Raw genomic sequence first — 258,737 nt, 5'->3', positions numbered from 1 at the left:
CAGCCAGTGCTACACAGAGAAACTCTGTCTCAATCAAACAAATAATAATAATAATAATGACAAAATAAAGGAATTCCAGGGACTGGAGAGATGTAGTGGTTAAGAGCCCTGCCTGCTCCTCCAGAGGACCCTGGGTCAATTCCCAGCACCCACATGGCAGCTCCCAACTGTCTGTAACTCCAGTTCCAGAGGATCTGACACCTTTACAAGATATACATGTGTGCATACTTAAAAATAAAACAAATCTTGAAAGAAAAGGGGAATTCCAATGTTTAAAACAACAAAGAAATCTCATGTCTAACCCATGTGTGATGGCATACCCCTATAATCCCAGCACTCTGGAGGCAGATACAAGATGTTCACTAGCTCCACACCAGCCTGGGCTACATGGTGAGAGCCTATCTCAAAACCTCGGAGGCGGAGCACATGTACGGGGCCTTGGATTTTTAAACAACTAAAGATGATCTTGTGTCTAGAGGGCATATGTACCACACACTGATACTAGATCACTGTCTCTGTCAACCACTTTGCGGTAAGGGATGCGGTAAGGGATGCGGTAAGGGTTGGTTACTTGGTTTCCCTTACATATGTGTGTATCTGTGCAGGTGCCTTTGGAAGCCCGAAGGGGGTGTCCAATCAGGAGTTGGGGATATAGATGGCTGCACGCTCTTAACTCTGAGACATCTCTCCATCTCTCACCCCCCACCACACCTCTTTTGATACTGGGGGTCACACATGCTCTATCACTGACATATACCTCCAGCTCCGTTTTTTGTTTTTTTTTTTTCTCTTATTTATTTTAAAACGGGCTCTCCTGTAGCTCAGGTTGGCCTCAAACCCAAGGATGACCTTAAATTCCTTATCTTCCTGCCACTGTCTCCCAAACGCTGGGATTATAAGCATGCACCACATGGTTGCGACCGTGGTCCCACTTTACCAGGAAAGACTTTGAGACTTCTGCCCTTCCTTAGTCTTGTTTTGTAAAGTGTGCGGTGAACTGGGGTATATGAAGTACTTGGGACGAGGCCACTGTGAGCCTGCCCTGCAGGGTTATTGTCTGAGGAGACTCTTCAGCCTGTCCCTTACAATGACGTGGCCTGCAGCTCCCGAGTCAGAACCTCACCTTTGGAGGAGAACAGGAGGTGCCTTTGCTCTTGAAATTGAGTCACCCCTAGGAGGGACATTGAGTCCAAGGCTCCAGGATGAGTCAGTCATCCCGTCCCAGGCTGAGAAGTCAGAGACGGGACCCGCCTCAAACATTACACACATCTGAGAACACGAGGTAGAGAGGCAGAGGAGGGAGGGCTCTTCTGAGGCCTAATTCCCGACAAAGAGGGTGGGGCTAGACCGAGAGCAGGCTGCTGTGGGGAACACATCTGTAGCTCCCCCTCTCTTCGGTAGTGGGAAAGATGTCCCAGCCACCAGCTGTTTCTATTCCAAACAAGTAGAGTGAGTCAATTTTCTACCATGCCAAAGCTCCTGACTCAGCGCCGGGACTCTTGACTGAGTTTGTTCTGGGAAATGTCAGGCCTTCAGGAAACAGAGGGCTCCCACTGACCGCCATCTCCTGGGTGGGCGGGAGTAGAGAGTAACGGGCAGGAGGAAACACGGGCACAAGGGGAGTTAGTTATGTTGAAGGCCCGAGCGGGGAAACAGTTCATAAGCAAGGAATTGAATTTAAATGTGCAAGGCAGGACGCTGGGTGCCAGAATGTGGGTGTTGGTGCAAACTGGAGAGGATCCATGTGCAAGGAAACTGTTTGCTTGGCAGAAAGTGTGTTCAGATTGCTGGAGGGGCGGCTAGGTGGCAGAGAAGCTAGCTTAGCTTAGCATGCACATGCACCAGGCCCTGGGTTTGTGCTGGGGGAGCGGGGGGGGGGGATACAAACACACAGGATAGCTTTTGAGCTTGCCAGGAGGAAATGTAGGATGCCATAGAAGGTGCGGACCCACAATTTCAGCAGGTAGGAGTGGAAGCAAGATCAGGAATTCAAGGGCATCCATCACTGGCTACAAGAGAGAGGAAGGAGGTTGAGAGAGAAAAAATAAGTGGGAGAGGAGGGGGCAGAGGAAGGAGGTTGAGAGAGAAAAAATAAGTGGGAGAGGAGGGGGCATGCTTTCTCGAAAGCACTTCTTCCCTCGATGCTTTCAAGAAAGACCGTGGGTATTTCTGGGGCTCACGTGCCTCGCGGCTGACCCAGAAGACTCATGAGCCAATGCTTCGAGGTCCCACCCCCTGCCACGCCTCCCCGCTCAGAGGGGTGTATTTGTGCACGTCAGCGAGTTGCTGAGCTACCATTGGCTAGATGGTCGGGGGCGGGCATGCAGATGTTCCCGGAAGCTCCAGAGGCCCGGCGTGCGCTAGACCGGGAGCCTGAGCCTGGTGGATCCGGTGCTTAGCAACGGGGGAGGTGCCCCGTAACGGGGTGTTTGGGGGGAATAGGAGAGAAATTGTGGATACTTAGCAGCCCAGGGTAAGGCGGTGCCTAGCAACAAGAGGGGTTCTGAGAGGTAGAGAGTAGTCCTGGAGGACATGTGGGAGTCTAGCAACGGGGGAGAATTCTATCAACCGCGAGGTGTATGGTGGGGGGGGGAGAGGGCTGGGGAGGCGCTCAGGGAAAACCTGAGTTCTTAGCAACGTGGGGGTAACCAGGAGAAACTTGGAAATCGATTAACGGGGAGGGGGTGTTTCAAAGAAGGGGGAGAAATAAGGAGGCCCAGTCCTGTAATCTTTATTACCCTTAGGCAATGTGGCTGGAGCTTGGGGCCGTGCTGCGCGGGACCCGTGGACCTCTGGGCAGGAGTGTTCATCTGCCCTGTGGGGCCCTGGGGCCTGGGCCCCACTGGTGGGTAAGAGGCTGGGGAGGGAGCCCCCGAGGGAGAGAGACTGAGGGAAGCTTGAGAGGGCAGAATAATAGAGAGGCACCAGAAAGGAGGGGCTAGCTCTCCACTAAAACCCCCTTCTCTGCAGGGGCCATATAGGGGTTGTCGGACCCAAAATGTTCATCAAGACCGGCCTGGAAGAGGCCTAAGTGAGGACGACATTCGCAGGGCACGAGAGGCCCGGCTCAGGAAGGCACCCCGGCCCCAGGTATCACTGCTCCCCCCTCCCGCCCCTGTGATACTCTGGGAGGCCCCTGGACCCCAATCTCGAGGCAGGCTGGCAGGCTCTTCTGCCCCTCTGCCCACCTTCCCTACCTCACACCTTCTCCCCTTTCTCAGCTTAGCGATCGCTCTCGTGAACGCAAGGTACCCGCCTCCCGCATCAGTCGCTTGGCCAGCTTTGGGGGTAGGTGCGGCTTGGGGGAATCTTCGGGTGACCTAGATCAGAGGTAACGTTTGCAGAATGAAAATGAATCAGAAACGACAGGGTGAGAAGGGAGGGTGATGGCGGCAAACCCAAGGAAAACAGGAATGCAGCCCTTAACGTTTATTGAGAACCTGTAATGAGTTAGGTCTCGTACTGGGCGTGCTTAAGACTCTTCTATTGATGGAGAAGTAGAAGCTAGGGTGGGTGGGGGCTGTGTGACTTGACTTTAGGAATAAAGGAATGTGCTGCAACTAATGTTTAAGAAAGGAGAGGAGGAGGTGGCCACGGTACCCATCTGTAGTTTCAGCAGTTGGGAATGTAGGAGAGAAAGGGAGACAGAGGAAGAGGGAAAGGAGGAGCAGGGCATGGCGGCACAGGCTTTTGTGATCCCTGCTCTCAAGAGGCTGAGGTGGGAAGACGGAGAAGCCAGGCCTGGTGGTGCATATCTGCGGTCTGGCTGCCTGATAGGTTAATGTCGGACTGTTTGAACACACAAATTAGGATGAACCTGGGCATCATGGACCTCGTCTCAATAAAGAAAGGAGTCGGCATCCATGAGGTACCGGGTTCTGTCCCCAGAACTGCAAGTAAAATAAAGATATATGATAATGAATAAGGAAGTAAGGCCAAGTATGGTGGCATATGCCTAAAATCCCAGTGCTGAGAGGCAAAAGTAGGAGAATTGGGAGTCCAAGGTAACATGATGTTTAAGGCTAGCCTGGGCTACGTGAGTGTCAGAAGAAAGGCTAAGTGTGAGGTATTTCTGATAGTTGCCCTTGGTATTAAGGAGACTTCAGCAGGATTTCCATTTCAAGGCTATCCTAGACTACAAAGCCAGTCCCAGGACAGACCGGCCAACTTAATAAAACCCTGTCTTCATTTTTGTTTCTTTTTTTTAAGACGCTAGGATGTAGAGGCTTTGGTAGCATCTGTGAGACCCTGTGTTCAATCCAAAGTAGAGGAAAAGCTGGGCCAGCGCCTCCTGTCGGAGGAAGGAAAGGTCTCTAGACGCCCATCTGAGAGGCAGGAGTGAGGGTCCGAGAGAAGGTCCTGGGTAAGCAGACTCAGAGCTTCCTTTTTGTTCCTCAGGGCTGGCCGTGGGCTTGGGCCTGGGAGCGCTGGCTGAGGTGACGAAGAAGACGCTGCCAGGAGGAAGTCTGCAGCGTGGTAAGTGAGCTACATCACCCTCATCCAGCTCCTGGCCTCCAGGGCTTGGGTTGTGGTGGTTGTGCTTACTGGTGATGGGCGGCATGTGGGCATTGTGGCTCTGTAGTGAACTGATTATCTAACACACAGAAGTCACACACACTGACTGGTTCCCAGGACACAGCTGCCTGAAACTCCAGATTTCAGCACACACACACACACACACACACACAAACACAAAGAATATTTTGTTTTTGTTTTTTGGCACAGAGTTTCCTCTGGCTGTCCTGAAACTCTCTCTAGACCAGGTTGGCCTCAGGCACACAGAGATACGTCTGCCTCTGCCTCCAACTGTTGGGATTAAAGGTGTGCACCACCACACCTAGCTAAAAAAAAAAATCTTTAAAAACATTGAGATAGTGTAGACTAAAAATCAAGACTGGCCTGGATAAAAGCAAGTTCAAAGGAAGTCTGGGCAACTTAGTGAAACCCTATTTCAAAATAAAAAGGGTTTGTTATTTTTATTTATTTATTTGTTTTTTTCCAAGATAAGGTTTTTCTGTGTAGTCTGGCTGTCATGGTACGCGTCTCTATAGACCAGGCTGGACTTGAACTCACAGAAATTCGCCTGCCTCTGCTTCCTGAGTGCTGGGATTAAAGGCTGCCCGCCCGTAGCTCAGTGGCAGAGTGCTTGCCTAACATATTTGAGTGTCTGAGTTCCAGCTCCAGCACCACAAATAACAATGGGCACTCTAAGGACAGTGTTTATGTAGCTTATGTTTATTGATGTGTGTGTGTGTGTACACTTTATTAAGAGATTATAACTTCAAATTTAACTTTTTAAAATTTATTTATTGAGGCAGGGTCTCTCTGTGGAGGCCTGGCTGTCTTAGAACTTGCTATGTAGATCAGACTGGTCTCAGACTCAAAGATCCACCTGCCTCTGCCTCCAGGGTTCTAAGATGAAAAGTGTGTTCTTGAACTTCTGATCCCTTTGCCTAGGCTGCTTACGTGCTGTGCTTAGAGGTATCCAGTGCCACCACTGTGGGCATATCTGACTTCTGTGGCTGACTTTACGTCAGAGCGATATCCCATGTGGCAAAGTATGTTCGATCACTGTGTGTGGTCGCTGTCTCTCTCCCTTAAGTTCACACCTGGAGAAGGAACTGCACTGCGGTGGACGTGTCTTCTAGAAACTGCCTGTCTGTCAGAGGACTATGCTAGCACACTCTCATCAGACCTGTCCAAGCTCAAGCTGCGCTCATCTTTACCAGCATTGATATTAGCGTTCTTATATTCAACCCTCTAGCGGTTGTGCGTCAGTGGCACACTGATCAATAGACCCTGGGTTGTTTGTTGTTGTTATCTTTTTCTTTTCCCTAGAGACAGGGCCTCCTGTAGCCCAGGCTGGCCTTGAATTTACAGAGATCCTTCCTCTGACCTCTTGATGACTGGGATTGGGATTACAGGCGTAGATTCCCCATGCCCAGCTTTTATCCCCCCCCCCCCGCCCCCGTTTCTTGCCTGTAATATTAGCACTCAGGAAGCAGAGACAGGAGGGTTTAATGAATTCGAGATTATCCTGGGCTATATTGTAAAAAAAAAGTTAAGATGGAAATGATATTCACACCTGTAATCCCAGCAAATCTCTGTGAGTTCCAGGCAAGCCTGGTCTACAGGCTGTTACACAGAGAAACTGTCTCAAAAAAACAAAAATACAAGCAACAAAAAAGAGACAAAGGAAGGAAGGAAAGAAGGAAGGAGGAAGACAAGAAATGTTCTTTCTGCGCATGTGATAGTGATGCTTCTTTCTCTCCACAGAGGGCAGCTCTGGACTGGGCTCCAGCCCATTCTTTTCCGAGGCCAATGCTGAGAGGATCGTACAGACCTTATGTACAGTCCGGGGGGCTGCTCTCAAGATCGGCCAGATGCTCAGCATCCAAGGTACAGCATGACCCTCAAGCCCTGACCTATGACCTCATTCCCACCCCATCCCACCCGGCAGCAAGCCCTGAACCCCTCTTCATCTCCCTCACCTTTCCCCACTGTCTCCCAAGACAACAGCTTCATCAGCCCCCAGCTGCAGCGAATCTTCGAGAGAGTCCGCCAGAGTGCCGACTTCATGCCCCGCTGGCAGATGCTGGTGAGTGCCCACTTTGGGTGAATCAACATGTAATCCTCAAAGCACTTAGCTTATATAGCATAAAGCTCTTTAACCTGTCCCTGCCACTCCCTGAGTGACATGCAGGTTTGTTGCTATGGTTAATTAAAGGGGATCATATTAGGACATGGTGGCGTACACCTGTGATCCATGGAGATGGAGGGAGTAGAATCAGGAGTTCAAGGTCATCCTGAGCCACTCAGAGAATCCAAAGCTAGCCTGGGCTACCTTAGACTCCATCCCAAACAAACTAACAAAATTGAAGGAGACCTTATCTGTAAATAGCATAGCGTCACACCTGGTACTGAGCTGTTGTGTAACTGGATAAGGGTGTAGGCTCCAGCCACCCACCTGCCTACTGTCTGTGTTCTGCTGCTTACCATGTGACCCAGGTACTCACTGTGGCTCTCTGAGCCACTCTAACCATGCCAGAACCAAAAGAAACCTGTCTTCTGTTACTTTATGACTCAAGGATATGGGAATCTAATAAGGAATGTTGCTATCAGTCTTCACCAACAATCTCCTCGGGCAGTGGTGGTGCACGCCTTTAATCCCAGCACTCTGGAGACAGAGGCAGGCAGATCTCTGTGAGTTCAAGGCCAGCCTGATCTATAGAGAGTTCCAGGTGGGTCAGGACTTCACAGTGAAACCCTGCCTCATAAAATCAAAAACAATGTCGATATTGCTCCCATGGAATTCCTGAGTCTTCTCACCTTCCTTAATCTACATTTGTTTCCTGCACTCAAACACAGAATAAATCATGGCAGCTGGCTGCTCTATCACCTGGGCAAGAGACTTCTCCCTGAGCCTTAGTTTTCACATGAGGGAGGCATCAGCCAAGGGTGAGCCCCAGGGTTGCTAACACAAGTGCTCAGAACAGGGAATGAACTCAGCTGACTGGAAACATGATGGTAACTGTTATGCTTGCTCCCTCCAGAGAGTTCTAGAAGAGGAGCTGGGCAAGGACTGGCCGGACAAGGTGGCCTCTCTCGAGGAAGTGCCCTTTGCTGCTGCCTCTATTGGGCAGGTACACCAAGGCGTGCTAAAAGATGGGACTGAGGTGGCTGTGAAGATTCAGGTGAGCAGGGAGGCTGGGCAGGGTTGGGAGTAGGCACCCTGCTGTCCCCAAGGCAGCATGATTGACTGCCAACCCCTCCTCCCTCCCTCCCGACAGTATCCGGGTGTCGCCCAGAGCATCCAGAGTGACGTGCAGAATCTGCTGACCCTGCTCAAGATGAGCGTGGGCCTGCCAGAGGGTGAGGTGCCCCGGCTGTCCCCACCGAGGGAGGGGCTAGCCTGGGACAGCACCCTGAGTGTGCATAGCATCGCATGGGTGACAGGAGGGTGCCAAGCGGGAAGGTTCAGCAAGAATGAGTGATCGTGACATAACTGCAAAGAAACAAGCCCAGATCAAATGCAGAGATGGACAGACAGACAGACAGACAGGTGTGCAGTGTGCAGGGAACCACAGACGCAGAAGAGAGGAGCCAGTGCTTAGCTTGTTTGTGTCGAGTCACGTGTTTGCTGGGAAGAAAGGAAATAGATGTAGACGAGAGGCCTTGAAGTGAGATGGGAGGAGAGGGTGATGTGAGGTTTAGTATCAACAAAGGGCAGAGAACATGGCTAGGGGTGTAGCTCCGTAGGGCATTTGCCCAGCATGCAACGGGGCTGAGCTCTGATACCGAATAGGGTGTGGTAGGGCATACAGGACCCGCCACCCCCCCCCCCCCACAAACACACACACACTCAGGAGGAGAAGTTCAGGGTCATCCTTGCTAAACAGCAAATGACAAGAGCTGCTCCAGGGCTTAGGCAGTTCCATGACAGACAGACTATAGCTGTGCGAAAGACAGACGGGAGGTGAATCCTACACAAGGTGGGTAACCTGGGTCCAGTGGCTTACATATGTAATCTTAGCACAGGGAATCTGAGGCAGGAGGATTGCTGAAAGTTGGGGTCAAGCCTGGACTATATAGAGACCCTATCACACATGCAAAGGCAAGCAGAGTAGCATGTCTGTGACCGCAGTGTTTAGAAGGTGGACGCAGGAACATCGGGAGTTCAGAGTCAGCCTTGGCTGTATATTGAGTTGGAGGCCAGCCTGGCTACGTGAGAGCCTGTCTTTAAAAAAGGGGGTGGGGGTTGAAAAGTGGGGGAGGTGAAAGTCTGGAACAGAGGGACAGTGAGAGCCACAGGAAGAGAACCGTGTGAGGGAGCAGAGAAGACAGGAGCAGGCATGGCAGCCTGAGGGTCCTGGCAGGGGACAGGCAGCCGTGCTCAGCCGCCACCCCTCCACACTGTCCCAGGGTTGTTTGCTGAGCACAGCCTGCAGGCCTTGCAGCAGGAGCTGGCTTGGGAGTGTGACTACCGAAGAGAGGCTGCTTGTGCCCAGACCTTCAGGTAAGCGGGCATCCTCTGCAGGCTCCCGGGGACGTCTTTTCAGCCGCAAGCTCCCCCTTCCTGTCTGAGCTGGGCTGGAATGGATGTGGTACTCTCTAACCTCTGGTGGTCCGCATCCTCACAGGGCACTGCAGACTCCTTTTTTCTTTCTTTGATTCTTTTATCTATCCTTCTATTCCTTATTCTTGCATTGCCCTGGCGGTCTGCTCATGGCCCCCAGAGTGGCATATCTACTGTGGTCTCACAAAGATGCTCAGTTGCACCATGAGATGAGGATGGGCCTACTAAGCATTCTGCAGCATCAGGACCAGAGACAACAGCTCCAGACTGCTCCTTCTTGTACTCACTAGGCAGAAAAACACTGTGTTAACATCTGGAAAGCTATGGTCTCACCTTATAGTTGCTGCTGTCCTGGACCTTGACCTTTTACAGAGCTCCACCTTTGACCCCCAAATACTGAGATTAAAGGCATGTGCCGCCAGGCCAGCTCACCTTATTTATGTTTAAATTACATTTTAAACCAGGCATGATGATGTACACTTGACAGTCGGAGGCAGGTGGATTTCTGTAAATTCAAGGCTAGCCTCATCTACATAGGGAGTTCCAGGCCAGCCAGGGCTACATAATGAGACCCAAAAATTTTTTTTAGTTTGTATTTTTGTGTGGATTTCCCTTTTGCCTGCATGTATGTCTGTGTACCACATACATGCAGGGCCCACAGAGACCAGAAGAGGGTTTGCATCTCCTGGACCTGTGAGCCACCATGTGGGTCTAAATCTGGGTCCTCTGAAAGAGCAGTCAGTACTTCTAACCGGAGCCATCTCTCCAGCATCATTTACTGAACCTAAACTCTGATTTGACTAGACTGGCGGGTGGGCAGACCCAGCAGCCCTCCTGTGTCTGTCTCCTTGGTGCTGGGATTACAGGCACGGATTGCCATTGGTGACTGTTTTACGTGGTCCTCATGCTGTGTGGCAAGCAGCTTACCCACTGAGCCACGCCCTCAGTTCCTGAAAGAGCCCTTTGTTCACATACCCGGCAAGCCTTCCATCAGCCTCCTTGATACATTCTATGTGGATATATATATATATATTGTTGTATATCATTGGAATTTTCTAGAATGCTCAGAGCACCAATGTATATAAGTTCGATCAAATCTGTTCAGCAAGGTGGATAAATAAGTTATGGTGGGTTTTGTTTTTGTTTTTGAAATAGAGTTTCACTGTGTGTCCCTGGCTGGCCTCGAACTTGCTCCAATCATTCTGACTCTGCCTCCCAAATGCTGGGATCACAGGTATTCCATATACCTGGCTTTTATGGTGTTTTCAATATCGCCAGTTGGATCTTTTAATTACTTTAAATGTGTGTGTGACTTTGGGTTCCACTGGAGCTGGAATTACAGGCAGTTGTGAGCCACCCAATGTGAGTTCTGGAAACCGAAGTTGAACGGCAAACATGTTCCCTACTGCCAAGCCCTGTCTCTAGCCCCCGTCCCCCAGTTTTGAGATGGGATCTCAGTGTGTATCCTGAGCTGGTCTCAAACCCACCGTGTGGCTATGCTGGCTTTGCTCCACCTCGCCAGCATCTGCATGTGCCACCACATCCGGGTCTGGCGGAAATGAAGGGACTGCAGTTATACAGAACAGTATGGCTGTATCTTGGAATTATGGTCATGTGCAACAATTAAGGACAACTCAAGTCTGAGGATATAGCTTAGTTGGTGTTTGCATAGCATACATCATGCTCTGGGTCCGACCTCCAGCATCACATAAGCCGGGCATGGTGGTTCATGCCTTTAATCCTAGCACTCAGGAGGTAGAAACTGGAAGGTTAGAAGTTCAAGATCACCCTCTGCAACATAGCTGAGTCTGAGGGAGGCAGCCTGGGCTACATGAGACACCATCTCAAAAAGCAAAACACAGCAAAAACAAAAAGCAAGAGACCTTGAGAGAAGCCTCTACAGCATGGCTCACAAGTCTGCTGTGTGTGCCACGCTCAAGGAAAGGGGGAGCAGACCATCCAGACAACAGTCATTTGAAACATGTGTCCTGGACCCTTATGGATGTGGGATTCAGTCTGGGGTCAGCCCTTCCCGGGCTGTGTGGCCTGGTTCTGTACAGTGGCCTCGGGAGAGCCTTCTCTCAGGGGACGTGTGCTGATTAAATGTTTAGGACAGGCCTGGCTCTCGGGAAGTAGAGCCAGGATCAGAGACCACATAAACTAGGACTAAATACCGGCTTAAGCAGAACCCTGCAGAGCAGAGTGACACTGGATGACAGGCCAGAGCAACTCCACATGGGACCTGGGGACATTTCCCCAGGGGCCCCCAAAGCCTTGCTCATAGCACTGGAACCTGCCCATCTGCCTGTTCCCAGCATCCCCATAGGCCCTCATTCATCTTCTCCCCATGGTCTGCTTGGACTCATGTCCCTCAGTTTACCACCCATCCCTCTGTTAGCCTGAGGCTGGCTCTGTCACCCATTCATCCCCCGCCAGCACTGTCCAGTACCACAGAAGTACTTTTGTCATTTTTTTGGGGGGGTGATGTATGTACATGTGTGCTCATGTATGTGCAAGGCATGTGGGAGCCAGAGAATAACCTTAGTTAGGTTCCATATGATTTTTGAGACAGAACCTCTCTCTGGCCCAGGACTTGACACATGGGCTAGACTGGCTGGCCATTGAGCCTCAGGGACCCACCTGTTCCTGATTTGCCAAGTCTGGGATTACAGTTGTGTGTGCCACACCCAACTCCCCCCCCCCCCATGGGGTCTGGTGATAAAGCTTGTATCCTCATGCCTATGTGGTAAGCATTTTACTGGAGGACCTATCTCCTGGGCCCTTCTTTGTTTGGGGGCTTGAATGCCATGTAGCCCAGACTAACCTCAAGCTCCCTATGTAGCTGAGGATACCCTTGAACTCCACCTCTTCATGCTAGGATTCTAAGCATGTACTCCTCACCCAGGTCTCAGTGCAGACTGTTATATGACAGGGACCATGGCCACGGTAATATCGCAACCATCCACCTGCTGAAATGGCTAGGCACACTTGGGAGGGAAGTGTATGCGTACCACACATATAATTGCTTCCAGCTCCCAGGTGCCGAGGATTCAAGCGTGCACCCCACATCTGTTTCAGGAAAGGATTCTTCAACTCATTTACCACTGTTCAGAGTACAGGATCCTCTCCCATCTACAGGGGACACCTTACTAGACACCCCTTGTGGGTGCCTGAAACCCAGTTAGCTCCAACCCTGCATAGACTGGTCCCCCGCTGTACATACGTATGAAGAAGTCAGATGTACAAATTAGGGACAGCGTTTTCTGCTACAACATCCCAGTGTCCCTAGGAAGATTTCTGTTCTTCACAGCTTGTCCTTCTACTACCATGGATGTGTGGTGTGTGTGCGTGGTGTGTTTGTGTGTGGTGTGTGTGTTGCTAGGTGTGATAGCACATACACCTTTTTAAAATTTTTATTTTTATTTTATGTGTATTGTGGCCTTGCTTGTATGTTTGTGTGAGTGTGTCAGATTAGTTATAGACAAATTGTGAAGGGGATCAATGGTGCGTGGGAGGGACAAGAGAAAGTGACAGGTGACTGAAATACATAGTGTGTGTGTGTGTGTGTGTAAATGCCATACTAAACCCATTGTGTATGATAATATATTCTAACTGACAAAGACAGAAATATCATTTTAGGAAAAGAGGAAAAAGCATTGTATGCTTTCCATTGGTGTATCTGAGATGCCAGCATTACTGCTCTTGCTTTGGAACCATTATTACATAAAATAAAGGTGATTTGAACACTGCCATTGTAGTATTGCTGTAGTCAACCCACTGAAATGGCTAAGCATTCTTGGAAGGGAAGCGTATTACCCCATGTGCACTATGCATACACTGGATATGTAATGGTTCATGTTCCAGACAGGATGGGGTTGGATTTTACCATACTGTTCAGAATGGTACGAAGTTTTAAATTTGTAAATAACTTACTTCTTTGAGACAGGGCTTCTTTGTGTAGCCTTGGCTGTCCTAGAATTCTCTCTATAGACCAGGCTGGTCTTGAACTCACAGAGATCCAACTGCCTCTGCCTCCCGAGTGCTGGGATTAAAGGTGTGCACCACCACTGCCCAACAGTTTTCTCTGTTTTAATTTATATTTATTTTTACTTTATGGGTGTAGGTGTTTTACTTGTGTGTTATGTCTGTTCACCATTTATATGCAGTTCCCTCAGAGGCCAGAAGAGGGCATCAGATCCTCTGGAACTGGCATTACAAGATGATTGCCAGCCACCATGTGGTTTCTGGGAATTGAACTCAGGACTTCTGTAAGAGCAGCCAGTGCTCCTAACCTCTGAACCATCTCCCCAGCCCACTTTTATTTTTGTTTTCCTCCCGATTGCTTACCTACTTTTTGAAACAGCACCCTATCATGTGCCCTGGCTGACCTGGAACGTGCTGTTCTGTTAGAGATGCTGACCTTTAAGTCCTAACCTCCTCCCTCCACTCCCCAGTGCTAGGTTTACAGACACCCATGTACTACCACGTCCAGCTTAGAAGACCGAGGCTTACCCCAAGTAACTGGAGTTCTCTAGCGACCCTCACCATAGAGTCGTAGACTTAAAAACTTTAAAACACAATTTGTAATATATACCACTTAGTGTTGTGTATACATGTGTATACACACCAGTGTGCACATGCTACACCACGCATGTGGGGGTCAGAGGACAACTTTAGGAATATGTGAGCCCTGGGATCAAACTCAGGTCATATGCTGTAACACGAAAAATAAAACTCCAGAGACAGATATTGAGGTTCAAGCTTCAAGCTGAAGATCAGAAAAGCAAAGCAGCTGGCCACTAGCTCTCACCTCTACCTCAGACCAAAATGACTGATCCTGTCTCCGTGAATTCTCAGAGGCAGAAGCTCCGAGTTCCTGCCTCCTGCTTTATATTTCTTTTGTAACCCTGCCATATCATTCCTGTCTCCACCTCCCTGGTACTAGAATTGATGGCATGTGATCCCAAGTGTTGGGATCAAAAGCATGAGCTCTGTTAATCTTCACTCTTGTGTAGGCTGTGGTGACCCTGAACTCAGAGGGATCCGTCTGCCTGTCTCCTGAGTCCTGGAATTAAAGATGTGTGCCACCACTGCCTGGCTCTATGGATTGTGGCCAGCTTTGCTTTCTGAACCCTTAGGCAACATTAATAAATCATAAATTATACCACTACAATATGCTTTGGGGCAAAGCATCTCACTGGCCATAAACTAACTTTTTTTTGTTGTTGTTGGTTTTGTTTTGTTTTATTTTCCAGACAAGGCTTCTCTGGGTAGCTTTGGATCCTGTCTTGATACTCACTCTGTACACCAGGCTGGACTCGAACTCACAGAGATCTGCCTGCTTCTGCCTTCCCTATGCTGGGATTAAAGGCTTGCCTGCCACCACCGTCAGGCTTAAACTAGTTATTTTCAAGTGGTGCATGAACCAGATCCTCTGAGCTCACCATCCAGTCACCAGAAGTCAGAGAAGGGTTGGTTGAGGGGAAGTGGAAACTGGAAACACACAGTTAAAAGACTAGGCAGTACAACAATGCCTGTTAAATGCCGATCTGGCATGGTATCGGCTGTCAGTCAAGGCAACCAAGCCAGAAGAGTGGGGAGGAAAGGAAAGGCTAGAGCGTGGCCTGAAGGACGTGGCCTGAAGGGCCTCAGTAAAACAGCTGGTTCAAACCTAGCCTCTGTGCTCCAAAGCCTGATGTCTCTTTTTCCTGCCTTCCTCCTGCCCCAGGAAGCTCTTGGCTAATGACCCCTTCTTCCGGGTGCCAGCCATGGTACAGGAGCTGTGCACTGCACGTGTGCTGGGCATGGAGATGGCTGGGGGGATCCCTCTAGACCAGTGCCAGGGCCTGAGTCAGGACATCCGGAATCAGGTACATCTCTTTGTGGGATGGGAAGGGGAAAGGGCCAGGTTCGCAGTTTCTCTCTTGGCCAGGACGCCTTACTGAGATGTCTCCTCCCCTCCCTCCCCTCCCCCATCAGATTTGCTTTCAGCTCCTGAGGCTGTGCCTGCGGGAGCTGTTTGAGTTCAGATTCATGCAGACAGATCCCAACTGGGCCAACTTCCTGTACGATGCCTCCAGCCACCAGGTTGGTTCCTCGGGGTACATCAGCTAGCTGCTGCAAAGAGAATTTCCCCCAAGAGATGGCGCTGTGGGTAAAGATGCTCTGACCTCTGCACATGCACCATACATAACATAATACATAGTAAATACATAAATACAAAAAATGGGGCCGGAGGGATGGGGCTCGGTGGTTAAGAACACGGGCCACACCACACAGTAGCTCAGAACCATCTGTAACTCCAGTTCCAAGGGACCCGATGCCCTCTTCTGTCCCTGTGACCCCAGGCATGCACATGATGCACAGAAATACCTGCAGGCAGAACACGCGTACACATACAATAAATCTTTTCACAATATAAATGGACCAAATGAATGAACCAGAGCTAATACCATGATGGGGAAGACTACCAGCCATCTAGGCCCCAACTGCAGATTACAGGACAGTTACAGTGAACACTATTGAATATTTTCTGGGACTCACTATGTAGCCCAGGTGGGCGTTGAATTCCTAACCCTTCTGCCTCACCTGAAACTGCAGACACCTGTCTCCAGGCCTGGCTTCTCTGCATATATAAAGCTTTAAAGTAAGGAACTATTGTTAGATATGGTCTAATGTGCATATGAATGTAAAAGATACGCATTGGACTTCAAGAAAATTTTAATTTAAATATTTTTAATTATTTTAGAATTTATGTGTATGGGTGTTTTGCCTGCATGTATATGGTGCACCGTGTGTGCAGTACCTGAGGAGGCCAGAAGGGGGCCCTGGAACTGGAGTTACAGACAGCTATGTGGGTGCTGGAATGAAACCTGAGTCCTCTGAAAGGCCAACAAGTGTTCTTAACCGCTGAGCCACCTCTCCAGTCATCAGCAAATTATTTAATGGTACTAGTTTCAGGGAAGTGATAACCCTGGGGTAGGTCAGGGAGTATTCAGGCGCAGGAGGAATAAACCTGAGGGTAGTCATATTTTAAGCTGAGTAGTAGGACTTGTGGGCGTTCACTTACTTTTCAGATGTCTTGTTCTCTTCCTTACTTTATGGCACAAGATTTGTATCTAAGGCAAATAAGCTGGGTGTGATGGTGCACAGTTTTAATTCCAGCGCTCAGGAAGCAGAGGCAGCCCAGACTACACAGTGAGATCCTGTTTCAAAAACCAACAAAAAGGCTAGCGCTAAAGCTCAGTGTTAGAGCACCTGCCTAGAATACACCAGTGGGAGGCTGGGGTGGAGCACCTGCCCTGGGGTGGAGCACCTGCCTAGAATATACCAGTGGGAGGCTGGGGTGGAGCACCTGCCCTGGGGTGGAGCACCTGCCTAGAATATACCAGTGGGAGGCTGGGGTGGAGCACCTGCCTAGAGTGTACCAGCCCTGGGGTGGAGCACCTGCCCTGGGGTGGAGCATCTGCCTAGAATACACCAGTGGGAGGCTGGGGTGGAGCACCTGCCCTGGGGTGGAGCACCTGCCTAGAATACACCAGTGGGAGGCTGGGGTGGAGCACCTGCCCTGGGGTGGAGCACCTGCCTAGAATACACCAGTGGGAGGCTGGGGTGGAGCACCTGCCCTGGGGTGGAGCACCTGCCCTGGGGTGCACCAGCGGGAGGCTGGGGATGTGGCTTCATGTCCACAAGCAAGAGGCTGGGTGTGTGGCCTGTAATCGCCAGTGGGAGTCTAGAGATGTGACCACACAGCTGAGTAGGCTGCAGGGCAGAGGAAGATGAGCCCGGCTACTTCAGATGAAGTGGGGATCTAAGCCTCTCTGTCACCTGTTTTTCCAGGTGACTCTACTGGACTTTGGTGCAAGCCGGGCATTTGGAACAGAATTCACAGACCATTACATTGAGGTGAGCACCCCCGACCATGGGGCTTCTGAAGGGTCAAGGCTCAAGCTAGGTAGCGAGGACTGGGCAAGAAGGAAGAGGGAACTAGAACTAATATGGGCCTTCTAGATGGTTCACAATAAAACTCCTGCTGCCATGCCTGATGCCCTATGATTCATGGAACCCACATGGTAGGAGGGAGGGAACTGATCCTTCACACCCTCCACACGTCCACATGCCACAAACCCCCCCCCCCCCGCGCGCGCACACACACACACACACACACACACACACACACACACACACACTAAACTTTAAAAGAAATAATAAAGCCGGGCAGTGGTCGCGCACACCTTTAATCCCAGCACTTGGGAGGCAGAGGCAGGCGGATCTCTATGAGTTCGAGGCCAGCCTGGTCTACAGAGCTTGTTCCAAAGCAATACAGAGAACCCTGTCTCAAAATAAATAAATAAATAAATAAATAAATAAATAAATAAATAAATACATAAATACATAAATAAGATAAAATAAATAATAAACCAGGCCTGGTGGCTACTGAGGAGGCCAAGGAAAGATGATTGATTGAAAGTTCAGGGTCTGCCTATGCAACAGAGTGAGTTCAAGGCCAGCCTGGGCAACTCAGTAAGACCCTGTCTCAAAAAAGTAGAAAGAGGGCTAGGACTGGAGCTTAGTGGCAGAGCACTCGGCTCCCCATGAGGGGCGTGGCTTGGGGGTAGAGCAGCCACCTAAAATCTACCAGAGACACTGGGTGTTTCAGTGCCAGGGTGCTCGCTTAATGTTCACAATTCCCTAGATTCGACCCGCAGTTCCTCAAAAAGAAAACAAAAGGAAGAAACCATAGAGACCAGATGGGGCACACGCCTTTAATCCCAGCATTCAGGAGGCAGAGGCAAGTGGATCTCTGTGAGTTCGAGGCCACCCAGGGCTACAGAGTACAGGGTAATTATAGTAATAGTAGTTGCAGCTAATAGCTACCAGCCACTGAGTATTTGTTCCAAGTAGTGTCTGAAAGCGGCCAAGGCCACTCGGAGCCACATTTTACAGGTGAAGTAACTGAGGCTTAGAGAGAGATTGCCCCAAATCCCAGCAGGCCTGTGGGTCGCAGGTAGTCTGGGCTCAGAGCTCATGTCCCAGCCCTTGCTCAGCCCCCTTCTGAGAGAAGGGCCAGAGATGGCCGCCCTGTCCAGTGTCTGGACATCCATGCTGCCCCTCACAGGAAGTTGTAGCTCCTCAGGGGATGACTCCTCACCTACATGACTCTTCCATTTCTTCCTTGTAAGTCAGTCAGTCTCAGAGGCTGCAGACAAGACCAGCTCTCTGTTGTCTACATCAACTCAGGGTTTCCATGCCTCTGGTTGTCACTCCAGATGTTCTCTGACATCCCCTTGGTGCCCAGCCCCGTTCAGGATGATACTGGTGACAGCTGCCCCCCCCCCCTATCACAGAGTTTACCATCTGTGTCCAACAGTAGCGGGACAGTTAAGGACACAGAGGAGTCAGGGCTAGGCTGAGGAAATGGCAGGTATTGTGAGAACCTAGAGGAACCTGTCCCAGATGAGGATTCAGGGAAGGCTTCCTGGAGGAGGAGATTTTGAATCAGGAAGAAGCTAGAAGGATATCCAGATAAATGTGCAAAGGTCAAGCGTTGTCTTAGTCACTGTTCTATTGCTGTGAAGAGACACCATGACTGTGGCAACCCTTATAAAGGAAAACATTTCATTGGGGGCTGTCCTAGTTTCAGCTTAGTCTGTTATGATCACGGCAGGGAGCATGGTGGTGGGCAGGTGTGATGCTGGAGGAGGAGCTGAGAGCTGCATCCTGATACACAGGGAGAGATGGGGGAGAGCCAAAGACAAAGCGAGACTGGGCCTGCATGAACTTTTGGCACCTCAAAGCCCCCCCCCCCCCACACACACACCATGGCATACTTCCTCCAAACAGTCCACATCTCTTTGGAGGCAGTGTTCAAGACAGGGTTTTTTTTTTTTTTTTTTTTTTTTTTTTTTGCATATAGAGTAACAAGACAGGGTTTTTAATAAAGATTTTATGTATGTGAGTGCTCTGTCTGCATGTACAACTTTATGTCATCAGAGGGTCTCAGATCCCACCGTAGATGGCTGTGAGCCACCACGTGGCTGCTGGGGATTGAACTCAGGACCTCTGGAAGAGCAGCTTAACCACTGGAAGTGCTCTTAACCACTGAGACATCTCTCCAGCCCATGGGGGCTGTGAGACGTTACGGAGGGGGCGGCTGGGGAGATCCTAGTGGACATAGGGCTATGGGTGCTAATAGTCTGGAAGACAGAGGAGAAAGGTGACTGAGACAAGGCCAAAGACTCTGGCCTGACAACTGTTAACTGCTGACAAGGAAGAGCAGGTGACATGCCATCACCCCACCCACCCCCACACACAGGCCATTTGAGACAAAAGCCAAGGCCTCCCTGAGCACTTGAAGTATCCATTCTTGTGGGCACTCCCTTCCAAATCCACCTTAGCCTTTTCAAGGCAAACAAAGAACCCCAAAACTGTGTGTTGGCCATGGTGGTCTATAATCAGAGTATTTGGACCAGGACAGGAGAGGAGAATCAGGGTTCAACACACTCACACACACACACACACACACACACACACACACACACACACCTGCCTGCACCAGTGGATTCATGAGGAGGTCGCAGGAAAAGCTGTTGGAATCAGTTCTCTTCCCATTATGTGGGGCCTGAGGATCAAATTTGGGTCATCAGGCTTACCAGTGCCTTTAGCGGCTGAGCTATCTTAAAAAGAAAACCAGTACATTTATATAGAACCCTCCCTAACAGATGGCCAGACAGCCACCGGTAGGGGGAGCTCCAACAGAATGACTAGATTCATCCCTTCCCAGTGCAGTGGGCTGGACAGGCTCCCCTCACTGCTCTGAGCCCACTCTTCTGCACAGGGGCTCAGGGACAGCCAGAGTAGCTCCATACAGTGATCCCAGGAGGAGCCAAAATTCCTTACCCCCATTTAACAGACGAGAAAACAGAGGCCTGGAGTTCTCTAAACCCCAGGAACTGGTTCAGGTGCTCAGGGTCTCCTTCTACAGGACCAGACAGGAACTTAGCTCCGCAACAAGGCTAACTAGGGACATCCTGAGTGCCATGTCTCATGCTCAGTGCAACTGGACCCATCTGAAATCCCTACACCCAAAGGGTTCAAAATCCGCTGGGGGGTGACGGCCCCATTCTTGTCTAGTGTCTAGACCCATCAACAGATGCGACACCATGCCACTCATGGTGGTGGCTTCCAGGCAGTTCTGCATTCTCAATGGGTGACAGGGCCCCTGACCATTTCCACCCTCAGGCTCTCTCCCCAGTCTTGAGGGAGATCCAGCAGGGGCAAAGTAGGGAGGGGAAGCTGCTAGAGCAAAGGGTGTACCCAGGTCACTGAAAATGGAGGTGGATCCAGGACCCCTCTCCACTCTGTCCCTAGCTTCCTCTCCTTTTTCACGGTGTTACCTGGTAGTCCAGGCTGGCTTTGAACTCATAATCCTGACATGCCTCCCGATTACTGGGATTGTAGGTGTGCACCGCTATAACCCTCTGGCTGGTATTTCCTCTTATCTTGGACCTCCCTTTTTGCCTGGTGTGATGGTGCGGACCCATAATCCTCCAGCTTCTGGAGGTGGAGGCAAGAAGATCACGAGTTAAGAGTCATCCTCTGTTGCAGGAGTTGAAGATAGTGTAGGCTATGCCAGACCCTGCCCCCAAACAGAAATGAAACCCCAATCCTCCCTTGACCTCACTGGTCGGTCCTCTGACACCCCAGGTGGTGAAGGCTGCTGCTGCTGGAGACAGAGATCTGGTCCTGAAGAAATCCCAGGATCTCAAATTCCTCACAGGCTTTGAAACCAAGGTTGGTTGCCACTGGGCAGAGGGGCTGTTGCGTTTGTTACTGCGTTTTCTTTAGGGGCTAGTGTCTTTTGGGAGCGGAGGATGAAGGAGCTGCCGTGCTCCTAAGCAACTGGAGAAGGATGAGGGGGGAGTAGAGACTGTATTTCTATCCCAGGGGAGTGGGGTAACTGAATACGTGAGAGCCCCGGGGTGGGCTGGAGGGTGTGGCTACTAAGGGGCGGGGAGTTACTGTATATCTATTCTGAGGATCCTGGGTTTGAGGAGTAGAAAGGCTACTTGTCTGTAGGAAGCCAGGGCTCTTTGAGAGTAGCTGGGGGTGTTGTGGATCTTAGGGGATCTTGGGTTAGCAATGCAAGTCTTCCACCACTGAGCCCCGCTCCGCCCCCAGCCCCTCACTGGTGGATTCTAGGCAAGCTCTACCAGTGAGTCACGCCCCAGCCCTTGCAGTTTGCCTCTTCTGAAGTAATCAGAGGACATTATGTCCGTCTGGATGCATCTGCCATCCCCACCCTAGGCATTCTCTGACGCCCACGTGGAGGCAGTGATGATCCTGGGGGAGCCCTTTGCTGCCTCGGGTCCCTACGATTTCGGGGCTGGAGAGACGGCTCGCCGAATACAGGGTCTCATCCCGGTGTTGCTTCGGCACCGGCTGCGCCCACCACCTGAGGAGACCTACGCCCTACACCGCAAGCTGGCTGGGGCTTTCTTAGCCTGTGCTCGTCTCCACGCCCACATCGCCTGCCGGGACCTCTTCCAAGACACCTACCACCGTTACTGGGCCAGTCGCCAGGCATTGCCACTGCCAGCAGCCTCCTGACTGGAAGGACCTCCCTGCTGACCCCACCATGACAGACTCCATCCGGGGATACCAGCTCCACAGCGGGGCGGTCCTCTGTTCTGACTCTTCTTGCCCTCCCCCTCTGTCCTGGTTCCAGAGACTAGTTTCTTGTCTTGGATCTTCGGGCCCCTGGAGTTAGTTCCATGAGCCAAAGTGGGCATCCTGGATGTCTAAAGCTGGGAGTCAGCAAATTCCTGCCATCATCCAAGTGATCCCTTGGCCCTTTCATGGGGTCCATTCTCATCTGGAGGGGGCGCCCCATCCCCCCCCCAGGTCTTCCAGGATCCGCAGAAGGGGAGATGGTGGCTGTTGGAGGCGGTCCTCACCTTTGCCTCGCTCCCTCTACCAGCTGCCTTCTTCCGGGGTTCCAGCCTGTGTATGGATGGGGGTGGGTGCTGATCCTTCTCTCCGAATAAAGGCACCCTTTCCCTTCCCCCAGCTCCTTTCTCTCTGTGCTAAGAGGGAGGAGCTCACAGGCGGCTCCAGGTGCAGATGGCCAGACCCCCCCCCCTTGTCTAGGACCATCTGTTGCAGGGAACCTCCTCCACCCCCCCCACGTGCTGACCACCTGCTCCAAGGGCTGTGGCAGCTGAGAAGTACCCTCCTATCATACATACTCGCCCCCACCCCCAGCTTCAGGCGCCCTCCTGACAACCTCGCCTTTGCTAATGGGCCCTAATGCCCCTACCAGCTGCTTCGCCAAACCCACAGGACCGGGGTGGGGGTGCAGCAGAGTCCAGAACTAGGACCTGGTCCTAGCCCAATGCTTTCTCTCCGCAAGCCTGGGTGATCTCCCTCCAGAATGCCGGGGTCTGTTCCTTCCCCCTCCCCTCGCCTGCAAAAAGTGCCTCGTCACCGCTTCTGCCCGCCCCCGCCAGGCTGGGAGAACCGTGGGGTTAAGCAAGATTTGAGGACGTCAAGGCGCCTCCCAAAGCAATTCTTCAGAAGCAGAACCATAGGGGATCTGAGGTCAGGGGTTACGGAAGGAAACAGAACCTGCGCCTGAACCACAGAGGCAGTCGGTCAGGGATGCGTGCAGGTTCCCGCAAGGCCAGGCCAAGGGGCGGGGTGGGGTGGGGCGGGGCGGCCTCTTCATGGGAGAAGGGTACTATTTGTGTGGGGGCGTGGTCCGAGGGAAGGCGGGGTCTCTTGCATATACAGCAGGCGGCGGGCCAATGGGCGGGGCCAGGGCGGGGCGCCGAGGGAGGGATGCTCCTCCGCCCCCGGAACGGAATCCTCCGGGGAGCCGAGCTGGCTCGCGCGCTCGCATCCCGCACCAGCCGCCGGCCCCGGGCCCGGCCCGCGTCAGACCGAGCCGCAGCCGCCACAGCAGCAGCAGCACTCGGGAAGCCGGGCCCAGCCGGGGCCGCGGGAGGCGGGGGCGCCCGGGCCCTGGATGTCCCGCAGCGCGGCGGCCAGCGTGAGAAGGGCGGGCGAGGGGGGCTCGGGCCGGGGGCGGCGCCGCTGCTGATGTGGCGTAGGGTGGGAGACGGCAGCAGCGCCCGGATGGAAAGAAGATGCCAAGGCTGGAGAGGGTGGTCCTGGGTGCGGGTCCGGGAACAGGCTCCCGGCAATCCTAAACCTGCCAGACTGGGGTCTCCAGCAAAGGCCATCTCTGCGAAGGCCCTGGAAATACGGATTCCCCCCAAATCAAGGACAGGGCTACATAAATTCTAGGTACAACTCCCTGGGCAAGGTGTGGTGTTCAGGATCCGGGACACAGTTCCCTTTATCAAGCTAAGGCCTTAACTGAGCCGATTCCAGACAAAATCCGTACTCTTCCTGCCAGGGGGTTCTTCGAGCACAACAGCCCCGATTGAGGTCTTGAAGATGAGGTCCCTGGTTAGAGCTGGCAAGGCCAAGGCTGCGGGGATCGGGCGGGGGGTGGTGGTGTTCGTCCAAGTACTGTCTACTCCCAGGGGTCCTGGATCCAGCCTGCCCCCGCCCCCGCCGCGCCCCGGACCCTTGGGCGGTGTCCCAGGCAAATCCCCTTCTCAAAACAAGGTCCCTGTGTCTGGAACTCCACCCCAGCGTGAATAAAATAAGGAGAATTTCAGGCATTCCCCTACCCCCACCTCCACCCCATGCTTAGTCAGGGGTCTCAAGACGTTGGTTTCCTAGGCCACCCCTTTTGTCCCTAGGGCTGCTCAGCTGTCTAAGAGAGGCCCCACCCGGAGACAAAGCTCAGCCAGAGCTAACCCCCCCAGACTCCAGGATTCAGCCTGGACTGGGGGCGGCTCCCCAGAGACCCGGTGGAAACCTGTCTGCAGCCTCTGTGGTGACCGTGGGCTTTGTGTGTGGTACTGGGGGGGGGGGCTAGAAGTGTGACCTGGTGTTTGTGTGACAGTGGCTGTGTATGTGTGTGTGTGTGCGCGCGCGCGCGTGCCCGTGTTGCAGCTGGCAAGGATAAGGAATCCTACGTTGTTTTATCTGCATGCTGTTGTTGGATGTGCTGGTGCCTATGGGGTGTGTGTGTGTGTGTGTGTGTGACCCCAGTGTATGACTGGGGTTTTGAATAGCAGCTGCTCTCTCTACTTTTTAGACTGTGTTTAGAAGGATGTGTGGTTGTGGTTAGGAGGTTGTGTCTGTGGTTATGTCTTTTGTGGCCGTGTGTGTGTGTGTGTGTGTGTGTGTGTGTGTGTGTGTGTGTGTGTGTGCGTGCGCGCGCGCCTTGGTAAGTGTCAATATCCGTGTTGGGTTTGGATGTATGTGTGGCTGACTGAAGATGTGGGTGGAGTTGTGACAGTGTGTAAGTAGAATTGTGACTGTGGCCATATGTGGCTCAATGTTGTGCTTATGTCTGATTTTGTACATAAGAGTGACATTGCGTTCGGTGCAAACTCGGGGTGGGGGACTGCCCTTGTATTTGGAGTCATAGTGTGCCTGTGGGTTTGGGGGATGGCAGTGTGTTTGACAGTGGCTATGTGTCCTTAGCCAGGTCTGCATATGTGACTGGGGTTGTGTAAATGGCTCTCCACCCAGCTGTGCGATACTGAGTATGTATGTACTGAAGCCGCCTATGTGTGATTTGAGTTGCAAATATCTGAAACTCTTGCCTGTTAGGAAAGGTTAATCGTGTGGGGCTCCAGCTAAGGATGTTGCCTGTGTACACTGGGGTGTGTAGGTGATAGTTTCTATTCCTCTGTGTGTGTGACCCAGTTGCCTGTGACCCTGGGTGACTCTATGCTGGTGTTCTAGACTATGAAAGTGTGTGTGTGTATGTATGTATGTGTCTGTGTGATCTGGTGATGAAGTGATCGTGTACATGGCTGTGTCTAGGACCATGCTTTCCCTGTGAAGCCAGCTATAAATGCTGTGACTGGGTCATGCCGTTTATGTGTGCAGCTGTGTACTTGTATGGAGAACTGAACTGTGGGTGTTAAGTTTCTATGTGTGACATTTTGAGTATTAGTGGGGCTGTGACTTTGTCTGTCCATGTGGGTAGTGACTGATTATATGTAGCCACGTTCTTGTCCATGTGAGTTGCCTCCTCATGGAGACTGTCTGTGATAGGGTAACATGGGACTGCTGGGTATGGGACACCAATATGACAGATGGCTGGGCACCATTGGCAGACTGATTCCATACACAACTGTTTCAGGAATGCATGTGGCTGTCTGAGGGCAGCCATCCTTGGGTCCCTTGACCTCTGGCTGATTATAGGCTAGGTCTGTAGTGCTCTGGATATGGCCACCCGTGTTTGCAATGTGTGGCGGTATATAAAGAGCGGTTTGTACATAAGAGCGGTTGCCACAGGGGAGTATGTAATAGATGAGATGACCAAATGTGGCTATGTCACTAGTAATGAGTATGACTCTGTCAAAGTATGAAACCAAAAAAAGAGTGTTGTGTAAGCGACACTGTTTGAGGTTGAATGGCCTTGTGTAGCCACAGCGGTGTGTGACTGGCGGGGGGGGGGGGGGCACAGGGGACTTGGTGAGGCCAGTGAGCCTCCGTCCATGTAGGTGTGGGAACATACGCAGATGTGACAGTGGCCAGGTGCTCGTGGGTGACCAAATGGGCGGCCTATCTATGTATGCCTCTGCCTGGGGTGTGTGCACGTGTGCCTGGCCCAGCTCATTGTACATAGCTAAGAAAATGAGTGAGTAAGTGCCCGTGGTGGGCTCACGCACAGGCATGCACGTGGGCATACAGCTATGGCAGAGCTGTGCCTGCTGGTGAACACAAACATGTGGCCAGATGTTAGTGACAGTTGTATCTTATGACCTGAGGCTCGCAGCCATTATGATGTTGTGTCGTAAAGTATGCCGAGCTGTGACCGAGCGCTAAGAAAACTCGGTTGCCGGGTGTGTGTGGCTATATGTTTGTGTATAGCCCTGGACATGATGCCAGAGGGCAGAGCCACTCACTTAACAGCATCCCCTTGGGTACTGAGGGACCCATTAGTGTACCCCAACATACCTACTCCTTCCTGGGCCCTTCGAACCAGGTGGCTGGTCTCCCTAGTAACAGTTGCTATGACTACTAGGGTTCTTACTAGGGAGCCTGAGATGGAGGGGGTTGGCTAAAGTCCAAGGTGGGGGTTGAGTAGGGGACTGAATCCCCCTCAGCAAACTTCTCATCTTCTCACTCCTTTGAGCAGGGTGGACCCAGGAGACCTGATCAGCATTTGTCCCCAGCCCCCTCTGGGGCCTCGGGGCCCCCCGAAACCTTCAGGACGGAGTCAGGTGAGTGACCGGCTTGACAAAGGACAGGGTTTGTATCGGACATGGATCATGGTTGTGACTAGTGTGACCAGAGGAGCTGCCAACCTCTGTCACATAGGTTTCATTGCACACTGAGTGTCTGTCAAAGCCCCCATTGTCATAGACACACATCCTAAACTCTCACCTATGGGTACCAGCAGCCCCCCACAGGCAGTGATTGTGTGCGGATTACACTCTTGGAGGTACACACTCAGACCCTCACACGTCCACAGATTTACACTTCAGCCTGCACACACAGATGATTGCCACATGCTTGTCAAATGCAGTCACAAGCACACTTCCAGGTTCACTAAGTGGCTACTTAATCACACTAACACACAGGCATGTTCATGTGCATACATCCACAGACCCTCCCGGATACACACAGGCGGCTACTGGCACTCACTCTACCCATATTCTTTTTATTTTTTTAAGCTTTATCTATTATGTGTACAATGTTCTGCCTTCAAGGGCACCAGATCTCATTACAGATGGTTGTGAGCCACCATGTGGCTTGAACTCAGGACCTCTAGAAGAGCAGCCAGTGCTCTTAACCGCTGAACCATCTCTCCAGCCCCTCTACACCCATTCTTAGAAACACACTCAAGAGATATGCATGGCCAGATATGATCGGTGAGGGCCTATAATTCCAGCGATTGGGAGTCTGAGGCTTGAGGCTTGAGGATCAGAAGTTCAAGTCCAGCTTCAGCTACATAGCAAGCTTGAGCCCAACGTGGGCTACACGAGACCCATCTCTAAAGCTGTAAGATGGTAGTGCTTGCTCATAATCCCAACAGCCAGGAGGCAGAGGAAGGTAGCAACTTCTAGGCCAGCCAGGGGTACATAGTAAGATGTGTTATGAGTATATTTTCCCACCGGCCTGGTTCCAGTGTCACGCCAGTCCCAAATAACACACAGAAACGGTCTCTTAGATATCATGCTGTTGGCCTGTTACTAGCATTTCTTATTGGCTAGCTCTGTCTTAAATAGTAACCCATTTATATACGTCTAAGTGTTTCCACCTGGTCTTACCTTACTGGAGAGAGGGTCCGGCATCTCCCATCAAAGATGTTGTTGGAAATAAGGAGAAATAAGAGGAAGAAGAAAGAGATACACATTGACAGTCCCCATCCAGTGTGCACACATCCAGACAGCAGTATCTCTTTATCTCAGGCTGGCTTTGAACTCACTATATTACCAATGGTGGCCTTGAACTGGTACTCCGGCCTCCATTTCTCTTAAGTGCTGGAACTGAAGGCCACCTGGCCCCGTTTACGCAGTGCTGGAGCTAGAACACAGGGCTTCCTGCATGTCAGGCAAACACTTTATCAGCTGAGTTATGGCCTCAGCCTGGCAGGTGCGCTTCTGTAGACCAACAGCCTCACACACAGCATCTGTGAACCCCCCAAAGGGCTATGGTTTTGCTCACACTCTTACAAATAGTATTCAGCACTCTTAGATGGCAGCCACTTGTCCAGAGGGCACACCGATGGCCATGGTCTCAATCCAGCCACACACCCTCATCATTGCTTTGCAAACACACTGTCAGCCTGGAGAAGGACCTGGGACATCCCTGCTTTGGGTTTTTGAGTGAGTGAGTTTATTAAGTATATCGCAAGCAAAAGTACAACAGTAAATATCGAGTAGCAGATAAAAGAACATCAAACTGGCTTTCACATCATCCAGCAGACATGACTGGAGTGGCCTGATTGAGAAGGCAAATAAAAGCATTAATACCCTCACCCAAAGCCACCTGCATAAATCTCATCAACAGCTGCCCTCTTGGACAGAAGCTCTAAAGGATAATGGTCATACCCTCATAGAAACATTGCTCTGTGGAAAGCAGTCATGGATACACCCCTTCAGGACCAACGATCCATCCAAGGCAGCATGCATACAAAATACAAGTTCTCACAGACAGTAACTGTACAGAGACACAGAACATGCCCCAGCACACATGCGTGGCCACTCAGACACGAATACCCTCCAGCAGAAACCTCCAGAGACACGTGCTCACAGATAACGACCACTCTTGGGCATGCAGAGTCCCTTGCAGCCAGTACACAAAGACACAGAACAGTCATTCCCATAAGGAGTCTTTATACAGCCAGCCTCGCCAAGGCACACTACCCCTGACTGTTAGAAGCACATACCACCCCTGAGGCCTTGCTTCCTCTGCACTCAGTTGTCATAGAGACCTGTACATATGTTACATTCTCTCGCTCTTTCTCTCGCTCCCCCTCTCTCTCCCCCTCCTTTTCTGTCTCTCTCCTTTTTTCCTTGAACTTGGAGTTGAAGCTCTGGCCTTGCCTGCTACATGTTCTTACCTCTCATCACCTTCACTGACCCTCATATCCTCAACACCTCTGACATTATGACCCTTGACCCCTAGTCCTCAAACTATTGTTCCCTTTGCATCTCTGTGGTTCTTTCCCGTCATACCCCAAACCTCTGAACCCCTAATGCCCATGACCTGTGATTCCCGCCCATGCAGACCTCCATGTCCCTTGGCGCATGTCCCCACAGCTCTGCACACACAACTCGGGGACCTTCTACATTTCCAGTATCCACGGAGTAGAGCTGCTCACCACACCTGCTCATCCAGCAAGGCCTTCGTGCTGTAACCTCATCTCCATACCTTGACCTCCGTCTTTGACCCATATCCCTGTCCTATGTCACTAGACGGGGCAGGCACCATGAACAAGTTAAGGCAGAGTCTGCGGCGGAGGAAGCCAGCCTATGTGCCCGAGGCATCACGCCCACACCAGTGGCAGGCAGACGAGGATGCGGTACGCAAGGGCACATGCAGCTTCCCTGTTAGGGTGAGTGCTCAGGGTGGGTGGTAGACTGGGTTGCCTGTGTTGTGTCTGTTGTGTGTCTTCCGGTCCTGGGGCACTGGGCACAATCGTCAAAAGCCCATTGCTATGAGATTTGTATGTAGGGCTGTGTGACTGTGACTGTGACCGCCAGACCTTCCATAATGTTAGGATTAAAACACACTTGCATGGCGCCACTTGCCTGCAGTCCTAGAATGTGCCCCGATCACGTTTGTAGAATTGGACCTTGCGGCCCTTGTGTGTAGGTAGGCACGGTAGTCACTGAACTACACACACACACACACACACACACACACACACACACACACACACACAGCCCTCCTTTCTTCTTTCCAGGCTCTGTCTCATGAAGTTGTCCAAGCTGGCCTTGAACTTACTCAGCAGCCTAAGCTGGCCTGAACTCAAGATCCTCCTACCTCCCCCTCCACTGACAGCACACATAACACATTCTGTCTTATGCCAGATATTACTTGGGGGATAATCTTGAGGGGTAGAGAGTTGTCACCGAATTCTTCAGGGGTTCATAGAAGATAACATTTGTGGGGCTCTTTTCCTGCTCTGGGAATTCTGGTTTATAACATATTCCACTTTCCCCGGGAGATCTCTGGATTCTGGGCCTGAGCTGTGGGATTCAGCCCATCCCCCTTCTCATCTGAGACACTACATCTAGGTTCTCAGCCTGGTTTTCTCTTCCCTAGAAGTGGACACAAAATGTGAGGGGTTCATGTGGCAGGCTCAGGAAGTGCAGGTGACATCAGGGGCCATAGAGCAGCCCTGTGGCCTCCTCCATCATGTCCTCAGGCACACAGAAGCATGCTGGCCCTCAGGAGGCCAAGAGTGGGGTATGTAGAGGCCCAGCGACAGGCAGAACCCAAATCTCTGGGCTAGGAATGGGGTTCCTACCTTGCGGACTGGATTGGAAGTGCAGAACGAACGAATGCGTCTCATGAGCTGAGAACTGCGGCCCTGAGTGTGGAGAGGCCCAGCGGTACCCACAGTGATTGACTACTGCTCATTTCCTTCCCCCCTCCCCCCACCCAAGTACCTGGGCCACGTGGAGGTAGAGGAGTCCCGCGGGATGCATGTCTGTGAAGGTGCTGTGAAGAAGCTGAAGGCGGTGAGTGAGGGGCTGGATCCCCCCCCCCCCCCCCCGGGAGGAGGCAAGAGCAGCCTGAATGAGGTAATCCTGACCAGGCCCCTCTGTTCCCTGCCCGCACCCCAGATGGGCCGGAAGTCCGTGAAGTCTGTCCTGTGGGTGTCAGCTGACGGGCTCCGAGTGGTGGATGACAAAACCAAGGTAGGAGGGCTGTACTGGGGTGGAGGAAGGCTTCCCACCCGCCGTGGACGCTCCTCTAGAACCTTCTAGACTCCGCCGTGTGTGTGTGTGTGTGTGTGTGTGTGTGTGTGTGTGTGTGTGTGTGTTCCTCCATCAGCTTGGCTGACTGCGTAGTCCTAATTCGGGCATGAGGGCTGTGGTTATTTGAGAGCTGGTATGCGGAGTGAGTGGGTGAATGCACCAACTGAAGCAGCCACCCCCTCACCAACTGAGAAACCATGGACACACGATTTAACCCCTCTGGGCTCCCATGGCCTCATCTTAAAAAAAAATAGGGCTGATAATAGACCCTGTCACCAAATCAGAAAGTCTCTGTGTAAAATCGGGCTGGCGGGATTGTACAGTGAGTGGTTAAAGCACTTGCCACAGTGGCATGAGGGATTGAGTTCAGATTCCCAGAGACCCACGTGAGTGCTAGTGTCCCCCCCCCCTATAATTCCAACCTCAGAAAAGTCTCCCGAGCCAGCAGGCTGGCCAAATCAGTGAGCTCTGGGTTTGATTGAGAGACCCTGTCTCGACGAAGGTGATTGGCTGAGGATGCTTTACCAGTCTTGGCCCAGGCCCTCCATAAGCTTGTGCACACACATGCGCCTCCACACACAATGGAAAAGGGGGGACCAAAGCCACTTCTGCCAGGAGCTGGGGTGTGGTGGCACAGGTGTGTGATTCTAGCCCTAGGGAAGTTGAGGCAGGAGGATTACAAATCTAAGGCCAGCCTGGGCTTCATGCTGGAGAAAAATAAAGAAAGAAAGAAAGAGAGAGAGAGAGAGGGAGGGAGGGAGGGAGGGAGGGAGGGAGGAAGGAAGGAAGGAAGAAAGAAAGAAAGAAAGAAAGAAAGAAAGAAAGAAAGAAAGAAAGAAAGAAAGCTTGGCATATCAACAAATGTGGGTTGTTACATGTTTTGGGTTTTTGTTTTATTTGAGGCAGAGTCTGGCATAACCCTGGCTGGCCTCAAACTCAGTTTTGCCAAAGATGGCCTTGAACTTACGGTCCTCTTGCCTACACCTCCCAAGTGCTGGGGTGAGGCGTTCATCGCCATGCCTGGTTCCTGCAGTGCTGAGATGCAGCCTAGGGTTTCCTATGTATTAGGCAAGTGCTCTACATCCCAGCCCTCTTTTGTGTTTAGACAAGATCCCCAGGATCCAGGGTTGGGGGCTTTTTCTGAGGCAGGAGGATGAGGTCCTTGCGCAGCGAGGCAAACAGCTGTATCGTTATCACCTGAGCCTTAGGCTCTGGGCATCTGTTTGCTCCTCTTTGCCTCCCCTGACTCAAGCCTGGAGACCCCCCCCTTCCAGGACGTACCTAAGGCATGCTGGGAGTGTTGAGTCACCTTAGCATTGGCTGCTCCTTTGCCTGAACGCCCTGCCTTGTCCAATCAATTCTTCCTCCACAAAGCTCTGCCATGGGCTGGGTTAAAAGGCGCTTCCTGGCTCCTGCAGCCCTCCAGTCGAGTCTTTCTCCTAATAGCCAGGCTGGCTGTGCCTCTAGGCTGTCTCCTCCATCGCAGGTGGATCTGACAGGCTGAATCGAGGTGCTGGAGCAGGCTGGCCCGTGGCTTTCTCCGTGACATTTGATTCGGGGTGACATTGTGTCGTTTACAATGCCTGCCTTCTCAACCCTTCCTAGGACTTGCTTGTAGACCAGACCATCGAGAAGGTGTCCTTCTGCGCGCCTGACCGCAACCTGGACAAGGCTTTCTCCTACATATGCCGCGATGGCACCACACGCCGCTGGATCTGCCACTGCTTTCTGGCGCTCAAGGACTCAGTGAGCACTGCAAGCTGCTGGGGTTCTCCCCCTCTCTCTGCATGCCCCAGGGACAAGCCCTGGCCCTCTCATCCTAAGAAAGAGGTGTGGTGGTGGTGGTACATTTCTTCAATGCCTTCAATCCCAGCATTTGGGAGGCAGAGGCAGGTGGACCTCTGTGAGTTCAAGGCCAGCCTGCCTGGTCTACAGAGTGAGTTCCAGGACGGTTGGGTCTCCACACAGAGAAACCCTTTCTCGAACAAACAACAAAAGAAAGAAATGTGTGCTGGGTGGTGGTGGCGCACACCTTTAATCCCGGCACTCAGGAGGCAGAGGCATAGAACTCTCTATGAGTTCGAGGCCAGCCTGATCTACAGAGTGAGTTCCAATACAGCCAGGGTCAGAACAGAGGAACTCTGTCTTGGGAAAAAAAAAAAAAAAAACCAAACAAAAACAAAAAAGAAGGAAATGTGCATAGCCTCTAATGGGAGCCTCTAATGGGATGTGAATACTTCGTGCGTACCAAGCATCAAGGGAAACCTTGGTTACTATCGACCTCTTAACAGTTCTAGTATTATCGAATGTGTGCATGCCTAATTATTATGTGTGTGTACCACGTGCATGCAGATACGGTAGAGGGCAGAAGAGGGCGTCAGATTTCTGGAACTGGAGTCACAGGCAGTTGTGAGCTGCCTGATACGGATGCTGAACCCAGGTCCTCAGCAAAAGCAGCCAGGGCTCCTAACCACTGAGCCATCTCTCCGGCCTCAAACTTTTGGCCTTCCTGTCTGTGTCTCGTAAACGTGAGGGTTACAGAAGGCATCCACCCTCACGCTCCGCAGCCCACACAGCTTTGCTTCTGGTCAGCCACACTGCGGTCAAGGATGTTTCTAGGGTTCCTTCGGCCTCAGTATATTTGGCCTGTGGTTCTTTTCTTTTTTCGGAATTATTTATTTTATTTTTTAAAAGATATTTTGGGGGGTCAAGAGAGATGGCTCAGCACTTAAGAGCACTTGTTGATCTCGCAGAGTGCCAAGATTTCATTCCTGCCACCCACACCGCAGCTTACAACCATCCACAACTCCAGTTCCAGGGCATCTGGTACCGTCTTCTAGCCTCTGTACACACCAGGCATTCACACAGTGTACTTACATAGATGCAGAAAGCTAGCATACACACAAAAATTTTTGGTTGTGAGCCTAGCCTTTAACGGCTGAGCCATCTCTCCAGCCCCACACAAAAATTTTTTAAAAAATCTTTTTTTAAAAGTAGGCTGGGGTGACAGTGAACACCTTTAATCCCTGTGCTTGCAGGGAAGAAGCAATGGATCTCTGTGAGTTCAAGGCCACCCTGCATATTGAAGTCCATGCCATCCAGAGCTACAGAGACCATGTATCAAAGGCAAAACAAAACCCAAAACAAACAAACCACCAAAAAACAAATACATAAAGGTTTATTTGGGACCCAAGAGAGGGCATGGTGGGTAAGGGCACTTGCTGCTAAGCCGGGCTCTTGAGGTCAGTTCCCAGGATCCAGAAGCGGAAGGAGAAAACCAGCTCTCACATGTTGTCCTCTGACCTACACACACACACACACACACACACACACACACACGATAAATGTTTAAAAATTAGTGTTTTATTTTATTCCTTGTGTTTGGTAGGAGGAGAGTGTAGTATATCAGTTATCCACTTGCTGTGTAACAAACTGCTCTGAAATTCTGTGTGCGTGTGTGTGTGCGTGTGTGTGCGCGTGCGTGCGTGTGTGTGCGTGTGTGTGTGTGTGTGCGCGTGTGTGTGTGTGTGTGTGTGTGCGTGTGTGTGTATGCAGAGTACACGTGGATCACAGTTATCAGAGGATAACTTCCAGAAGTCGTTTCTCTCTTCCTACCATGCGGGTTCTGGGGATCGAACTCAGGTCATTGGCCTTCATGCCAAGTCTTTTACCCACTGAGCCATCTTGCTGCCCTTTCTCTAGAGTTTTTAAGAATTTGAGTCAGATACTGGTGGCTACTCGTTTAATCCCAGCACTCGGGAGGCAGAGGCAGGCGGATCTCTGTGAGTTGGAGGCTAGCCTGGTCTACAGGGCAAGTTCCAGGACAGCCAGGGCTGCTTACATAGAGAAACCCTGTCTCAAAAAAAACATTAAAACGAAAGAAAGAATTTGAGGGAGACCAAGCTGGGTCTCTCTCATTTCATTATGCCCTAGGTAGTTTCTGGAGCTGTGACATTGGCAGACTGGGCTGGGGCAGATCAGTCCCCCTCCCCCACGGCACAGGTAGACCAAAGACTCTAAAGCGAAGGGAAGTGACTGAATGTGAGTTTGCCAGTAGGAAGCCGTGTGGCCGTTTTGGATATGGTTTGGATATCACCTAGCCTGGCGCCAAGGGACTATGTGTTCATTGAGCCATAGAGGTCTTTCCAGGTTAAGCGGGGGCGGGCGGTGAGGACACAGCCTCCACTTCTGATGAGGGACTGAGAAGTTTTGGAAGAGCGCATGGGGTGAGAAATTCGCTGTGGCTATTTTTGGAAATGGTGCTTGCCTGTGCTTGATTGGTGGTGTGGATTCAGTGTCCAGCCACCTGGCTGTGTGTGGGATGTTGGGCAGAGTGACATCCCTACTCTGGGGACAGCCGCAGTGGCTTCTCCAAGAGTCATGTGACCATACACAACCAAGTTTTCCACATGGTCCCATAGTCCCTTTCTTCCGATGTGGCCACACTGAATACATTTTTTCTTTTCCCTGCTGGTCACTTAGTTTGGCTCTTTTAGTTGGCTTTTGAGGACAGGCACTCAGACCTCATTGGGGCAAGGTTGTGACCTTCAAGTCTGATGACATTCCTCTGTTCTGTTCCTTGTTGCCTTGACACCGGGTCTCCATTTTGGCTAGGCTCTCAGAACCCTCTAGTCTCCACCCCCTTTCCCCCCCCCCCCCCCCCGTCAGTGTTGGGGTCACATGGAGCCAGGCCTGGCTTTTTATGGCTGCGAGGGATTCAAACTCAGGCCCTCACACCATGACTAACTGAGCCATCTTTTCCAGACTTGTACTAAGAGTCTGGTGTAGCCCAGAGTCTGGTGTAGCCCAGGGCTAGCCTCAAACTTCCTATGTAGTCCAAGAAAGCCGAGTGCTGGGATTTCAGGTCCAGCAGATTTTAAACAGTGATCATGGAATTCTTTTTATTTTTTTTAAAGATTCATTTATTTATTATGAATACAACATTCTGCCTGCATGTATCCCTGCAGGCCAGAAGAGGGCGCCAGATCTCATTACAGATGGTTGTGAGCCACCATGGGGTTGCTGGGACTTGAACTCAGGACCTTTTGAAGAGCAGCCAGTGTTCTTAACCACTGAGCCATCTCTCTAGCCCCGATCATGGAATTCTTAAAACTTCTTCAGTTTAATTTTTAAAAAATGTTTAAATGAAACATGTAACATTGGCCATTTTGAATTGGACAGTGAATCTGGGCATGGTTCGAGGCAGGAGACTTGGAACTATAAGAGCCCCTTGAGCTATAAAATGACCTCTGGGCCACTCTGGGCTACCTAGTAAGTCTCTCTCTAAGTTAGTTTGGTGGTTGGTTGGTTGCTCAGTTAGGTTTTTTGTTATTGTTTGTTTGTTTAAACGGGATCTCATTATATAGACCAGGCTGGCCTCGAACTCACTAGAGATCCACTGCAACACTTCTGGCATTCTGTTTCATTTTTGAGATTGACTGGGCTGCTCCGGTCCCTCGGAATTCCATGTGAATTTCGGAACCAGCTCTTCCGTTTGTGCAAAGACACCATTGGGTTTTCACAGAGACGCCATTAACTGCGGCTCCCTCTGGAGAACATTGCTGCTTTATCTGTATTGTCTTCCAGTCTAGGAGCACAGGATAGCTTTCTGGGTATTAGGCAGCCTTTAGTTCCTTTCCCCAAGTGGCTTGTATTTCTAGCGTAGGCGCCTTGTGCCCCTGAGGTTATATTTATTTGTGTGGGGCTGTGGATGTGTGGGGATGCTTGTCGAGGCCAGAGGTCAGCATGGGAGATCTTTTCTCGTCTCATTCACTACTTTTTTTGTTTCTCCATTTTGTTTGTTTGTTTTTTTGAGACAGGGTTTCTCCATGTAGTCCTGTCTATCCTGGAACTCACTACATAGACCAGGCTGGCTTTGAACTCAGAAACCTGCCAGTCTCTGCTTCCTAATTGTTGGGATTAAATGACTGTGCTACAATGCCTGGCTCTCTGTGCTGCCCAGGCTGATCCTAATTTCCCAGCTCAAGTGATTGGCTGTGTCCCCTCCCCCCCCCCCGCACCACCACCACCCACCCACCCCCGCCCCGCCCCTGTAACCAGGACCACTGCACCTGTGCCACTTGGGCCTCTAACTTATCTGCTCTACAGAAGAGCACTCAGGTCCAGAGAGGCGAAGGGATTCAGCGGCGGTCCCCTGGCTGCAGACATCCAACCTGGTGTGACATTTCTAACCAGGCCACCTCTCCTGCAGGGCGAGAGGCTGAGCCACGCCGTGGGCTGCGCGTTCGCCGCCTGCCTGGAAAGGAAGCAGCGTCGGGAGAAGGAGTGTGGAGTCACAGCCGCCTTCGATGCCAGTCGCACCAGCTTCGCCCGAGAGGGCTCCTTCCGCCTGTCAGGAGGTGGCCGGCCCGCGGAGCGCGAGGCTGGGGACAAGAAGAAAGGTGGGTGTGTGCACGCTGGGGGGCAGAGTGGCCCAGGTGTGACGGGTACGTCTAGGAATCCCTGCAGAGCAGCTGGAGTTTTCAAGACAGGGCGCCTGCGGCAAAGTCTGATTACACTTGGCAAATCTCAGTTTTGACAATTCGTGGGACAGTATGCTAGGTGCTAACCTGAGCAGAACTTTCCACAGCACATTAAGTCACCCTACCTCAGGGCTTCAGTAAAGCGGTTGGGGTGGTGGCACTTGTCTTTAATTCCATCACTCAGAAGCCAGGCAGACAGTGTCTCTGAGTTTCAGGCCAGGCAGGAGATGCATAGAGAGACCCTGTGTCAAAAACACATGGAAACTAGGCTCTTATAGTAGCCTTCATCTCTAGGACCCAGATTTGATTTACAACATGTGTGATTTACACACACGTGCGTGCGCTTGTGCGCGCACACATGTTCACAGCCATCTATAACTCTACTCCCAGAAGACCCAACACCCTCTTCTGGCCTCCGAAGGCACTGCACATATGTGTACAGACACATGCAAGCAAAACACACATGCTCATAGAATAAAACCAAAGATTCAAAAGAGGACATTTTTCTTTACAGACTTATTTATTAAGTATACAGTGTTCTGCCTGCATGTATCCCTGCAGGCCAGAAGAGGGTGCCAGATCTCATTACAGATGGTTGTGAGCCACCATGGGGTTGCTGAGACTTGAACTCAGGACCTCTGGAAGAGCAGCCCCCTCAAACCCCCGAACCATCTCTCCAGCCCCCTCAAAGGAGAGCTTTTTAAGGAGGTGCAGGAGTGTTGTCGGGCCGTGGCTCTTGCAGCTTCTGAGTTTACAAAGAGAGCTGTAGCAGAGGTGGTTCTGATGTCTCGGGACCCTGTGCCTTAGAAAGCGCTGCACTGCTTGTGCAACCAGAGGGCAGTTTGCAGCGAGGTCTGCCGGGCTGGGCCGCTCAGCTCACACTCAACTGTGCTACTGGGCCAACGCCCAGCCTGAGGCCCACGCCTTTTGCACTTAGCGCACTGAGCCGGGCAGCAGAGCCCCGCCTCACACACAAGTTGCTTATCTGAGTCCAGTGATGGCTTAACTGACCTTTCAAGGCAGCCCAGAGAGGGCAGGGAACTTCTTGTGGTAACACAGCAGTGAGAGTGGGCGAGAGGTGGCTTCCTGCTTCCAGCCTCTCCTGGGAGGATGGGAGGGAGAAGCAGCCCTAAGCAGTAGCCCAGCCACCACAGTCACTGTGGTGAGGCAGGGTGTGTTTGTGCCCTTGAAGAGCCTGCAGTTTGAAATGAAGACTTGGAAGTTTCCTCGAAGACGGGGCAGTCCAAGGGTAGAGGGGACCCAGGCTGAGGGGTTAGAACAGATCGGAAAGGATAATGTGAGTCAGTGGAGCCTAGAACCCCTGGTCACAGCTGGAGAAAGAAGCATGAAGGAGGAGGGCATCCCTGAGGTAGACAGAATAGTGGGAGATGGGGGGGGGGCACAGAGCAGGGGGCAGAGAAAGACAGACCGGACTGCAGGAGATGACAGGGCTCTCCGGAGTCCTGTGACTTTATTAGCCACCTCTGTTGTCATATTAGTAAAATGACCATATTCGCGAGGGGTTGCTATGCGTGCGTGGTTGCGGGAAGGCAATAAGTTGACATTTGCAAGTCTCCTGGGGCAAAGTCTCACAGTTCTTTGCTTACCCAGTAAATGTAAATGATCAGGAAAGGAGGGGGGTGGCGTCTGAGAGCAGCTGAGGAAGACAGAGCAGGGATGGGAAGCTAGAGAGATGGAGGGTCAGCCTCAGCCTTGAGGACAGATTCCCACTGGCCTCCTGAGGAAGTGATCTTGGCTTGGCTGCAAATCATGAACTTTGCAAGGTTTGGGGGACAGGATGTGTGAGGTGACAAGGTAGTTCTGGGGAATGACCAAGAGGACCAGATGGGGCTGGATTGTAGCTCAGTGGTAGGGGACTGCCTTAGAATCCCCCAGTGAGGGGCTAAGGGTGTGGCTCAGTGATAGATTCCCTGCCTAGAATCCCCCAGTGAGGGGCTGGGGTGTGGCTCAGTGGTAGAGCCCCTGCCTAGAATCCCCCAGTGAGGGGCTGGGGGGCGTGGCTCAGTGGTAGAGCCCCTGCCTAGAATCCCCCAGTGAGGGGCTGGGGTGTGGCTCAGTGGTAGAGCCACTGCCTAGAATCCCCCAGTGAGGTATAGCTAGCTGGGGTATAGCTAGCTTAGCATAGAATGCTTGGCTACCATGCACAGCACCCTGGGTTCCATCCCCAGCACTATAAACACAAGGCCTTTGGGGCCTGGTTTCCAGTGCCTTAAGTGAGATGACTAACAAACCATCTCTTGTGTCTTCAGCAGAGGCAGCAGCTGCTCCCGCTGTGGCTCCTGGCCCTGCTCAGCCTGGGCACGTGTCCCCAACACCAGCGACCACATCCCCTGGTGAGAAGGGGGAGGCAGGCACCCCGGTGGCTGCAGGCACCACTGCAGCTGCCATTCCCCGGCGCCATGCACCTCTGGAGCAGCTGGTCCGCCAGGGCTCGTTTCGTGGGTTCCCAGCGCTCAGCCAGAAGAACTCACCCTTCAAACGTCAGCTGAGCCTGCGGTTGAACGAGCTGCCATCCACCCTGCAGCGCCGCACCGACTTCCAGGTGAAGGGCACAGGTGAGCCCTTGGATCGGGAGAAAGGAACATCAGAATCAACCAGCACTGTCTGATGGGGGCAAGGGACGGAGGAGAGATGGTATACGTTGTGATTGATTAGCACTGCCTGCCAGGGGCGCCGGTGAAACCTGTGGCACATATATGGTTGTTAACAGTGTCTGCCGTGAGCAAGGGATAGAGAGCTAGCACAAATGGTGCTTGGTAAGTCATGTCTGCTATAGAAATATGGTGCAGCCACCTTCAATTAATAGTGCTTGCCGTGACGAAAGGAAATGGGCAAGGTGGCACACATTATGCCTGCACCAGGCAGCTATGTCTACCACGGGCAAGGGAAAGAAAGGAAGCAACGTGGATGCTCTTTATGAGCTTGATGCTCTCTCTAGACATTTGATGGGAAGATCTATGACTCATATTAAACGAATGACAAAAGGATCTCTCTGGCTCAGGAAAGGAGAGGATGGCAATAGATTAGCAATGTCTGCTTTGGTTGTGGGTAGAGGGATAGCATACACCATGATATCCTGATGTGTGCTATGAGCAAAGACAGTAGGCTACACGATTAATTTAGCAAACATTCCCCTGGGTCGGGCAGGGAAGAGAGCATCAGTGTTTGCCTAAATGAGGCTTCCAGATTTTGGTCAGTAGAATTACAGAATGTGTGCAAGTAATGGGTAGAGTAAGCAAACAGCACAGTGGAGGCGGGGCGCTGGGCAAGCATTGTATTTGATTATTAATGTCTGTCCTGGGTCGGGGGAAAGCAAAGGGGTGCTGTTTGTCATGGCCAAAAAGCAATTTCTGAGGGAAGCATGCTGGCTGGTGTCCCAACGCTCCAAAGGCAGGAGGATGGTGATTTCAAGGCCAGCCTGGGCTACCTAGAGAGATCCTGTCTAGAAAGCAATGCCTGCCATGGGCTGGGCGATGAAAGACTTGGTACCATGTCATGCCGTTGCCATGGGAAACAGGCAAGGGGCTATGGAGAGGTCCTGAAGCCTTGAGGCTGACTCTTGCTACCGCTACTACCTGCCTACTACCTGCTGCAGGTGGGGCTCCTGGCTCCCACGGCGGTGGAGACGGTATGGCGGGGTGTGGATTCCTTTCCACTGGGCCACGGGCAGACGACAGTGCGTATCGGGGATGACGCATGCTCCATGTCCTGCAGCACACTCTTGGCTGTCGCACACCCTACACTTGCAGTCCGCGTGCACCCTGACATCGAACACGCGGAGTTGCCACACTCGTGCTTGAGAGGGCAGGCTTCCCAAGCCTTGCACGCTCACGTGACAGTGACGTACATGTGACACAGACACTGGAAGTCACCAGCCCAGAGTCACATATGTGCAGAAATCACAGGCACCGGAAGTCTGCATTCAGAATCACGTGCCCAGATTTACACATTTAAGAGGCCACGCCCTTAGCTTCACACAAACTCAGAAATCTCGTACACGCAGACACACACACACACACACACACACACACACACACACACGTCTCTGGCGCACATGTAGACAGACTGTCAAGGGACACCACACACTTGAACCTCCATCACACTTGGAGGCCTGCACTGGGTTCCTACGTCACATTCCCGTCGTGCCCTTGAAGACAGCATAGACATCTGCTGAGCACCACACATGCCAGCCTGGTTTTGATCTTCCCAGGCTCTTATGAGACCATCTTGCCTGTTCTGTATCTCCTGTCTTGCTGGCGTAGTTTTATTTCCACCATGATGACGTATTGTTAAGCCGGAGGAGTGGCCAGGGACCCACTTCTGAAACCCCAAAGTAGGATATGTGATCCCCAGCCAGTGAGCATCCGTGTAGCCAGCATCCATTCCTTCAGGTCCATGCACTTGCTGGACATGTGGTAGAATGCACTATTTTAATCAGTACACATTGTTGATAGTTTTCAACATCTCTTCTGGTTGCCATCATTTAGATCTTGAGATCCTGGTTTGGGATTGCTGTGACTGTCTGTTATCAAATGCTACATACTGGCTTTTGCCATTACACCACTCTCTTGCCACACACATCCATGTGCACAGTTATTTTAGTGGCCATGGTCACCTGGTGACCTACGTACCTCTGGAAGAAAAGGCTAGGCCGCACAGGGGTCCTGAGAACCCAGGGTAAAAGTGTGGTTTCAGCAGGCCAGAACCTGTTTGCTCATCTCTGCTGTCCTGTGACCTCACAGTGCCTGAGATGGAGCCCCCTGGTACCAGTGACAGTGATGGCATCAATGCTCTGTGCACACAGATCAGCTCATCCTTCGCCAGTGCTGGAGTGCCAGCATCAGGACCACCATCTGCCACAACAGGTAAGAGCAGCCCTTCCACTGGGCAGCTATACTCTCCAGTGGCCCTCGAGCATTCCTTTGCCCACGAAGGGCCATCTTGGAAATCCTAGGAATGGATGGATGGTTTAGGGTTAGAATCTTTTTTGTTTTGTTTCTCTGTAGCTTTGGAGCCTGTCCTGGAACTCACTCTGTAGACTAGGCTGGCCTTGAACTCACAGAGATCTGCCTGCCTCTGCCTCCTATGTGCTGGGATTAAAGGTGTGCGCCATCACTACCCGGCGATGGTTAGAATCTTTTAACATTGGCCTCAGTGCTGGCCAGTGAAGGGCAGAGGGCTGTGTGGGCGTCGAGCATTGATCTGTTTAGACTTTTCCATCGAGGGCTGTAGTGTCTCAGAGCTGTCTGTTCTCCACTGCACACCTGTTAGGAGTTAACGGTGACGTCATCCAGACCGTGGGTGAGGACTGACCTGGGAATCGCAGGCGGTCTTGCTGTAGAACCTGGGCTCTGATCTCCATGCCACCCTGACTCCTAGTCTGGGATTCTTCATGGCAACCTGTTCTCTTTCACTTGCCCACTCCAGGAACTTCTGCCTGGGGTGAGCCCTCCGTACCCCCTGCAGCTGCCTTCCAGCCCGGGCACAAGCGGACCCCTTCAGAGGCTGAGCGATGGTTGGAGGAAGTGTCCCAGGTGGCTAAGGCGCAGCAGCAGCAGCAGCAACAGCAGCAGCAACAGCAGCAACAGCAGCAAACCGCCTCCGTGCCACCAATGCCCACCTTGGCCCCCGCCCTTCCACCCTTTTCTGCCCCAGTGGGGCCCTTTGACACTGCAGCTGCCCAAGTGGCTGTGTTCCTGCCACCCACACACATGCAGCCTCCATTTGTTCCCGCCTACCCGGGCCTGGGTTATCCACCCATGCCCCGGGTGCCTGTGGTGGGCATCACACCTTCACAGATGGTGGCCAATGCCTTCTGCTCAGCTGCACAGCTCCAGCCCCAACCTGCCACACTGCTTGGAAAAGCCGGGGCCTTTCCCCCACCTGCTGCACCCAGTGCCCCTGGCGGCCAGGCCCGTCCACGCCCCAATGGGGCCCCTTGGCCCCCAGAGCCAGCGCCTGCCCCAGCCCCTGAGTTGGACCCCTTTGAGGCTCAGTGGGCAGCACTAGAAGGCAAACCCGCTGTGGAGAAGCCCTCCAACCCCTTCTCTGGTGACTTACAGAAGACCTTCGAAATTGAACTGTAGCCCAAGTTGTCCTGCACCTCACTCCGGAGAGGAGGCCCGGCCTCCCCCCCTAACGCTGCTCCCCGGGCTGTGCCCCTCACCGCTCCCTCTAAGCCCTTCTCTCCGCCAGCCCTCACAAACCACTACAGAACCGATATTGTGATGCCTAGGTTGCGCCAAGATGGAATTCAGGGATGGACCCAGCCTGGCTTGGGGAACCATTTCACTGCCGGACTTAGGCTGGCGATACCCCTTCCCCAGCCCCAGTCACGGAATGCCCTCGGTTCAAGCTACTTTGCCCCGTTTCTGTTGCCCTTCACCTTCCAGTGTTGGGCAGGATGAAGTTGGGATGTCCACGTAGGGGCTCTCCTGGGCCCACCTCAAGCCTGGTCATCCCCTCCCCGCCCCATAAACACAGCACAAGCCAAGGGCTTCCCCTCTGCCCGCGCTGCGTTCACTGCCAATGCTGTGCTTGCCCAGCCCCCCTCCCCGATTCGGGGGGGGGGGCAAGTCTTCCGGAGGGCCGAGGTCTCACGGGGTGGGGCCCCATTGGGGACCCAGGAGAAGGGGGAGGGGGGAGGGATAAAGATGCTCAGTTACCTCATGTTGGTGCCCGCTGGGGAGGGGTCCCAGAAGAGGAGGAAAGGGTGCCTGGCGGGTACTTTTCTATCTTTTATTTCCAAATTTTTTTTGTATCAAAACTTGCAGATTTGTATTATACAAGGACAGCCAATAAAGGAAGACTATAATGGTGGCCATTGGGAAGGAGAGGTGTGTGTAGGAGAGGTTGCTGTTGTGGCCTTTCCTCCTGCCAGGCACGGTCATCCCAGTCTGTGATACCAGCACTAGGGACCCCGAGTGGCGTATCCTCGAGTTCCAGGTCAGCCTTAGCTGTGGCTATCTGAGGCCATCTTGGACTTCATGAGACCCTGTCTCAAGGAAAGAAAGCAGCTCCCCTTTTATCGTTGTAAAGATCTTCCTGAGCAGGGCCCCTCAGACCTATCATAGCGTACTAACCCACAATTAATCATCCCTTAATTATTAGCAGACGGAACAAAGGAGTCACAAAGGCACATTCTGAGTTCTTGCTAATTGGTTCATTAATCAGCATTCCAAGTGGCTCATCATCAGTGTGTATCTTGGACCACTCCAGGAAATGCCTGTCCATTGCACTTCCCATAACTTAGGGCCAGCATTTCCCCTGGCCCTGTCTGTTTTGATTTGTTTTGAGAGACAGGGTCTCACTGTTTAGCTCTGGCTGGCCTAGAACTCGAGATCCACCAGCCTGTCTTCATAGTGCTGGGCTTAAAGGCGTTTGCCACCACAGTGTCCCCCGGCATTTTAACCCCTCTGTGTTGTTGTTGTTTAGGTCCCTTAGCGTAATCTGTGAGGCCTTAAGAAAATGACTCGGGAGCTGAGCCTGGTGGCTTGGAAGGTGGCAGCAAGACCTGGGGCTCAAGGTCATCCCAGGATACATGGCTAAGTTGGTCAAGGCCAATGTGGAGTACCTGAGACTGTCTACACACACACACACACACACACACACACACGCACGCACGCACGCACACACACTCACACATACACACACGCACGCACACGCGCGCGCGCACACACACATACACACACGCATGCACGCACATACACATACACACAGACACACGCACACACACGTACACACATACACACAGACATACACACACATACACACACATACACATACACACACACACACACACACACACACACACACACACCAAATCCTTGGGATGTGACTCAATGATAGAGTGTTTGTCCAGTATGCTCTGGGCTCTGGTTCCACCACCACCCCTCCACTGCAAAAAGAAAATGCATATCAAATCATACATTTTACACGTTAGGGCACGATTTTGTCACACACCTGACTAGGGGGAGAAGGAAGGAGCTGGGGCTCAAACTCAGACTCTGGCCAGCTCTAAGGCTGGGATCTGGCATCAAGAGCTTCCCCCAGTTCAGGACTCCAGCAGCAGGGATCCTGAGCAGACAATTGTGCTAAGGCGAAGACCCCTGGGCATAGACAGGGCTCTGCTAGACAGGAGTCACATCTGGTCATCCTCAAGGCTTTGTTCAGTTGGAACCTCTCTCAAGGCCCTTCATGACAGGGACAGGGAAGGCCTGAGCTAAGGGACAATGAGAAATGGGACACAGCACACGCCACATCCAACCCCAGGCTGAATTTAGCTCGGCCTTTCTCTCCTGTGAACAGGGCCGTCTCCCAGAGCTGGCCCTCACCAGCCCTGCCCCAGACCTGGTGGAGGGCACCAGGGTGGCCCCACAGATGGCCATCTGTCTTAGTTAAGGTTTTATTGCTGTGAAGAAACCCCATGACCGCAGCATCTCTTAGAAAGAACATTTAACTGGGGGGAGGGGTGGCTTACAGTTCAGAGGTTTGGTCCATTATCGCAGGCAGGCAGATGCGGTGCTGGAGAGGGAGCTGAGAATTGGGCATCTGGTCCTGCAGGCAGCAGGAAGACATTGAGGCACACCTGCCAGGCTTGAGCATCTGAGACTGCAAAGCCTGTCCCCAGAGACACTTTCAACAACTACCACACTTACTCCAACAAGGCCATACCTCCCAATAGCGCAAGTCTCTAAGAGCCTGTGGGGTCATTTTCCATTCAAATTACCACAACTTCTCACCAAGACCTCCCTAGCCTGGTGTGGCACATGATTATAAATCCCAGCACTCTGGAGGCTGAAGCAGGAGGATCGCTGAGTTAAAGGCCAGCCAGGGCTACATAAAGAGACTCTGCTTATAAATATCAGAATAGAACAAGGAAACCCGGGGCTAAGGCCTCCGACCTACTATGGTAGCCTGGCCCCAACAACCTTGGCGAGCAACAACATATTGACATCGTTTCCCTGATCTTTTAGGAAATCTCCCTTCCCCCACCCTCTGTGGAGCCCACCCCTTGCGCTCTTTTCCAGGGACATCCAGGGTCCTCATCAGTCATTCTCTTTCAAGGTGGAAGGATCTGGGTTCCAGGGAGGTTCTGGAAAGCTCCACAGCGAATCGGCCCAACGGGTCGGTCCTCCACCACAGCTCCCCTGGCTGTGAGAGCCTTGCATCCCCGCAATGGCGACAGCGGCATAGTGGAGCAGAGGGTGGAGCGGGGTGGGAGAGTGCCCCCTGGTGGCCGTGACTGCGCCAAACCGGAGTGGCCTGAGGGCTGGCTTTGCAAAAGAGCTCCACTCACAGTGAGTGGGAGTCAGAACATCATTTTTGGAAAAAACAACTGTCGTCGGAGCCAGGAGGAATGTTATCCCTCAAGCCCTGGCTCAGCGGCTTGCTCCTCTGGGAAGTAAGTCCTCGTTGATTCCCGCAGTTCAGATCTGGCGATTCTGTTGGACTCTTATAAGAACGGGCGTGATAACCTGAGCTTGCCAAATCGGGCGGGAACTCCTCTGCCTGTGGCTCCCACCCCTGTCCCCACTTTCTGGCCGGCACCTACTATTCCATCTTGTGATCTTTCTCATCCCTTACTCTCTGCCTTCACCCCACCCTGCCCGTGTGTGCCATTCCACCCCAGACTTCTTGCCTGCTCCCCCATCCAGCCCCCTGACCTCTACCTGCACCCCATCCTGCTCCCAGAGCTCCTTCTGCTTTCCCTACTCTCTATGCGCCAATCCTACCCCCTGACTGTCTTGCCCATCCCCAACCCACCCTAACTGCCCTATCCCCGGACCCTTGACTCTGCCAAAAAGTATTCCTACGGCCGCACAGATTTTAGTTTGTTCAGCTTTATTAAGATATAATGTACTGCACGCCTTTAATCCCAGCACTTGGGAGACAGAGACAGGCGAATCTCAGTGAGTTCGAAGCCAGCCTGGACTACAACGCGAGTTCCAGGTCTGTTTCACAGAGAAACCTTGTCTCGAAAAAAACAAAAAACAAAACAACAAAAAAGTACTGTGGTGTGGAGAAGGCTAGTGGTGAAGACCACCGGCTGCTCTTTCAGAGGTCCGGGGTTCGAAACCCAGCACCCACGTGGGGGCTGTAACCCCAGTTCCAGGCGATCCAACGCCCTCTTCTGGTCTCTACAGGCACTGCATGTATATGGCACACAGACATGCAGGCAGAAATACCCATACACATAACATAAACATAAATACGTCTAAAACAAGATATAATCTACTTATACAATTCACATTTTAAATGGTCTAATGCTCTGAGGTGATTTTACAGTTGAGCATCCATCACCACGATTGTATTTTAGAACATTAAGGTCATTCCCAAAAGATTTCATTAGCCATGTGTGCTCACTCCTCATCCCTACCCCAGGCCACTACTGATGTCCCTCACATCTTCATCCTTCCCTGCATGCTAAGGTTTTGCAGTGACACCTTATCTTCAGGGAACTAGTCAGGGGCCCGGCTAGCTAGTAAATAAAACTTGCTGCCCCAATCCAATGCCCCGAATTTGAGTCCCAGAATCAACTCCTGAGGATGGCCCTCTGTCCCCTGTATGCGTACTGGGGCACACGCATGCACACAGAGTGATAATTTTTTTATTGTTCTTTTTTCTTTTAAACATTTGTTATGAATACAGTGTTCTTTTGCCTGCACACCAGCAGAGGGCACCAGATCTGATTACAGATGGTTGTGAGCCACCCTGTGGTTGCTGGGAATTGAACTTGGGACCTCTGGAAGAGACCTCTGGAAGAGCAGCCAATGCTCTTAATCTCTGAGCCATTTTTCCAGCCCCAGAGTAATAATTTTTTTTTAAAGTCATGTTGAGACAACTAATGGGAAAAACATGTGTGCTTGCTCCCTCGTTAGTCATTTCAAAATGATTTGGGGGCTGGAGAGATGGTTCAGGGTAAAAGTCACCAAACCCGAGTCCTATTCCCTTCCCACACCACATAGGGTGGAAAAAAGAGACAAACTCCCCAAACCTGTCCTCTAACCTCCACACATGCACTGTGATGCTCTCTCTCTCTCTCTCTCTCTCTCTCTCTCTCTCTCTCACACACACACACACACACACACACACACACACACACACACACGAGGAAATACCACTGCAAGGTTTTCAACAGAAGAGGGTCAGCCTTTGACATTTATTCATTTACTTATTTAGAAAGAGTCTCCCTGTTCTTACCCACCTTCTTTGCTATAAGAAGGGAGGATGGTTTGTAGGGTGACTGTGAGGGAGATATGACAGGCACTGAGGTGACAAATAATGGTAGCACTTGGACTGTGATGACGAGCTAAGACACATCAGATGGAACGCACTCATGGGGCCATGGTGTTGTGTATCTAGACTGCAGCCTTCAATAAGTTGCCTAGGTATGATAAAGGGACTGTTTATGGAGGGGAATGTCCTCACTCCTGGGTAATATCTCTCTCTCTCTCTCTCTCTCTCTCTCTCTCTCTCTCTCTCTCTCTCTCTCTCTCTGAAGACCAGGCTGGACTCAAACTCACAGAGATCCACCTGCCTCTGCCCTCCCAAGTGCTGGGAGTAAAGGCGTGTGCATAACAAGCAATTCTTAAAATGTGTGTGTGTGTGTGTGTGTGTGTGTGTGTGTGTGTGTGTATTAGGGTGGGAGAGAGAAAGAGAGAAAAGAGAAAGAATAAATTTTTTAAATACTCAAAGATTGTATTCTGCAGCTCAAATCCAAAAGCTCACATAGATGTTTGTCTTTTTGTTGTTTTTCAGACAGGCTCTCCTGTAGTCTAGGCTGACCTCCAGCTCTTCCTGGTCCTTCTACCCGTAGCTCCTGAAGGCCAGGATTGCAGACATATGCCATCACACCCCATTAGATGTCTGCAGATAAGTATACATAGAGAGAGAGAAGCCACAAGAGAGGGAGACTCATCTAGTTATTAGGAAGTGGTAAGTCCAGGGCTGGGGGTGTGACTCAGTGCTGCACTGCTTGTCTAGAACCCACAGTGAAGGCTGGGGACATGGCTCCACAGCAGGGCACACACTGGCAACTCCAACTCCACGGTGGAAAGAGAGGCTGAAGCTTGCTGCCTCCCAGCTTAGCCGGAAAACACCAAGCCCATGTTATAGGAGAGACCCTGCCTCAAAGGAATAAGTACGGAGTAAGGGAGGTCACCCAACACCCTCTTGTGGCCTCTGTAGCGTGCACAGGCTCAGGCACTGGCACACACTTGTTCACACATGCACGCGCACACACACACACACACACACACACACACACACACTATTGCAATAAAGGAAGGTGAATACAGGATGAAGTAATTCTAACAGAGGAAATTGGAGGGGAATAAAAGGATCAGGCCGGACAGCAGGCCCGCCTGGCCTCCAGGAGTGGGCTCATCCTGAGGGCTGAAGATCCCAGCAGAGGCCTGGACCAGACAGTACAGGGCACGCCAGAGACGATTATGGGGTAACAGGTGGATAGAGAGGGCCCTTTCTGGGTGTGTCTGTTCAGAGCAGAGCCAGCTACATCACTGGAGGCCCCAGTGTGCCAAAAGTGGGTGGCCAGGAGCGCACAGCTCCTACTCTAGGAGGCTGGGCCGGAGAGGCTAGAGTGTGGGCACCTAGTCTCCTCATCCAAATCCTCCCTCTCTCTCTTCCTCTCCCTTCCTCCCTTCTCCCCCCTTCCTTCCTTCCTTTCCTGATACAGGCCCTCATACAGCTCAGCCCCCTATTTGCTTGTTTGGAGGTTTGTTTTCGTGAGACAATGCAGTGCTCTGTAGCCTGGGATAGCCTGGACCTCACCCTATCATGAGCATGTGTCAATCGGTCCAGCCAGAGGCAACTTCATTACTTGGGTGAGAAGTCTGAGCCAAAGGTGTGCTCCTTTTAAAGGCTTGAGGAGGGGGTGAGAGCTGAGGAGTAGCGGGACTCCTAAGATAGGGTACTTGTTGCTCTTGCCAGAGGACCCGGGTTCGGTTCCAGCACCCATATAGCAGCTCACAATCATCTGTAAATCCAGGTCCTGGAGATCCAGTGGCCACTGCAGGGTTCTGGCAGAGGTGCACAGACATAAACACAGGCAAAACACCCCTACACACAGAGTAAAAATAATCTTTAAAATATTAAAATAAGCTGGACACTTTTGGTCTCCGCACTCAGGAGGCAGAGTCAGGCAGATCTCTGTGAGTCTGAGGCCAGCCTGGTCTACAGAGCGAGTTCCAGGACAGCCAGGATTACACAGAGAAGCCCTGTCTAAAAAACAAAACAAAACAAAACAAAACAAAATCAAAAGGTTCTGTGGGACGAGGCTTGCGGCAGCCACCTCCATAGAATCTAGTGGAAAGCAGAAAGCACAGAGATAAAAACAAATGTAGTCTTTGGGTGACGTTGCTGAATGGTTTGATGGTTTGTGTCAACAATGGCTGGAGCTGGCCCCACTGTATTTTCCAGTTACTAAGTCCCCTTACAATTGAAGCCACTGCCGCCAGTTTTTCTGTTTACTCAAATCTACATAAGTCATCAGACTGTTGTAGACACAGTTTCTGTTCTGCACATGAGCAATCAGACAAGATTGTCAAGTCCTACAAGGGACACCAGGGCCACTGGGAGGCAGGTGTGTGTGTGTGTGTGTGTGTGTGTGAGTGTGTGTGTGAGTGTGTGTGAGTGTGAGTGTGTGAGTGTGAGTGTGAGTGTGTGTGAGTGTGTGTGAGTGTGTGTGAGTGTGAGTGTGTGTGAGTGTGAGTGCAGGCACCCCTGAGGGACACAGGTGTCAGATTGCCCTGGAGTTGGAGTTCCAGGCAGCGTGAACAGCCTGATTTGGCTTCTGGGAACCTAACTCGGGTCCTTACAACAGACATACTGCTGTTAACTATTGAGCCATCTCTCCAACCCCTTATTCATTTGGGGCTTTTGATGGCTCAGGCTCCTATGCTGGCATCGGAGAGGCTGAAGCAGGAGGATTTCTGAGAATTTGAAGTCAGCTTTGGCTATCTATATATTGAGTTATAAGCCAGCCTGTACTACAGAGTGAGGTCCTGTCATAAAATACATCTATTGTGGGGTTGCAGGGATGGCTCAGTGGTTAAGAGTACTTGCTGCTCTTGCAGAGGACCAGGGTTTAAGTCTCAGCACCCAAGTGATGGCTTACAACCACCTGTCTGCATATACATCTGTACACCACAAGATGGCGCCAGATCCTGTGGGACCACACTTAGCAGGTTCTGAGCTGCCACATGGGTGCTGGGAATTGACCTCTGGAAGAGCAGCCTGAGCTCTTAACAGTTGAGCAATCTCTAGCACCACCTACAACAGTTGCAGGGGATCCAACGCCCTCTCCTTGTCAATGAAGACAATGGCACTCACGTGCAATACCCTCCCCTAGATACATAATTTCAAATTCAAATTAGAAAGTCTAACTGTAAACACGCCCCCCCCCCCGCAGAAGAGCCTTCTTGTGATGGTTTTACTTGCTGACACATGCAGCTCCCTTGACATGAGCCAGCGTGAATGGATTCCTGCTTTTTCTCGAAGCTGAGCACGTCCAGAAAAGAAAGAAGACATTCTCTCTAGCCTCTGAGTCACGACTCGAGCATGGAAATAACAAACAGCAGTGTAATCTCACTTTAACTGTATGAGGTCACCTTAGCTCGGGGTCAGGCAGAAACGAGTTGGGTGGTGCTCTGCCAATGCATCCGCACCCTTTGGCCCAGAAATCCCACCTCTGGGACGCACCAGGATGTGCATGGGGGCGTTATTTATAATGGGAGGAAATTGGGAACGGTCTCGACGTCTGGCAACGCTGCCCTGTTGAGTAAACAGAGAACTGATGTTGGAGATTGTGTTTACACAGGGACGTTTTAACCGGGGGGACAGCTTACATTTTAAGAAGGGGGGAAAGCAGGGCTGTATAAACAATTTGTTCACATAGTTATGTAAAAACACACATATACCAGTATAAAGGGTCCACAAAGGATAGAAAAGCCTGAACAGAAAGACCTCAAAATGCTAAGGACAGCTGTGGTGTGTGACAGAGAGCCAGCTGCCCTTTCAACTCTCTGCCTTTCTGGCTTTTCTTGCAGCCATTCTTTCTGAGACAATGTTCTGTGTAGCCCAGGCTAACCTTGAACTTACTATGTAGCCCAGGCTAGACTTGAGCTCATGCTCAACTGTTTCTGTGTCCTTCGTGCTGAGATTTCAAGCACAAGCTGCCATACCCCACAGTCTCCTGTAGTTTTTCTGAACACTAAGCGCTTCTACTTTATTCTTCAGCAGTGACCGGGGTTAAATCCAAGGCCTGTGCACGCTAGCTAAGTGCACTACCAACATGTTACACCCCCTTTTCTCTCTCTCCCTCCCTTTCTCTGTGTGTTTATATCATGTGCTTGTGTGTGCAGTTGTACGCATGTTCACTGACCAGAGGTCAGTGTCAGGTGTCATTCCTCAAGAGCGGTCCATCGGGATCATTTTTCTTTTATACATTTATTCATTTGTGTGTGCGCGCGTGCGCGTGCGGGTGAGTGTAGGAGGGCATGCATGTGTCATGGGGCACATGTGGAGGTCATAGGATAGCTTGCAGGAGAATCTGTTCTCTTCCACCACGTGGATCTCAGGATCAAGCTCAGATGGTCTAGCTTGGAAGCCTGTACCATACCCAGCTAAGCTATCCCATTGGACCCACTTTGATTTGTTGTTGCTGTTTGAGGCAGGGTCTCTCCCTCTCACACCAACCAGGAACTCACCAATTAGCTAGGCTAGCCAGCCAGCAAGCCCCAGAGCTTCTTTGGTCTCCATCTCCACAGCACAGGATTACAAATGTGGTTCACCAAGGCTTCTGGGATTCGAACTCATTATGCTGCAGGAATTTACTGAGCTCTCTCCCGGCCCAATTTTCAATCCTTAAAACCTACATCATAGAAATCTCCAACAAGCTGGGCAGTGATTATGCATGCCTTTAGTCCCAGCACTCAGGAGACAGAGCCAGGCAGGTCTCTGTGAGTTTGAGGCCAGCCTGGTCTAAAAAGCTACACAGAGAAATCCTGTCTTGAAGAAAGAAAGGAACAAACAAAGAGAAATTTCCAGACTATAAACTTGTACATACTCTTTACCCAACTTCAATTCAAGAACCATCACTATTTTACCTGTTTCTTCTCTCTCTCTCTCTCTCTCTCTCTCTCTCTCTCTCTCTCTCTCTCTCTCTCTAAGACAGTGCCTTGTGCAGGCTGGTCTGGAACTTTTGGCAATCTTCCTGCCTTGGCTTCCCTGAACGCTGGGATTACAGGCATGATCTGCCACACCAAACTTTGTCTATCTCTGCTACATCTTTGAATACTTGTGAGCACATGAGATCCTGGCATTCTTAAGGGGAAATGGGAGACAGAACACAGACCCAGATTGCCAGAGCCAGCATGCTCTGGTAGACAGTACAGCAAAAGAAATGAGAGACACTGCCTCAGCAAGGTGGAAGGCCAGACCCCTCCTGAAAGCTGTCCTCTCGTCACGGAGTGCGCATGAGAATCATGGCAGGCATGTATGCACACACTGGCACACAAAAATAAAGAGATACTATTTGTTGTTTATTTGTTCTAAGGCAGGGTTTCTCTGTGTAGACCTGGCTGTCCTGGAGCTCGCTCTATAGACCAGACTGGCCACAAGCAGAGATCTGCCTGCCTCTGCCTCCTGAGTGCTGGGATTCAAGGTGAGTGCCTCCATGCCCCTCAATAGATAAGTTTTTAATTGATAGGGCTGTGGACATGGTTCAGTAGTTAAGAGCACTGGCTTCTCTCGCAAGGATCCAGGTTCTGTTCCCAGCATCCATATGGTAGATAGATCACAACCCTCTAACTCAGGCAGGCGATCTAATAAGCCTCTTTTGGCATGCAATGGCATCTCTTGATTATTCTCCCTCCCTCCCTCTCTCTCTCTCTCTCTCTCTGTCTGTCTGGCCTGTCTCAGTATTGGGAGTGGAACTTGGAGCTTCAAGCATGCTAGGCACATAATCTACCTCTGAGGTCCGTTTCTACCTCACAGCCCAATGTCCTATTTGTATATATTATATTGTATATATTATATATTTCAAGGTATGGTAGTTTGAATGAGAACGGCCCCCACAGGCTCGTGTATGAATGCTTAGTTGCTAGGAAGTGGGACCATTTGCAAGGATTAGAAGGATTAGGAGGTGTGGCTTTGTTGCAGGAAGTGTGTCATTGGGGTGTGAACCTTGAGAACTCAAAAGCCCACACCAGGCTCAGCTTCTCTCTCTGCTTGTGGATCTGGATGTAGCTCTCAGCTCTTTCTCCAGCACCATGCTGCATGCTGTCGTGACCTCACCATGGCGATAATGGACTCGCCCTCTGAAACTGTAAGCACGACCCCAGTGAACTCTATAAGAGTCGCCATGGTCACAGAACAGTGACTAAGACTCGAGGCCTGCCTCACAGGACAAATCCCTGCACTCAGGAAGCCAAAGAAGAACAACAGAGAATCTAAGTCCCCTGGACTCAAAAACAAAAAAGCAAGCAAACAAAAACATCGAAAAAGCAAAGTAAATGTAACATAGTAAAACAAAACAGCAGAGAGAAAGGAGAGGGCGTGGGAGGGAGGGGGTGAAGAGTGTGTTCCCTTGCATAACCACCAACGCTAACAAAACTAGCAAAAAGTTCTTAGTATTATCTAAGAGCCTGTCCTTGTTGCCTCAGAAACAAACCCACAATTGTTTGTTTTAAATTGGGATCCACACAAAGTACACTCATTATATTCGGTTCTGGTTTTTCTTTTTCTTTTTTTTTAATCCATTTAAAATTTACTACTGTGTGTGTGTGTGTGTGTGTGTGTGTGTGTGTGTGTGTGTGTGTGTGTCTGTGTTGCCCAAGTCATCATGGCATGCATGTGGAAGTCAGAGTATAACTTGTGAGCGTGGCTTTCTCCTTCCAACATGTGGGTCCCTGGTTTTGAACTCACAGTGTCAGGTTTGACAGTGGAAGATTTTAGTTTGCAGAGCAAGGATGTAGGAAAAGGGCGGGAGAATAATTCTTGCAAGCGGGATATAGAAAATCATAAAGAATGGACATTGACATGGGAGGAAAGGACAGAAATCATGTGAACAAGAAAGTTACTATGGTGATGGGCTAGTGGTCATGCTAGGCTGATTCTGTTCAATAGGGCTAAGTAACTGAATCATCAGTCTCCTGTGAAATAACTGAAGTCTCTCCCAGGTCGAGGCCCGCATCAAGGAAATGGGCCCCAACCCTGGAACAGATGGTTCCAGATGAACGGTCCTGGCTGGATCATACCCGACCAACGGACAGTCTGGGGTCTTTTCCCATAATTCTGTTGTTTTTCCTTTAAAGAAGAACAGGTCACACCTGGGTGATCTCTCAAACATGACATTATACTTTGTACTTTGTAATTATGCTTTGTAATCAATCACCTGGTGCCCTATGCGTGTATGCTGATTGCGCTCTTTAAAAAACCGCCTGAACCCTCTGAGGGCTGTGCAGCTTTCCCCAGATTGCTGACACCTGAGTGCACTCGTTTAATAAACGCCTCTTGCTTGTTGCATCTCCTGGTTTTGTATCTGTGTTGTGGGGCTCTCCCACCGGCCCATCAAGACCCCGGAATTAGGGTCCAAAAACAGCAGGTGCCTTAATCTTCTAAGTTATTTCACTGGCTGTGTAGTTTATCATTGCACAAATAGCTTCACATGGAATGTGCTCAGATGTATTCCAGTAGGTTTCCACTCTGTGGTTAATTTTCAACATTCAAGATCTGAACTCCAACACCTGGAGCCCAGGTGGTGGCTCGTGCCTTTGGTCCCAACATTCTTGAGGCTAGAGGATTACTCTGAGTTCCAGACCATTCTAGGCTTCATAGTGAGACCCAAAAGAAAGCAGAACCCAGCTCTAGGCCATGGGAGATGTGAGCTCCAGGCTGGTTCTGTGGCTTGGATCTTGTACCTGTTTTGTTTTTCGAGACAGGGTCTCACTATGTAGCCCTGGCTGTCCTGGAACTCACTCTATAGACCAGGCTGGTCTGGAATTCACAGAGAGCCTCCTGCCTCTGCTTCTATAGTTCTGGGATTAAAGGTGTGCACCATCACCATCTGGCTTGGACTTTGTACTTTCTAAGCCTCAGTTCTCTGATCGGTACGGTGGGAAAAGATGAACTTGGCTCCGTGTGTGCTTACCACCCCGGGAGATGGGAACGGCACCGGGGAAGCTCTCAACCATGGTAGCCATCTATCTGCCCTCTGGGTAGGCCTGAGTTAAGGCAGAATCATCAACTGTTCCAGGTGTCTAGGATTGCATTTGCCAACCAGCCCTCTCGGCCCCCTCTCTGGCCTGCCAACCAAATGACAGTAGGCCCAGGCAGACATCTGAGCTTGCCCTGTAGTGGGGATGCGTGAGGATGTCCTTGAAACGCCAGACCCTCTTGCTTCTACATCTCCCCGCTAGGATCACAGGTAGCCCAGTTTTGGTTTTGTTGGGGGGGTTCTTTTAATTTTTTATGAGTATGGTATTTTGCCTGCACGTGTGTCTGTGTACCATGTGTGTGTATTGCCCGTAGAGGCCAGAAGACGGTATCAGGTCCTCTGGAACTGGAGTTAAAGATGCTTGTGAGCAACCATGTGAGTGCTGGGGTCCCCAGAAGAGCCCCCTGGGCTCTTCAGTGCTGAACCATTCCTCCAGTCCTCTGCATTGGGGTTTTTGAGACAAAGTCTTGCTGTCTGGCTCATGTTGGCTTGGACTCATTGTTTATCCCAAGCTGACCTCAAACTTTCAAAAATCCTCCTGCCTCAGCCTTAGTGCTGACACTGAAGGTCTGTGCTACTACACACCACCCTTTTGTTGATTTTATTTTATTATTTTTCTCACAGGGCTGGGGGTGGAACCCAGGACTTTGTGCTTTTTAGGTAGGGCTCTACCACTGAGCCACACCCCAGCCCCTCACTGGGGGATTCTAGGCAGGGGCTCTACCACTGAGCTACATCTGTATCCTTAAATTATTTGTTCTTGTGTTGGTCAATGATAGTGCACATCTTTAATCCCAGCACTTGAGAGGCAGAGGCAGGCGGATCTCTGTGAGCTCTGCTCCTACCCTATACAGAGAAACCCTGTTTCGAAACAATAACAGCAACAACAAAAAATTGTTTTCTAACTTCACTGCCGTTCAAATTCCCCCCTTCCTAGCCTGCAGGACCCATGCCTGTCTTACTTGTGACTGTGCTGCTCTGTACCTGGCCTCTGCCCTCCAGTGCAACCCCGTGTTCTCTAAGATGCCTTCCTGTCTAGCTACAGAGTGAGGGCTCTTTCCTAAGCTTGGCCACACCCTCCAATATCTCCAAGGGTGACCCAGGGATTGCCAAACACCTCCCTTTCTTACAGGACAAAATTATTTCCTGTAATAACTGGGAAATGAAAAGTATTCGTAGCCAAGAAAGAAATGAAGACAGAACGTTTTCATCTGTTGAACCTCATATACACAAAGTTCTGGCGGGTAGCAAAGGACTTCCAGTCCTTTATTTTTAAGAGCGCCTGTGTGCGACTACACGTGCGTGTGCGCCTGCGCGTGTGTGTAAATGGGTGCCCTCCTTAAAGAAAGTGTGAGTTCAGGGGACAAGTCACAGAAACCAATTCTCTCCTTCCACCATGTGAGTCCAGGGCATCAAGATCAAGTCACTGGGCTTGACCACAAGCTCACTGAGCCGCCTCACTGGTACAAAATGACTTAAAATAAACATTACAGTACAAAAAATAAGCACCGATGTTTGTTCAGAGTATATTAAAAATTCACAATTTGAAGTTGGGTCTTCTGGTTACAGGCTGATTAAAACAAAAAACTTCCCGTAAACAAATTGTGTAGTGTTCCCACTCCCCCTTTTCCCTTCCCCCCTCCCTTTCTCTCCCCTCCCCCTTCCCCGGGTGTGGAGAAAAGAGACCGGGAGGGGTTGGCGGTGCAGTGAGACTACTCAGACTCCAACCTATACATCATCCCCTCCTATAATGAAATGAGAGTCTGGCCCGTGCTCCCATTGCCTGAGTCCCACCCGCCACTCCGACCTCCATGGAGCTGTCTGGAACATGCACCAGGATACATATTGAGCAAGCTGGGGACGGGCCAGCAAGGCCTTTTGTAATGGGAGGTTGGAGGCTGGGGCCTGGGAATGGTCCCTTCCCATGCTGATGGGAGCCCAGAGGGGCAATAAAGGAACAGACTGCAAATTAGCAGCTAGATGGACACCCGACAACTAAACACCCACACCAGAAAACCATTTCCAGCCCTCAAGGGGGCTCCTTCCAGGACCCTTTCAGTCAGCCCACGCCCCTTCCTCCAAGGTCAGGGTCACTCTGACTTCTGAAGCTTACTGCTTCAGTGTGTGTGTGTGTGTGTGTGTGTGTGTGTGTGTGTGTGTGTGTATGGGGGGGTCAGAACACAGGGAATCCCTTCTCTCCATCCACCTTGTGGGTCTCAGGGTTCGAACTCAGGCCCTCCAGCATGGCGACAAGTGTCTTCTCCAGCCGCCCTTCACTCTGCTCTCTGACGGCACAGACCGGTTGAATCTGTTTTGTATTTTATTTCCACAGAATCAGGAAGCATGCCCTTACTGGCTTTTCCCTCTCAACACCGAAAATGCATGTCCTGGTTGCTGTGTGTGTGTATCTCTAGGTTGCTCTCAGCGGGCACAGGGGAGGGGGAGCTATACTGCACTCACTTATCCAACCTCCTGTGAAGTGGAGGGGTCTTCCCAGGCCGGGAGGAACTGGCATAAAGGTTCTGAGATGAGACTGTATCTTGTAATTTAAATCCCATTGGCTGGAGACAAACTATCAGAGAGAGAGGGGAATGGGGATGTGGGATGGACACAAGCAGACGACTCAGGCTCGTGGCTACTTTGGTTCTGACCCTGGGTGAGATGGGACCATGGGAAGGTTTCTAGCAGGGAAGACTTGACCCAAGTTGGATGTTCATTGGTACATGTCTTGATATAGTTTCATGTAGCCTGGGCTGGCCTCAAACTTGATATGTACTAAGTATGTAGCCAAGGATGAACCATGGCTCATCCCTATCCTCCCAACTCTGCCTCCCGAGAGCTGGGATGCCAGGTGTGTGCCACTATGCATAGATTATATTTATCTGTATTTGCATATCTACCAGATGCTTGGTTTCTGTCCTTGCTTCCCTCTCTTATTGTCAACTTTCTTTCCTAACCACTTTTATTTTTATTTACGTGTGTGTGTGTGTGTGTGTGTGTGTGTGTGTGTGTGTGTGCAGCTACCCATAGAGGCCAGAAGAAGGCGTCAGATCTCCCAGAGGTAGGGTGACAGGTGGTTGTGAATCACCTAATGTGAGTGTTGGAAACTTAATCCAGGACACCAGTTAGTTTTTTGCTTGTTTGGTTGGTGGTTGTGGTTGTAGTTTTTTGGTTTTCTGGTTGGTTTTTGTTTTGTTTTGTTTTGTTTTTCGAGACAGGGTTTCTCTGTATTGTTTTGGAGCCTGTCCTAGAACTAGCTCTGTAGACCAGGCTGGCCTCGAACTCACAGAGATACGCCTGCCTCTGCTTCCCAAGTGCGGGGGGGGGGGGGGTGTTAAAGGCGTGAGCCACCAATTCCCAGCTGGTTGTCGTTTTTTTAATCAACTTGACACAAACTAAGGCCATTTGGGAAGATGGAACCTTAATTGAGAAGATACCTCCATTAAATTGGCCTGTACCCAAGTCTGCAGTGCTTTGTTTGGATTGGATTAAGGATCCTTGTGGGAGGGGCCAGTCCACAGCAGGTGGTGTTATCCCTGAGGTACTAAGAAAGCAGGCAGAGAAAGCCAGGAGCAGCAAGCCAGTAGGCTGTGTTCCTCCCGGCCTCGGCTTCAGTTTCCTGCTTGAGTTCCTGCCCTGACCTCCTCCTGCAGTGATGGACTCTGATTGGGATATGTCAGCCAAATAAATCCTTTCCTCCCCACGCTGCTGCTCAGCAATAGAAAGCAAGCCAAAACAAGCAGCAGCCCCTGCCGAGCCACTTCCCAGCCCCTCCCTTCGGCTTCCATGTCCTCGGTATGTCAGAAGGCGGTATTGAAACAAGATCCCGGTGGTGGTTTGAAAGAAAATGGAGCTGTACTGTTTGGAGGTGTGGCCTTGTTGGAGGAAGTGCGTCACTGTGGGGTGGGCTTTGAGGTCTCTTATGCGCAAGCTATGCTCTAAGTGACTCACTTCACTTCCTGTTGCCTGTGGGGCTCCTTGTCCAGCACCGTATCTGCCTGCATGTTGCCATGTCCTGTCATAGTGATAATGGACTAACCCTCTGAAACTGTAAGCCAGCCCCATTTAAATGCTTTCCTTTATAAGAGTTGCTGTGGTCCAACTAAATAAACACTGAGCCGAACTAGAATCAAGATGCAGAGAGGGAGGACAAGACCAGGCTGCAGAAACACATAGATACAGCTGACCTGACAAGGAGGAGCTAATGGGCCCCAGACTGATATCTGGGAATCCAGCATTGAACTGACTCAGACCCCCTGAACATGGGTCTCAGTTAGAAGGCCTGGGCAGTCTAAGGGACCTCAGACAGTGGAACCAGGATGTATCCCTGGTGCACAAAAGGACTTTGGGGGCACATTCCCCATGGAGGGATACTCCCTTATCCTAGAGACAGGAGAGAAGTCCTAGTCCCTACTTCAAGTGACTTGACAGATTTAGATGACCCCTCCTGGATGGCATCACCCTACATGTGGAGTGGGGGTGGGTGGGAGGAGAGGGTGGGAGAGGTGCATGTGAGGCGGGGAGAGGGGGAAAGAGGGAGGGAGGGAAGGAGAGGGAACTGGGATTGATATGTAAAATAAAAAAAATTATAACATCGTGAAAATTAAAAAAAAAAAAAAAAGAGTTGTTGTGGTCTTGGTGTCTTCACAGCAATAGAAACCCAACCAAGACAGTCCCACTCTGTAACCCAGGCTAGCCTTGAATCTATTATCTAGCAGGATTGACCCTCAACATATGGCAATCCTTCTGCCTCAGCCTCCTAAGTGCTGGTATAACAGACATGAGCCACCACGCTTTCTCTCTATCTAGGTTCTGTGTGTGAGAGAACATGTACTATTTGTCCTTGTGTCTGGCTTATATGACTTAACTCGGTGATCTTGGGGACAGGCTCCTGAGCTGTTTTGTTGGTTCGGTTAGTATTGTTTCACTATGCTAGGAATGGGATACAGGCTCTTAGCACTTTATGAGGTCCAGGTCTAAGAACTTCAGCCATGAGAAACAGCCAGATATAAGATCCCATCCCTCCCTCTCTGTATCTCTCTGTTTGTTGTTGTTGTTGTTATTGGGTGTTTTGAGACAGGCTTTCTCTGCAGCCTTGGCTGTCCTGGAACTCACTCTGTAGAGCAGCCTGACCTCGAACTCACAAAGATCTGCCTGTGCTAGGGTTAAAAGCATGTGCCACCATTGCCCAGCTTTTATTATTATTATCATCACACTTTATTTATGTATTAAGAAGCACCACGTATATTCTAGGATGGATATTGAGGTTAAATAAGGATCAGGAGAAACAAGTAGGCTGAATAGATGTTTATTCCGGGAGAAATATCTTACAACATAGACAGATGAACACCAGCAGGTTCCTGGTCCCAAGGATGCCTCCGGAAACTCTCCTGTCCCCGTGGGGCAAGCAAGATAGCTCCTGGGGCCCCCTCCTCAGACTTAGTTCCCCCAGGTAATGTCCTGTCCCCGCCCCCAATGGGTGTGGTCTATGCCACAGGCAAGGACAACATGAATATCTCACTACAGGTGGAATTCAGATCATCAGCCTTGGTGGCAAGCACCTTTACCCACTGAGCTCTCTTGCTGGCCTCTCTTTCGGTTTTTGAGAAAGTACCATAACTCAGGCTCACTTCTAACTCAGCACGATCTTGAACTGCTGTGTCCTCCTGTAAGGGTGATAGGCATGTGCCCACACACAACTAGTTTGTGTGATGCTGGGGATCAAACACAGTACTCCCTGCACTCCAGGAAAACACTCTATGACTGAGCTACATCTGAAGTCCTTTCAGCCCCTAAAATTGGGAAGATCGTAGGCTGGGAGTGGAGGTGCCTTTAATTTCAGCATAGGTCTATAGTCCTAGTCACTTGGGAGGCAGAGGCAAGAGGATCTCTGTGAGTTCAAGGCCATCCTGGCCTATAGAGAGAGTTCCAGGCTAGTTGGTATAGTTTGACTTTCTTGTTGAACTTCCTTTTGAGTCATCAGCCCTCAAATAATGACATGAGACTTATTATTAGTTATAAAGGCTTGGCCTTATCTTAGGCTTGTCCCGCCAGCTTAAATTAACCCATCTCTATTAATCTATGTTCTACGCCTTGGCTTTTTACCTCCCCTTCATTCTGTACGTACAACTTTCTCAGTGTCTCACTGGTGCCTCCTGTGCACCTAGATTCTAACCCCGAGTTCCTGTCTTTGCCCGGAAGTCCCGCCTATCCCCTTCTGCCTAGCTATTGGTTGTTCAGCTTTTTATTAGACCAACCACAGTGATACATCTTCACACAGTGTAATCAAATAAAATAAAAGCAAAGAAAAATCTTTAAAAAAAATAGAATATGGCTTAAGTGACTGTAACAAGAACACTTCAAAATGTATATTAGAAAGTTAACTCCCAGGGCTGGAGAGATGGCTCAGCAGTTAAGAGCACTGGCTGCTCTTCCAGAGGAATTGGGTTCAATTTCCAGCACCCACATGACAGCTCACAACTGTCTGTAATTCCAATGCATATAAAATAAATAAGCTAAATAAATTTTTTAAAAACTTAACTCCCTTCCAGGACAGCCAGAGTTGATACACAGAGAAACCCTGTCTCGAAACACCAAAAAGAGAAAAAGTTAACTCCTAGAAAAATACCCAGACTTGAATGACTCAGCTAGCAGTGTGGCCAGCCAGGGGCACAGGCTCGTCTATTTTGAGATTCTGTTCTATGAGATGGCGTTTTGCTGTGTAATCTAGGCTACTCCAAACTCTGATGTCCAAATGATCCTCCTGCCTCAGCCTCCCAAGCAGTTGGGACTACAGATCTGTGTCTTTATGCCAAGCATTCATATGTTGGTTTGTGTTTGTTTGCTTGCTTTTTGATGGGAAGGAAGTAAACAGGGTTTCATACTGTAGCTCATGTTGGCTGGAACTCAGTCCACAGCGTAGGGTGTCATATAACACCTGTCAATCTTTCTGCCACAACCTTCCCAACTCCCAAATGCTATGATTACAAATGCATAATAGTAGCATCAATCCTTTCCATAACACCTAGGAGGTGTTATTTATGAATAGCTGTTGAAGATGTTAATAATTACCATGACCTCCCTTGCTCAGCCCTCCAGGGAGGCTATATGAGCATTGACCACTAGGGGGCGCGTCTAGCTTTGGCCGCACCAGCACGTGGTAGCACTCAGGAGTTGCTGCGGCGCATGTCACGCGGGCTCAGTGACAAACTGGAATATTTCTTTGGACATTCCAGAGGAGAACAGATTGATCCAGGTCAGCTCCAAAAACCCCAGAGCCAGGGCTGGGGACTAATGTGGGGGATGTAGGAACAAAACAAAACTAAACAAAACTAAAGGCCACCTGCCATTCTAGCCTCTAAGCTTTTGCAAACCTGCAGCCTCACTCTGAAGCAGTCTTCACATTATCTCCTGCATTTCCCCGTGTCATTGAGGTTCTGTCCTTCAGGAACCCAGCCTAGCCGCCAGCCATCAGGGCTGGGTTTAAGCTAGTCTGGGTTCTCAACTCACATCCAGATTCTATGGAAAATATTTATGGGTTCGATGAATGAGGTTAGTGTTTGGGTTGGCTCCTCTGCTCTCAGCTGGGGGTGAGTAAGTTCCTGCTGCACTTTGGATAGGTTACTTTTTTTTCATTTCTTTTCTTTTTTAACCCCTTCTTGGTAGTACTGAGGTGGAAACTTAGGGCCTTCAGCTGGTATGCTGGGGGATTCTAGGCAGGGGCTCTACCACTGAGCCACACCCCCAGCCCTTCATTGCTGGATTCTTAGCAAACACTCCACCACTGGGCCATTCCCTAAGCCCCACCCAATTTTTAAATTTCGTTTTTTTCAGTTTTATTGAATAATAATCCCCAGAAACCCCCACTTGAAGAGTGTAATTCAATAGTAAAATTGTGAGATGCTGGCCCGATGCAGACAACATGTATTCTCGAGCCCCTGTGTAAGGATGCCCCTCCCCACCAGTGATAGTTGGTGTTCATGGTCCTGGATTGTGAAGGGAATAGAACACTGCCTCTTCCTCTTCCATGCTGGGAATTTGGTCAACAACAAAACTGAACCTGGCCATGGTGGTGCACACGTATTAGTAGACACTGGGAGGTGGAGGACAGGAGGATCAGGAGTTAAGTCTGGGTTAGGCTACGTAACAACCTCTTAGAAGAAAAAAACAAAATAGCCCCCTCTCCCCAGCAACTCTGAAACATGAAAAATGATAGAAAAAAAGAAGAAATGAAAAAGACAGAAAGATAGGAAACTTCGCAGAGAAAAGAAGATGGGGGAGAGAGAGACTGAGACGGGAGGGCCAAAGCCAGACCCAGTGAGAGTCATGGAAAGGAAAAGTCAGTCTTGGCATCGGGAATGGTGCGTTCGTGGCTCAGCGAACTGTGGAGCCAGCTTTCTGGAAAAAGAAAAGTACAGGCAGAGGCCGAAAGTACAAAATAGGTGTTTTAATTGACAATCTTACAAAAGGGCAAGGAATGTGACGGGGACCCAGGGCTGGACCACGCCAGGCCCGAGGCGCCGGTGGGCGGGGCTGGGAATGACAGGGGCAGTGAAAGGCACCCCTCTGTGTCTGCCCATCCTAAGTGCAGACTGCCTGACATGCTTGCACACTTGCAGACTAGAGGGAGACAGGCGCGCTCTGGAAGCTCCCAGTGCGCAGGCGTAATGGTATGCCAGGTTCAGGTGCTCAGGCCCGAGGTCGCGCAGGTGCGCAGTGATGTGGCTGATGCGTGGGTGCAAATCCTGGACGGCAGACACAGCGGAAGGAGCCATCGGTATTGACGCAGCGTGCATTGACACAGAGTGGGGAGGTTGCCTCAGCCTCATCACATTCGTTGATGTCTGGGGTAAGGGGTAAAAAGATCGTTACTCAAGCCCGGCAATGAGAAGCCCATCTCCGTTTTGAGGTCGAGAACCACAGATGCTGAGCCTGTCCTACAGAATGCAACATGTCACTTGCTACCTGCTGTGTGAGCCGAGGCGGTGGTATACGTCTGTGCTTTGGCCTGCGGCATGGGTCAGTGGGCTAAAGGGCTTTCTATGCAAGCCTGATGACCTGAGTTTGATCCTTGGAACCCAATAAAGGCAGAAGGGGAGACCTGATGCCACAGAGTTGTATCCTGACCTTCACATGCGTGACACGGCACGCATACAAAAATAAGGAAAAAATGAAAACGAAAATATTGCTACTGACAATAGCAAATACCTATATGATATCGGACATCCTCGTGAGCACAGAACCCGGAACCTGTGTTAACCCTATCCTCCTCATAAGCCTACGAGTCAGTTACTGTGCCTCTGGGCTACACAGGTGCCAACTGTGGCCCAGCACGGGAAAACTTCCTCAGTGCCATACTGTTGGCCGCACACTTTACGGATCTCATCTCAGGCCAGTTTTCCCAGTCTTTGGGTGGGAAACCACTCTATTTCTTGGCTGCGAGACCTTGGGGAACTCAGCTTTTCTGAGCCTCTTTAATTTTTAAGTTCCTTTTTTTTTTTTTTTTAAATTGTGTGTGTGTGTGTGTGTGTGTGTGCCAGCTGTGTGTGGTGTGCCCTAAGGGACCTGAAGGGGGCGCTGGATCCCCTGGAGCTGGAACTCCAGGTGGTAGTGAGTATCTGATGTGGGTTCTGGGAACCAAACCATGGTATTCTGAAGAGCAGGACGCCCTCTTGGCCACCAAACCATCTCTGCAGCCCAGACCATTAGTGTATATATACAGGTCAGGGTGTTCTGCAAACGATCATCAAACCATCTCCACAGCCCTGATCATCAATGTATATATACAGGTCAGGGTGTTCTGCAAACCATCATCACGGACATCACCACGACTCTGTGGAGTGGGCTCTTTGACTAGGCCTGTTTTTTTGTGGGTTTTTGTTTTGTTTTTCCAGGTGAGGAAAGCTAAACAAGGCACAGTGGCCTGTCTCGGGACACAGAGCAAACTGGACTGAGAGAGAGTGTGTGTGTGGGGTCTATCTGACCCCCTCACAGCTCCTGATTGTAAGCACCTGTCCTTAGACATTGTATAGGCAGACAAGATTGCTACTCCCATTTCACACATGGGAAGGCTTAAGGTTGGCAAAGAACTCGAGAAGATTGCCCAAGGTAGCAGATAGTTCTTAGAACCTCATCTGCAGGAGCGGGCGTGAGGGGGTTGGGGGATGGGGGGGTGGCTCAGTGAACCAGTACTTACCTAGACACAACTAGTCTAGGAGGACCTGGCTCAGTGGTAGAGCCCCTGCCTTAGAATCCCTCAGTGAGGGGCTGGGGTGTGGCTCAGTGGTAGAGCCCCTGCTAGAATCCCCCAGTGAGGGGCTGGGGTGTGGCTCAGTGGTAGAGCCCCTGCCTAGAATCCCCCAGTGAGGGGCTGGAGCGTGGCTCAGTGGTAGAGCCCCTGCTAGAATCCCCCAGTGAGGGGCTGGGGGCGGGGCTCAGTGGTAGAACCCCTGCCTAGAATCCCCCAGTGAGGGGCTGGGGGTGTGGCTCAGTGGTAGAGCCCCTGCCTAGAATCCCCCAGTGAGGGGCTGGGGGCGGGGCTCAGTGGTAGAACACTCACCTAGCATGTATCAAGACCTGAATTCTATCTCCAGAACAAAATACAGCGAGGGAGAAGAAAGAATTATATCTGCAGGATTCTTTCTATATTCCCAAGTTTGGCTTTCCTGGCACTCTGATGTCATCTTCCTCAGTCAAGTCGACCCCTGAGCAAGAATAAATTTCCTCCCCCAAGGATGATCTGGCCCCTGTCTGTAATGAGCTCTTTCCTTGGAGGTTCCTGATCACCCTCTGGTCGGGCTTACTTTTAGCCTTCCCTCTGCTGCCCTTTCTCACCGACACAGGACATGCGGGTGATGTCCAGGCGGTAGCCATCGAAACAGTCGCAGGTGAAGCCTTCGGGAACCCGTACACAGCGGCCGTGGGCACAGCCGTCCAGGATCCCGCACTCTTCAGCCTCCAGGCCTTCATAAGGCTCAGCCAAGGCTCCTGTAGGGAACACAGCGAGCGGAGCGGTGACAGGAGCTCTCCACCTTAGCTCCCTTTGTGTCCTTCCTCCTTTGTCCCGGGCTTCCCAGGCTGTGTGTCTCATCCTAATCAGCCCTTCCCGCTCCCAGACTGCAACGCAGCGCACTGTGCTAAGAACGTTTACCATGCGTTCTCAGTTCCCCTAGGTGCTGCTATGCATCCCAGGCTGGCCTCAAACTTGCAACAATCCTCCTGCCTCAGCCACTCTAGTGCTGGGATTACAGGCATGAGTTACCACTCCTGTACCTATCTCATTCTGACCCACCTTCTGCCTTCTCTCAGCGTCCCCCTGGTTTTTTGTTTGTTTGCTTGCTTGGTATATCGGGCCGCACTGCTCACCTGTATAGCCTCCACGCTCAGAGGACTCCTCGGGCTCAGGGAAGGAACCACGGGTGTCTCTGGACCGATATGGCCAGCCAGTGCCACGGCTGGGTGGAACAGGAGCCTCAGGCTCACCATAGGGGCCACCGTCATCCTCAAAGTCTGGCATGTCGAAGGGCGGGGCACCATAAGGGGCCTCCCGGCGGGCAAAGGGTCCAGGAGGGGGTGGGTAGGGGTCATAGGGTAGCACAGGTGGTGCATACAGGTCTGGCCCATAAGGGAGACTCTGGTAAGGTGGGCCTATATCTGGGCCGTATTCGTAGGGGAGCCCAAAGCCCCCTGGGCGCGGTGGCCCGTATGCAGGGGGGCGCAGCACATTGCAAAGGGCCTCGAAATCATCTGTGAACAAGGGCGAAGACATATCAAGGTCAGTACCCACCACTCATGTACCCTTCCCCCATCAACAGAGAAGAAGAGCTGGGAGGCTTGGGGAAGGGCAGGGGCAGGGACCAGGATGGATTCTGAGGTCCTGGGATCCAGTGTCCGCAGACTGCAGCTAAGAATCGGAATCTAAAGGCTAGAATTTGCGAACCCATGGGAGTTAGAACCCCAAGAAAGGAGACGAAGGTGTTTTACGGCTGGAGAATCAATGGGCTGGCTGAACACTGGGACTTTAGGGGTCAGAGGTGCCTGGAGGGAGCTTGCCTCTCCAGGATGTGGAAAAATCAGCTCATGTAGGAGGGGACCAGGGCTGTGTTGAAATCTTGATAACCTGGAGTGTGTGTGTGTGAGTGTGTGTGTATGTGAGTGTGTGAGTGTGTGTGAGTGTGTATGTATATGTGAGTTTGTGAGTAATTGTGTGTGTGAGTGTGTGAGTATGTGTGTGTTATGTGTGTGAGTGTGTGTGAGTGTGTGAGTATGTGTGAGTGTGTATGTGAGTAATTGTGTGTGAGTGTGTGAGTATGTGAGTAAATGTGTTTGTGAGTGTGTGAGTATGTGAGTGTGTGTATGTGAGTGTGTGTGAGTAATTGTATGTGTGTGAGTGTGTTATGTGTGTGAGTAACTGTGTGTGAGTGTGTATGTGAGTGTGTATGAGTGTGTGAGTAATTGTGTGTGAGTGTGTATGTGAGTGTGTGAGTATGCGTGAGTGTGTGTGAGTGTGTGTATGTGAGTAATTGTGTGTGTGAGTGTGTGAATATGTGTGAGTGTGTGTATGAGTAATTGTGTGTGAGTGTGTGAGTATGTGAGTAATTGTGTGTGTGAGTATGTGAGTGTGTGTATGTGAGTGTGTGTGAGTAATTGTATGTGTGTGAGTGTGTTATGTGTGTGAGTAACTGTGTGTGAGTGTGTATGTGAGTGTGTATGAGTGTGTGAGTAATTGTGTGTGAGTGTGTATGTGAGTGTGTGAGTATGCGTGAGTGTGTGTGAGTGTGTGTATGTGAGTAATTGTGTGAGTGTGTATGTGTGAGTGTGTGTATGAGTAATTGTGTGTGAGTATGTGAGTGTGTGAGTGTGTGTGAGTAATTGTGTGTGCGTGAGTGTGTGTTATGTGAGTGTATGAGTGTGTGTGAGTGCGTGCTCAAATACTGGGTGGGGGGCAAGGCAATGAGTGTTAGCGGCTCTTAGCGCCATGAGCAGAGTCTAAAGGGCAGGATGTGTGTGTGGACAAGCGCTACCAGAATCTAAGGGCCCAGGAGAGTCTGGAGTGGGGTGTCTCACAGGTTATGTCTTGGGGAGGGGAGGGGTCTAGAAACCAGGAATTTAAGATGACAGACCCCAGAGCTGATGGGGCTGGGCCCAGGGGAGCCACTGACTCAGGCCCTGAGATTTCTGTTGTGGGCACAGACGTCCTTAGGATTGTGACCAAGGTTCTGGGATAGGCGGCAACTCATGTAAAGAGCCTAGAGGAGCTGTGGGCCAGTGCAGACGTATACAGTACCTGAGTCCTGGGCGGGGCAGAGAGCACAGTCCATACCCCAGGCTTCACCGTAGAGACAGCAGCACTCTGTGTAGGTGGCCTGCCGGTCTAGACGCGGGCGACTGCAAACAAGATCAGGTCCCACTTCCTGCCAGCACACTCCCAGATTGTCATCTATGGGGAATGACGAGACGCATCAGGGCAGACTGGGACTCGGGCCCTGGCACACTGACTCCAGAGGGTTCCGTGAGATGGGGGTAGGTGTTTTCCTTCCCTGGGCATTAATTACTTTGTAGCTCAGGCTGACCCAGGATTTGTGGTCCTCTTTCATCCATCATCTCTTGTGTAGCTAGGACCACAGGGGCGGACCACCACACCCCACACCCTGAGCAGTGTTTAAGTGAAGCCTCAACGCTTAGGGATTCTTGTAGGAACAGAACATGGGAAAAGAGAATTTGGGCCCAAGGACCAAGGCAAAGCAAGAAGACACAGGGGTGTGTGAGAGAGAGACTTAAGATAGGTGGACAGAGGCAGAGAAGGGAAGGAAGAGAGGAAGAGAGCCAAAAACCAGGCATGGTAGAGCAGGCCTGCAATCTCAGTAACTGAGAGGCTGAGGCAAGAGTTTAGGCTAGCCTGGGCTACATAATGAGAACCTGGTGCCCAAGAAATGTGTATGGGTATACACAGCAAGAAAACGAAAGATTGACACTAAAACTTTCACCTTCAGCCACCAGGCTGGGTTACCTCGAAAGAGAGGAAACCCTGTCCTCTCACACCTGTAACCCAGCAATTAGAAGGCCGAGGAACGAGCATTTCCATGAGTTCCAGGTCAGCCCGTACTAAAACAAAAAGTAAAACAGTGTGGACCACAGGCATGACAGCCCAGGGCTTTAATCCTAGTGCTCTGGAGGCAGAAGTAGGCGGGTCTAGGCCAGGCCGGGCTACGTAGTGAAACGTAGTCTCAAAAAACAAAAACAAAAAACAAGCAAAGAGTCAGTTTCTGAGCCCATCCAGGTGCTAGGGGTGTGACCTTGAAGAAGGCGTGACCTATGGGTCTAGCGGCTGGGAATCAGGGGTGGGGCTGGGTGGGCCCGTGGGCGGGGTTACCGAGGCTCTGGCTCTCGTTGGAGACGCAGCGGCGCCGGGAGCCGTCCAGCACCAGCGGGGGCTCGCAGGTGCAGTGGTAGGAGCCCACTGTGTTGACGCAGCGACCGTTTTCACAAGCTGGCTCCTCGTCGGCGCATTCGTCGTTATCTAGAAAGGCATGGGGTGGGGGTGGGGCGGTTACCAGGTTGAACTTCCTTTCACATCTCCCGGGCTCACTGACAGAGTGATGGATGCAGTCTAGACTTCGGGAGGACTTCCTGCTGGGACAGCCACGCCACATTCCTGTTTAGGATTGGCAAGGCCAGGGCTGGGGGTGGGGGGAGGTGGGTTCATACCAATGCACTCCAGACGCTGTGAATGATAGTAGAAGCCGTTGCTGCAATAGCAAGAGTAGCCTGGGGCGGTGTTCACACATACTCCGCTCTTGCACACCTGGTCCTGGAAGAGCTGGCATTCATCCACGTCTGTGGGGAAAGGTGGCGACAGATGAGGACAGGGGTGGGTGTGATCAGGCGGAAACGGGAGCATGAAGAAGCAGCAAGGACAGAAGCGGAGACAAAGAAAACTGGAACCGGAGGGGAGCTCGAGGCAGAGGAGACCCCAAAGAGAATCAATTGAAAGGCAGAAAACAGAGCATGCATGTAATCCCAGCAGTCAAGAGCTGGAATTAAGAAGAAAAACAGGAGTTCAAGGTTAGCCTCTGCTGCCTAGTAAATTCTTGGCTAGCCTGGGCTACCTGACCCTATACCCCCCCCCAAAAAAAAAAACACAAATTAAAAAGGAGGAAAGAAAAGAAAGGAGCACACCACCTTTAATCCTAGCACTCAGGAGGCAGAGGCAGGAGGATCTCTGTTCCAGGCCAGCCTGGTCTACATACAGAGTGAGTTCCAGGACAGCCAAGGCTACACAGAGAAACCCTGTCTCAAAAAAAAAGAAAGAAAGAAAGAAAAAGAAAGAAAGAAAGAAGGAAAAGAAAGGAAAGAAGGAAGGAAGAGAGAAAGAAAGCTCACAAGTTTGAGGCCAGTCTGGACTACTAGTGAGATCCACTCCTCAAAAACAAACAAACAAAAAGAAGTAAAAAGGGAAGAAACCGAGGCAGGGTGAGGCAGAGCTGGGCCTCAGGCTTGAGGGCGGGTGGGGGGTTGAAGTCTGGCCTCACCTCTTCGGGCGCTCAGGTCTCCGCTGGGCACCAGGTAGCCCCGGCCGTGAGGACACAGTGACTGGTACTCAGCTGCGCACAGAAGCAAGGATGAACCCAGAAGCCCGAGTTCTTGCCCTAGCCCACCGGCTCCAGCCCCTACCAAGTGCTGAAGCCCAGGCCAGGAAGTGCCCACCTCTCAGCTTTACCCACCCAGGTGCCCACCTGGTGGCTCAAGGCTCACTCTTGTCCTGGAAGCACCAGTAACTCAATCCTAGACCTAACAGACCTAAACTTAATCTCTTTTCCACCCCCACCACCAGCCTGCCCCGCGCATCCGCCCCTCCCCCATCCCCACCCAGAGCTCCCCACAGCGCATGCTCACCTGTCTCAGTGCCAGGGCACTGTTGGATGCGGCAACCACTGCCCCAGCCTTCACCCACGGTACAGCAGCATTCCTGCCACGTCACATTTCGGGCCAGGATATTGTCACATGCATCTGGAGCGGCTGTGTCAAAGTAGCATTCGCGACGCCCACTGCTCACAGGTCCCTGCCTGGGAGGGCTGGGTCTTCGGGGCGGGGGTGGGGCTGGAGACCTGGCTGGAAGACTGGGGCCCGCAGGTGCTTGGGGCTGGGGGCCTGGGAACGTGCCTGAAGAAACAAATGACTTTAGCCAGGCATGTGTTGTGTCTCCCACTCTCCCATGCCAGCGATGGGGAAAACAGGCCCAGAGGGTCATGCTGTTCGAAACCTAAATGATAACATATATTAGTTATTACGCATATGGATTTGTTTGGTCGCTTTTATTTTCTTTCTTCCTTTCCGTTTGATTTTTCTATTTCAAAGATGTATTTGCTTTATGTATGTGAGTGCTCTATCTGCATGAATGCCTACAATCCAGGAAAGGGCATTAGACCCAATTATAGGCGACTGTGAGCTACCCTGTGGTTGCTGGGAATTGAACTCGGGACCTCTGGAAGAGCAGCCGGTGCTCTTAACTGCTGAGCCATCCCTCCAGCCCATTTTATTTTTCAAGATAGGGTCTCTCTGTGTAGCTCTGGCTGTCCTGGAACTCACAGGGACCCACCCCCCTCTGACTCCTGAGTGCCACCCACCGGTATTTTTAATCAATATTAGTTAGTAGGCTAGTCCGACCGGAAACTCACAGAGATCCTGCTGCCTCGCCCTCAAAGTGCTGGGATTACAGGTGTGAGCCAACACGCCCAACTTCATTTTGGCTTCTCACTCTCTCCTGTCACTTCTGTACCCTTTGATTCACAACCTCAGGTGTAGCAGAGGCAGCGGCAGGTGATTTCCTGTGCTTCCCAGGTGTTTCTCTGTCCCTCACGGCTTGCCCACGTGGCTGGCAGATGTTTCTCCCACCCACTGTCTCTTCCCGCTCAAGGCCCCCGGTTCAGGCCAGCTCTGTCCTCTCCTGCTCCGACCCTTCCACTCTCCATTCACACACACATGCACATAATATACCCACTCTCCACGCACACGTTCAAAAAGAAAAACAAACAAACAAACAAACAAAAAACCCAGCCAGGCAGCGGTGGCTGCGCATGTCTTTAATCCCAGGATTTGGGAGGCAGAGGCAGGTGGATCTCAGTGAGTTTGAGGCCAGCCTGGTCTATAGAGCGAGTTCCAGGGACAGCCAGGCCTGTTACACAGAGAAACCCTGTCTCACAAAAACCAAGAAATAAATAAATACACTTTATAGAACCCTTTAAAAAATCTGAAACAAATCATTGAAAACCTCAAAAGAACATATGAAAATTTAAAAAAAAAATTAAAGTAATAGCATTTGACTGATAGAAGGTGTCAACACACACACAGACACACACACACACAGGCACACACACACACACACAGGCACACACGCACACACACACACACACACACACACACACACACACACACACGGTTGAGCCACATGAATCTTACCAGCAGGGGTCCTTGGGGGAACACAGCGTCCAGTCATGGGGTCGAACTCCTCAGGGCTAGTGGGGCAGACACACAGGAAGGAGCCTTCGACATTTTCACACAGGGCAGAGCCACACACACCCTGTAGAGTCTCACACTCGTTCACATCTGTGAGCAGGAAATATATCAAGAGGGAGGCCATGTTACGAACTCCTGTGGTTTGAGCTATTCAAGATTACAATTACAATAGATGGGGCTGGAGAGATGGCCCAGCAGTTAAGAGCACTGGCTGCTCTTGCAGGGGACTTGGGCTCAGTTCCCAGCACCCACATGGTGGCTCAAACTGTATCTCCAGGTCCTGGGAATCTGATACCCTCTTCTGGCTTCTACAGACACTGTATGCATTTGGTACACATAAACACTAGCTACATAAAATACAAATAAATATTCAAAGATAATGGATTATAATCTATCTCTATTCAGATATATGTCTTTTGAGGTAGGACCTCACTGTGTAACCCTGGATCACACTATATAGACCAGGCTGGCCTTAAATTTGTGGCAATCCTCCTGCCTCTGCTTCCTCAATATCAGGATTATATGTATGAGCCAACATTGCTTGCTTTTTATTGTCATTGTCTCATAAAAACAGAAACAAAAAACCAGCCAGGTGGTGGTGACATAAACCTTTAATCCCAGCACTCGGGAGGCAGAGGCAGGCAGATCTCTGTGAGTTCGAGGCCAGCCTGGTCTACAGAGTTCCAGGGCAACACAGAGAAACCCTGTCTTGAAACAAACTAACCAACTAAACAAACAAAAACAAAACAAAAAAAAAAAACAACAACCCCCCCCCCCAAAAAAAATGTTTTACTGTTTAACTCAGGATAGTTTGCCCTTAGCCTAGTGGTAATCATCTTACTCTCTCCTAGAGGGCTGGGGATAGAAACACGCACCTTTACACCTGGCTCACAATGTAATTTTATTTTTCTGAGACAGGGTTTCTCTGTGTAACCTAGACTGTCCTGGAACTCACTCTGTAGACCAGGCTGGCCTCAACACAATGCAATTTTTTTTTAAAGTAAGTGTGTGTGTGTGTGTGTGTTTGCATGCTTGCATGTGTTCCATGTACATGGTTCCAGTGGAGACCAGAGGGTGTTAAATTTCTGAGAACTGGATTATAGATATTGTGAGTGACCATGTGAGTGCCACGGACTGAACAGCAATCTTAACACCCCACCCCACCCCACAGAGTGAACATTTTTTAACAGCCCCAGCCCTACTGTCTACCTTTCTTCTGGTTAGAAACCCTAACTTTTCCTTGGGGATTCTCTGAGTTTCCAAGTTGGGCCCATTCATCCCGAGTACAGCCAAGTCTCCACTGGGGCAGAACCAATCAGGTTACTGCGATTCTCTGGGTCGATGGCAGGCAGTGACCTCATCATGCCAATCAAAGCCAGTCTCTGACTTTCTGGGTCACCTCCTTTGTTCTCCAGCTGCCAGGCCAAGGCAGTCAGCCCAGACAGAGCTAGGGCCACCTGTCACTTCCTAAAAACAAACCCAACAGAGGGAGACAGCTTTGCTGAAGCGCTTGGCTCCAGCCAGCTCCAGCTGCACTCACAGACTCCGCTGTATTAAAGCCTCCTCTCCTCTCCGTTGCTTCTTACTTTTTGTTATGTGTTGAGTGTCTGTCTACATGTAAGTATGTGCATTACATAAGTGCCTGGTGCCCCCAGAGGTCGGAAAAGGGCAGCAGATCTTCTGGAACTGAAGTTATACTCATGAGTCATTGTGGGTGCTGGGGATTGAACCTGATTCACTGCAGGAGCAGCAGGTGCATAATCCCAGCACTCGGGAAGCAGAGGCAGGTGCATCTCTGTGAGTTCAAGGCCAGCCTGGTTTACAAAGCAAGTTCCAGGATAGCCTTCCCAGTGCTGGGACTAAAGGTGTGCACCACTACCGCCTGGCTACAGGATGGTTTTGACGGCTATGTCTTGAACCTTAGACCGCGGGAACTATTTCTACAACTCTAAAAGCTCACATTTCTCCAGGAGAGTGGAGATGGGCAGGACCAGAGCACTCTACTCCCCCCTCTGGTCCTATTCACCCCTGCAGTCTCTTACCCACGCAATGACGCCCGTCCCGTGCCCCCTCGTAGCCTTGGTCACAGACACACTGGAAGGAGCCAGGCAGGTTCTGGCACACGGCGTGGGCACCACAAAAGGACCGGTTCCGGCACTCATCCACATCTGTAAGGACCAGAAGGCCATTTCAATAGGGCCATATCAAAACCTCGAGTCCCTTCCACATCCCACACATACTACCCCGTGGACACCTACCCTGGCACCCGCCTCCTGGTGTGGGCTGATAGCCAGGGTCGCAGGCTGGGGAGCAGCGGTAGGAGCCAGGGGTGTTCTCACAGCGCTGCGCTCCACAAATCGCAGGGCCGTATTCTTGGCACTCGTCTACGTCTGCAAGAGAGCAGAGGAGGGTCAGAGGGAGGAGAGTCAAAGGCTTGAAAAGGGATGTGGGTGTCCTAATACCACTTCCAATCACTAAGACTGAGAAGTCCCTGAGCCTGGTATTCGAGGTTCTTAAATCCTTCCTGCCATTTCTGAAACAGCTCAAACAGGGCCCCACCCACCTCAGGACCTTTGCTTAGGCTGTTCTTTCTGCCAGGTACATCTCCATAGCTGTGTGCTCGGCCCCCTGCCCCTCATTTCACTGACACATTAAAGTCAAGCCTCCCTGACCAATATCCTTCAACCGCGGTCCCGTCCATTTATTAGTCTTCACGCACACCCCCTTTTGTTTTGTTGAGAATTTCCCATGAGTACCGTATTTACATCATACCAACCAATTATTTTCACTGCTGCATGATTCCCTGTCCTCCCCACTTTCCATGACCGCTACTACCTACTTCCTTCTTTATTTGTCACTACACAGCCTTGACTGTCCAGGAACTCACTATGAAGACCAGACTGGCCTTGAAGTCACAGGAATCTGCCTGCCTCTGCCTCCTGAGTTTTGGGGCTAAAGCCATATACCACCAGGCCTGGCTTATTTTTCCTTTACTTTTTAAACTCTGTTTTGTTTTAGACACAGGGTCTCATGTAGACCAAGCTGGCCTTGAATCCTATGTAGCCAAGGGAAACTGTACAATCCTGTCTCCACCTTCCAATCACTGGGATTGTAGGAGTGGATGCTACCACGTGTATTCTCCCTTTAGAGCTAGCAGTAATTTGTATTTAGGGTCTCATGTAGCTTAGGCTGCCCTCAAATTTGCTACATAGCCAAGGATGACCCTGAACATCTGGTTCTCCAGCCTCCACCCCCACCAAATGCTGGGATCACAGGACAGCACTCGGTTTATGTGTTTATCCAGTGTCTGTCTGTCTTGTATTTGAGACAAACACCCTATCAACTGAGGGACATTCTCAGCCTCATAACCACTTTCTGGGACTTATTTTATTTTATTATTACTACTATTATTTTCGTTTTTTGAGACAGGTTTTCTCTGTGTAGCCTGCCTGTCTTGGAACTCCCTTGTAGATCAGGTTGGCCTGGAACTCACAAAGATTTGCCTGCCTCTGCTTCCCAAGTACTGGGATTAAAGGTGTGCACCACCATGCCCAGCTCATAATTTGTGTTTCATATGACTGGTGTTTTGGCTACACATATGTCTGTGTGAGGGTGTCAGATCCTCTAGAACTGGAGTTATAGATAGTTGTGAGCTGCCATGTGGGTGCTGGGAATTGAACCAGGATCCTCTAGAAGACAGGTCTGTGATCTTAACCACTGAGCCATCTCTCCAGCCCCCATAGCTTCTTTCTTAAACCCACTTTTAAGTTAGCATGATGGCATATGCTTGTAATTGTAGCAGTTGTGAGTCAGAGCCAGGTGTTCTGGTACATGACTAGAACACAGCACTTGGAAGGCTGAGGCAGGAGGATTACTGCAAGTTCTAGGCAAGTGTATCCTACAATAGTGATTTCCAAGCCAGCCGGCCCCACACACACACACACGGTGGGTGGGAAGCGGAGGGCAATGACAGGCTGTCTCCAAACAAAACAAAATTAAGTTGACGGTCTGCATGGACCACACAGCAAGGCCTTTTCTCAACAAAACAACCTTGGCATTACATCAGTGACCATGCAAACCCCACACCAATAAGGATTTCTGCCTGTCAAGGCATCAACAGCACCTGTCATACTCAAAGTACTTCAAAGTTATCTGTGGAATGATTGCTGATTACATAGTTACTCCCCATGCTAGCTCAGGAAGGCAGTTTTGTTTGGCTCATTCCTGCTGTGGCCTCAGTGTCTGGTGTCCAGCAGGCACCTACTGAAATCTTTGGAATTAATGATTGAGATCTTAGGAAATTCACTTTGCCTGGGTCAGAGGTACAGCCACTGGGCAGGGAAACGCAGCCCATAAAAATTTTGTTTCATGGGTTACAGAAAATACTGATCCACACAGCACCCCTTCCCTCAAAAATATATTGGAGCAACTCAGCAAGGGGAGGGCTAGCTCCCACTGATTCCTGATAAGAAACCCCCCGCCCCATAATTAAACACATGCGCACAGCAGTGGCTATTTTCCACCAGAGAATAGTGCAGGGCGAAAGGAAGTGTTAGCCTAGGACCTCTTCTAGGTTTTCGAGGCAAGGTATCTCTCCTGTGGTTTCCAGGGGAGACGCCAGCAACCTGTCACAGATTTGGGGGGAATCTGTCTTACCATCACAGGTGCCCTCAGGGCCGGGATGGTAGCCAGGATCGCAGTCCCGCACACAGCGGTAGGACCCAGGGGAGTTTTCACAGCGCTGAGACCCACACAGGGCAGGCCCCTGTTCACGACATTCGTCAATGTCTGAAGACAGAAGCCAGGGAGACAAAAAGGGAGCAGGAGTCAGGAGGGAGAAACAGAGGTGATGGTAAAAGAGGAAGGGGCGGGAGAAGAGACAGGAAGTCAGGAGAAGGGAGGCGGCGGAGTGAGGCCTCTCACCAAGGCAAGAGGCAAGATCTGGGCCAGCCCGGTGCCCAGGAGGACAGATGCACTCGAAGGAGCCGTCAGTGTTGGTGCACATGCCGCTCTGGCAAAGGTCCTCCTCGCTGCATTCGTCCACATCTGCAGGACAGAGCATCCGAAACCCAGGGCCACATCCTGCTTTGCTGAATATTCTATGCCACACTCCTCCATTTCCCCCATCCCGACCCTCCCAGCTCCAAAGCCATCACCCAATCTGTGTTAGGTCCTACCCCCCTTTTTTTTTGCAAGCCCCGCCCCAGTAGGAGGTCCTTCTAAAATCGTCAGACTCCAACTTTCCTAGACAAGTCCTACTCCTCTCTGATAGCCACCCCCAGTCCTCCAAAAGCCCCCCACTGCGCCCCGTGATCCATGTAGATTTCCCCAAACCTGCCAAAAATTCAGAGTTCCCTTTCTGCCCTCCTTCCCTTGGCCCCCTTTCCATGCTCGGATACAGCCTGAGGACTGACCCAGACAAGAAGCTCCTCGTGGTCCAGGCCGGTAGCCAGGGGCACAAGTACAGGCAAAGGAGCCATCAGTGTTGAGACACTCTCCATGGGGGAAGCAGAAGTCGCCTTCCAGACACTCATTTACGTCTAGGGCACACAAGTGTCAGGTTGGAGTGTTGGTCTCCCAAAGCAAGCCCTGCCCATAACGTAACCCTACCACCCAAATTCATTTTACATCTCTAATAGGCTTTGCCCAAGAATCCTGGCCTTACTCTGGTGAACTCTTACCTGCACAAGGCCCAGGTCGACCAGATGGCGCCCGGTAACCTGGAGCACAGCTACAGTGGAAAGAGCCTTCAGTGTTGATGCACTGGCCGTGGAGACCACAAGGGGTGCCCGAACTGCATTCGTCCACATCTGTGAGAGTGGTTGGGGGGCTCAGAGAGGGTCCACTAGAGCAAAGGGGTTAGTAAAAACCATGGGAAAGGGACTTGAACGGAACACAGATGAGCGCTTCAGGATTCAATGTCCTATGGATCTGGGTTTCTAAGAGTCCCTCTATTGGGATCCAAGGGACTCTTGATTGGCACAGGGGATCGGAAATTAACTAAGGTAAAGAATGAATTGGGGTATTATGATACTAGGATTATTGAATAAGATTCTGCTGAGTAAATTTGTCAAAGTAAGCTGGAGTCAGAGGTTACAACCAGAGTCCAGAATCCGGCCTGATGTCAAGAGTGAGTGTCAGAGTCAAGGGTCAGGTACCCAAATAAGTTCCAGGGAAGAGGTTCTGAGAAGGGGTGTGGATAGAGCGTGAACCTCAGTGAAACCATCAGGGCTGTAGATTTTTTCAATGGGATCAAATGACAGAGTCAAACTTAGGGTCATGGGCTACATTTAGGGCCAAGAGACAGTGAGGGTCCAGATGTGTTATTGCTAAGCGTCTAAAGTCAGGGGTTGTCATCAAGGGTCATGGTTAGCCCCAAGATGACCCACCGGAGCCACATGTTACTAGGTTACACTCAAGAGTCACCCAGGGTCAAAGAATGTGGTCAAGGCAGGCACTGCAGGTGAGTGGGACACAGAGTCAGAGTCAAACTTGGCTGTCACGGCATGGTCCATGTAAAGGGATTGAGGTCCAGGTCCCAAGTTATGGGTCAAGTCAGGGTCACGGACCAGGTCAAGGGTCAAAAATGTGGGTAGTTAGGGTTAAGATACAGGTCCCGGGTCCCCGCTGGGCCTGATCTCACCAATGCATCTGCCACGGTGCAGGTGGTGGCCAGCAGGGCAAGCCCGGCACTGGAAGGAGCCCGGTGAGTTCACACACTCCTGCCCAGGACAAGCCATGTGGTTTTCACACTCGTCCACATCTGAGAAGTGGGGAGAGAGCGTGGTCTTGAGGAAGTGGCCCCACGCCCCCTCATCCGTCCACACTCCTCCCTCCCTCCCCGGCCTCACCCTCGCACTCGGAGCCGGCAGTGTTGGCTTGGAAGCCCGTAGGGCAGACACACTGGAAGCTTCCTTCCGTGTTCTCACAGCGGCCATAGGCACAGGGCGAGGGGGTCCGGGCACACTCGTCCACATCTGGGCAGAAGACGTCAGTCAAGCTGAGGAAGGGGTCTGGGCCCCTCCCTACTGCCATCCCCAGCTACCCCCAACACTCCAGCTTGGGTTTATTTGAGACAAGATCTCACGCTGCAGCAAAGACTAGCCTTAAACTCACACCAATCCCCCTGCCTCAGCCTCCTGAGGGCTGGGATTGCAGACAGGAATGTCAGCCAGCATTCCACTCTTGACTCAGCCTTCTGGGTCTTCGAAGGCTGTCTCCCATTTAAGTCTTTCTAGCTACGAGGAAGACCAAGGCACTGCCTTACCCATGTCTCTGCCACAGCTGTCTTTACTTTAAGGTCCCCACAATACAAAAATATTCAAAACTTGGTGGCCAGATGGCTCAGCACAAAGGGCACTTTCATCAAGTCTGTCGTCCAGAGTTTGATCCCTGGGACCCACATGGTGGAGGGAGAGAATCGACTCCAGTAAGCTGTCCTCTGACCTCCACATGACCTCCAGGCTCCCACAGTGGCACAGGCCCACCGCCCTCTCAACCCTCCCCCTGCATCAAATAAACAAGTACATAAGTGTGGTTTTAAAAATCTTTAAATGAAGCTGGAGAGATGGCTCAGTGGTTAAGAGCACTGGCTGCTCTTCCAGAGGTCCTGAGTTCAATTCCCAGCACCCATATGGTGGTTCGCAACCATCTGTGATGGGATCTGGCACCCTCTCCTAGCCTGCAGACATATATGCAGACAGAACACTATATATATATATATATAAAACAAATAAATAAATGTAAATGGGAAGAGGGTCAAGCATTACCTATAGGTAAACACCCTTACTATCAGCACTCGGGAGGCAGAGGCAGGGAGGGTCATGAGTTCCAGGCAACTACGTATGGAAGAATAGGAAGGAGCTCTCTCAGTTGGAAGAAAGGAAAGGAGATAGAATTCATCCAGAATTCATCCAGATCTGGCTTTCTCAATATTCTGCTCACCCGACCTCTGTCACAGAGCCATCCTAAGGCCTCTCTACTCCCAAGTAATGTCTCTCTCCATCCCCCACAGGAAGCCATGCCATGGTGCTACAGGCTTGGGCTCAGCACCCTCACCTTGGCAGGGGGCCCCTGGTCCTCGGGAGCGGAAGCCAGCTGGGCAGGCACAGTGGAATGAGCCTGCCGTGTTGTCGCAGCGGCCTGGCCCACAGGGCGGAGGCTGCTGGGCACACTCGTCCACATCTTCTTCACACGTCGAGCCACGGAAGCCAGCCGGGCAAACACAGCGGAAAGAGCCGGGCAGGTTTTCGCAGACCCCGCGGCCGCAGAGGCCTGGGCTCTGGGTGCATTCATCCACATCTGCAAGCAAGCCCGGGGGGGGGGGGTGTCTCTGCTGTGACTCACATGTCCCCTGTCCCCGCCCCCCATCTCCCCGCCCCCCATCTGAGCTCCCCTATCTTGCCTTTCCACCCTCCCTTATTCCTCTTTCCTGTCTTCCAGCACTGACTCTCCATCCTCCAATCCAAATGGAGTTGTGTGGTTGGCTCCTGGAACCCTGCCTCGCTGGTCCCCATGAATTGAGCTACATTTGTCTTCCATAACTCAGCCATCTTTTCCAATTACTCACATCTCCATCTGCTTCTCCAGCCTCCATGATCCAGCCCTTCTGTTTCCCATCACTTGGCCTTTCCAATCCATCCAGGTCACTACATTTGGCTCTCTGACCCTGGTCTGCGACCCCCATCAGTAAGGCACCCTTTGCCCAATTGATCAGTTTCTCCAACCTCAAGGCTAACTATCCACCCCTCACCTTACACCCTCTTTCGCTCTGCCCCTCCCAGACCCTCACCCTGGCAGCTGGCTCCGTGTGGTGCTGCCTGGTATCCTGCGGGGCACACACATAGGAAACTGCCTGGCTTGTTCTCGCAGCGCCCGCGGTCACACGGCGGCGGCACGCGCTGGCACTCGTCCACATCTGTGGGCAGAACCCAGAGGCTAGGACAGGGCAGACACACACACACCACAGTCCCTGAGCCCAAAGAGTAGATGGGAGGGAAAGAAGGAGTAGGGGGCAGGACAAGGGCGGGGCAAAACTAGAACGAAAGCTGGTCTGGGGCGGAGCTAAGGAGATAGGCGGGGCTAGAGTGGGTAAGCTTAAAGCGAAGGCGGTGATCGATCCCGAAGGTTAGTACAGGGGCTGGTTAGGACTGCCGCTGAGAGCCAGGTCCTGGGAGGGGACAAATTTGGAGAGGACAGGACCTGGGAAAGGACAAGGGCAGGAAAGGAATCTTTGTGGCCCAAAGAAAGAAAAGGAAGGCAGGGACAGAACCAGAGAAGGAACGGGCACTTTGGGGTGAGAGCTGGGGGTGGAATCAAGATTCGTAGTCAGATTAACTTGCAGAAATTGTAGAACTCAGACGGGGCCTGGAGGCGGGAGCTGGTCGGGGACGGGGAGGGCGGAGCTAGTGAGAGCAGAGCGTGGACGGGATTGGACAAAAGCTGCGCCACAGGCAAAGGAAGGGCCTGGTTAGGTGCAGAGCAGGGGTAGGGCCCAGCTGATCTTGGTGTGGTGGCCAGGGCAGGACAGTGTGCTGTAATAGAGCTGGACCGGCGTGGGGAGGCGGAGGCGAAGAATCAGGCCCGAGAGGTTCTGCAGTGAGAGCGGAGCCAAGACCCAAACGGGGTGGAGACTGGGGCCCGGCGGGGCGGGATTCTCACCCAGGCACTCCGTAGCCCGAGGGCCTGCTCGGAAGCCCGTGCCGCACACGCAGCGAAAGCTGCCTGGTGTGTTCTCGCAGCGCCCAGGAGCACAGGGCGTAGGCACGCGGCGACACTCATCTATGTCTGAGGGCATGAAGCAGGCTAGTTACGTGGTGGCCAGGCAAAGGACTCTCCACCCCAGCCCCGGCTTCACTGAACCCCCTCAGCCCAGCTCACCTAGGCAGCGAGTGCCCTGGGGGTTGAGCCGGAAACCTGGGTCGCACGCACAGGTGTAGCCACTGGGCCGGGGAACGCAGCGTCCAGGACCACAAACCTGGGGGTTGCGCTGGCACACGCCAGAGGAGGGACCTGGGGAAGCCAGCCAGCCGGGTTCCCATAACTCTGAACTAACTGTCCTTTCCCTTGCAGAACAGTGCCCTTCGTTCCTTGATGAGTATCCCCTCCCCAAGTGTAACCTTGGAGGGCTATGTTGCCATTTACCCTGTGAGAGTCTCACGAGATCTGCTTGGACCCGCAGAAATGGAGTCTCAAGGTTGAAGTGCTCCTTTACCGGAGGACTGGAGCCTGACTCTAGTACCTGAGGGAACTACCCAAACCTTCACATTCCTCCCTCCCTCTTACTGCCTCTCACCTTTCCCAACGCCTTCACTCTGAAGCCTTGCCCCACAGCATTTGGCTGCCACCCTCAGATTCCCAAGGCACCTGATTCAGGACTCTCTGGACCGGTCCAAGCAGGGATGCTGGGCAGGGGAAATTCAGGACCTGGTTGGGGTTCAGGCCTAGGCTGGGGTTCAGGCCGAGGCTGGGACTCGGGACCTGGCCGAGGTTCAGGCCGTGGCCGAGGTTCAGGCCGTGGCCGAGGTTCAGGCCGAGGCCGAGTGGGCAGAAAGCCTGGTAAAGAAAGAACATTTGGATAGGGATCTAAATCTAGGTCTTCTTGTCCCTCCCCTCCGATTCCTGTGGACCTCAGGCAGCACCTGACAAATGATGTCCCCTCCATCCAGGACTGAGCTCACCTGGGGATGGCCGAGCAGTGGCTGGTGGTACACGTGGTTGAGTGAAGGGCACTCGGGGCGGATCCGGGCTCAGGGGTCTGGTGTTGTAGCGGAGGTCAGAGGCTGAATAGTGGTAACCAGGGCCAGCTGGGCAGATCTCCCAAAAACCCTCTGGGGAAAAGATGTGGGGTAGGGGTGGGGTCAGGAGAGGAGACAGAATGAGCTCTTATGAGCAGGCCTTGGCTGCGAACAAAGCTTGACCTGAGATAGTGTCAGGAGTCTGGTTTATATGCTGGATGGAGTAGTGTACTGGCCAAAAAATAAGATGTTCCTGAAGCCAGTGGTAGAGCCATGAGAGTTTTTCTCATTTGGGATAGCGACAGAGAGTTCTGGTCAGCCTAATTTTAAGGTTATATGGCCCAGGAGTGGGTGTGGCTAAGGACAGAGGTGAAGCCCAGGGCTGAGTCTAAGTTGCCAGTGTGACACAAGGTACTGCCATGTTTGAAGCCGCTGGGCCGTAGAGCCTGATAGCAGGGTCCTGAACAGACTCTGTATGTATCTGTTAGGAAGGGAAGGGTGGGCAGGACTAGCTCACCTGAACCATAAGGTGGGCAGAGCTGGCAGCCTCGGCCCCAAGCCTTGCCCACACGGCTACAACAGCAGATCTGTTTGGTGATATTTCGAAGAATGGGCAGCGAGCATCCACCATCATGGAGCACTCGGTAGCAGGGCCCCTTTGCCTCTGAGATCACATGTTGGGCTGGGGGGTGGGTGGGAAGAAATTCTTCAGGGCTGGTGAGTTCAGTGCTTCTAGGGGGGAGGGGAATGGTCCCAGGGAAGATTTAGTGGGTGGAGGGCGTGGGGCATTTAAGGAAGTCTGGGGGAGGGGGTCTGAAACACAGCTGAGGGTGTCCAGGGCTTGAAGCAGGGCGGAAATGAGAAGCCAAATATCAGAATCCAAAGGCTGTCTGGAGGTCGGTCAAGGGGTTGAGAGAATCTGGAGGTCCTTTAAGGAACTCAAGAGTCTGAGGGGCTTGGATGTCAAAGGTTGGGGGGGGGGCTTCTGATATCATCACAGAGATCTCCCTGAAGGTCCCTGAAGGTCCAGGATAAATCTGAGGGGGCTTGAAGGGCTTGTGCATCGTGAGAGCCCTGGGGTATGGTCTAAGGCCCCCAGCGGTTTGGGAGCCAGCTGCAGAACGCCCCTCCTGGCGGCTCACAGATGCAGCTGCTGCGCGAAGAGTCCAGCAGGAAGCCGTCCGGACACACACACGTGTACCCGCCACGAGTGTTGGCACACTCCCCGTGTTGGCAACGCCCACCTGTGGCGCACTCATCCACATCTGCAAGAATGGAGGAAGTTTTTGGCGAGTAGGGGACTACCTCCCTCCCGGGGCTGCCCGGCCTGGTAAAACAGGCCTTGCCCCCTGCTGTGGCTTACCTACGCAGGACCCATTAACCCTCTCGAAGCCGGTTGGACAAGGTCCATTTGGGCCATTCACTCGATTCCCTGTGGAGAAAGGAGGGGTCGGGGTAGGGACAGGTTGGCAGAGAGACAACCAAGCAGTTCTGAAGAAAGATAAGTGGGAAGGGCTAAAAGGAGTAAGGTGTGGTTTGAGGATCAAATCAGCTTCCCTTAGGCACCTTGGTAGGTAACTCCTGAGGATCTAGAAATGCATGGGTGACACCAAGGCACAAAAGTCGATTGAAAAATGTGACCAAAATCAGAAAATAGAGTAAATGGGCTCAACGCTAGGGAAAACAAAAATCTAAAATAGAATGACTCCCGTAACTAGAATCTGTGACTGAGGTTTATCTGTGCCCGGAGGAGAAGAGGCGAGGTTTGGGGACGACCTGGGGCTTACCCAGGTGTTCCGAGCACGGCTGACAATCATGAACACCCCAGGCCAAGCCCTCCCCTCGGCAGCATACTTCCTGAGTCCGGAGCCCCGGCAGCGGCGATGCACACTGTTGGAGAAGTGATGCGTGAGCGCGCCCCCGCGCGGTGGTACGCTTTAGGGAGTTCCCCCAGCCCGCGGGCCTGGTCTCACTTCGCTTCCGCGCAATTCCCTGAAACAGTAACCGAAGCCCGAGGCGTCTGAGTAGCCGTCTTCGCGTGGCGCGCTCTGGGCCAGCACGGTGTAGGGCGCCGCCGCCTCGGCCCGTGCTGCCGCTTCGGCCCTGGCTAGGGCTTCAGGGTTCGCCTCTTCCCAGGGGCCCGACACACGTTCCACCTGGTGCACCACTACGGATGCCTCCTGGGGGTGCTCCACGTGCACGCTCACCATCGATGCTACACCTGAGCAGAGGCAAGCCGGACAAAGGGCTATGTAATGTATGCACGAGTTCTGCCTCCTGGGAGCAGACTGGAGAGGTGAGCTGAGGCTGTTAAGTGTATAAGCGTGATATTTGGGGAAGTTTCTTTGTGTGGGGTGGTAATGTAATCTGGCTGCAACTTTCAACGATCCTCCAGCCTCTGCATCCCGAATGGTGGGATTACAGGTGGAAGCTACCAAACCCGACTTGGGAGGGTAGCAGAGAAGGCAACACACTTGGTCAGAGAATGGTGTAGTTCCTGAAGTGAAAAGGGATCAGAGGCCCTTTGGCTAAATTCTCCTCACCATGTTCGTCGTCGCGATGGTTGGCTAGTGGCATGGTGTACACGGAGCGGGTAAGGCCCGGCATGGCTGGGGCTGGGGGCCGGGCCCCGGAAGAATGCAATTGGCAGAATTTGCCAGCAAAATCCGGGGGGCAGAGGCAGCGGTCAGGTTTCACACACACACCGCCGTTGTGACAGATCAAGGGACATAGGTCTGAGAAGAAAGCAAGGACACACATACACACACACAAAAAATCAGTGCTATGCCTGGCAGACAGCCCTGTGTCAGATGAACCCAAGCTAACTCAGCCCCCAGCACTATAACGCGAGGCCCTCAAGGCACATTCATCTTACATCTCTCCACCTTAGGTGTCTTTTTCGTTCATTTGCTTTTGTGTTTTGAGGTAGGGGCTAATGTTGCCCAGGCTAGCCTCGAAAGCACACTATATAGCCGATGCTTAAACTCCTGATCCTCCTGCATCTGATTCCCAACTCGGATTATAGCAGTATTCCACCACCACACCAGGCTTTTATTTTAGTTGTCTTGTGGCCATTGTCCACATCTGGACGAATATATAACTATATCGGTTGGGTCAAGTTGCGAAGCTATCTACTACATAGGTCCGCCTACTAAGTGCTCACTCCGCCCCCCCCCCTTCATTCAGTTTCCCATTTTCGGGCAGAGTTCGGGATAGACACTGCTATCCCCGCCCACTGGATCACCTCTGCCCTATCATAGCTCTCTTTGCCCAACCCACCGCTTCCCCTCCTCAGCTGGAATCCAAGACGCCCCGGTTTTTTCCTTTGGCCAGACACTTCTTTCTAGTCCCGCCCACATGGCCTTCTACCTGAGCTCGTAAGCTCCACCCAACCAAGACACCTGGTAGCACTAGTCCCGCCCACTCACATTCCTTCCTCTGATTTGCCCTGACTCCCGACCCTCCTACTCCTGGGAGAGCTAGAAGACTAGTCCCGCCTACTCCCTCAGAGCGCTAGCGGAGTTTTAGCCTTCCCTCCCTGCCTTCGGTAGCACCGGGCGGGGCAGCTGGCGGGGACGCGCATCTACTCCCCTCTGCGCGCCCTCTCTGGGCCCCAGTCCACCTCTGGGCGGGGCACTGCCAGCTGTGCGGCGGGGTAAACAAAGAAAGGGGTGCAGCGGGGGCAGGGCGTCGTCTCTGCATTCCGGACCCTTGGGGAGCCCCGGACTGCAGAGCCAAAGGAGGCCGGACATGTCTTTCGAGGGCACCCCCCCCCTTTCCTCCCCTGGGACTGCCGAAAACAGCTGGAGACAGCTGTGCTCAGGGGAAGGAGGGAGCAGACAGCGGGGACTGTCGGGGAGGTGTGTGTGGGATTTTCTGAGCCGTAACTGTTCAAAAGAAATCACGGGGGTGGGGGACCTCAATTTCCAAGGCGTCCTTGGAAGGTATGAGCGAGTGTAAAGGCAGTACTCTGGGGTTCAAAGACGACCCAAGATTTCTAGACGGCAGGGAGAAGCTAGCTCAGAGCCAATCTAGCCTCTCAGCTAAGAGTCTTTCCAGTCCTTTCGGAGAGTTGCCTAGAAAACAGGATTCTAGTATTTTCTGGAGGCGGGGGTGTGGCCCATGTGAGGGTGCTGAGTAAAAGAAGTGGGCTCTGGAAGTTTCCAGCACATTTAGAGTCTCGAGTTGCTAGGACCTTAGGATTTTGTGAAAGTCCTACTCCTTCCTAGCTAAGGGCCTGGTTGCCCCGCGTCTTGATTAGTGGCTGTGGAAACAGCGCGGTTCCTGGAGTGTTCTTGGGAGAACCCATTGCTTGAGATCAGTTCTGGGGTTCTCTGAAGATAGGTAGGAGTTCAAAGTTCCCAGGGAGAGGGTGGGGCAGAACTTTAGAGGAATCGAGAATCCACGTTAGAAATAAAAGAAAATCGAAGGCTTCGTGCGAGGAGGAAGGAGGACGGGGCGGGGGTGGTGGGGTTGGAGGTGGAGAGTTATCTCCACTTAAGGCTTGTGCTTGAGGGCTTCTGGGCAGTGGGAAGCCGTTGGGTGACTATACTAGAGTTCTCCAGGGAGGGGCGCAGCTTGGAGGAACACCTCCAAAGACGGAGAAGGAACTTCTCTGAGTTCCCCGAGTGTTTGACCCCTGGGGAAGAGGCCCTTAGGATCCGGTGGTCAGGAACCCGGATCCCCCGTCAGAAGCGTTAAGCCTGGATTCCAGGTGCCTTAATGAGGTTCTGTAAGTGGCAGTTTAAGAAGGACTCAAACTGAGAAGCAAGATTGCAAAACGGCAGTGTCTCTGGTAGGTAGAAGCCACCAAGGTTAGGGGCATTTCTTAGTCTCTGAAATCATTCCACTGCCTGCTTTGGATTGAATGCAGACACCCCCCCCTCCAGCTCAGGGTGCCCATACCAACGGCTTACTGCTAGGTGGGCAAAGCTAACTTCACGTCCCACAGCGTTGGAAGAACAGGGAGCTGAGGACATCAGGGTCTTGCCGAGGTCAGCCCGCCTTCACATGTCCCTCCTTGTGCCTCCAGGGGCTTGGCACCCGCCTGGGCACGGCGCCTGGCACGGGCGTGTTGGGGCTGGGCCGGGAGGGAGTGAAGGAAGGAGGGAGGAAGGGGCGGAGAGAGGGAGTGGTAGCGGGCGGGGGCTCAGGCGGGAGATGAGCTCACGCCGGCCGGGTTGGGCTGGCTGGGGGCCAGCCTGGGCGAGTTCTCGGCGCCAGGGGCCCCACTCCCCATTCCAGAGCGCGTGAGGGGTGGGAGGCAAGTAAAAGCCGACCCCCAGAAAACCATTGCACCCCCACACTCTGGGATAGCAGGTGGCGCGCCCTCCCGACCTCACCTGAACCCCAAAGTTCTCCCCTTGTCTAGAGGTGGCTGAAGCGCAAACTCGTCCCCCAGGGGGCGCCCTTTCCCCAGGCCTCCTATCTGGGTAACTGTCGCACGTGGAACAGCAGTAATTCAGGTCTTGCCGAAAGACACTGTCTTTTCTGAGCCCCCTCCCGGTTAGCTCTTCATCACAGGCAATCACAAACCGTACTATTCTCTCCCTCCCAAAGAGACACAGAAACGTGAGACATCCCCCATACGACCCTGAAACAGACCCTGCTAACTCACTACATACAAGCTCCGAATTTGGATCCCTTCCCGAAAGTTCCCAGGTCCTCAATTCTGAGATGCCCGCCTTGATTGAAAAGGATGAAAGCCAGTCCCAGTCCGTTCACGTGGGACACCACAGGTCCTCGAAAACACGCATTGCCCCTGAAATCAGCGCCCTAGGGACCCACTCCCCAAACCAGGAATTCGGAGCCCCCTTCCTCAAAGACCCCACGGACTCCCCAGCAAGTCTGTACATAGAATCTGGGCTCCTGATCCCAAGGGCATTGTCTCTGGGGTCCTCCCTCCGGGCACTCCTCCCTCGGGAGCACCACCCCGCACTCACAGGCGCGGAAGCCGGGTCCCCCCGGGGCCGCCCCGCCGGGCGCGCCGCTGTCCACGCTGGTGGTGTTGCGGGGCGCGCAGGTCGGGGTACAGCGGGAGCCGGTGGGCCCATGGATGCAACGCAGGCCGCACACGGCGGGGGTGAAGCGCACGCGGAGACGCTCTCGGGGTCGGCCCAGCCCGGGCTGCGGCCCCAGATGCGCCAGCAGCACCAATAGCGACACCCAAAGCAGCCGCGCGCCGCCCGCCATGGCTGCAGCGCCGCGCTCCACCGCGCCGCCGCCCCAGCCCGCCCGAGGGGCCCGGCCGCGCCCGCCCGCTCGCCCGCCCGCCCGCCCGCCCGCGGGGGAGGGCGGCCGCGCCCCCGCTCAGCCCCCCCCCGCGCTCCCTCCCGGGCGGCCGCGCGGGGGCGCGTGGGGCTGGGCGCTTAGCCAGAGGCGCGAAGGCTGGGCGCTAGACTCGCAGGAGGAAGGGGAGGGCGCCCCCTCTGCTCCCACCCGCGCTCCAACAAGTGGATGGGGCCCGCAGGGGAGCAGCAAGGAAGGGAACAGGTGGGGGCGGGCGGGTTTGCCCTCATACAGAGTTGAATCCATGCAGAGGAAATCCATCAGAGCAATGGGGGCCGCATTCGGGGAGCCAGCTAAAGCCTGCCTAGTCTCTGACTAGGCACAGGGAAAATGGGCTTCATCTAGATAGAGGACAAGGATGGGCAGCGTCTTGGGTGACGAGAAGGGTCGGTGCACAGGACACATAAAGGGATTAGAAGAGCTGGATTCTGGAGAGGAGGGCTCCAAGGGGTTACACCTGAAGCATCAGGACAAGACTACAGCTGGTGGAAGAGGGCGGAATGGATAAAGGCAAGGGATGGGTTCAGACTGTGGGTGGGGGTCTTCACATCTGGTCTGGGGCTCACATCTGGAAAACTTTAGGAAGGAGGGGATGCATCCGGGCTGAAGGCCACACAGCAGGAAGGGGGCTTCTGAGGGTGGCTGAGTCTGAGGAGTGCTCTAGTCTGGGGTACAGAGCTGAGGAAGAACAGGGCCAAGGGAGGGTCTGGCATGGAAGAGGGGAAGGCCTTTGGCCCCCAGCCGTCCCGCAATCTTGGGCATTCTGTGCCCGGGCAGGCGCCAACCCGCACAATCGCTTTTGTTGTCTGGGCTGGTTCAGCCTCGCTCTCTGCTGGGCGAGTCGCCCCCCTCCAGTCGCAGGAGCCCGGACGCCTGGCTTCCCGGCCCCACCCAGATGGGTCAGCGCCTTTGGCCTGTGCCTAGTTCTGTCCCTGGCTCACCTCATACTGTCGGACCCGGGGGTCCCTAGAGGTGGCCGCGTCCTGGGGAGTGGGGTGGACTGAACTACAATGGGGGACTGGTTGGCGGCGGCAGCACCGTGGGAACCAGACGGCTTTATCTGGCCCGGAACCACCCCCCTCCGCCCCCTACGCGGAGGAAGGGCGGATGTTCTTACCCCGGGCCTGGCCGGCAGGGGCGCGATGTGGGGGCCTCCTTTTCAGCAATGCCCGGGCCCAGGGCCCTCGGGGCCGCCTTTGCCTCAGCAGAGCTCGAGCCTCCTGCAAACTGGGTAGAAGGGGATGGGAGAGGCTGTCACCACTGTGAAATTGGTCCCCTCACCCCACGGAAAGGACCTCCTAAGCCAGAAGCACTTCTAGGAATGGCTCTGCCCAACACTGCCCCCAGCCCCTTTATGGGGAGCAAGGCTTGGATGTTCTTTAGAGAAATACTTCCAGAGAAAAGATAGGAAGAAGAAGAGGAAGAGGAGGAGAAAAGAAGAAGGAAGGAGAAGGAAGAAGAAGAAGAAGAAGAAGATGAAGAGGAGAAAAAAGAGGAATGCAGAGAGAGGAGGAGGAGAAACGAGCCTTGGAAACGGAAGGGACATAACAGGGGCAGAGAGATGAGTCAGGTGGAAAGAAAAAGGGGGGCACAGAAACAGAACAGATCAAGAGGCAAAGAACCAGTGGTTAAGCTAGGCGAGGAAAAGAGTAACTAGGAACACAATGGCTGGTAGTGAAAGGCCGGTGTTGTGTGTTAGTGGGGGGGGGGGCAAAGCTAGGTACCCCTGAGAGAAGATCGGGGAGGAGGAGCCATATGCTTACGTTAGTGGCTGCCAGTTGAGGGACACCCGTCTCTTCTCCGCTGGGCTGGGGCTGGGCACTAGAGGTGTTGGGGTCAGGCACCCCCGGAGGCCTGTGCACCTGTCAGGTGGGCAGTTTCGAACCCTGCAAGAAACTTCAGAGACAACCAGGGACTCAATGGGGCGTCAAGAAGGCCGAGCCTCAGTCGACTGTGTCCATCTCTTCATTTTGGATGTGGCTGGAGAAGGAGGTCTCCCATCCCCCACCTACCCATATCCCCCCCCCCCGTGTAAAAACCCACCTCTGGTGCAATGGCTCCTCCTAGGTGTCTGGCCTAGGCAGCAGCGACAGGCAGCAAAGCTGTAAATAAAAGAGTGAGCTGTTTAGGCAGCTAGCACCCCAAAACTCCCCCAAAGGAGGGCAGGGGTGGATCACAGAGAAAAAATCAAGACAAGACTTGGGGGGAGCCCCAAGCAGATAAGTAACTCAACTTGAGGCGCTTCTCTGCTTGCCTGTGCTACTAGAGGGGGGAAACTGGACTAGACTTTCAGTAAAGGACACAAAAAAATGTACATCCACGTATCTTATGAAATTCACCATCGCCAGTCACCATTATTCGGGACAGATTCTCATGTAGCTCTGGTTGGCCACCGGCTCATTGTCATTATTTTGAGAGAGGTCATGCATTATGTACCCCCTGGCTGGTCTAGAACGTACTGAGTTTGAAATTCTCAAAATTACGACAATCCTCTTGCTTCATTCCCCTCTAATGCTAAGGTTGCATACGTAAGCCACCACACCACGCTTAAAATGATTTTAAGAAACATTCAAAGGAGATCTCTGAGGGCATCTCCAAGGCCGGACTGTCTGGGATCTAGAACTCCGCCCACTAACTCGTCGCGACTCAGACGCCATCCTGAGCCTGGGCGGTAGGTGGCGCCACATACACAGACCTCAGCGGCTGTGCCCCGCGGTGTCTCCTTAGACTGCGCAGTGCTGAGGTGGAAGGGGATACCGAAGTCCAGGATTGGGAATCCTGAGGCCTGACTTCTATCCGGTCCCTTCCTTTCCAGCCTAAACGTCCTGGGACCAGAGTCTCCTGCTCCTTGGGCTTCAGTGTCTGAGAGGAAAGGGTCTTTCCTGGACATGTCTCCGCGTCACAGGATCTCAGCGGCGACCCTTCAGCATACTGCCACAACGTCGCAACCCAGCCCCCCCCCCCAGACAAGTCCATTATCCCCACGTTCAAGGGGGGCGAGGAATGAAGGTGCACGTTCAGACCCAGGGAGATCAACCCTGGAAGAGGCTGAGAAAGGGAATCCAAAGCCTGGACCCGTTCCAGATGAGTGAAGTTCAGTGGGTTAGCAGGCTGCCCCGGGAGAGCCTCCGAGACCCCTCGATCCGGTCGCCACCCCTCCCGCTTTTTTTCCAGGTTAACCCCTTCCCAGCCCCGCCCCCGGCGCGGCTCGGGTTACTAAACGCATTCCCAGAGACCGAGGCGGGAGCGGGAGTGGAGCCCGCGGCCTTTGTAACGGAGCACAGGGATGCCAGGCGCAGGGCCGGAGTTCTAGGCAGACCGTCTGCTCCGATCCTGTCACCCGCAGATGAGATGGGTACCTGTAACCCTCAAGTTAATAAACTATCCTGGATCTCGCCACCAAATCATCCGTAATTCATTCAATACTGAGGAGCTCTGGTCGCAGCAAACTAGAGCATCAGAACACCCCAGGATCAGTCCCCCTGCCAGCGGCCCATTCGCTACTTCCTAATCCATTGGAAGACTCCAGAAGTTCTTTCCGATTAATTCAGCGCCCCTAAAAACCCAGAACACGACAAGTTTTGTTTTTTGTTTTTAGATCATACCACGACCTTCCTGCACCTTATTTTCTTGAGCACTTAAGAAACTCGGGGAGCTCCAGGCTAATTCAAGGGCACCACCCATCTCATTCTAAGACAACTGGAAGCCTTACCGTGGTATCAAATGGGGTCTCTCCCCTCAATGGAGTCGGAAACTGGCTGACACCTCAACATCCCACCACCCTGGAGAGTCTCCTTCAAATTCTCAGCACCTCTAGATTTTTAACGCCTCCAAAATAGTTGCTCCTAATAGATCCACATAGCATCCTACCAAAAGCATTTGCTTTGTAGTCTCCTACATCTGAAGGCCTTGCTCCTTCTGGCCCACCAGACTTACTGGGTGCAGCATGCACGACGAAGAAGGGTCTGCAATGGGCTTACCCGGCCTGGTGGCCCGGGACCACCGTGTCCTCGACGGCCTGGCTAGAGCTGGGGGTGGGGCTGGGGCTGGGGCTGCTAGCAGAGGTGGCAGCCGAAAGCAGCAGCAGGAGGAGGAGGGGGCGGTGGCCACCGAGGCTAGACCGGCGCATCCTGTCGGGCGCAGAGTCGGACTCCGGGAGGCAGTGTGTCCAGTGGGTCCGAATCGGCCTGGCCCCAGCCCCGCCCCCTCCCCCGCCCCAGCCGGAGGCCGACTCACTTTCTCCACGGTGCAAGCCTGGGGCTGTGAAACTTCCCGCCAATCAGATCCCTGCGCTGCCAGCGCTCTGAGAGAGGCCAATCGGTTCGCGACAGGGGAGGAGCTAGATGGACAGGTGCCGGGCGGGGTGGCACCGGCGGGGAGTCTCCTGGAGGTGGGAGGATTTCAGGAATCAGGTGGTTGTCACCAAGATGGATGCGGTCCAAGTCCTCTAAAGCTAGGCTTAGTCTAGCAGGCCTCAGCCCTAGCTCAGGGGATTCTGTTAGAATGTAGCTAATGTCTTGTTAATGGAACTGATAGTTCCTCCTGTACCTGCCAACCAGGAGAGAGACCCGTGGTGTCCCTAGGGTGAGGCAGGGAGACCCTGAATTCCAGGCCAGCCTGGGATACATAGTGAGCCCTTCCTTCCTCCTCAGGCACCTCAAATCTCGAAGAAACAAGGATGTAACATTGGAGTACTAATCTCACACCCGACCCAGGTGTTGTCTCCGTCTCCCACATCAAGCCTTCCAGAAAGATGGTCCTTTCCCAAGGCCCTGTCCATTGCTTCAGCCTCACCATCTGCAAAAACTTGTCCCTCCCAAGTTCTGCCCTTCTGTGAATCCAGGCTACGCCCTTGACCAGACAGCTCCCTGAGGACTCCCAGCTCTACCCCTCCCCCACCCCTTTCTGCCTTGGTCCCCAGAAGACACCAGAACCCCTTCCCTGCCTCACTCCTTACAATCTTCCCCAACCAATAAATAGGCTTTGTTCTTGAAGACCTCCAATCCCTTCCTTTGAGGTGGGGGAGAGCAGCCCAGGCTACAGGAGATCTCACTTTAGTGAGTTCCAGGCTCCAGGTTCTCATCACAACCTCAAAACTCCATGAGTCTCAAGCCCAACTCCCCTTCTCTATGAACTTGAGTTCCAGCCTTACACGGTAGTGAGCGAGCCCTGGAATGCCAGCACCTGGGAAGGGGACCCTGAGAAGCTCAGGACAGCCTGGTCTAGTAGCAAATTCAGAGCCTTCATGGGCTGCATCGCAAGAACCTGTTTCAAGCCAGACAGTGGTGGTGAGTGCCATTAATCCCAGCAATTGGGAGACAGAGGCAGGCAGATCTCTGTGAGCCTGGTCTACAGAGCTAGTTCCAGGACAGGCTCCAAAGCTACACAGAGACGCCCTGTCTTGAAAAACAAAATGAAAGAGAACCTATTTCAAACAAATCAACCTCAAGTCCCCTCCCTCTTTCCTCAACCTCACAACCCCCTAGAGCTTCAGACTGTTCCAACTCCACACCCCCACCCCGTGTCCCCTCTGCTGCTTGAGCTTCCGACAGAGGTAAATGGGACACAGTTTCCCTCGGAATTCCAAACCCCATCTTCCTGTATTGCTCCACTTCTGGGTGTGAAAAGCCTCATCTTTCAACAGTTCCACTGCCCCCCCCCATCTTGCTTGGACTTGACCTTGGATGTCTGTTCCTCCTACCTGACCTCCCATGTTTGAAGATGGCAGGTCATTGACTAAAATAAAGCATTAACCCCGCCCCCAGGCATATGGGGGTTCCAGCCAGGGAAGGTAGCCAGGCCTCAGGCTCTACTACACCGCCCTCCTCGGGCTGAGAACAGAGAATGTTCCAGATTCATGCTATCACTATCCCGTTCTTTCCAAGGGAAGGTATGCAGGACACACACCCCTCACCCCTCCCTGCAATGAGCCACACGGGCTGACTCACACCATTACTGCCCCCTACAGCAATACCTGCCTCCAACCCGCGTTAACACCTAGAAAGCAGGGCCCACCCACGGTCCAGGGGCATGCAGGCCCCAGGAGCAGTCATGTTGTCTGCTAGGACTCATTCAGAGCTATTTGTGGGCTGACCCAGTGCGATAATGGAGTGCTAGATTTGCCTATTAACTGTGCTCCATGCTTCTGTCTGTGAGCCACCCCCAAGTCCCTGTTCTCGTGGCCCTGTGGGACACCATGTCCCTTACCTGTCTCTCCCCTCCCCATATCCTACCCTGTGGCTGGAGCATTTGCTGGGGGCGCTGCCGAAATTTCTCCCTTCTGCCCAGGATCCAGGGCATCGTCAATGCTCGTTGCTAGGCAACAGCCTCTGGCTCACCACTGCAACTTCCGGGGATGGCAGGGATGGGACTGGCTTCCCTTCCCCCCTGAATTTGGAGTCTTCAGTTCCCATTTCTTATTTTCAGATCATATTTACGTTATTTTCCAGATCCTAGTAGGATCTCAACACTTCAAAACCCTCTAGAGCTCTGAACCACGGCCTTCTAGAAGATTCTCTACATTGTTCTCTCCTCCATACACTATTTCATTCCTAGTATTGAAAAAAAAAAAAAAAAACCACTTCGATTTGACAATATGCTCTGCTTCTTCTGGAATCACGAGCATTCCAGAAATACAAGAGTTTTCTGGCATGGGAAAAAATGATGTCAGTGTTCTAGACCCTCACATTTTAGATTGTCTGACATTCTAGCTCTCACATACTCATTAGATTCCTTAGCACTCACATATCCCCCAAGGACATAGTGTTCTGACTGTCCTGGCATGTAAAAGTAGTTCCAGAGTTTAGAATTCATGGGCATTCCAGAGCACCCAGGTTTTAGAACCATTCACCTTTTAACACTCACATTTATGTCCCAGATGCTCTGGCCATGCAGAGAACTCTGTTCCACTTTGGATTTGTTTATTTATTTATTTGTTATTTATTTAGAGGGGTCTCATGTAACCAAGTCTGGCTTCAAACTCATGTAGTGGAGGATGACCTTGAACTCCCTATCTTCCCACTTTAGCTGCAGGAGTGATAGAGTCTAGGCAAGAGCCCTGGGACTACTATGACGTGGTGGATTTCAGGAAATTCCCACATTCCCAATTATTCTCTCTGCATCTCAGCAGCCGGGGTCCATTTATATAGCCACTAATTTTCAGCATTCCTACTAGTCAATCGTAGGTCAATCCCTTGACTTCTGCCTAGGTTTTGTTTGTATTGAGAGCAGATCACACTATGTAACTTTGGCTAGGTTAGGACCGAGGAAACCCTTCATCATACTGACTACAGTGACTGGTTCAGGAATGGTTGCCCGACTCAATTCAAACCCATGCAAACCAATCCTGTGATTTATTTTTGTTTGTTTGTAATAAAGTTTTCCTGTGGAGCCAAGGCTGGTCTTTCTTCTTTTTTCTTCCTTTCTTTCTTTTTTCAGGGTCTACATAGCCCTGGCCAGCCTGGAATTCTCTATGTAGACCAGGCTGGCCTCAAACTCACAGAGAGCCACCTGCCTCTGCCTCCCGAGTGCTGGGATTAAAGGTGTGCACCGTCACTACCTGGCCAGACTGAACTCTTGTGTGTCAGGTCCGTTTTTTTTTTTTTTTTTTTTTTTTTTTTTTTTTTTGTTTGTTTGTTTTTTTCCTCTTGGTATGATAAAGATACCTGGATGAAGATACTGGCAGGAGGATTCATTTTGGCTCATGCCACGGGTAAAGTCCATCGTGGCAGGGAAGTCACAGCAGAGAGGTATGTTCACCCTGGGTGTTTCCTCCCACTTAAATGAACCTACTCTAGACCATCCTTTGGAACACACAGAGGCTAACCTAAGCTAGATAATTCCTCTCAAGTGTGAGGTTTGTCTCCGAGGGGATCTTAGGTCCTGTCAAGTTGGCAGTATTAACAAATTGAGATCCTCCTGTCTCAGCCTCCAGAGTGCTGGCATTACAGGTGTGTGTCACCACAGTTAGCTCAGGACCGTGGTTTATTGTTGGTGTTTTTTGTTTTGTTGTTGTTGTTGTTTTTAGCTGCCAGGGTGGATGCAGGGATGGTGAAGAGTCTTCTGGAATGGTCTTGACTGCAGACAAAGTATCCCAGAAGGAAACAGGCAAGAGGTAGAAAGACATTCTAAGCCAGAAGCCAGGGAGTAAGCCAATACGCACTTTTCTTTGCTTAAACCCTAAGACAGATGCAGATGGTTTTGATTTTTGTTTTGTTCTTTTATTTATTTATTGACAGAGTATCTCTCCATAGCTCTAGCTGTCCTGGAATTCCTATGTAGACTAGGCTGGCCTCGAACTCACAGAGATCTGCTGTGGATTAATCTTCCAGTACACTGTGAAGATGTGTTGCTCTCATTGTTAATAAAGAGCTGGCCGGATTTGGGGAGGGGGAACAGAGAGAATGCTGGGAAGAAGGAGGGCGGAGCTAGAGAGTAGAGCCAGACTCCGAAGAAGCAACTAGGGAAGTTCATAGATGAGGTAAAAGAGCTTCAGGGCAGCACACAGCTTAATAGAAATGGTTTGATTTAAGTTGTGACAGCTGGCTGGAGACAAGCCTAAGCTATCGGCCGAGCATTTATAATTAATAATAAGTTTTCATTTTTTTATTCGTTTTACATACCAACCCCAGTTTTCTTTCCTTCCCCCTCCTCCTCCCATCTCCTCTTCCTCACCGGGTCCTACTCCTTAGAGAGGATAAGGCCTCCCACGAGGAGTGAACTAAGCCTGGCATTAATAATCAATCTTGTGTGGTCCGTTGGGAAGGGGCTTGTGGGAGAGAGCTGATTGGTGGTCTAGACTGAAAACTCCACCTACAAAGACCAGCCTGCCTAGGCCTAGTCAGTGCTGGGATTAAAGGTGTGCTCATACCCATAGCAATGCCTGAGTTTAAAGCCTAGAATATGATTGGTTCCTCCATCTCCATCTTTTCCTGGGGAGGCTCCCCCCCAAAAAAAAACCCACCAAGAATACAAAGTGTTGGCAGTGAGAGGTTTATTAGGGAGGTGACTTTGGCTTTTAGGAAAGGAAGGCTAAGGGACCTCAGTGACTCCAGGGAGGCTCTGGCCCTGGCTCCAACAGGAAGGTCCTGAGTCCCCTGGGGCCAGTCCATACGAAGGCACTGCGGTGGTTAGGGTTCAAAAGGAAGTTTCGTTAAGAGTGTTCTTGGGAGGTGTCAGGGGAGTTCCAAGACCTGTGGAGGGTCTCGGGGCCGGTGTCGGTGGCCGTCGGGGCTCTGGCACACCCCTCACCAGCTCCTGGCACCGATCCACGAAGCTTCCTGCCCCGCGGCGCCGGACCTCTGCTTGTGGTGGGCTGGGGCTCCCTCTGTGGCCGGGCAGGGAGGAGTTGCTGGAGGCTGAGTGGAGACTGAGAGGGAGGGAAACTCAGTGTCCCCCTGTGTCACCATGCTGTTTCCACTGTACAGAGAGGGAAACGGAGCTACCGCTACCTGGTCAGAGAGGTCCTGGGGGAGGGGCTAGGGAAAGTGCCCCGCGGGGAAGCCAGTGGGGCCAGTTCGCACTGCTCCAGCTGGCCCATCAGCTCTTCTTCGGTCAGGCCACCTGCTGGGGATAACAAAGAAGCAAGGTCAGGGGTAAAATGAGGGGGCGGGGTCACAGTAGGAGAGAAGACTTCGGGCTAAGGGAGAAAGTGGAAAGGCAATGGCGGGGAAAGGGCTGGAGGGTAAGAGAGGTCTAAAAGGGACAGCAAAGGGACCAGAGGGCAGGGGCCTGGGAAGAGAAACCACAGGCAGGGATTGAAGTGGGGGGGGGATACCAGGGGTTTGGCCCAGGCCATCCATGGCAGTAGTCAGGTCCCACATGGCCAGGCTGCCATTGGCCTGGCCGGTGAGCAGGTAGCGTCGGGGCCTGGAGCCCAGCCGCCTTGAACCCTCACACTCCAGCACTGTGAAGGCAGTCGTGGGGGAGCCGTCCACTGAGCGTACGGAACACACCCTGTGGGATGCAAGGGGACAGGAGTCATCAGCCTGGTCCCTCCCCTCACAAGCCCTGTCCCTCCACTGCCCACCCCAATCCTTATCCATTCCCATCATTGCTCATTTTGTTTGTCTCATGTAGCCCAGGCTGGCCTGCATCTCGCCAGGCAGTTGAGGATGACTTTGAACTTCTGATCCTTCTGCCTCCACCGCCTGAGTGCTGGGGTTACAGGCATGTGCCACACCCTGTTTATTGGGTACCGGAGGGCAAACCCAAGGCTTCATGCATGCTAGGCACTCACTCTACCCACCCCGCTGTGTCCCCAGCCCCTGTGATCTGGTTTGGATTCAGTATCTCAGATATTGCCCTGCCCCTGGTAGTCATGTATCCCAGGGGCCTCCTCCCACTTGCCTCCTCAGTTGCACCTGCTACCTCTCCCGGGCCTCCCGGCATCTCTGTCTCATCCTGCCCCCACCCGGCACCTGGTCCCAAGTCATCCCTGGCTTTGACCTCTTGTCCAGCCCCTTACACAGACATAGCTTCCCATGCACTCAGAAAAAGGCCTGAGCTGCCCTACACAAGGACTACTGCATTACCCGTGGCTCTTCCCAGACTTGCCACAGGTGTTACCCGTGGCTCTTCCCAGACTTGCCACAGGTGTTACCCGTGGCTCTTCCCAGACTTGCCACAGGTGTTACCCGTGGCTCTTCCCAGACTTGCCACAGGTGTTACCCGTGGCTCTTCCCAGACTTGCCACAGGCGTTACCCGTGGCTCTTCCCAGACTTGCCACAGGCCCCATTCTCAGCAGGCACACTCCCCCGCCCCCTCCCCCCTTCTGTTCCTTCCTGCTTAGCTTCAGGTATTTTTGCAGAGGCCACTCCCCAAGCAACACTCCAAGGCCTCTTTTTCAGGTCACCTGCTATGGATTCCTAGAGATCCTGTGTGCCCATCCGATACCCCTTATCCCCTGCATGCAACGCAACCCTACCCCAACCCTCTGCCTGCACCCCATCCCACCTTGACCCTCTGCCGGCATCCCCTTCCTACTCGATTGCCTGGGCTGCCTATGGTCCAGCACAGTGACCTGGGGTTTCTCAGTGCCTCTCACACATATAACCCAGAGGACCACTAACGCTGTAGCCTCTGCTCCTTCAGAACACCTCACGGGCCTCCTCCCAGGTCCCGCCTCATTTGGTGGGACAGTACTCACCGCTGCCCAGTGGAGGAGAGACGCACAAAGAGCTGGCTGGCATTTGGCACCACCTTCTGGATAAACACCTGTTGGTCATCCCGCTCACCGTAGGGACCTGGGTGGGGCAGGACAGGGTAAGGGCCAGCCGGGGTCCACAGGGCCTTCATAGCCTATGGCATTAGCCTTCCCCAGCTGCTGACCGCAACGCCCAGACCTAGACCCTGCTCCCAAGGCTCCTAAGGTTGGACAGAACTAGGGGCTCACAAGGATCAATAGCAATCGGGCCTGTCGGGAGATGGTCAGTGGGAGCCAATGGCCCGAGGGTGGAGAGGTCAACAGCAGGTCAGGGGGGCCAAGGTACAAGTGGACAAGGGGCAGCCGTCAGGGCTGCTGGAGGGCAACGGAGCAGCTAAACGGGCAGGTGGAGGACTGAGGGGCAAGCGGGTCTGCGGGAAGGGGTCGAGGGCCAGGGACAAGCAGGCACCGATGTCATTGCCAGCACCGCAGCCTCCATGGCCATCGGCGGACTCCAGCGCCAGGATCTTGAAGGACGCTAGCGGAGTGGAACCGGGCTGGGTGGAGATCATGCCTCGAAAGCGGGTCACAGACCACGTCCGTACATGGTTGTTGTCTGCACAGACTAAAGAGCAGAGAGACGGCAGAAGGTCAGGGCTGGCCCCATGGCACCAGCAATTTCACCCTCCCAGTCCCCCAGGATGGGCCCTTTTGGAGGCGTGAGGGCCTAGTTGCGGTTTTTCCCTCTCAGGAATTCTCTCTGCGGGAGTTCCACAAGCCCGCCAGATAGATGCTCTGCCTCTGAAGTGGTTTAAGTCTGACCCCATGTTACCCTCTTCATCTTTTCATCTCATCTGCTTTCTCAGCTTCCTGATGCTGTTCAGTCCCTACAGCCACGCTCATCACCGGCCACGCCCCTCCTCTGCATTTATCTCCGCCCACTGTCTCCCATTGGCGCCTTTGCGGCGTTTCCTCTGACTGGAAGGCCTGGCCCCCCTGATCTGCATCTGTGGCGGTTCATTTCTGCTCTAAGGTCCTCGGCCTCAGCCTTCCCCTGAATCAGCCCTCTACCATGACCCTCACACACACCTGTGACCCCAATGTTTGGAAGGCTGGATCCAAGGGATCCGAAATTCAAGGCTAGCCTGGGCTACGTCGGTAGACCTCATCTCAGACAAAGCCCTAGGGGATGGGTGATGGCTCAGTTGGTAAAGTGCCATTCGAGGGTAAGGGCCCCCGAATGAGGAGTCACGTGCTTGTCATCCATGCTCTGGAGAGGATGACCAGGTCCCTGGGGGGCTCCCTCGCCAGCCACCCTGGCATATGGGCAATCTCCAGATCCCATGAGAGTCTTAAAAAACAAGACTGGAGAGATGATGGGTCAGCGGTTAAGAGCCTGGCTGCTCTTCCAGAGGACCTGGGTTCAATTCCCAGCGCCCACATGACCGCTCATAGCTGTCTGTAACTCCAGGATCTGACACCTTCATACAAGCAGGGTAAACAACAATGTACATAAAACAAAACAGACAAAAAAAAAAAAAAAAAAAAAAAAAAAAAAAAACCAAGGTGAAACAACAGCTAAGTGTTTCAGAGCATTTGCTACTCCTGCAGAGGAACTGAATTCAGTTCCCGGCATCCATGCTGGGTGGCATACAACCACCTGTAACCCCATCCCTAGGGACACTGATGCCCTCTTCTACGTGCACACACATATACACATTTTTTAAAATCTTTTTTGATTGTTTTTGTTTTGTTTTGAGACAGAGTTTCTCTGCGTAGCCCTGACTGTCCTGGAACTTTGTAGACCCGGCTGGCCTTTTGCTGGAAGGGATTCTCCTGCCTCAGCCTACTGAGTGCAGGGATTACAGACCTGAGTCACTGTGCCCATTACAGTTTTCCTGCTGGGATTGCTCCCCACCCCGGGGCCGCCTGTTAGCCTCAGCCTGGGAGAGCTGTGTCTCCTCCCAGCTGTCCCTACTGAAAGTGCCACCCGCCTGGCTCCCGCCTGGCTCCCAAAGCTGTCCCTCCTGCAGGGCACCCACCTGAGATGAGGTGCTTCTCCGATAGCATGATCTTGGTGACAGGGCTGCGGTGCACACTGAAGGTCTGGAAGAGCTGGGGTCCCGAGCCCACAGTCTCCGGGTGCTGCACGATGACCCGCACAACCCCTGAGCTGGTGCCATAGGCAATCTCAATCCAGTTCCCACTGTCACCTTAGGGAGAGGCCAACAACAAAGAAGGTCTATCATGGAAACAGAATCAGGGGAGAGAGAAGGGAGGGAGGGAGGGAGGAGGGACGGAGCAGGGAGAGACAGAGACACACACAGAAAACAGGACTGAGAAGAAACACAGGGGCGGGGCTGGAGAGACGGCTCAGTGGTTAAGGACACTGGCTGCTCTTCCAGAGGACCCAGGTTCAATTCCTAGCATCCTTGAACTCGGATTTTTGTTTTGTTTTTTGAGGACAGGGTTTCTCTGTGTAACAGTGCTGGCTGTCCTGGAACTCACTCTGTAGACCACACTGGCCTTAGACTCACTGAGATCTACCTGTCTCTGCCTCCCAAGTGCTGGGATTAAAGGCGTGGGCCACCAACACCTGGCATTTTTCCTTTTTAACGGGGGGGGGGGTGTTAATTAATTTTTTTTTTATTCATTTTACATACCAACCACAGTTCCCCCTCCCTCCCCAAGCTTGGATTTGTGTACTATCTGCCATGTATCCATTCTCTTGGTTCTAGGAATTATGCAAATGCCATGTCCTGATGGGAGATGGGAGAGACACAAAAGTTAATTAACAGCGGCTTGCCATGGAGAGGCCAGCAGCACCTAAAGGGGGGCTAAACAAGCAACGCCAAACCACGTGCTGAGGGGAATGAGAACCAACATGTTCCCTTCCCGAGGAGTCACACCAGATAGGCCACACAAGCAGGGACATGGCTGCAGACCAGCTCTGGGGCTGGTCAGTGACAGCAGGGACAGGTTTCATCATAGCTTACTGGTCTTGGGGGTGAGGTAGACACTGAGTGCGGTGACACCATCCTCTGCCGGGTCTCGGTAGAGCTCGCTGACGAGGAGGTCGTTGTCTTTCATCCGAAGGGGGAATTTCTGCACATCTAGGTGGGCAGGCAGGGGTGAGGTGGACTTGTTGGAGGCTCCCGCTCCAGCCCACGCCTCAGGTGGCAGGAGGAGGGACACTGCTCACCTACGTAATAAATGGAGCCGTTGCTACAGCCCAGAAGGAGGAAGGAGCCGGCTGCATCATAACTGGTGATAGGCTGGACCTCCTGGACCTGCGGCAGGAAAGAGGCGGTAGCGTGGGACCCTCCTGGCATCCCTGTCTTTCTCCCACAGTGCCCATCGCTGCGCCCAGCCTGGCCATGCTACCCGAGCCTGAGCCCATCACTTCCTGCCTTGCCAGTTGCCATCTGTGTCTCTCTCTAACATCACAGCTGTCCCTGTGATATGGCAGTGCTCCCTGTAACTGGCCTTTGCCCCTTCCTCTCTATATCAGACTGTCATTCATTCCTTGGCCCTCTTCGCTACTCTGTTTTTTGTTGAGTTTTTAAAAATTATTTTCTAAGGTCATGTGTGAGGACATCTGTGTGTGGGAGTATACACATGAATGTGGGTACCCACAGACGCCAGAGGTGTCAGAGGCCCTGGAGTTGGAGTCACGGGTGGCTGTGAGCCACCTGGTGGGGGTCCTGGGAATGGAACATGAGACCTTTGAACAGTGCACACTCTTAGCTGTTGAACCATCTCCCTGGTCCCATTTTTGTTGGTTTTTGACATAGCCACATATAGCTCAGGCTGGTGTTGAACCTGCCGAATAGCCCAAGCTGCCATTGAAGTATTGATCCTCCTGCCTTGATCTTCTATGTCCTGGGATTGTATATAGGCAAGTGCCACAATGCCTGTAAATCTCACATTTGTGTGTGTGTGTATGTGTGCCCGCGCGCAATCGTGCACGCGCACACATTCCTGTCTGTCTGTCTGTCTGTTTCGATCTTGTTTAGCACTGAATGTAGAACTTAGGGCCTCTTCCCTACTAGCCAAGCAGTCTACCGCTAATCCACATGCCCTCAGCCCCTCACTGGGGAATTCTAAGGAGGTTTTCTACTAGGGAGCCATAGCCCAGCCCCTGCCTGGAGGATTCTAGGCAAGTGCTCTACCACCATTATTACAGCTCTTGGTGCTCTCTCTCTCTGTCTCTCTCTCTATCTCTCCATCTCTCTCTCCTATGAAATGGCCATCACTAAACTGTCTAGGCAGCTCAGGCTGGCCTTGCATTTTACCTTCTCCTGAAGCCTCTTGCATAGTTTGGGTTACAGGTCTGCACTACCAGGCCCATCCTGGCTCCATGCTTCTGACTTTGCTCCATTTCTTTTGCTTCCGAGTCCCTCACCTCCCGTGTTTTCCTGTTTCTCTCTCTCCATGCTTCTTTCTGGCCTGGGCTGGGTAGAGCGATGAGCACCTGCATCTCCCGCTCTTGCTTCGCTCGCTACTTTCGACACTATCTCTACATCTGCTCTCCAGCCCAGGGCTTGAAGACTCCACCCCACTCCTTTCCAAACCCCTCCATCCTTCACATCAGTCCCTCAGCCACACTCCCAGGAGGGCCTCCTGGATGCTCCAAGACAGGGTTGCTCTGTGTAGCCCTGGCTGTCCCGGAACTCGCTCTGTAGACCAGGCTGGACTCAAACTCACAGAGATCCACCTGCCTCTGCCTCCCGAGTGCTGGAAATAAGGCATGAGCCGCTACATCCATCGGGCGCTCCATGGCCGTTTGTATCCCACACCCACTCCAGGGTTATCTCTCTAGGTGGTGTGAAACAGGGAGCCTAGACACTTGAGACAAGGGAGCCAGGCTGGCCCAGGCTCACCTGCCAGTGCTTGGTCACAGCGTTCCACACTCCGATGCGCCCTGTGTGGCTTGTGGCGATGAGCTGGTTCCCGACAAAGAACAAGGCCTCCACTGGTACACCCAGGTGGAAGACACCTGCAGGCGGCAAGGGAGGGGGGTATGGCGGCAAGAACCACAGGGCTCGGGGTTGAACTGGGAAACGGAAACCCGATTGCAAAGAGTATTCCAGGAATTCCACAGACATTTTGATGGGTGTGGAACTCCAAGGGCAGGTAGAAGTTTTCAAAAAGGCTAAACTCGCCTATTAGGGCAAAGGGCTATGGCAGCTGAGGGCTGAGTTTTGTTGTTATTGTTTTGAGTCGGGGTTTCGTGTAGCCCAGGCTAGCCTCTACCTTCCGTGTGCTGGATTACAGCTGTGTACCACCATACCCAGTTTACCTGGGGCTGGGATTAGATGCAGGGTTTCATGCATGCTCCCCCTCCTTTCCAGACACATAAATAAATAAATAAATAAATAAATAAATAAATAAAATATAACCGATGTGTTAACTGGGCATGGTGGCACTTGGGGTAGCTCTGGTCCAGCATTCAGGAGTTGAGGACATGAAGATCTGGAATTCAAGGCTTGAGCTACACAGTAAAACTGTGTCTAAGGCAAAATGAAACATGCAGGATTCTGAAGGTCTGGAACATTCTCTCGTGGGGTAAAGAGGTTGAGTAGGACATAGAATTCTTATTCTTCTCATATGCATATCCAGTTTCATGGTTTGGGTTATTTGAACAGATTACAGAATTCTCTAGGGTTCTGGAAAAGTCCAAAGGACATACCTATCTCAGAGCCACCACCTTGTGCCTGCAGAGCCCACAGAAGAATCTCGCTGCCTGTGGCTGCGGCCACCATCTTGTCATGCTCACCCAGGGCACCGCCAAGCACTCTAGCTGTGAGAGCCAGGCGCTCGACGGGCCAGTCCAGGCGTGGGCTGGAAAATGCTAGCTGCCAGCCAGAGGCTTCCTTCAGCCTGTGACATGGGGAGACATCAGTGACCCCCACCTCACAGCCTCCCTATCCACAAGGGCCAGAGCCTCCCGAAACCCTACCCCCACCCCCTGCACCTGTAACAGACGAGAAAGTGGGTATAGGCCACAGCAATCCAGTTGTGGTGACCACAGACCAGTCGCACCATCCCTGGCTCCTCCGGTTGGCCTTGGGGGTAAGAGAGGAGACCAGAGCAGGGTCACAGGGGCCAGTGGCTCTCACCAGTGAGAGCTACATCTGGTGGGGCAGGCCTGTAATCTCAGGCACTTTGGTGGTTGAGACGGAAGGACAAGTCCAAGGCGAGTTTGGGCAACTCACTGAGTCCCTGTCTCAAACAGAAAGTAAAGAGAAGGCTGGGGCCAGAGCAGTTGATTCAGCATATGAAAACAGTTCTGGCACAAGCCCGACAACCTGGGTTCCATCTCCAAAACCCACGTGCTAGCTTCTGGCCTCTACAAGTGCCCTGTGTTACGTATTCACACATGCATATGCTCACAGTGATGATAATTAAAAATAATCAAATAAAAACAAGGGCTCGAGGAGCCCATGAGATGGTCCAGACTCGTAATCCTAGCACTCAGGAGACTGAGGAAGGAGGATTGGGTGGCTTTGAGCTCCAGGCCAGCCTGAGCCAGAGTGAAATCCTGTCTCAAAACAAAACAAAACAAAACAAAAAAAAAAAAAAAAAAAAAAAAAAAACAAACCCAGAAAGGGTGGGGGGAGCTGGAGAGATGGCTCAGAGGTTAAAAGCACTGCCTGCTCTTCCAGAGGTCATGAGTTCAATTCCCAGCAACCACATGGTGGCTCACAACCATCTATCATGAGATTTGGTGCCCTCTTCTGGCCTGCAGGAATACATGAAGGCAGAATGTTGTATACATAATAAATAAATATACATAATAAATAAATAAATAAACAAACGAGGGTATGCTCTAGGCTCAGTCCCAAACACAACACACATGCAAAAGAAGCTTACCTGATGGGGATGGAGGTGCTCTCTCATCCAACATTCGGCCCAGCAGCCCTGCATTACCCAAGTTGGGGGGCATGGTATTGCTCCGTCGAACAGGGGCTGGACGTCCCCCTACTTGCTGGGGCCCCACCAGGCTGTGCCGGTTTCTCCGCTTCACTGGGAATACTACAGTGAGGGGAAATGTCAGTCACCATAATTATAATCCTAGTGGGCTGTCTATAATCCTAGTGCGATGTCGCTCTATGAACACTAAAACTACAACAGACCATGGTGCTCTGGTGAAGGTGTGCTGTGGTACCAGGATATGGCATCCAATGACCCAGAAGCCTGTTACAGAGGAAGACCCAGTGTGGTGCCGCTATGTACGATACTGATGCCTTCTCATTATTTGCTAATTTTAGCCAGGCCCGTAGGCAGGTCTGTAATGGCAACTACTTGGAAGTCTTGAGCTGAAAGACTGTAAATTCAAGGTCAGGCTGAGCAACTTAGTGAGACCCCGTCTAAAAGAAACAAACAATAACAAACAGCAGAGGGGTAGTGAGATGCCTTGGTAGGTAAAGGTGCTTGCCACCAAGCCTGACAATCTTGACGCTGATCCTGGGACCCATGTGGTGGAAGGAGAGAAATGATTCCTACAAGTTGTCCTCTGATCTCCACACATGCCCCTCCCCATGTGCCCCAATACACAAATACAGGCAGCAACTATTGTTTTAAAGTAAAAATAGATGAGTTGTAGCTTAGCAGTGGAATACGCCCCAGACTTTAACGGGTAAGGGAAGGGCTGTGGGCATGATTCAGAAATAGAACTCACGCCTACAATTTCCCAGTCAAGGTTTGGGAGTATGGCTCCGTGCTACAGTACCTGCTAAGCGCACACAACACCTTGGGTGCCAACTCTAGTTCTATAGCAAATATATCATAAAATAAAGAATCAAACTACAGGGGTTACAGAGACAGCTTGTGGGTAAAGTACTTGCTTTTCCCCCCAGAGCTAGGAAAGTGAACCAAGATGAATCCTCATACTTTGCTGGCAAGCCAGCCTAGCCAGTTGGTGAATTCCAGGTTCACTGAGACAGGGTCTCAATAATAATAACAATAACAATGGCTATCATTATTTATTGTTATGGAATAAATTAAAATTTTGATTATCTTCCCTCCTAACAAGGGGAAACCTCTTCCTTGGGAGACAGAACATTGTTCTAGATTTTTGTTGTGCTGTTGATTTTGAAACATGGTCTCCCAGTGTAGCTCTGACTGTCCTGGAATTGGATATGTAAACCAAGTTATTTTCCAACTCAGAGATCCCCCTGCCTCAGCCTCCTGAGCTGGGAGTAAAGGCATGTGGTACCATGCCCAGCTGTCTATTCAGGTTTTATTTTCACGTTTCCACTGCAATTGTGGTATAAAGTTAGCATGATAAAACTAATATTTTAAGTGTTATTGTTGTTGTTTTGTATTTCTTTTTTGAAAAATAGGGTGAAACTTAAGAAAACTCAGACTACACCTCCCATCATGCTTCTGAGCACACGGTAAATGCTGTTTCCTAGTCCCTTTCCAAACACCTTATAAAAAAACTATAACTCCCAGTGCAGCTCAGGGCTCCAAATACAGGAACCTAAGAGTTTGTAGCTTTATGGGAAATGTAGTCTTTAACTGAATCTCCCTCTCCCCAGTATCTATTGGGAGTACCCACCTGGAGGAGGTAGATAACCATTGAAGAGGACATTTCCACAGGAAGATCGATCCAGTTCTTCCCTTACCTGCAGGCGACGAACTGCAAAGGAAGGACTCAAAGCTTGGTCTCAAGGGATTCTAAGACAGACCCATGTCCCTCTCCCTATTTGTTTTTCCAAAGAGCTGCCAACTCCTTCAGAGCCAGACCCACATCAAATGCTCTTAGCTTTAGCCCAAATGTCTTCCTGACTGGGGGAGACAAAGCGGTAGAGAATGTTCAGGAAATAACTGAGGGTACTGACTGACAGGAGCCGGGGCCACTACATGGGGACTTCTACTTACCCAGTGGAGTGAGCCCATAGAATTGGGCCTCATGGAGGAGGCTGGAGCCGTGGATACCCCTGGATAAATAAGAGAGTCGGTGTGAACGTCTGGGGTGCAGGGGTGGGTAGCACGTTCTGAGGTTTTTGAACGGGTGGTGCACACCGGCCACCCCAGAACATCGAAAGAAGAGGTAAGAAGATCAAAGTAAGTTTGAGGCCAGCCTGGCACCCAGGGCTACAGAGCAATGCCTCGTCTCAAACAAAAAACCACACAAATACATAAATACTTGTTAAACGTCTAGGGAACAAAGATATGACTGGTACAAACGTGTGCACATATTTGGAGGGGGGGCGTATAACACGATCAAGACTGAATACTTCTAACAGAATGGAACAAATGAACATTCCGAGAGGGAGGAGAGACTTACATGGTGGGGGAATTCACTCCCTCTATACCAACCTGGGGTCTAACTCTTTGGTCCGTAGGAAGTTGAGGATGGGGGCAAAGACGGTGGGGTCCCTGTCGATGAAGATCTGCGTGTGGGGGAATGGTAAAGACCGGGAGTAGGTAGGAGGTCCTGCCCCTCCTCCCACCCGCCGACCCACTTTTAATCTTGCCTCACTCACAGCTCCGGTCTCATCTTTCAGAGTTGAGATGCGTCCGCTCAGAAGACTACAGCAAGGGGAAGCCGAGGAGGTGTCGTGGGCCGAGTTGCAGAAGTGCGTAAGGGTCGAGATTAAGTCTCCCCACACCCACCTTCCATCCCCTCCTACCCTCGCCCCAAACTGGCCCTCCTAATCACCTGGAGAAGAAGGAGTCTGGGATCCAGGTGAGCGTCTGGCGAGAGGTACTGAACCTGGGCGATGAGGTAAGGAGAGGAGACAGATGACGGGGAGGTAAAGACCGCTACCCCCTCCTGCCTGATCCATGCACGAAATCTTCCCTCCTTTGCCAGCACGGGGCGGAGCAAGCATTGATGGACAGGGATTACCACCCCCACTTCCAGAAGAGGCGGGTATCCCCGCCTCAGTCCCGTAGGATGGGGCCTCAGGGATCTCCCATACTCACCGCTTCCCCCCCACGTTCAGATGAATTACTTCCCCGGGGGCTCCCCGACTCGGGACCCCCTCCGCTGCAGCAGTCGCGACAGCCATGGCCCCCCGGCGAGCCTGCCGGCCTGCACCCACTTCCGGGTGTGCACAGACCCCGCCCCTGACGCTCGCTTATTGGTCTAGAGACTCCAGGGTCCTCTGGCGATTGGACAGAGCGCTCGCTCATCGCAATTACGTTCTCTGACTCTTTAAAGCCGGGCGGTCGTTCCTGGCTTTGACGGAGCGCACCTCTGGGCATGACTTCTCCGTATTTCTAGAGTTCCCTTATATAGGTATAACAGCTAGACGATTGGTTGAGGAGTATGTGTGCAGATGTTGAAATGAGCCTACACCAATGGGTAAGTAGGTATAGTAAGTATTGTCTAGTACACGGTCTTTGCAAACTCGCCCCCACACCAGCCCACCCTGTCTCAGACAAGCGAACAGACCAGCGTAGACCGTCAAAGCCAAAGGGTTTATTATAGGTACATACAGTGTGCGCCTGCCACACCGCCCTGCACCCCCCGGCCCCGGCTCCCGGTCTCCGGGCAGCCACTGGGGCTGCCTGTAACCCTGATCCCCCCACTCCCAGGGAGGTGCTCCAGCCAGAAGCATGCAGGGGGGAGGGCTTCCCCACCCCCCTCCCCTCGGGAAGTGGCATTTACAGCTGGATGGGGAGGAGAGAGGAAGACAATTTTGAACTTTGACTCCCTTCCTATTAAAAGCCTTCGCGGATGCGGGGCGGGGGAAGGAGGGGGAGGTCTACATTTTTGCAAAAATAAACTAAGTCAGGGATTAACCGCATGGCTCTGAGATGGCGGAGTGCAGGGGTTAAGGGCCCCTTCACTCCCTCTTCCCAGACAGATCAAGGCAGCATTGGAAGTGAGGTAAAGGCAGGGAGGGAGTGTGTCCCCTCCCCACCCCCTAGCACCCTGGATGGTCCAGGGGACCTCACCAGCGCCCCCGTGTCCATCCTTAGGGCGGAGAGGAGGCCAACGGATACTGCCACCTCCCAGGTCCCTCGCCACTCCAGCTTCTTGGGGCAGGATCTGACGGTGGGGCAGGGGGCTTGGCTCAGCTGGCTCCCTGCCCGCCCCCACCAAGCTCAGTTATTGCATAAAAAGAATGGAGCCCCAGCACCTGGGGTGGGGTTGGCGAGCGGGAAGGGACCGAAATATGGCTCTAGGGACAGCAATCCCCCACCACCATTTCTTGGAGTGCAGGAGAGTTCCCTTCCATTCCAGGGCCCGCCGTGACACACCCGCGGTCATTCCTGCCTTTGCGGATGAGAAGGTGTCTTTGTGTCCACAGTGCGGAGAGGAGGGGCAAGGAGACTTGTCAGAATCCAGTGTGGGGGAGGGTACCTGGAGTCACTTCCGGCGCCCGCTGGCCCTACGCTCCCCGCCCTCACGCTTGGGGTTGCCCTCATCTGTGGATGATGTGGTAGGTAGTGTCTGGCCCCAGCGGGCGATCTCGGCGTGTTCCGCTACTGAGTTAGCCACAGCCTCCAGCCAGCCATTCATCTCCTCCTGGCGGAAGAAGCAGGGCAGGTCCGTATTTGGGGGAGGATCTCCACCACACTGCCCTCCCTTAGCTTCAGCTTCTTCTGTTGTGGAGTAATACAGTGGAGCTAAGGGGATTCCTCTCTAGGCACTTCTGTGGATTTATTCACTTCAAGAGAAACAGTAGCATCATCTATAAAACACCCTCCCCACACAAAAAGATGAACAACCCAGACGAAGAGAAGCATTGAGCAGAAGCTTGCTGAACCCTGACACCAGGCCCTGTGCTAATTGGCCTCCGTGTACAAACTTCACTTTTTTTTTTTTTTTTTAACAAAAGCTCGGGGACAAATTATTGGGGGGGGGGGCAGAAAAGGAGCTCAGCGGGTAAAGGAACACCGGAGCCCGATGCAGTGTTTGATCGCCAGGACCCACACAGTGGAATGAGCGCACTGATTCTGGGAGCCTGTCTTCTACCTCCACACCCAAGGCACAGTACACGTGCACCCACACATACTCATGAACACACACACACACACAAATAAATGTAATGGAGCAGGGTGATGGTGCACCCCTTTAATCCCAGCACTAGGGAGGCAGAGGTGGGAGGATCTCTGAGTTCGAGGCCAGCCTGGACAATATAGAGAAATTTCTGGGACTACATAGAGAAACCCTATCTCAAAAACAGAAAAAAAATAAAAAAATAAAACTTAGGAGCTGGAGAAATGGGTCCATGATTAACAACGCTGGCTGCCCTTCCATAGGACCAGGATTCCATCCCAGCAACCATGCAGAGGCTCATAAGTATCCACGACTCCTGTTCTAGGGGATGTACCACCCTCTTCTAGCCATGGTGGAGTACCAGGCAGCCACATAATACACATATGTACATGCAGTAAACATAAGTACATGCATGAAAGCATACAGATAAAATAAAAAACTTCTTTTAAAAAAACCCTAAAAGGTTCTTTAAAAAAAAAAAAAAAAAAAAAAAACCTCATTCTTTTATCTGTGTGATGTGATGTTTGAGAATGTGTGTTGGGGGGAGGGAGGGGTGTGCTGTGCACATGTGTGGAGACCAGAACAGGATCCAAGTGTCCTGCTTCACCACCACCCCCCAGCCTAATTCCCTCCACACAGGGTCTCCCAGTGAACCTGGAGCTGTGGTCACCAGCAAGGGCCTGTGAATCTCCTGTCCTTCTTTGCCCCCATTTCTCTGGCTCCTATCCCGGGACATTCATGATACATCACATCAACTTTCTTTAGCTCAAAAAGCTGTGATGCTCCCCACCCAAGGTAAAATACTCCCCGAATGCCCCCCCAATATCAAAGGCTCTAGCCCCTGGAACCTTTCTGGGGCCATTTACCTCACCTCAACTGTCCTCCTGCAGTCATCTAAGCCTTTTCGATTCTGCCCTTTGGGTTATCTCTATGGGGATCACACATTTCTTTTTTTTTTTGACAGGGTACCCCAGGCTGGCCTCAAACTCACTCTGTATCCCAGGATTGACCCTCCTGCTTCCACCTCCCATATGCTGAGATTACAGAAGATAGTCATATTCAACCTTGATCATTCCCTGTTTTGTAGGGAGGAGGGAGTTCAAGACAGGGTTTCTATGTGTATCCCTGGCTGTCCTGGAACTCACTCCATAGATTAGGCTGGCCTCAAACTCACAGAGCTCTGCCTGCTTCTGCCTCCTAAGTGCTGGGACTACAGGTGCACACCACCACCACCGGGCCTCCTTTTTCAAAATTGTGCTGGTATGAATATATGCCGTGTGTGTGTGTGTGTGTGTGTGTGTGTGTGTGTGTGTGTGTGTGCGTGCACGTGCAGAGGCCAGAAGAGGGTGTTAGATCCCCTGGAACTATAATTACAGGGAGTTCTGAGAACAAAACTCCGGTCCTCTGGAAAAGCAGGAAGTGCTCTTAACCACTGAGCTGTCTCTCTAGAGCTTGGTAACCCCCTTTTAAACTTACACCTACCATCTTTCCAGCCTCCTGAGTGGCCATGACAAAGAAGATGGACTTAGCCATCAGGGCCACCGGCTACCTTCCCTCCATCACCACTGACCCAGTAAGCTCCTCCAGACTCTCGCTGCTTTCCCGGTACAGCTTTGATAGGTCTGGCTTGTGTGGGTCCTTCTATAGCCCTAACACTTTGGATCAGGAACCAGCCAGGAAGCTATACTAGTTAGAGATCAACCTATGGTGTGAAAGGACCAGCACTTACCTCATCTTTAGCCTGGAGCAAGAACTCGCTGCCATCCTGGGTCCTATAGGAGACACAGGATTCAGGAATCTTGAGGGGCCTAACCCGTGTCCCCATCATCCACTGTCCACGGAAACCAAGAGCCCACTGGGGAAATAAAGCAAAGCGGAGACCCCTCCCCCGCCCTTCTCCCGAGGGAGGGACTCACTGCAGCTTGAAAACATGCTTCTTTTTCTTGTAGTCACTAGCCACCTCGCTGGTGGCTTTGTGCAGGCTGAGCGGTTGTTCCCCACCATGTGTGCCCCCCGATGCTGGGCCTTTGGAGTCCTTGTAGAAGCCCAGCTCCCCCTTGCTGAGCACACAGTACAGGTTCACCCATGACCTGGGGTGATGAGACGTGATTACGGCAGAGCTGCAGAATTCTGCTTGGGACCTCTACATCATTGCCATCACAGAGTGTATGCTGGGTCTTGCTACTGGACCGTCCTACCTCTGGCCTTTTGTCCTAGCTACTTGGGAGGTGGTGTCTAGAGCTCCCAGAACTAAGACTTTGCCCAAGCGGGCCCCTACTGGGCTAACCCTTCCTTCTCTTACTTCATATTGACTTTCCTAAATGCAAGACACAAGTTGGGTATAGGGATAGAGCCAGGAGTAGGTAGAGCCCTTGCCTAGCATTCACTAGCGTGGAGCTGGGGGTATGCCTCTGTGCTGTAACATACGGTCAGAGGCTTGATCCCCAATCCTGAAAAAAAAAAAAAAAAAAACTAAACTGATTCCTTTACAAGCCCTTGCTTCCCTCATCTCATTTTCCCCACGCATCACCTTCAAAAATCTGTGCCTCACTCATTAGTTCTCATTTCCGCACCTTCCACCAAGTTCCTTCAAGGAAGGACTTACAGTTTGAAACAGGGTCTAGTCTCCCCACCCGGCCAAAGTCCCAGTCTAAGAGTAAGTCCCCTGACAGGATGATAACATTCGGCAGGTGTCCCTGTTCATTCCCACCTTGGTCTAGGGATGAGGAAGAAAAGCTAGCTACAGTCAGCACCACCCAAGTCTGAGCCTGTCCACTTTGTGTCTTGGGTCTAGATCTCACTATACCCCTTTTGGCTTTATCTGTCCCACATTCTGCATCTCAGTTGGACAAAAAAAAAAAAAAATTGGACAAGTATATGCTGGACTCACTCCAAAAGTAAACACATGCACACACAAACACAGGCACACACACGTATGTATTCACGCGCGCGAGCGCACACACACACACACACACACACACACAGATGAGTTAGGGCCTGAAAAGATGGCTCAGTGAATAGGGTACTTGCAAGCAAGCCTGACAACTTGAGTTTGATCCCAAGGGCCCACGTGGTGGAAGGAGAGAACCGATTCCCACCAGTTGTCCTCTGACCTTCACACACAACTTCCACCCCAACACAAATACATAAATGTGATTTAGACAGCTTAGGAAAAATCCGCTCATCTGGAATGCTGAGGCAACTTCCAACATTCCACTAGGTCCTCTGGTGAGGTTCTGTTCCTTTTCAGACCCTCATTTGAAATTTCAAGAGTGGAGGGTGTGAGTTATTGGGGCAGGGGGGTCCATACCGCCCACTGATTGGATACTATCTTGAAGCTCCAATTCACACCCCACCGGAATCATCGAGATTAGACTCCACATCCAGTTTGCTCCTTAGCCATCGCTGATATTGAATCCCAACTTATTCACGTTAGGGGCACTTCTGTCATGGTCCCATCTCGCTCTCTCCTCTTAGCTATTGGAAACTCTAAGCTTCGACCACGCCCCTCCCCGCCACGGGTTGGAGCCTTTTGAACTCGAGTCCCGCCCTCCTCCCGCCCAGCTACTCATTCATGAAACACCCTGAGCGGGCTCCCCGCCAAACAAAGCCCCGCCCACGCGCTCACCGGTTGGACGACTTGCGGTTAGCGTCGAGCTCGCGCTTGCGCAGCAGGAAGCCCTCGTGCTGCACTGTGTGAGTGGGCGGAGGCGGAGGAGCAGGGGCGGAGCCTCCCTGGGCAGGGGCGGAGCGCGAGCGCCGGCTTCCCCCGCCCTCACCACCCTCTCGAGGCCGTGGCCGCCGGCGCGGCTTGGGCCGGTCCCGTGCCCGCGGCCGATCAGGCCGAGGTGTCCGCTCGGGCGGCTCAAGCCCGTTGGGCAGGCGACCGGGGGGAAGCTCACGAGGCTGAGGCAGCGACGGCTGTGTGAATGAAGGGAGGGGGGGAGAGGGGTACTGTCCATGATGACTAGGGGGGGCATCCTGTCTCGGGGAGCCCGAGGGCCTGGGGTCCCATCTTTCTGCAGGCCCGCCTATCTTGGAGGGGAACATGAGAGGACCCTCAGGGCTGAGGGGACCCTTTAGGTTTGGGGAATGGGTCACTCGAATTTAGGCTTTGGGATTCCGGAAGCTGGGAGGTAGGGACAGGGTCTAAGGAAGGTAGACGGTGCATAGAAATTCTGTGGGAGGAATCTTGGGGTGGTTTCTTGTGTGGCTAATGAGGGAATTGGGCACCCCACAAGGCTGGAGATATAGGGAGTCTAAAATTGATGGGGGAAAGTTTAGAGTCTACTATGTGTGTGGTGGTGGTGGGGTGGGGTCAAATAAAGCTCTTGGGTCTGTGGCTCAGTCTTTGAACGGGAGAATATGGGACCTCAGATGACCGCAAGGTCCGGGAAGGAGGATGGGCCAGGGTAATCGTTGCCCCTGAGATCCTGGCCACTAAGGGTTTATACCCACCCATCCCTGTAGCTCAACTTACCACACCAGCAGGGAGCCCGGGGCCTGCCTCTTTCTCCTGCAGCTGCTCCACGATGTCAGCTAGGGTGGCCTTTCTGGAGAACAAGGGCAGCAGACCCAAGTGAGAAGCAGTACCTTTCGCCATGGCCCTGCCCGGCTGGACACAGGGGCCTCCATAGCAGGCCCCTGCCCACAATAGGGATCTCACCTATGTGTGCACCTTGCACACCATGGGCGTTCCTGACACAGCTCCTCGAAGTACAACCAAAGCCCTCTCTCCAAGGTTTTCTTGCTTGTTTCAGTTTTTAAAATATTTTTATTTTTAATTTTTTGCAGATTTATTTATGTGTGATACACATACATATGTGTACCATGTCGGTGCCCGCAGAGGCCAGAAGAAGTCATCAGATCCCCTGGAACTGGAGTTCCAGATGGCTGTGAGGTACCCAGTGTGGGTGCTGGGAACCAAACTTAGGGCCTCTGGATTTTATTTATTTATTTTTTATTTATTTGTTTTTTGGAGTCAAGGTCTGACCGCTGGCCTCCCTGAGGGTAAACTTGGACTGTGTTCCTCCTGCTGCTGTCTCCCAAGTGATGGGAGTACAGGCAGGGGCCACCACACTCGAATTACTTGTTTGTTTTAGAGCCGGAATCTCAAATGTAGCCCTGGTACTCAGTATGTATGGTGCCGTGGCTGGTCTGGGATCCAGTTCTCCTTCACACCTATGGGGTAGGGTCACACAGGGGTCACCACTCCCTTCTGTCCTGAGACAAGGTTTCTCTGTGTAGCCCTGACTGTCCTCACTCTGTTGGCCAGGCCTGCCTCGAACTCACAGAAATTCTCCTGTCTCCTGAGTGCTGAGAGTAAAGGTGTGTCCCACCAGCACCTGGCTGTCCTTTGAGTTTTAAGCACAACAGAAGGCAAGCCGGTGTCTTCGAGCTTTTGAGGATACTGTTGTCTTCTCTACACACCCCCCTGAGCTTCCTTCACTGCTGATAAATGTGCTTCCTTCACTGATCCTGGCCCTTCCGCCTCGACCTCAGAAGTGGAACATTACAGGCTTGCCACCACCGTGCTCACTTGGGCAATTCTGAGCCCAGAAGCCCAGCCCTTGCCCCTCTCCCCACCCCACCCCAGCCCACAGCTTTGGCTTCACCTCGGTGACAAGATCCTCACCCCTTGACCAGCTCTCCTCTGGTTGGAGTCTCCTGTTCGCTAGACTCCTGTCGCTCCAACCTCCGCTCCCGCCGCTCCCGTCGCCTCTCCATCTGCTCATAGCGACCCAGAGTAAGGCTGTGTGGTCCATCATGGTCCGCGGACTCCTGGCGCTCGGGCCGCCTCCTCCGTGCAGCCTCCTCTGGTTGTTCCGAGGACTCCTGGCGTTCTGACCGTCGTCTCCGTGGCAGCTCCTCCGCACGATCCGCTGACTCCTGGCGCTCCGGCCGGGCCCGGACCTGCTCCGTCACCGCGGGGGTTCCAGGGGTGTCGGTCGCGTCCAACGCTGCGGCTGTTGGGGCGGCGGGTTCTACCCTCCCCGAGGCCTCAGGTAGCCGGTCAATGCGCGGCTGGAGACGCTCGGGCTTGAGCTCCTGGCGCACATACCCAACCCGGGTCCGCACCTCCGCTGACAGCGTGTCCGAGGCCCGGCGAGCCAAGGGCTCCAGGCCCCTCTCATAGCCCCCTGGACGCAGCAAGGGCGCCGCCTTGGCCGCCAGCTCGGTGGGGTCCCCAAAGAACTTGCGCCCCAGCAAGGGGGTGGGTGGCTGCTTGCTCTGCTCTGCCTTGAGTTTCTCGATCTGGGGGCAGAAAAGTCAGCTCAGGTCAGGTTGGGGAATGCGGCAGGGCAGGGCGAGGGAACCTTTCTCGAAGGTGCTGGCCATTCTCCCTCACTGCTCTACTTAGCTCCTTGGAGAAGCAGGGTTTTCAGCCACTGCCAGTTCTCGGACAAGGCCACCTTCCTATTCTTTCCACAAACACCCAGTGCTTTTGCAGGAGTGTAAGGGTCTCGCGCTCCCTCTCCTCCCCTCCCCTCCTCCCCCTTCTGCTTCTTCGGTCGGTCTTTGTTTTCCCGGTTGTGTGTGCGGTGGGGAACCACACGAAGACAGGGCTTCAGGTAACCCAGGCTGGCTCCAAACCGAGGATGACTTTTGAGCTAACTTCTCATGCTCCTGTCTCCACCTCCCAAATGCTGGGAACACAGGTGTGTGCTACTACATCTGACCGCTAAACAGTCACTTCCTCTGGGTGCTTTTCTGACCCCCCCACCCACCCACCCACATCTTCCCTCAGGGGTCCCTCAGGATCCCGGCTTTTTATCACAACTGGTTTTTGCATTCACGGTATTCAAGCCTCATATTGGACTCTTCAAGACCAGAGCAAAGCCTTCTTGGTTTCCACAGCCCCCTCAACCTCCCTCCCATCTCATCTCCCCTACCCCAACCTACTTTTCCTCATCAAAAATCTTGGCCCCGTCTGGGTTGGTAACTGTCGATGACAGGTCTGTCCCTGCGCCTTCCCTTAGGGTTCAGGAAGGATCTATGTCCTGTTCCACCCAGTGCAGGGCCAGGCACCCAGAGCAGGTGTTATCAGTCTAATATAGAAGGGTAGGTGGGGACGGTGGGTGGGATGCAGGATCTGGGGTCTGACCGTGGTCAAGCGCCGTAGAGAGCTGAACCTCTCCTCCCAGGCTGCGGCTGCTTTTCGGAAGGCCTCATGTCGCCGGATAAGCTGCTCCACCTCATCCACGCTGCTGCCCAGCTCCCGGCTCTGCAGGAGCGGCTCCTGGGCTGTCAGCCAGGCATCAGCCACCACGGCCTCCTGAGCAAACTGGTGCACCTCCAGCACTGAGGGTGGGCACAGGAGGTGAGGCACCAGGAGAGCCTCAGATCCTTCCCTGGGGTGGGAGCTATGGTTTTCTGGCCTCCCATACCCTAGGGCTACCCCCACTGCAGCCTTGAGAGCATGAGGACTAAGGCTATTAAAAAATATATACATTATATTTATTGTGTGTGTGTTAGGGTGCAAGCCTGTGGAGGTCCGAGATCTAAAGTAAGGCAGCCCTCTCATTCGCCTTCCCAGGCCCAGGTTATGGAGACCCAAGGGTGGTTTGCAAAGCATGCTCAAGTCACTTGTCATCCTCTGTGTCCAGGCCCTTACTCACTCTGCTGCAGCCACTCCCAGTGCCGATCCCACTTCTCAGACACCTCCTCCTTCCGGGTTCCCAGCTTGTCTAGCTGTGCCTGGATCTGGGAGAGTGGGTGGGTGGGGTGAGAGAGGCACCCCGGGTGTGCAGAGCAGAGAGGGGACCCCCCCTGTTTCTCTCCCACCTCATCAGCCATGGCACTCTTGTTGAGTAATAGGGAACGCCCCAACTCCTGGCAGGCCGTCAGCTCAGGCACGCGAGCCTCCCATTCTGTCTTCAGGCCCTGGTGGTAGTTCATAAGCACCTCCACGGATGAGACATCCCTGCAAAGGGGCGAGGAGGACAGCATGAGCTGCATGCTGCCACCAGAAGCCTTGGTTTTGGTTTTCAGATTTTTCTAGACAGGATTTCTATGTAGCTTTAGAGCCTGTCCTGGAGCTCAAGCCGTAGACCAGGCTGGCCTCGAACTCACAGAGATCCACATGCCTCTGCCTCCAGACTGCTGGGATTTAAGGCGTGTGCCCCCACCATCCCAAGACACTGCTGTTCTACAGAATCCCTGGATAGTGACCTTCTCTGGCCAAGGGTGCCAGGGTCTTCATGAATTCAATGACCCAAAGGTGCCAAATTTTTGCTTTAGTGGATCTACAACATCAAGTCCAACATTTTCTTCCTTCTCCCTCCCTTCAAGAGGGTCTCTCGTGTAGCACATACTGGCCTGGAACTGGCTGTGTAGCTAAAGATGATACTGAAGCCCTGATATTCCCGCCTTTGCCTCCCAGTGCTGAGATCATGGGTGCGGTGTGCGCCACACTGAGCTTCACTTTGAACTTGTAAAATAAAATTACTTTTTAAATTTTTAATTTATTTTTTTTTCATTGGTGTTTTGCCATAGGTGTTATGACCCCTGGGACTGGAGTAACAGGCAGCTGTGAGCCACCATGTGGGAATTGAACCAGGGTACTCTGGAAGAGCAGTCAATGCTTTTAACCTCTGAGTCATCTCTCCAGTCCCAATATTTTACTTTTTTTTTTTTTTTTTTTTTTTTTTTTGGAGTCCCATGTAGCCCAGATGGCCTCAAACTCAGTATGTACTTAAGAATGTCCTTGATTCCCTGCCTTTATCTTCTCAGTGGTGGGATTGCAAGCATATGTCCCCGGAACTGACCTATTCAATGCTGGGGATGCAGCCCAGGGCCTCACGAGTGCCAGGCAAGCATTCCACGGACTGAGCTCCCCACTTGTGCTTGCTTTTGAGGCAGGGTCTTGCTAAGTTACCCAGGCTAGCCCTGAACTCATTCTACTGCCTCAGCTTCCTGAATATCTGGGTTGATAGGCCTAGTGTTTCCTATGCGAAGTGGTTGCTGGAGGTCTGGGTAGCTACCGAAGACCGCCAGAGGTAGGCAAAAAGCCCCAGATGATGTAAGTAAGGGGCACCTGGGTTTGTCAGCTGCCCCGATCTGGCCCGCGATGCCGTCCATCCAAGAAAGCAGGTCACGGGCCTGGCTGTGGAAGCGCAGGGCGTCGGCCGTGGAGCTGACGTGCAGACGAGCATCCTCACAGGCTGCCAGCAGCTCCTTCCAGCCCTGCAGCACCTCCTGCTCGCGGCTAGCGATGGCCTCGGCGTGCTCGCCCGCATACACCGTCCGCAGCTGGGCCGCCCCCTCCTGCAGCTGCCGTACCTGAGGGGCGTGACAGGTCGCGCAGCCGCCCTAAGCTGCAACAGGCTCCCCCCACTTATTCATCTTACTTGACCCAGCCTCCACCTTTCCTCCCTCCACCACCAGTGGCCCACGCCCCTTCCTCTTTCTCCTCCCCAGTGGTCCAGGCTCCTCCCTCCCTCCCTTCTCCCCCCGCCCCTGTAGCTCAGGCTCCTCCCTTTACTCCGCCCCTATAGCCCAGGTTCTTCCCTCTTCCGCTCCTTGGTGACCCAGGCCCCTGCCTTTAGACCTATGCTCACCTCTCTTCCCCACCCACGTGGCTAAGGCTCCACCCTCTTTCTCCCCTAAGCCCCCCCCCCACCGCCTTCTGACATCTCAGACTCCGCACCCTTAGGCCTGCTGCCTGGTCCTTCGCTTGCCAGTGCTCTGGCTTTTACCTTTACTACCAGGTTTCTTTTATTTTGCTGCCTCAGCTTTTGATCGGGTAAATGTGTCTGCAGCATCTGCTGCCTGCTTTTTCACGCAAGCCCACCTTTCATTTCTCTCAGAGCCATCTGATTTTCCCAGGAGCCCTCTTTCCACCCTAGTGTCTACCCAGTATAATTCTCATCTCCCCTCCCCCCGCTCCATTTACATCAGACCTACTAGTCAGTTTCAAAATGCCTGTTCAATTTTTGTTTTGAGTCGGTGTCTCACCATGTAGCCAAGGATAGCCTCAAATTCAGGATCTTCCTGGTATTACTGGGGCGTGATATTGTGTGTGTTAGATTACATAAAAAGCTCCTCTCTCTCTCTCTCTCTCTCTCTCTCTCTCTCTCTCTCCATGGTTACACTCTTTAGCCCAGGCTAGCCTCAAACTCTTGACAATCCTCCTATCTCAGCCTCCCAAGTGCTAATGTTTCTCAGGCCTGCGCTACCACACCCAGTTTAGATTATTCCCTGTCTGATAGGGGCAGGAGGCTCAATGCAAGTTCAAGGCCAGCCTGGTCTACATAACAGGTCTCAAACCAGCCAGGGCTCTCTGTCTTAAAAAATAATAACAATAATTTCAGCACTGCCACGCCATGCCCCTCACCAATCTCAACTGAATTCCTTGGCCCCATGAGGGGTACCCACTTTCCCTCTGCCCATTCCCTCTTGTCCCCAGGTGGCTTTCTCTGTCCACACCAGCCTGCTGACTTCCCAGCAGCCGTTTGCTCTGTCGCCTACACTCCCAGCCACACTACCCAAGCCCTCCCACTGGGCTCTGGGGCCGCCATCGCCCCACCTGGGACACGAGAAGCTGCAGGTCATGCTCGAAGGCTCGCAGGGTCCTCTGCATGGAGCTGGCGCTGGGTCTGGGCTCTGGTGGTGCGGTCAGGCGTGGCAGACGCCTCCGCTTCTCCTCAATCTGCCCTTGAAGCTCTCGGGCATCGCTGAAGAACTTATGCAGCTCCCGAGAGGCCGCGAGCAGCTGGGCCCGAGTACCCATGAGCTCCAGCAGTTCGGCCCAGGCCTCGTTCAGCCCGTCCTTCCACTCAGCCATGGTGGCCGCCGCTGTGTGACCGCACTCAATCAGCTCGTCCACCATCTGGTTGACCGCCGCCAGCCGCTCCCGCCCTGCTGTTCCCGTCTCATTGGCAAACTCTGAGAATTTCTCCTGTAGCACCTGGGACCAGGGGTGGGGTGGGAAAAGACCACTAAGTGGGTGGCAATGCTGCGCACCCCAGCCCCCTCCAACCCGCTGCCACGTAACAGGTATGACTCATGATAATAAGCACTGTTATAATAAAATAATATCTACTAGTTCTTGGGTGTTTGTAGCAGTGATAGAAATAGTAAATGATAAAAAAAATGTGATATATAGTATTAAAAACTAACGCCATGCTAGGCATTGAGTGTTTCTTGTGTGGTGTTGTAGCCAATGGCTGGCCTGAAACTTACTAAGTAGCCAAAGATGCCTGGAAGTCCTGATTCAGGTCTCCCACCTCTCAGGAGCCACCAGCGCTTCTTACATGTGTTTACAGTATATATGAATGCATGCGTTTCAGGCCAGGAGGTGGGGTAATTCAAAAGGAGGCCCAGAGGCCTTCATAGGCTACACAGTGGCAGCTAGTATCACCGGAATGTGGTGGTCTGAAGGAGGAGGGCCCCCAAAGGCTCATGTGCTTGAGTGCTTGGGCTGTAGTTGGTGGAACTGTTTGGGAAGGATTAGGAGGTGTGGCCTTGTTGGAGAATGCACTGGGTGCATGGGCGCTGAGGTTTCAGAAGACTTGGGCCTCTCTCTGCCTCCTACATCTGCTGTTCATGCCACCCCACCCTAGTTTCACCATCATGGACCCCAACCCTCCGGAATGGTCAGCCCTACTAAACATGTTCTTTTATAAGCTGCCTGGGTCGCAGTGTTCGGTCGCAGCAGAAATGTAAGTAAGACACAGAATACATATGAATCCTCACCGACACATGCTCGAAGTCCTGGCCCAGCTCTGGCGAGCCAGCCACCACCTCCTTCTCAGCCATCCAGTGTTCCAGCTCATCCACCTGGCGGCTGAGCTGGTATAGCCAGTACTGCTGTTCTAGGCTCACCCTGCGTTCTTCGCCCAGCTCCTTGAGTGCCACGTAGAGGCGATCCACCTGGGACTGTCGCCGGCTGATCTGCTCACTGGTGGTGGAGATGGGGGAGGGTACAGAGCCCACTAAGACTTCTGGGGGCACCTGTAGCCTCCCCTCCCAAAGCAGGACTGTTTCCTCCTGAGTCTTTGCCAGGGTCCTGTCTCTTAAGTTCCCCTCTGGTGGGGCTGTTTCTGTAAGCCTGGCACCCACTGCTGTAGCAATAATAATAGTAAGTGACACTAAAGATAGACATAGTATCAATAACTAACATTCTGCTAAGCCCGTGCTGGTCCCACATTTTCTATGTAGCCAAGGATGACTGGAATTCCTGGTCCCTCACTACTGTTTCCATAACTGGATACGCTCACCCCCATCCAGTCCTATTCCGCGCGTTTTATTGCTTTTGTTTAGTAGCCTAGTGTCTATCTTTGGTCCCTTGTTGATCCACAATGATGTGGGCCTGGCTCCTAACTCCCTCCCTCTCGACCCAGCCAGAGGTCCATCATCTTCAGTCTCAATCTCCAGGCTGTGGGCCTGGGTCTTGATCTGTTGTCCCTCTAAGATCCCCGCCCCCCCCCCCACGCCAAGCCCTCTAGAGGCTCAGCAAGGTCACACCACCCAGCTATACCAGGAAGGCTCAGGTCCCACCACTATTCTTATTTCTGCTCTCCAAGGTTTCCAGTCCTTCCACACATCTGCCTGTCCTGATTATGTCATCTATTCACCTCTGTCTGTCTCTTCTCTCTTTCACCCTATTGACCAGGCTGGCCTCAAATGTGCAGCAATCCTCCTGTCTCAGCCTCCCGATGGCTGCGAACACACGCGTGCCCCATCAAACCCGGCTCTGATACTCTAACTCAGTCCTAGCCATTGTTGGACCCTTCCCTCCGAACTGGCCCCCGCCGCCACCCGCCCACCTGTCTGGGTGTCCCATCTCCAGCAGCGCCCGGCACTGGCGCGACAGCTGTGCGATGCTTTCCTCGTAGTTCTCCACGCCCTGCTCCAGTTGTAAGTGCTTCTTAAGCAGCTGCAGGGTGCTCTGTTCGTCCTGGGGGCACATGGCGCTCACCATGAGGCGGCAGAGGCCGGGGAGGGGGGGGCTCCCGGCTCCGGCATCCCCGGACCCCCTCACCCCTGTTCTGGGCGCACCTTGCCCTTGTCCTCACTCATCATGAGCAGCTCCTGCTCGCCCAGCCACGCCTCCACCTCCGCCACATCAAAGTAGTACTGTTCCACCTGGAAGGCGGCGTCCAGCGTCTGCTGTCGTCGCTCTGCCGCCTCCCGCAGTCCCGCCCAAGCGCTGTGCAGTTGCTCCTGGCCGCGACGCACCGCCTCGGCCTCCGGGCTGCGCAGCGAGGCCAGCGCGCTCGCGCGCTCCAGCACCTCCTCCAAGCGCGGCCCGTGCGCCTGGATCTCCCGCCGCAGGCCCTGCCAATGAGACGTCGAGCAGAGAGGAGGAGGAGATCAAAGACTCCACGACACCCCGAGCCTCTCTGCCGACTGGCAGGGCCACTGATCTAGAGTGGGCATCCTCAGGTCCCCTGCCAGGGACCACGCACGCATATGCCCACGCTGCAGGTGCGGTAGGCGGGAAAACAGGCTCGGCCAAGTCAAGGGAAGTCAGTGAGAAAAGTGGAGGCTGGCTCCTAAGACCCTACTGTCAAGTCTGGAGATGTAAGGCAGGGCCCTTGGGGAGGGCTGCCGCTTATGGCTGGAAGGAGGCAGTCTTTTGTAGTGACATTGAACCTACGACCTTTGGAAGGCTCAGAAAGCACTCTGCTATTGAGCTGGTGGGATTTTAGGTTGGTGCTCTACCATGGAGTCACACCCGGGTCCTCTCACTGGAGGATTCTAGGCCTTTACCCATTGAACCATCTCCCTGGCCGCCTTGTGTAAAACTTTTGAGTAGTTCTCTTTGTTTTTTGTTTTTTTTTTTTTGTAATGTGTAAACTTGTACCTGTTGGAAGCCTTTCATCAGCAATTAAGGAGAAGACAGTGACCTGACAACAAAGCTAACTCCGAAACAACAAAAATGAAGCAGAGACCCTTGACAGACTCTAGATGCCCATGGAGACAAGTCATTCTCCCACTCTCATCTACTTCTCTGGCCATTTTCAATGATTTATTTTTATTTCATGTGCTTTCATGTTTTTGCCTGCATGCATGTCCATATGAGAGGGCCGGATCCCCTGGAACTGGAGTCACAGACAGTTGTGATCCACCCTGTGGGTGCTGGGAGTCGAACCGGGTCCTCTGGAAGAGCATCCAGTGCTCTTAACCACTGAGCCACGTCCCAGCCCCTTACCTAGCTATTTAACTGGCTTCTTTTCTAGCCCTCACCCCCCATGGGTCCTACCTCGCTCACCTGGCTCGGCTCACCTGGTTCTTTTTGATGTATTGCTGGACAGCCTGCAAGCCATTGCCTCGGTCTGTCTGCATGGCCAGCGGCAGCCGCTCTTGAACCCATGCCTGGGGAGGACACAGGGGAGGGTCAGGGAGAGAGTGCACCCAAGGACGGCTGCCTCTCAACTAGCCTTAGACCCCTGCACATGCAATGATGCCCTTCCTTGCCTCGGCCCCAGGGACAGCAGCCTATGTGACACCCTCCATCTTGTTCTCTGCACTTGGGGTTCTCTTCCCAATCCCCTCACCCCCTTTTTCCTCAGAGAAGACATCCTTTCTGCCAGGAAGCCTCCCACCCTCTGACTTTGAGCTTTGAGCTGCCGAAGCCCCTCAGAGTTACCATCATGACCCTCACCATCCTAGGGGGTCACTGTCTAGGGACAGGACTGAGTCCTCTAGTGGAAAGCAACAGACAACAGCTGCCATGGACACCTGCTAGCATCATACAGCCACAGGGCCTGGCCAAGAACGAGTGAGAGACTAAACACATCAGCGAATGGATGAATGATTGGATGATTGAATGACTGGATGCTAATGAGTGATGCCAGGCATCAAGACCGATGGATGACAGCCAGGAGTTCTGAGCACGCTTGCAACTCCTGCACTTGGGAGGTTGAGGCAGGAGGCTCAAGAGTTCAGTCATCCCTGGCTACAGCGCCAATTCCAAGCCAGCCTGGACCACACGAGACTGTCTCAAGAAGTCAAAGAAAGAAAGAAAAGAAAAATCGGTTCACCAGCAAATGAACGACAACTGGAGTAAATGACATGAAGGACTGAAGACTCACTCCATCGGACTCTCACCCTAGGCCAATCCAGCTTCATTCACCCTCTGCGCCCCCAGAGGCAACCCCCGGCCTTAAAACCTGCCGCATCCCCGAGTCAGCTCTCCAAGTCCCCACACACCCACGCCCCGCCTCACCAGTTCGTCCTCCAGGTCATGTGCCACCTGATGCAGCTCCTTGGAGGCCAGCAGCAAGCGGCGGCGCTCCTGCAATGGCTCCAGCAGGCGTACCAAGCGCTCGCCCACCGCGCTCTGCCGCTCGCCCACCAGCTCCTTGCTGGCCTGTTCCAGCGGCAGCGCTGCCGTCTGCGCCTGCAGCTCGCCCACCTCACGGCACCACTCCTCCACCTGAGACTCCATGGACTGTGGGTACAGGGGCACCGTCAGCGTCAGCAGTCCCACCCTCCTCCCAGGCTCCTTATCGTGACAAGGCACTCACCTGGGCAGGCCATTCCATTCTCCCCCTGTTCAATGGCCCCCAGAAGACCCCCCCTCCCTCGGCAGGAACCTATATGGCTCCACACCAGTCCCTACCTCCGGAGGTTTTGCCTGGGTGTGGTAGGATTGAGCCCTTCTGCCAGGCATGGTCTCCCTTGCCAATCAGATTTCAGCTCCAATGCCATTTTCTTAAAGAATTTCAAAGGACCACCCCTCCCCACAACTAAAAAAAAAAGGTCCATCCATCCCTGGATTTTCTTCAAAGTTGAATGATCTCTGTTTTACTGTAGGAAACTGAGGCCCAGAGAAGTAATTTGACTAATGAATCAATCTTGTCCGATATAAAATCAAACACAAAGCTGCAGTGATTTGGGGGCTGGGGTATAGCTTGGTTGGGATAGTGCTTGCTTGGCATGCAGGTCACCCTGCCTTCCATCCCCCCAGTGCCACTAAAGACAGAGTGTGGTGATTCAAGCCTGTAATCCTAGCACTCAGGAGATAGAGGGGGAGAGTCAGGAGTTCAAGGTCAGCCTGGGCTACATGAAAACACACAGGGGAATGAATATATCTTACAGCATTTGAAATCCCCAAAGATTAACGAATGGGCACAGACCAAACAGCGATCTGATTTACCTGAACCCTTTCTTTGCTCTTTAACAGCTACAGATGGGTTAAAGACTTAACGGAATGAGGACATCTGTGAATTAAGAGAAGAAAAGGTGCCTAATGCTTTAAGAGTGTTGAGGGAGGGGGCTTTCCAAGAGTAAAAACCAACAGGGCAAATAATGCTAACCCTGACCACATTAAAGCATGCCTGCACTGGTCCTGATGTCTCAAACAAAGCACCCAGAGGGGAGTGACTAATGGAAGGGACATTTCAAAGGCATTTGAGCAGGGAGCCATTTTTTCTCCTAAGAATTTTTGACATGTATTTGTGTGTGAGGGCACACATGGGGAGGTCAGAGGACAACTTGAGCGAGTCGATCACTTCTACTCAGGTCATCAGGCTTGATGGCAAGTGGCCTCTTAAGATTTGTTTATATTCTCATTTATGTGTATGTATGTTTGTGTGTGTGTGTGTGTAGCCACATGTGTGCAGGTGCCTGGAGAGGCCAGAAGGGGGCGTTGGATCCTCTGGGGCTGCAGTTACAGGTGGCTGTGAGCTGCCTGGTGTGGGTGCTGGGAACCACACTTGTCTAATCTGGAAGGGCAGTGTGTGGTCTTTAGTTTTATTTGATGTGTAAGTGTCTTGCTTACATGTATGTCTGCACACTCCGTACATGTGTTCCTGGTGCCCTTATAGGCACAGAATACAGCATTGGATCCCCCAGAGCTGGAGTTACAGACTGTGCAGAGTTAAAGAGAATGGCCCTCTAGGCTAACATATTTGAATACTGGGTTCCCAGTTGGTAGAACTGTTTGGGAAGGGTTAGGAGGTGTGGCCTTGTTAGAGGAGGTGTGTCTCTAGGCTTTGAGGTTTCAAAACCACACCATTCCGAGTTAGCTCTCTCTTCTCTGCCCCGTGCTTATGGCTTAGTTTTAAGGTCTCAGCTACTGATCCAGTGCCTTGCCTGCCTGGCTGCTGCTACACCCTGACCCCCATGATAGCCATGGCCCTACTACCCTTCGGCACTAGGATCCCCACATTAAATGCTTTCCTTTACACATGGTCTTGGTCATGATGTCTTACTACAGCAGCAACAACAAAAGAGAAAGACAGACTGTGAGCCTCTTCTTATGTCCTGGGAGCTAAGCCTGGGTCCTCCTGGGAGTGCAGCTGAACTGCCTGTCCCTCCCCCCACCCCCTTCCCTCTTCAAGTAGCCAAAGCTGGTCTCAGACTCTCACTCACTCACTATACAGCCAAGATGACCTTGGAGCTGTGGTCTTTACCTTCACCCCTCAAATTCTGGGTCATCACCATGACAGGCTCAAACTAGTTTCTTTTAAACACCCAGAGATGCCCCCTCACTCATCCTCCAACCTGCCCCTGATCCCTTGTCTACGTAACCATAGCCACCCTTGACAGACAACTACCCTTTAAAGCCTGGATTCTTTTTGGAGATGGTCTCTCTCTGTAGCCCCGACTGGTCAAGAGCTCATGGGTGACCCCTCTCTTAGCATCCCAAGTGCTAGCTAGCATCACAGCTGTGAATAACTGGCTTCACTCACATGTGTTCAAACCACTCCCCTGCTTTTACAGTGTGAGCCCCCTGAGCACTGGCCCAGACAGTCTCACTGTCTGGACAGAATCTGGCACACAGTAGGCCTCTCTTGTGATGTGTGCAATTCATGAAAGAATAATAATATCCATAGGAGTGGAGAGCTGGCTCAGCGGTAAAGAGTACTGGCTGCTCTTCCAGAGGACCTGAGTTCAGTTCCCAGCAACCATATGGCGGCTCACAGCCATCTGTAATTCCAGGTCACAGGGATTTGAAATCCTCTTCTGTCCTCGTCAGGTACAATGCAGGAGTGTGACAATGTACACATACACATAACATTTTAAAATAAAAAAAAAATCTGCAAACAAATCATATCAGCAAGGACAAAAAAAAAAAAACCTGTCCCAAATAGACATGGACAGCAGATAAAAATGTACAGCAGGCAGAAGAAGAAATCAACAAAACAAAAAAGATGCCCAGTCCCATTAATGGTCAGGAAAAATGTAAATCAATATATGATTAAAATGAAAATCAATGCATGGCTTTTCTAGCCACCCCATTAGCAAAGCTGTAAAAACTGCATAATACGTAGTGTTGGAAATGATGCAGGCCTGCTGTAAATGGGTAGATCCTTTTATAAGCCAGTTCGGCAGCTGCCACCCAAAGCAAACGGTGCCGGTGCCTGACCCTGGGCTTGCACTGTCCCTGCCAGAACAGATCTCAAGAAACCCTGGCACCTATACCCAACAAGTCTGCCCATCGATTTCATCATACGGAGTTTACAATGGGAGAAAACTGGAAACAATCTCAAGTCCATCAAGAATGAAGTGGGTGGAATGATATGGTGGTGCCTGCCTTTAATCCCAGCAGGCAGAGGCAGGAGGATCTCTGAGTTCAAGGCCAGCCTGGTCTACAGAGGGAGTTCCAGGACAGCCAGGACTACACAGAGAAACCCTGTCTTGAAAAAAAAGCAGGAGTGGGGAGGATGTTATTGGAGAGATATGGCTCAGCAGTTAAGAGCACTGGCTGCACTTCCAGAGGACCCAGGTTCAATTCTCAGCACCCACGTGACAGCTCACAACTGTCTGTAACTCCAATTTCAGGGGACCTAACATCTTTACACAGACACACTTGTAGGCAAACACCATGCAAATAAATCATTAAGAAGAACAAAAGAATGAAATGGCGAGGCCTGGAGAGATGGCTCTGTGGTTAAGTGCACATTCTGGTTTTCCAGAGGACCCAAGTTTGGTTCCCAGCTCCCGTGATAGGCAGCTCACAACCACCTGTAACTCCAGCCCGAGGCAATCTGATGCCTTTGGCCTCCATGGGTCCCTGCCCTCACTGCGCACACCCATCACCATAATTTACAAAAACAATAAGTATTTCTCTTTCTAAAAAGAAGTTTCATTCTTTAAATGGTAGCCCTATGGAAATAAATGGCTCAGTGGGTAAAATGTTCGGTACAAAAATGGACCTGACTTTGGAACCCCAGAACCTATGCAGAGCTGGGCACAATAGTGATTATCTGTAGTCCCGATGCTCCTAAGCAGAGATGGGAGGTGGAGACTGGGGGGATCTTTGGGAGCTGGTGGACCACTGAGCTGGGGCATGCAGCAGTAAAGAATAGTGATCTGTTCAAAACAAAATGGAGACAAGATGGAGGGCGAGAGCCAGAGCTTGCAGTGGTCCTGACCACCACATGTGTGAAGTGTCATGCACACACCTGCACCTCTGCACAGGAACACAGGAACACACGCACAGAGAGAAGGAAACGGTGGCAAGGTAGGTGGCACCTATCACTCCAGCCTTGAGCAGGGGGTGGAGGCAGGAGGATCAGGAGTTCATTGTCGTCTACACAGCAAGTCTGACGTCACCATTGGCTACATGAGACTCAGCCTGAAAACTAATAATAATACAAGACGGAACTGGTTACAGAAATCTGCAAGGGGGTGGAATAATGGCCAGAAGTGACTGAGCAGAGGAAAAAGCAATTTAGAGCCTCCAGATGATATGTATTTGCAGTGAATTGCACATGGATAAAAATTCCCTGGAGTCAACAAGAAATTGACAACAGATGTCACCTACCAGAGGAAGGAGAACTCACAGAATGGGGCACGAGGCTGGAGGACATTTTCACATAGGATTTTTTCATATGGCTTTTGATGTCTGAACCATGAAATTTTATTTATTCAAAAATTTAAATTAAGCATGAAAACTAAGTAAAATGAAAACACTGAGGAAGACATGTACCCATATGAACACACTTGGAGATGCACAGAGAAGGGTCTAGAAGCACTCATACTAACCAACAATCTGGGGCACGGGGCTGGGGGTGGGCAGGAGGGGGCTTCACATTTTACTGATGATTTCTAAGTTAATAAGATATTTCACAAAAGAATGTGCCTACAGACTGCTTGTCTGATTCCAACCAGATGAAAGAGAGGAAAACACAGCAATAATGAAATTAAGAGGTAACAGACTAAAGCAAATAGCTGGACACATGAACTAATACTCTTCTTTCTTCTCCATCCTCCTCCTCCTAACTCCCTAACTTTTGTCTTTGAAAATATAGTTCTTAGAGATGCATGTATTTGCCAGGCATGCTGGTGTACGCCTGTAATCTCAGCACTTGGAGACAGAGGCAGGTGGATCTCTGTGAGTTCAAGGCCAGCCAGAGCTATACAGTAAGACCCCATCCTAAACACACACACACACACACACACACACACACACACACAATTTTAATTGAATTAATCAATCGAATCAATTTACTGCTAGTAGAGCCTCTCATTAGTACATTCTTGGAAGCACTTAACCACTGAGCGACATCCCCAGCCCTCTTTTTACTTTTTATTTTCAGACATGGTTTTGGTAAATAATTGAGGCTGGCCTTGAACTCACTATACATAGCCCAGGTTAGACTTGAACTTTTGATTCTCCTGCCTCAGCTTCCTGAGTAACTGGGATTTCACCTACTGAGTCCAGGTTTGGCAAGTTTAGGAACAATCCTGCCTCCCTCCCTCCTACACTCAGGGTACCATGATGTAACCCAGACTGAAACTCCCAACCAGCATCCAAGTGCTAGCAGACTGTAAAAGATAGTCTGAAGGCTGAGGCAAAATGCTTGCAGTGTAAGCAAGCAGACCCAGGTTCGAATCCCTTGAGCCCATAAGAAGGCAGGCATGGTAGCTCATGTCTACAGCTCCAGTGCTCCTGGGGTGGGATTGGAGATGAAAGAGTCAGGAGGGGCTCAAAGGCCAGCCAGCCTGCTGTTCACAGCAGCAACACACACACACACCACACACACACACACAGACACACACACACACAGAGACACACACACACCACACACACAGACACACACACACACACACCACACACACCACACACACAGACACACACACACCACACACACACCATACACACACACACCACACACACAGAGACACACACACCACACCACACACACACCACACACACACACAGAGACACACACACCACACACACCACAAACCACACACACACACCACACACACACCACACACACCACACGCACACAGACACACACACCACACACACACCACACACACACACACCACACACACACCATACACACACACACCACACACACCACACACACACACCACACACACAGAGAGACACACACACACACACCACACCACACACACCACATACACACACACAGAGACACACACACCACACACACCCACAGAGAGACACACACACCACATACACCACACTCACCACACACACATACACCACACACACAGACACACACACCACACACACACACACACCATACACGCACACACCACACACACACCATACACACACACCACACACACAGACACACACCACACACATCACACACACACCACACACACCACACACACACAGAGAGACACACACACACCACACACACACCACACCAGACACACACCACAGACACACCACACACACACCACACAGAGAGAGAGAGACACACACACACACACCACACACACACTACACACACCACACAACACACCACACACACACCACACACACACACAGAGACACACACACACAGAGACACACACACCACACACACCCACAGAGAGACACACACACCACATACACCACACTCACCACACACACACACCACACACACACACAGACACACACACATACATACACTCCTGAAACAAGAGCCCTCCAACACTGTCCCCAGCCAGTGACCCTATGGCCAGAGATGGAGATAACACTTCCCTCCTTTAGATAAAAACACCACACATTCTGAATACCTAGCTAGTAAGCCCCTTTTGTCTGTGAAGGCTGCAAATGGTTCGAAGTGCACTAGTCATTGGCTTGCTCGCTTGTTTTTGAGCTGGGGTCTCACATAGCCCAGGCTGGTCTCAAACTCATGACATAGCCAAGGATGACCTTGAACTCCTGACTCTCTCGACTCCAACTCCAGGCATGCATCACCATATCCAGTTTCTGTGGTACTGGTGATCGAACCCAGGGCTTTGTGCATGCTAGACCAGCACTCTACCAATTGAGCTGCACCTTGAAATCACAAGGATCATTAGACACAAAGGTATGATAAGATTCCTTCCTCATTAAAAAAAAATGGAAATTAAACTGGGCATGGCATTCGTGGTCCGAACCTACAATCCCAGCAAATGGGGTGGGCAGCCTGGGCTACTGTCTCAAGGAAAAGGAAGAATAGACTGAGATGGCTCAGTGGGTATACGGTCTGAATCTGATTCCCAGTCCCGTGGTAGAAGAAGAGAACTGGTTTTCAAAAGTTGTTTCCTGACCTCCACATGTGTGGCATGCACGTGGCATAGGTGTGCATACATAATAGTAAAGAAAAAGTTTTAAAAAAAGAAAGGGTGGAGGGAGAGAGGTCTACATATTATGGTATATAAATTATATCATTTTCCAAAAAGCCGTTGAAGTTAAAAATGGGAGGGGCTGGAGCCGCCTTCAGTGGCTGAGAGCACTTGTTGCTTCTGCAGAGGACCAGAGTTCAGCTCCCAGCACCCCCATCCGGTGGAGTGGTGATGGCGCATGCCTTTAATTCCAGCACGCTGGAGGTGGAGGCCGGTAGATCTCTGCATTCAAGGCCAACTTGATCCACACATTGAGTTTCAGGCCATCTGAAGTAAGTATGCTCAGTCAAAACAGAAAAGAAAGGAAAATGGAAGGGATTGAAGGAGGGAGGGATTTTCTCCCAAAAGATCCCCAGTCACACCATAGCCCGGGGCCACAGCCCTGGCCCCATCAACCTCCTTCTTACTTGGATCCACTGTGCTCCCTTCCAGCTCTCAGTTTCAGAAACAGAAACTCAGAGTAAAACCTGCAAGAGGCAGAATTTGAACTCAGCACCAAATGCTTCACCGCGTTTTCCATGTTCAGACAATGAGACAGACCCCTGCCTTTGGTCACACAGTGTGGATGGGGATTTGAACCTGGAGTACATAATGCAGGCACCTGAAGTCGTGCCCTCAAGCATGCAGTGTTAGTGACAGAAAGGAGCAGGAAATGAGAAGGAGAAGGGCAGAGAAAGCCCTCCCTGCACAGGAAGTGGGCCTGGTGAGGGATCCGTGGGGAACGGGAACGGGGCTGGCCAGCTGCAATGCCTACAGCGAATGTCCTGTTTGCCACCCCTGGGCGGCTAGAGCGGGAGCCTATAAAGCTACACCAGAGCAGCTGGCCAGGCCCCTGAGGACTGGCATGCTAGGGCTTGCTGTTCTACCATCTGGTCCCTCAACCAGAAAGGACAGTTGGTCAGGAGGCTCTGAGAGAGGACTCTGGGTCATGTGGCCTGCGCCTGAGAGGAGGCATCCCTGATGCAGTGGTTGAGGAGGGACACAAAGGCTAAGGTGAGGTCAAACGAGGGTGACGGATGGAGTTTGTTTGTTTGTGTTTTGTTTTGAGACGCGGGTCTCATTATGTAGTCCAGGCTGGTCTGAAACTCACTAAGTAGCCCAGGCTCACCTCCAACTCCTGGCAATCTTCCTTCCTCAGCCTCCCAAGTGCTAAGATTACAGGTGTGAACCACCATGCCTGGCAGAGATGGAAAATTCAGAAAAAGACAGAGCAAAGGAGTGTGTGTGTGTGTGTGTGTGTGTGTGTGTGTGTGTGAGCTCGCGCTCACATGTATTCGGGGAATCACAGGAAGAGAGGAGAAGGAGCCTAGCACACGTGGCAATCTGGATGGTGGTCCTGGCCCTCCCTCCCTCGGACGCCCTGTGCTCAGCTCCCAGGCAGGCTCCAGGGAACAGCAGAACCTTGGGAGGCCTGGCCCCCTCCACAACCTCCTGAGGCCCAGCTGGGCTCCATATGGAGGCCAGAACAGGCTGGGTCACTCCTGTCTCGAGCTCCCCCTGCTGGGGAAAGAGCCCAGAAGTCCTGTTCTAGTCCTTTCCCGATCTTTATTTTATCCTGGCTTCAGCCTCCTTGGAAAAATAGATTTCCTGCTCCCATCATAGTCTGCTGGGCTGGGAAGAAGTAATTCCCACATAGGGAGGGAGAGATAACTCCAATGAAGCTAGAGGCTGTGGGTCTCCCTCCCTCCCTTCCTCTTAGACAGGGTCTTACTGTGTATCCCCATCTGGAACTCACTCTCAAGATCAGGCTTGCCTTGAAATCACCTGCCTTGCATCCTGAGAGCTGGGATTAAATGTGTGCTCCAACACACCTGGCCCGTATCGGATTTTGTTTTGTGTTAGCGTTGTGTGAGACAGGGTCTCATGTAGCCCAGGCTGGGCTCCAACTCCTTCTGTAGCCAAGGAGACCTTGAGCCCCTGATCCACCTGCCTCTGCTCCCTAAGTGCTGGAAATGTAAGTGTGTGTCACCACCCCCAACAGATCATACTGCAGCATGCATGGCCAACAAGGGGGAGGGAGGCATGAGGCGCTTGCTAGTGAAGGCAAAGGTCCACAAATGGCAGGTTCAGGCCCACCATCACAGAATGTGAGCACAGTGATGCTGCTTTTGGCTGGGACTCAGGAGGCAGCTCTGCTTCTGGGAGGGAGCATCGTCCGCAGAAGCACTTGGGCGTAAAATTGGCAAGAGCCACCGAGCTGGGGTTGTCTAGGGTTAGGGCCATATGTCTCCACCAAACAGATTTATAAAAAGGCACATGAGGAAGGGGAGATACCTGGAAGGGGGAATCAGAATCAATCGGAGCAGAAACATGAAACAATTGTAACCGAAAAATGTATCCAAAGTAGAGCTGGGAGGCAGCTAAGCCAGGGTCAGTTTTCTTTTGCTGTTTTTGTTTTTGTTGAAACTGGGTGTCATGAAGCTTAGGCTAGTGTTCAAACTTGCCAGGGTTCTCCTGCCTCAGCCTTCTGAGTGCTAGGATGTGTGTCATGATGCCTGGCTGTTTGTTGTTTCTGTTGTTCTGAGGCAGGATCCCTCCTAGGCGCTCACAGCCTCCATCTCACTCTGTAGCTGAAGATGACCTTGTATTCCTCCTTCTCACCTCCCAGGAGCTGGGACTACGCAGCCGTCTGGCTCTCTTCCTTTGTGAATTTCATGTACCCCAGGCTGACTTGAAACTCACTATGTAACCGAGATGGCCTTGATTTCCTGGCCTTCCCGCCCCCACCTCCCAAATCTTGGGACAACAGCTGTGGGCCACCAAGAACGCCCCCTACAAATTTGACTCTCAGCTCTGCAGGGGCAGTGAGTCTGAGGGTACCTTGTGAGTTCATTTTCACAGTGCAGAGGAGGTGGTACCATCGGGATATCCATTTCAGTAAAGGAGAAACTGAGGCACAAACAGATGAGTAATAGTCCTAGGTGACCCTGCCAAGTAAGTCTCAGAGTTAGAAGGCTCCAGGCAACCAGGCTCCAGACCCCTGGTCCTCTGTCAACAATGAGTCCTTCCACAGCATGGAGGAGGCGGCTGAGTAGAGCTACTGCCCCAATATCACTCCGCCATGATCAAACCCAGGCATGGTGGTACACTATGATCTCCATGCTTGGGAGGATGAGACAGGAGGATTGCCTGGAGTTCAGTTCTGCCTGGCTACATAGTGAGACCCTGCTTAAGAACGAACAAACAAACAAACAGCTAGACATAGTCCTGAATGGTCACCTGATGGCCCCTTGGCCTTGGGCTATCTATCTAGTCAGGGATCCCACCCAGCCATGGGATTTCCTGTGGGCCTCTACTTCCCTCATAGGATTGCTGAAGGATCTGGGGTTACAGTGTGTGGTACAGAGCATTTGTTAGCAGTTCTCAATGTATGGCCTGGGCACCCCTGAGTCCTTTCCAAGGCTTGATGCAAGCTTATTTTGCTGATTTCCAGCATCGCATAAATGAAGTGTGGTGGTGCAAGTTCAAAACCAGTCTAGGCTACATAAGACTATCTACTCAGTCTGTCTATGTTCTATGTATCTAGCTATCATCTATCTACTATCTACCTACCACTTACCTATCCATCCATCCACCCATCCAAAGGATCATTCTATCTATTTATCCGGCCACCCACAGGATCAGTTTGTCTGTCTGTCTGTTTGTCTATCTATCTCTGTCCATCCACCTACCCATTCACCCACCCATAGGATTAAGACTACCTGTCCACCCACTCATCCATCTACCAATCCACAGACTAGTCTCTGTCTGTCTGTCCATTCATCCCCACCCACTCATCCACCCACCCACCTACCCATAGGATGTCTGTCCATCTGTCTGTCCATCTATCTATCTATCTATCTAGCCATATATCAATCCATATGATCAGTTCATCTATCTACTCCCATCCATCCACCAACCCATTCACCCACAAATAGGATAAGTCTCATCTATCCACCTCCCCATCCATCTATTCATCCATCAATACGCAGATTAGTCTGTCTGTCAGTCTACCCACCTCCCTATCTACATGTCTACCTATTTACCTACTAAGGTGCTATTTGCCTATATCATTCTCACTCTTGAGAATACAACAAGATTTTTCAGAGATAGCTAGATGATGCACGTGACGGCGACAAACCAAAGGCAGGGGTGGGTGTGAACGTGAGACGCCGCGTCCCAAAATTTTATCTCTCATCAGAAAGACTGCAAAAATCAAAACGGCTTCTCACACTTAACTTTTTCCTTTTTATTTAGTGTGTGTGTGTGTGTGTGTGTGTGTGTGTGTGTGTGTGCATGGTTGTGTGTGTTCATGTGTGGGTTTATGTGGAGGGCAGAGGCCAATGTCAAGGATCTCTTCCTCAATCACTCTCTCTCCGTGAGCCTGGACCTTACAGGGTCAGTAAGGCAGACTAACCAGGTGTGCATGGCTGTCCTGGCTGTTTTACCATGGCTCAGATGAGCACACGTGGACTCTCACGCTTGAGCAGCAAGATTTCGCTGAGCCATTTCCTCAGCCCCCCCCCTTTTTGTGTAAGGAAAATCTATTTTTTCTGTGCATGCATCCTTTCTTTTTGTCATTCAGTGTGTGAGCACATGCGTGTGTGTAGGTACTCATATACCACAGAGTGAGTGTGTGTGCACTGTGTGTGTGTGTGCATGCGTGCGTGCGTGCGTGCCTGTGCAACTTTTGGGGAGTCAGTTCTACCATGTGGGTCCCAGGGATCAAACTCAAAGTTGTCAGGCTTGGCAGCCAGAGCCTTTATCTGCTGAGCCATCTCTCCAGCTCCGCGCTGTTCGCTATAAAAGAGAGCTATTAAGGACAATTTGTGATGGATTTACTATTAATTTCAAAAGAATCAATAAATATTGGAATTTTTCACTATTCATATGGTAAATAGTGACAAGCCTAAGTGACATAAACAAAGCATTTTTTTTAAAAATCGGTAACTTACATAATTATGCTTTTATTATTAATGCTTTTTTTTTCTTTTTGACTGTGCTGAGAGTGGATCTCAGGGTTTTGAATGTTTCAAGCAAGCACTCCACCACTGAGCCACGTCCCTAGACCCTCACTGGGGGATTCTAGGCAGGGGCTCTACCCCTGAGCCACACCCCAGCCCCTCACTGGGGGATTCTAGGCAGGGGCTCTACCACTGAGCCACATCCCAATCAGTTTTCATTTTTGTATTTTTCAGTTCTGTCTTTCTTGTTGGTTTGAGACAGGGTCTCCTGTAGCCCAGTTTAGCCAGGAACTGGCTTGAGACCAAGCATGACCTTGAACTCTTGGTTCCCATGTTTCCATCTCTAGAGTGCTGGGATTACAGGACTGTGTGCTAACCGGACAGCTTATGCAAAACTGGGGATCAAATCCAGACTAGCACTCTACCAATTGAGCTACATTCTCAGTTTATGAATTTTTTCAAAGATGTATTTATTTATTATGTATACAGTGTACTATCTGCATGTATGCCTGCACATCAGAAGAGGGAACCAAACCTCATTACAGATGGCTGCGAGCCACCATGTGGTTGCTGCTGGGACCTCTGGAAGAACAGTCACTGCTCTTAACCTCTGAGCCACCTCTCCAGCCCCGGTTTATGTATTTTAAAAATTTATTTATTTAATTTGCCAACTACCATGTTGATCACTTTACACGAGAAACTTTGCAAGAATGCCATCCAAGGAACACTAAAGACTCGAAGGATCTAGGTTCGAATCCAGCCCCTGCCATTTGCTCCCCAAGTGAGGAGATGTACTTTCAACAGCCCAGTTTATTATCAGCCAATCAACCAAGCTCCACCCCTGCCAACCAAGCTCCACCCCTGGCTTTTAAAACAGGAGCCATTCCACCATTAAGAGATGAGCATTAGGGTCTGCATCCACAGCAACATGCCACATAGACCTTTAAGGCCTGACACCAACCAGCTGCCTAGCTAGAAGTAGGGCTTAAGCAGGCACAGGATGCTCTAAGGGCTCTTGTTCCGTACAGCAGAAACTGGCCACTGGCCAGTTTTCTGTACCTCAGTTTCTCAATGGTAAAATGGGGATAACAGAGCATCTATTCCCTAAGGTTGCTAAAGGGTTTGGCGAACACTGAGCCCAAGAACTGGAAGAGAAAGTACTCCATGGGTGCACCGATGATCTGGGCAAAGCTGCTCTCCTGCTTCTGGGCCTTTCCTTCTCCACACAGACAATAATATCAAAATCCTAAGGAAATGCCCATACCGCCTGTTCCATCATGGGTTCCCTCTGTCTTTGTGAGCCCTCAGCTCTAAGGTGATGGCTGCTAGCTGGAGAGCCTCGGGTTGAAATACCTCAGAGGTTGGGTCTAAGCTGTTTCTCTCTGCCACAGGGGATGCCCCCATCACCGGGCCAGCCAGCCCCATCATACCTGTAACTTCTTGAGCTGGCTGTTGACTGTGGCCAGATCCCCACCAGGGTCCACGTCTTGTAGCTGGCTTTCCATGTGAAGCAGCCTCTTGTCCAGTTCCGCAAAGCTCTGCACTAGTTGGTCTGCCTTGCTGGCCTCGAAGAGCTGGCGGGCCTTGGCCTGAGTGGTACTCTCCAGCTCCGCCCAGCACTGCCGGATCTCGCCCAGCTTTTTGCGCACAGAGGCTGCCAGCTCGGGTTTCTCCTGCATCAGTTGCTGGCCCTCCTGTCCGGAGGGGTGGAAGGTCGGAGACAGGAGGAAGAGGAGATGGGTGACGGAAACAGACAAAGAGATACAGGGCCAATGGAGAGACACGGGGGAGAGAGACAGAGGCAGGGAGTTAGAGACAGAACAGATGCACGTAGAGATGGGGCGGGGCCAAGGAGGACAAAGAGAGCCCAACAAGTATGGAGAGGAAATAGGGAAAGACAGATGGTCACAGAGTGATGAACGAGGAGATACGTACACACAGTAGGACCGCAAGAAAGAGGCAAAAGAGATGCGGGAGAGGAGGAGGAAGAGGGGATGGGAGAAGAAGAGGAAAGGGGGGGGGCAGGGAGAAAATGAATTTCCATTAAGCTGGAGTTGCAGAAGACTGGCTTTGCTACACGCTGCCCCTTAAGGGGCCCCTATGGTCACTTAAGGCATGGAGCGAACCCGAGTGTTTCTGTTTGGTTAGAGAAATGGGGGTGCCCTGGGCTGCAGATCTAAGGGTTCAATCAGAATGTGGGGCGGTTAGGGAGTTGACACCCTGTGCAAGTACCTGCCCAGGCCCTTACAAAACAAGTCAACTGCCTTGACATGTCAATAGTAACAGGCACACGCTTTTTATCTCTGTACTTGGAAGGCAGAGCCAGGAGGATCTCTGTGGGTTTGAGGCTAGCCTGGTCTACATACAGAGCTCCAAGCCAGCCAAGGACACCCTGTCTCAAAAAAAAAAAAAAAAAAAAAAAAAATATATATATATATATATATATATATATATATATATATGGCTTGCCAGTGGTGGTGCATGCCTTTAAGCCCAGCACTTGGGAAGCAGAGGCAGGCAGATCTCTATGAGTTCGAGGCCAGGTTCCAAAGCTACACAGAGAAACCCTGTCTCAAACAAACAAATAAATAAATAAATAATAAAGCCAGGCAGTGTACCTTTAATCTCAGCACTTGGGAGGTTCAGGCAGGCCCATCTCTATGAGTTCAAGGCCAGCCTGGTCAACAGAGCAAGATACAGGACATCCAGGGCTACACAAAGAAACTTGTCTTGAAAAACCAAAACCTGAGGCTGGAGAGATGGAGAGAGGAGCACTGACTCCTCTTCCAGAGGTCCTGGGTTCAATTCCCAGCAACCACATGGTGGCTCACAACCATCTGTAGTGAGATCTGGTGCAGGCGTGCAGGCAGACATGCAGACAGAACACTATACATAATAAAATAAAATCTATAAAAAAAAAAAAAGAAAAACCAAAACCAAAATAATAACGATGATGATAATAATAATAAAAGAATAAGTAATAATACTGAACTAGGTATGGTGGCTCACACCTAAAATCCTACCACTTGAGAAGCAGAGGCGGGGGAGGCACTGAATGACACTCCGTCTCAACAAATAATAAAAACAGGTAAATAAGATAAAATAAAAAGAAAGCCATGCGTGGGCTGCATGCCTGCCTTCCCAGCACTTGGGAGGTGGGAGGCAGGAGGATCAGCAGTTCAAGGTCACCTTCAGCTACACAGTGAGTTTGAGTCCAGCCTGGGCTATACTGCAGCTAGGTTGGGAGAGCACTTGCCTAGCATGCATGAAGTCTTGAGTTCAATTTGCAGCACCAGGAAAAAAAAAAAAAAAACAAAAAAAAACCACATATCACAGTAACGGGGGCCTTGGCCTTGTCTCGTGTCTCACGTGCCAGATGCCTGGTGTTCTGACACACTTTATGTTTGCAGAAACTCAGAGAAGTGGCTTCACCCATTTGCCTACTTTTACTCACGAGAGTAAATGGGAGTTGGGTGTGTAATCCAGCACTGACGAGGCTGAGCCAGGAAGGTCCTGGATTGCAGGCCTAGGTTACATAGCAAGACCGTATCTCAGAGCAAGCAAAAAAGGAAACCAGAAAAAGTGGAAGAAACCTGGGGTCTAGGAGGACAGCACAGGTCTCTAAGATATCACAGCTGGTCACAGACCCTGAAACTTGAAACTAGGGCTGGCAAAAAAAAAAAAATAATAATAATAATAATCTAAATTTTACTTTAACCCAGGGGACTCCAACAGTGACTAAAGCTTCCTTCCGTATTAAAAGTGAAACGAAGGGAAATATAGTAGGGTTTATAAGATGGGAGAAATGTTGATAAACAGGAGGGAGGCTCTGAGCAACAATTGGAAGAGATGATGAGCACTGTCCAGATAAGCAAACTGAGGCTCGGGGTTACAATAAAGACTCCATGCCATATGGCTAGGAACAAGCAGACACGATACATGTTTGAACCAGTTGGGATACCAGCCCAGAAGGAAGACATCAGAAATGAGGGACACACACACACACACACACACACACACACACACACACACGCTTCCCCTTCCTCACCCTCTCTATCTTCTCCAGCCACTCCTTATTCTGAGCCAGCTCAGCCATGAACGCCTGGTGCCGGAGCCATCGCTTGTGCAGCTTGTGGCTGTCCTCCCGAGTGCCATCTCGAGCCATCAGCATTTTCTCATGGATCCAGCCATCCAGCTGTGCAGGGCAGATAAGAGGGCTCAGGAGGTTGCCTTCCCCCATCTGTCACAGCCTCACAAAACCTCTCAAAAGAACCCCCAGGCCAGGGTCGTGGCTGATCAGAGTAGGGCTAACAGGAAAAGCGATGCGCATAAGGCTGATTGGAGAGGACTCTCAAGTCCTTTCTTGGATAAAAGGTGCCTATGTGGTCCCCCAACACCAAAGCCTTGGGCTCTGCCAGCCCACCGCCCTCTCTGCACTGCGGGTCAAATCAACCCCTTGAAAGGACCTCTTCAGTCAGATGAATCTCCAGCCCCCGTCACACCCATAGCAACACGGAGCCCCCAGGCTGGTGAGATGGCTCATCCAGTAAAGGCACTCACTGCCAAGCCTGGGACCCACATGGTGGATGGAGAGAATTGACCTCTGACCCTTTCACATGCATAATGGCGAGGGCACCCCAAGACATATCCGTGTGTAAGATGAGTAGATACATGTAATAAAAAATAACATTTTCAAAAGGGGAAGATTATGTGACTCCCTAATAAGGACGGAACCCACCTTATTGGGTGACGGGGAAGGATGCATGCTTGCATCCTAGAATTGGGCAGGCTGGGAGAGGAGGAGATTGGGTTTGTGGCCAGCCTGAGCTACATAGTAAGACCTTGTTGATTCATTTTTAAAAAAAAATCCTTAACCTGCTCCACAGGTTGAATAACCCCAAATCTAGCCTCAGCACCCCACGGTCAGATCGACACCCCCCAAACAACCTCCCAGCTATTTCCATGTTTAGCATCCTGATAATCAGGCCTCCAAACTAGAGGAGTCCCATCCCTTGGGCTCAGAAATTCTCATGAAACCTAAATCCAGCAACTGTGACTAAGACCACAGTTACCCCAAATCATGACCAGCCAACACCCAAAATATGAGCAACAGGCTGCCTTCTGATTCCTAGACCCAATCTACCCCCAAAATGTGGGGTTCCCATTATGCATCAGACCAAATCCCCTTGATCCAGCACCCCCTAAAATCATCCATGATGCAACAGCAAGAATATCCTCATTACTCCCGACAGCAAAAAGCCCAGGGCTGTTTACTGAGGCCCCTCCTCCGCAAGAGTGAGGGGCTGAGTCCAGGGGTAGAGTGATTGCTTGCTCAGCACGAAAAAGTAAGTTCTAGAATCTGGTTCCATCTCCAGCACTTGGGGAGGGGGAAAGTGCTTATTAAAGAAGTCTTGTTCGCTTGTTCCCAATCCCAAAGCCACAATCTCCTCCCGACCACAGCCTGAACGTGGGACAGTTTGCTCCTCCCCCTCCAGTCACAAGATCCTCCTCCCCCCCTACTGAAAAAAAAAAAAAAAAAAAAAAAAAAAAGGCCGGACGCCGCGGTCCCGGGAGGCAAACGCAGTCATATTCAAGGACAAATCCCGAGCCGGCCAAACCCCACCCCACCCCACGTCCCCAGAGCATGTGCTCCTCAGGGGACCAGGACAGCTTCTCACATACACACACGCGCAAAGTCAAACGCCGAATCCCCCAATTCCCTGCACAGGGATGAACACGCAACCGGAGTCCCACAGTGAAGGCAAAACCCCTAACGGAGGTGATGGCGTTCTCTAGGTAAAGCCCCTAAAGGGATTGTCCCCTCTGGCCGCTCAGTGCAAGGCTAGACTCTTCATAACCAAGGGGAACCTCTCCGAAAGTCAGAGCCCCTCGGGCTCAGACCACATCTAATACTTCATCTCCTATGCAGAGCACCCCCCCTCCAAAGTGAATCGCCCCATCATTCCAGACCGCTAGGGACCCCGCAGGAACTGAAGACCCAAACCGCTAAAAATCCGGGAATCCCTCAAGACCAGGGCAAATCTGATCCCCTCTTAAGGAGGCTGAGACCCCCGGCTTCGCCCATACCGCAACTGCAGACTAGCCTAGGCTAGCCCTCCCTCCCTGCCCCCTCCCGCTGCGGCTCCAGCCAGCACCGCGGACAGCTCCCGGCTCGTCCCTCCACCCCCCCATCCAGGGCGGGGGTCCAGGCCCGCCCCCGTGCCGCCCCCTCCCGCGCGCGCCTGGCTGGCGAGCACGCGCACGAGCCCCCTCCCCCGCGCGTGTCCGCGGAGGCGCGCGCCGGCCCCCTCCCCCTCTCTCTTCCCCTTCCCTCTGGCGCCCCCGAGACCTGCGGCGGCGGCGGCGTTGGAGCAGCGTCCCTGCGGCGGGCGGACGGGCGCTCGCCCCTCCACTGCGACGGCGGCGGCAGCGGCAGCGGCTGAGGCTCCGGCGGGCGCGCGCCCCCTCCCTCGCCCCCGCGCCGCGGCCACGCGCCCGCCCGCGCGCGCCCCCTGCCTGCCTCCAGGCCCGCCTTCTTTGCGGGGGGCCCCAGTCCGGGTGGGGGAGGAATCATCACCTTCTCTGAGCTTCCAGGCTGGGTACCTTCCGATCCTTCTCAGATCGATGCTACCGAGTCCAGAACAGTCGAACCCCGGGGCACAGGGCCATTCCTAATGGCAGGAGGGGGTCAGGGTCCCCAGCTCCTTCAACTAGGTGAGGGTGTGGACCTGGTAAGCGGGGTTGGAGGGCCTCCTGAACCATCATTAGCCCGAAGGGGCTGCGGTTTCTCAGTACCACATGAGGGTAGAGATTAGGGGCAGGAACGGTCTGGAACGACTGTGATTCTGTCCAGTACTATCTCCAGTGCGAAGGTGGGCCAACAGGGACTCATTGCTAATGGGGCTCTCCTAATTATGGGGAGGAGGTTTGGAGACCCGTACGAGTGGAGACTAGTCTGCCATGGGTGTTCAATAGGCAGAGTCAAACCTTATTTTTAGTGGGAGGGCAAGGACTTGGTTCCTGAACCTTCAGGAAGAAACAGGTACCAGCTCATTGTGGGGACAGAGTCTAGTCCTGGATGACACAGATCGGGGAGCTTGGGGCCAAGACATCTCTGGGAATTAAGAGAATGTCTACGGGGTGGTCCGGGTCCATAGGAGTTCCTTTGGAATGCAAGGCAAGAGGGGGAAGTTTCCAGAGTATTTCAATGCTGAGGGGAGTCGGGCCATCTTTTATCAGATGTGATCCCCAAGGTATGAAGAAGGGACTCTTAGTTACCAAGGGACTGGGGATACAGAGCTCATTTAACCCGAGCCCTTGCCTAGAGCTCAAGTCCTGGAGTCTGTTCCCCAGCATCACAGCTAACTAAACCAAATAAACGGGGAGGCTTAATTCAGGCCATCTGTGACTGAAGGAGTGCTCCTGGCCACCGGTCCATCCTCTACCCCCACCCCCAACCCTCAGTCTCTCGCGGTTCACACATCTCTAGAGAAAGGTGAGATCAGCACTCCTTCCCTAGGAACCGTAGGCGCGAACTCAGCGGTTGCCAGGGGAGCCCAGGGCCCCTTCTGTCTCCCTGGAGCTCACGTGGGCAGCCAGGGAGCTTCTGGGCATGTGCTCTGGCACAGGACGCAGCACGCCTCCTGGTGGCATAGGGGGGAGCATGGTTCCTTGACCCACTTAGACGGGGCGTCCCAGCCCCGCCCCCCACCAGGGATCAAGCCTTTCTGGGGGACCTACCTCGTGACAATCTCTCAGGAAATGCTGTAGCACAAGCTGGTCCAGGAGCTTCTGCATCCACTGCTGGGCCCTCAGCTGGTTGTCTTGGCTCCTGGAGAGAAGAGAACGGCTGGAGAGAGGCCCAGGCATGGGAACAGGGTGCTGACGGGAGCAGTATGAGGGCATCGGCTAAGTAGAAGCAGGGGGAAGTGAGGGACCGAGAAACATTGGAAGGACAGGGCTCCTTGGAAACTGGACGGGGTGGGGGGGGCGGGGATAAAGGATACACAATGAAAGAGAGAAGCATAGAGACGTAACAACAGTAACAACACAGACACATGCACAACACACACATGCACATACCACACTCATACACACATACCACACATACAACACCGTATACCACATAGCATACACACTACCCACAACACACAAAGAACACACACAACACCATACACCACACACCATACACATGCCACACACAAACACACACACCATCACCACATGCACACATACCATACATCACGCATACATACACACAACACATACAGCTACTACACAAACATATCACACATACACACAAAAACAGCAACAGAATAAGGACACTTAGAAACAAAATCAAGCTGAATGTGGTGGCACTGGCCTTTAATCCCAGCCCCTGAGAGACAGAGGCAGGCGATCTCTTGAGTCTGAGGCTGGACTAAGAGGAAATGCCAGGACTATGCAGAGAAACTCTGTCTTGAAAAAACAAAATCAAAGATAGCCACCATAACCTTTAAAAGAGACACAGAAACAGACTAAGACCCATGGACCCAGGAGCTGAGATGAAAGGAAAACAGAAGGCTGGAGAAATTCCTCAGAGGTAGACAGCTTGCCTAGCATGTGTGATGTCCTAGGTTCAATTCCAGGTACACAGAGAAAAAGGAGGGGGACCCAGAGAGATGGGAACAAAAATAAAGAGAACAAGAGAGACAGGAAAGAAATAGAGGAGACAGAAACAGAAACAGATGGGTTGTGCTCAGTGGTAGAGCCCCTGCCTAGAATCCCCCAATGAGGGGCTGGGGTATGGCTCAGTGGTAGAGCCCCTGCCTAGAATCCCCCAGTGAGGGGCTGGGGGTGTGGCTCAGTGGTAGAGCCCCTGCCTAGAATCCCCCAGTGAGGGGCTGGGGGTGTGGCTCAGTGGTAGAGCCCCTGCCTAGAATCCCCCAGTGAGGGGCTGGGGGTGTGGCTCAGTGGTAGAGCCCCTGCCTAGAATCCCCCAGTGAGGGACTGGGGCGTGGCTTGGTAGTGTGGTACTCCATCAGCTTATATGCATGCCTATCCTGTCATCTTCCATCCCCAGAATCTAGGCAGAGAGAAGACAGCAAGAATGAAGCTGCTGGGCCTGTGATGGCTCAGGGTGTAAAGGAGCTTGTGGCCAAGCCTGGTGATGTGAGTTCAATCTTTGGGACCCACATGGTGGAAGGAGAGGACAGACTCCCACAAATTGTCTTCTAATTGGCACACATAAACCGTGGCACTTACACACAAACACAAAATAAATAAATGCAATTATTCTCTCTTTTTTTTAATGATACTGTCTTCCTCAGGCCTCCAATACTCTCTTGAACTTCCAGGCCCTACACACATTCTCTCTCTCTCTCTCTCTCTCTCTCTCTCTCTCTCCTTACTGTTTTTCCCATCATTCTTTTTCCCCTCTTCTAATCAAGACCCCGCTGTCCTCCTGGCTGCGACTTGAACAGCATCTTCTACCTCAAGGCCTTGGCAATGACCTACCCCAAGGTCTAGTTCAGTGGTTCCCAAGCTTCCCAATGTGTCCACCCCTTAATACAGTTCCTCGTGTTGTGGTGAGCCCCAACCATAAAATTATTCTCATTGCTACTTTGTAACTTTAATTTTGCTACTGTTACAAATTGTATGCAGTCCCTGTGAAAGGGCCGGTTCAACTGCGCAAGAGGCCGTGACACACCTGTTGAATGCCAGCTTTCAGAGGTCCCTCTTGATCATTCCCTGACTCTTCCTGGTTTTCTTCCTCCTTTAGTGTGTCCTTGGCACTTGACAAGGACATTGTGCATGCCCCTTATCATGTCTGTCCCCTCCAAGGGTATCACTTTCACAAGCATGAGTGGTATGTGTGTGCGTGTGCACACGTGTGCAGGCCAGGAGTCAATCTTCACTGTCTTCCTCTACCGCCATCCATCTTATTTTTTTATACTGTGTCTCTCATTTAACCTGGAGCTCATCTTTTGGCTAAACCAGTTGGTCATAGAGCCTCCAGGCACCTCAGGTCCCCCCCACCCCCAAACACACACCGCAGTGCTGGGATTACAGACATGGGCCACCATATCCAGGTTTGTTTGTTTGCAGGACAGGGTTTCTCTGTGTAGCAGTCCTGGGTGTCCTGGAACTCTCTCTGTAGACCAGGCTGGCCTCAGACTCACAGAGATCCACCTACCTCTGTCTCTCGAGTGCTGGGATTAAAGGTGTGTGCCGCCAACACCCGGCTCATACCTAGTTTTTTGCATGAGTACTAGGGGTAAAACTCAGATCCTCATGCTTGCACCTTGAGCTTTTTACCCACTGACCATTTCCCCAGACTAAGGGCAGTTGTTAGGGTGTTTCTGTCTGTTCACAGCCATGAGCTCTTTGGCATACAGTGGTTTCTCAATATGTTCTTTTTGAATGAATGTATAAACAAATGATTGTAGGCGACAGAGATGACCATGTGATAAAACAAACATAAGGTCCAAGAAGAGAAAAAAAAGGGGGGGGGTATGGTGGCCCAGTTCTTAGGAGCCTGAGTTTGGAGGGTCTAGAATTTAAGGTCAGCATCAGATGTATAAAGAGTTGAAGCCAGGCCCGGGCATTGGTGGCTCATGCCTTTAATCCCAGCACTCAGGAGGCAGAGGCAGGTGTGAGTTCGAGGCCTGCCTGGCCTACAGAGTGAATTCCAGGACAAACTTCAAAGCAATACAGAGAAACCCTGTCTCAAAAACCAAACAAGCAAAAAGAGTTGAGGCCAGCCTGGGCTATTGCCCAGAGAAGGGGGCATTAAAGATGCAGATAACATCTTTCTTTAAAGAGAAAAGTTGAGTTGAGAAAAAACAGGAAACAGACATAGAAATAGGTGGGTATGCAGGGGTCAAGAGCATGTGGGACCCACATCCAGAGAGACCCAGAGGCCAAGCAGTTTAGAAGAGCAGGACGGACCCAAGAGCAAGCAAAAGACAGCTACTTCCTGTCCTGTCTCCCAGGAAACTGGAAATGGAAATGCCTCAGAAGTTTACCTGCACTCAACTCCACTTTTGCAAGCCAGGCCTGGGGTTGGGGGGGGCAGGACAATGAGTGATGTGGGAAAGCCTTTCTCTCTCTCTCTCTGTGTGTGTGTGTGTGTGTGATGCAGAGAAATGAATAGGGTTCCAAGCCCAACTATACCACTACCTGGCCAAGACATTGAACAAATCAACTCCCTCTCTGAGCCTCATATGCAAAATGCAGCTAAGGCAAGTTATTTGGTGATGGGCATGAAACTGGTTTGATGAGGTGCTTGCCTGGCATTCATAAAACTCTGGGTTCTCTCTCCTACACACTCCAAATGACTGTGGGAGGCAGAGACAGGCGAATAGGAAACTTAAGGTCACCCTTGGCTATATCTGGGCTATACCCGGGCCAGTCTGGGCTACCTGACACCATGCTTCAAAACAAAAACAAAAGTAAGGAAACCCAAAATCCAAGTAAAAGGATTGCTGGAGAGATGGTTGGTCAGTTAAGAGCATTTGTTCCTCTTGCAGGGAATCTGGGTTTGGTTCCCAGCACCAACATGCCAGCTTACCACCAACTGGAAAATTAGTTCCAGAGGGATCTGGTGCCCTCTTCTGGCCTTCTTGATCATCTGGCACCGGTACTGTAAAATCCCAGCCTCTCCTGCCCTGACCTTCTGCTCTGCTCCATCACCTCCTCCCAGATAGACAGGTCCCTCTGAATCCACGGACACATGGCACAACAAGGCAGGCAGACTAATATACCAACTGCATGGCTTAGCGGCCTTGTGGGAAAACCTTCTCACCCACCCTACAGGGTAGCAACGTGTCCCCTGTCAAATTAATATTCCGGGAGCTGGAGAGGTTCAGAGATGAGACCTGTCTTCATCCTTGCCTCAGTCAGCTCAGAACTGGGACACACATTCCCCGTGGGCTCCCACAGACCCTTTTAGTTTTCTTGCTCTGGCTCTGATATTAGTCAACATATTTGTCAACCAACATGGTGGGACACAGGAGCATCTCCTCGGGAAAGCTGGGGCACATATCTGCATAGCTTTTAACAGTGTGGGCCCACTGTCACCCAGATTCAGTCTCTTTTGTCAGGCTAGAGAAAGGAGATTCTCACTGTCCAAACTCTACCTTTTGGGTTCGCTACCTCCTGTTGGTTCTCAAAGTCGCCATTTAAATCAAATCTAAAGCAATATAGTAAAGCTAGGAGCAGTAGGGCGAGTCAAGAGTGTGAGGCTGGAGGATTATTTTGAGTTTGGCATCAGCCTAGGCTACATAGCCCCTGTCTTCCCCCACCCCCTCACTTTGTGACAAGGGTTTCGTTGTTGTGTAGCCCTGACTGTCCTGGAACTCGCTCTGTAGACCAGACTGGCCTCCAACTCAAAGGCCCATCTTCCTCTATTTCCTGAGTGCTAGGACCATCTCTTTTCCAGCAGACCCTATCCAAAAAAAAAAAAAAAAAAAAAAAAAAAAAAAAAAAAGCATAATGTCACCAGGATGAGGATGAGACAGACAAGTGAAGTCAGAAGGATGAGGAGTTCAAGGTCATCCTCAGCTACATATAAAGTTCCAGGCTGAGTGGGTGAAATGACTCAGCAAATGAAGGAGCCTGCTACCAAGCCTGAAAAGCTCAGTTGGAGCCTCGTACTCACGTGGTAGAAGAGGACTGACTCCCCTCGAGCATGTGATGTACTGTTGCAAGTGCGCTCACACACACAGACACACACACACACACACACACACACACACACACGCACGCACACACGCAGTAGATAGATGTAATAATAAAAATAATATTAAATTCAGGGTAACCAGGGTTACAAGAGACCCTATCTCAAAACATAAACAAGGAATTAAACTGAAACAAGGGGAAAACAGAAGCAGAAAACAGGGATGGGAGGTAAGAGCTGGGTAACCCTCCTGGCTCCACTATGCCCAGACCCCACCTCCTGTGATTCCTGAACTGGGGACCTACTTCTCCAGCAGCCGGGCCACTGCCTCCTGCGCCTGCTCCCCGTAGGCATTGCCTTGACGCAGCAGGGCCTCTGCAGCTTGCACCGCCACCTGCATCTTTTGCTGGTTCAGCTCCATCGTGGTGAGAAAATCCCTGTGCCTTTTCATGGCCTCTTCTACCGACTCCACAGTGCACGGGAGCTCAGCGCCAGACAGCGCCACCTCCTGGGAACGGAAGGGACACAGGTCAGCTCCGCTCCACCCCAGGGCGCCAGAGAGGCCGCCAGCTGGCTTCAAGCCCAGTTCCACCTCAGGGCGTTTGCCCTTGCTGAACCCACTCCTTAGCGCTATGCTCTTCCAGATTCCCTCAGCTCTGTGCCCAGTCTGCCAAATTTATCAACTGTCCCCTCTTGCTATTTCCTTCCAGAAAACCCACAATCCCAATAAGCCACTCCAAACGTGATGGGTCTACACATTCGTCTCTAACAAAACACAAAACCCAGGCGGAGCATGATGGCACACACCTTTAATCCCAGCACTTCATGAGGCTAGTCTATATTGAGAGTTCCAGGCCATCTTGGGCTACATGGTGAGACCCTGTCTCCACAAAAGCCAACGACTGGCTAGATGGCTCATCAGTTAAGAGCATTTACTGCTCTTCCAGAAGATCCAAGGTGCGTTTCTAGCCCCCACATGTGGCAGTCCACAACCTCCTCCAGCTCCAGAGCTCCGTCACTTTGACTTTTTCGGGAGCCTGCCCTCGCATGCTTATACACACACGTGCACAAATTAAAAATAATAAAAATAATTTTTTTTCAAAATTAAGGCAGGTGGTAGTAGTGCACGCTTTTAATCCCAGCATTCAGGAAGCAGAGGCAGGTAGATCTCTGAGTTTGAGGCCAGCCTGGTCTACAGAGCGAGTTCCAGGACAGCCAGAACTACACAGAGAAACCTTTTCTTGGGGAGGTGGGGAGATAGGGAGCTGCAGAGATGGCCCAGTTGTTAGGAGCACTGGCTGCTCTTCCAAAGGACCTGGGTTTGATTCCCAGCACCCTTAGGGTGGCTCATTCCAATCCCAAGGGATCTGACGCTCTCTTCTGGCCTCCCTGAACTCTAAATGTGCTTTTATGTGCAGACACATGCGGGCCAAACAAATAAAAACAAATCTTTTTAAAAATTAAAATTGGCCACTTATGGTGCTGCACGCTCTCAATCCCAGCACTCAGGAAGCAAAGGCAGAAAGATCTCTGTAAGTTTGAGGCCAGCCTGGTCTACATAGTGAGATCCAGAACAGCCAAGACTACATACAAGACTCTATCTCAATAATAAAGAAAGAAAGAAATAACAAAACTACCAACTCCATAAACTCACCACTCAGCACAACCTTTAAATTCTGTCACGCCTGCCCTCACTGTCACAGTCCAAAACTCAATTTTCCCGATAACTACTTCTCCCTTCATTCCCTACCCCATCTCGAATAAAATAGAAATCCAGGAGACCCGGGAAACACATCTAAGCTCATCCGCATCCCACCCCCACCTGCGGCAGCCCCGAACCCGCACCCCAGCGCACCGCCAGCGGGCACCTGGTTGCGCAGCACCGCGAGCGCCTGGCACAGGTCTCTCAAGAAGAGCTGATAGACGTGCGCCTGGACCAGCGCCTCCCTGCGCTCCTCCCACAAGCCGAGCAGTTTGTGCCAGCCAACTTCGAGGTGGGGCAGCCACTCGTCTAGCGCCAGACCGGGGCCCAGTTCCGCGCCATCAGACGCCAGCAGCGCCTCGCTGGCAGCCACGATGCGCGTGTAGTCCTCCTCGCGCTGGTCCACCTCTTCCTTGAGCGCGGCGTGGCGCGCCAGCAGCGTGTCCGCCTCCTCCAGGCTGCGCGGCAGCGGCCCCTCGACGGCGCCCGCCGCCTCCTGCGCCCGCACGAGCCAATCCAGGAAAGTGTCCAGATCGCGCAGGAAACGCTGCAGGCGACCGGCCGCCGCCACCGCCTCGCCACAAGCCTGAGCCGCTCCGGCCAGCGCGCCCCACTCGGCTCCCAGCTCCTGGGCGCCCTGGTGCAGGCGCTTAGCCTGTGCCGGGAAGCGCTCCGCCAGCAGCGCCGCCTCCTCCAGCAGCGCCTCCTGTCGCGGCTCCAGCGCCTGCAGGGCCGCCTCCAGGCCACTCAGGCGCCACTGCAGGGCTCCACCCGCCCGGGGCGCGCTCTCCACCGCGCGGCGCTTCTCGCGCACCTGGGCACGCACCTCGGCCACCTCCAGCACGTGGTTCTCCACCAGCAGCACGGCGCTCATCTCTTCTTTGCGCTGTTCCACCAGCTCCACGATGCGGTTCCACCTGTCCAGGGGCGGGAAAGAGGGTGATCTGACACGTGGAGGCCCAGGTGACCAGAGTAAAATCCAGCCTTGACCTCTAGGACGCCTCGGGACCCGGGAGAGCGCGGGTTTGTGCTTGGATAAATAGGACCCCACCCTGGACAGTGCTTAGAGTGGCTGCTCTCAATGTATTGCTCGAGCTCCATCAAATTGTCTTCATAATAATATTAGAACCCTGTTTGTCATTTCATTCTCCTTCAGAGGCCACATATTAGCGACCGAAGGCAGAAAGCAGCTCAGACAACCCAGAGAATCACAGCTGTGTGGAGTGATGCGTGCCTATAATCTTAGCACTCCAGGGGCTGAGGCAAGAGGATTGTCTTGAGTACAAGGCTAGCCTTGGCTATATACACAAGAGGACAAGAAAGAGAAAGAAAGAGCGCGGTTCACAATGCTGCTCTTCCCACTGTTTTCTATTATGAAAAGTCTGGAATGAAGAAGCTCTTGCTTCATTCAGCACTTGCTTAGCATGTGACAGGTCCTGGATCCCATTCTCAGCACCATGAAAAAAGAGTTAATTGTGCCAACATATCACAGGCCCTTTGTTTATTCAGATTTGATTCTTACAACTGTGTGGTGTGTGTGTGTGTGTGTGCGCGCGCGTGCGCGCTTCTGTACACACGTTTGCGTGTGTGTCCCGGTGCACGTACGCATGAGTTAGCCTGCAGAGGTTAGAGGTTGACGTCACTGTCTTCCTTAATGTCTCTCTGTTTTATCTCCCGAGGCAGGGTCTTTCAGTGCACCTGTAGCTCTCCAATTCCGGCTACTGGCTAGTCCAGCTAGTCAGCTTGCTTGCAACCTCCACCCCCTCCCCATCCCAGGAATCCTTAGCTCCACCTCTCAAGCGCCCAGAGGACAGGAGGCTGCCAATCCTGCTCTGGCCCTCACACTTGTAAAATAAAATAGATGAGGTTTTTGCTTGATCGTTTTTTTTTAGAATTGGGGAGGGGTCTGTGTTCATTTCGTCTGTACATTTGTATGTGCACCAAGCACCAATCACGTGCTCACGGAAGTCAGAAGAGGGTGTTGGGTCCCCTCGAACTGGAGTTACAGAGGGTTGTAAGCCCCCATATGAGTGCTGGGAACTGAACCTGGATGCTTTACAAGAGCAGTCTTAACTGCTGAGCCATCTCTCCACTCCACCCCATCCATCCCTTTTTAGGTGGGTTCTGAAACTAGACGGCTGACCTGAAACTTGTGTTCCTACTGCTTTCAGTCTGCTGAGTGGTGGGATTGGATGCAGGTATGCCTCTGGTTTTTTTGAGGCAGGATCTTGCCAAGTTGCCAAGGCTGGCCCTGAACCCCTGAACCCCTGGGCTCTACTGCCTCCTTCCTTAGCTGTCTATGCACTACCTGAGCCTGACTGGGCTTCAGTTTGAAGACCTGTGCTCCATGCCTCAGTTCTCTCCACGCCGGCAGGACTGCTAGTATATAGTGTTTCCAGAGGAAAGATGTTGACTTGCTGTTTGTTCTGAAACAATACTAAATCCTGGGGCTAAAAGATATCCCCGAACTAGGGAGGCAGAAGCAGTGGGTCTCTGTGAGTTCAAGGCCAGCCTGGTCTACAGAGTGAGTTCCAGGACAGTAAGAGCTGCTACACAGAGAAACCCTGTCTCAAAAAAAAAAAAAAAAGAAAGAAAGAAAGAAAGAAAGAAAGGAAAAAAGAAAGAAAGAAAGAAAAAAGAAAGAAAGAAAGAAAGGAGAAGAAAAAAAGCAAGGCTTAGGGAGTAAGTAAGAACTTGAGTTCTGTTCCTGGGACCCACATGATGGTAGGAGACAACTGACTACTGAAATTGTCTTCTGACCTCCAGAGAGACAGAGAGAGAGAGAGAGAGAGAGAGAGAGAGAGAGAGAGAGAGAGAGGAAGGAAGAAGGAAAATGTAAATTTAAAATGTTTAAATTCTGGAAGTGGCAAGCTGGCTATGAGGCACACATCTTAATTCCAGCACTTGGGAGGCAGAGGCAGGTGGATCTCTGTGAGTTCAAGGCCAGCCCGGTATACATAGTAAATTCCAGGACAGCCGGTGCTACATAGTGAGACCCTGACTCGGATGGATGGATGGATAGATGGATGGATGTATAAACAGACAGCAAAACACAGAGCCAGGTGTGGTGGCACATGCCTGTAACCTGGGAGATGGAAGCAAGAGGATCAGGAGTTCAAGGTCATCCTCAGCTACACAGTGAGTTCAAGGCCAGCCTGAGCAACAGGAGCCCTTGCCTCAAGAAGCCAAAGTAATAGACAAGTAAATTAGAACCCCAAAATAAGATGAAGTACATGGAAAAGCTCCTGGCCAATCATAGCACCTCATAAACTCTTTCTGAACAAATCAGTAGTCAGCCAATGAGATGGGCTGCACCCTCATATTAGCCCATCACCACCGTGACTGGGTAGGTATTACCTTTCTGCCAAGGTTGCCCTTGAGACAGAAGACATGACTCAGTGGTTAAGAACTTACACAGCTCTCGCAGAGGACCCTAGTTCCATTTCCAGTGCCCACATCCGGCCTGGCGGCCCACAACCCCCTGCAACTCCAGCTCCAGAGGATCTAGTGCCCTCTTCTGGCCTCTATAGGAACTGCACTCAAGTGTGCACCTTTCAAAAAAGGTGTTCTTGATTTAAAAGGTGCTCATTAACACTCCATTCCTGGCTGAAATCACACACCTTTGGCTTTCATGGATAGAGAAGGCACTGGCTGACAGGAAGAAGGACTTTCCCACCCAGGCCCCACCTACCTGCTGTTGAGGTGGTCCTGACAGGAACGCACCTCATCGGAGCTGGGGTGACCCCCTTCCACCAACTCCTGAACTGTGTGGTTCACATCCAGGACCCGGCCCATCAGGCTGTTCATCTCCTGGTCCAGACTTTCAAATCTGCGGAAGAGGATGGAGAAATCAGAGGTCTGGACTCGCAGGAAGCAGCCCACTTCTTTGGTTGTAGATTCCTATGCTATTTCTCAGTTTCCCTTGTGGGAATCTTTCTTTTTTAAATAATGTATTTAACTTTATTTTGTGTGTATTGGTAAGGATGTCAAATCCCCTGGAACTGGAGTTATAGACAGCTGTGAGCTGCCGTGTGGGTGCTGGGAATTGAACTCAGGTCCTCTAGAAGAGCAGCCAGTGCTCTTAACCACTGAGCCATCTCTCCAGCTCCTCCTCTTTCTTTCTTTCTTTCTTTCTTCTGTTTTTCTGCTGCTGCTACTGAAGCGTGGTCACACATGTAGCCCAAGGCTGGCCTGAACTCTCTATGTAGCTGAAGACGGCCCTGAACTCAGGCGTGCATGGCACCCTGAGCAACACAGGCTCTAGTTATTCTACTGGCTGATGAAATGTGAGACTCCAGCCTGGTCCTCTAGACTTCCCATCCTTACATCCATCCTAGCATCCATCCTTACAGTCTGAATGCTTGCCCTCCACAGCTCCATGTCCAACCCCAACCTTTCCCTTTTGAATCTGTCTTCAACGTTATGGCCAGTTATACACATCCTTGATACACCTACTGTGACTCAAACTGCCTTTGCTGTCTCCCTTCCAAATTAGTCCTCCTCTGACTCCCTAGCTCAGGGGCAGCTCCAAATAGCTCCCCAGCCCCTGACCTCCAGACCTGATTCTGGATAACTGCCCCTAGGACATGGTTCCCCCATGATCTGTATCTACTTGACCTCCTGCTCTACTCTCCAACTCAGCAGGCACCATCACCTCCTTCAACCTGCCCTCCATGTATCAGTCCAGGATTGTTGACTAATTTTTGAGGCAGCGTCTTACTGTGTAGTTTTGACTGTCCTGGAACTCACTATGAAGACCAGGCTGGCCTCAAATTCACAGAGCTCTCCCTGCCTCTGCTGGGATTAAAGGTGTGCTCCAGGGTGAGAGCCACCTTAATAGCTAGAGAGATGGCATCGGTGTTAATGGGATTCCCCGGTATGGGCCAGGTTGGAGGGGTCTGACAATATGTGTTCTGTGACTATAAATATCATAACAGCAAATGGTTGTGGGAGGCTCTGTACCCCGAAAACATTTGCTAGGTGTTGCACATCTGTGAACGCATCTCCTGTTCACCACAAGCTTGAGACATAGGCGATGGTGCCTACACTACTTGACACAGAATGTAAGGCAGCCGCAAAGCTGATGAAGGATAAAGCTGGGATTGCCCCCACGTGAACTGTTGACCCAAAGCTTGTGAAATTGGGTGTGTGAGCAAGGGGCCATAGGGGTCTTCCACGTGCGCGCTCACCGGTGCTGTACCACCTCAACGTCGTCGAGGGAATCGGGCACACGCATGGCCAACAGCCACTGCTCTTTCTCGCCGATCCACAGCTCGCACGCATGCACCTCGCCGAACATGCGGTACACAGCGAGCGCGTCCCGCAGCCACTGGCGTCGCAGCGCAGCCACCTCGGTCACCTCGGCAAACAACTGCTCGGCTTCCACCACGCGCACCTGCAGCGCCACCACCAGCGGCCCGGCGCCACTGGCTCCTCCCAGTGCTGCCAGCTGGCGCCGCAGGCCACCCACAGGGCCACGATGGGCTTCCACCTCCCCGGTGAGAGCGCGGTGCTGGCGCGCCAAGCGACGGCTGGACGCCTCATCGTGACCAAAATCGCCGGCCGCTGCCAGGCGGTACGCGTCGCGAAGCCAGTCCAGGAGTCCGTCCAGGTCCGCGCCGAACTGATGCAGAGCCCGCGCCTCCTGTAACCTTCGTTCCCGGCGTGCAGCCGCCTCTTCCAGCCGCTGCCACCGACGCCGAGCGCTCGCCGCGCGCTCCGCCAGGCTGGCCAAGTGCAAGGGCTCGGCGCCCGGACCCACGGAGCCGCCCGCCGCAGCCAGCTCCTCTCCGCGTCGCAACGCCTGCTGCAGCAGCGTCCTGCGGCCGCCCAGTTCGCCCTGCAGGATCTTGTGCTGCGCCAGCAGGCGAGCGGTGCTGGACAGGTCGTGCGCGCCCCCCGCCGTGCCCGCCGCGCCGCCACTGCCGCTCGTGGCCTCTAGGAGGCGCTCTTTGTCCCGCGCCCAGCTCTCCGCCTCCTCCAGCTCCTGCAGCAGCGCCCACAGGCTCCGTGAGGCCTCCAGCTCCGCACGTCGCCTTGCTGCCTGATCCTGCAGCTCCGCCAGACAGCCATGCACGTGGTTCACGCGGTTGCAAATGACCTGAGGATCGCAGGGCTGGTAGCCTGGGGTGGGGGATAAAGAGAGTTTAAGAGCGAGCCCGTGCCACCTGCTCCTGAGGCTTCCTGTGTATCCCGACCTTAGAGCAAGCACTTTCCGTGGATGCTCAGCCTTCTCACTGGCTACCTCAGCCTTCCTTCCGTGGAATGGCACCCACCACCTGTTTAGTCTTTCTGTGGGGTGATGGCTCCCTGGGGGCATCTTCATTAATTGTCGCATTCCACACCATTCCACAGGGCAGAGCCCAGTGAATGGGGTGACTTGCAGCTGATTGATGGATTGCAAGCATTTCCGATCTATATATAATAATGCAAATTCTATTTGCCTGGGGACCGGGCCAAGTGCAACTTCCTTGTCTTTCAGGAGTGTCCAGGAGTCCCTCCCTCCTCTTGCCTGGTCTATTAACGTAGCTGTTTTTGTTGGTTTGGTTTGGTTTAGTTTGTTTTGTTTGAGACAGGGTCTCATTCTATAACTCTGTTCTTTAATTCATTAAATAGAGTAGGCTGGCGTGTGCCACCCTGCCTTTTTTCCTCAAATATTTCGACTTCCTCCTGAGTCCCTAGTTCATAAGCAGAGAAACTGTGGACTTCGTTTAACAGCTCACAGTCAACCTTCTCTGATGGAATGGGTACAGCCTGTATGCAGCCAGTAGTGCGTGCCTGTAATCCCAGTTTGGGAGGTGGATGCAGAGGGATTGCAAGTTCAAAGCCAGCCTGGACTTCATAGCAAGGCTCTGTCTAAAAATTAAAAAGGGACTGGAAAGATGACTCAGCAGTTAAGAGCACTTGTTGCTCTTCCAAAGCCACCTGAGTTGGGTTCCCAGTACCCATATCTGGAGGCTCACGACTTACTGTAACTCCAGATATGCAGGACTCAAATCCCTGTTCTGTCCTCCACGGGCACCCATACTCACCCAGGCACACATGCGCACAAAGAAGTAAAATTAATCTTTAAAAAATATCCTTGAAGAGCAAAAATGTGAACAAAGGAGTCAATATCATGATGGGGAAACCCACAGAATCAGCTGGCCAGAGCTAGTGAGAGATCACTGACTCAGGTCTGTCAAATGGGGAACCTGCATAAGACTGAACTAGACTCCTATAATATAGGTGACAATGGTGTGGCTGGGACAATGTATGAGGCCACTGGCAGTGGGTCCAAGACCTAACTCTAATGCACAAACTGACTTAGTGGAGCCCATTCTATATGGAGAGGTGCCTTGCTCAGCCTACACACAGGAGTATGGAGAGGTACCTGGTCCTGCCTCAAGGAGATGATGGGACAGACTTAATAGACTTCCTAGGGGAGGACTTACCCTCTCTGTGGAACAGAACGGGGCGGGGGGGGTGTGGAGGGAGCGGGAGGAAAGGAGGGAGGGGGAATTGAGATTGGAATGTTAAAAATAAATTTTAAAAATGTAAAAATAAAAATATATCCTTAAAGCCAGGCCAAGCGACCCAGCTATTTAGGAAACTGCCTGGGTTACAAGTGAGTCCAAGGCTAGCCAGCAACTTAGTGAGGCCCTGTGTCACAAAGAAACCCAAAAGGCACAGCTGCAGCCTGGCTGCCTGGGAGCAGCTGGGAGCAAGCCAGTCAGCAGACCGCTGGCCTCAGCCTGGCCAAAGCCCTAGGTCCAGTCCCCAGTACTGAGAATGGGGTGGTATGAATCGATCAAGATCATGTCCTAGATCTGTAGTGTGTCATCACCATGACAACACAATCCTATCCTCAGTGCTATTCCCATCTCAGGGGCTGGGAAGTCACAAGAAGAAGACATTCATCCCTAAGATCCCTAAGACAAGAGAGAGGACCCCAACAGCCTCCTCTCAGGATATGATGTGGGTGATGGGAGTCCGGGTCAAAATCAGGACATGCACCACGATTAGGAAAAAGAAATTCAGTGCTTGCTTTTCTTTGTAGATCCAGCTGGCCTTGAACTCACAGAGATCCACCTGCCTCTGCCTCCCAAGTGCTGGGATTAAAGGCATGCACCACCAGCACCCAATTTTCTCCCTCCCTCCCTTTCTCTCTCTCTTTCTTTCTTCATTTCCTTCCTTCATTCTTTTTTGAGATAGGAAATCTAGTTCCAAATGCCTTGATCCTGTGTAGCCAGGATAACCTTAAACTTCCAATCCCTGTCTCCTAGGCTACCGTCACTCACCACCACACCACCTAGGGCCTCCCGCATGCTAGGCTAGAACTCTATTACTTAGCCACATCCCCAGCCCAAATTCACTCTCAGAAGGCAGCTCATTGCCAGTAAGAGTGATAAATGTTCCCATCACCTTGCAAGCTTTGTGGTCTGGGCTTCAGTTTCCTCATCAAAGAAAAGGCTGCCAGCACTCGGGGCTAACTGACAAACATCAGACAAGTATTGAAACACCATCAAAGAAGCCATTCCCTGACCACAGTGTAGCAGAACAAAATCAAGCAGACTCACCATCACCCATGGGCACAGTCAAAATCAAGGTGGCTGTGCAAGACACGGTGACCCCCACACCTCCTGGGCCAGCCAACGTAAATAACTGCCATTGTTAATACAAAAGCCCCCACCTATACAAATAAGAATGATTGGGCCAGGCAGTGGTAGCGCACTCGGGAGGCAGAGGCGGGCAGATCTCTGTGAGTTCGAGACCATCCTGGTCTACAAAGCCTCACAGAGAAACTCTGTCTCAGAAAGGAAAAAAGAATGATTGGGATTGCTCAGTGGGCAAAAGCACCTCTGCATAGAACCCTGGTTCAGTGCCCAGCACCCTCATGGCAGCTCACATTCATAACTCCAGTTAAAGGGGATCCAATGCCTGCTTCTGACCCCAAGGACACCAGGCCTGTATGAGGTAGGTACACACACACACACACACATAGACACAACACTCATACACATTAAAAATAGATCTCAAAGCAATTGTTTCGAGACAGGGCTTCTCTGTGTAGCCTTGGCTGTCCTGGAACTCTATAGACCAGGCTGGCCTCGAACTCACAGAGATCCACCTGTCTGTGCCTCCCCAGTGCTGGGATTAAAGGCGGGCGCCACCACACCAGGTACACCCTCAGCTTTTTACACATGTGATGTTGTTTTATCTTTTAAGTGACATTAAGTTGTGAAAGGCTTAGCACATTAATGTTCAAAACAAATGAGGTATCTCTGTACAATCGCAAAGCAGGGCAAAATTTGGTGGTCCAACACTCCAGCTGGCATTGGTACTGCCGTGATCTTCCTAACCGAGACCCTAGACTCTACTTAGATGCCCAAGAAACAGGGAGAGCCACCCTCCCTTTTCCTCCCTCCCTCCTCCTCCCTCCCTCTTCCCCCCTCCCACCACCCTCCCTTCCTCCTTCCATCTCTCTGGAGTCCTCCTTGCCTTTATTAGCATCCCCCATGGGAGCCCCCCCACGCCTTTCCCCGGACTCACCCTGCAGCTGAGAGAATCTCAGGGCCGCAGCATTGAGGGCCCCCACCCGCTCACTCTGGGCTGCGATGTCCCCCTCCAGGAGTCCATGCTTCTGAAGCAGATCCTCAGCCTCCACCAGATGCTGCCCACATTCCCGAGACAGCAGCTGAGCCTGCAGGAGACGGCACTGAGCTCACCACTGGCATTGCCCAGAGCCACATCACCTGTCCCCACACCACACCAGCCTTTGCTACAGGACACCCACTGGAGAGAGAAACTCTCATCTCTGCCACGGTCTCCCTGGGTTTGTCATTCCGCATCCTGCATCTCCCAGAATGTTCCCACCTCTCCTTGTCTCCACGGTGCTGGTATAGTTCCTCGCTCTCTCTTCCACCTTCCCTCTTTCTCTCCCCATCCTTCCCTCTTTTTCTCCGTACCCTTCCTTTCTTTACTCTCTCTACCCATCTCTAGTAGATACCTCATCTCCAAACTGATCGATTGATCTCTCTCTCCCCCTCCCTTCCCACCCTGTGGTATATGGGTGTGTGGGGGTGTTCAGGGGTGTTCATATGTGCATGTGTGGAGTGTGTGGTGTGTGTGTGTGTGTGTGAGGTGTGTGTGCAGTGTGGGTGTGTGGGGTGTGGGTGTGTGTGGGTATGGTGTGGGAGGTATGAGGGTGTATATGGTGTGTGTGTGTGGTGTGTGTGCTCTATGGGGTGTGTGGGATGGGGGGACAGGGTGTGGGGGATGTGTGTGTGAGTGTGTGTGGACATGGGGGTGGGGTGGGATGGGGAGATGGAGTGTGTGTAGGTATGATGTGGGGGATGTGGATGTGGGTGTGGGTGATGTGGGGTGCACTCATGCCAAAACATGTGTGTGAAGGTCAAAGGGCAACTCCATGAAGTCAGTTCTCCCCTCCGTGTGTCCCACATCTCCAGGGAGAGTGACTTTTCCTGCTGTACCATCTCAGCCACCCTGCTTTTGTTACGTTTGTTTACTGATGAACTGTGTGTGCACAGGCTCACAATGCTCGTTTGCATGGATGTCAGAGGACCGTTTTTTGGAAGTTGGCTCTCTCCTTCTACCATTCAATCCTGGAGAGTGAATCAGACACCGTTACCTACGGAGACATCTTGCTGGACCTTTGTTTTGTTTTTGTTTTTGTTTTCATGACAGGGTTTCTCTGTAGCTTTGGAGCCTGTCCTGGAACTCAATCTGTAGACCAGGCTGGCCTCGAACTCACAGAGATCCGCCTGCCTCAGCCTCCCGAGGGCTGGGATTAAAGGTGTTTTTGTTTTGACGTTTTTTACTTGAACTCTCCGGGTAGCTAAGGATGACCTTGAAGTCCAGGCTGTTCGCCCCCTGAGTGCTAGGATTATGTGTGTGCACTGCCATACCCAGTTTTATGTGGTGCTGGGTGGGACACAGAGCAGGGAGGCCCTGTGCCGACCGAGCTACATCTCCACCCACCAGGGGCTCCCTCTTCACCTCTCTGTCTTTTCCCTCCCACATCTCTACCTCTGCATCAATCCTCAGGATCTGCATCTCTCCCTGTCCTCCAAACACCTGACCCCCACTCGGAGGCCCCTCATCTGGTCCTCACCTGCATCTCTTCCATCCAGTCCACCATGTAGACCATCTCCTGGAAGACCTTTTGCAGGGCCAGATTCTGTTCCAGCCGGGTCCGCCTGGCACCTACCAGCCCGGTCAGCAGGGCCCACTGGCGAAGGACACTGTCCCGCTGGGCTGCCACTCGCCGAGCATCATAGTAGCCTTCAGCCGCCAGTGCCTGGGCTAGCTCTGCCACGCCCTGAACCCGCTCCTCATAGGCAGCGATGTCTGCTTCAATGGCTTCGTGCTTCTTCATGGCTGCCTCCACTGCTGGTAGCTCATATCCAAAGTTGTCCTGGGCAGTTGCAGGCCACGGACACTTACCATGATGCCTCAGCAGTCCACTTGCTGCACTGGCCCCAAATGACCCTAGAAACTCTCCCTTCATCATCTCAAGAGACCGCACCTACAGCTTCATCCCAGAGACCAGCCCCACCTTCCCACTTAACTTGAACATTGGTCCACCTTTCCCTGTTAGCCTCCAGAGCGATCCCGCCCTACCCGGTGACCCTGGAAATCAGTCCCATTGTTACCCTGGAGACTTGCCTCACCCTAGTCAGTTACCTTAGAAACCAGTCTCATCTTCCCTTGTTACCTTGGAGACCAGTCCCACCCACCTCTAAGTACCCAAGAAATCAACCCTACCTTCTCCTGCTGCCTTGGAAACCAGACTCATCATAGTTTCTCTAGCCAACAGAACACCTTTTCTAGTTGCCCTGGAGATCAGTCCACTCCTTACCTCTGTCACCCTGGAGACTAGCCCCATCCTCCCTGGCTACTCTAGAAACCATCTCACCTTCCCCAGTTACCGGAGACCAGTCTTGTCCTCCTCTGTTGTCTACCTGTGAACTTGTTACCCAGAAAACAGCCCCATCTTTGCACCGTCCTGGAGACTGGGGAGCAGATTTGCCCCACCCCGTTAGTTAGGAGACCCACTCTATCCTCCGGAGTTAACCTGGACACCAGATACAATCTCCATCTTCACTCACTCCAGCTAAACACCCCCCCCTGTGTGTTAAGGGGGCCCTATTCCCCCTCTCTACTTGAGATCAACTGCAGTCTCCTCAAAACCCACACCCATTCCCCTCACCGATCCCTTAGGACTCCCTTCTAATCCTCTTGTCACCTAAAAGGCTAAACCAACCTTCCCCGTTGCTTTGTCTCCATTTTGAGTCACCCTGACCCCCCCCCCAGTGCACCCTATACCGCACCCCCAGCCCCCAGCCAAGCCCAACCCCGTACCTGGGAGACCAGACGCTGGTTCTCGTTTAGCCAGCTCTCCCGCATGGCCACCTTGTGGTCAAATCTTTGAGCCAAGAGTTCCAACTTCTCCTGCCGGATGAGCTCAGCTCTGAGGGCCGCCTCCCGCTCATGCTCTGCCTTCTCCAGGCCGTCCCATGCCTGGAGAAAGACAGAAGGGGTACTTAGATTCCACCAACTGTCCCCTGTTTAACGATCCAGTCTGAGGCCATTCAAGGCACACACAGCACCTTCAAAGAAATTAGAAGAAAAACAAACAAACAACAAAATGTTGCCACCCAATGAAATGCTTTCCTTTGTAAGAGTTGCCATGGTCAGGGTGTCTCTCCACAGCGATAGGAATCCAAACTAAGGCACTCACCTTGTCAATATCCCAGATGCCACAGCCTTCTCGAGGCACAAAGAGGCGCCGGTTGTGGGCGCGCAGTTTGCTCTGGATACTGAAGAGTAGCACCTCCAGGTTCCCCTTCTCCTGAAACCTGAGGAGGCATGAGTTGAGGGTCCCTGTCTTACAGGCCCATCACCACCCCTCCGCTCTGGAGCCGAGTCTCACTTGACGGGCTTCTCCAGCGTACAGTAGGCAGTGAACGCTTGCAGCTGCTGCTGCACCCCACTCAAGGAGTTGGCAAACTTCTGGTTGCTGATGAGGCCCACGGTGCGGTGGATCCAGGCCAGCAGCTCTGCCGCCAGCTCCTCGTAGCGCTCTATGATCTTGTCCACCTCCAACACCTGGTCCAGGACCTGACCCCGCAGAAACGGGAGTGTCCACACAGGAGAAACCTCCAGGTACGAGGTAGGGGGTGTGGTTTGGGTGTAAAGGGAGAGTGGGCTGTCCCGATGGCTCTGGGCATCAGCGTAGAGACTTAATCGCCTAGACCCAGGTCTCCTGAGGTCTCCGCCCTGCCCATTCCTTGGCTCCCTCTTACCTTCCCAATCCGCTTTCCCTCCACAGCTAGCGCCTTCATCTTGGAGAAGTAGTGGTAGAAGGAGACCACATATGTGATGATGGACTTCTCATCTGGAGCCTCCATGTTCACATCTGGCAGGAGAGGGGATTCAGGGAACACGCTGGAGTCTCTGTCTGTGTGACCTTAGGCAAGACAACCTCTCTAGTCCTCAAGTGTTGGTGTTTTCCTTTTTGTTTTTAATTTTTTTTTTTTTTTTAAGTAAAAAGGTTATTTTACCATTTTTTGTATGGGTGTTCTGCCTGTATGTGTGTGCAGTGCTGTTACAGACCAGAAGAGGGCGCCGGATCCCTGGGAGATGCGATTGTAGATGGTTGTGAGGGGTCACGTGGGTGCTGGGAATGAACCTCAGATCTTAGCCTCTGAACCATCTCTCTATTCCTGGTTTTCCTTTACTTTTTGTTTTTTTTTTTGAAGAAGAAGAAGGGAGGGCAATTTCTTTCTTTCTTTTTCCTTTTTGGGAGACAGGATCTTGTTCTGTAGACCAGGCTGGCCTCAGACTCACAGAGATCCACCTGCCTTTGCCTCCCAAGTGCTAAATTTAAACATGTGTGACATCACTGACAAGCTATTTTTTGTGTGTGTGAAAATTTTTAGACTTTACTTTTATTTATATGTATGAGTGTTCTGCCTACATGGTTGTCTACATGTCACATGTGTTGCATAGTGCCCGTGGATGCCAGAAGAGAGCACTGGATACCCTGTGACTGACAGCTGTGAACCACTGCTTAGGAGCTGGGCATAAACCCTGGGTTCTCTGGAAGAACAGTCTATCAGATTTCTTAACTGCTGAGTCATCTCTCCTGTCCCCAACTCTTTCATTTTTAATTTTTAAAATGTATTTTTATTTCATTTTCATTGGTATTCTGCCTGCATGTGTATCTGTGTAAAGTTGTTGGGTCCCTTGGAACTGGAGCTACAGACAGTGTGAGTTTCCACGTGGTTGCTTGGAATTGAACCTGGGTCCTTTGGAAGAGCAGCCAGTGCTCTTAACTGCTGAACCATCCCTCCAGTCCCCCCCCCCATCTTTCTCTCTCTCTCTCTCTTTAGATTTTTTTTATTATGTATACAGTGTTCTGCCTGCATGTTTGCTGCCTGCACATCAGAAGAGGGCACCAGATCTCATTACAGATGGCTATGAGCCACCATGTGGTTGCTGGGAATTGAACTCAGGACCTCTGGAAGAGCAGCCAGTGCTCTTAACCTCTGAGCCATCTCTCCAGCTCCTCCTTTCTTTTTCTTTTCTTCTCCTCTCTCTCCCCCTCTCTCTCTCTGGCTCCAGATGGCCTGGAACTTGATCTGTAGACCAGGGTAGTCTCGAACTCACAGAGATCTGCCTGTGTCTGCCTCTCAAATTCCACCTCCTCAGGATTTTTGCTTTGTTTTTGCTTTTTCATCTGCCTAATGGGGATCTTCTAATTCAGGGCATTAAACAGTGTCTGATACATAACCACAGATAAATTATCTATAATTATTTTTTAACCAATTAAGTTAATTAGTTAATTAATTATGCATAGCGCAGGACTGGTTCTTGCCCTCTACCACGTGGGGCTCTGGGAACGAACTCATGTTCAGCCTCAGTGGCAGCGTCTTTACCAGCTGAGCCGTCTCACTGAACACCATCCTGTCTATGCCTACCACATCCGCCCGTGTGCACACTTTCTTGCTTCCTGGGTACCATTCTGCCTTCTACATGAGTAATTCCTACTCAGAGCTCAGCTCAGAGTTCCTCACACAAGCCTTCAGCCCACCTTTATCTGCAATCCTTAGCTCATTCTCTCTCATAACATTGTGTGTGTGTCCATCTGTCTGTCTGTGTCTATGTGTCTGTGTGTATCTGTGTGTGTGTGTGTGTGTGTGTATGCGTGTATCTGTGTGTGTGTCCATCTGTTTGTGTGTGTCTGTGTCTGTGTGTATCTGTGTGTGTGTGTATGTATATGTGTGTGTGTGTGTATATGTGTGTCTGTCTCAGTGTGTGTGTTCCTACCATTGGCCCTGCTACATTCCCCAGACTTTACAACAGCTTCCCATTTCCTTCTTGGACGGCATCAGGACTTGGGATTAAGTTGTGACTGCATCATTACCTGAGCTCTGTGAATATATCTAGGCCTGTCCTATTCCTCCACAGTCCCTGCCTTGCCCAGCACTCAGTTGCTACTCAAGAAACACCATGTGTATGGCATGCAAGGTTTCACGACAAGGTCTCAGGCTTCAGAGGGAGCATTCGGGTAAATATCAGCTTAACATCTTACTTGCTGTGTGTTCTTAGGAAATGGCTCTGACTTCTCTGAGCCTCAGTTTCTCCCACAGTTACTGGGATGACAATCCCCATCCCCATCCCCCAGGGACATGGGACAATTAGCAAAGAATAAACCAGGTGGGGCAGGGTACACTTATACCCCTAGTTCTCAGGTGGCAGGAGCAGCAAGAGAAGGGACTCAAGGCCAGCCTCGGCTACACAGCAGAAGATCAGCTAGAGCTGCAAAAGACCCTGTCTCCAACAAAAATACAGGGGCTGGAGAGATGGCTCAGTGGTTAGGAGTACTGGCTGCTCTTCCAGAGGTTCTGAGTTCAATTCCAGGCAACCATCTGCAGTGAGATTTGGTGCCCTATTCTGGTGGGCAGGCATACATGCAGACAGAACACTGTATGCATAATAAAGAAATCTTTAAAATAAATAAAATAAAATAAAAACAATAAAAACAATAAAAAAAGAAGAAGAAGAGCTAGGGGGACTAGAGAGAGGGCCTACTGCTCTTGCAGAGGACTGGAGTTCAGTTCCCAACACCACACAGGACAGCTCACAACCGCCTTTAACTCCAGCTCCAGGGAATCCAATGCTCCTAGCTCCATAGGCAGTTGAAAACGTGTTCACATACCCACTCAGACACACACACCCTTAAAAAGGAAAACAAAATCTTCATTCTTAAAGAATAACTACAAATGAGGCACTCGACAAATTCTAATGTTACTTAACATGTATCACACACACACACACACACACACACACACACACACACACACACACACACCCCTATTTGGTTTTGTTTTTGAGACAAGATCTCACTTTGAAGCCTGGGTTAGCTTTCAATTCTCCATCCTCGTGACGTGCCACCACACCCAGCCTCCATTACTGCCTCAGGAGAGTGACAACTACTGAGAGCTATTATGTTCAGGCAGTGAGTGCAGAATACAGCTACCAGAGGCAGCATCTGTTAGGATTCAGGCATTATGCTGGCCTGCCCCCATCACCTGTCAGGATACATTCAGGCAGTGCCCTGGCCAGTACCATGGCTGCTTGTTAGTTACTATATAGTCTGCCCACAGGTACAAAGGTCCCTTTTAAGAGACAAGCTACCACCTTTAGTCCCAGCACTGGGGAGGCAGAGGCAGGCAGATCTCTGTGAGTTCAAGACCAGCCTGGTCTACAAGAGCGAGTTCCAGGACAGGCTCCAAAGCCGCAGAGAAACCCTGTCTCAAAAAACTAAAAACAAAAGAAAACAAAATTATAAAAAGAGTCAAGCTGCGCCCAGTCCCCCTCTTGCTGTTTCTTTGAAGGGGCAAACAGGACTTTTCCTATCTCTTCTCTTTCTCTCTGTCTCTTCCTTCCCTTTCTCTACTCCCTTCCCTTTTCCCTAGTTAAACTTCCCACGTAATCTCTGTCTGCCTGGTGTGTTTTGTCCCTTGCCTGCCACAGGATTCCACGAGGCCCCAGCTCGTGCCATATTTATAGCAGCATTGACTTACTGAGACCGTGTTTACTGCTTTTCAGCATGTGCTGTGTGTGTGGTTGGTTTCAATCGGCGGGTGGCCTGCATGTCTGTGAAGGATGGGCCTAAGTGGTGTAGGAAGACCAGGTCCACTGCTGGAGGCATCATTCCCTACGCAAGAGGGCCTGAACTATCCAAAAGTGGAGAAAATATGTGCGAGTCAGTGAACACACACGTGTTTCTCTCCTCTTTTGAAGGTGGATGTCATGTGACTCGCTGTTGCAAGTTCCTGCTGCCTTCCTCACAGTGACCGGTGTAATAAACCAGTTCTCCTCTAAGTTGCTTTTAATATTTAATTAAAACAACATAAAACTAGGACACAGTGAATGCCTTCTCTGAGCCTTCATCTACAGCTCTTTACAACACAGTCAAAACTGGGCTTAGTGTCGGGCACCCTGTTAGTGCATGCCTATACTACCAGCACTCAGGAGGCAGAGGCAGGCGGATCTCTGTGAGTTCCAGACCAGCCTGGTCTACAGAGTGAGTTCCAGGACAGGCAGGGCTACACAGAGAAACCCTGTCTAGAAAAAAAAAAAAAAAAAAAAAAAAAAAAAAAACAACCTCCAGGGTTGAGAGGCTGGCTTGTGGCTTAGTGGTAGAGCCCCTGCCTAGAATCCCCCAGTGAGGGGCTGGGGTGTGGCTCAGTGGTAGAGCCCCTGCCTAGAATCCCCAAGTGAGGGGCTGGAGGCGTGACTCAATAGCAGAACACCTGCCCTAGTATCTACCTGTGAGGGGTTTAGCCATTCAGTCAGTGGTAGGAGCTGCTGTCTAACAAGTACCATATAATTTGTTCCATGTCATGTACCCAAACAAAACAACAACAAAGGAATGGAGTTAGTCATGTCCTGTTGGGAGCGGAGACACTGTTGAGGATTGGAGCATGCTGGGTTTAAAGGAGGTGCTGGATAGAAAATAGGGGTTGAGGATGGAGGAATCAAGGGTGAAGAGGGAGGGTTCCATTGGGATGAGGAGGGGGTGTGGTGAGGATGGAGGGAAGGATGTGGGCAGGGGAGGGGTTGATGAGATAAGGAAGGGCTGGGGGAGGAGGGGGGCATGGAATGGCCATGGGCTCTGGAGTGGTACTGGGTGAGATGCAGTTATTTTCATAGCGGAGTTGCAGTTGGGAGGGATCCAGAGATAGGGGGACCAGATGGGGCTCACCTTCGGGGTCCAGCAGACGTGTGAGCCCCAGGTGCTGCTCTGCCGTGCGGAAAGCTCTCTGCAGGTTGTAGTTGGCGTTGGACTTGGTGAGTTTGCTGAAGTCCACAAGATCAGGCCTGGGCAGGGGCACAGAGCAGGCAGGCTCCAGGGCCAGTGGGTAAGCAGGTGAAAAGACATCCCTACCTCAGCCCCACCCAGGTGAGGGGCACAACCCAGCCAAAGAGGGAAGATGTGTGTGCTTCAGGACCAAGCAAGCAGGTGCCCGGAGCATGCTTGTCCATCAGGGCATGTGCAAACATGTATTTATATGTGTTTATCACGGGGCCAGGCTGTGTGTACAGACAGGCGGCTCTGTCCACATAAGCTTGCAGCCATGAGCCCACAGGATGCCTTCCTGTGTAAGTCTATAGTATCATCTGACAACAGGAATCTATACAGGCCTGTGTGTATCACGTGGGAACATGTGTACACATGGTGCCCATATGTCGTCTTCTTGGATATATTTGTACACAGTGGTCAGGACAGGTGGACTCTTGATGCCCATGTGTACCTGGGTGCATTCATGTACTTCATTATATCATGGTCAGTCTACGTGTGTTTGTGGCACACGTATGTCTATTGGGTGTATTTACCTTATTTTTTAACCTTTATTTATCAATTCTTCTACCATATGGGTTCTAAAAAATCAAACGCAGGTGGACAGGCTTGGTGTCAAGGGACCTTCTGGTTGTTTGTTGATTTACCTGTTTACTTATTTGGATTTTTTGAGACAGGGTCTCTCTATGTAGCTCCGCTTGTCCTAGAACTTGCTATGTAGACAAGACTGGCTTAAACTCACAGTGATCCACCTACCTGCCCATGCCTCCTAAGTGCTGGGATAAAAGGCGTGTGCCACCATGCCTGGATCTTCCGGTGTGTTTCTATACAGCAATAACATAGTTTTGGGGAGGGGGGTGTACACTTGTGTACACATGTCTGCTTGGGTATGTGTAACTATGCGTATCATATATATTTGTGTATCATTGTGTAGCAGCTAGGGCTTATATATGGGTACACTGCACATATATGTAATCCAGTGTAGTATATATAGCATCCTGTCAGGGCTAGAGTGTGAGGTCAGGAACTAGCCCGCTTGGTCCAGGCCCAGCTCAGTCACATCATATCTGTATCTTTCTGCCTGAGTGCCCCGTTTCTCTGTAGGCTTCCTCAACTGTGAATGGAGATAATAACAGCAAAGACCTGCTGGGGTCAATGAATGTTAAAAGGACTCACGGGGAGCAACGGGGTGGTGTTTGGGACACAGAAGACGCTTTGTAAATGTCACCTGCTGGTAAACGTGATCCAGTCACAGTTTGTGAGTTTCCTTGTGGAGAAGGTGTCCGGATCTCCCCATGCATGTGTCAGAATGGGGACTGTGAGTGCCAGGAAAAAAATGGGCACTGGCTCTGGCCACACCGGAACAAATTCCTCCCAGACTCTAGGCTGGAAGTTTCCCCGATCTATCATTTGGAAACTTGTGGTGTGGGTGTCGCATTTTTCTGGACACTCAAACCTGAGCCTGTTTAGCAGTAGGCCCTGGCATGCAAGTGTGCAGGAATTCAGGATGCAGGACTCTGGGGGGATTACAGGCACAGTGTATACTTCAGAGTGGACAGTCCACCATGGATGGGTCCGCCATCAGGCCTGTGCATGTCTACAGGCCTCCCACATGCTCTACCACGGAGCCACACTTCCAGCCCCTCAGTGATAACTAAATACGAGGCAGTCTAGGTGTCCACTCATGTGCCAACTTGACACAAGGGCAAGGAGGTACCTGTGACGGTGAATGAGGGCATTGAAGGCCAGGCCATCTCTCCAGCTGGTGGTGAAATTCTGGATGTTTACCTCAGGGTAACTGGGTGTGGGAAAAATGAAGACAGAGGCAGACATGAATCGAGAGGGAAGTTACAAAGAGAGAGGTGGATATTTGATGGGTATAGGAAGACCAAGGGATGGATGATGGATGGGTGGGTGGGTGGGTGGGTGGGTAGATGGACAGATGGATGGATGGGTGGATGGGTGAATGGGTGGATGGATGATGGATGGACAGATGGGTGGATGATGGATGGGTGGGTGGATGGATGAATGGGTGGGTGGATGATGGATGGGGGGTGGGTGGGTAGATGGACAGATGGATGGATGGGTGGATGGGTGGATGGATGGATGGGTGGATGGGTGGGTGGATGATGGATGAATGGATGGGTGGGTGGATGGATGGGTGGATGATGGATGGGTGGATGGATGATGGATGGGTGGATGATGGATGGGTGGATGGATGATGGATGGGTGGGTGGATGATGGATGGGTGGGTGGATGATGGATGATGGATGGGTGGATGGATGGATGGATGATGGATGGGTGGGTGGATGATGGATGGGTGGATGGATGATGGATGGGTGGGTGGATGATGGATGGGTGGGTGGATGATGGATGATGGATGGGTGGATGGATGGATGGGTGGGTGGATGGATGGGTGGATGATGGATGGGTGGATGGATGATGGATGGGTGGGTGGATGATGGATGATGGATGGGTGGATGGATGGATGGGTGGGTGGATGGATGGGTGGATGATGGATGGGTGGATGGATGATGGATGGGTGGGTGGATGATGGATGATGGATGGGTGGATGGGTGGATGGATGGATGGGTGGATGGATGATGGATGGGTGGGTGGATGATGGATGGGTGGGTGGATGATGGATGGATGGGTGGGTGGGTAGATGGACAGATGGATGGGTGGATGGATGAATGGGTGGGTGGATGATGGATGGGTGGATGGATGGATGGATGATGGATGGGTGGATGGATGGGTGGATGGATGGGTGGATGATGGATGGGTGGATGGATGGATGATGGATGGGTGGGTGGATGATGGATGGGTGGATGGATGATGGATGGGTGGATGGATGGATGGATGATGGATGGGTGGATGGATGGGTGGATGGATGGGTGGATGATGGATGGGTGGATGGATGGATGATGGATGGGTGGGTGGATGATGGATGGGTGGATGGATGGGTGGATGGATGGGTGGATGATGGATGGGTGGATGGATGGATGATGGATGGGTGGGTGGATGATGGATGGGTGGGTGGATGATGGATGAATGGATGGATGGGTGGATGGATGGGTGGATGATGGATGGGTAGGTGGATGGATGGATGGGTGGATGGATGGACAGACAGAATAAATAGTATATATGGAAGAGGTGAGCCAGGGACATGAAGAAAGAAAGCAAATGAGAAAAAAGGGAGGTGGTGGGGAAAGAGGGAGAATGAGACAGAGAGGCAGAAGTGGATGATAGTGAGACAGGAGGGCAGGAGAGTAGAAGGGAAGAGGGAGGAAGCAGAGGATGGGAGAGAGACAGGGAAAAGCAGACTGAGGTAAAGACAGACAGGAGAAACAGATGGCTTCACAAGACACGGTCGCAGAACGATAGAGCACACAAAGCCCTCCCTCCCATCTGTCCCTCCCGCTCCCCACTCCTGCTCTCCACGGGGCACTGCAGTGTGGGCCATGACCCTCATAGACCACAAAGCTGGGGGTCTAAGGAGACCACACTACAGCCTGCAGCCGCCCCCACCATCTCAATCACCGGAAGGACCTTGACTTTCACTGCCCAGCTGCAGTGCCCTAGATAGAAGGGTGCCAGGACTAGGTGACCAGAGCTCGGACATGGGCTGGGGGTGCACACAGGTCCCTGTTAAACATCCTGAGTGGCAGGGTTAGGGGGAGGGGTGGTGGGACAGGAGCAGGCAGGGACAGCCACCTCTGTCAGCACTGCCATTGGGGTGGGGGTGGTTTGGTTTTTTTGCTTTTGGTTGTCTCAAACCCAGGCTGCTGTGCTCTGCGAGCTGAGCTGGACCCCCAGCCCCTCTCCCACTTCCGAGGGACCCTGCTAGCTTCGCTCTTGGACTTGGCTCCACTGTTCACCAAGGTCAGAGGCATGTTTCATTTACCAGTTTGGGACAAAACTTTTGAGAAGGGACATGCGCTCCTCCTTAAGCTGTTGCCGCAGAAGGAACCCCAAAGGTTGCGGGCACACCTGGCTGTGAGGAGGGGACGCTCACCCAGCTGTCTTCATCTGACACCATAAAAGCAGAGCATCTTTGGCTGAGCGGGTCTCTCTGTTGTCTTCTGTCTCGATTTTGATGACTTGGATCTGTGAACACACAAACGTGGTTTCAGGCCCTACCCCTCATGCTACTGAAGGCTGGTGGATCCAGGGGAAGCTGGCAGGATTCAGGACTGTGAGGCTGGTTCTGTAACGGGCTGGTGTATCCACACGCTGGGGAGAAAGAGGCCAGTGCAGATCTTATTTTCCTGAAGACTCTGAACAGAGAGTGTGGGTAATTTCTTTGATTCAAGCCACTGTCCCCTCCTGACTAGGCCAGAGTGTGTGTGGACTTCATGTTAATCTCCCTGCACAGTCATCTCCCCATGTGGTACAAAGAGGGACACGGGGAAGCCCCAGGTCACATCACATGCCTCCCGTGTGCTAAGCAAGCACTCTACCACTGAGTCATGCCCCTATACTCTCACTGGGGGATTCTAGGCAAGATTTCTCCCACTAAGCAATGCTCCCAGCCCCTCACTGGGGGATTCTAGACAGGGGCTCTACCACTGAGCCACGCCCCCAGCCCCTCACTGGGGGATTCTAGGCAGGGGCTCCACCACTGAGCCACGCCCCCAGCCCCTCACTGGGGGATTCTAAGTGCTCTATCACTAAGCTATATCCCAGTTTTTGTTTGTTTTTTCACAGAGGCCCTGAGCTTGCCATCCTGAGCTGTACCTCCAGTGTTCTTTGGTACGTCCAGCAGGCAAAGCTAGTCCTACCTCAATGTCTTTGTATCTTCTGCCTCTCTCTCTCTCTCCTGGGGTTGAACTCAGGGCTTCATGCATGCTGGCAGATGCTGTAACACCGAGAATGCCTCTGCCCAGCACACCCTCCATTTTTGTATATAATTTGGCCATCAGCATCTCATCCATTTTCTGATCACCATGTCTAAGATATGATATTGTAGAGCTCTTAGCTGCCTTAAAATAATCTTTCCTGCACAGCTTTGTTTGTTTGTGTAAAGCTTTACAACAATTTCTCTTCAGCCCTGCCCCTCCCCCACCCAGGACCTATAAGCAAGTCATCTCAGGGTGAGAGGGGAGTCATTTCCTCTACTTAGAGATATTCCTTTCTCGCTGCATGGCCGGTGTAGCCATACATTTGTTTACTGCTTGTCTTCCTTATCACAGTGTGAGCGCCACAAAAGCTGAGTCTCTTCATTTCCGGAGTAGAGCAAGATGGCCTGATCTGAGCCACAGCTCCAATAATCAGCTCTGTGTAACTCAGAATGTTAAACCCATCATGCTGCATATAGAGATAACTGCCTGCCTGGAACCACAGCTCTCGGGAGGCAGAGGTCACAAGGATCACCGAGAGTCTGAGGTCAGCCTGTCTCAAAACTCCAAATAACAATAATGATTTGGCGCTGAGACAGTGTACTAGGTAGAGGCACCTGCAGCCAAGCCTGGTGGCCCAAGAGTTCAGTCCTCAAGACCCATGCAGTGCAAGGACGGAGCTGAGTCTTGAAAATTGTCCTTGACCTCCACACCAATGCTCTGGAGGTCATGCATGCACACGCCCCTCTCTCACACACACAGAAGGTAATTCTTAAAAACTTACAGTTCCCTCGTTGGTAAAGTGAGCTAATTAATGCTGCCTGATTGAAGGGTCCCATGTGTATTCAATGCTAACGTTTACAATAGAGTGAGGCAGTGCAAAGCAGGAAGAATGGTCACGATTATTTTTTAACCCTGTTCTCATTCCCACCACCTGGTTGCAAAGGTCCTGGAAGATGCTAGGAAAATTGCACGGAGGAAGGAGTCAGTGGGTGGGGGCGCCCTCCTAGAGCCCTGTGGCGGGCAGCGGGGCTATGAGGGGAGGGGGGGCGTGGGGCATCACCTGAAAGCGCAGGATGATGGTCCAAACCAGCCCCAGCGTCAGCCGGTGGTTCCCATCCACGATGTCATGTGACCCCACGTTCTCCAGGTGCACACGCTGCTCCTTCAGGAACTGCAAGGCCTTGTCCACGTTCTCCAGCGAGTGGATCCGCATGCGGCCGCGAGTGGGTCTCGGCTAGGGCAGCAGGGGCAGTGAGTGATAGGGACCTGGCCAAGGGCAAGGAGGCCTCGGCTCTGCCTCTCTTGTAGCCAAGGCCACGCCCCTTCAGTCTCTCTCTTAGAGGGAGCAAGACTCATTCGGTCACCGTAGGATCAAGGCCAGCCTGGGCTACAGAGTTCCAGGCTAGCCCAGGCTGCAGGGTAAGATGTGGTTTCACATTCTCCCTACCCCCACAAGCCCGTGTTGGTTTTTGTTATTGTTTTCACGGCTTATTGAGTGACCATCCCTTGGTGAGTTACTCAAGCTCTAGACTTGGATACAAGCCGCGTCGTGAAGCCACGCCCCTTCCTTTAGTGCCATACTATAGGACCTTCCCTTTTTGTTGTCTGTAGCTCAGTTCCTGCCACTGGGTTTGTCCCTGGGCTTTAATCCTTTAATGTACTCAGTGCCCCGTCATAATCACACTGTTTGAGATGGGGTTCATGAGACCCCAAAACACAGCTCCAACATCAAGAGATTCATATAATACTGTCTTTGTCCCCAGACACCCGTGACCTTGGCCTCACCCTACCAACCTAGACTGTCCCACAACTGCAGTCCCCAGGCTTCTAAGTTCTTTCTTTACAGACACGCCCCTGGCCGCCTCCTAACCTGGCTATTCACTTCTCTGACAACTCAACCCGTCCCCTGGGTCCCCAGCTCTACCGGTCCAACAGAGCATCTCCTCTCTCTGGAGCCCCGCCCCTCCAATAGAACCACCCACAAACACAGCCCAACCCACGCAAGAGCCCCACCTCCAAAAGCCCCGCCTCTCCATGGGGCTCTACCCACTCTAAAAGAGCCCCGCCCTCACCAACCTGAATAAGGGGACTTCTTACCCTTTAGGGCTCTCTACCTGTACCTCAGAATCCAGCCCTTACTACCCCAGCGTTCAAGGCCTCCCTCACCAGCTGTTCCCCGGACAGCACTTCCAGGAGCCGGGTGAGCACAAACCCATCCCGAAGGTCTGCATAGAGGTCCCCGATGTGGCAGCCCACGCGGGCGAGGTGCGAATTCACCCACTTGGTGAAGGTTTTCTTCTGCACAGCCTCTCGCTCATCTGAAAGAAACAAATACTGAGCCCAGCCTTCCCAGGACTCCCTCATCAGCTTCTAGCTTCCCTCCATCACCCTCCAATCTTCTGCTGGCCCAAGACTGGACCCAGGCACCTCCTCCAGCCTGGATGCCTGCCACTACCTGCTGCTGCGCGCCTAGTGACAACATACATGTTCTTTACACCTTTCCTAAGATACCATCCCCACAGGAAACCTTCCCTGCTCACTATCTTAACTGAATTCGTCTGTCTGTCCATCCGTCCATCCATCCTTGCATCCATGCATCCATCCACCCAATATTTGAATGGCCACTCTATTGGCATCCTAGTGGTACAGAACTCTGAGTAGTAAGTGAAGCCAGGACAAACATGGACACTGGGGAGCCAGGCTGGGTTAAGGATGAAAAGGGTCAAGAAGACAGCCACATCCCAGGGCTTTCACTGGCCACTACATGGAGGGTTCATCGGAGAGGGTGAGAAAGACAGCCAAAGGCTCAGTAAGATTGGGGAGAGACCCAGACGAGAGAGAACGAGGCCAGACCAAGGCAGAAAGTGTAAGAGCCGGGAAGGAGATTACTGGGAAGTTAACCAGGGTTACAAAGAAGATGGAGGGCTGGAGAGCCGGCTCAGAGGTTAAGAGCACTCACTGGCTTCTCCTCCAAGAGGACCCAGGTTCAATTCCCACCACCCACATGGCAACTCACAACTGTCTGTAATTCCAGTTCCAAAGGTTCTGACACCTTCACACAGATGTGTGTGCAGGTAAAACACCAATGCACATAAAATAAATAAATTAATTAACTTAAAGAAGATGGCAATGGCTAGAGACTTAGCTCAGGGGTAGCGTGCTTGCCTAGGCATTTTGTGTGTGTGTGTGTGTGTGTGTGTGTGGTGCTGTGCCCATACACAGTGTGATTCTGGATAGCTGCCTCCCTCCTCACTTTAAATATTTTTAAACATTTATTTATTGAATGAAACACATGCTATGAATCAAGTGTGGGAGTCAATTCTCTCCTTCCACAGTGTGGGTCTGGGGATCAAAATCAGGTCCTCTGGCTTGGTAGCATTAAGTGTTTCTCCACCCCCTTCCTTGTCTTCTTCCCATCCCTCTTCCACTGCCTGTATAAGGAGAGAGCAGAAGGCAATTTGTGAGGGTTAACCCTTTCCCTCCATCAAATGGGATGGGAACCCCAGGGATCGAACTCGGGCTCATACCAGACACCCTGGCCACTCCACTGAGCCATCTCTCGGGTCCACTTTTATTTCTTTCTTTCCCACTTTTTTTTCCTCATGCATCCAGGCTGGCTTTGAACATGTCTTGAGGCGGCCCTTAAATATTCAATCCTCCTGCCTCCCAAATTCAGAGATGACAAATCTCTGTGCTTGGATATTTTTGTTTCTCTTTATGTAGCACCTTGTAATGTGAGCTATACTTCAAATATTTTATATTTACTTATTTATTCATTTATTGACATAAGCTCTTACTTTATAGCATGGGTTGGCCTTGAACTCACCATCCCCCTTGCTAGGTCTCTCAAGACCAGGATCTATAGGAAGAACCACTGTTGGGATAACCCTTTTGTACACATCGTAAAGATGTGCTTCTGTTTTGCTTCACCTGCCTCAGGCACCTTCTGATTGGTTGAATAAAGAGCTGAATAGACAATAGCTAGGTAGAAGAGGATAGGCAGGACTTTGGGGGAAGAGATAAGAACTCTGGGAATGAATCTGAAGCAGGACATTCACCAGACAGGCACGGGAAGTCAGAGGTAACAAGCCCTGTGGGGCAGAATGTAGATTAACATAAATGGGTTAACTCAAGTTTTAAGAGCTTAGTTGGGCACAAGCCTAAACTATAAGTAATAAAAAATCTCCTTGTCATTATTTAAGAGCTGGTAGTCCCAAGAAATACCTGCTACAAACCACCATCCCTAGGTTAAAACTAAAAAGTTGTAAAGTTTTAGTTTACAAGCTGGCATAATGACCTGTAACTGTAATCCCAGAATGAGGGGCAGGGAGAAGGATCAGGAGTTCAAGGCCAGATTGACTGTGAACACTATGCCTCAAACTCACCGCACCACTCAACAAAACAAAAATGGTGGCCAGGTGTGATGGCGCACACCTTTAATCCCAGCACTCAGGAGGCAGAGACAAGTGGATCTCTGTGAGTTCGAGGCCAGCCTGGTCTATAGATCAAGTTCCAGGACGGCAGTGGGGGGGTGGGGAGGAGACAAGCAAGCAAACAAAACATAATAAGTGAATGAATGAATGAATGAATGAATGAAGTAGCATGAAAAATAATGTAGCATAATGAAATACACACTATAATGTCATTGTTGCTTCTGGAGTTTTCCATGTGATATTCTGGATCATGGTCTACAGAAAGTGAAGCCTCGATTAAGGTGAGAACATGGTATAATTAGTCATGGACTTCCTGGTTAATACAGTAACTATCCTGGATATTTGCATATTTAATTGTTTAAATGATTTTTTAAAAGTTTATGCATAGGGACTGCTTTGCCTATATATGGATGTCACGTTCATGCCAGTGCCTGCAGAGGCCAATGGGATCCCGTGGAGCTGGAGTTACAGACAGCTGTGAGATGTCATGTGGATGCTGGGAACCAAACCCAGGTCCTCTGCAAGCGCAGCCAGTGTTTGGAAGCCTTGAACCACTTCTCCAGCCCTGCTTTGGATGCTCTGAGCCAGGGTCTCACCCTGAGGCCCAGGCTGCCCTTTGATTCATGCAGCCCTCTCTCCTTGCCTGCCAATTATAAATGCTAATTATAAATGCAGCCACTGACCACTTTCTGTCTATTCCATCTTTCCTAACTTCCAGTGAGTCTGTATTTCATGAGAGTGAGGGGAAAAAAATTGCATCCTGGCTTTCCTGTTCCTTCCCTAACTCCTACAAGCTAGAAAGCCACCGGGCTTAAGACAACTAGGGATTGGCTAAGTGCATTGTGGGAGGCTCCCTGAGATGGGCTGCTCACTTCAATACTATTCAAGAGGGAATAGGCTTCAGAACCCTTCCTATCCTGTGATGTTGACTCTATTTGTTACAGCAGCTTAGCACATATGGTTACATCCCCAAATAATATTAGTCACAATTATAAAGTTTGCTCCTAGCTCAGAAATAATAAAATGTATTTCCAGTCTATTTTTTTCATACCATATCAAACGTGCCAATAATTACCTTTTATCCTAAAACACATTTCCTTTTTCTTTTAGTACCACTGAAGATTGAACTTAAAGCTTCCAGCCTGCTAGGAAAGTGTTCTATCTCTGAGCCTAGCCCCTCACTGGGGAATTCTAGGCAGGGGCTCTGAGATATATGTATGTATGTATGTATGTATGTATGTATGTATAATATTTATCTTCCAGTGTGGGCATCTCCAATTTTGATCCCTGCTTCATACTAGCAGATTGTGATCAGAAATTCCCAAATTCACAACACTGTCCCTTATGAAGTCACCATCCATGTGTTCCAGGGCAGATTTCAATGAATGTTCTTTGAGTATTATCAAACTAAAATTTCACACAAAAAATAAAAAAGGAGAGAGAGAAAATTTATCATAGATCATGTTCTTCAACCTTGAGTTCCCACAATCCCAGGATTCTCTAGAATCTATTGAAGAAACCTCAAGCCTACTCCAAATTCCTCTTTACAAAGGGGAGGCCCACAGCTACAATCCCAGAACTTTTGGGCCACAGGTAGGAAGGTTGTGACAAGGTCAGGGCCAACCTTGTCTACAGATATCAGGCCAGCTAGAGCTACAGAGCAAGACCCTTTCTCGAGGGAAGACAGGCCCAGGGAGGGAGGGGCCTTGAGAGGCCATGGAGATCCTGCCAGTCTCTAGCCTGACTCTGTTTGTCGCTGGTGGCACCATTCTGAGGCTGTACTGAGTTTCACTTGGCTTCACTGCTGTGCCAACTCCCCTGTTCGCCATGGGACTGCGGTGTGGCTTACTGGTCATCCCCTTGAACCCATTCATGAACCCATAGACATATGGCTGCAGGTTCAAATGACACTGAGGTTAAGTAGAGAAGGAAGAGTCTTTTCAATAAATGGAGCTGAATCAACTGAATATCCATCTGGGAGAACAATCAATGTCTCTGACCCACATACCACACAATAATAAATAATTAGCATCATTTGTTTTACAATCTAAATATGGAGGAATGAAATGACTCCCTGACATTGGAGTAGTCAAAGATTTTGAGTTGACAATTCTAGGGATTGAACCTAGGACCTTGCCTGTTCTGAACACTGGATCCAGCCCCTGGTTGGGGGATTCTAGGCAGGTGCTCTACCAATGAACCACACCCCAGCCCCTCACTGGGGGATTCCAGGCAGGGGCTCTACCACTGAGCCACGCCCCAGCCCCTCACTGGGGGATTCTAAGCAGGGGCTCCACCACTGAAAGGCACTTCCAGCCTTCTTGTTATCTTTATTTTCAAACAGTCACAATAAGTTGAACAGGTTGACTTTGAACTAATTTTGCTGTCCAGGTAAACTTTAAACAAAATTTTATTTTTGTTATGTTTTTTGCTGTTGTTGTTTTGTTTGTTTGTTTGAAAGAGGGTCTTATTGTATAGCTCTGGCTGGTCCTGAACTCACAGAGATCCACCTGCCTCTGCCTCCACATCACTATGATGAAAGGCGTGGGCCACCACACCCAGCCTGTTTTGTTCTGTTTCCCTTTTCCTTCTTTATATTTATTTCTTTTTATTTTATGTGCATGGATGTTTTACCTGCATGAGTGTAAGCTGCTGCATGCGTGCCTAGTGTTGAAGAGGCCAGGTCTAAGGGTGCCAGCTCCCTTGGACCTGGAGTGATGGAAGGCTGTAAACTACGATGTGGGCATAGGAATTGAACATGGGTCCTCTACTAAAGCATACAAGTCCTCTTTACCCTTGAGCCCTTTGTTGGTCCCATTTTGTTTGTTTGTTTGTTTTGTTTTTTGTTTTACAAGACAGGATTTCTCCGTGTAGCTCTATAGACCACGTTAGCCTGGAACTCACAGAGATCCACCTGCCTCTACCTCCTGAGTACTGGGATTAAAGTCATGTGCCACCACTGCCCGGCTTGTTGGTCCCGTTTTTAACACGGGGTCTCCTGTAGCCCAGGACTAACTACCCTTAGCTATGTAGCTAAGGATAGCCTTGAATTTCTGATCCTCCTGCCTCTGCCTCCCAATAGATGGGATTCCAGGCCTGGAATCCCATCCAAAGATTTCCTGAATAAGACATTAACAGTCAAACGACTATCCCCGGCCATGCTTGGGTATGTCATGTTTTTTTCCCTGGTATCTCTCTTGCACTTACATGTCCATGCTTGACATCTATGTTAAAGTGTCAGGGGTCAGGGGTCAGGGAGCGGCTCAGTCAGAAAGTATCTGCCCCACACACGTGAGGACCTGAATGGGATGCTAAAAAGCTAGACCCTTGAGTGTGCACCTGTAATCCCAGCAGACCCATGGGCTTGCTGGCCAGACAATCTAGCCAAATTGGTAAGCTCCAGGTTCAATGGGACACAGTGGTTAAGAGCACTGTCTGCTCTTCAGAGGTCCTGAGTTCAATTCCTAGCAACCACATGGTGGCTCTCAACCATCTGTAATGAGATCTGGTGCCCTCTTCTAGCCTGCAGACAGACACACAGACAGAACATTCTATACATGGTAAATAAATAAATCTTTTAAAAAATCCTGCTGAGGGGTGACATGGAACACCTTTAATCCTAGCAGTCAAGAGACAGAGGCAGAAGCATCTCTGAGTTTGAGGCCATTCTGGACAATAGAGCAAGTTCCAAGACAGCCAGGGCTACATAGAGAAAACTCTGTCTCAAAAATACATACATACATACATACATACATACATACATACATACATACATACTCCGATAGCTCTGGGACTATGCATTGTGAAAGTTGTGTGACTATGCTGCCTCACCCAGCCGTCCCCAGTCCCGGCTCACTATTTCAGCTGAAATAAATTACAACTAAGTCTAATCTAAATCAGTCCATTGAGGAGCCCTGGCCATTCCCGGAGTGTTCACTAGCGGGGGCGGCTTTAGACACCGCAGATGCAGACCCATCTCCATCGCGGTGGGACATTCACTGGCAGAGCCGATCAGCTACGAGCGACGACCCCTCCTTCGTACTCCCAGCCATCAAAATGCTCAGGCACTGGGAGACAGCAGAGCCACCGAGGCATCCACCCACTGCCCAACGTCCCTCCAGCCCTCCAGCCCTCTTTTCTAGGTACCTGCTAAGGCCTTGATCCGAGAACATTCAAAGAGCGAAGCGGCCGTGGTGTTGGCGGCTGCTGGGGGTTCCCGCTCCCAGCCCCGATCTGGGCTCTCCCAGCGGGCTGCAGGGTTGTTGTTGTTGGAGGCTGGTGGGCCCTCCATGTTGTCCACTTCCCCTTGAACTTGCGCCATTGGGGACGGCAAGGCCTGGGGATGGGGAGAGAAAGGTTAGTACAGGAACCGGGCCTGAGTTCAGAGGACACACTTCTCATTCTGTTAGTGCGTGCCCGTGCACTCAACTCCTTGCCTCAGTCTGGGGTTCCTCTGTCTTTCACATGAGATCAATAATAATAATAATAATAATGAAAAAAGTGAAAATTTAAGAAGCCAATTGTGATGGTCAATGCCTGTGATCCCACAGTCAGGGGATTGAGGCAGGAAGATCAGGAATTTCAGGCTAGCCTGGGCTACATAGCTAAATTTTGTCTCAAAGAATCAAATAATAGCGGCTACAGAGATGGCTCAGTAGGTAGGTACTGTGCGCTGCCCAGGAGTATACTGACCTGAGTTCAATCCCAGAACCCACATAACCAGCTAGACATAGAGTAGTGCCCGCTTGTAGTCCCAGTACCAGGGAAACTGAGACAGGCAGATATCCCTGGGGCTCCCTGGCCTGCCTAGTCTGTGAGCTTCCTGCTAAGCAAAGGACCTGTTTCAAACACAAGCTGTATGTCACCTGAGGAATGACACCCAAGTTGATATCTAGCCTTCAGAGGCATGTGTACACATGTATACCTACACACAGCACACAGCACACACCACACACACACACATACATACACCACACACACACACACAGCACACACACACACAGCATACACCACACACACACATACACACACCACACAGCACACATCACATACCACACACACATACCACACACACAACACACACATGCCACACACGCACACACACACAGCACACCACACACACACACACAGACTGGGCCTGGTGAATGATGTCTATAATCCCAGCACAGCACTTGGAAAGCTGGGTCAGGAGGATGAGGAGTTCAAGCCTCAGCTACACAGCAAGTTTCAGACCCATCTGAGCTACAGGAGTGGTGGGCTAGAAAGATGGTTCAGTGGTTAAGAACATTTGTTGGTTTTGCAGAGGACCCGGCACCCACATGGTGGCTTACAAATGCCTGTAACTTCAGTTCCAAAGAGCTCTGGCTTCCGTCAGCTCCTGTCTACACATGGCTCACATAAACTCAAGCAAGTAAACACTGGTAACATAAAGAAAACAAATAATACATTTTTACATTTTTGAATATTACTACTAAGTGGTGATTTTTTTTTTTTTTTCTTGAGACAGGATTTCTCTCTGTAGCCCTGGCTGTCCTGAAACCCACTCTATAGATTAGGCTGGCCTCAAACTCACAGAAATCCACCTGCCTCCGCCTCCCAAATGCTGGGATCAAAGGCATGTGCCACCACTGCCCAGCTCTGAGTAAATCTTAAAATAAAAAAATTTTAAAGAAAATTAAGTCACCATAATAACAACATGGAGCCTGGCCACTTCAGAGAGTGGTGATGAACCCGATTCGGTGCCTACCACAGCCCGGGAAACAGTCATTGCTCTCTTTGGAGAACACTAACACTTTTCTTTGAAGAATTCCCCAATGCAGCAATGGCAGCAAGAGTAAACATATCTGAGCCCTTGCCTTGCTCAGGACTTTATATGCTTTCATGTATTTAATTCTTTAGTGATCAGTTATCATTAATCCCAGCACTCAGGAGGCAGGTGATCTCTGTGAATCTGAGGCCAGCCTGGTCTGCAGAGAGAGTTCCAGGCCAGCCAAGGCTACACACAGAGAAACCCTGTCTCAAAAAAAAAAAAAAAAAAAAAAAAAAAAAAAAAAACAACAACAATAGACCCACTTTACAGAGGGGAACACTGAGGTATGGAGAAATTCACTCACAGCTAAATCAGCAGCTGGAACTCAAACTGAGTGTATTAACGTCCCCAAATAGTCACCCCTGTAGTCACCACCCTTTGCTGTGTTACTATTTTGTTCTCCAACTTCCTGGGGAAGGAAGGTCCATGGGTTCTGGGGAAACTCCCTTCCCTTTGACCCTGGCTTCTAGCATGTGACTTGCTTTGACCAGCAGAGTTGACTGGGAGATACTAGCAGACCAGTCCCCAGCCTTAGACACAGGAGACTGTTTGGGCTAACTGTAATCTTAGACTAGGGTAGGTGTCACAGACTCTCCAGCCAAAGTCAGCAACAGCCAATGAAGAATCCCTTCACTGGGACACCCCTCAAACTTGAGTATGTCCCGCTGAGGCCTGAAGAACTAGGCAACCAAGTCTAACCTAAATTATTAAACTCTTGACACACAGCTAAATAAATGTTTCAGGACAGTGAGCTGGGATTGGGGGGGGGGCGTTGATTTGTTACACAGCATTCCAGGAGCAATAGCTGGCTGATACATTGTCTGCCTCTAGAATCCTGATACATTATAAATACCCATTTGGCAGGGGTAAGTGACATCCAGTATGTCTGCAACACAACCCCCACATACACACCCCAGGCCTAGTTCTAAGACTATAAAAACAGAATAACACACTTCTTTTCAAAGGATTCGGAGAGTTGCAAACTCAGGAGAGGTTAAGATGCTAAGCAGGTTGCAAGTTGTGGCCAAGGATAGATCATTCCTTTTGGTGGACACGTTACAATCGAGTGCTCTCCCTTCCTTCTCCTACAGAAACCTTTAAGCCACCCCAGGACTACCAGCGTGACCTCAGCCAAGTCAATTGCCCTCTCTGGTCTTCATTGAATGAATCATCTGTGGAAATCCTAAGGGCGTCTGAAGACGAAATGAGTTACTCACTCAGCAAACACGGTATCTGATACACAGCAAGCACTCAACACACATCTCTCCTTATTCTTTTCTTCCTCTCAGAGTACCCGGAATTGCACAAAGAGCTTCTCAGCGTCCATGTGCTCCATCACCGAGCCACCTAGCCAACCAGCTCTGAGTTTTCACCCTTTGGTCTTAGCAAGTCTGGGGTTCTGTTCCAGAGTCAAGAAGAGGCAGGTTCGATGCTTTATTCTGGTTGTATGGAAACCTAGCTTCTTGAAATCAGTTTCTCTGTGCTTTGATTTCCTTCCCGGTTAATGGGTGGTCACAACTGTTTCCCCAGTGGAGGATACTTGACCCAGAGGAGGCGCTGAGCACTAGGCTAGCTCTTTCCCGGGCCCAGGGAGCAGCTCCGGCCTTTGAGGGTGAGGGATTTATAAGAAAAGGGGTCCTGCCGGCCCTAGCAAAAAGGCCCTGGGGCGCTGAGATGGGATCCGATGCTTTAACCCTTCCAAAGCCGCGTCTCTCTGCCCTTGTAGTCCAGTTACCAGGCTGAGTGGGGGGAGCTAGAAAGGACTAGGCCTTGGGGTGACCCATGCCTGGCTCAGAGGCTGGGCTAGGTGGGGGTGAGAGGTTCGCTGCACGCCGGATCCCAAGCCGCCACCCGGCTAAACAGACCCGTGGGATCGGGCCCGCCAGGGTGCGGGGGATGCAGCTGGGCCAGGTGGGGAGATGCTGGGGAAGGGCCGCCATCCGCACCGCCGCTCACCTGGGCGCCGGCAGCTGATGCGGTCCCCGATGCTCGTGGCGCAGCACCGCCCTCCCTGCGGGCGTTCGCCGCCGGGCCCAGCCCGGCTCTGTTCGGCCCCGCCGGCCCGCCGCTCGGCCAGATCCGCATGCGCCGCCGTCGCCGCGCCTCCCCCACGCACCGCAGCCGCTCCGCGCGCCCCCGGGACCCCTCCCGCACGCCGCCCCGCCGCCCGCGCTGTCACACACCGGGCCACGCGTGTGTGCACAGCCGTGCTCGCAAGCGCTCGAGGCAGCCAGCGTCACACACTCCCACACTGCCACTCACACACCGGGCCTCGGGCAACGTCACACACACTCTCCACATGCACACTCAAGGTGTCACTCTTTTGCATGGGGTCACGCAGGGTCAGACCTTCGAGCTGTCATTTGAAGTGTTTTCCTCTGTGGGACGTGCCCTGCGGGGTCATTCACTGTGACACACTCAGATACAGCCTCCCCCAATGCTGTCCTATGTCCTCACCCGAACAGTGTGTAGTGCCACGCAGGGCCATACATTATGATAAACTCAGATACGGCCGCCACCACAATGTAAGGGTCGCATGAGGTCATCCGAACAGTGTCCCAGGATGGAACAGTGCCCCGTAGGGTCACTCAGTTAAGGTCAGGGCCACCAATGCTGTCTGTCACACGCAGTCACCTATACAGGGCAACGTGCCCTGCAGGGTCACAACACTATGACACACTCATATACGAGGCCACGGCCGCCAATGTGGTCACACATGTCTCGCAGCGTCTACACTCCCAAGTTGTCACAGTGTCTACACTCATACAGCACAAAGCTCACAACCACACGGTCTTACACACTTGAAATGTCACACTAGTTCCAAGGCACAGGATGACACGCCCTGTGTCGCTACACACCCACATATCAGGCACTCACACACGCACTCAGGGTAAAGAATCGCGGTAACCGTCATACACACCCACACAGAACACAAACCGTCTCAATCTGAAAGTGTCGCACTCCATTACACCTCACCTCACACACACCTCACACTCACACCACATCACATAGGCTGACTGAGTATCACCCCACAGTATCACCCCACAGTCTCCAAAGGAATGGGACAGGATGCCGCCCACAACCGTGCTGTCCCTGTGGTCCTTGAGGGTCACACAGGTACAGAATCACACACACACTCACACACCGCGCGCGTGCACACACATACTCACACACGCGCATACACACATACTCACACATGCGCGCACTCACACACAGGCACTCACACACACACACACAGAGGCCCTCACACACAAGCACACACACACACACACACGCACTCACACACACACATACACCTCTTCCTCGTTGGGAGGAGGCTCTGGTAGAGGCCAGCACCTAACTTCTGAGCCTAAGCGTAGGGAAAGGGGGCGTGAGTAAGGAGCGTGCAGTGGGCGTGGTTCCCCGCTAGGCCCCACCCTGTCCCACCCACTAAGGGTTGAGCGCTGAGTGACAAATGGCTCTAGCTCGCCCACTCCCTTCCCCAGAGGGGGCGTGGCCTCCACTTCTAAGAGCCTATCGGAGAAGATCGTCTGAAAACTGCAACCTGACTCCTGTTCCGCCCACTCGCGCTCTTCCCGGCGTGGGGCGTGGTCAACTCAGTCCCGCCCTTTGAACCCCAAAAGGAGGGCCCCGCCCCCTCCCTCTGCCCGGAGGAGGGCAGAACGCGCGCTACCTTGCAGCCACTGGGTTCCCGCGCGTCCTCGGAGTTCTCAGCCGTTCGGCCCCAGGATCCCGCAGCATGACTGTCAAGAAGATCGCGATCTTCGGTGCAACCGGCAGGACCGGGCTCACCACGTTGGCCCAGGCGGTGCAAGCAGGCAGGAACCGGGACGGGTGGGGAAGTCCTCAGCACCCGGGCGGAGCGCTGGGAAAGATCGTCCTGGGGCCGGGCGGAGGACACTTGTGACCGTGTGTGTCCCAGCCTGTGGTCACGGGGGCAGAAATAGAGGGCTCTGAGATTCAGTGTTTGTATAAGTCAAAAGCGTAGAAATTAACCGTGGGAACCTGGAGGACTCCTCTGACAGTTATATGTTAGCCAGGGGCTCTTATGAAACGCGTTTGTGACTGTGGTGGTGGTCCTAGTTAGCACACCCTGAAAGGGTTTTCTGAACCAGCACCAGCTTGGCGCCGGGACAGCAGAGCCATCTCCCTGCACGTGTTAAGGCCTGGTGGCCCTCATTTGGAATGCGAACTAGTATTACCCCACTTGACAGATAAGAAAACTGAGGCTGAGAGAATGACTTGCAGGTACGTGGCTGTGTTGGGATTTGAATCGGGTTCGTGCTCTTACGCACCAATTAAAATAAAAAAAGTTTAGTTACTAGAACAGAAAATCGAAAAGGTTAGGCAGCTATTACTGCAAACATAGGCTGGAAGAGAGTGTCAAGAGAGTGACAGCCTTGGAAGAGAAGCAGCCTTGGAATGGTCAGTGAGCTAAAACTTTGTTACTGTCCCGAGAAAGGGACGCCCCAGCTTCCCCCTGGCCCCTCAAGTCTAGAAGTTAACTCAAGACCAGGCCTGAAAATTCCAGATAAAGGGCCACACCCTTGCTAGTCTTGGCGATTCTTAAGATATTGACTATCAGAGAGCCCCAAAAGGGTGGAGGCCACCAGAAACCCTGTCTCCGCTGATTCCCGGTCCAGCTCTTGGCGAGGCTGTATCTAGAAGTTTCTTTTCCTCAGGGGCCGTCCTCGCCAGTGACTTAGCGAGGATCTTAATTCAAGGCAAAGGAGAGAGCCCTGGCCTCCCAGTGAAAACCGGTTTGTGTCTGACTGTAGCAGTGTAGTAGTTAGTGTGCACCCAGCACTGCGGAGGCAGAGGTAGGTTGGGGCTCAGGAGTTCAAAGTCATCCTCGGCTACAATGCGAGTTCAAGGCCATCATGGACTACCTGAGACCCATCCCCCACCCCCACCCCCACCCCGTCTCAAAACAACGAAACCAAAGTAAGCTGCTGATAAATCATTTCTAAGGAGGAAGAGGGAAGGGAATAGAGAAGTGCTGAGTCACCATGAATTTGTGGATTATCCTGTTAATCCCCAATACCACTGTTTACCGCTGGCTCACCCTGCTGGTCATATATGGAACTGCAACAAGAATTCGAGGAGGCTGGGCCTTCTCCCCCAGTGGCTCAGAAAGTCCTCTGGGGCCTGGTGCAGTAGGACCCATTGCCTAGCATGCTCAAGGCCCTGTGCACCATCCCAGCATAACCAAGGAAAACATGTGGCCAGGAAGGGCTTGAGTGACTTGAGAGTTTTATTTCCTCGGTGTCATTTCATAGGGTCTAGGGTCTGACTAACATGGATTCTGGTTCATTCCGCATATTCAAGCAGCTAGGTCCTTGACACACCACATTGGTGTGGCCAGATGCCTTGTCAGCTACAGTTAGAGACCTAAACCTCTGTAATAAATAAGTAAAAGAAGGAGAGAGAGAGGAAGGAGGGTTAATCAGCACTGAAGTACTAGTTGTAAACCAGAAAGACGGGTAGCTGGGTAAAGGCACCCGACACCATGAGTTGAACTCCCAGAACCCAGATGGTGGAGGCAGAGAACCAACTAGAAAAGCTGAGCTCTGACCCCATACACTCACACAAATAAATAAATAAATGGGCAGAAACAGAGCTTGCTTTGGGGCACTAATTAAACGGAGAAAGTGCTTAGGACCGGGGGCCATGTGTAGTTGTCGGGAAGTGACTAAACCTGGGCCAAGTTAACTCACATTAAAGGTTATAAGCCTGTCTTGAATTCTTCGCTGGCTTTTTCCACCCACTGTGTGGTCATGGCTAGTTACCTAAACTTGCCTCAGTTCACCCATCTTCAAAGCAGGCCTGATAATAATCGCTACTTTGTAGAACTGTTACAATGTAATACTTCTCAAAGTAGGGGTCTTGGTGAGTTTCAATTGGTCACAAAGAATCAAAATGTATCCAGTTGAGTAGATAAGACCGAGCCTAGCAGCCAGGCCCAACCACCTGTCCTCATAAGGATAGCTAGTGAGAAGAATTTATATTCTCCCCTACTCTGGTCCATCTTTCAAGGTCTTGACAAAAGGTTTGAGTTTAAATTGAAGCCAAAGAGGCATCTGTAAGCAATCAGGCCTGGTCAAGATGTGGTCATCACCAGCATCATCGTGTTGACCCCTGTGTTCCGCAAGGGTGTCTAACCAGTAGTCAGAACTATGAGATCTCGCCATCTTCTGCAACCCCCTCCCCCCTCCCCCCAGATTCCTACTCCTGCCAGCATGAGACATTTAGGGAAGCTGCAGTTTCTTGGGGTCCATTCGTTGTTCTGAGCTTTCTGATTAATGCCTACATTCCGCCTGGGATAGTTACAGCATGCCAGATGTTGGTTTGATGTGTGGACTGGGTTAGGCAGCGAAAAAGCTTAAAAGTGAATGAACTTTGCAACTTACTCTCAAACAGAAAGAGTTGTACGAGTATATTTCTATGCAAATATGTAATTCTGCAGGTCATATATTATGTATATAATTAAAAGGGGGAAGCAAGTTGGGGGAATCTTACAACTTCTCTATAGCTGAGTTTTTTTAAAAATAAAAACTTAACAGAATGCCTGGCCAGATGTTTCACACCTGTATTCCTAGCACTCAGGAGGCAGACAAGAGGAATACAACAGGTTTGAGGCCAGCCTGAGCTATATAGTGAGTTCTATGCTAGTCTGGGCTATGGAGTAACATCCTGCCAAATAAATAAATACAAAAATAAAAACACTGAATGTGTTTGGTAGATAATAGCTGTGTCATTCTTTTTTTTTAATGTAAATATATTTGGGGGGGCTGCATGAATCTCTGTGCATTACTTTCATGCCTGCCTGGTGCCCATGGAGGCCAGACAAGGGAGCCAGGTCTCCTGAAATTAGAGTTGTAAACAGTTTGGTTTTGGTTTTTGGAAACAGAGTTTCTCTGTGTAACTGCCCTGGCTGTCCTAGAACTCACTCTGTAGACCAGGCTGGCCTCGAACTCACAGAGATCCACCGCCTCTGCCTCCAGAGTGCTAGGGTTAAAGGTGTGCGCCACAACTGCCCAGCAAGAAGTTATAGACAGTTGTGAGCCACCACATGGGTCCTAGGAGTCAAACCTGCCTCCTCGGGCTAGAAAAATGGCTCAGCGGTTAAGAGCAGTAGCTGCTCTTCCAGAGGTTCTGAGTTCAATTCCCATAAAGACAGGTCACTCATATACATAGAATAAAATAGATAAATGTAAAAAACAAACAAACAAAAAAACCCAAACCAGCTCCTCTGGCTGAGTAGCAAGTACTCTTAACCACTGACCCATCTCACCAGCCTCTGTATGCGGCTCTTTTAATTTCAACATGAATTGTGTGGTGCCTGTTTTTGTTGGTCTGAGACATTGCCTCACCTTGTAACCCCAGCTGGCCTGGAACTCCCTGTGTAAACCAGGCTGGCCTGGAACTCAGGTACCCGCCTGCCTCCTGCCTGCTGGGTTTAAAAGTTGAGCAGCAGAAGCTGCTGTCTAGGCAACTAATGAGCTGCATGAGGCTCCTTATCCAGGGACCACAGGGCCATCTTGAAACCCAGGTGCATGGGTGGCAGGGACTTTGAGCGTGGGTTTGCGAAGGAAATGGAAGTGAGTGTGAGCCCTGGAACTGCAAGGCTCTCAGCTTTCTCTCGGTCAGTAGAGTCATGATGGAGGAAAGAAAAGTGATCCAAAGGAGAGGGTGGAAGGGGTCTGAGGCACAGAGCACACATGTGCAAAGGCCGGGAGGCAGGAAACAGTGAGGTAAACTGAGGAACGAGGAGGAGGACAGCAGGTGAAATGATGGTGACTCTGAGAGGAGCAGCCAGAGCCAGCGGGGCCTAGAAAGCCTGTCCTGCACAGTGTGCAAGACACAGCAGGGCTAGGAAGGACCTGGGGACGGAGATGCTGCTGTCTGGATTGAGGATTCCAAAGGGGCAGGGCAGTGCAGGGCCCAGAATCCAGGGGAGACCCAGGCAGAGGGAGTCCTTATAGGAGATTAAATCCTGAGGTGATTAAAAGGCATAGCAAGTCATTCCTGGTGGGCTCAGCCCAGTAGTTAAGAGGCAGAGACAGGAGGATTGCTATAAATTCAAGGCCAGCCTGAGCTACATGGTGAATCTCAGTCCAGAATAAGCTACAATGTGAGATCCAGTCTTAAAGTAATAATAACAACAACAATAATGATGATGAAATTTTAAAAATATTAAAACTAGAGTTGGGTGTTTGGTGGCGCATGCCTTTAATCCCAGCACTCAGGAGGCAGAGGCAGGTAGATCTCTGTGAGTTTGAGGCCAGCCTGGTCTACAGAGCCAGTTCCAGAACAGCCTCCAAAGTTACAGAGAAACCCTACTCAGAATGAATGAATGAATGAATGAATAAATAAATAAATACAGCTGGAGTCTGAAAGATGGCTCAGTGGTTAATAGTCTTTGCTACTCTTGTAGAAGACCCAACTATAATTCCAGCACCCAGTTACAGGCAACCTGTAACTCCAGCACCTCTGACCCCCATGAGCATCTGCCCTCAGATGTGCCTCACGAACACACACACCACACAACCACACACACCCACACACACACCCCACACACACACCCACATACACACAACCCCACACACATATACACCACACACACACACATATACACCACACACACACAACCACACACATATACACCACACAACCATACACACCCACAACCACACACACACACAACCACACACACCACACACACATATACACCACACACACACAACCGCACACACAACCACACACATATACACCACACAACCACACACACCACACACACAACCACACACATATACACCACACATACACACACACCACACACACACAACCACACACACCACACACACACAACCACACACACACACCCACAACCACACACACACAACCACACACATATACACCACACAACCATACACACCCACAACCACACACACACACCACACACACACAACCACACACATACACACCCACAACCACACACACACACCACACACACACACACACACACACAACCACACATACACACACACCACACACACACCAAAAAGGAAACCAAAAGATTAGCAAATAAAATCTTTTTTTAAATGAGTTACAAGTAAGCACCGGGCAGTGGTGGAGCTCATCTTTAGTCCCAGCATTCAGGAGGCAGAGGCAGGCGGATCTCTGTGAGTTTGAGGCCAGCCTGATCTACAGAGCGAGTTCCAGGACAGGCTCCAAAGCCACAGAGAAACACTGTTTCAGGGGAAAAAAAAAAGTGAGCATGGTGATGAAAAGCTGTAATCCCAGTGTTCTGGATGTGGGAGCAAGAGACCAGGACGTGCCATAGTTACCTCTACAATGAGTTCAAGGCCCATCTGGGCCATGAAGCTATGTCTCAAAAATAAATAAATAAACAAACATAAATATGAAAGGCTAATGACAAAAACAATCATTAAACATGAATATGCAAAGCATAACAACAATAGAAACAATCATTGCTTCTTTCAAGGCTGGAACTTTGGATGGATTTGTTTTAGTGCGCCTTGGTTTTTATGAAGTTTTTGTCCTTGTGGTTTTTCTGTGCAGGGTTCAAATCCAGGGCCTTGTATGTATAAGCATGTTATGGCTGAGATCCTATGACTTTATTTCTATATTTAAGGCTTTTTTAATGTTCTTTTTTTTTAGCTTGTGTCTTTATAAGATTTCTTTGGGTTTTTTTGTTTGTTTGTTTATTTGTTATTGTTTTGTTTTGAGATAAGGTCTCACCATGTAGCTCTGGCTAACCTGGAATTCACTATGTAGACCAGGCTGGGCTATCTGCCTCCTGAGTTTTGGAATTAAAGGTGTGTACAACCACACGAGGCTCTTTTTAGTTTTTTGTTCGTTTGGCTGGTTGGTTGCTTTCTTGTTGTTATTGTTGTTTTGTTTTTCATAACAGGCTTTCTCTGTGTAGCCCTGGCTGTCCTGGAACTCACTCTGTAAACCAGGCTGGCCTCGAACTCACAGAGATTTGCTTGCCTGTTTCCCAAGTGCTTGGATTAAAGACATGTGCCACCACCACCTGGCTCTTTTTAGTGTGTCTGTGTGTGGGTACGTGGGAGTCATTACAGGGGCCAGAGTTGTCAGCTCTCTGGAGCTGGAGTTACAGCTGTGAGCCACCTGATGTGGATGCAAGGAACTGAACTCTGGTCCACTTACCTAAGAGCAACCAGTGCTCTTAACCACTGAGCCATCTCTCCAGGGTCTCACTCCTTAGCCCAGGCTGGCTTCCAGCTCCCAATCACTGGGCCTCAGCTTCCAGTGCTGGTTACCACACCCAGTGTGACTGGGTTTCTTTCGCTTGGTCATGTATACATTTTTTTTCCTTTCCTTCCTCAAACTGTTCGAGCATGCGTCAGTATCTCCTTTGTTTTTATTTGCCAAATGGTCCTGCTGCATTGTACAGGTTTATCCATTAAACAGTTGGCAGATGATTTGGAGACTACTACAGTGACTAATGCCTGCAAAAGTTTTGGGTTGAAAACATGTTTTCCATTCCCATCCAGTCTGTTATCTGATAGTAGAATTGCTGGCTCACATGGCTAGGCTGTGCATAACCTTTTGAAGACCTGCCAGGATGTTCTCAAAGCCAAAACATCATTTTGTTTTGTTTTGTTTCTATGAGTAGAATAGAGGCCTGCATGTTTGCCTCTGTGAGGGTTAGGGTCCCCTGGAACTAGAGTTACAGACAGGTGTGAGCTGCCATGTGGGTGCTGGGAATTGAACCTGGGTCCCCTGGAAGAGCAGTCAGTGCTCTTAACTGCTAAGCCATCTCTCCAACCCCTAAACACGATGATTTAGTGTTATCCTTGGGACTGCATGAGTGAGGTGTCCCCGCACCAGCATGCCAACCATATACACCAGCCTTTTCCAATACATCGTCATCTCGATAGGGTTTCTCTTTGTAGCCCTGACTGTCCTGGAACTTTCTCGTAGACCAGGCCGGCTTCAAACTCACAAAGATCCGCGTGCCTCTGCCTCCCCTGGAATTAAAGGCGAGCACCACCACTGCCACGGCCAGCTTCCTTTCATTTTTAACCTTGTGTGTGGGAGGGAGTGTGGTTAAGTGTGTGGGGCGGGTGCATATTTGCGTGGAGACCTGTCATTCTTCAGGAGCCTTCCACCATGCTTTTGGCTTTGTTTCTGTTCTTGAGACAGGGTCTCTCACTGGGACACTGAGCAGGCTGGTCTGGCCAGCTCTCAGGGCCCTGGGATCCACCTGACTCTGCCTCCCAGCACTGAGATTACAAGTATACCTCACTGTGTGCCTTTTGTTTTCAAGTATCCCAGTGTGACCGATCAAATCCACTCCCAGTTCCTGCCTCTCACTCCTGACTTTTTACACGGAGTCTAGGTGTAGAATTCACGCTTGTGTAGAATTCTCCCGCGGGGCTGCTTGGGAGACTCGGGAGGCTTGACTCAGCAAGATTGCTCCGGTCCAGGCTTTCTGGGCTAGGCTGATCCCGTGTTCACACTAAGTTTGGCATCAATATGGTGACTTCCTGAGAGCTGGGGACCACCCAGCCCAGGTTGGAAACAGCAGGTCAAAACTCCAGTGAGGATCTGTAGTGGAATGGCGCCTGTGACTAACCATTGTGCTGCAGTCTGGACAACATAGTGAGACTCTGTCTTCTTATTTTCTTCATGTTAGTGTCCTTGGAAGCACCAAAGATTTGGGGATTTTTGTTTATTTGAAGCAAGGTCTCAGCATGTAGAGCAGGCTGGCCCAAAGCTCACTGAATTCCAAGTGTTGAGAGTAAAAGTGGCTGCCACGCCCGCTAGTGCAAAGCTTGCCATTTGGATGAAGTCCTATTTGTTTGTTTTGGCCTTTGCTCCTGCCTTTGATGTCAAAGCTAAGAAACCACCTTCTAACCTGCGGTCAGCAAGATGTATTCTTATATTTTCTTCCAATAACTTTATAATCTTTTCTTATGTTTATTTATGTCTTTGACCATTTGGGTTAACGCTTATAATGACAATACCCTTTTTACATTGTGTGTGTTGGGGGGGCGGTGCCTGAGTATGGAGGTCAGGAGATCAGCTTGAGGGAGTTAGTTCTCTCCTTCTACCATGAGGTCCCCAGGAATAGAACTCAGGTGCTCAGGCTCCGCAGCAACCACCTTTGCTGGCTGAGCCACCTCACCAGCCCTTGGGTTAATTTTTGTGTAAGTTGGGAAGTAGGGATCCTGCGGCTTTTACATTCAATGCCCTAGTACCATATTCAAACTATTCTTTTTGTTTTTATTTGGGACAAGGATCTCTGTAACCCAGGACTGCCCGAATTCAGAGTTGTCCTTGGCTATATAGTGAGTTTGGGGCCAGCCTGGGCTGCATGAGAACCAGGGTGGGGAGGCTGAAAGAGAGAGGGAAAAGGAGAGAGGTAGAAAGGGGGAGAGGGAGAGAGAGGAAGCAGCAACATGTAGAGAATAAGATTGCCGGCACTTTATGAATGTTCCAAGCCCAGAGTCGCAAAGCTAGCTCCCAGGTAGGACTGGGGTCCTAAGAAACCAGGGTAGCTTTAAGGACTCAAGAAGTGAATATGTGCAAAGTGTTTGGAATCTGGGACATAGTGTGTGTTAATTCTCCAAATGCCATTTCTAGTCCCGTGTGCTGTTGTAGGCCTGTCTTTCCAGCTACCCAGGAGGCTGAGGCAGGTGATCTTAAGTTTCAAGCCAGCCTGAGCAACTTAATGAGATTCAAAATGAAAAAAGTGAGCTGTGGCTGGGCGGTGGTGGTACACCACTGGGAGGCAGAGGCAGGCAGATGTCTGTGAGTTCAAGGCCAGCCTGGGGTACAGAGTTCCAGGACAGGCTCCAAAACCATACAGAGAAACGCTGTCTCAGAAAACCAAAAACAATAAAAAGCCAGTGAGGTGTGGGTATAGCTTCGTTGGTAGAATGCCTACCTAACATGCGTGAGGCCCTGGGCTCCATCCCCAGCACCTCCTGCTACCAGGCTTGAGAGCAAGTGCTATCTATAATCCTAACACTTGGGAGGTGGAGTCAGGAGGATGAGGAGTCCAAGGCCAGGCTAGAACACATGAGACCCTGCCTCAACAAATAAATGAATACAAGATGAAATTTCAAAGGGTGTGAGGACACATCGCTCAGTGTGAAGCTGTTTAACCTTAGAGACTCTAGACTCTCGCCCCAGAGGTATTCAGCAGCAGCATCTTCATCATTGTCCCAGAGTGTAAAACTCTCCCATCACCGTTGGTGTAACTGGTGTTGGCAGCTATCTAGAGGAAAGAAACTCTTCTGATGGGGGATGTCCTTCTTGGTTAGTGAATAAAACCCTGTTCGGCCAATGAGGTAGGAAGACAGGCAGGTCTAGGAGACAAGGAGAATTCTAGGAAAGGTAGGCAGAGGGAGCCCGCCACACAGAGCTGTGATGCTGCCGAAGGAGTAACAACGTGCCAGGGCATTACCGGGTAAGCCACAGCCTCGTGGCAGAACATAGATTGATAGAAATGGGCTAATGATTAAGGCAGAGCTAGTCAATAAGAAGCCCTAGGCATCAGCCAACAGTTTCATAATTAATAGTTGTGTTTATTTGAGACTGAGCCGGGCAGTGGGACCAGCCATGACAAAGAACCTTTTGTAACACTCTTTATGTATCTTCTTCAGAGTAAGGGACCAATCCCTGCAACCGACCCAGACAGCTGTTAACAGTGATGGACGAGCTTCCATTGTCCTGGTCATTGTCCGTGCAAATATTTTATTTATTTGATGACCTTTAATTATTTGTCATCAGTTTTTGGTTTTTTTGGGTTTTGTTGTTGTTGCTGTTTTTCTCAAAGCAAGGGATGGAACCCAAACCTCATTGGTACTAGATAAGCACACTGAGCCACGCCCCCAGCCCCTCACTGGGGGATTCTAGGCAGGGGCTCCACCACTGAGCCACGCCCCCAGCCCCTCACTGGAGGATTCTAGGCAGGGGCTCCACCACTGAGCCACGCCCCCAGCCCCTCACTGGGAGACTCTAGGTGAGGGCCACTGAGGCATACCTCCAGCCTCCCCTCAACTCTTTTTTTCAAAGTTTTGTTTTGGACATAGTCTCACTACTTGCCTAGAACTTTCTGTCCCTGTGCCTCAGCCTTCTGAGTAGCTGAATCGCTGCCCTTTGAAACCACAGGGGCTCCTCAGACTCTCTCGTGAGCACTAGAGATACCCTTGGCAAAGGGAGGGAACTAATACCGATTTCATTTAGTCTTAGGGAATTTGGTTCTTCACTTTCCTGCAGAACCATGCATATATTGGGGAATATAGCAGATGTGATATGCCAGGGTTTAACCATTTCCCTGCTGGAGCATGGGGAAGTCTAGTCAGGGATAGCCTCGTGGAGACCCACATTCGGAGTGTTTTGAGCTAGGGTGAGAGCATTGCCCTGTTTCAGAGCTAGCTAGTATCAACTGTTAGTTTGACCCTTGATGTCCATTACCTCAGAATAGGATTTGAGGGTTCACCCACCAGCCCGCTGACCTGCTTTCTACTCCTCTCTGCCCACAGGTTATGAGGTGACAGTACTGGTTCGCAATTCCAGCAAGCTGCCATCAGAGGGGCCCCAGCCAGCCCATGTGGTGGTGGGAGATGTTCTGCAGGCGGCTGATGTGGACAAGGCCGTGGCTGGGCAGGACGCTGTCATCGTACTGCTGGGCACCGGCAACGATCTCAGTACTGAGCCTCCCCTTTGCCCTCGGCCCCTCCCTGCTCCTCGGCCTCCAGCACCACCCCCGCCCCCGCCCCCGGCCCCACCCTTGCCGCCGCCGCCACCGCCACCTGCCAGTGACAGCCACTCTCTGTCCCCTCTAAGGTCCCACTACAGTAATGTCCGAGGGCACCCGGAACATTGTGACAGCCATGAAGGCGCATGGAGTGGACAAGGTCGTGGCCTGCACCTCGGGTGGGTGGTGGGGTCATGGAAGTGGGGCTGAACTGGGAAGGGGGTGAGTACTGAACAAACACCCCCCCAGTCCTCTGATTAGAGCCATCCCAAGTTACCGTACACCTATTACACACCAACCGTGAACATAGCAGTGTGCCCCGGATTCTGTACCCACAGGGCTCACAGATAAAAGTGAGATGACAAGCAGATCTATGAATGAACTGACATCCCAGATGGGCAGAGCCAGGACAGAAAAGGCACTGCAGAGAGATCAGGGTTGGGAGTGGACAAGTCAGGGAAGAAAATGGGAGGCAAGAAGTGGGAGATGCCTCACAGAGAATGTGATATAGGTCTGGTGTACACCAACTTGCTGCTCTCCCCAGTTATGGTGAGACAGACATTAAACACAAGTTACTGAAGGGCTGAGATATAGCTCAGTCATAGAGCCCTTGCCTAGAATCCCCCAGTGAGGGGCTGGGGGCGTGGCTCAGTGGTAGAGCCCCTGCCTAGAATCCCCCAGTGAGGGGCTGGAGGTGTGGCTCAGTGGTAGAGCTCTGTCTGGCATGTATAAAGTTCTAGGTTCCATCCTTAGCACTGAAGGAATCCTCAGTAACCCAAAAGGAATCTATAGCAATCAATGCTAACAGCACCTGAATAAAAATCTAGGTGTAGCCTTATTCCTGTAATCTTAGCTCTAGGCAGGTAGAAAGAGAAGGATCCCCTGGTCTGCTTGTCTGTAGTCTAGACAAATTGGCGAGCTCCAGATTCAATGGGGGACTGTCTCAAAAAAGAAGACGGAGAACACTTGAGGAAGGAACCCAACATCACCTCTGTCCTTCACACACAGTGCGCACGCATGCGCGTATAGCACACATACAAACGTTTAAATTCGTTTTTACAGTTGTTTGTTGTGTGTGTGTGGGGGTGGATATCGGGGTCAGAGGACAACTTGGTCAGAGTCGTTTCTCTTCTTTCACCTCGTAGATTGTGACCACAAACTGGGGTTGTCAGGCTGGGGAGCGGAGAAGAGGTTACTAAGGGCGGGTGGCTGGGGGAGAAGAGATCAGATGTAGAATGACTGGGCCTCCAACTTCTCAGAGTGGATATAAGACAGGTGGCTGAAGGGACTTGCATTCTGGCGGCTGAGAGGCGATAGCAAGCCACGAATGATTCTTTTCGGCCCAAGCTAACCCTGCTCTGTGTCCATCCCACTAGCCTTCCTGCTGTGGGACCCATCCAAGGTGCCCCCACGCCTGCAGGACGTGACCGATGACCACATACGGATGCATAAGTTGCTGCAAGAGTCCGGCCTGAAATACGTGGCCGTGATGCCCCCACACATAGGTGAGTAGGGTTGGGACCTTGGGACATCACCACCAGCCTGTTTTCCACCTGAGGGCTTGGCTGGGCCTTGCCTGGCTCCTCTAAAACTGTCAGCACTGTACAATGGGTCACGTTCAGGTGCATGGCCACATAAAAGAAAAGTAAGCGTGGGCTGGCACAAAGTCCAGAGATCTGAGTTCAATTCCCGAGAACCACACAGTGAAGACAGGTACCTCCTGAACATGTTTTCCCATCTCCATGTATGAGCCATGCCATGTGACTTCCTCCTCAAAATAAGTAAAGAAAAGTGTAATTGAGAAATCATTTTTTTTTTTTTTCGGGGCTGGAGAGATGGCTCAGCAGTTAAGAGCACTGCCTGCCCTTCCAGAGGACTTGGGATCAATTCCCAGCACCTGTATGGCGCTCACAACTGTCTTTAACTCTAGTTCCAGGGGATCTGACACTCTCACACCAATACACATAAGATAAATAAATTTTTTCAAAAAATACTTTGTAAAAGCGGAAGGAAAGTATGTGATAATCACCTGTAATTCCAGTATTTGAGAGCCAATGCAGGAAATCACTAGCTCTAGAATAGCTTGGGTTTTGAGACTATATTCCAAAAGTCCAAATCATAAAAAAGCAAAGATGTAAATATATTTTCTGTCTTTTCTTGCCTTATTTCACCATCTGCTTTATGTAGCCCAGGCTGTCCTTGAACTCACAGTGTAGCTCAGGATGACTTTGAACTTCTGATCCTCCAGTTTCCACCTCCCACGTGCTAGAATTGCAGCTATTTAGCACCATGCCTGGGTGGCATTTTGTTGTTGCTCTTTTCATTTTATTTCATGTGTGCCTGCAGTATGGCTTTGTACCTAGTACATGCAGTACCTAAGAAGGCCAGAAGGTTTGGATCCCCTGGAACTAGGGTTACAGGTTAAGAGCCACCATGTGGGTTCTGGGAGTTGAAGCTAGGTCCTCTAGAAGAACAACTCGTTCTATTAACTGCTGAGACATCTCTCCAGGCCCTATGCCTGGTTTCTTTGATCTCCTTTCTCTTCTACTATTCTGCTGTCTCTCTGGGAAAAAAAAAATCACCTGAAATGCAGATGTTAAAACATCACCACCTTTTTTTTTTTTAAAGAATTATTTTCATTATTTTTACATACATGTGTATATGTGTGTGTGATGTTATGTTCACACGCTTGCAGAAGCCCACTGAGGCCAGAAGTGAGGATTCTTTTAGTTCTGGAGTTACAGGCTGTCGCAAGATGCCTGACATGGGTGTTGGGAAACAAATTCAATTCCTCTGAAACAGCAGAAACTGAAAATCAAGACTCAGAAGGTGACTCTTGCATGGGGATTGCTGGACTTGTGCACTCAGAAGGTGGCAGGGACCGTGGTGATAAGGAAGCCTTCCCCACAGACACATAAGGATGATCCATCTCCTGCTGTGTCCAGTGCTTTCTCACGCTGGTGCAGCTGGGCTCCCAGGAAGGAGATGCCAGCCATGGTGGTACACATTTACCATCCCAGACCATGTGTTTGAGGCCAGCCTGGGCTACATAGCAAGTCTTGGTCTCCAAACAAAAAAAGTTATTTGTAGAATTAATATGGGGAAGTCCCCACATACACATGCAGCGCACACAAAACTCAATCAATGAAAAAGTTTAAAAGGAGAAGACTGAAAACAAGAAGGATGGCAGGTTCATTCGTTCACTCTGCCTTTCTTTCTCTCACAGGGGATCAGCCACTAACTGGAGCCTATACGGTGACCCTGGACGGACGGGGGCCCTCGAGGGTCATATCCAAGCATGACCTGGGCCACTTCATGCTGCGTTGCCTCACCACCAATGAGTATGATGGACACAACACCTACCCCTCCCACCAGTATGAGTAGGACCCTGGCCCTGGTTGGGAGAATGGCATCCTGAGACATGACAGACATAGAAGGATCAATAAATTTTTAGCCAAGAGCTTCAAAGTATCTCAGAAAACCCAACCGAGATTGTCCTCTCTGGGAATTTGTTCAGGGTCTTACACATGCTGGGTAAAGTCTCTACAGATGAGTAGATTCTTAGATAGGCTCCCTATTGCTGAGACACAACCCAGACTTTAAACTTTCTTTGAAGTACCTTTTGTTTACTTAGGGGTGGGAGAGGCATGTTATGGTGCCTATGTGGAGGGCAGAAGACAAATTGATGGATTCAGGTCCCTCACCACGTGGATCCTGGGAATTGAACTCTGGTTGATAATATTAGCAGCAAGCACATTTGACCCCTGAGCCCTCCTGGCAGCCCTCTTAATTTTTTTTTTTTTTTTTTTTTTTTTTTTTTTTTTTTTTTAATTTGGAGATAAGGTCTTACTGATTTGTCCAGGCTGGCTTTGAACTGTCTATCTGCTTCGGCCTTCAGAGTAGTTAGGAGTGCAGGACTCTCGCCACACTGATAATGTCAGTGTTTCTGTGTTTGCTACTTAGTAGTTCTTCATCCACTTATACAGTAAGAGTTGCTTTTGTTTGTTTATTTCATCTATGCCAAGCCCTGTGTTGGGATCCCATGGGGACCAAGGTAGTCCATGCACCAGCTTTTCTTGCTCTCCTCACAGAGCAGCAGGTGACAGCTCTGGCCCTGCTGTGACAACCCACACTGGCCAGAGTTTCAGAAGCTCAGAGGCTTGGGGCAGACAGAGGGGTCATCTGACACAGTTGAGCAAAAAGGGTTAGACAGTCAGAAAACATATCTCTGATGGTCTTGGGATCTGAGCTACCAGGGGCTTGTAGCAAAACTACAGCTGCAAAGCAGCACCAAAAAAAATAGTTTTACGGTTGGGTTATCACCACAATGTGAGGAACTATTAAAGGGTCAGAGTACTGGAAGGTTGAGAGGCACTGTCTTAGTGGAAGACAATTGTATATCCAACCTGAAGAGAAGGTTCTAGAGTAGGGCAGCATTCCTGGCCAAAGCAATGCAAGACAGAAACTAAACTTTGTCCTTTACAGCTAGTGGCGATGCTACTTGCCAGGCATGTCATCCCAGCACTTGGGAGAGGGAAGCAGGAGGATTGACAGTTCCTGATCAGGTTTTTATTAACAGTAAAATAACAACAACAGTAACAGTAATGATACTGTTACAGTGAAGTAGGCATGGCCAAAACACGGAGGAGGCTGAATTGTAAAAGGCCATTGTGGTAAAGGCTGCACTTAGGGCTGATGAGTTGGCTCAGCAGTTAGGAGTGTTTGCTGCATTCAAACCCTAGGTCTCACATAATAGAAAAAGAGAACAAACTCCTGTAAATTATAAATTGTTCTCTCACTTCAACATATATGGCACAGTGTAATGTAATGAAAACTTACCAAAAAGAAAAAGAAAACAGCCAAACTTTGCTGAACATGGTGCCCTACAGCTATAATCCTAGCACTTGGGATGCTGAGACAGGAGGGTTGGGATAATTCTGAAGCCATCTAGGCTATGTAGTTCCAGACTAGCCTGGATTAAAGGTGAGACTATGTCTCAAAAAGCAAAGAAAAAAAAAAAAAAAAAAACCAAACAAGTTGGGCAGTGGTGGCCCACGCCATTAGTCCCAGCACTTGAGAGGCAGAGGCAGCGGATCTCTGTGAGTTCTAGACTAGCCTGGTCTACAGAGCCAGTTCCAGGGCAGGATCCAAAACCACAGAAAAACCCTGTCTCAGAAAAAAACAAAACAAAAAGTTTTGATTTTACTCACAGATTTTGTGTAAGGACGAAAATGGTGGAGGCATGGGCTCCTGGAGATGTCTAAAAGCAAAACAAGACAAAAAACAAAACAAACAAACAAACAAAGCAAAAAAAAAAAAAACAAGAAAAGAAGGATTGGAGAAATGGCTGCTGTTTTGTGCCACACAGCTCAGGTGGAGGCTTTTTTGTTTGTTTGTTTGTTTTTAATTGGAGGAAGGGAATGTGAAAGAGGGAAGGATGGGGAGAGAGAGAGAGGGAAAGGGATGGGAAAGAGACACGAAATGGGGAAAGCCCATCTCTAAAAAGGAAACAGTGAATGTGCACAGGTGGTGCTCTTAGTGGCTGCAGCTGAGGTCATATCCTGTCAGGTCCGGACCCCAAGGGCAGGCCAGCACAGATGCCTGAGTACTAACAGGCTCGGCCCTTAACAGCACTGTCTGTGCTTCCAAAGAGCCTGGGTTTGATTCCTAGCACCCATGTGGAGGCTCACAACCTTCTGAAGTTCAGTTCCAGGAGATGCAATGTCCTCTATGCACACCAGACATAAGACACAGGTGACCTGACACTGATACACATAAAACTTTTAAATTAAAATTTAATTGAAAAGCTGAGTATGGTCAGGCACCGCCTTAATCCCAACACTTAGGAGGCAGAGTTCAGGCAGATCTCTCTGAGTTCAAGGCCAGCCTGGTCCGCTGAGCGAGTTCCAGGACAGCATGGAGAAACCCTGTTTCAAAAAACAAAATGAAAATAGGAAAAGAGGTGGGAATGTAGCTCAGTGATAGAGTGATTGCCTATCACAAACAAAACCCTGGTTTAAAAAAAAATGAAATCACTCCTCCCAGGAAACTTATTAACGCGCGCGCGCGCGCGCACGCGCACACGCACGCGCACACGCACACACACACACACACACAGCACAAACACTGCCTGATCCTAACTGAGTCTCTCTTTGGGAATCTACTGCCTTCTATTGTTCCCCTGAGTATTTCTGTCATGCCTGGGAGAGCCACTCCCAAGTCCTTCCTCTTCCCATCTACCCACATATTGCCCTCAACCCCCATCTCTGCGCTTCCCCTGGGGGAATCCTCTTGAGTCCCACACCGTCAAGGCCAGGAAGACTGAAGACAGTTTGGAACCCAGGAGACCTGCCTGGTCTGCTCTCAGTGAAAACTTACACCGCTGGCCTTTACACTTTTACCTATGAGGGCTTTCAGAAGAGGGATGTGGGTTTTGCTGTTGGTTTGTTTTAAATGGTATTTGTTTGTTTGTTAGGTGTGCCTGCACTCAAGTGCATATGCGCATAGTGGTCAAAGAACTTCTGTCATGTAGGTCCCAGGGATTGAACTCGGTCGTCAGGCTTAGTGACAAATACCCTTACCCACCAAATTACCTTGCTGGCCCACAACAGTGGTTTGGTTTTGTTTCTGCCATCACAATTTCTCTTTCTGTACATTGCCTGAGCATTTAACAAATTCCACGGGATACTTGCCCTATGCCCAGCACTCAGGGGAGACTACAGATCAAGATCACCTTAGACTGTGTCCTCGTGGGGGCAGGCAGAGGATCAAGGTTTGGTAGGAAGAGGTACAAGAGACAACTGCCTGGAACTCCAGTTAGAAGGGAATCTAACATCTGGAACTCCAGTTAGAAGGGAATCTAACATCTGGAACTCCAGTTAGAAGGGAATCTAACATCTGGCCTCTTCAAACACTACACGCATGTGGTACGCAGACATATATGCAAGCAAAGCACTCGTGCACACAAAATTACAATGAATAAATGTAAGGAAATTAAGCCAGGAGGTGGTGGCACACACCTATGATCCCAGCACTCCAGAGGCAGAGGCAGGTGGATCTCTGTGAGTTCCAGGACAGGCAGGGCTGTTACACAGAGAAAACCTGTCTTGAAAGAAAGGAAGAAAGGAAGGAGAGAGAGAAACAGAGAAAATGATGACAAAAAAGATCCAGGCTGGGTATAACATTGAACTACTGAAAGCCCAGAACTTGAGTGGTGGGTGAAGGATGAGAAGCTCAAAGCCATCTGCGTATGCAGGCAGAGTTCTGGGGATGTAGAGATAGCTCAGTGAGTAAAGGTACTTGCCACCAAGCCTGATGACCTGAGTCCCACATGGTAGACCCTCCCTCACATTGTCCTTTGACCTCTACATGCTTGTCATGGTACACATAAACCCAACATAAACAAATAAAATGTTAAAAATAAGTAGGAAGTTCCTAAGCTACATGAGAGACACCGACTCAAAAGCAAAATCAAAGAGATGGCTGGTTCTATGGTTAAGAGCCTTGGTTTGGTTCCCGGAGCCTACATGGAGCTCACAGCTGTCAATAACTCTAACCCCAGGGGATCTGATACCCTCTCACTTCTGCCAGCACCACACACACACACAGTGCACACACATACATCTGATAAAATGCTCACACACATAAAACTTAAAAAAAAAAAAAAGCAAAACCCAGGGGCTGGAGAGATGGCTCAGCAGTTGCAGTTAAGAGCTCTGGCTGCTCTTCCAGAGGACCCGGGTTCAATTGTTCAGTTCTCAGCACCCACATTTACATGCAGGCAAAACACAAAAGCACATTAAAAAAAAAAAAAAGCGAAATGAGCTGTGGCTGCACAGGCCTTTAATCTCAGCACTTGGTGGACAGAGGCAAGCGGATCTCTGAGTTTGAGGTCAGCCTGGTCTACAGAGTGACTTCCAGGACAGCCAGGCAGCCAGAGCTACACAGAAAAACCCTGTCTTGAACACCGCCCCCCCCAAAAAAAAAAAGAAAAGAAAGAAAAATCACAAGAGTCAGAATCTTGCAGTCTTACTGCTGAAAGTTTGCTATGAACTTACTTGCCTTGCATTGATTGGACTCTTAAGATAAGGTAAGGACAAAAAAGTCGCATATTTATGTCTTAAAAGGTATTGGAGCCATTTTAGAAACACTGATAGCAAGCCAGACAAGATGGTGAAAGCCTAAATCCTACTCATTGAAGACTAAAGCAGGAGGATACAGAATTCCTGGGCAGCCTAGGTTACGTAGCAAAAGTCTGTCTCGGAAAACAAACAAAAAATGACTGGGGAAGTAGCTCAGAAGTAGAGTGCTTTGGCTAGCAGTAGCTCGGCTCCGTGTTCCCTCCCCAACACCACGAAAACGAAACAAAAGGGGAATTTTATGGGTCTGGAGGGGCACACCTGCAACTCCAGGACTGAGGAGATGGACGCAGGAGGATTAGAATTTCAAGGCCAGCACTGTCCACAACACGAGTCTAGCCGGGACCACAGAAGACTGTCTCAAAATAAAACGAAACCTGAAAATGAATCCTACAGAACAGGAAGGAACGCGCCACAGGCCAGATAGTGAAGAGCAAACTAACCCCTTCACTCTGAGACCATGTCACAAAATAGATAAATACAAATCGAAAAATCTTAGGTGTTTATAGCTCAGTCCTACGGTGCTTGTCCAGAATACTCCAGTATTCAATCCCCAAACCCAAAAAATAAGTTTTGAGTTTATCCCGAGAGCTGCGAGGAGCGGCGAAGAGTGAGCAGCAAGAGGCAGACAATATGAGAAAGGATGGAGTAGCCTAGGATCCAGGAGGTCCCACCAAACCAGCAGCAGACCCCTCAAATCTAAGCACGGACTGCGCCTACGGAACGGGCTGGGGGTGGGGAGGCAGAACGAAGCCAGCTCAGGGGCGGGGCTGCGGTCGTCCAGGTAACGCAAGCCGCATCGCACTATTGGCTGATATTTAGTGCGTCAGTCCCTGTCCCCCGCCCTCCGCTTAGCCCTAGCCTTCAGAACTCTGGGGGCGTGGCCTCCGCCAGCTGCCCAGCCTGCAAAACCGCAAGGGAGGGGAGAGTGGTGGCACCCGGTCTGGCCCCGCACCGGGGTCTGGCCTTGGTGTAAGCGACCTGTAGAGAGACAGAGGAGCAAGAAACACAGCTGGGGCCGAAGAAGCCGTTCTGACGGCGATACCACCCTCCGCCACCCTGGTGACCCGCCCCGCCCCCTGTTAGTCGCCAGCTTAAACGGGACCCGGCCCAGTGGGGGACGGAGCCTAGCGTTGGTAGCTCCTCCTAGCCAATGGCGCCCCACGGCGGGCAGGATTCCAACCAATCGTGGCTCGCGACTGGCCTCCAGGGAGGAGCCGAGCGGCCCCCGGCCAGACCCAGAGGCCCGGGGAAAGTGAGCCTGACTCCTGCCCAGCGCTGGTGGGACGCAACGCTGCGGGTTTGCCGGAGGTAGTCGTGGCGACCCTGGCAGCCGAGGTGAGGAGTGGCTGCATGTGTGGGGTTTTCCTGAAGTTGGAGGAGGAGGGGGCGCGCCCCGGTGATAGACGGAAGCGGGGTACGGACCCGAGTGGAGGGCGCAGATTGGTGTGACTTGATGGCTTCGGAGGGCGGAAGGCTAGAAACTGAACTCCAGCATCAGCACCGGAGGGGAGGCAGGTTATTCGGGAGGAGTTGCAGTTTGGAGAAGCGAGGAGAACGGAGAAGGAACTTTCGGGGCACGAATCTGGAAGAGTGCGACAGTTTGGGTCTCCCCGAATGGGTAGAATTCGGAGTTCCACGACAAAGTGTGAGAGGCTTGAGGCTAGGCTATGAATCCTTTGGAGGAACCGGGGGAACTAGAGGCACCCAGTCCGGGATTCCGGGACGCCGTCGTGAGAAGGGGATGCCGTGGGGAGTTCAGTGTCGGGGTCCTCGGACCCGGGCGGGGAGTTTGGAAAGTAAAGCCAGAGTCATCAGAAAGTCGAGCCGAATAGGGAAGATTTGGGACGAGGTCTCAGAATTGAGAGACCCAGTCTCCCCCAGCCGGACTACGTACTCGAGAGTTATCTTCTTTGAACGACGAGATGTGATGTGATGTGGGTCTCTGCACCCCGAGGACAGTTTAGGGAAGAATCCAGAACTTCCTGGGGTGATAGGAACCGGGAGAAAGCAGTTTTCGGGCTGAAGTCGGGTGGGGGAGGGGCGCTCGGGGCGTGGAGCTCAGATTCGCCGCCCCGAAGGCAGCAGAGGGCGGGGCGGGGCTGCTGGGCGTCCGGGTCCCTTCCCCCACCAGCTCCAGTGAGCATGCTCTCAGGCAGGGCGGGTGTGTCCAGTCCCTCGGGCGTGCAGGGCCTTCTGGGGATTGTAGTTCGAACGTGACAGCAGCAGCTCTGCCAGGCGGCTGTGGGTCCACAGCTCCCAGAAGGCCCTGAGGACATATTGGGGTGTTCTTGGATCTGATCTAGAGATCCAGGGAAGGGCGGTGCCTATAAAAAACGACGGTGTGGTTGGACTGATCGCTAGAGGGCACAGCTTGGTGTTGGTTCAGTTCTATCTGGTTGAGTGCAAGTTTGGTAAATGTTTTCTCTCTTGTGAGCGCTCTTAGTCTTGGCGTAGGAAGTGGGTATTGACAAACATCCTTGTAAAAAGAAGAATATCATTCACACACACACAATTCTCAGCATGCTTTTATCCCAGCATTTGGAAAAGAGAGGCGGTAGGATATGAGTTCTAGGTCAACCTGATCTACAGTGGAGGTTCCAGGGCTATGTAGAGAAACCTTGTCTGAAAAGGAAAAAAAAAAAAAAAAAAAACTAAGGTCCAGAGATGCGGCCTCGAGTCTTGCCAAGATCACAGTTCAAATGCAGAACTCATATGCACTTTTGGTCCGTTGCTCTGTATGTACTCCACACTTGTCTGTCCTGTGACTTGTTAGGAAAAAAAATAATGAAAGTATTTCTGGAGAACAATGCAAGATCCATTGAGACTAGAGTTAAGAGCCTCACTTTGCAAAAGCTGAAATTGCTTGTCAGAGTATAAATTCAACATTGTGACTACCACAGGCTAGTAAGTGATATTCAAGCCAAGCCCAGGTGTTTGCTGAATTGTTTGGGAGCTTTTTGTTTTTCTGACTATGAGACTCTCCTGCCCTGAGATTGGCTATGTGGACTAGGCTGGTCTTGAACTCACAAAACTCTACCTGCCTCTGCCTCCTGGTGCTGAAATTAATGGCATGGGACAGTATTCACAATTTTTTATTTTATGCATATGGATGTTTTACCTGCCTGTATGTATGGACACCACTTGTGGCAGATCCCCTAAACTGGAAGGAAGCATAGGTCCCCTAAAACTGGAGTTTGAGACAGTTAAGAGCCACCATGTGGGTGCTGGGAATCAAACTCGGGTCCTCTGGAAGAGCAGCCAGTGCTTTTCACCACTCAGCCATCTCTCCACCTCCCTTTTATAGGTGAAACACTATCTGACTGAGGATGACCTTGAACTTTTGAACTTTCTGCCTCTTACACATACAATCTTTCTCCCTGATCACTCCAAGCAATCCTACCTGCATCTTGTTCTCTCTCTCTCTCTCTCTCTCTCTCTCTCTCTCTCTCTCTCTCTCCCTCTCTCCCTCCTTCTCTCTCTAATATACATTGTTGTTTTGACTGCATGCATGTCTGTCTATGTGAGGGTGTCTGATTTTGGAGTGGCAGTTGTGAGCTGCAGTGTAGGTGCTGGGAATTGAACCCCGGGGCCCTCTGTAAGAACAGTCAGTGCTCTTAACCACTGAGCCATCTCTCCAGCCCTGACTCTTGTTCTCTTAATCACACAGCATGCATTTATTCACCCATTCTTAGCCTTGTAAAAGTCTGACTATATGCACTTTAAATAAAGGTTCTGATCAAACAAACAAACCCTCCCATAACTACACAGGCTTGCTGAAAAAGTGGGGTCCAAAGGTATCCAAAGGCAGTAGTGTCTCAGGCCTTTAATGCCAGCACTGGAGGGCTGGCTGGATCTCTGAATTCGAGGCCAGCCCGGTCTACAAAGCTAGTTCCAGGACAGCCAGGGCTACACAGAGAAGCCCTGTCTTAAACAAACAAGCAAACAAAAAAAAAGCAAAGGTGTCTGATGTGACTGTTTCCACAGGACATGGGAGGTATGAAGAGGAAGCACTCTGATTTGGAGGAGGAGGAGGAAGATGAGAAGTGGGACTGGAGTCCAGCTGGTCTTCGGAGCTACCAGCAAGCCCTGCTCCGAATCTCTCTGGACAAAGTCCAGCGCAGCCTGGGCCCCAGAGCACCCAGCCTCCGCAGACATGTCCTTATCCACAATACACTCCAGCAACTCCAGGCGGCCATTCGCCTAGCTCCAGCACCAGCCCTGCCCCCAGAGCCTCTCTTCCTGGGTGAAGAAGATTTCTCCCTGTCTACCACCATTGGCTCTATCCTCAGGGAGCTAGATACATCCATGGGTGAGATGGAATCCCCTCAGAATCCAGTGGCTCCCCCAAGCCTCCCTAATGAAATGATGCCCCAGGCTGATCCTGTGTTTTTAGAAGCTCTGAGTTCCCGGTACTTGGGAGATTCTGGCCTGGATGACTTCTTTCTGGACATTGACACATCTGCAGTAGAAAAGGACTCTGCACTTCCGCCCCCAGAGCCTTCTCGAAGCCTCTTCTGTGCTCCAGGATCCTGGGAGTGGAATGAATTGGACCACATCATGGAAATTATTCTGGGATCCTAAGACTCAGGGGGTCCTTCCTGGCGCCAGCCTCTTTGAGCTGGGTCCTTGGATGTGACTCTTGTGTGTGTTTAGCCGAGGCTTTCAGCAGTGACTGTGGCCTCCTTTCCTCCTGTGTCAGGGTTCCACAAACTGCCCTGCACCTGTGCGTGTCTGGTTACCCCAGCCTTCCATGAAGGTGCGTCTTCCTGAATTAATTTATCTCTCCCAGATGCCTTAAGGAGACTCTGTTTCAGGGAGTCTGATTTTCTCACTTACACATTTCTTCTGCCTCCAGTTCCCACTGCCCTTGTGACCATTAGGGCCTCAGGGAACATAAAGCTGGACCTGTCGAAGGGTGATGGGTAGGCTGCCTCTCCAGGGAGTGGGAGGGGCTGGTCTCCTCCTGGCAGGACCCCAGTTCCAGCAGCCTCCTGATTCATAACCAGGCCGGACCATGTGCAATAGGGTGGAAATCTACCAGCTCCATGCCACACTATTTAACAAAAAAAAAAAAAAAAAAAACAACAACAACAAAAGGCAGGGTTTGTAGTGGCTGGTTTATTTTAATTTTATTTTTTGAGTGTTTTTTTTTAATAAAAGTATTTTGGAAAGATGTGAATTGTCTTAAATTTGTAAACTTATCAGGGCTGATGGGAAATCGGGCTGTCAAGTTCCCCTAAACACAGCTGGACAGTGGTGGTGCATGCCTTTAATCTTAGCACTCAGGAGGCAGAGGCAGGCAGATCTCTTGTGAATTCGAGGTCAGCCTTGTCTATAGAGTGAGTTCCCAGACATTCAAGGTCATACAGAGAAACTCTATCTCGAAAAGCCAAAGGGAAAAAAACAAGATTGGTTTTGCCAGGCGTTGGTGGTGCATACCTTTAATTCCAGCACTCGGGAAGCAGAAGCAGCAGGGTCTCTCTGAGTTTGAAGTCAGCCTGGTCTATAGAGTGAGTTCTAGGACAGCTAGGACTGCTTCACAGAGAAACCCTGTCTCAAAAAAAAAAAAAAAAAAAAAAAAAAGAAAGAAAGAAAGAAAGAAAGAGAAAGAAAAGTTCTCTGGACACTTTTATCCTTTCCCTAACAAAGTTGGGGCAAGTGTAACATTGTGTAAAACAGTTACCCTTGCTTAAGGATACTGTCAGAACTATTTTATGCAAACTAAATCCTTTAATCCTCAGGATTAGAAAGAAACAGATACTGTGTCACATTTCACATTTGCATAGGAAAAACCTCAAGTTTAGGGGCTTGGAGTATAGGTGGATGATTGAACTCTTGCTCAGTATATGCACATGTGAGGCCCTTGGGCTTGACCCCTATCTGCAAATAAGGACAATTTGTTTTGTTTGAAACTGGCTCACTATGTACTATCCAGGCCGTTCTTAAACTCACCGAGGTCCAGCTGCCTCTGCCTCCCAAGTGCTCAGCTTGAAGATGTGCACTGACATCTTGCTAAAGTAGCATTTTGAAGCCTGAGGTTTGGAGATGGGGAGAAACAGGACCCCAGGGGGTAAGATTCAAACTCTGCTAGCTTCTTCAGTTTTCTGCATCAGTGCTAGGGAGCCAGCCCAGGACATGGCGGCTAGCACATTGAGCACATTACTGTTGAGCCATTCCCTGCCAATGGAATTTTAAGCAAGTATCCTTTGGGTGAGCCATCCTCTCAGGCCTTCGTGGCAGAGCCTAAGCAGAGTTGCTTCTGCTACGCGGCAGCCTCCATAAGAGCCCTGTTTATGTGTTTATGATCCTTTCCAGTGGACTGAAACTCCGTCATAAGGGTGTGGGTGTGCCTGTGGGGCATGTGTCACAGGCTAGGCCTCCTAGGGCCTGAAAAGTCAACCTTTAGTTATGGAACGTGCTGCTGAGGCCCTAAAGGGGGAAAAATAAATGCCCAAAGGACCCCCACGACTGAACAGAGATATCTAAGATGCTGTCCTTGAAAGCCACATCCAGTTTGGGTTCAGGAATACACTACTTCAGGCTTGAGAGATGAAAAGCCAGGCTTTGGAGAGCGAGGGTAAAGAAACTGGGAACCAGGAGAGAGTGTGACATGTCACTGCCCTGCCCATGCCCAAGTGAGCGTACCCTGCATTAGGGACTTTTCTGGAAGGGTTGCATGGCAAAGATGGGGATTTTTGTTTGTGGTTTCTTGGCTTCCCAACAGATACCTCATTTGGGTGAGGTGGGGGCGGGGCCTTGTGAAGAAAGTGAACAGGTTATCTGAAAATACGGCCTATCGGAAAGGGATAGGGAGACTTCAGGAGGTGTTTTTGTTCTAAGATGGCTGCCATGCTAGGTGGTGATGGTGCCATCTTTAAGCACAACATTTGGGAGTCAGAAGTGGGAAGATCAGCAACAAGGAACTTAATGAAAGCTTGGACTACATTTGAGCCTATCTTTAAAATAAGAGCTGCCGGGCAGTGGTGGCGCATGCCTTTAGTCCCAGCACTCGGGAGGCAGAGGCGGGGGGATCTCTGTGAGTTTGAGGCCAGCCTGGTCTACAAGAGCAAGTTCCAGGATAGGCTCCAAAACAATACAGAGAAACCCTGTCTTGGGGGGGGGGGGGACAAGAAAGAGCCATCCAGGCATGGTGGCCCATGCCTTTAGTCCTAGCATTTGGAAGACAGCAGCAGGTGGGTCAGTCTCTCACTCAGTTCAAATCCAGCCATTTCCGAGACAACCAGGACTCCATACACCCGTCACAAAATAATAATAATAATAATAATAATAATAATAATAATAATAATAATAATAAAGAGGAGGTGCCGGTGTTAGTATTCAGGCATCTGTACTGGTCTGCCCTTGGGGTCCTGACAGGATACGTCCTCAGCTGCAGCCACTAAGAGCACCACGTGTAAATACTATGTTCCCTTATAAAAGGTGGGCTTTGCCCACCTCCCATCTCTTTCTTTTTCTTTCCCTCTCTCTCTCTCCCTCTCTCCTTTTCCCTTCTACCACTCTTGTCCCCAGGGACTGCTATCTGTCCCCCACCCCCTTTTCTGTTCCTTCTTTCTTTCCATACACCTCCCACGTGAGTCCTGTTGTATGTCATGACTTCTCTTCACAGCATTTTTTAAAAAATTCCAACAGCTACGAAATGGTTTTGTGGGTAAAGCACTTGCTAAGTAAGAGTGAGGACCTAGGTTGACATCTCCAGAACCCACATAAAAGCAGTGTGCAGTTGCTGGGTGTGGTGGCACACACCTTTAATCCCAGCACTCAGGAGGCAGAGGCAGATGAATTTCTGAGTTCAAGACCAGCCTAGTCTACAGAGTATATTCCAGCACAACCAGGTCTACCCAGAGAAACATTGTCTCAAAAGACAAAAATAAACAATTTTTTTTTAAAAAAAAATTATATTCAGTTCCACAGATCTGGGGTTCAGGGCAATGCCCCAAGTCTGCGGGCCTGCTAGCCAGCCATATGTACTGGTGAACAAGAGACTGTCTCTGAAGGGAAGGTGGAAACTTCCTCAGTTGTCTCCAGACAAAAACAAAGCAAAAAAAAAAAAAAAAAAAAAATGCTAATTAAATCACATCGTTCTCCTCCTTGGAACATCCAGCAACTTCTCGAGAAGTCCCACTCCTTCTGGGAATACAAACGAGGGTCTGCTCCGGACTCACACCATAACTACCTTGGTTTCATCCCTTACTCTCCTCCACTCAACTCTAGTCAAGCTGGCCCTCCCACCTTACGGTCCTTTCTACCCCAGGACCTGTGTTCTGTCTATGACACCTTTCTCCCATAGCCTCGCCAATCCAAATGTTCCCTGCTTTTACTGGCTCAGTTTTCCATGATCACCACTATTCTGTTACATCCTGTTTGGAATTTTTATTGTTGTCGTTATCAGTAATAGCAGTGGCAGTAGCAGGGCTGGTACCCAGAGCCTTGCACATGCTCAGTGAATGTTGTACCACTAAGCTGTACCATAGCTGTTTAACTTTTCTTTCAAATATTTTTTTTAATGTGTATGGGTAGTTTCTCTGCATGTATGTATGTCACTGTACACCATGTGAACTTAGTCTCCTGGTACTGTGGTACCCTTGCCTTTGGAGGCTCTAAGAGAGGGTGTCAGATCCCCCCCAAACGACGAGCCACTATTTGGTGGAAGGAATTGAACCCTGGTCCTCTGGAAGAGCAGCAGTCCTGTTTTTAACCACTAGCCCCTGTGTAACTCCGCCCCCCCCTTTTTGTGAGATGGGGGTCTCTCTTCGTAGTCTTGGCTGTCCTGGAACTTACTATGTCAGCCAGGGTGGTCTTGAACTCACAGAGATTGGTCTGCTTCTGCCTCCCGAGTGCTGGGATTAAAGGCATGCACCACCACGCTGGGTTGTTTGACTTTTTTAATAGCACCTGTGCAAACCCAGGTTATTTATTACCTGTTCATGGTTAGCCTCCAACTCTATCAGAAACTCTCAGAGGAGGGCCCATGTGGGACTTTGCCCAGTTGTGCTCCCCCACCCCCACCCTCAAAATTTGTTAGGCTGGGAAGGTGGCTCAGTAGATCAAACACTTGTCACAAAAGTATTGAGGCCTGACCTTGGGTCCCCAGAACCCACATAAAAGCTGGTGGGGGCATGGCATCTGTCTCTAATGGCAGCATTCAGAAGACAGAGGTGGGGGACCATCAGAGCAAGCTGGCTAGCCAGATCAGAATCAGTGGTTTCCAGGTAACGGAGAGTGATGGAGGAAGACATCCAGTGTTGGCTTTTGGCTTCCACATGCATGTGGACACATGTTTATGATCCCCACACATACGAATACCAATGCAACATGCACACACAAAAGGAAAATGATTAATGTGGCCTGGCAATAGCCACAGCTCCCTCCCCCACTCTCTGGACACACACCCTACTCCTGCCATCACAGCAGGCCTCCTCCAGACCACCAGATCTGAAATGGTTGGATCCGGAGTGAAGGCGTGTGTGCCTTCCAGTCGCGCATACCGCATACCGAGGCTGAAGCAGGAAGACCATGAGTTAGGGAAGTGCTGTGATTGGGGGGGTGTGGGGTTATTATTTAGATGAAGTTACTAAAAATGGGCCCATGGACAGAGTGACATTTGGATGAAGTCCTGAAGGAGGTGAGGGATAAAGCCATCCTAGGGAAACCAGGAATGCTGAAGGCCCTGACGTTTGTCCAACGGTGAAGGTCCTCAGCATGGCTGCAGCAGCATGGGGCGGAGCGGGGGTTGCGGGGGTGAGATGGGGGCTGAACACCAGAAGAGGTGAGAGGGTGAGGGCCAGCTTGTAAGGTCTAGCGGCTGCCCTGTTGGTAAGGGGAAGCCACTGGGAGAGTGTTCAGCTAAGGGGGTGAGGTCTGACTCACCTTTTTCTTGGAAGTCTTTTACTTCCCTAAAGCAAGTGAGAGACGCTGGGCGTGGTGGCGCAAACCTTGTCATCCCAGTACTTGGGAGGTAGGGTAGGAGAACGACCAGTTTTAGGTAAGTCTGGGTTACTGAGAGACAACGTGCTCACAGAGAAGCAAAGGAGGAGGAGGAATAATTCAGGAGCTTGACCACAGCGATCAGCCAATCTAAGAAGCACCCCCAACTCCCAGGTGAACACTTGGAGGCTCGGTGCGGCCCAGCTCCTTCCCTAATTAAGAACTGGCCTCAGAAGTGGAAAGGCTGGCCCAACAGAGGGACCAACCCCGAGGCCAGAGTCCACCTTCCCCAACCCGCCCGCCCCAACGGGACTTGGATGGGGGATGGGCCACGGAGGCCCTGGGCGTGGCGCGATGGCTGAGCCCCACCCACCTGCCCACCCTCCGAACCCTGCTGGCCAGCGGGCAGGAGACCTGAGAGGCAGCAGCAGAGGCTTGCAGCCGGCCTGGCGCCTCCTCCCTCCCCAGAGGCCGGGTGGGGTGGCTGGCTAGGGGCGGGACGCTCCCCCGGACCATCCTTCTTCCCTCCCTTCCTTCTTCCCTCCCTCCCCAGCTGGTGAGGTCCCCCCCCCCCCCCCCCCGCCCTTTCCCTTGCCTGCCCGGCCCGGTGGCTTAGCCTCTGGTTTCATTTCTCAAGGCCCAGTCTCTGTTTCCCTTCCCCCAATCGTTGAATTCCTAACTCCTTCTCCACTTTCTGGTCCCTGCTCCAATGTCATTCCTCGGGGAGGCTCCCTCGGACCGCCCTGGCTGCCGGCACCTCTCCCTGGGACTCTCTGTCAACCCAACCCACCATGTTCAGTTCAAGACATTGATCAGCCTTTTTTCTTTCTTTCTCCTTTAGGCATCTTCAAGTGTCTTGTCGTCTCAGTTTGTTGAATGTGCACAAAGGTCTAAAACTTCTAGCGACTTCTCTTACTACCTCTCTGGGCGTTTCCAAGCCAGTTCTACTGGCCCACCTACCTGACAAACAGCACCCCAGGGTCTTTGCTGTGAACTCTCTTCTGCATTCTTCGTCTCTCTGCTGTCAAGTCTCTGCCAAGTGTCACCTCTTAGTCTTACCCTGGAAAGGTACAGGACTTCAAGATAATTCTCAGCATAGCTCTAGGCCAGCCTGGGCTACATGAGACCCAGTCTCACGAAAATCATCAAATGTCATCAGTGAGACATCCTATTCTCCACTCGAAGGGGTGAAGCTTTTGTTTTATTTTCTTTTACATGCGTTTATTTATTTTTGGCCCTGGAGAGCTTGAAATCACTGTGTAACTGAAGTTAGCTTTGAACTCCTGGATCTCAAGCCTCCACAGTGCTCAAATTGCTGGAGTGTGTCACCACACCTGGCTTGTGTGTGTGTGTGTGTGTGTACATGCCACATGCCACAGCACTTGTGTGGAGGTCAGAGAACAGTTCTCCCCTTCATCCAAGTGGGCTCTGGAGATGACACTTAGGAAGTAGTGTTTGGCAGCAAGTACCTTTACCCCTGGGCCAGCTTGCCAGCCCTATCTTGTTTTTTGTTTTGAAACAAGAATCTAGCCCCAGATTCATTTTAAATGCTGCATCCTTCTGCCTCAGCTTCCTGGGTAGTAGGATTACAGTAGTCAACCTAGGCAAGTTTCTTTTTGGTCTTTACCCTCTCCCATGACCCAGGAAACAAAAAGAACCATGTCATCTATGCAGGGTTGTTAGGCTTGTACATAGCCCATCCATAATAGATACTCAATCGATGTAAGTTCAAACAAACAAACAAACCCAGCTCCCATGAGCTGTTTAATGTGTGACCTATGAGCCACTTAAGCCATTGGCAAGCTCTAGGCTACTTTGCTTGACACTTTTGTGCTATAAAGCACAAGCTGACCTTGAACTTCTGATTGTCTTGTCTCTGTGTCCTGCATACTGGATGATAGTGGTGTGCCACCATGCCCAGCAATTTCTGAGACTCCTTTTGGCCAGGTCATAAAAACAGACTGTATAGGGGCTGGAGAGATGGCTCAGGGGTTAAGAGCCCCGGCTGCTCTTCCAGACAGAGGTCCTGGGTTCAATTCTCAGTACCCACAAGGCAGCTCACAACTGTCTATAACTCTGGTTCCAGGGCATCTGGCATTCTCATACAGACATACATGCAGGCCAAACACCAATACACATAAAATAAAAAATAAGCTGGGTGGATGCCTTTAGTCCCAGCAATTTGGAGGCAGAGGCAGGTGGGTCTCTGTGAGTTTGAGACCTACCTGGTCTACAAGAACCAATTCCATGACAGCCTCCAAAGCCACAGAGAAATCCTGTCTTGAAAAAAAAAACAAATAATAATAATAATAATTTTAAAAAATAGACTGTGTAAAAGGATCCTGATTCCAATTATGACATAATTCTCTTTTGACCTTAGTCCAAAGGCTAACAAGCAACTACTATTCTCTCACTCTGGTTTTTTGAGGCAGGGATTTTCTGTGTAGCCATGGCTGTCCTGGAAGTCACTCTGTAGACCAGGCTATTCTCTAACTCAGAAATCCACCTGTCTGCTTCATGAGAGCTGGGACCAAAGGTGTGCACCACAACTGCCCGGCACTGTTCTCTTATTTAAAAAGACTTATTTTTATTTCATGTATATGTGTTTTGACTGAATGTATGTCTGTGCATCATATGTGTTCAGGGGATCCCAGACCCCCTGAAACTAGAGTGAAGGATAGCTGTGAGTTACTATGTGGTTGCTGAGAAATGAACTAGGGTCCTCTGCAAGAGCAACTAGTACTTAATCATGAAGCCATCACTCTAGTGTCTTCTTTCTCTCACATACTCTCTTTTTTGCTGAGGGGGGGGGAGTGTTTTCAAGACAGGGTTTCCCTAGATCTCTTGGAATTTGCTTGGTAGACCAGACTGGCCTTGAACTCAGTCCTCCAAGTGTTGGGATTAAAGTATGTACCACCACACCCAACTTATTTTTTTCCATATAAAGATAATGCTTGAATCTTTATTGATTACAGACTAGCTTTAAAAAAAAAAAAAAAAAAAAAAAAGTTTGGAGCCAGGTGGTGATAGCGGCACACGCCTTTAATCCCATCATTTGAGAGGCAGAGACAGGTGGATCTCTGTGAGTTTGAGACCAGCCTGGTCTACAAGAGCTAGTTCTAGGACAGAGAAACCCTGTCCCAAAAAACCAAACAAAAGAAAAAAAGTTTGGGCACTGGAGAGATGGCTCAGTGGTTAAGAGGTCTGGCTGTTCTTCCAGAGGACCTGGGTTCAACTCCCAGCACCCACAGGGCAGCTCACAACTGTCTACAATTCCAATTCCAGGGGACCAGCATCCTCACAGAGACATGCATGCAGCAAAACATCGGTGCACATAAAATAAAAATACATTATTAAAAAAAACAAAAGAAGGAAAAGGACAATGAGCATTCTGTTTAAAAATATAGATTTATAAAAAATATATAAAACGTTTTATGTAGAGGGGTCTTTTGCCTGCATGTGTATCTGTATACCACATATGTGCCTAGTACCCACAGACACCAGAAAAGAGCATCTGACTCCCTAGGACTGGAGTTAGAGATAAGCACTGAACTAACATGTGGGTGCTGGGAACTGAACCCAGGTCCTTTGGAAGAGCAACCAGTGCTCTTAGTCACTGAGCCACCTCTCCAGTTTCTCCGATTAGCTTTTACAAAGAATTTTTATGAATTTGTGTGTGAGTGAGTATGTTCATACCTGTAGAAGTCAGAGGACAACTCGAAAGAATCTGTTTACTCTTTTTACCATGTGAAACCTGGGACCAGCTTATTACCTAGCAGCACAGATGGTTTTATGCCTTGAGTCATCTCACCAGCCCAAAATTCTATGCTTTTTAAAAACTAATTGTATTGTGTGTGTGTGTGTGTGTGTGTGTGTGTGTGTGTGTGTGTGTGTTGTACCTGCTTGTCTGTATATGTATGCTGGGGTTACAGGTGCCTGGGAAGGCCAGAAGGGATGCTGGTCTCCTGGGACTATAGTTAGCGGCACTTGCAAGCAGCCATGTGGGTGCTGGGAACTGAACCTGGTTCTCTTTTAGAGCAAGTGTTTTTAATAATTTATTTTTATTTTATGTGCATTGGTGTATTGCTTCCATGTATGTCTGTGTGAGGGTGTCAGATCCCCTGCAACTGGAGGTACAAACAGTTGTGAGCGGCTGTGTGGATACTGGGAATTGAACCCAGTCTCCTGGAAGAACAGCCAGTGTTTTTAACCTCTGAGCCATCTCTGCAGCCCTGAGCAAGTGCTTTTAACCAATGAGCACCTAACAAACATCCTACTCTACAGGCTTTTGTTGTTTTTTTGTTTTTTGAGACAGGGTTTCTCTGTGGTTTTGGAGCCTGTCCTGGAACAAGCTCTTGCAGACCAGGCTGGTCTTGAACTCACAGAGATCCGCCTGCCTCTGCCTCCCTCATGCTGGGACTAAAGATGTGCACCACCACCTCCTGGCCCAGGATTTTTTTTTTCTTTGTGCTGTAATCAAACACAGGATGGAATTCTAGGCAAGCATTCTTTCACTGAACTGCACTTCCCCTGGCATTTTTAAGACTAGCTAGAGGCCAGCTGTGGAGTTTAGGCCTCTAATCCCAACACTCTGAGGCAAAGGTAAGTGAATCTCTCTGAGTTCGAGGTCAGCCTGGTCTACAGAGCAAATTCCAGGATAGCCAGGGCTACTCAGAGAAACCCTGTCTCAAAAGACAAACACACACACACACACACACACACACACACACACACACACACACACACAGAAAAACAATAGCAGACTATTTATTAGCTGGATCTTGATCTGGTGGCAGAAGCCCACAATTCCAGTTACTTGAGAGGCTAAGAAAGATGATTGCTTTGTTTTTCAGGCTAACTTGGATAACTTAGTGAAACTGTTTCAAAAAAAACCAAAACCAAAACAACAACAAAAAGATCACCTTTTTTTCAAACTCAAAGCGATGCCCCCCCCCCTCCCGCTTTCATTTTAGTCTTCCCTTGCTGGGATTACGGGTGTGAACAGCCATGCCCCGCAGGAAACAGGTTTTGAGGGATTTAAACTGTTGTTCAAAGTCACGCAGCTACTCCGGAACTGATGTCCAGGATGTGACCCTTATGTCATTCCATCTCCACCTCACTCCGGACTATAATTATAGCGGAGTCCAGCTGTCCCACCGTAGTTGCTTCTGGTAAAGTGCTTGCTCCTCTTGACACACAACACTCGATACTGTAACTCGAGAGGAAGGTCGATTTAATAAATTGTGTCCCTCCCTCGCCCAGAAGTCATAAATTTTTCCAAGCTCAATCATACATGAACCTTAAAACCTCCACCAAAGCCCCTACCTGTCACTGCCCAGTAGAGGAAATCGCTACTGTCGTCTGTGCTCCGGGAGCGCGCCCGGGCATGCGCCTTACAGCCAGCCTCCCCTTCGTTTGGAACGGCCCCGCTCAGGCTCCGCCCACCGCCACCAATGAGAGCCGGCCCCTGAGCGGGAGGGCGGGGCTGCCACGCGAGTGGGCGGGAACTAGAGATTGTGGAGTGTCTGGAGTCGTGCGCCGCGGTCAGAACTGCGCCTACCGTCCCAGGTGTCGGTTGCCGGAGCCCAGCGAGCGAGCGATGCTACTGCTGCCGCTTCCTGATTGGCTGCGTGTGGCTCCCTCTTCGTTCTGATTGGTCGCGAGTGATCTGGGTATGTAAATGAGGGGGCCTGGTGTGGGGGAGACACGGGGGGTACCGACGGCCTAGGTGTTTAGCGTGTTCGAGCCCCCGGTTAGGTAGATGTTCCCCGGGCTGTCCGGGATCCGGGCGCCCGGGGCCTGTACGTGACGCCCGTCCGGGCCGGGCTGAGTGAATCACGCCGGAGCCCGAGAAGGGGGCGGAGGCGCCGGCTCCCTGGCTCCGGCTGCGTGACTCACCCGCCCCCGCCGCCGCCGCCGCCGCCACTCCGGGAGGAGCCGCCTCCGCGGCCTTCCGGAAGCTCGGGGAGGCCCTGAGCGCCGCGGCCCGCGGGGGTCGCGGCTCGCAAGGGCCGGGAGGCACAGGCGAGACTGAGGAGTGGGGACGGACGCTCCCCGGGTCCCAGGGGCCGGAGTCCCCGGGGCACCCCGCCGGGCTGCCGCTAGGGGGCGCCTGGCGTCGGGGGCGGAGTCGGGGCGGGGGCTGAATTCCTGCGGTCGCCCGTTCCAGGGTCTTCAGCGGAAAGGGCAAAGACTCGGTTTCCAGAGTTAGGCAGCGCCCCGGCACTGGGACCCTCCGCCTTTGTGCCCCGGCTGCTTGGACAGGGGTCCCAAACTCCGGTATTCTCAGCATGAACAAAGTGTCGGTTTCCAAACTTCTGTCAATGACGGACCCCCGCGGCCCCTCGGCTCTCCCTCCAGTGAGATCCGGTCCGCCACTTCCTTGCGGGACTGTTAACAGCTCAGGCTCTAAACTCGAGCGGCCAGCATCCCAGCGAGTGCAGAAGCCTCCGAAGGTAGTGAAGGTAGTTCAGGCCCACGTCCGTCCCCGAACCTTCACCCCCGCCGCTGCCCCGCCGCCAGTCCTCCCCCGGCAGCAGCTAACAGCACCACACTCACACTCCTGCCTAGACCCTCCCTCCATGACTCTCCTGTCACTCAGAAAATCCAAGGCTCCCGCTGCTGCCCACCCCCACCGGGACTCCTACCGTGTCACTTTGTGCGCTTGCTCCTTGTGTGGGTTTTGTTTTGTTTTCTTTTTTCTCCCCCCCACCCCCCGTGAAGATTTGCCTCTCTCGGTCTTCCATTGGCTCTTCCCAGAATGCCCGGCCCAGGGTTCAGATCCAATGTATCTTCTTCACAAAAGCTGCCTACCTGCCTCCAGGATGGCATTTTCCTATCACTCTCTGCACATTTCCTGTATTTCATTATTTAGTGTTTGATGCAGAGCAGATATTCTATGCGTTGAACTGGATAAGTAGGCTGCATCTACCATCAAGAGGAGGCACGAACCTGTAATCCTAACCCTTGGAAGACTCGGGCAGGAGGATTGCCTGGGATAGTCAGCCAGCCTGGATTCTAACTACAGTATGAGGCCCAGTCTCAAAAGAGCAAAGCCAGGCAGGCAAGTTGGTCCACGCCTTTAATCCCAGCACTCGGGAGGCAGAGGCAGGTGGATCTCTGAGTTTTCCACCAGCCTGGTCTATAAAGTGAGTTCCAGGACAGACTCCAAAGCTACAGAGAAACAAACCATGTCTGGAAAAACCAAAATAAATAAATAATAAAAACATTTTTAAAAAGACAAAAAGTACAGTGTTTACAAATAAATACTAGTAATGTGTGTTAAGAGCTTGCTGTTGCTACAGAGGACCCAAGTTAGATTCCCAGCACCCATATTGGACAGCTAAGTAGCTGTAACTCCAGCTCCAGGGACTCCAACAGCTGGCTTCTTTGGGCATCTATACTCTTCTGCATACAAACACACAAACAACATTTAAAGTAAAAGTAAAATTTGAAAGTACCAATGACTGATGCAAGGGGATGTTGTGCTTTTATTAATCTAATCTGTGTAGCAACTTATAAGGTAGATGTTAGCTGCATCTTAGAACTTTACTGAGCGGGTTCAGGTGGTGGAATGTTTGCTTTCTGCGCAGGAGCCTTGAGTTCCATCCCCAGCATCCAGTACACCCAGTATGGTGGTACACACCTGTGATCCCAGCCCTGGGGAGGTGGGAAGGGACGATCGTCAGTTGGCTAGCCTGAGGTATGAGAGCCTGTCCCATTAGAAATAGTAAGTTTTCGCGTAGAAAACAGACTGTGAGGTTGACTTGGAAGCTCACACTGACAGCTGTTTTCAGAGTGGGTGTGGCCTGAATAGTGGCTCTCCATAACCGAATGGCTCCTTCCTCCCTGCAGACAATGCTGAGCAAGGGTCTGAAGCGCAAACGGGAGGAGAAGGAGGAGGAGAAGGAGGAAGGCCTCTCAGTGGATTCGTGGTGGTTGGATCAGAGCCACCCAGCAGTGGCACAGACCCCGCCCGCCGCAGCTTCTAGTTCTCTCTTTGACCTCTCCGTGCTCAAGCTCCATCACAGTCTGCGGCAGAGTGAGCCAGACCTCCGGCACCTGGTGCTGGTGGTGAACACGCTGCGGCGCATTCAGGCATCCATGGAACCTACAACTGCTCTGCCACCTGTGCCCATGCCACCCACAGCACCCTCTGTGCCAGACAGCCTTCTGGCTAGCTCGGACGCAGGCCTCTCAGCCTCCATGGCCAGCCTCCTGGAAGATCTCAACCACATTGAAGACCTGAACCAGGTCCCCCAGCCGCAAGCAGACGAGGGACCTCCAGGCCGCTCAGTTGGGAGCATCTCACCCAACCTGGGTGCCTTGGACCTGCTAGGCCCAGCCACTGGCTGTCTGCTGGACGATGGACTGGAGGGCTTATTTGAGGACATTGATACTTCCATGTATGACAGTGAACTTTGGGTACCAGCCTCTGAGGGTCTCAAACCTGGCCCTGAGAATGGTCCAGCCAAGGAGGAAACTCCAGAGCTGGATGAGGCTGAATTGGACTACCTCATGGATGTACTAGTAGGCACACAAGCACTGGAAAGGCCACCGGGGCCTGGGCGTTGACAACTAACTAGACCCAGGGATGGTTGTCTGGCATCTGAGTTGAGCCTGACCAATCCACCTTGGCATGACACAGGTGGCTTTCCTCTTTACACAGAAGGCCGGGCCACTTTGGAGAGACAGAACTGAGTCCTGGGCAGCTTCACGTCCATCCACCTGTCTTGGCTAATGAGGGAGTTGGAAATAAGCCCCCAGTGGTAGAATGACAGGTCCTGGTGACCGCAATAAGTTTGGGCCAGGCCCAGGCCAGGGGGGTTGAACTGATCCCCCTGGGATAGTAGTCAGGGCTGTCCCATCCCATTATCCCCAGTGTGGGAAGAGACCTCATAATTTTTTGAAATTAAAACCAGCTTTGGGAAATATCAAGTCTGTGTGCTTCTGGCATCTGTACCGATCAAGGATGAAATAACATCAAACTCATAATCCCGTGACACACCCACAGTTATAGTGGAATAAATGCACGAAGTATCTTTGAGCAAAGGGCAGAAAATTTCAGGTCTCCCAAAAGAAAGCCACTCTGCTTAGTGGAGAGAAGGCAGGACCTTCAGGGAGAGGTAGCTGGCTTTTCTTCTAGAAGCAATCCCGGTCGGGGCAAGCCGGGGCCACCTGCCTGCCTGAGCGCAATGCTGGGCCTGGACGGAGCCGTGTGTCTGCGGCCGCCCCCGCGGTCCAGCTGCATTCCTGGCCCTGCTGGGAGGGGCCGCACACTCACAGCCCTGGCACGGGACCCAGGCTGCGTCCTTCCTGGCGGCTGTGGGGGCAGGGTAGGGCAGGGCCCGGAGAGCGGAAGGATGGTGGGGAGGGCAGGGAGGGAGGGGCCTGGGGCTGGACTGCCACCCAAAGGGCAGGATGGGCCCCGGATCCCGGGACAGTGACACCGGAGGGCCACTCCTGCCTCCCCCAGGGGCCGGAAGCTTCAAGACTAAGGCCGGGGTGGAGCTGGAGAGGCGGGAGCTACACGCAGCCCCAGGGGCCGGGAAGGGGCGGGCGGAGCTTGGCTTCCTGGAGGAGTGGAGGAAGCTGTGCCCATTTCTGGAAGTGGCTGAGGAGGGCCACCAAGAGAAGCGGATGGACATGGCTGCTGGCAGCTGCTGCCAGCTTAAGGATCCTCTAAGCTCCCAAACCCTGGAAACTCCATGCCTAGGCCACACGACATCGACGGCCCATTGCCGAGACCTTGGGCGGTCAGGTTGAGCTCGGTTGCTCCCCCTTGTGCCTGGTTTGGAGAGCTACGATGACAGGGATAAGTCTGGTGTGGATCCCCGCCCCCCCTTTTTTTTTTTTGACGAGGGTCAAGTAGCCTAGATGGCCTCTCGTTCACTATGTAACGGTGGCTGGCCTTGAACTCCTGGTCCTTCTGCCTTTACTTCCTCCTCACATATTAAGATTACAGGAATGAGCAGCTGTGGGTTTTGAGATAGGTTTGTCTCTAAGTATACCGGCAGGCTGGCCTTAAACTTACCACGTAGCCCAGGCTGGCCTATTTATTTGCTTGTTATAGTTTTTGAGTAGTCCTGAAGGTCGGTCCTGAAACTCCATACATAAGCCAGGATAGCTTTGAACTCACAGGGATCCACCTACCTCTGTGTCCTGAGTGTAGAGTTTAAAGGCAGATGCCACCATGCCGAGCTTTATTTTTGAAGCAGGGTGTCCATAATATGGTCTACACAGACCTTCCTCAGCCCCTAGACTTGTACTTTCCTTTTACACGGGGTTGTGTACACAGTGGATGCGCCTAACTCCTGAAATAAAGAGAGGGAGGGGCGGGTGGCTGAGGAAGGTTTGTATTGGTGGAGGGGAGCTGCGCTGGGGTGTCATAGCCTGAATGCACAATGGCTGTGTGAAAGGGAGTCACAGTGCCAGCCAGGGCCTGCACTTTGCTTGGAATGCAGTGGGCCCTGGAATCTGCTGGCTGAGGCGTGTCCTTCTGGAGCAGAACCTCTATAGAGCCCTCCTGAAGTCCCCTGTGAGGAGACAGGGACAGGACCTCGGACACAAACTCATCATCAAGGCTCCAGCATGACGGTGCTGAGGATGAGCCTTTCGGACAGAACGCAGGCCTTTCCTTCAGGCAGACACTTGGCCTTCATCTGCGCAGATGAACGCATGGTGCCTGGGACATGCCCCTTACAAATGGAACAGATGCTGGGCTTGCAATCGGCACAGCTGTAAGAGGCACTGGGGACAAGAAGCACCAGCCTCTAGGGAAAGCATAAGGATGCTCCCAGATACGGCTGAGGTGATGTGCTTCAAGCACAGCATGGGAAAGGAAAGAGGTGCTCAAAAGCTGGAGCCCTTGGGTCTGCTTGTCCATTTATTTGTTTGTTGTGGTGTTGGGAACCAACCTAGGGCTCTGTGCACGATACATAAGCACTTTACCACTGAACCATACTCCCAGCCTCTCATGCCCACCGCCCCCCATCCCCTGGCAGTTCTGGAACTCACTATGTAACAGACCAGGATGACTTCAAGCTCAGGCATCTGCCAGTCTCTGGTCCCTGAGTCCCGAGATTAAAGGTGTGTGCCGCCATTTACATTTTTAGTTTGTAGTGCAGCCTTCCCTCAACCTCTTGATCCTGCTGCCTCAGCCTCTTAACTCTTGGGAATTACAGGCCTGCACCACAAAGACCTGGCTCCCATCTAGGTTTAAACCCCAACTTTGCCCCCCTGGGACTGAGTGACCTACTTTTTTTGAGCCACCCAGTTCTCTGAAAATTGGAATAGTAACTTTCTCTGTAGACCAGGCTGGCCTTGAACTCACAGAGATCTGCCTACCTCTGCCTCCCGAGTGCTGGGACTAAAGGCGTGCGTCACCACCTCCTGGCAAGAGGAAGGGATTATTTATTTGGGCTGAGAAATGATGAACCTTATGTTTTCATGGGTCTCTAAGCAACTGAGTTTGTCTAGAATGAGGAAGGAAAGCTGTAAATTCAGTGATGAGACTCGGACAGGAGGAAGGAAGGGTCCAGGGCACACAGGCACAAGAAGGAACCTCACTGTGAAAATACCAGGAAGCCAAAAATTTCTGTGTTGGATGTTGCCAGCTGCACGCGGACATGGGGTGTGAGGTCACACTGGAACGCGGGAGCCCATGGTAGGGTCCCTAGGGAGGAGTGGAGCAGCCATAGGGAGGGGAAGGTGACAGAGGGGTAGCAGGGACACCACAGTGCCAGCTGTAGGATGGAGCTACTAGGGGATAGTAGGAGAAAGTACCAGAAGTAGTCCTGGGGTTAGAGCTGAGCCCATGGGAGGACACCATGTGTGGGAGAGGCTGTGAATATCAAGGGAAAGGATTGGGTCCCTGGGACTGGAGTCCAGAGAGTGCCCGCGGGGAGGAAAGGGCCTGATGTGTGGGACCAGGGAGACATTAGTGTCCCTGAATTGAGCTGGTCACCAGGATCCTGCGTGGCTCAGGCTGGGTCAGGAGAGGGTGGTCCCAGGAGGCCCAGTTCTACCTCTCTACATCCCCTTCCATCCCACAGGATGTCCTGTGTTTACGGAGGTGACCTGGGCTGGTGCCACCCCCATAAACTCAGCTTCCCATGACCACACCTCTTGGGTTAGGGAAAACAAGACAAAGAGCGAGGAAGACATAGAGACAGAGATGGGAAGATGAGAAAAGAGGAAACAGGCGCAGACGTGAAGAACCAAGACCCAGACAGACAGGCACATCATCTATAAGTCACAGCAAGCCAGGAAAGATGGACAGACACTACCAACGCCGCTACCGCCACCAATTCACCAATTAAATGCAACAATTGCAAATACACATTTTGTAAAATTTGAGGGAAGCCAGGTGGTGGCGGCGGCGGCGGGGCGGGCGCTCACCTTTACCCCCAGCACTCACTCAGGAGGCAGAGCAGGCGGATCTCTGTGAGTTCACGGCCAGTCTGGTCTACAAGAGTGAGTTCCAGGACATCCTCCAAAGCCACAGAGAGAGCCTGTGTCAAAAAAACCAAAGGGGGAAAAACAAAATAAAAAACCAAAAAACCTTGAGGGAAGTAGTGATGCTGGGCACAGTGGCACACGCCTTTGATCCAATCACTAGATGCAAAGGCAGGTAAGTCTCTGAGTCTGAGGCCAGCCTGCTCTAAATAAGGAGTCCCAGGCAGCCCCGTGCCCTGAGGGGAGCTCTGTTTTCTGAGAGAAATGGAGAGGACAGCATGTCCAAACTTCCTTCATTTTTGTTTGCTGTTTTGATTTTTGAGACAGGGTTTCACGTAGCCCAGACTGGCCTTAAACTCAGACTATAACTCAGGGTGATCTTGAACTCTGCATCTTCCTGTCTTCACCTCCTAAGTGCTGGGATTGTGGGTATCTGCTGCCTCATCTGCCACAGCCAGGGCTTCCGGTATGAACAAATGAACATATGGAAGTCTGGGGGGTTTCCATGACTACAAGAAAGAGAGGGTATGGTTGGGTGAGGGTCTTATGCTCATCAGCTGCAACCCCTCTCCTTTCCAGAGTGGTGCTGGCTAGATTCTGGCCACACCCTGTCACTTGGTCCCTGCCAGAGCTGGAAGGCATTTCCCAAAGCTCAGCACATTCCAGCCTCCCCAGTGGCTCAGAGTGGGCTGGGGGCATTTCACAGAGAAAGGGGGTGGCCCCAGCATGCTAGGATCCTGCCACCCTGTCCCTGACCCCATACCCTCAGCATAGGACCTCCATATGGGGAGACAGGAGGGTCCACAGAGAGGCCACCCAAGCCAGTGTGAGGGGCCAGGGTGCAGCCCTGCGACATGGGTGGACAATGGAACAGAAGCTGCTGACTATAGCTCTGGGGGTAATCCCCCAGCCTCAGCCTGGCCCCAGCTCAGAGAGCTGAGAGCATCTGAGGCAGCGGCCTTGTGGGTGACAGAGGCATGTGGGGTTACCTGTGTTTCCTCTGCCGTGCCCCGGGGTCTGGTGAGTCAGGGCAGGCTGGGGGCTGGGCCAGGGGTCAGTGGAGCAGGTTTTGGTTTGAGAGCCTATGGGACTGGCTTTAAGTGTGCCTTACAACTGTTGCTGTGCGTGATCTTATGAATGTTACTGTCCTTCCTCAAGTCTGTGAGTTGGCAAGGCAGAAGGCAGAGGCTGGATGTGAGCTCCATCACATATTGAGCCCACCCTGAGGCAGAGGCAAAGCACTGTGGCCCTGGATACATCCTGGCATATAGCAAGTGTCACTCTAAGCAGTGATTTCACTAAACAGTAAACTGGAGTTTTACTGTTCCCGGTCTACGATAAAAGGCTCACCGCCCCCCCCCCCCTTCCCGGAGAGGCCTATCTAGTCATTTCGTTGTTGTTTGTGTTTTTTGAGACATTCTCTCATGAGCCTGGGGTCAAACTCCGTTTGTTGCCAAGGGCTACACAAAGAAACCACCACCCAAAAACAATAACAAAAATAATTTATCCTTCTTGCCATTTATTTATTTACTTTTGTGAATGTTTTAGAGACAGAGTCTCATGTAGCTCTCTCTGGCTCACTCTGTAGACCAGGCTAACCTCGAACTCACAGAGATCTGCCTGCCTCTGCCTCCTGAATGCTGAGACTAAAGGTGTGCTCCGGCTTAGTTTTTGAAGTTTTTGTTATTAGTTTTAATTATGTGTGAGAGTATCTGCATGTGGATATTTAAGTGCAGCCAGATGGCTGATGAGGCCAGAGGTATCAGATATACTGGAATGGGAGCAACCAGTGGTTTTAAGCCACCCAAGGTGGGGATGGGAACCACAGTTGGGTCTTCTGGAAAAACAGCAAATGATCTTAAGTGCTGAGCCCTCTCTTTAGTCCTTGCCTTAGTTTTGTTTTGTTTTGTTTTTTTTCAACTAAATCTACTTTTGTGTGCATATGTGTTACAGGGTGTGTGTGTGTGTGTGTGTGTGTGTGTGTGTGTATGTGTGTAAGTCAGAGGACAATTTGCATGACTCGGTGCTTAGTTTCCATCACGTTAGCCCAGGGACTGAATTCAGGACTTAATGGCCAGGGCCTCCATCCGCTGAGCAATCTCACTGGCACCCAGCTTAGGTTTTAAAACCCATTTGACTCTATGACAACTGCGAGATGTAAATAGCCTTACTACCACTGTTTCAAAGGCAAAGACACTGAGGCCCAGTGATGCCCTGGGATTGCTGGGATTTGAACTCACATTATCAGGGAGAGGGTATAGAACGTTGTCTCTAGAGTTCCAGGAACTGTATGGGCTAGGCCTGGGTCCAGGAGCCAGAGATGGTTGGGGCAGTGTGCTGGGTCTCCTAGTGGGGGTGGTATGCAAATTCTTGAGCCAGGACTGGGGTGGAAGTCTGTGCTCTGGCGAGGCAGAGATTGGAGTTTCCATATCCCCACCCCCTTGCAGATAGATGGATGCAGCTCAGAGAAGGGGATGTTTGTTTCCCCACAACCCACCCTTTGGTGACATCACGGCAATGCAGCCAAGGCCCCTCCCTTCCTCCCCCCCTTCCCATGCCTTTTCCCTCCCAGCCCAAGGCTGGGACTGAACAGAAGGACCAGGAGCTCGCAGGTGTCTGAAGGCTCACCGGTAAGAAAGAAATAACAGTCCCCTGGCCAGGCTGAGTAGCCCCAGGAACACAACCTAGGGTTCGGGGGTGGGGGGGGGCTGGGAAGAGAGGGGGACAGAGCAATCAAAGTCATGGGCTCTGAGTTCAAATCCCGTCTTCTTGGGGTGGTGGTCTTTGAGGGGCTGGCCTCCCGTTGATGTGCGGAGAGTAAGGTGGAAACTCTGAGCTCCCAAGTGCTGGGACCACAGGCATGCACCACCATGCTGAGTTTAGGTGTTGCCAGAGATGGAATACAAGGCCACGTGCATGCTAAGCAAGGCTCTGCCAGCTAGTCCCCTACCTCTGTAGCCCTTCCTGCCTTGCTTTTGGGGACAGGGTCTCAGGGTCTTTTTATATAGCACAGGCTGGCCTTGGACTCCTGACAGCCCTCTCCTCTTAGTCTCATGGGTCCTGGGAGTGCACAACTCCTCCTGACTGGGCAGATGGAGGCCCCCCGTGCCTGGCTGCAGGGAAAAGGTTCTTGGTCTTTGAAAGTGGGAGCTGGAGAGGTAGCACTATCGGTTGGTAGGAGGCCGGACTCAAGCTGAAGGTTGGTTGGGAGGAGCCTGGGGGCTGCTGTGGTGCAAAGGCTGGGTATGGAAGGCGGGTGTGGTGGTTCAAGCCTGTAATCCCGGCACTTAGAGGTGGAGACAGGAGGACCAGAGTTCAAGGTCATCCCCAGCTATGTAGGGAGTGTGACGTCAGTCTGGACTTCTAGGAGACACAGTGTCAAACATACAAACATGACCGACTCTGAGAGAAGTGTATAGGCACATTCTTCTGTACTCTGTTATGGCCAGAAACTAGTTTATTTTTACTGAGCACTAGGAGTGTTCAAAGTATCTGTTGCTTCAAATTTTTGAACCCACTGTGTGTGTGTGTATGTGGGTGTATATGTGGTGTGTGTGTGGTGTATGTGGGTGGTGTGTAGCGTGTGTGTGGGTGGGTGTGGTATGTGTGGTGTGTGTGGGGGTGTATATGTGGTGTGTGTGGTATATGTGTATGTGGGTGGTGTGTGAGGTGTGTGTGTATGTGTATGTGTGCTGAAGACAGACTGGCTGGCTTTGAACTCAGCCAGTAGCCCAGACTTGCCTCCAACTCACAATCATGGGACCTTAGTTTCAAGAGCTGGGGTTGCAGGCTGGCATCACGCCCATGAAGCTAATTTTATTGGGTCCGTGCGTCTTACAGGTTAAGAAACTGAGGCCCCAGAAGAGAAGGATGATTCCATGTACTGGTGCTGGGACAGCCTACGGGGCCACAGACTACACTGCCTAGGCGCCTCCTCCCAGGCTCATTATATGGCCTTAGAACCCAGGGGCCGGGAAGAGCTGGGCCGGGCCTAACTTCCATTGCTGAGGACAGCAGATCACATGTGGCTTAGGGAAGTCAAGGCTCTGAGTGGACAGATGCACACATGGGGTAGACAGAGCTCCTGGCGGGAGGGAGCCGAGAGGGGCGGAAGGGTCAGTCTATATGATGGCACCTGCCTCCTAACCACCCTAAGGGCTTGAATGGCATCTAAAATGGTGCTGTGGGTCTGTCATACCCATTTCAAGGCCAGCCTGGGCCATTTAGTGTGACCCTGCCTCAAAATGAAAGGGAAAAAGAAGGCTGGGCTATGTTGGAGAATGTAGATCAGTTTGTGGAGTGCTTAGCCTAGCATGCAAGGGGCCAAGGGATTGACCTCTAGCATCCCATAAAGCCCGGTGTGATTGAGCCTGTAATCCCAGCATCATGGAGGATGATCAAAAAGTTCAAGGCCATCCTTGATTACATAGGGAGCAGAGACTAGCCTGAGGTACATGAGATCCTGTCCTTCCCCATAATTAAAAGAAGAAGAAGAAAGGAAAGAAAGAAGAGTAGAAGGCTCAGAGGTAGCTCAGTATTAGAATGCTTGCCCAGTAACCATGAAGCCCTGAGTTCAATATCCAGCACTTAAAAAGACTATACATACATACATACATATATTCAACTTTGTAGACCCAGGCTGGCCTTGAACTCAGAGATCTGTCTGCTTTTGCCTCCCAAATATTGAGATTAAAGGTGTGCACCACCAAGGCCTATCTCTGACATTGTATTTCTATACCTTAACACAGAGAATGCTCAAGAAACAGGGTCCTTGGAAAGTTTGGAAGATTTTCAGGCATATACTAGGGTGGTGCCTCAAGAAATGAGCTATTGACATTCAGAAAGTTCTGCCTGGCCACAATTCACCAGGAGGATTCCATTCCCTCTTCCTGTGACACAAACCAGGGACTCCCAGGAAGCCTGTCCCCAACTTCCTTACCTAGTGGGATGGGTAGTTCTGAGAACAAAGGGTGCCCGTGGAGGGTGCATTTCCTTCGGAAGCTGCCCTCACCCCTGCCCAGGAGCTGGGCATGTGGCTCAGGAAGGGCTCAGTGGCCTAAATATAACCTGGGCTGGGCAGCTGTTCCGGGCACAGATGAACAGGGAGGACACTGTCTTCCTCTGCTCTGCCTAGGCGCCCTGTGTCAGGTTCTAGGTGTAGCCTCACTGTCCAGGCCCAGAGCAAGGGGAATGTGGCCTCCAACAAGCTCCTTGGTATCTGCTACTATGTCGGGCTCAGGTTTCTCTGCAGACCTTATTGACTCTCATTTGGATTTGGATTTTTTGTTTTTGTTGTTTGTTTTGTTTTTGAGACAGGGTCACATGCTGTAGCCCAGGCTGACCCAGAACTCATTATGTGTCCCAGACTGGTCATAAACTATAAATCGTCCTGCCTCCCATTCCTGACATTTCAGTATTTTTGAGGCACAGTCTCGTGTAGCCCAGGCTGCCTTCTAACTCATAACCCTATTTGATTACAAGAGTATTCCACCACACCCAGTTTCTGACATTCTGTCTCCAACTTTACTTGCCAATAAAATAGGGTCCCATGAGGCTGCATAGGCCAGGCCTGGCACTGACATGGACCCTCTGGAGTTCGTTCTATTTGACTCTTCCTGCCCCAGTGGTTCTGCAATTTGAGCTTTAAGGTAGGAATAGAGTAGAGGTCAAAGGCACAGGCCTTTGCTCCACCTCGTCCTGGCTATGTGACCCTAAACAGGTTAATTTCTCCTCTTCCAGCCTTGATCTCTGCCATCTGCAACTAGCACTTCCAGGGTGAATTCCAGGTCTGTGGCTGCCCTCATGGGGCCTGGCTCACAGGGAAGTCAGTTTGTATGCGGGAGCTGCAGGCTCACCAAGGAGGCTTGGACACAGAATCTAAGACCCCTGGGTGTTGCTGACAGGAGCCCTCAGACATTGTGGAGGGCAGCCAGTGGGGTGGTTACAGCGTGCGTGCGTGCGTGCGTGCGTGCGTGTGTGTGTGTGTGTGTGTGTGTGTGTTTTGTCTAGTTCAGCCAACTGTGGGCTGTTTGTTGTTTTTGATACCCAGTTTCATGTAGCTGGCCTATGAAGCTATGGATGACCTTGAGGGTCTCATCCTCCTGCCTCTACCTGCTAAGTGCTGGGATTATAGTTGTGTCCCAACCAAGCAGGGTTTGTGTGGTGCTGGGAAGCTGTGCCTGGCCAGGGCCTTTTGTGCATGCTAGACAAGTGCTCTACCAGCTGAGCTCCTCCAAGCCAGTGGTGAGCTATGAAGGGCCATTGTGCTGTGATGGGTGGGTGGGTGGGTGGGTGGGCAGGGGCAGAATGCGCCTGGCACAGCAGATAGGCCATTGTGTGAGGGAATGTGCCGCATGTGCCTGACCTTTGCCTGTGTGGCAGGGGTTGGCGGGCTGGCATGCCAGGTGGGGGTCAAACTCAGGGACAGTCCCCTCCTCCATACCCCCAGAAGGGCCTGGCTGCAGGCTGCCCGCTCAGTGCCTTCTTCTTGGGTTGTGGGCTCCACACCGGTACAAGTTCCCTTGGCCTCTCTAAGAGGAAATGTTTTCATAAACTGAAGCCAGTGTCATATGCTCAGTATTTGGAGGCTTAAAATGGGAGGATAGGGAGTTCAAGGTCATCCTCAGCTACAAAGAGAATTTGTGGCTAACAAGTACTGAGACCCGGTCTCAAAACTCAAAGCAAGCTGGGCAGTGGTGGCACTCACCTTTAATCCCCGGGAGGCAGAGGCTTGTTAGGAGCAGCTTTCTCACCAGCCTGAGAGAGCTCCGGGGTCTCCCACCCCAGACCTAGCTCACTCAGGTCACACCCGCACCTGTCCCCACCCCAATGGGCGTGGCCAGGGTGAATATCTCACTACAGAGCCCCCCCCCCCCCCCCCCCCCCCCCGCAGATATCTGAGTTTGAGGTCTACAGAGTGAGTTCCAGGACAGCCAGGGCTACACAGAGAAACCCGGTCTCAAAAGACAGAAAAGACAAACAAAAACCTGAAAGCGAGGGCTGGGAATGTAGCCCTACTGGTAGAATGGTTGCCTTGGATGCACAGAGCTCTAGAATTGACTCCATAGCAGGGAATAAATCAGACACGGTGGGATTACAAGTATGTGTTACCAGGCCCGGCTCTGCATTCTTTGGGACAGCATCTCACTATGTCTCTCAGGCTGGCCTGGAACTAACTATATGGCATCTGTGGACAGAGAATTGCCAGAATGGGCACCGGGTCAGGCTCCCAGGAAGCCACCGGGGCATAGGGAGTAATACGGCAGTGTATGTTGTCTTCCTAGAGCCCCGGACCCAGGAAGCCCAGGGAGCTGGAGGTGACCCTCAGGTGAGTGCTGGCTGGTACCACACACCCTTCTCGGTCTTCCCCGGGCCTGTCTGGTGTCCCATGGTCCCTTGTCTCTCCTTGGCAGGCAGCAAGACCTCCAAGGAAGCCTGAAATCCCTGCTCACAGCTGTGCGTCTCCTGGAGCCGGGCTTCTGTTAGGAGAAAAGACCAGCGCCCAGGAAGCGGTGAGGGGCTGCCCGATGTCACCCTAGCTCTGACCCCACCTCTCCCCACGATCCCTCCGTACCTCAAGCCTCTATCTTGTACCCCCAGGCTCAGCGGCAGCTGCTCCATGAGGAGCTGAAGCTGGTCCTACAGCAGAAGGAGGAAAGGAAACAGGAGCCCGAGGGCCAGGCGACTCTCCGCAGAGCTATGGAGTCCAGAAGTCGTAGTGCTGAGGTGGGTATTCACTGGCCGGGATGGCAAGGGGACACGTTCTGGCTTCTCTGGGCTTCAGTATCCCCACCTGTAAGCTGGAAACAGTAAATGTGAAGGAGGAAATTAACACATGGGAAACGCTCCGCATAGTGTAGGGCATCCAGATAGGTGTGGTGGCTTTTATGCCTGTTAGCTTAGCTTCTAAATTCAAGGTCAGCCTGGGCTGCAGAGCTGAGATCCTGCCTCAAAAACAAACACGAAAACCAACCAAGCAAACAAACAAAAACCCTCACAGCAGCTGAGTAGCTGATGGTGAGTTCCAGGCTTGGAGGCACAGGTCTGTCATTCTGGCATTTGGAAGGATGAAATCAGGAGGATCTCAAGTTCAAGGTCAGCCTGGGCAACTTTGGAAGACTGTCTCAAAAAGGTAAAAAAGTGTCACTTGGCAGTAGAGTACCCCAATTCTCATGAGGCCCTGGGGTCAGTCCTCGGCACAGATGATGATGATGATATCCAGCAGAGGGGCCAGCTAGATGGCTCAGTGGGTACAGGTGCCTGCTGCCAAGCCTGACAACCCAAGTTCAATCTCTGGGAGCTACATGATAGAAGGAAAGACACAGTTCCTAAAATTGATTCCTTTGAATCACACACACACGCGCGCGCGCACACACACACACACACACACACACACACACACACACACGAATGTAAATAAAACTTTTAAAAGGGCCAGCCAATGGTGGTCCACACTTTTAATCCTAGCATGAAGGAGGCAGAGGCAGGTGGATCTCTGTGAGTTTGAGGCCAACTTGGTCTACAGAGTTCCAGGACACACGATCCAAAAGCAATACAGGAAAACCCTATCTCAAAAAACAAAACAACCCCCCAAACCCAAAACAAACAAACAACAAAACACTTTTAAGAGGAACCCAGGAGGCTGGAGAGATGGCTCAGTGGTTAAGAGTACTGGCTGCTTTTCCAGAGGATGTTTCCATGTCCAGCACCCACTCAGGGCCTCACAAACATTTGTAACTCTTGTCTGTCCTGGGAAGATGACACATTCCTCTGACCTCCACTGACACCAAGGGGTGTGGCGCACAAACAAACATGCAGGCAAAACCCCAATGGACATAAAATCTTCTTTGTTCATTCTTGCTTTGCCCCCTCCCACCCAAATCTTTTCAAATTAAATGAGAAAATGGCTGGGCACAGTGGCCCAGGCCTCCTAGCACTTGAGAGGCAGAAGCTGGTGGATCTCTGTGAGTTCAAGACCCTTGTGGTATTCATATTGAGTTTCAGGACAGCCAGAGCCTCAAGACCTTGTCTTGTAAACAAAACAAAACAAACAACTCAACAGAAATATTTCATCAGAAGAGACTAGTATAACCAACCAGGCATGGGTGTGTGCTTGTAATCCCGGCATGTGTACTCAAGAGGCTGAGGCAGGAGGACTACTATGAGTTAGAGACCAACCTGGACTACAGAGTAAGACCCTGAGTCAAAATATCCCCCTCCAAAGAAGAGGTGGGGAAGTATAGGGTCAGTGTCAAGGACTTGGGGTCCACAGGGGCAAATCCAGTCCTACCCTGCTTCTGCTGTGCAGCCCTGGGCAGGTGACCTAACCTCTAACCTCTTTGAGCCCCTGCTTCCCCACTGGTGAGATGGGACAGTGGCCCCCACCTCTGGGGATTTTGAGGATTTACTTTTTGGCCATCTGCACAGTCTGGTGCCAAGGGAAACCCTCAGTGCTGTCATTGCTTTTCAATTAAATGTTAGCGTTTTAACCCCTTCTCCTAGGTAGGCACCAGGCTGGGCGGCTCTACTTACGAAGGAGCCTCATGCAGGCTGAGGGTGACAGGCAAGGGAGTCGTTGCTTATAGAGCCCTGGGAGCAATACCTAAGAACAAGGCTTGGCTGTTTAATATGCTGTGTGGTGTTCGGCAAGTTACTTTAACTTTCTAGACTTCACTGCCTTCTTCCCAAAAAGCATGGGGAGGGTGTTCAGAGGGGAGTGGAAGGACCATGCTATGCTGTTCCCAGAATCCCATTCCAAGTCTTCTTGTGTTCCATATTGCCCTACCCTAGTTCCTCAAGGCCACTGCAGTAGCGCATGTAGTCTAGACCCGTTTTTCCCTCTCCATGCTCTGGGATGGGCGCCAACGCTGGGTGGTCTCAATGCCTTGCACTGGCCCCTTCCATCCAGGCTCTTTCATAACTGGAGGCCCTTCCTTATTACCCAACTTTGCAGTAGAGCAGTAGGGCCCAGAAAGTGCATGACACTCTCCCAGATGCACACAACAAAGTGGCTTCCTAGACAGAATCAGACTTCGCTCGCTTCTCCTTCTGGGGAGCAGATGTGAACCCTCTAGTGTGTTTCAGAACCAGGGCCAGCAAATACCACAAATGCCACTTCTGCTTTGGCCATCATTCATTACCCACGCACCCCCCCTTCCCTGGATTCCCTCTCCTGGGGGAGTTCTGCATAGCTCAGAGTTAGAAAGTTCACAGCAGTATTCTCACACATATTTAAACCCACAGGGGGCAAGACCCCATTCTTCCATCCTGCATGGCTGAAGGCTGCCTCCCTTTCCCAGAAGCATGCCCTTGTTCTGTATTGCACTGCTATCGAGTATTTCATATGGTTTTGTATTGGGAACAGAACCCAGAATTTTGTGCATGTAGCCATGGCCTCTACCACTGGGTTGGGTAATTCCCTAGGCTACTTATACAGTTATTAAAGCCTCACCTTGTCTTTAGAATATGATTATGGATACCCAAGTTGGCATTCTTGTCTTATGCCTTTAATCCCAGGGTTTGGGCGGTTGAGGTTGGACTGCCTTGGGTTCCACCTCAGACCAGGCCAAATTAATCTTTTAGGAAAGGGCAGAGGTGATCTTGGTGGGCACACCTGTAGTCAACATGGGATGGAGGCAGGCAGATCATGGCGACCGAAAGATCAGCCTGGTGTATGTAGCGTTTCAGGCCAGCCAGATCCTCACAAGACCCTGCCATAAACAAAGAAATAAACAAATAAACAAATAAGAAGGAGACAGGTCAGGGGACCTGAGCTCAGTTTCCAGCATCCACGCTGGACTGCTCACAACTAATTGATCGCGGCTCCCGCTATAGAGGATTCCAAGCCTTCCTTCAGCTGTCATAGGAACCCATATGCTTATGCACTTTGCACACACGTGCGCGCGCACACACACACGTCTTTAAAAAGGTCAGGCATTGGGGCTGGAGAGATGGCTCAGTGATTAAGTGCAGCTGCTCTTTCAAAAGTCCTGAGTTCAATTCCCAGCAACTGCATGGTGGTTTGCAACCATCTGTAATGAGATCCGGTGCCCTCTTCTGGCCTGCAGGGATACATGCAGGCAGAACACTATACATAATAAATAAGTCTAAAAAAAAAAAAAAAAAAAAAAAAAAAAAAAGGAAAAAACTTAAAAACAAAAAGATCGGGCATTGACAGGTGTGGTGACATACATCTTTAACGCCAGCACTTGGGAGGCAGAGGCAGGTAGATCTCTGAGTTCAAGGCCAGCCTGATCTACAAATAGAGTTCCAGGATGTCCAAGGCTTCACACAAAGAAACCCTGTCTCAAAAAACCAAAAGGTCAGGCATGGTGTATACATCTTTAATTCCAGCACTCGAAGGTGCATCTCTGTGAGTTCAAGGCCAGCCTGGTCTACATAACGTGTTCAAGGCAGATCTGTGCTACATGAGTCCTGCCTCAAAATGAAGGAGGGAAGGAAGAAAGGAGGGAAGGAAGAAAGGAAGAGGGAGGGAGGATAAGCTTCAAAGATGCCTCTTAGGCACTCCTAGTCCCGCCCTCCAAGAGGCCCCATCCCATGATCTAGCCCTGTCCACCCACCCCCTCCTCTTCCAAACCCGTCCCTTGCCCCTCCAGACCCCGATCCTCCGTGGGAGCGAGTGGGAGGGTAGAGCAGTTCAACCGCTCCTCGGGTCCTAGAGAAGGAGCACGATGGCGAGCTTTGGGCGAGTTGCTGTCCTGGAGTACCATGGCGACCCCTCGCCTCCCACTGCAGGAGCTGAGACGATCCGAGTTGGTGGAGATTATCGTGGAGACCGAGGCGCAGACCGGAGTCAGCGGCATCAACGTAGCGGGTGGCGGCAAAGAAGGAATCTTCGTCCGCGAGCTTCGCGAGGATTCACCTGCAGCCAGGAGCCTCAGCTTGCAGGAAGGTGGGCGTGGCCCGAGTGTGGAGAGGCGGAGCGGCTCTGGAGGGGCGGAGTTAAGAAGCTGCCCTGGAGGCGGGAACTGGGGGCGTGGCCTGGAGAGGTGCTTTGCGGAGGCGGAGTTAGGAATTTGCTTCGGGTGGGCGGGGGGCCTGGCGAGGGCGTGACGAGGGAGGGGCGGAGCCTGGGGGCGTGGTGGGCACTGGGCTGACCTGAGTAGGTGTGCTTAGGTGTGCCTGGAGTCCTGGCAGATATTCAACTGAACCTATTTGCCAGGAGGCGGGGTTAAGGGGCCCGGGTGAGGCTTTCCTTGTTCTTTTCCTGAATCTAGCTCCTCGAGCATGCCAAGCAAGCTCTAGCACTGAATTACATCTCATTCACTGTTTGGGGGGGGGGAGCTCGGGAAATTGAGTCAGGGTCGTATGGAGCCCAGGTCCACTTTGAACTGACTGTGCAGCTGACTTGATTCTATCTCCCAAACAGCTAGAATTACAGGCATGTACCACCATGGCCAGATTTCAAACTCTTTTTAAATTTTTTGAGAGTCTGAGTTGCCCAGCTGGCCTTGAACTTCCTGTGTAACTCTGGCTGGCCTTGAACTTGAAAAATAATTATTTTATTTATATGGATATTTTGCCTCCAAGTACATTGGTGTGCCTTGTAGCTGCTGTACCTCCCGAGGCCAGAAGAGGGCGAAGGATCCCCTGTGAACCGCCAAGTGGGTGCCAGGGCAAACAAGGAGCAGAGAGCACACTCTTAACACTGTTTTTTTGTTTCGGTTTTTTTGTGTTTGTTTGTTGGGTTTTTTTGTTTTTGTTTTTTTTTTTTTGTTTGGTTTGTTTTTTAAGACTGGGTTTTTCTGTGTAACAGCCCTGGATGCCCTGGAACTTGCTTTGTAGAACAGGCTGGCCTTGAACTCACAGAGATATGCCTCCCAAGTGCTGGGATTAACCGGGTGAGCCACCACCGCTGGAGAGCACTCTTAACCACTTAGCCTTCTTGCTAGCCGCCATTGGCCTGGAACTTCTCATCCTTCTGCCTCAGCCTCTGGTGTAGCTTGGGTGACAGGCCTGAGTGACCATGCCCAGCCGGCACTGTGATTATTTAAGGCCAGTTCATTGTCTATGTTGGACTCCCAGAACGCTCGTGATATTTTTGTGTCTCCATATTTTCATCTCTAAATGGGAATAATTAGCACTGACCTCATGAGGTTATTATGTAGCTCAAATGAGTCAGGTTTTGAAAACAGCACACAGCTAAGTGTTACACAGCAAGTGCTATGTAAGCGATAATTAACTTGTTACTGGGACAGGAGAATGGGGTGGAGTTAACTTGAGGTGGAAAGAAGAGCTTAATTAAATAATTAAATGAAAGATGTTTTAAGACATATGGATAGAGCTGGTTTGACTTACGTGTTGCACATAACAATTTTTTCTTTTTTAATTATCTTTCATAACAATTTCTCTTTTTTAATTAATTATTTTTAAAATGTATGTGTTTATTTTTGTCGTACTTGGGATGGAGCCCAGGATCTTTGGGCTTGCTAGACTAGTGCTTTGTGACTGAACTGTGCTCCCAACCTCTCAGTAGTGGATTCTAGGCAAGCTTTCCAACAATGAAATACATCTCTGCTCCATGGGAGTTATTTACTAAGCATCCTATTGCTCTGGCTACAATGGCGATCAAAACAGAGCTAGGTTCCTGTATCTAAGGAGCTTATAATATAATTCGGAAACACAAGTGAGAAGATCAGAGGAAGGGCAATTTTGAAGAGCACGTAAGAACTGCAACTTTTATTCTGTGGTTTAAGCAGAAGAGAAGCTGGGATGCATCTTGTCGAGCTGCTTCATTCACCGTGGTCTGATTGTATGAGGCAGCATTGGGAGCAAGATCACCAGCAGGACATCTCTGCAATGAGATGATGGTGCTCAGGCCACGGATGGGCTTGTTGGGAGTGAAAAGGATTTGGATCCAGGATATCCAGGATCTAGGTGTGGTGTGTGATGGAGAGGGAGGTTTCAAGGATATTCCTGGGGGGTCACTTTGAGGTGAGGCTGTAGCTCGGTGGGTAGAGCATTTGGCTAGCATGGATGAGGCCCTAGGTTTCAGCCCCAGAACTCCCCAGGAGTTTTTACCTGAGTATGGAGTACCTGCTGATACCTGTTTGAAGACGGACGAGGTGTAGGTGTTTTTGTTTGTTCTAAAACACAAGGACAATTTTATTTCATACTGGGAGAAAAACACCAAAGGTTTTTTTTTTTGTTTGTTTGTTTGTTTGTTTTTGTTTGTTTTTCAAGACACGGTTTCTCAGTGTAGCCTTAGCTGTCCTGGAACTCACTCTGTAGACCAGGCTGGCCTCGAACTCACAGAGATGCACCTGCCTCTGCCTCCCCCGTGCTGGGACTAAAGGAGTGCGCCAGCAGTGCTGGGCAAGCTGTATGTTTTAGCAGTTGCTGAGAGGAGGGAGCAGAAGAGCGAAAGAAAGCCAGTCCTTTTACGTTTGAGTCCAGGGAAGCAATGGAGGTTAATAAGCGGCCACGTGGCTAAAGGGGTCTGGGAGCCTCAGAGAAAGAGCAAGAAAACATTGCCAGGGAAAACATGCTCAGGCCCCGAACATCATCCAAACAAAAGAGAAAGGAACAGAAAGAGAAGTTGCCAGGTTCCCAAGTGCTGCAGGATGGAAGATCCAAAATGCTTCGCCTTAGCTGTTTCTTTTTTTTTTTTTTTTTTTTTTTTTTTTTTTTTTTTGTTTTTGAGACAGGGTTTCTCTGTAGCTTTGCAGCCTGTCCTGGAACTCGCTCTGTAAACCAGGCTGGCCTCAAACTCACAGAGATCTGCCTGCCTCTGCCAGGATTAAAAGCGTGCACCATCTGGTTTTATTTTTTGAGACAGTCTCCCTGTGTTATCCAGGCTAGCCTTAGATTCAAGATTCTCCTGCCCCAGCCTCCCAAGGGTCACTGGGATGACATTCATGCATCATCAGACCCATCAGAGCTGTCTCTTGCATGCCCAGCTGGAGGAGTGGGGGGGGGCAGCTGGATAGACCAGCCACACTTCACATTTGTGAATTCTGTATCTGAGAGTGTAGCCAATTAGAGACTGAAAAGATTTGGGGGGGGGCATACTGAGCATGTCTGGACGTTTTTGTTATTATCCCCTAAACAACACAGCAGAGAGGCTAGAGGTGGCCCTGCAGTTAAGAGCATTTGCTGAGAGCCTGGGTTCAGTACCCTGCACTCACAGAGTGGTTCACAATGGTTCCTTACAACTCTTTCTAGGGGTCACATGGCCTCCTCTGGCCTCTGTGCTGTCTACTCATACACATAAAGTAAGAAGGAATAAATCTTAAAAAAAAAAAAAAAACCAAAGGAACAAGTATTTTTTTAGCATTTACACTGTATCAGACATAATCTGGAGCTGTGCCTGGTTACCCCCCCCACCACCTATCGGCAGGAGCATCTTCAGTTCAAGACTAACCCAGACCACATAGGGAGACTTTGTTTCAAAAACCAAAACCAAACTATTTAGGAGTCTGAGGCAGGAGAATAGAAATGTAAAGGTCTATTCAGGCAACTTAGTAACATCCTGCCTGGAAAACAGTAAAAAAGAGGACTAGGGTTGTGGCTCAGTGGTCGCAGGCTTGCCTAGAGGCCACACATAAGGTCCCAGGGAGTGGCTCAGGGGTAGGACATAGTCCAGCATGCATAAGGCCCTGGGTTTGGTCTCCACTACCACTGAGGCTGGAGAGATGGCTCTGCATTTAGGAGCACCGGTTACTCTTCCAGAGGACCTTGTTTCTTCTTTCCCTTTTTCTTTTGAGGCAGGGTTTCTCTGGGTAACCCTTACTGCCCTGAAACTAGCCCTGTAGACCAGCTTGGCCTTAGAGCTCTGCTTGTCTTTGCCTCCTGAGTGCTAGGATCAAAGATGTGAGCCACCACGCCAGCGCTGCTGTTGCTTTTTATTTTTAAACAATCGTGCTAACTTGTCCAGGCCGGCCTTGAACTTGTGGTCCTCCTACTTGAGTCTCCAGTAGTTGGGAGCACAAGCCTGCGCCATCAGGCCTGCCGCTCTGAGATTCTGATGTCAATGTCCCTACAGTTTTGTGATCTGCATAGAGAAGGCAAAATGTTCTAGGATTCTTTTAGTTACAGCAGCTGTCCAGGCCTTCCACATTGGTGCTCTTCCATGATTAAATTTTTCAAGACACTTCTTTAACCCTAGCACCTGGGAAGCAGAGACAGGTGGATCTCTGCTAATTTGAGGCTAGCATGTCTAGACAAAGAACATTCCAGATCTGAATCGTCTGTCAGTGTGTCTTTTGTATGTATGTGTGGTATTGGAGATTGAACCCAGGATATCCTTCACGCTAGGCATACATGTTGTATGGCAGAGCTACATCTCTAGTTCCGTTACTGCCATATAGCCGGGAGTGGATGACATTCCTGTAATCTTAGCACTTGAGGAGGAGGCAGAATGATCAGGGGTTTAAGATCATCCTCTGCTATATAATAAACTGAACTACACGAAACCCCTGCTGGCGCTCATGAATGTTACTTTCTGACGGATGGATGTTACTGTCTGAATGATGAGGATGAAATAAGAGGATGGAGGCGACCATAAGTGGCCTGAGAGGATTGGTTCAATCTGGAAAGGGGAGTAGCTAAAACCAATGGAACCAGTTTCATTCCTAGAACCTTTACCTCTGAGGTTTCCTCTCGTGAGCCAGAGGCCCAGATCAGCCGGGTAGACTGCTAGGAAGTGGGCGTGCCCCAGTGTGGGTGGAGCCAGGAGAACTCACTCCCCGCCCACCTCCGCCTTGCTTGCAGGGGATCAGCTGCTGAGTGCTCGCGTGTTCTTTGAGAACTTCAAGTATGAGGACGCACTTCGCCTGCTGCAATGCGCTGAGCCCTACAAGGTCTCCTTCTGCCTGAAGCGCACTGTGCCCACGGGGGACCTGGCGCTGCGGCCTGGGACGGTGTCTGGCTACGAGATGAAGGGCCCGCGGGCCAAAGTGGCCAAGCTGGTACGCGTGCTTAGCCCGGTCCCGGCCCAGGCCTGTCCCAGCGACCCGGTCTCTGCGTCGTAAAAACCCTACTCCCTGCCATCGTGGCCCAGTTTGTCCCTTTGTCTTATCACTAACCCAACACTAATACACCCTCTGCCCCTTGTTCGCTGTTTATAAACTCCGCCCCCCTGGGGGGAGAGGGAGAAGGATGCACCAATCAAAAGGTGTCTGTCACCCATTCCCCCCCCCCCCACCATGGGAACCAGGCTTCCTCCTGGAAGACCAGATTCTAGCCTAAGGGCTGTTGGGTTACTGAGTGACCCAAGTTTCTTTTCCTCTTTGAGTCTGTGTTTCCTCATCTCTACAATGAGGACGTGGGGGGGGGGATCCTGAATAGGGGCCACCCCTGTCCATTCACAGTGAGATTCTAAATGACAGTCATTGCCTTCCTGGGGGTGAAGTGGCAGGCAGGAAGGTGGATGGTGTTTTGGGGGAGACTCTACCCCAGTACATCCCCAGCCTGGTGTAATACTAGGTGGGATTTACCTTTTCTGTCCACTCCCAGTCTCCCACTGTCCCACAGCCTCCTCTCCCCTGCCTCTCTCCTCTTTCCTCAGAACATCCAGAGTCTGTCCCCTGTGAAGAAGAAGAAGATGGTGCCAGGGGCCCTGGGGACCCCTACAGATTTGGCCCCTGTTGACGTCGAGTTCTCCCTTCCCAAGTTCTCCCGACTGCGTCGGGGTCTCAAAGCCGAGGCTGCCAAGGGACCTGTCCAGGCTGCCCCTGCCCGTCGACGTCTCCAGCTGCCTCGGCTACGTGTCCGAGAAGTGGCCGAAGAGGCCCAGGTAGCCCGAATGGCGGCTGCTGCTCCTCCCCCGAGGAAGGCAAAGGCAGAGGCCGAGGTGGCCACGGGAGTTGGGTTCACAGCCCCTCAGCTAGAGCTAGTTGGGCCTCGGCTGCCAAGTGCTGAGGTGGGTGTCCCTCAGGTGTCAGCTCCCAAGGGGACCCCGTCAACAGAGGCAGCCAGCGGCTTTGCCCTTCACCTGCCAACCCTTGGGCTAGGAGCCCCAGCTGTACCAGATGTGGAACCCCCAGCTGTAGGAATCCAGGTTCCACAAGTAGAGCTCCCCACCTTGCCCTCGCTTCCCACACTTCCATGCCTGGACACCCAGGAAGGGGCTGCAGTGGTCAAAGTCCCCACCCTGGACGTGGCAGCACCTTCTGTGGGGGTGGACCTGGCTTTGCCAGGTGCAGAGGTGGAAGCCCCTGGAGAGGTACCTGAGGTGGCCCTGAAGATGCCCCGCCTCAGTTTCCCCCGCTTTGGGGTTCGAGGGAAGGAAGCTACTGAAGCCAAGGTAGTCAAGGGCAGCCCTGAGGTCAAAGCAAAGGGTCCCAGACTTCGAATGCCCACCTTTGGGCTTTCTCTCCTGGAGCCCCGGCCCTCTGGCCCTGAAGCTGTCCCTGAGAGCAAGCTGAAGCTACCCACCCTCAAGATGCCCTCTTTTGGCATTGGTGTGGCTGGGCCTGAGGTCAAGGCACCCAAAGGGCCTGAAGTGAAGCTCCCTAAGGTTCCAGATGTCAAACTCCCAAAAGTGCCCGAGGCAGGCATTCCAGATGTGCGACTCCCGGAGGTACAGCTGCCCAAAATGTCAGAGATGAAGCTTCCAAAGATCCCAGAGATGGCCGTACTGGACGTTCACCTTCCGGAGGTACAGCTACCCAAAGTCCCTGAGATGAAAGTCCCAGAGATGAAGCTCCCAAAGGTGCCTGAGATGGCCGTGCCTGATGTACACCTTCCAGATGTACAGCTCCCGAAAGTTCCAGAAATGAAGCTCCCAGAAATGAAACTCCCAAAGGTGCCTGAGATGGCCATGCCTGATGTACGACTCCCGGAAGTCCAGCTGCCCAAAGTGTCAGAGATGAAGCTCCCTAAGATGCCCGAGATGGCTGTACCCGATGTTCGACTTCCAGAAGTCCAGCTGCCCAAAGTGTCAGAGATGAAGCTCCCTAAGATGCCCGAGATGGCTGTACCCGATGTTCGACTTCCAGAAGTCCAGCTGCCCAAAGTGTCAGAGATGAAGCTCCCTAAGATGCCCGAGATGGCTGTACCCGATGTTCGACTTCCAGAAGTCCAGCTGCCCAAAGTGCCAGAGATTAAAGTGCCTGATATGAAACTTCCAGAAATGAAGCTTCCGGAAATAAAACTCCCCAAAGTGCCCGAGATGGCCGTGCCTGATGTCCACCTCCCAGAACTGCAGCTGCCTAAAGTGTCAGACGTTCGACTGCCTGAGATTCAAGTGTCACAGGTCCCAGAGGTGCGTCTGCCCAAGGTGCCAGAGATGAAGCTGTCCGCAGTTCCTGAGGTGCAGAGAAGAGCAGCAGCCGGGGTGGAGCAGGCAGAAGGGACTGAGTTTAGTTTCAAGTTGCCCAAGGTGACAATGCCCAAGTTTGGGAAGGTGGGCAAGCCCAGTGAGACAGTGACTGAGGTTCCAGGAAAACTCACGACACTTCCCTGTCTGCAGCCAGAGGTGGGCAGTGAGGTGGCCCGAGTTGGGGTCCCCTCCCTCTCTCTGCCCTCTGTGGAGCTTGACTTGCCTGGGGCCCTGGGCCTAGGAGGACAAGTCCAAGAAGCCCCCTCAGGCAAAGTGGAGAAGCCAGAGGGCCCCAGGGCGGGAGCAGGTGTTGGAGAGGTTGGCTTCCGGGTGCCCTCTGTGGAGATTGTTACTCCACAGTTGCCCACCGTTGAAGCTGAGAAAGAGCAGCTAGAGATGGTAGAAATGAAAGTCAAACCCACTTCCAAGTTCTCTCTGCCTAAATTTGGACTTTCGGGGTCCAAAGTGGTCAAGGCAGAGGTGGAGGGGTCTGGGCGAGCCACCAAGCTGAAGGTATCCAAGTTTGCTATCTCGCTCCCCAAAGCTCGAGCGGGGACCGAAGCCGGAGCCAAGGGCACCGGGGAAGCAGGGCTGCTGCCTGCCCTGGACCTGTCCATCCCACAGCTCAGCCTGGATGCTCATCTGCCCTCGGGCAAAGTGGAGGCCGCAGGGGCTGACAGCAAGCCCAAGGGGCCCAGGTTTGCTCTGCCCAAGTTTGGGGTGAAAGGCCGGGACTCTGAAGCCGAAGTACTAGTTGCGGGGGAGGCTGAGCTTGAGGGAAAGGGCCGGGGCTGGGATGGGAAGGTGAGAGTACCAAAGCTGAAGATACCTTCTTTTGGGCTGTCCCGAGGGAAAGACGTAGACGTTGAGGATGGACGGGTTAGCCCTGGGGAGAAACTGGGGGCCATAGCCGGGCAGCTTAAGATCCCCGAGGTGGAATTGGTCACACCAGGAGCTCAGGAGGCAGAGGAGGTCGCCAATGGAGTGAAAGCGGCAGGCCTGAAGGTGTCCACCACTGGGCAGGTGGTTGCAGAGGGCCAGGCGGGGGTGGTGAGGGCGCCCACACTGGGCATCTCACTGCCCCAGGTGGAACTGACCAGCTTCCGGGAGACAGGCATTGACATGATAGCCCCTTCTGCAGAGGGCACAGCAGGCTCTAGGGTCCAGGTGCCACAGGTGACACTGGAGCTGCCTGGAACCCAGGTGGCAGGTGGTGATCTGTTAGTGGGTGAAGGCATCTTCAAGATGCCCACAGTGACGGTGCCCCAGCTAGAGCTGGATGTGGGGTTGAGCCATGAAGCCCAGGCTGGTGTCACAGCCAAGAATGAGGGCGGATTGAAGCTGAAGTTGCCCACGCTGGGGGCAGGGGGCAGAGGAGAGGGTACTGAGCATCAGGACCCCGGGGCACAGCGTACCTTCCAGCTCTCGTTGCCTGACGTGGAACTCACTTCCCCAGTGAGCACCCACGCTGAGTACCAAGTGGTCGAAGGTGATGGGGATGCGGGACACAAACTCAAGGTTCGGCTGCCCCTGTTTGGTCTGGTGAAGGCTAAGGAAGGAACAGAAGCTGGAGAAAAGGCTAAAAGTCCGAAGCTCAGGCTGCCCAGAGTGGGCTTCAGCCAAAGTGAGTCGGTCTCTGGAGAAGGCTCTCCGAGCCCTGAGGAGGAGGAAGAGGGTAGTGCAGAAGGGGCTTCCGGTCGCCGTGGTCGGGTCAGGGTCCGATTGCCTCGTGTAGGTTTGGCTTCCCCTTCTAAAGTGTCTAAGGGGCAAGAAGGTGAGGCAACCTCCAAGTCCCCAGTTGGGGAGAAGTCACCCAAATTCCGCTTTCCCAGAGTGTCGTTAAGCCCCAAGGCCCGGAGTGGGAGTAGGGACAGGGAAGAAGGTGGATTCAGGGTCCGACTGCCCAGTGTGGGGTTTTCTGAAACAGCAGCTCCAGGCTCCACAAGGGTGGAGGGGACGCAGGCTGCTGCCCTCTGAAGCCCTGGACAGATGTGGATTCCTCTCTTGCCTTCCCATCCCCCAGTCCAACCCCACCCCCATTCTGTGTGACATTACTACTAGCACTAATCTTCAGAGGGCTCGGAGGTGGGCATCTGACTCAGCCAGGAGCCAGTGGCCCGTGCCATCTCGTTAGCAGAAGTGCCTGTATATCATGCCAAACTATGTGAATAAAATAATCCAAAGTTGCCACGTGTCCTGGTTCCTGTGTGTGTGAGAGAGACAAGGTCTCCTTTGTGCTCCCTGCCCCCCACAGGCTTATATAATGTTAGTTGAGCTGTTCTGGGGAACCCACTCCCCTCTGCAAGGGAACTTTTGCCCATCTTTCCCTTTTCATAAACCAGGTTCTATTTTAGTGTGGTAGCTTGAGCTCCAGGGCCTTCATATATGCTAGGCATGTATTCTACCCCAGAACTACAGCTCCAGCTTAAAAACAAAACAAAACAAAAAACCTTTACATACATTGTTTTATGTGTGTGATATATCATATGTTTGCTTGGTGCCTGTGGAGGCCAGAAACTCCAGACACTTGTGGGTGCTAGGACTTGAACCTAGGTCTCCCCAGAACCCCTAGTTCACCTTTCTTTTTTTGAAACAGTCTCATGTCTCAGAATAGTCTCAAACAATGTAGCCAAGGATGACCCTGATTTTTGATTGTGCTGCCTGCAGAACTGGGATTGGAGGCACAGGCCACCATGCCTGGTTTTTATGGGGTGTTGGGAATTCGGTTCAGGGCCTCATCCGTGCTAGCCAAATACTCCATCAACCGAGCTACATCCAACCCCTTAACTTCTAATTTCAGATTTCCCTGTTTCCCAAGCTGGCTTTGATCTTGCTCTGGAGAGCAAGCTGTCCTGCAGTTGTTTTTAGTTGTCCTGCCTCAGCCTTCTGAGATTAGTTAGGACTACAGACTTGTGCCACCAAGGCCACCAGGCCAGCCTCCACCCTCCCTTTCCTGTCTGTCTGGTTTGGCTGCCCTGTGCACTCAGGGACTCAGCCAAGGAGGCACCTCCTGGTTCCTTCTTTGGAATTGAGAGCCTCAGCTTCAAACACTTGGCTTCCTCTTAGGATTCAGGGTCCCTCTGGCAGGGATCTAGACTCCACTGTCTCTCTGTGACATACAGCTCCCAAATAAGTCACACACAGACTTATTCTTAATTATGAGTGCGCAGCCTTAGTGTGGCTTCTTTCTGGCCAGCTTTTCTTTCTTCCTTCCTTTTTATTTTTATTTTCTTTTGGGTTTCCAGGATGGTTTCTCTATGTAACAGCCCTGGCTGTCCTGGAACTAGCTCAGTAGTTCTAGGCTGGCCTTGAACTCACAGAGATACCTCTGCCTCCCAAGTGCTGGGATTAGAGGCGTGCACCACCACCACCCAGCTTTTAGCCAGCTTTCCTTATATTAACCTGTCTACTTTCCCCCTGGGGCTGGGGCTTTCATCTTTCTTCTGTATGTCTTACTTTCCTTCCCACTCCGTGGCTGGCCGGGCGGCCGGGCGGCCGGGCGGCCCCTGGTGCCCTCCTCTCCTTGTTCTCTCGTCCCTCCCCTTCCTCCTTTCTTATTTCTCCTTTCTCCTGTTTATCCTCTCTGCCTGCCATCCCTGCCTAGCTACTGGCCGACCATTCAGCTCTTTTATTAGACCATCAGGTGCTTTAGACGAGACAGGCAAAGAATCAGCTTCACCGAGTTAAGCAAACGCAGCATAAATAAAAGCCACACCCCTTGAAATAGTATTTCCTAGCAGTACTCCTGGGAGAACGCCGCCTAAATGATTCCATCAATCCAATACCCCCAAATTGTAAAAATATTAAAGTCCCCCAAGTATGCAACAGGTAGAGATGAAGAGGGCACGGTGGCCATCATGTGGCTCGGCTTTGCCATATCTTTGTCAAACAGGCATGCTGGCCTTGTGACTTTTGCCATTCCCATCAGATTCGGCTGTGGCAGGGGAAAGAGTTTCTGCCTGGCTGTGGCCAATGTGTCTGAATTGCTGCTGGCAGCTTCGGAGCTGCCAATTGCTGGTTGGGACAGCAGTTGCTTAAGGTGCAGCCACTGTTCCAAATGCAAAACAACATCTGACATCCTAGTGGGACCCAACTACAAGGGAGGAGGGGCCGGTGGCTCTGTTGCCTTTGGTGTCTGGGGCTCCAAACAGTTGGCTGCTGTTGGCCAAGAGAAGTCCACAGAACTGGTGAGAAACTTGGGAGATCCTTTAGGAGAGCAGGAGAGAATAAGATAATACTGAAAAGAAAATTTTTCCTCCATGTTAAGAATGGGAAACTGCCAGGTATTGGTGGCGCACGCCTTTAATCCCAGCACTCGGGAAGCAGAGGCAGACAGATCTCTGTGAGTTCGAGGCCAGCATGGTCTACAGAGCGAGTTCCAGCCTAGGCTACACAGAGAAACCCTGTCTTGAAAAAGAAAAAAGAAAAAAAAAAAAAAAAAAAAAAAAAAAAAAAAAAAAAGAAAAGAAAAAGAAAGGAAATTATCAGATCCGACACAGATAGTTCAACCTACCATACCATTGCATCGTGAAACTGAAGAGGACTGGGCTAAGGTTATTGGAACACCAACTTCAATATGTCCAGTTACTATTCAATAAGCACCACCGGATGAAATGCATCCCTAAGGCTATGCAGAAGTTAACTGAAACCCTGTAGATATGCTAGAGTTAAGAGATTTAGGGAAGCAGTCATTTCATACAGCATCCTTTGTTATACAGATGTTAAATTCATGGGCAACTGAGGATAGAATTATTCCACAAGACTGGATTTACTTACAGCAGTTTGTCCTCAGTTACAATAGAGATCCTGCTTGAGAGAGGAAGCTAGAGCTAGAGGTCATGAGATTTCCCAAGAATTTTGCAAA

At 51.5% G+C, this 258,737-nt stretch overlaps 9 protein-coding genes across 21 annotated transcripts; 6 read left to right on the top strand and 3 right to left on the bottom strand.

Moving 5' to 3' along the window:
• The first annotated feature begins 2,317 nt into the window (after nucleotides 1-2,317).
• On the top strand, nucleotides 2,318-21,909 carry Coq8b (coenzyme Q8B). The gene is made up of 15 exons (XM_051206964.1): nucleotides 2,318-2,473; nucleotides 2,745-2,849; nucleotides 2,971-3,090; nucleotides 3,222-3,288; nucleotides 4,399-4,476; nucleotides 6,277-6,399; nucleotides 6,513-6,598; nucleotides 7,554-7,694; nucleotides 7,791-7,872; nucleotides 8,923-9,016; nucleotides 14,805-14,946; nucleotides 15,056-15,163; nucleotides 16,916-16,981; nucleotides 20,783-20,869; nucleotides 21,383-21,909. Exons 2-15 carry the CDS (start codon nucleotides 2,748-2,750, stop codon nucleotides 21,683-21,685), a joined length of 1,599 nt encoding a protein of 532 aa, XP_051062921.1. The 5' UTR covers nucleotides 2,318-2,473; nucleotides 2,745-2,747; the 3' UTR covers nucleotides 21,686-21,909.
• Nucleotides 21,910-22,917: 1,008 nt separating this feature from the next.
• Nucleotides 22,918-43,731, top strand: Numbl (NUMB like endocytic adaptor protein). Of its 4 annotated transcripts, none has more exons than XM_051206918.1 (10): nucleotides 22,918-23,126; nucleotides 26,310-26,394; nucleotides 29,095-29,234; nucleotides 30,292-30,366; nucleotides 30,472-30,546; nucleotides 32,212-32,352; nucleotides 36,818-37,007; nucleotides 39,362-39,664; nucleotides 41,852-41,974; nucleotides 42,537-43,731. In XM_051206918.1, the coding sequence occupies exons 1-10, from the start codon at nucleotides 23,103-23,105 to the stop codon at nucleotides 43,193-43,195; spliced, it is 1,815 nt and encodes a 604-aa protein (XP_051062875.1). In that variant the 5' UTR covers nucleotides 22,918-23,102; the 3' UTR covers nucleotides 43,196-43,731. The 4 variants fall into 4 exon arrangements, with proteins under 4 accessions (XP_051062875.1, XP_051062874.1, XP_051062876.1 ...); XM_051206917.1 differs by having other exon boundaries at nucleotides 22,919-23,126; nucleotides 39,359-39,664; XM_051206919.1 differs by lacking the exon at nucleotides 22,918-23,126 and adding an exon at nucleotides 23,195-23,383 and having other exon boundaries at nucleotides 39,359-39,664.
• A 21,041-nt stretch (nucleotides 43,732-64,772) lies between these two features.
• Nucleotides 64,773-90,835, bottom strand: Ltbp4 (latent transforming growth factor beta binding protein 4). Of its 4 annotated transcripts, XM_051206935.1 has the most exons (30): nucleotides 90,539-90,834; nucleotides 87,140-87,331; nucleotides 86,570-86,817; nucleotides 86,384-86,486; nucleotides 85,960-86,028; nucleotides 85,739-85,861; nucleotides 85,114-85,278; nucleotides 84,540-84,689; nucleotides 84,226-84,414; nucleotides 83,740-83,871; nucleotides 83,521-83,646; nucleotides 82,652-82,777; nucleotides 81,919-82,161; nucleotides 80,712-80,837; nucleotides 80,504-80,623; nucleotides 79,542-79,670; nucleotides 79,275-79,400; nucleotides 78,784-78,906; nucleotides 78,517-78,648; nucleotides 76,119-76,250; nucleotides 75,903-76,028; nucleotides 73,804-73,950; nucleotides 72,241-72,507; nucleotides 71,877-71,948; nucleotides 71,053-71,181; nucleotides 70,718-70,864; nucleotides 69,632-69,784; nucleotides 67,711-68,091; nucleotides 67,180-67,332; nucleotides 64,773-65,189 (listed from the first exon to the last, which is right to left on the bottom strand). In XM_051206935.1, exons 1-30 carry the CDS (start codon nucleotides 90,786-90,788, stop codon nucleotides 65,035-65,037), a joined length of 4,734 nt encoding a protein of 1,577 aa, XP_051062892.1. In that variant the 5' UTR covers nucleotides 90,789-90,834; the 3' UTR covers nucleotides 64,773-65,034. The 4 variants fall into 4 exon arrangements, with proteins under 4 accessions (XP_051062892.1, XP_051062893.1, XP_051062894.1 ...); XM_051206936.1 differs by lacking the exon at nucleotides 80,712-80,837; XM_051206937.1 differs by lacking the exons at nucleotides 79,275-79,400; nucleotides 79,542-79,670 and having other exon boundaries at nucleotides 90,539-90,835.
• A 4,408-nt stretch (nucleotides 90,836-95,243) lies between these two features.
• Sertad1 (SERTA domain containing 1) lies at nucleotides 95,244-231,072 on the top strand. 2 transcript variants are annotated; one of them, XM_051206943.1, is made up of 3 exons: nucleotides 95,244-95,247; nucleotides 227,729-227,807; nucleotides 229,990-231,072. In XM_051206943.1, the coding sequence occupies exon 3, from the start codon at nucleotides 229,993-229,995 to the stop codon at nucleotides 230,707-230,709; it is 717 nt and encodes a 238-aa protein (XP_051062900.1). In that variant the 5' UTR covers nucleotides 95,244-95,247; nucleotides 227,729-227,807; nucleotides 229,990-229,992; the 3' UTR covers nucleotides 230,710-231,072. The 2 variants fall into 2 exon arrangements, with proteins under 2 accessions (XP_051062900.1, XP_051062899.1); XM_051206942.1 differs by lacking the exon at nucleotides 95,244-95,247 and having other exon boundaries at nucleotides 227,685-227,807.
• On the bottom strand, nucleotides 99,858-112,238 carry Shkbp1 (SH3KBP1 binding protein 1). Of its 3 annotated transcripts, none has more exons than XM_051206940.1 (18): nucleotides 111,968-112,238; nucleotides 111,702-111,755; nucleotides 111,517-111,571; nucleotides 111,359-111,432; nucleotides 110,918-110,976; nucleotides 110,595-110,675; nucleotides 108,905-109,066; nucleotides 108,006-108,096; nucleotides 107,721-107,911; nucleotides 106,912-107,027; nucleotides 105,231-105,318; nucleotides 105,025-105,141; nucleotides 104,071-104,241; nucleotides 102,498-102,653; nucleotides 102,032-102,128; nucleotides 100,660-100,838; nucleotides 100,334-100,445; nucleotides 99,858-100,251 (listed from the first exon to the last, which is right to left on the bottom strand). In XM_051206940.1, the coding sequence occupies exons 1-18, from the start codon at nucleotides 112,051-112,053 to the stop codon at nucleotides 100,020-100,022; spliced, it is 2,121 nt and encodes a 706-aa protein (XP_051062897.1). In that variant the 5' UTR covers nucleotides 112,054-112,238; the 3' UTR covers nucleotides 99,858-100,019. The 3 variants fall into 3 exon arrangements, with proteins under 3 accessions (XP_051062897.1, XP_051062896.1, XP_051062898.1); XM_051206939.1 differs by having other exon boundaries at nucleotides 100,334-100,448; nucleotides 111,968-112,236; XM_051206941.1 differs by having other exon boundaries at nucleotides 100,334-100,448; nucleotides 111,526-111,571; nucleotides 111,968-112,233.
• Nucleotides 112,447-191,413, bottom strand: Sptbn4 (spectrin beta, non-erythrocytic 4). The gene is made up of 36 exons (XM_051206947.1): nucleotides 191,245-191,413; nucleotides 187,626-187,815; nucleotides 181,213-181,364; nucleotides 180,107-180,280; nucleotides 178,221-178,312; nucleotides 175,923-176,003; nucleotides 174,110-174,225; nucleotides 169,140-169,252; nucleotides 168,767-168,954; nucleotides 168,575-168,692; nucleotides 168,196-168,354; nucleotides 166,946-167,248; nucleotides 165,364-165,514; nucleotides 161,022-161,955; nucleotides 159,524-159,661; nucleotides 155,999-156,749; nucleotides 154,436-154,638; nucleotides 149,213-149,303; nucleotides 145,521-145,667; nucleotides 142,903-143,166; nucleotides 129,169-129,393; nucleotides 128,226-128,315; nucleotides 126,996-127,274; nucleotides 126,764-126,894; nucleotides 125,691-125,895; nucleotides 124,522-124,902; nucleotides 123,031-123,275; nucleotides 121,779-121,917; nucleotides 121,613-121,697; nucleotides 121,099-121,295; nucleotides 119,629-120,248; nucleotides 118,474-118,546; nucleotides 117,622-117,914; nucleotides 115,910-116,083; nucleotides 115,723-115,765; nucleotides 112,447-113,519 (listed from the first exon to the last, which is right to left on the bottom strand). The coding sequence occupies exons 1-36, from the start codon at nucleotides 191,371-191,373 to the stop codon at nucleotides 113,361-113,363; spliced, it is 7,833 nt and encodes a 2,610-aa protein (XP_051062904.1). The 5' UTR covers nucleotides 191,374-191,413; the 3' UTR covers nucleotides 112,447-113,360.
• Blvrb (biliverdin reductase B) lies at nucleotides 192,926-207,520 on the top strand. The gene is made up of 5 exons (XM_051206945.1): nucleotides 192,926-193,106; nucleotides 203,835-203,999; nucleotides 204,139-204,228; nucleotides 205,426-205,554; nucleotides 207,276-207,520. The coding sequence occupies exons 1-5, from the start codon at nucleotides 193,028-193,030 to the stop codon at nucleotides 207,431-207,433; spliced, it is 621 nt and encodes a 206-aa protein (XP_051062902.1). The 5' UTR covers nucleotides 192,926-193,027; the 3' UTR covers nucleotides 207,434-207,520.
• On the top strand, nucleotides 213,190-217,369 carry Sertad3 (SERTA domain containing 3). The gene is made up of 2 exons (XM_051206946.1): nucleotides 213,190-213,525; nucleotides 216,175-217,369. The coding sequence occupies exon 2, from the start codon at nucleotides 216,178-216,180 to the stop codon at nucleotides 216,769-216,771; it is 594 nt and encodes a 197-aa protein (XP_051062903.1). The 5' UTR covers nucleotides 213,190-213,525; nucleotides 216,175-216,177; the 3' UTR covers nucleotides 216,772-217,369.
• A 10,798-nt stretch (nucleotides 231,073-241,870) lies between the features above and the next one.
• Prx (periaxin) lies at nucleotides 241,871-256,051 on the top strand. 4 transcript variants are annotated; one of them, XM_051207333.1, is made up of 6 exons: nucleotides 241,871-241,918; nucleotides 242,004-242,102; nucleotides 242,191-242,316; nucleotides 246,346-246,502; nucleotides 251,323-251,519; nucleotides 252,119-256,051. In XM_051207333.1, the coding sequence occupies exons 3-6, from the start codon at nucleotides 242,290-242,292 to the stop codon at nucleotides 255,848-255,850; spliced, it is 4,113 nt and encodes a 1,370-aa protein (XP_051063290.1). In that variant the 5' UTR covers nucleotides 241,871-241,918; nucleotides 242,004-242,102; nucleotides 242,191-242,289; the 3' UTR covers nucleotides 255,851-256,051. The 4 variants fall into 4 exon arrangements, with proteins under 4 accessions (XP_051063290.1, XP_051063289.1, XP_051063288.1 ...); XM_051207332.1 differs by lacking the exons at nucleotides 241,871-241,918; nucleotides 242,004-242,102 and having other exon boundaries at nucleotides 242,196-242,316; nucleotides 252,119-253,264; nucleotides 253,592-256,051; XM_051207331.1 differs by lacking the exons at nucleotides 241,871-241,918; nucleotides 242,004-242,102 and having other exon boundaries at nucleotides 242,196-242,316; nucleotides 252,119-253,264; nucleotides 253,514-256,051.
• The last annotated feature ends 2,686 nt before the right edge of the window (nucleotides 256,052-258,737 follow it).

The sequence above is a fragment of the Phodopus roborovskii genome, unplaced genomic scaffold (genome assembly GCF_943737965.1).
Source record: "Phodopus roborovskii unplaced genomic scaffold, PHOROB, whole genome shotgun sequence".
In the NCBI taxonomy this organism is placed as follows: domain Eukaryota; kingdom Metazoa; phylum Chordata; class Mammalia; order Rodentia; family Cricetidae; genus Phodopus; species Phodopus roborovskii.
Note: the sequence above shows the minus strand (reverse complement) of the source record. Positions and strands in the feature narration are given on the sequence as shown.

Bases quoted from the DNA above. Each gene is read 5' to 3' on its own strand.
- Sertad3 (XM_051206946.1), top strand. From the start codon at position 216,178: ATGGGAGGTATGAAGAGGAAGCACTCTGATTTGGAGGAGGAGGAGGAA.
- Shkbp1 (XM_051206939.1), bottom strand. From the start codon at position 112,053: ATGGCTGTCGCGACTGCTGCAGCGGAGGGGGTCCCGAGTCGGGGAGCC. The intron at 108,097-108,904 runs GTAAGCTTCTTT...CTTACCCCCAAG, and splicing joins AGCACCTCCATCCCCATCAG to GCCAACCGGAGGAGCCAGGG. The intron at 107,912-108,005 runs GTGCAGGGGGTG...CCCATGTCACAG, and splicing joins CACTTTCTCGTCTGTTACAG to GCTGAAGGAAGCCTCTGGCT.
- Coq8b (XM_051206964.1), top strand. From the start codon at position 2,748: ATGTGGCTGGAGCTTGGGGCCGTGCTGCGCGGGACCCGTGGACCTCTG. The intron at 6,400-6,512 runs GTACAGCATGAC...CTGTCTCCCAAG, and splicing joins CCAGATGCTCAGCATCCAAG to ACAACAGCTTCATCAGCCCC. The intron at 14,947-15,055 runs GTACATCTCTTT...CTCCCCCATCAG, and splicing joins GTCAGGACATCCGGAATCAG to ATTTGCTTTCAGCTCCTGAG.
- Ltbp4 (XM_051206935.1), bottom strand. From the start codon at position 90,788: ATGGCGGGCGGCGCGCGGCTGCTTTGGGTGTCGCTATTGGTGCTGCTG. The intron at 78,649-78,783 runs GTGAGAGGCCTC...TTCTGTCTTCAG, and splicing joins AGATCTTGCCTCTTGCCTTG to ACATTGACGAATGTCGTGAA. The intron at 73,951-75,902 runs GTAAGAGACTGC...TCCTGCTCACAG, and splicing joins GGACGGGCGTCATTGCGTGG to ATGTGAACGAGTGTGAGACT.
- Numbl (XM_051206917.1), top strand. From the start codon at position 23,103: ATGTCCCGCAGCGCGGCGGCCAGC. The intron at 39,665-41,851 runs GTGAGCCCTTGG...GTGACCTCACAG, and splicing joins CTTCCAGGTGAAGGGCACAG to TGCCTGAGATGGAGCCCCCT. The intron at 41,975-42,536 runs GTAAGAGCAGCC...TGCCCACTCCAG, and splicing joins ACCACCATCTGCCACAACAG to GAACTTCTGCCTGGGGTGAG.
- Prx (XM_051207333.1), top strand. From the start codon at position 242,290: ATGGAGTCCAGAAGTCGTAGTGCTGAG. The intron at 242,317-246,345 runs GTGGGTATTCAC...CTCCCACTGCAG, and splicing joins CCAGAAGTCGTAGTGCTGAG to GAGCTGAGACGATCCGAGTT. The intron at 251,520-252,118 runs GTACGCGTGCTT...CTCTTTCCTCAG, and splicing joins GGGCCAAAGTGGCCAAGCTG to AACATCCAGAGTCTGTCCCC.
- Sptbn4 (XM_051206947.1), bottom strand. From the start codon at position 191,373: ATGCGGATCTGGCCGAGCGGCGGGCCGGCGGGGCCGAACAGAGCCGGG. The intron at 168,693-168,766 runs GTGAGACTCGGC...ATGCCTCCTCAG, and splicing joins ACGCTGGAGAAGCCCGTCAA to GTTTCAGGAGAAGGGGAACC. The intron at 121,698-121,778 runs GTGGGAGAGAAA...CCACTCTCCCAG, and splicing joins AGAGTGCCATGGCTGATGAG to ATCCAGGCACAGCTAGACAA.
- Blvrb (XM_051206945.1), top strand. From the start codon at position 193,028: ATGACTGTCAAGAAGATCGCGATCTTCGGTGCAACCGGCAGGACCGGG. The intron at 204,000-204,138 runs GTACTGAGCCTC...GTCCCCTCTAAG, and splicing joins GGGCACCGGCAACGATCTCA to GTCCCACTACAGTAATGTCC. The intron at 204,229-205,425 runs GTGGGTGGTGGG...CCATCCCACTAG, and splicing joins GGTCGTGGCCTGCACCTCGG to CCTTCCTGCTGTGGGACCCA.
- Sertad1 (XM_051206943.1), top strand. From the start codon at position 229,993: ATGCTGAGCAAGGGTCTGAAGCGCAAACGGGAGGAGAAGGAGGAGGAG.